This window comes from Strix uralensis, chromosome 1 (assembly GCF_047716275.1).
Source record: "Strix uralensis isolate ZFMK-TIS-50842 chromosome 1, bStrUra1, whole genome shotgun sequence".
In the NCBI taxonomy this organism is placed as follows: domain Eukaryota; kingdom Metazoa; phylum Chordata; class Aves; order Strigiformes; family Strigidae; genus Strix; species Strix uralensis.
The window spans coordinates 135751292-135996888 of NC_133972.1; the positions used below are offsets into that span (position 1 = coordinate 135751292).

Sequence of the window (245597 nt, forward strand, 5' to 3'; positions counted from 1 at the left end):
TTCAGTCATATTAACTCTACAATTTCTGGAGTGAACAAAGAAAATCCCTTCGGAGGTAAATTCACATGTCCTTTTTCCCTATATGTAAATATAGCACACTTTCTACTGAATGAGTATAACCTTTGTATTCAGTATTAAGGACCAGACTTACTGAAATAAACACACATATGTTTATAAACACCCAAGTTGCAGACCCAAAACCCAAAATATGTAGATGCAAGATATTTTTTTCATCAGTCTATAGTTATGCATATCTGCAAACAAATGTAAAAGGTGTAGCTCTTCAGGGTATGTCAGACAGATTTGTACATGTGTACCAGGCTAAAATTTGGCTTTTCCCTGTCAGATTTTCAGGAACTCATTTTATAAAACCTTGAATTGTAACCAAGCCTTCCTTGAAATAATTTGGCTGGAAAACCTTTAGCAAGTAGAGTGGATACAACTCACATATGAGTAAAGTAGTCTTCACTGGATCAGAGATAATTTATGAGAAGAGCATCCAAATTCTTGTAGATGTTACTGTAAAATAAGCCATCTTTAACCCAGGATGTACTGTACAGACATGGCAATATTTTAAAAATCTTTCCACCTTAAAATACCAATGCAAGTAAATATGAAACTATTTTAAAATCACAAATGTTGTGTAAACCCACAGGAATAATATCTTCTGTTTTCTGAGTACTTTACAGTAGCTACCTTTTACCTCTCAAACCCATCTCCAGCTCTATACTGGCCCTTCATCCTGACACATATATTCCATGGACAAAGTGCTCGTGTGCTCTCCCTTCTGGTCTTCACCACCTTAACCCCCACTTCTGCCTGTAATCGATACTCTCCACTTTCCACCCTTGCCAGCCTCACATGCCTTACTTATCCCCAGTGGCTTGTGTTTGCCTCTCTTGGCTGAAGCTACAAATCGTATGTGCAGAAATGCCAGTGTTTTTAAAGCACTGTGTAAAGACGGTGCATTCTACTAAAGATAGATTTGAGTATCCTTCCTCACTCTGAGCGCTATCTCATTCTTCCAATAGTACCATTGAATTCTGTGGGCCAAATTTTCTTGTTCCCTTCCTCATGTAAAGTAATATGTCAACCCTTGAATAGTCCCACTGATTTAAATGGGACTCATTCACACAATCAGCCATTAGTAAGAATGGAAAGAGAAGCTGATGTTATACAAGTAAAATTTCTAATATATGTCTTCTGATGGCACAGAACAATCTACTAATGATGAAACCTTTGCAAAAATGTAACTGTCATTGCTATTTCTTTTTTGAGAAACTAGAAAATTCCTCATTTCTGTGAATGACATTAGTTTTAAAGAATATCATCCAAAGTGTATTATAGTGATGCAATGAAAGCTCAAAATACAACAGACCTATGCATCTGTTTTTACATTACAGTATAGAAGAAATGGTACGTTATCTAAAAGAATAAATAAATTATCTATAACTGTTTAACGTCAACAATCCATCCATTCACAAAACACAGCTATGACGAAGAACACAAATAAATAAATATACACACAGCTCACCAAATCCACATACAGGTGGAAATAAAATTTAGCTGGTTGAAAATGCATTTCTATACATTTTATCCAACATTTTAATGTAATCATACGTTAGTATCATTAATTTTCTGTACACAGAAGAGTGAAGCCACTGAGCATCCTGAAGAGCAAGAAATATAGGGTAAGCCCTCGAAACATAAAGGAACTTAAGATTTGAAATGGTCATATTTGTTGAATTAATGCATTTTCTGTGTTGCAGACCAAACCAAAGTCCTAAAATAAAAGCGCTCCTTTAAGCAAGCTCTGGTGAAATGAATAGATCTGTTAAAAATAACATTCCAGGTGCCACAATATTATTGTGTATACGTTGCTGCTGTATTTTTAATAGTCACTCATTCCTTTGGAGAGCAACTTGTAAAAGAATTATTCATTCTCTCTGTGCATACATTTTGAGAATAATTCACTGTACTTTTCCAAATTATTTTCAAAGTGTACACACACAGGAAAGGATACAAAACTTTTCCCAGGCTACATTTGAAAGCTTGTCAGCACTCAGAGCTAAGGCCTTTAATCCCAGGCTTTAAATAATTTAGGTAACACTTGATTACTCCATTGCTGGAACGTCAAGCTCTGCAAAATCTGAGTAACACAATATTTGAGGGGAAAAGAGAGAATACTCTACTATAAACACTTAAGTAAAACACATTTCCTGCAAACAAAACGTGAACTGCAGCCTGGTGTTTGCAATGCAAACTGTGGTAAAGCACCACTGAGGCTACCCCCCAACTAACACTTTATTCTGGTTTCCACTAGCAAAACCCTTTAGTGAGGAGTTCTATGGTGCACTAGTCACAGCTTACACGCTACAAAGTACGATATTCAGAGGGCTTAAGGAAGAACTTTTCCTTGGGTTCATACTATTTAATGATGTACCCTAGCTAAAATGTGCACATTGACTTCAGATGAACAAAAAAGCCCACCCCCCACGACACGCACACACACACACGATTTAGTCAGCAAAAAAATAAAAGAAGTTTTTACCTTTCTTGTGGACTAATTTTTTTCTTGAGAGAATAATTTCATTTTCTCAGGTAATCCACAGGGGATTCAATATTTGCTGTCTCTAGGCATTTGTTAAATAAAAAAATAGTACAAATTGCTTTGTTCTCTTAGGTACATCTGCACTTACACTATTAACAAAGTCTGAACTATCTCAATTTTTCAGTCATGTTCTCCTCTCAGAAAATAGTTTTAGAGAACAAACTAAACTTCTCCGTACAAAGTTAGTTAGATAATTTTCATGGGGTAAAAGGCATGAACATCATAATGTGGGCTGTGTGACAATCTATGCATATTTCGTTACATAGAAACACCAACTTAAGAATAATTAAACATCCTAAAAAATTATCAGAAGGCAACAAAGAAGAAAAAAAAAAAAAACAACCCGCCTCCCCCTGCGAATTAAATTATCACTTATTAGGTCCTTTAAGATCCCTTTTCACCGCTGCCTTTGAATCCTTTCTTGCACAGAGGAATACAAAGTTTTTCTCTTAAATCTATCAGTTCCTTTTCACTCCAAAGCTCACTGTTTAGCCCTTTACAATATATAGTGCTAGAAAATCAGGATCAACAACAACAAGCCCACGATTGCCCTCAGCAGAGTCAATAAATGGCACATTTGGCTCTCTCTCATACCATTTTGAACCAAGTCCTCACACAACTACTGCCCTGACACCTCATCCATCAGCTCTTATAGCACAAGAGCAGCGCCCCACAAGCAAACCTCTTCTCTCTTACGCCATCTCCAGAGTTGAGGCCCAGATGAGAAACAGCCTTATCTTCCAATATAGCAAGAATACACCTCTAAGATCAGACCTTGGCAATTTGACCTAAAGCCATCCTTACTTGCAAAACAAAGTCTCCATCATCTTCAGAGCAAGAAGGAAAGAGAGTGAGAGGGAAAACAGGGGTGGGGGTAGGGGGGAAAGTCCAGTCCTCTCTGACCTGATTGGAAACTTTGTTGTGGCAAAAAGAAAAAAAAAATCTCTTTGGCCAGTTGAGAAAGTGCCTATGGTTGCTCTTGTATTGGGAGGGTCTGTTCAGGGTTTCTCAATCTTTTCTCTCTCTCTCCCCCCTCTCTTTCTCCCCTTCTCTTGTTTCAAAAGGGGCCTCTGGTCAGCGCTGATTAATAAGTGTTTTTTGTTGTGAAGTGTTGAATAATAGAAGATGGCCAGTGACCCAGGAAAGACTAAACCTTGTGCTACTTTATTGTGGCAAGCTGAGAAAGGGGCTTTAGGACAGAGACCCCAAGCACTGACCCGCACACATCCTGCGGATTCCCTATTCATTCTCACAGCCTTCCAGTCGCCCAGAGCTCCCATTGTTTGCCAAGCAACAATGGAGATTTTGCACAGAAAGTAAAGCTCTCTTCAGATTCCTCCCTGATGTTTTGCATTTGGGGATACAACCATTCTTAACATGGTTTTTTTCCCTGAACTGAATTTCATGAAAACTACTAGGATTTGGGCTTTTATTCTCATCGCTCAAGACTTTGTATACAAACCTAAGAAAACAAATATTTTCTCTTAATAAATACTTTCTTTTTTTTCTTTAATTACACAACACATTTTTCCTGGGGTACGGCTTCCCTAGCAATTTAAGGGGAAACATGAGGTTTCTTTTATTTTATTTCTTAGCATATCACTATGCTTTAATACACACTACGTATCGCTGCAGTTCCTAAAAATAACTGTATTCAAGCATCCTCTTTTTTGAGTGGGAGCCAACTGGAGAGTGTTGCTCCTTTCCAAAAAAAAAAAAAAAAAAAAAAGCAGAAGATTGAATCTCTTGGTTTATTTCTGCCCTGATTAGGCAAGCCTAGCTTTTATCTCCTCGCAGGCTGGCCCCTTCCCCATGCTCCAAACAAAGAGTTCATCTGCCGCCACCAAGGAGGGCAAATGGCACTCCATAGACTTGCTCTGATTTACCTGTAGGGCCCAAACCACATTTCTCATTCTAACGTAGGCATTTATTTGCACTCTAACCATGTGGATAAATAACTCTTGCAGCTGTCAAGCCTTTGGGTAGGAGCATGGCTAGGTATATCAGAGGCCTCAGGATCGCAGAGTTTTGTTTAATTGCTTTCTCCAGCCTGTTATACACGGATTTCCATTCCTCTATGGCATGCACTTACACATGTCACCAAGAGGCTAGGAGGTTTGGGTGTTTGGTTGTGCCTTGTGTTTGCAGGTTTTGTGTCTTGTTGTTAATTTACTAGGTGTAAAAAAAAAAAAAAAAAAAAAGAAAAAAAGAAGAAAGAGCAGGAGGAGGTTGCAATCAATAGGACAAATTCCTGTTAAATTGCTAAGAATAGGATTTCTTCCCCCTCAGTTATTTGAATTTATAACTGACTGAACATTTTTATCAGGACCATTGCTTTCTCTCGGTGTTTACACCTGCGTAGAGAGGTCTAGAAATCCACCCTTTGGAGGTGAGGGAGAAAAGACCAGTCTGTCAGAGAAACCTTTAACAACTGAAGGGGGAACAACAGTCTTTATTAAGGATATTGGGTAGCAGAATTACCTTGGCGGGGGCGGGAGGCGTTGTAAAACATCCATTTGCAAAAGGCTTTCAGGCTGAAACCCTTTCATCGGTGGCGAGGGGAGGGGGAGGGCAGGGCGGGGGCTCGCAAACCCCCAGCTATCTCCATTTGTCAGCGCCACAGAGGAGGGGTCGTAAAGCCAGCGGTGTGGAGGGGTGGGCTGCCCGGTGGTCCGCCAGCCCCGCACGCCCGGGGGCTTGTTTCCAACGCGGGACGCGGCTACAAGTGCAATGAGCGAGGCGGGCTCAGCCCGGAGCCTGCCGCAGCCCCGGGCCGGGGCGGTGCAGCCCTGCGGACACCAGCCTTTCACTTTCATTTCATACCCACCACATCCACTTAAAACGTTAGGAAGGGGAGAAAGGGCGGGGGGGGGGCCGGGGAGGGGGGGGGGGGAGAGAGGAGAGGAGAGGAGGGGGAGAAGGCAAGCGCCCTGATGTATTGTTCCCCTGCCGAATTGATATGCTAATTCCCCTTGTGAGAGCATCACAAAGAACACCTTGCACTTCTGAAAGACTTTTGTGTCCTGGCCGGAGAAGTTTATTATCAACTAATTAGCAACAACTTCTAGCAATGAGTTGGGTTACATTTTCATAAGCTTTGAACAAACATCCTGAGCTGCGTTGTGTCAGGATGATGGGCTTGCTAAGGAAAATAGAGTCCTAAATCAGGGAATGAGCTTTAATAATTAGCGCCTGCTATATATGGAGCCTCTGTCGACGTAGGTCTTCTTCCGAGGCTTTTGATTCACGTTGCTCCCAGGCTTCCAAAGGACCACGACAAGCACTCTACAAAACAAAATCTTACTCAGGGATGACTAGCCATTTTTTTTCTCATATTAAGGCTCTTTTCTTGCAACTGAAGAGCAGTTTAGACTACCCCAATAATGCACCAAGGATAACCAGTATATGGAGAAGCTCAATACAGTTAAGCGTATTCATATTAAATATTATTTAGAGATGTTTGTTGTAGGCAATCTAGCACTTCGAATAGAAAAATCGTCTGGGAAAATGGAAGGTTATATTTGAAATTATAAAAAGAAAACACCTTTAGATTTCACAGGTTGGGGGGGGGGGGTATTTCTAATTCCCTGTTACTCGTCTTGCCAAAGAAGGAAGAACTGCTCTCAGGACTAGGTCAGTTCAATCCTTTTTCTGTAGACTGTTTGCATCTTTGGAAGCAAAAGGGTATACTGTTTTGTTGGTTGAAAGTGAAACTAGTGAAAAACAAGAGGACTTTATTTTTATCACTGTAAGTAAGCGCTGGTTATTTTCTTCTTGGCTTTGTGCGATCAGAATAGAGCAGAAACAATCCTCTGAAGCTAAGGACATTCAGCAGTTTACTGATAACTCTCATTGACTGGAAACAACATTTCACAGCTTCACGTTATATTGTGGGGTTTTGCCTTTTGAGATGCGGGATTTGCAGGAGTGGTGGTGGGGGGGTGTGTCATATTGCACCTTAAATCAGTACTGGATTGATTCTGCAGTTTATACGTGGATCCCCAGAGTGGCCTTCCCGGCCCTGCCCTGGTCCTGAGGGGAGCGCTGAGGAAGCTGCAAGCCTTGGGCCCCTTCAGATACGGTGGTTATCGGGATGCAGAAGAAAACAGCTCTGCCGTGTCCGCTTTTGCAGTTCACCTTATCCTCTGCTATTCAATTCATTGAATGGGTAAACACGCTCTCTATCACTCGGTCTCTTTCTGTTCCCCTTCTCCAAGCGATTTCATTTGTTTAAAATCCTAAAAGGTGGTATAAAGTCTTATTGAAACCCAGTAACGTAAGGGGTGGGAGTGGATTAGATTCCTTCATTTCCTTTCAGTAATCCTAAATGCAGCTATCTCTGGTTCCTTAATCTCCTCTAGAGTCGGATTACCACCCATTTGAGCAAGAGCAGCTGGAATTAGGAGATGACAAGGATGCAAAGAAAGTGCCAAGAACTCCTGAGGTGACCGAGATGTCGGGGTGGCCCTGTCCCCTGTCGTCCCCCCCCCCCCCCCCGCCCAGCCCCCTGGGGTCCTCCAAGGCCCCCTGGCCTCCGGGCCACGGAGCGGGGCGGTGGGGGGCAGCCCTGGGCCGGGCGGTTGCCCACTGGCCCCCGGCGCAGACCTGCCTTTCTTCTCGCTGGAGCTCCACATCGGCCAGGGCCACCGCTGGGTCGCTTTGGCGCTTCATTTGCCTCATGACAGGCTTCTGCCAGCCCCGCGGGTTACAGCCCTTGACATGGCCAGGCTAGACACACTCTGTCATACACGAATATGTATATATTTATATATACATGTATATTTTATAGATTATATCTAAATATATATACACAGATATATAAATCAAAATTATATATACTTGTGCATATGTATATGCGTATGTGTATGTATATGTATATGTAGACACAAACACACATGGATGTTCCTGTCTAGGCTAGAAGAAAGAATTGACATAAAATAGATGCTGAAACATGGAGGGAGTACAACGGTGTTTATGCTTTTCTCTGCCCGCCTGGGAAAAGTAACCCTGCATGAAAACACATGTATGTGTGTGTGGTTACTTTTTAAAACAATCCCTCATATTTGATTGAAATGGAATATGCCACCATGTATATTTAAGATTAAAGCTTTATTTTTAAAGGCCTGTAATCCTTTCAAGGAGATTTTGTTGATATAAGACTTCATTGGAAAGTAATTGTGGATTGTACAGCTCTGACCTTTGCAGGAAGCAGGGTGCAGGTCTGCACAGCCGAGAAACACTGTGCATCAATTTCTTGTGAAGCCCCTGCAGACCAGCTAAGTACGCATACAAGTTCAGGAATTTATTTAAAAGGTTACAATTAGTGGTTCAATCGTCAGAGTTGGGGACGTGGTATTTTTATATGGAGTGAAATGCATGATTTAATTATACTTAAAAAAAACCAAACACAAAAACAAAACCAAAAAACACCCAGAAAAACAAACCCAAGAAAAACCCAAATTAAGGACAGGCCTGCTACACAAATTGGAGGCAGCTAAATGCTCTTTTGTGCCTGCAGCTCTAAGGAGGCTGTGATGCATGCGAAGGAAAGTGACTGACTTAACTCATTGGGATTCAGGGAACGACCTGCCCTCTTTTGAAAAAAAAAAAAAAAAAAAAAGAAAAAAAAAAAAGAAGAAGAAAAGTAAGTGTGTATGTGTGTGTGTGCATGTTCGTGATCGTGTGTGTGTGTGTGTGTGTGTGAGAGAGAGAGAGAGAGAGAGAGAGAGAGAGAGAGAGGAGGGGGAGACTCACACAGAGTCCTGCTTTCCTGAGCTGAGCTGCTGGTTCCCAAGCAGAAAGTATTAGGAGAAACACAGCATCTTGTTTCTTTGCTGCATTTACACAATGAAATCACTTCTATTTTTATTCCTGCTAACCGACCGTTTTTGCTTGCATCCACTCCGAGCCATGGACGATGGAAAGAAAAAAGTACTTAAAAACAAACAGACAAAAAAAAATTAAAAAGAGAAAAAAAAGCCAAAACACCAAACAAACCCAACCACGCTGGGATGAGGATTACTCACTTTAGCGCTGGCTGTAAGTACAAAATCTCTTGCTGCATTTCAGAGCGATAGTGAGAGGCTGTTGGGGTTTAGGTTGGGGTTGTTCGGGTTTGGTTTGGTTCTTTGTTGTTCCCTCTCTCTTTTTTTTTTTTTTTTTTTTTTTTTTTTTGAATATCATCCCCTCCTTATCAGTCTTCTGCCGAGGAGTTACTTGGATAAGAAAATAAACCCCTCAGGGGAGGGAGAGCGGCGGGCGGCTAGCTGAGCTGAGCGCGGCGCGGAGGCAGGGCAACAGCCGGGGGCGCGGGGCTCCCGCGGGCGCGGAGGAATGCCAGGTGCCGGCTGTGCGGGGGGCAGAGGGTTATTTTCGACATCAATTTGTGGGCTTAGCTGGGCTGAAAATGCATTTTTCTGGCACGAGGATGTGCGTGTCTGTGTGTGTACACACACATCCTCAGGCAGCGTGGTCCTGCTCGGGTCTGTGGTGCAACGTGACTCCGCTCAGCTTGAAGGAATGCGGTGGTCAAAACCCGGCTGGTTTGGGTTTTGGGGATTCCCCTCCCCCCCCCCCTCCCCCCCCCCCCCCCCCCCCCCCAAGTGTACATGTGATAGTGTTACTTTTCCCTGGCAGGATTTGATTTAAATAAACTAAGATCAAAACTGTCTCCCTCTCGCTTAGCCTAGTCGCTTTTCTCCCCCTCCCCTTCCTCTTTTCTTTCTTTATTTCTGTGTGAGCGCTCCTGGGAAAGCGGATCGGTTAGAGGGGAAGGCTTTTGAAATCGTGGGGGAAAATGTAAGAGAATTCAGAGGGTCCGGGCTTTCTTTGTGTGGTGCTGAAGCCGCGGAGCTGCTTTGTGCTTTGGAAGGAGAAAATGGCGAGTCCTATTGTGTTTAGGCCATTTTCTTCCGGTACAAGGGTTTTCCCCCAAATCCTAAATACTTCAGGGTTCTTTTGAAAGAAGTCTCCCAGCCCACTAAGTGTGAATGGCTGCAGCTCTGCCTTTTCCCCAGCCGGTGGTACCTCACATTTGAGAGAGCCCACACATTTCTCCTTGCAGGACTAGTGCACAATTTCTAAAGCTGCTGCATTCAGAGCCTCTTGCATCGGAGCGGCTATTTCAGCTGCTCCTAGCCCGCGTTATTCAACTCAGTGGAGCAGGTTATGAGAAGAGGAGGGACAGAAGAAATAGTAATCCGAGATTTGTCCTTGCTTTAAAAGGCTAAGAAGTAGCAACGTTAGCCAGCTGGGGGGGGGGGGGGGGGGGGGGGGGGGAATGGGCGTGGGGGGGGGGGTGTGTGGAGATAATCTGAGAAAAACTCGTGAACCGTTGAGCGACGGTCGGACTTTTTCACTAAATTATTTAAACTTTATGTATACATACATGTATGCGTGTGTGTGAGAGAGTGTATGTATGGGCGTATGCATATAGCCACATAGCAAGAAAGAACTTAGGCTCGGAAAGAGGTCGTGTATACGTAACGTGAGATTTTAGAGCATATTTAACCATTGTGTGCAACTTATTCCCGCTGTAACATGCAATGAAAAAAATAGTTTGCGATGTTGTCAGTTCTTTTCAGGTCAGCCGGTAGGTAGGTACCACTTACTGAAAACCGCTTCTGAATTTCCGTGTTAATCCGTTTAAGGAAACAAATGGGAGTCCGTGGTTTAAAGACCGTTGTCCGATATTAACCACTTTTCATTATAATGTGGGCTTGCCCAGTCGTCAGTGGTTAAAAACACGTTGAAACAGCCGAGCTATCAAATAAAACCCAAGAAAGGAAATCGCGCCCCCCCCCCCCCCGCCCCCCCCCCCGCACCTCCTTCCAAGGTGCGGGATTTTTTTTAAAATATATTTCTAGTAATAATAATACTAATACTAATAAAAGGGCAGGTGGCTTTGGAAGTGCCCTGGGCCGCGCCTCAGGTGTTCTGGCCCCTCGGCGGCGGCCGGCAGCGCGGGCGCGGAGGGGCGCGCAGTGCCTCCAGCTCGGCCGAGGAGAGCAGCGCCGCGCTGCCGCCGGCGGGTCAGGACCATGGACAGGGACCGGGCGCGCCGCCGGGGCCGGGCCGGCGGCCACTCCGGGAAAAAAGGGGGGGAATCGCGCTGCCTGCCCCCACACAGCGGTGGGGAACTGATCTGCTCTGCCTTTCTTGTTTTCCCTTTCGCGCGGCTGCTCAAGTTTCCGCACAAAAGACTTGAGAAATGACATTTATAGCTCGCCCGGGTGAGAGCAAACACTGTTAAAATGCCACGCTGGTGATTTCTCCTCTTACTGTCCGCAAAAGGAGTAAAAGGATCTCTCCATTCTGCATGCGGTTGCTTTTTTCCCTTCAACTCTGAGCCAAAAATAAATCTGTTGCTCGGATCGGCTGAATGACAGTGGTGTAAATTAAATTGATTTTATCAGTGACCAAGTTCCACAATTGGAAAAATTAAATGCCACTTTGACAGACAAGGATGATATGGAACAGATCTATAAAACAGCTCCTTTGAACAACAACAACAGCATCAACCCAACAGGAGCCTAGGTACTGGCGATCCCTTCTTCTTCATCCCGCTCCGTTATGTCACACCATTTAGTTTGCCTTTCTGCGGTACCGAAATGATTGAAACCATTGTTTGATGCAAAGGGACTAGCGGTGATGAGTCATGGACTTTATGCCACAGCAAAGGCAACAGACATGGCTCTCAGGCAAATTTATTTCTTTATTTTGATCACGCTTCTAATTGGACTCCCCTTTCAGACGCACTCTGCGGCACTTCCAACCCGTCCCACAGCTCCAGAGCAGCTACGGGCCAACTCAGGGCTGAGCTCCGAGGATGACAAGCCGCTCTGCCTCCACCTAAGAATTGCACAAACGCAACCTCGAAGTCCTTTAAACAGGAAAAACCCTGCTTCTGTGCCTCCCGCCGGTCCTCTGAGGCGACACGAGGCCTTGGGCGACCTCCGCGCTCTCTGCTTGCCCGAGCTCGGCCCGGCCCGGCCCGGCCCGGCTTGCTGCCCGCCCGACGGGGCCTGCCTGCCGCAGGGGCACCGCGTAGCTGCGGGGCCGCGGGAGCGGGCTGTCCCCGCACGGCCAGCGAGCCGCCTCTCCCCGCCGGGACGGGACGGGACCAGTGCGAACAAAGCCCGCGGGGGCTCGGCCTGGCCCGGCCCGGCCCGGCCTGGCTCGGCCCCGCTGCTCTCCAGGCCCGGTGCCGGGCTCCGGGGTGGGACGGGCCGGAGGCTGGGTGCGGCGCGGGGCCGGGGGGAGCGGCGGTGCCGCAGTGAGGGGCGGTCGGCTGCCGTGCGGGGAGGGTGGCCTGTGGGTGAGCCGTGGACCGGGCTCCTCTTCCTCGCTATGACTGTACAGATTCATGTGACATTGAGGTTGGGGAGGTGGGAAGAAGGCGGGGGGGGGGGGGGGGGGAAGAGGGGGGGAGGGAGAGGACCCGGAGGGAAGGGGGAGGGTTGAACTTTCTGCCGGGCTCGGCTTTTCACACCTTTCTCTCCCGACAATGCGAGAGGACGTTTAGGGAGAGAGCGGCTCGGCGGGGTCCCCTCCGAGCAGGTCCCCCTCGACCTTGCAGGGACCCGGCCGGGCGGCGCGGGGCTGGGATTGTGCCGGGTTTCAAGGACACGGGAGATGATCAGGACTTTGGGAGCCAACATCTGCCTGGCTGGTGACGTCAGCAGCCCCGTGTAATCCTCTTGTACTGAAGGCAGATGCCTTATTTGTTTGGCTGGAGAGGCATTAATCCCTAATTCTGGAGCAGCAAGCGAGGGGGAGAGACCGGACCGCTTCCTACCCCCCGAAAGCAGCTAGCGGGGCTCTCCTCTCCTGCGCTCCGCGGATCCGACTGGGCGGAGGAACTGCCAACCCTCGGCAGGTTTGACCATTTTCTTTTTTATTACGATTTTTTTGATATTTGGAGTGGGTTCATAATTCTTATTTTTATTTGGATGCTTGGATTTCTCCCCATGGATTTCGCTCTTTGCTCTCGTACCCTCTTCAAGCCGAGAAAGAAGGGGGAACTGCTGTTCCGCCCCCCTTCCATTTTATTTTTTTTCCTTTTTTAAAATAAAAAATTATTTTAAGCTTTCCCCTGTGATTGCTCTGAGGGGATTTTTGCAGCGGCGGGCAAGGCGGTTGCTCTCTGCGGTTCCCCGCGGCTGGCCGGTTCCCACCGCGCTGCAGAGACCCAAGTGCCCGCTCGCCCCGGTGCCGCGGTGATGGGCGTTCCGCCTTGTCCCTCCTCGGCCGCGGAGCCAGCAGCCCCAGAGGCTGGGGTCTGGCCGGCCCCAGCTCCGCGTCAGTCCGTGTGGCCCCCCTTCCCTTCCTTCCCTTCCTCCCCTTTCCTCCCCGCCCTTCCCCTGCTCTGACTCCCCCCTCTCTCCCTTTTGTCATTGGCAACGGCGCGGCGTGCGGGCTCCCGGCGCCCTTCCCTCCCCGCCTGCCTCTCCTTCCCTCCCCGCCTGCCTCTCCTTCCCTCCCCGCCTGCCTTTCTAACGCTCTCGCTTTGTCTGTTTTCCAGGCGGCCGCACGCAGGAGCTGCGGAGCCGAGGGGGGCCGGAGCCGCCTGCCCAGCTTGCCCCCGGATGCCCCGGCAAGCTACGGGAAAAGCCTCCGGGAAGCCCAGCTCGCCGCCGGAGTCCGGCCGCCGCCGGCAGCCGCAGCGCAGCCCGCTTCGCCTCCTCTCTCTCTCCCGGGCCCTGGCGCGGAGGCAGCAGCCGAGGTCAGCCCCCCCGGTTCCTGGGGTCCGGCCGGGGTCGAGCCTGCAGGGCGATGCACGGTGCCCGGCCGCCCCGCTCCTCCCCGGCGTGCCACCGGCACCGAGAAGGAATAGCCCCCGTCCTGAGCGCTGAAAGGCGGCAATAAGCGTAGCAATAATAAAAAAAGCTTAGGCTGATTTTAATTTTATTATCATTATTATTATTATTGTAATGACTTCACCCCTCATTTCCTCACTCGCCCAGTTCAGTGTAGGCAGGCCAGATGGGCTGCCCAGACCCTCCCGGGAAAGGGGCAGGTGCGAGTGAGTCAATTTTTTTTTCCTCTTTACAAAGAAAGATGACACGTCCTGCCCTTTCATTTTTTAACGCCGAAAGACCCCCCTCTCCCTCCCCGTCCCGGCCGAGAGGAGCGGGGATGCTTTGGGGGTGCGGGCTCCCCCCGCCCGCGTTCCAGCCGAGCCGCAGGACTAGGCGGACCGAGGCAGCCGGAGAGACACGGTCCCTCCCAGCCAGGGATACCAAATCACAGACGTCGAATCGGGGAGAGAAAACTCTTGCGTTTAAAATCACGCGAAGACGCTGGCGAAATTAAAGCAGTCGCCTGGAAGCGTGTCATAGGCACACGCTTAATTTCTATTATTTTTTTAATCCGTTAAATACCTATTTAACAGCTTCCTGGGCATTGCAAACAACAGTCGGGCTAGTAAGAAAACGAGCATGAATTACACGCAGCCCAGGCCAGGATGGGACTAAGGTGAAGGGAAATGACCCTTTTTTTTTCGGGGGTCAGTTGTTATTCTGCTTTCAGAGAGAGAGAGAGAGAGAGAGAGGGAGCGCTCCAAGGCTCTGACTCTCCGTGTTCACAGCGGACCTTGATTTAATGTCATACAATTAAGGCACGCGGTGAATGCCAAGAGCGGATCCTCAAGGCAGCACGAAAGATCTCGCTAGAATATAACATAATAATAACGTTAATAATAAAAATAATAGCAGTGAGTTAAAAATAATTTTTTTAAAAAAGAGGGAGAGACAAAGCAATAAAGAGCTCGGCAGCCTGTACTCACCGACGGAAACCGAGGCTGAATAGGACCGGCGGACTGAACGGCTCAGCCCGGTGGAGAGGAGGTGCCGGTGCCACGGGATGGGCGCCCGCCGGGGCAGCTGTCAGCAGCAGGTAACGGGGCCGTGGGGGAGTACTGGAGCGGTGCGGTAGCCGTGGCGGTTTTTCAAGGTAGTGATGACTCGACCTCTCGCTTTCCTGGGCTAAACCATGTAAAGTCCATTAATGGGAAATAAATACATTTTCTAATATTATCATCGCGAGGATTGTTCTTTGCGCATCGCTCAGCCGGTGGGCGCTCGGTAATGGCTCCTCCTCTTGGGGGGCTCCTCTGGAAGCCGAGGAATGTGGGCCCGGGGGCTGCGGAGCGGTGCGCGGGAGACAGCGGAACGTTGCGCGGGGGGCGGCGGAGCGGTGCGCAGGGGGCGGCGGAGCAGTGTCTGTGCCGAAGGGCCGGCAGAGCCATGTGCAGCGTTGGTGCACGGGAGCGGGGCGGGGGGATATTGGGGTGACGGAGGGGGGCACTACGGCAGAGCTGTGTGCTGCGAGGTAGCCTGGATGCGCGAAGAAGAGGAGTGTGCGGAGGTTGCAGGGGTGGGGGGGGGAGAAGGGAGGCAGCGACTGGGCACGGCGGGGGGAAAGCGGCGCGGAGCGGTGCCGGAGGGCAGCGGCGCGGCAGCGGAGCGGAGTGCGGGCTTTGTGCGCGGGGCTGGGCGGCGGGGCGAGGCGCAAGGCGGCGACTTACGAGCGCGGAGCGGTGCGCGGCAGCGGAGTAGGGTTGTGCGGGGCACCTTACGCGCTGGGCCGAGGGGGCGGGGGGCGGAAGGCAGCGGGGACAGGTGCATGTGCGGCCAGGGCACCGGAGCCGCGGCTCCGGTGGAGGCGGCGGCAGTGGCGGGGTGAGCGGAGGGTGCGGAGGCGGGGAGGGGAGAGGAGAGGCCGGGGCTCCCCCGCCGTCGGCGGCGGCAGCCTTTGTTCCGCGGGGCCTCGCTGGCGGCGGAACAAAGGAGCGGCGGGGCCGGGCGGAGGCCGGGGCCGGGGCCGGGGCCGAGGCCGGAGCCGGTGGCGGGGCCGCTGCTGGCGCTGTCCCTGGTGCTGGCGGCGGCACCGAGCTCCCGCCGCGGCCCGAGGGACCGTCTGTCCCCGGCCGGGCAGGCCGGTCCCGGCGGCACCGGGTGGCCGGCGCGGCGGGAGCGTTCCCCGCGGAAGAAGAGCCCAGCATCCCAAGGGGGTGGAGGCTCCCGGGAATTAGCGGCGGGCAGGGCGCGGCAGGAAAGCGGCTCGGCCCGCGCCTCCGCCTGCGCGGCTGCACCGGCCGCTGCCCCGACGGCGTCCCCGGCGGGTCCCTCAGCGCGCCCCTCCCGGCAAGTCCTCCGCCGCTCCCCGTCTGAAACAGCCGGGGTTGAAGCAGGTCCTGCAGGGGCCCTGTCCCGCTGCCGTCCGGGCTCCGTCCGCGGCCATCTCCGCGGCCTAATTCTGCACCGCCCTCTATCAAGCGGCGGCCACAGCCAGCGAGGGCAGAGGAGGCTCTCAAACACTAAATAAGGCAAAACAACTAAGTAACAGTAGTAACCACAACAATAACGATAATAACACTATCCGCCCGGAGGTCGGAGCGCTTTGCCCTCTTTCCTCACACTCAGCGCTGACCGCAGCGGGTTTTTTTGCCAGACTGGATTGCAGATCGGACTGGTCGCCCTTCTCTGCAGAGGGATAAAAGGGGACAGTTCCTGCCCTTTCCCCAGCCTCTCGCCTCTTCATCCCCTTGTCATCGTCCTTGCGTGGTCCAGCGGACAGATGAAGCACACGGGCTACTCCGTCCTTTCCCTCCAGCTCAGCGAATTGGGGTTGAGTCTCTGCCGATGCGTGCCTGCTCCTGCCATGCCACGTAGCTGTTCTCATTTCTTGCTTTGAGATACCTGTACACAATATACACATCTACCTACACACGCATATGCACATTTTATGTGTTTATCTTTGCAGCCTCAGATTGTCATAATTTCTATTCCTCATCGCTTCTTGCTTATATTTCCTTTGTAAGACCCAGAGCTTCGCAGGATATCAGGGGAGTCGCGCAGGGAACAGGGAAAAGTCTGTCTTCGCCTGCTCGTGTGTGAGCCAGGATAAGCTGCAGCCGAGATTGACCCTTACGCAGGTAGAAAGCGGGGAGGGCTTTTAAATGCAACGTGTCTTGAGTGACCTAAAGCACCCAGTTAAACTGTTTGCAGGATTACGAACGTGAGCTGACCACCCCTGCGTCGAGGCATCGTGTCTGCTACAACTCACTTCTGTTTTTCTTCTTGGAAATCCATGCTAAAGATTCACTATAAGCTTTATATTATTCCATAGCAGAAGAAACATAAATATGTAAGTGAACCTGCCGCTGCCAATCTCTCAGTGTAGCCTTTAAAATATTTCTTAGCGCTTGGAAAGAAATGGAACTTTCTTTGGAATAGATGGAGCAAGCTTTTGGAAAGCTTCCAGAGACAGGGAACCTTACTGCCTTCTAAACTGCAGTAGCAATAATAATGGTGGCGATGATGATGTAGCACATAAAAAATAGATGTAAGCAAGGTCTGAAGACCCAGGTGATGGACCATGCCGTCCAGAGCCCTGCATTTCCCCTACTGATGTCATATTGCTGCCGTAGGAGTATTGAAGTTCTGGTGGCGGCGGCTGAAAGTAACCTGCATTTAATATTCATCACTTTCCTTCCTGCTCTGAAAACGGCACGAAAACCCTGCTCTCAGCAATTTGTCCTCGGGGTAGCCTGATTTCCGAGACTAACTCAATCATGGCTTCCCGCGGGGAGGAGAGGGGGAGCGCTGCCGGCCAGCCCCCTCTGCAGTCAAGTCAGGAGCGTTAAGACACACACTTTTTTTTTTTTTTTTTTAAATTTATTTTTTCTTTTTTCCGTCCTGAAGCGACGCCTGACCGGAGCTACGGGAACCGGGCCTGGCCCGGCCGCCGCCACCGCCGCGCCCTCTGGCGGCCGAGGCCCGCGCCCGGCGCAGCGCAAACCCCGCGCAGCGCAAACCCCGCGCAGCACTCCCTCCGCGCCTCCGTCGCGGGACTCGAGGAACTTCAGGTGTGAAGAATTTAGAAGCACCATCCCGAATCAAAAATCGCCGTAAAACGTTAAATGACGTTCTTTCTAAGTGTTTCGCACTGTAGGGTGCAAAAAGTTCTCTTTTCACGCCTGTCCAATGGAAAGAGAGGCTATCCCCCTCATGTAAATTCAGCGCTGTAGAATATCAGCTGTGACACGAAAATATGAAGGGAAATGGGCTACTGCCTGCTTACTGCAGCTGTTGAGGCAGTCTGGGGCATCAGCTTCACTCAGGGACAAGCAGTCCTACTATAGCAAGGGGCAAAGTCAAGGTATTGCTCAGTTACAGACACAGGCTAGTCTTCAAAAAAACCAAAATGAAGCCTTTAATTTAGCTTGTGAATCAGACTGATTAAACTCCAACGTTTCATTTTGTTTCACTTGTCCTCCTGTATTCAAGGCGGTGGCTAAGAAAGGTGTAGAGCACAGGTAAGTCAGGCGATAAGCAAAGCAAGCCCTCCAGCAGAACGAGCACTCTCCCACTGCCTCCACCCTGCAGAGCCTGTGCCAGCAGCAGGATCTTCCCCGATGCCCCCACTGAGAGATGCAGAGGAGAAGCACCACATCCAGCACTTCAAGGCCTGGTGCCCGACTGCGACTGCCACAGCATGGGAGAGTAGATGAGCCAGCCAGCAAGGTATGGCATGAGATTAATTTTCACTCTCGGCACAAACTTCCTTACGTTTCTTTTGTATTACTCAGCTCCACTGATACTGATAAATTACCACAATAACTATGGAGTGAGATAATAGTGATAGTAATTTGCAGTCTATCATGAATTAATTCTCTCTTAATCAGGAACAGCTTTAACAGCATGGTGGGTGTTAAGAGTACAGCACTTCTTAACATTAAATATTTGTGTGTCTGAAGTAGTCTTAAAAAAATCTGACTAGAGAAATCCCACAACGAGAAAACAGGAAAGAAATACAAAATTTGAAATACAGTTACTATAAAATATTTGAAAATGTAACTTAAGGACAATTTGATTAGCACCAGGAACCTACCAAATTAACTTCATGTACTATTCATGCTAAGGTTGGTTTACAATTCTCTGTATGAAAGTAATTCTGTTTATTAGGCAGTGAAGTACAGGTTACATGTTAAACAATATTAACTTAAATACTCACTTAATACTTGTACGAAAGTACTTAAAATGTAATCTAAGGTTGTTAACTCCATCACTAACAGGTTTTATGTAAATGTTCAGCACAAGAAAATACAAGATGAAATATTCTTTTCACAGCAACTAACTAGTGTACATTTAAACTGATCTTAATGAAAGCAGCTGGTAAAGGAGTTAGTAAGCAAGGCAATAGCATTAATTTCTTAGCAATTCTAGCACAGAATTACAGAATTCTTTGAAGGCATCTTTACAGTGCTCTGAACATGAAAAACTTAACATACGTAGGTCTTCCCTACTTCAGAGGGTTATGACACATCACTGTGATGTCATTTTGCATAAACTGCATAAAAGAACCGTTCAGTCTTTTCTGAACCTAAAACTTTCTCCATGCACCATTCAGATCTCACAAACTAGATATATTAGAGGTATTTAAAGTATTTTTGGACCATTTTTTTGCTTTTGCCAAGAAAGTTTGGCCCAGAGGATCCTTGAGGTCCCTCCCAACCTGGTATTCAATGATCCTATGATTTAAAGATTTATGATTTGATTTACTGTTACACATCCAGAGTGTGAGGCAATCAACTGAGGGAACATTTTTTAGTGAGCATACGAGTCCCTGTAAAAAGCTCTTACCTTCACACTGTTGTTTACCAAACCTAATTAAGAACTTTTTGCTATTTGTTCTTTCTTTAGACCATATATGTTCAGTCTACTCATATTTGTGGATAAAATGAAAAGAGCAGCTGTGACAGGAAAACTAAAGGTACAGACTTTATATTTTTTACCATGTACACTTCCAGGTAATCTGACAGACTGGGTGAAGTCCACTAAAAATCAAGGGCACAACTTCTCTCAAATTAGCAAAATTGGAATATCTGTGACTCCTATGAAATTGAACAAAATAAAAAAAAAATTTATGTGGTTGTCACTAATTAAAGCAATAGTTAGGGAGATGTTGACCTATTTTTAAAGATTTATAGATCCTCATCTCTCTTCTGTAGAGGATTCTAAAGGCAAACCAGAATAAATCATTTCCTTGAAAAGAGTGCCAAACCCGCCCCCTGCCCCCCCCCCCCCCCCACCAAAAAAAAAAAAAAAAAAATCAGAGGGTTTTCCTTCTTTTCATTTCTTTTGACTCAATTTCAAGCAACTAAAATGTCAAATTCCCTGCCCAAGTCAAACCGATGAGACCAGGTACAGGTTTCAGGTCACAAATATTTAAGAAATACTTAGAAATCCTGACTTTTTAACCTGTCACGTAAGAAGAAGGAGGTGTTAATTTTGTAATTGTCAGTATAAAATCAAAACAACATATGTGCCTGTTCAGATAGATCTTCTGCACTTATATGTCCACAAGCTTGATTTTAGTAAGCTTGTCTTTTTAGCAAGATACACTCTTAAGACCAAGAGCAAGGTTTAAACACACAGGATGAAGATTCAAAGCATGTAGGATGTCATACATGTTTCAAAAGGAATTCTATCCTTCCCTACATGAAGTCTCAATTTAAGATGACCCAGTCCCCAGCTGTGCTCAGGCCCCGCAGCTCTGTACTGGGATAAGAGGCCCCCATGTGCTCAGAGGCCCCCTGACTGCCAGGATAGGGCAGACACTTTGGGACTGTTGAATCCACTTGAACTGAAGGTTCACACTACTCACATGAGTAATGGGTATGACCAAGGGCAGTGTTCACACTATAGGTTTTGTGCAGTCAATTAAATGCATCCAGGGTCTTCCTAATACTATAAATGCCCAAAATAGAGCATTAATTCTGCATTAAGAGAAGAAACACATAGTAATAGCAGAGATGGCCCTGAAACACTTTTCCCAATCTACAAAAAATATAGGACTTTTGGAATATTATGTAAAGAAGAGAATGACTTTAAGGACTGGCAATAATAGAAACAGAATTAAATGTTGCATGAAAACATGGAAGATCATGCTCTGGAATTAATTAAACTGTTTCATGTTGTAAGTTAGGACTACAAACGGCTGGAGGCAGTGGGAGGAAAAAGGCTTTGGGTATCATTTGGTTGCATAATATCTGTACGCCAGGTGTGTGATATACACCTGGAAAATAAAAGGCCAGTGGGATGTTATTAGAGGAAATTATTTTATGCTATAACCCTAGGTGCAGGCAAGGCTTCATTGGGAAGACTTTGTACAGTCTCATCAGTCATGGTCAGGCAAAAGGCTGCCAAGACAGCAAAGAGGATGAAGAACCTCCAGTACGTTCTTGAAATCAAGTTCTTGATTTGTCAGTTCAGCAAAGGGAAGTCAGAGGGGAGGTATGACGGCTCTTGGCAAATACGTGAGAAGAAACAACACTGGGATAAGCAAATAAGTAGTTGTACTACAGGATGCTAGCACTAGTGCTACCTTGAAAAAAACCCCCAGCAACCTAATCTAAGCATAAAGGGAGGTAAATACATAAACAGCTTTCTTGTAAGACTGGTGGGGAAGGGGGAAAACTACTTTTAAGAGTGAATAACTGAATTCATTTACTAGGAAGATTACTCTGATCCCTTTTTTCTAACATGTTGGAATCTTAAAAAAAAATTGAATAAAATACAGAAAATATTTCAGTCTGGACCAAGCAAAATATTGCACATATATTTATGAGCTCTAAATCTATGTCAATTCTAAATTAAAAGGTTATTTTGAAAGAGGGAATGAGATAAAGAGAAAGAACAAGAGCAAGAGAGCAAGAACAAGAAAGAAAAAGAAGAGAGAAAGAGACAGGGAGATAAAGAGGGAGAACCAAAGGGAAACAGGGAAAGGGAAACATTTTCAAACAAAAGAAAAGGTTCACAACAAGGTGTTTTAATGCATTCATTCAAGGTATTTTTGAGTTGGGTAATTTATCAAAATGTACCGTTTCACTGTTTGGTTTCAATGAATCAGCATTTTTTTCTTTAAAAAATTATTAAAAATCCTAAATTCTCTGCTGTACAAAAAATGCTCTGTTCTTCTTTGAAGTGCTCCTTCAGTCATTATGCATAACTTGCATAATAAGATAGACTTCAATATGTGAATAATATTGTAAGCTTACAGGAACAGAAAATCAGGGTATGTTATGGCTTTGTTAATATTGCTGGAATAAGTTCTTTCTTAATATTCTCTAAATCAAGGGATTCAAAAGATTTTTTCTTTATTCATTTTTCTGATTTTAAGCAAAGAAATAAGGAAAATGCAAAGATAATTTGTAGATTTTGTGGACTGACAGAAGAACATTTAGTAAGGTTTATGTGATACTAACTGCGGGCAATCAAAGAACCGCAGTTTCTGGATTTTTATGATTAAGCGCACGTCGGAGCTCAGATATATTGTATTTGTCTGCATGGGGGTTCACACGCAGGCATACATAGATTCAAAAATATGAATAAATAAATACACCCAGGTATCAACGATAGTAATAACCCATTTTCAAACAATTATCAGTTCATACAGGCATGTTATATGATAATCAAGCTTCAGCAATACATAACCTTCGTATAATATAAATGTTTTTATTTTCCCTGAATTTTGGAGACAAAGCAAGCACTGGGAAAAAAGTCACCTAAGGATGCAAAATATAAGAAAACAAGACGTTAGAACTGAAAATGACTGCTTTTACCATCTTAAACTACAAACAGTGATGCCTTTCCAGATATAACACATGAGCCTGCAAAATGAAGGGTCTTCTATGGCTGATGTGTGGATGTGAAGGACCAAAGATGAAAGACTACCCAAGCTAATCTGCATGGAAACTGCAAAAGTGTGTGGAATATTAGGGGAATACAGAAACTGAGTACTTATTAGGAAGAACGCAACTGGTCCTGAGTAAAAATGAGGATTGAGATTCAATACAAAGTTAAGTGAAGAGAAATAATTCTGCAACTTCAGAAGTTTACAGTGCAATATGGAGAAGCACAGAAAGGAGACTAATAGTTCAAAGAGCAAGAGAACTGTGAAAATTACATACAAATGATTTTTAAATTTATAATGCATTTTCTTCAGCTGCCTATGCTCATCCTTTTACGTTCAACTTTTGTGCAAGCAACTTCATTTCCAGCAAATGTTAACATTTTGTGGGCAAACACAAAAATCACTAGAGTTTTATGTCTCCACACATGGCATGGTTTTTTTTCAATTTATTCAAGCACTCATCCTCTCAGAAAGTAAAACCAATTCTGTCCAGCAAGAACCACAGACAGGTTTCAAGTGAATAGGAATGCCTTCAAAGAGCCTTTTTCTGCTGAAAACTGAAACACCTGCTGAGCATGTTGGAGGAAGCTGTATCTGTTGAATTCCTGACCGCAGCATATTTCTTCCTTGAGCCACATGAAGTAGGATGAAGGGCAGAGGAGATGGTGAGCAGGGATAAACCTTGAGCACTGAGACTGCAATTTCAGCCCAAAGCCTGCTCTGAAGGAGGGGCTACAAGAGTCTGCTAAGGAATGGGAAGACAAATCCTTCCTTCTGCTTATGAACATCCAGACCTGGAATTTAGAAAGACCAACAAAGAAGGAGAGCCATAGATGAATCCAGGCAGGAAAAGGCAATAACGACTCCTGTCAAGCAATTACAAATATCAGAGATAAATCAGAACAGCTTTTTCAACAAAAGAGAAAGATGGCTGATCTTTTGAAATTCTGCTAAAAAATTCCTACAGAATGAGCAGTAGAAAGTTGTCTTTGAATCTGCTAGAATTACACAGAAAAATTATTGTTACATATATACACATTAATTAATGTAACACAAATCAATATAACTCGCAACAGTATTGCATGTGTTCCCCATCCAAAATTCTGTGTTTCCCTGTTGTGTTTCGGTGTTTGCATCCTATAGCACATGATTCCTACATTTTCCTTAATTTTGGAAACTGTCATATTAGAAACGACTGCTCTTCTGGTTGAGAACGACAAGGTGGGGTTTTAACCATCAACACTGTTCAGTGTCACGAGTAAAGTTGGGTGAAATTAACTACACCTGGGTGAGATGGATTGGTGCTGAAATGCTTGAGTTGCACACAGAGTTGTCATGCCCTCCTATCCCTACTGAGAGCCGACACATTTAGAAAGCGATTGCAATGGGAGGGAGGGAGGGATTAGCAGACATCACACTAACGGATCATGTTTTCTGAAGGTTCTAGAGAAAAAAATAAGGCTAGCTGGAGAGGTTCTGGAGAGATTTAGCAGAACTGAATTTCCTACTTTTTCAGTTTGCCTAACAGTGAGAGAAAATCTAACGAAATAGGTATTCTTAACAGGGTCAAAAATTGTCTGAGCTCTCCCAACCAACCAGCTTCAGAAAAATAAAACCCTGAAAAATGCACAGCAAGAACTTAAGGATATGACTAAGATGAATAAGGAGAAGTGACTTGACACTTTACTTAAAAGTCTTCTATATTCTGGCTTCTGACTATGAATTATTTAAAAGATGTTTGGAAAACATCATTGCTTATGGGAAAAATCTGCATCTCTAAAGAGATCACAGCTTTGTGGACAGGATCCTAACTCATTATTTCAATATACCATCTCAGGGGTGCCCAGCTACTGAAACAAGAAAAAGCAATTTTAAGACGTTTATTTACCCAGTTTTCTTTTTTTTCCTCCAAATACAATGCAATAGGCTCAACTACACTTCCTCCAGACAGCTCCTGGGAAGGCTTATGAAGACAGCACAGCACGGGGGGCCTGCAGAACCATGCCAGCAGCCTCAGACACAGCAATTGCCAGACAACTGGCATCTAAATTCAACAATATTTATAATCTTCCATCTAATGGCTGGTTCTCACCATGGAGAACCCCAGGGATAGTAACCTGCTGGTAAGCCCACATTTCAGTGCTTGTATTCAGTCTAGGATTCAGTGACTACCTATCTAAATCTCTGGAGATGTGCCTACCCTGAGGAGTGGATAAGCATATGTATACATAAGTCACACAGCCCTTCAGCTTCAGGGAAGCACTAGTACAGCTTATTTAAGTTCCAGCTAAAGTTTCTCAGTTCCTGGTGTAAGAAAGCTGTGACCACCACAGTACTAGTTATTACAGAAACTCTCTCACTGGAAGTTATTGAGAAGAAACAGGACCAAGTATTTCTGCAATTCAAGCACTGGCAGGGTAGAGGAGCAACATTACAAACATTGTATTTTAAGGATCTAATATGTGTGATTCTCTCCACTGCTCTCTACCACTTGTATGATGCAACTCTGTTTATAGCAAAGTAGGGACAGTAGGGACTGCTTAATCAGGACAGTCTAATGTATGGGCAATTATCCAAAGCCACACATTTTCTAAATTCTGTATGGGCAGAGATGGAGCTTAAGAGCTCTGTAGGGATCAGAGCTGCTAACGAACTTCTAAGGAGGGCTCTGGGGACTGGGATGTGCATAATGAGAAAATCTGGATATTCAGTGTGAAGAACTCTCCCAATTTAGCTGGAGTCTATGTAAATTAAATTTGTATTTAATGCTTATCACTACACAGTCCACTTTAGCACGGGGATAAATTGGGTAGCCTGTGACTTTTTTTGTTAAGAGTGTGGCTGAAAGTGGTTCAGAAAGGGGAGACCTGGAAACCTTGGCCAAGCATGCTGTTGGAAAGTACTATTATGTAGCCAAATTTTCCTATCAACTCCCACCTCTTCAGGCTACAGCATCGTGCCTGCAGGCTACATGCTTATTTATTCCCATGTGTTACATTTGGACATCATAGGCACATAGTGTGCATATATATATGTAAGTTTGTGTGTGTGTGTGTATATATACACACACACACATACATTTATAATGCATCTACTAAAACTAAGGGATCTAGAGAACCTTTAGAATACTGGATTTATAAAAGAAGAGAAAAAGAATCTTCCAAAATACTTTATTCTATATTTTCTTCTATTGTTCCTTCCACCTTCCACTATATCTAACTTACTAAAGTCTGAAAACATCTTTGGTGTTTACCTTTAGTGCTAATCCAGTTCCTTTGTTACTGAATCAGTTCAGAAAAAAAATCTCTGTTCAGGAAAGCACTTAAACATACACTTAAATACATTCTTAAATGTGACTTCTTGAATCAGCTTAATAATTTAAAGTAGTATTAATAAACACTCCTAAATAAACAATTCCATTTGATATGTCTTCACAATGCAGTGCTGCTCTCATATTCTTTCACGTTTCTTCATTTTTACCACTAAGACAACAAATAGTAGGATATGGAAAGATGGCTCCATGTTTTCAATAGTCGAGGTTTAAGATGGCTTTGAAGAGCCTCATTTTCAGAAGAACACCACTTCAGAAAATCAGGTTCACAATGAAAGAGTCATCCTCTGAGCACCCTACATCAATAATTATTTTGGAAAACTTGACCTACTCTTCTAGGCAAACCATTATATCCATAGCAACATACAACTTGGCTTCCAGTTTGCCACTGCGGTTTTGTAACCATTGATTGTATTATAAATAGTTGCTGGAATTGTTCACAACTGGTATGTGCATATGAGCATGCACACGTCTCTGTGTGTGTATGTGTGTGAGGTACGAACTGAAGGTACAAAGTGCCCTCCCTTCCCTCAAGGCTCAGACAGACAAGTCTCCCTGAGTGTAACAGAGATGTTCCTAGAACTCTCCACTTCACCCTTCTTTTCTGCAAAATTCATATGTGTTAAATTCAAGAATGGGATAAATTCTGTGACCGAGCACTTCAGCAGTGGTGTAGTGGAGGGTCTGTGGCCAGTGCAGCATGGGAGGAGGACCATCACCACCAGACTCACAGCCTGATCCCCACCCCAACAATCCCAGGTGTGCTCCAGCACAGTGCTAGATATTATTGTCCTCCTGACAGCGGCAGGGTGAGGGCATTTCCACTTTCACCATCAATGCTCCGAGCCATACACTCCCTCTCTCCCACTGCTATCTCAGCTCTGGAGCTGAAATGGGAATCTCCTGTTTGAGGGCCCACTCATAACTTGCAGGGCTCTTGTGAAACCCAGGAATTTTCCTCCTACAGTTCAGCAAGTAGTACCACAAGTTGAACTTGCATAAGGATAAGGACAAAAGCACAAGGATGGAATAAGCAACAGGGAACAGTGAGAGGGGATGTGGAGAAAGCCAACACTGTCACTGAGAAAAGGCACATAGGACTTTATCTAAAGCTTTATAACTGGTTACACTTTACAATGGCTCAGGAACTATCTATAAGCTCCTAAGTGGCATAATTTAACAAATGCCCTGAAGAACAGGCTTGGTTCAGAAGTACTCAGAAGAAAAAAGATCTAAATGCATTTGATATGTAAATCTAACCAGCTCTACTTGCCACACAAAAGGCCTTTATCCTCTTTTCAGATTTTCAGCTTTATAACAACAGTGGCAATCTTAGGGATATCCCTAGTCAACTTCAGAACTCCCCATTTGGTATAAATATGCTAGCTTAACAAAGTGGGGCTGCCTAGAAAGAAAGGTGTTTTTTTTTAAAAAAAAAATAAAGTGCTTAAATTTCCAAATTCATGCTTATTTCGTATCAAAGGAAAAAATTATACTTCTCATACATTACTGGGGGGGCAATGAGCCACCATACACACATACATGCACCCAAGAGAGCACCTTACTCCTGCCAAGTCTTGCTACTACAGTTTTCTCAAACCCAACACAGTCTCTCTCAGAAGTGAGAAAAGAAACATGCCATTGCAAGCCATGGTTAGTCTGATGTTGCAGTTACTCATGTAGCCTTTCCCGCTACAAGGACAGCATTTGGCAAGTCACTGCCTCTTGAGAAACTGCATTTAGTTTGTGGCACTGCTGCAAAAGTAGACTGGAAACACAGGCCTTCTACTAACACACCAATAAAAATGCCAAGCTAAAAATGTTAAAGATTATGTCGATCCAATATTCCTCCTACACACATGAAACCTAAAATTGCCATAAGGACTGCTCCTAATTAAAGTTCCATTAAATGGGTTGTTACAATAAATAAGCAAATTACTTCTTAGAACCACAGCACACGGTTCTAGTCAGAATAATGCAGGAGGCATGACTTACATCAGGAAGATTTTCAAGCCTGTTATGAAAACTATCAATCACGTCATCTCTAACAAGAATCTTGCAATATTGTAATTTAAGCAAACATAGATATTTTTACAAAGAATACAGATTGTTCTTAAATTGTCTTTGTTATGCAGAAGAAAGTTTGCATTGATGTACTTGTACGCATCTCTGCTGACTTCTGGCAAATCTGCAGGAAGATGTAAACAAGATAAAGGCTGTCTGGGGCAACATGAGCTAACCAAAGCCCTGCCTGTAGACCATCGGTCTATCCCCTACTTCTTTTGGTCTCAGACAGACAGAAAAAAAGCAATATTTGTCTCTTATCTTCATGAGAGGAGCCTCTGAGCTGCATTGAAGAGCCTCAATCAAAATCAGAGACAATTCATGCCTCAGAGATGTTATTCAGCTTTACTGTGATGCTGGCAAACCTCCTCAGATGAAGACATCAGAGCCAGAGATTTAGCTATCCCTCATATCAACAATGTCTAGGTAATCTCATACAAAACCACTAAAATCTGTCTATCAGGTATGGTGAGAACATATAGGTTTATAGGCACTACAGATTTACAGTGCCTGTGCACAGGGCCTGCTTGCATTTTCTGGGGCATAGTTTTTGAGGAGAAAAAGTAAGACAGACTTCCTCCTGCCAAAATCAGTTTCACATACAAGCCAATAAAATTTGAGCAGCACTTCCAACATTATACTTACTTTCCCAACTTTGACCCCTCGTTTTTGTGCATGGGAATGCATGCCTAGGTCTTGTTTGTGATTGGCTTATAGAGCGTGTATAGACTGTGATACCTTATAGAGCATCAGCTCCTCGCTGGCTACTGATGAGAAACGCTGTTTTGTAGCCAGCCCCCTAAGAGTCCTGCAGTTTACCATAACATGTGTCAATAGGATAACAATGTCAAATGTTTCCCGTGAAAAAGTGGAAAATGACTCATGAAACAGCCTGAGCACACTGTAACTGTTCTTTTTCATCTCAGCTGTGGAAGGTCTTCAAGGTCAAGGTCCCTCCCTGCTAGGCACTGCGTGCATGAGCTACACTCAAGGGCCTCTTGACTACTAACCTTACATGAAAAAAAAGATATATACTAAAGTTGTGAGGAGCTGAAGGAAATTATGGGAAGTAGCAATCACAACCCAGCACATTCATAATCCTTGTAAGGTTTCTTGGAGACAACACGGATGGTATGTGCCCCCTTGCTTGTGTGTTTGAGCAACAGCTCTTCTAGATCAGTGGGATTTCAGTGCAGGAGAGTGAGTGAAGCAGATAGTGTGGTCTTGTACCGCTCACTGACTTCTCATCCGTTCTTGATTAAACTAATCCACTTCCAGACCTCCTCCCCTCACTCCCCCTGGCTTCTACATATTGACTTCTGATTCAAAGATGTACTTGGGCATCTAACTGCATGCATCAGAAATTCCTGTTTGTAATTTTCCCAGGATATGCTAGTTGCTATTTTTAAGACTGAAAGGGAAATATCTTTTTCTTAAAAAAACCCAAACAAACAAAAGATCAAAAAACAACAAAAACAAACAACCAAAACCAAACAGAAAACCAAAATAAAACCCAGGATTCAACCCAGCCCACTCTGTTTCTATAGGAGCTGAGATTAGACAGTTTCAGCTGAAGGAAACCAATGACAGTTAGGCAGGAACTGAACTTGTAACTCCTTTCCTTACACTCCTAAGTGGTTACTCCTTTTAATTTAGCTTGATAAGCCCCACATTTGTAACCTTGATGATTCCTGGCATGGCTTATCCTTTCTCAGAGAGAAAAAGCGGGGTGATGGAGATGGAGTTAGCAGCAGATTAGAGAGTTGGGAAGGCTTTCACGAGCCAATACCCTAGGACAAACCATCACATTGCAGAGAGCACTATGGACATGAGCTTCTAAGACACTTTATAAGGAACCTAGAACTGAGGGAGATGTTTGGCTTTAAATGGTGAAACAAAAGCAATTAAGTATGGCAATTCTTGTAAAATTAGAACAAAGTAAAAATGCTCAGTGTCATAACTTGCAGGATGATTGTGAAATCATCATTTTTCTGAGAGGTAAAGGGAACACCCTCCACTGAATTCTGTAGTTTACCATCATTTGCATGAAAGGACAGAGATATTTATCTTTGTTAGAGCTGGTGCCCTACGAGAAGCAATTCATCCACCTACCTACCTCTTGGGAATGAGCCTCCTTCCAGAGGCACCTGCCTCTCTCCACCCGCCCTAGAGGAGGTCCAGCTAAGGCTGAACAGTTTCTAGGCAGTTCAAGTCTGGCAAGGTGGATCCCTAGTTTCCCTAACCCCCATTGCCAGGGTCACATCCAGGTCTAAAATCTGCAAGATTCAAGGCCATTATACTGGGCACAAACATAGAAAGAAACACTTTTGATTCCAGAGCCAGAGGATTAGTAGATCTTCTAGCTCAATTTCTAAGCTGACAGTGCTGTCTCTGCTGCTTTAATGACTTTTAAGGAGATGTGGTCTCTGCAGCTACTGATAGGACAAAAACAATTTTCTTGGCCTTGCATTCACAGCACTTCCTTTAGAGGAATTATGTCTTTTCGTGGTTTAAACAAATAAAATAGTATTTGGGCTATATGTTTCAGATGATTAAAACATATTCACTTGTGATACTACTTATTCCCTGCAACAGGGAGTGAATTTTTTGGATTATGCACATAGCTAAAAACCCATAAATTTTGTCATTCATATCCATAAGCAGCATGGCAAGCTCGCAAAAGCTATTACGTTTCAGTTACACAAGTGTGTTAAATTACTCAGTCAACTGACATCTGGCATGAACTATAAATTGCTCTCAAAATTCTTTTAGAAAGATTATTATATTATTATTAATTTGCTGTGTATGTCAAAGCATATCACACACACAGCAATCCTGAAATTAATTAGCATTTTCAAGGATCACACTGAAAAGGCCCACAAAGCCAGCAGAAATAATCTCTAAGATACTAGCAGGTTAAGCAGTGCTGGCAAAACTTGGCTTCAACATATTTCCTTCAATCCATCTTTAAGAATAAAACACAAAAAACTTTCTTTAAACAATCTCTTTGTTGCATGTCCTTGACTATTACAAATTAGGTTCAGAGGCTAAGATTTCATTTGCAATTTATATTCACTAAAAACAAAGCATTTAGGAAAATGACAGTATTTTTTACTCATTTGCTAGTAATTCAAAGCCACCCTGATAAGATACTCAGTTAAATAAAGGAACACAGAGAACAGCTTAACTATTTAAACATGATTTTGAACACAGGACTCCTTTCTGTGTTTCCTGTGGTCCTTCAGAATACCTAGATAGGAAAGCTGAGTAATATTTCAATAAAACTATCATTCAATAAAATTTCATTCAACATAATTTCAAATAAAAATAATTCAGAGCATAAAAAAACGAGGTTAAATTCAACAATGTTTTATGAACATGCTTAATTTTCAGCACATGAGTAGTCCTGCTGAAATCTTCTTGAAACTTTTTTTTTGACTGCTTACTATTATTTTTTCTGTAAAACCAGAATGACATTTCACCCAAAGCTCCTCAGTTGAAAGATCAAGAACTACAGTAAAAAAATCAGACACTTGAAGAAGTTCAAGTATGCCAGAATCACAGTTGTCAGGGAAGCCTTATTCCATCCTCTTTGTAGCATGGCAGCACAGTCATGGAAAAAGCCCATGAAATCCTTTTCCCACCCATGACTGCAGCAGACAGCTCAGACAGCAGGAGTGAAAGTAATGCAGGAAACCCAAATTTGGTAGTTCCTGCTTCCGGGATTTTGGACTTTGCAAATTGCCTCAAATGTATTTAGCAGTGATCCTAGGATATGTTCTAGGAAGGAGGTGCTGGATGCCCACTCACCAAGTTGTTGGATACTTCGTAGCGTTTACCACCCATCTCTATGCACCACCGAGTACAATTTTTCATGAATATAGAAAACGTAACCTTTAAATAAATAAAGGATTATTATCTCTCTTCTACCCAGCAACTAAAAATTTCATTTCCAGAAATATCATATTTGAGGGTTTACTATAACAGAAAAAATAAGAGTTAGCAGGCAATGTCAGCTTGCAGAATGAAAGCACCACCGTCAAGATCCCTGTACTCTGAGATTGTTTTTCAAAGTAAGGGGATGTGAACTAATGTTTCAATGGTTCCCCACAGTCATTGCTTTGGATTTAAAAGAGGAATGGAGACAAGCCTAAGACTGCAGAGAAAAAAGCCTTCAAAACTGCCATAACGCAGCATAACTCATGCAGAAACACCTGCCTGGGTCTGCAGAAAGCCTGAGACCATGCCATAAAAGTGAAACAACAAAGAAAAATTTATTTCCTGAACCTCTTCTCTGAACAGCCAGTAGTGCAAAATACAAATGGTACAGTCAAACAGATGCTCGCTCTGCCTATGTGTGTATGGAAACCAGAAGCCTTTCATCACTGCTGGGTTTATCTACATCACCTACTTGAAGTAGGTGTCTAATGCAGGTGTCTAATACATAATACCTAATGCAGGTATCTAAACTGGAGAGTATCTAAACTAAAGAGTTTCCCTTATAGGTCACTCTTTCTCTCAGCTGACACTCCACTGAATTTCGGCTATGTCTAAATTAACACATATCACAGCCTGATAGGAGTGGATCCATACAGTGAAACAGATGGAGCCAAGAGCATCTCCACTGAAAGTTTGGGTGGTGGGTTCTTCAGTCTAGTCTCTAATCATCGCTGGGAGTCTGAATAATTTAACAGTTGTAGTACCTAACGTGCGTTTGGTGTGTGTGTCTTCTGTGCTTCTTCCATAAGGATTTCTTTATCTCACCCTAAAGAAAACCAGTTCGTGTGCTCTAAGAGCACTCTGTGGTGTGTACCAAAACATGCTGAGGTCATAATACCACTCCTGATCCAGACTGAAACGCTGGAACAGAGGCTCCTGTCGTGCAGGCTGTCAGAAGTCCAGGAGCAAACAAGGAAACATTCTGGCAATATGAACATACTCTTGGCTTTCAATCTTATATCCTCCGAATTATAGGTAAAGAAACAGGCTAATGCCGTCTGAGCCAGCTGCTGTGCCCGTCTTCACCTTTGTGGTGGATGTGGGGGGGCATGAAGGTCGATTTCATTCCTCTGGAAGTTTTTGTCACTCTGCTCTCATGCACAGTTTCAGCTTTCGGCTTGACCTGTGAAACCAGTTTACTCCAGCCCCGGTGGGCTCCAGGTCTCTGTCTCCCGGCGCTGCCGGCGCCGTTCGGGGAGGAGGCGGCAGCGCCCGCCTGAAGCTGGCAGCCCCGGCCCGGCCGCGCCGCCTGCCCCGCTCCTCCGCGGGCCTCTCGGAACCGGCGCGACCCCGGCACGGCCAAGCGGAGCGGCCGGAGGAGAAACGTCGGGGCTCGCCGGTTCCAGCTGCGGCTCGCCTCGGTGTCACCGAATAGGGGCTGCCTGCCTCCCGCCCCCCGTGCCGCCAGCCCCACTCCCAGCCCGGTCGCATGGTGCCATCTAGTGACCGGTGCGCGGGCCGCCACCCACCGGCACGGCACGGCACGGCACCCACCGGCACGGCTCCCACCGGCACGGCACGGCACGGCACGGCTCCTACCGGCACGACTCGGCATGGCTCGGCACTCACCGGCACGGCACGGCACCGCACCCACCGGCACGGCTCCCACCGGCACGGCTCCGGCCTCACCGTACCGGCCCAGCGGCCCGGCACGGCCCAGACAGGCGGTCGCTGCCGCTTCCCCCCCAGCGCCCCGGCCTTCCATGGCCCCGCAGCTACTACTGGGAGGGAAACCCATGCAGTGGTACCCCAAATCAGGCAGCCAATAAGACATGTAGGCAAAGCCACAGAAATTAAAAGGAAGACCCCAAATCTACCTTTATCTCTCTGAAAACAGAGATGCGAACATTCCCCAGAAACTAGGTGGCAGGGGAGGAGAGCAAAACAGCCCCATACCGTATTCAGCTTCTAGATAATGTGATTAGTGAACAGCCCCGAAACGCCCTGGTGCTAAGTCTAACCAGACACAGAACAGTTACAAACTACAAAACACAAACTGAAAACCACAAATTACAAATTTTACTAATTACAAATCAATAGGCCCAGGATGGAAGCTCAGGATGCTTCAGATGGCAGTGTCGGTGCAGGCAACGGTAACAGAGGGTCTTATGTTTATACAGCTCTGGCTATGCCAGTTAGTTTCTCACAAACTCTCCAAGATGAGTTTTTCTTACTGGAGTTCATGAACACTTTTGTGCTATGCTAAGTGATACAGAAGTCTAAGTACAGTCAACCAAAACATCCCAAACCTGTGAATAAGGCATCTGATTTTAGCCTAAAAGTAATGTGGCATTAATCGAGTGGGGAGGATTGTTTACCAACTGTCTGGCTTTTTATGCCTATAGGATTTACATTTTCAAGCCACAATTCAAATGTTTGCTTACTTTTAAGTGAAGTGTTTAATTCTTATATAGTCAAGTGATGTCAGGCGCTGGGGCTTTTTAAAAGGGAAAAAAATTCCCTTCACAATCACGAAATCAGAAAAGTTTGCAATACTTAGTTTGACTTAAAAGATGAGGACTAGGGCAACCAAGTTAGTGTGCCCTTTTGTAGGAGTTTAAAATTATCCATCCGTGGCACCACACACTCAGGAAAGCCTTTCAACTTGTTCTTCCATAAGCATCAAAATAGCCACACTTCACAGTAGCTTTCAAAGAAGTTTACAGCATTTCTCTATTTGTCTGACTGTCAGCAGGCAGTATTCATCCAGCAGCAGGCAAATACATTAAGAGAAGAAGGCAAAATTAGAGAGTCATGGAGAATTGAGAACTCAGCAGCTGTTTCCCCTTGAATTATCTACTTAGGAGTCCCTTCTCTGCATGCTTGACATGGGAACAAAAGAGGCTGCCGTCCCTCCTCCCAGCCGTGGCTGACAACCTATGACAGACTATCTGGCAAGCTGCAGATCCATTACTGGCTTACTGGGAAGGCTCAGGAGACATCTATGATGCCACTTTCAGGCAGGGCCCTACACCTGCTAAAAGGCTGGATAATTCCCATTTGGGCTCCTTGGTGAAATGCCCTCTTGGGGTTTCTGTATGTTTTATTTAGTATTTTCATGTCAAGTTGCTCAAGTGACTGTACAAGGACATGAAGCATATCTCTATCTCTTGAGGGACACATCTCCTGAGATCACCATTCAGGGCCCTTCAAGCTGTCCTGTCTTTCATATATAGCTCATCTCTCAGCTGGTGATGAAGGGTAACCTCTTTTGGCACTTTCTTCATCTGATCTGGACAACCCTGGAGTACGCATGAGTTAACTTCCTGCAGCTCTACATCCTGATTGATGCTTTGTTGCATCAACTGGATCCTCCCCTCGAGATATGAAAGCCTTGTCACATGTTGACAGACCCTATTGTTCCACAGAATAACCTGAGTTTTATTCTGAAAAAAATGCTTTGTCTTGGCCAACATAATTAGCATGAGCAACGGCCTTTCTAGGTAAAACTCTAATATTCAAAGTTTTTCTGAAGTTGCAAAGGCATTCGAAGTAACTTTCAGTTCTTAGCTTTGAAATTAGAAGAATATCCTTTTATGTGAAATGTTATTTTGTTGTTTGTAAGACTCGCTTTGCAAGAACATAAAAGTGGACCAAGCTCTAATCATTAAGGCTGCTCAAGGATGACCATTCACTTGAGAAAACGAGGGGAACACAGAGTGTGAAAACATTCATCATTAGAAAACAGAGAAGATTAGAGAGTTCACAGAAATTGCCAATTATTCAAAAAAAAGAAGTCAAACTAGGACTGTTTTTTCACTTTTAATCATGACAGGCTTGCGCTCAGAAAATAAAGGCACATTTTGCATGGTATAGCTCACTGGGCCCAGTGATGGTTTCTGGCCTCTGCAGCAGAAATGACAGAGTTTGACTGGGAATATGAGTAGAACATATCTTCCCTGGCTGCCCACAGGACGACAGTGCTGGTCATGCAGATAGCCAAGAACCTGACAGTAAAACAGCCTGCGAAGAGCCAATACCTGGCAAAGTTGGGCTACTGTCGCATTCACAGCTGAACAGAAGATAGAATAGCAAGTGACGTGCCAAAGAATAAGGATTCTGCTTCTCCAGATATATTTACACCCAGAAGAGCACAGAAAAAGGAGACAAGAGCAAAGCAAACTAGGCAGACAGTCTACACTAACAGTGACCCAAGAGAAGTACACTCAGGTGAACGGCTTTAAGTGCAACCACATAGTCACACAAAACAATTGCACATTAATATTAGCCCCCCGAGGTTTTTGTTATTACTATTTTAAAGGGTTTCAACCTTGTCACCAGGGATTCAGAAGGATAAATCAAGATCTAGGCCTAAATTTCCAGAAGTATGTCTGATTTTGGTTTGCTCAATTTTTAGATATTCCTATATGAGGACCTGATAAGGTCTTAAGCACCATTGGACTCAACAGAAAAAAGACCCGAGTCAAAAAAATGACTGTGGAGATATATATATATATATACACAGTCACCATCACAGACACCTTAAGTTATTCGTGCCCACAATTACCTCAGCACTAAACTGTGCTGAGAAGAATTGGCGGCAATGTTTAAACATCCTGAGACATACAGTCCCAGGAAATGAGCGCACTTAAAACTCATTCTACCCAGTTCAAGCCCAGGTGATAGATTATAAATAAAAGGCAAATAATCCCAATCTACCTACGTTCTAACAGCAAACAGGGAGGACTGAAGTTCTCCTCCAGCTTGTGCTCTGTACCATTCTTCTTCAGTGGTTCACCCTAGAGACATCTTGCCTTCTTTCTACCTTTCTTTTGTGTGCGTTCTTCATGTTCAGATGAAATGTCAGTCTCCTATTTTAAGTAGCAGTTTATGCAAGATGAACCTTTCAGTTAACTACACAACATTTGAAAAGGCAGACTCTAGGAGGATTCCAGGTTCTCGTCCTAGATGTGTCCCCCCCCTCACTTATTTAATCAAGTCTGTAAAAAGAAAGTTCACAATGTGATAACTATGTTCATTTTGGTCACACTCCACCCAACCATATGCTGTTGTTTTTTAGCACACATGGAATTTTTGCACGCTAGCAATATGTTGGAGCTTTTTGGGTTTTAAGTGCTGAAATTAAATTACTTCTGGTGTGAAAACTGAAACCACCTCCAGCAACATGCAAGAATTTCTGAAGTTGATGCAGATTCCACAATATTTTGGGTGTGGAACAGAGGAGGTGTACCTCTTCTTTTCTGCTTTCTTAAATCAGTTTACAACACAGAGATACTTCAGCTAACTCACTTAGGACACATCTATACAGCATATTGCAGTGTGGCATGAACATGGTGCAGCTTTGGAAATAATTAGTCCTGTTGAAGGCAAGCAGACAAAGACAAAGCAGTAACATAGCAACATTTTGCTCAAGATTGTTTGATTAAAACATACAAGCGGAAAACATGGACAGCTACAAGTTGTTTATTCAAATCTTCTGAATTCCTTGTTTGTTTTGCATGAATAAGGTAATGCATGATGAAAGCATCAAAAGAAAATCGGGAGTTTTCAGTGAATCAGCTAGAGTTTAAATACATCCTTATATAATTCAAAGAAGGAGGAAGTGGAACTAGTACTGCAGTCACCCCTTCAGATGCCAAGCTTTCAGTACCCAAAGACATTAATAAGTCATTTCTTATTGCAAAGTTGCTGCCATGTTTAGCTTAAAGATATTAATTTCACTTTAAACTTGGAACCTATAAAATGGCATTTAAATATTTTTTAAATATATTTTGCATACTTTGATAACAGAAAAAAATCCTCTGAACTATGGAGCTGCTTCTACTGGGCCTGATATATATTTGTTACAAATAAAATATACTTGATTGTTCCATTTAAAATTTTTAAACAGTCGGTTGTGCCATACTCGGATAACTTACTATTTATAGTTCCACTTACACATATCCAAGAATTTTATAATCTTTACCATACTTATCCACATACCACCATGGGCATGCATTTAACAAGTACTCTAGAACAGAAAAAGAAACAGAAAAAGACCTTCCAGTTTCCTGAGCTAAGTCTGGACCAGTCTTTCCTCCAGGTAAAAGACACATTTCAGTAGGAGGCTGCCACAGAGCTCAGCTTCTAACTTGCAGAGAAAAAAGATTTTGTCTCACAAGGCTGCAGTTCCTTGCCTTTGAGTCCACCCATCTTGAATTGCACAGGAACATCTCTCTTCTTCCATCACCTCAACTCCTCCCTTTCTTCCTCCTCCATCTTTGATTCCTACCACCACCAAAAAAGTGCCTTGATATTGCCACCAAAAAAGACTTGAAACATTTCCCCAGTCTCTCCCAGCTGAAAGCCAGCTAGCCTACTCATTAAACAATCCCACTGGACAAAAGAAGTCATGTTTCATTCCCTCTCTCTCAGAGTCCTCTCCGAATAATGGGCTGCTCTATGAAATACGGATTTCTACCTGTCAATGAAATATGGATTCCTACCTATTCCCTGCTGCTCTCCCTTGTCCTGTTGGATACACAAGACTCAACTTCTCTTCCTTCCTTCTCTTCATTGTGCAAGACCTGCAGCAAGTTAGGAGGTTGCTTAACTTTTCATTTTCTGTGGTTGTGATGCTCACTCTCTTTCCTTCAGTTAGTCCGTTTCTCCTACCTCATTTTAGCTTCATACATCTAAAAGCTTCTGAGCTTTGTTATAGCAATACTCTTGACCCAGCCAGAACCTGGGATTCTGCTAGACCATCTTTCCAACATCCAGAGACAATCTCTCCAACATCAGACATCACAGAGCTGACCCATAGGCTTTATGAACAGGGTTTCCACTCTGATCACAAACCCAACAGAGCTCCCCCTGAAAGACAACCAGATTATAGGGTGTCAGAATCAGTGTTGCAATTATATTTCTTCTTGAGTTTTTATGAATTACCATCACTATATTACTGTTTATTAAAAAGGTTTGCCTTTTTATTTGGTTGGTTTTCTGCTTTAATGATACACCACACTGTAAAATAGAATATTTCTGAAGTCACAAATGGGAATTGCCTTGAAATCATCCAAAGAGCAACAATAGAAAGAAGACATAAGTTAAGAAAATCAGAAAGCCTGTATATAGAACCATGGTGCCTGGCTAAAGAGGGTTCAGTAACCAATATCACAGAAATCTAAATCTTTGGCACTACTGGCGTTGTAACATTTAAAGAATCAGTAACAAGGGAAAACATTTCATGGGAACTTCCAGTAAGAATTCCAAACTGAATCTCATTTGGACCTCTTTTGTCTTTCTTTCTGTAATGATCAAGCACTGAAGCATTCTGTGACTGAACACTCTCATAAAGTGTATTTTAAATTGGGAATACTGCACATCAGTGACAGTGGAATTAAGAATTATTTCTAGACAAATTTCCAGTTGCCATACTGAGTCAAAAAATACAGAGTCGTTTTTAGTTCACAGACATCATGAACTGAAAAAATAAAAAAGGAAAAAAAAATGTTATTTTTTGGGAGCTATTTACTGAAAGTGCTTAGGGCAGGTAAGGGGAAGGATCATTTTCACCAGCCCTGAAAAATGCAATATGCTCCAGGTAAAACTTCCATCACCCTCCATGGAGTGTGACTTTTTTTTTTGAAAAAGGCAAATAAACACTTTCCTCCCCCAAAACAAACCTTAAATCAAAGCTTCCTCTCAGAAGCTCAGATATTCCTTGTATAGGCTTTAACCACATACAGCTGTGTACTTTTTAGCACGAAGACTCACAGCAGCCTCTTTTAGTAATCCTCTATCATCGTGAACCAGCAGGCATCAGTATGTGGCTCTGGGCAGGTTGGTAACACCTGCTTAGGAGGGTCAGGAAAATTCTGGCATCCTCTTCCACTTCCAGGAAAACCCAAGCATGGGTCTGAAGTGTTTTGTAGACCCTGAAACATTATTTTATTGGATTCTAAATATAAATGTTTATTATGATTTATAGTTTCAAGCAAGCAGCATTCTGCATTGGCGTGTTATGGAGCCAAAGGAAGGCCTACTGACGATATGGCATGATATCTTTCCCCCATTTGAATGTTTAGAACTACCTTTGGACAATTAGACATAAGACTATATTTCCTAAATTTGCATAAAATGAGAATCACACAGATGGACAACACATGCTTCCCATAAGTCCAGTGTGAAAATTACTCTATCACTTGTCGTTGTACCCAATCTTTCCACATTTCTGGCAATTCACATCTTAAACAAACAAGAATTGTGACAAGCAAAACAGATGGTCTCTCCTCCTCCTTCCTAAAAAGTTCCAAAGGCACATTTCCCAAAATTCTTGCTTTATAATGGTGCTGTTCTACTTGTCACAGCAGTTTTGAAAGAACTTTCAGTAACACACAAATAGCAGGCCTAAGCCTCTTTTACACCAAGGTCCTGGAAAACCTGCCTGTGAGTGCAAAGGATCCGCACAGTGAGTGAGTTAAAGCCCCCAGATCTTCTAGGTGAATTTTCAGAGGTGTCAGTCAAGCCATTTAAAACAGGCTTGCTATTCAAAGGCTAAAAGGCAGATTCTGCTTCCTTCTCCATTTGTAAACTAGACTATTAATTTGTGTTTGGCATCAGCTTATTATTCAGCATGCGGAAGCTTTATCAAACCTACATATTTGCTAAGGGAGAAATGTCCTGCAACAAAGGGCGCTCCTAATAAGTAGCACATGAGCCTCTTTGGGAGGGTTCACAATGGGTATACAGCCAAGAATGCCTTTACCTCCCATTGTGGCCTTACAACATATCAACCTTCTAATTTCTCTTTTATCTCCACCCTATGTGGTGTTCTGCTCAAATGTGCCAACTATGGCTACAGGTACCCATCTCCTACACAGCAGGAGCTGTGCAGTGTTTAGAGGGATGGGACAGGCAAATGCACCTTGCGAGGGTTACAGAGACATGGACCATTACATGGCAGTAATTTATGAAAGAGCTGATGATGGGAAAACAATGTCAGGTGTGAAGAAATCTTCAAGGAACCCATGAACAAAGCCCTCAGAAAAAAATGAAAGGTAAGCAACAGCAACACAAAAGAGGCTGCAAAAATATGACCAAGAGCATAACCCGATTCTGTCTCTAAGCAACACAGCCTGAAAAAGCAACCCCTTACTTCACCAGAAACAAGTATTGGTAAACAATGCAGCCACCATGCTGGTAACCTCCTTAGCCTTTGCAACACCATTTCATAAGCTTCACTCAGTCTATACAACTACATGTATACATTTTGTAGGCATAGAAATGAATCAGACTTACAAGAGAAGCTGCATCCATATCTTTTCATTGCTCCACATGAGCAAGGAGTAAGGAGTCTTTGGTTAGGGTACTGCTGAAGGAATAGTAAGTGTACATCCCAGCAGAAAATGAGACATGAGCCTGGCTCTCCTCTTGCTGCGTATGTTCTCCCACTGTTATTCTATCATAGAGAAGGTGGGGCATCATTACTGCTGTCTTAAAGAAAGCAACTGTTGTCAGCTGCATTTTGAGATAAGTCTGATACTGTCGGAGCATATCAGGTGGTGTCTGAAAACACCTATTTAAGGAGCCCCTCAGCCAAGTTAGAGGAGGAAAATCTATTTACTAAACACCATAAGGTGATGGAGCAGCCTGTGGCAGACCTTGCCACGCACAGAGAGGTGCTCCAGGACCCACTGGTAGCAGGTTGAGAGATTTTTTTTTCCAGAATCAATTTCAGGCTCATGTGTCTCAGGGGCTGTCTTAGGTGTCCCACTTTGGTTCTAAGCCTTGTTTACAGGTGGGATATTTAATCCTCTGCCCAGAAGACAAAGGGAAGGCTACGTATTCTGTATTACCCTGCAAGCTTGTACCCTTCCTATGTCAGACTTGGAAGTGTGCTTTTCTCAGTAAAAGTTTTACACATAAATTCAGATGCTTCTGAGTACGAAGAGCATACAGTAGAAACACATACTTAAGAGGACAGAGTGCTAGTGAAAGTTGTCTGGTATCTATAAGCCAACTAAATCACTGAAGTTAGCTGCATAATTAATGACTGGATGGCACCTAAGGCTGATTTGCTGGTTGAAAAGAAAGAGACAATACAGAGACTCTTACTAATGATCAGGATCTGCCACTCTCACTTACACTGAATATCATTTCACTGTCTGAACTACCTCTTCAGTTTTAGTTGACCAAGTCAAGACATTAAATTAGTTTGAGCAGTAATTTATGCCAAAAATACTCCCACTGGTACTACTGGACTATTTCTGAAATAAATTACTATTAATGTTTATCCCTCCTATTGTTCACTTCCCCTAAACAACAGAGAACACAGCAGAAGTAAGGACCATTTCATAGTAAAATGCATAACAAAGACAAGAAGTCTTTTCTGAAGTGTTTATAAACTTATATTCATAGACTGAAGTCTTCTATTTGGCCATAAATTCAGTACACTTAATCACAAGTTTCCCCATTCCATCCACCCTGGCAATATATTTGGATCCCAGTTTCAAGGAATCACTTCTGAAGCAAAAAACTTTTTCAGTTTCTATGCCCCCAGCTCATCGGAGTCTCTGCTTTACACATAAAAACTACATCTACACTGCAGAGTCAGAACAAACTCTGTTTCAGCTGCATTTAAAACTAGAGGAGGCATCTCCATAGCACTTATGCCTAGAGAACAGAGATCTTCTAAGAAAGGTAATTAATCTAAATATGAACAATGACTTTTTCTGATGAGAAAACTCTAGTTTCAAAACCAAAACACAGAACTCATTTTGCATATCACAAATGGACCTGGACTGCAAAGTGAGGGAACAATAAAAGACCTGTTAGTACATATCATTTATAGGCTGGCATTTCCTTCCAAGGACATGTGTCCCTCTGTTATCATCAGCACAAACAGAAGTGTAATTACTCCGCACAACTGAAAGGCAGCTATGCACAACCTTTGCCTCTCAATAAACAAATACTTCTGAAGTGAAAGACTGAAGGCAAAAATCAAGGAGATTCCTGGGAACACCTGTGTCATTTTCCATGCCACCTTCTGGTGAACAAAACTGCTGATGCAAGAGCATCCTCCTTAACTTCAAAAGCTCCATGTCCCTCCTGATAAGCATGCAGGAATCTGCCTGGCTTGAGGGACCTGAGGGCATTGCACAGAGAAGAAACAGCATAGGCCAAGTTCTGTAAAACTAATCACCGCAGTCTGGCAAATTTTTGGCATGCAGCCACCCCCAGCAGCCATTCAAAAATGCCAGGTGGCTCCATCTTGCCAGCGAGATAATTTGGCAGAGATTTTGAAATGAAGCAATTCAAAGTGAAAATCATCTGCCCTTTCCAAACAGAACTGTCTCAAACACTTGATTAGATTTCAGTCCAAAATAGATATTTTTCTGTTCAAATTAACTGACTGCAAAATAAGCCATTTTTGTCTTAGCCTGTCTGGCTGATTGTGCTTCATAACAACTTTGTGGTATTTCTGCATGTTACCTTTGCTCAAACACGGGCTCTGTTATAGAAACTGACAGGATATGTTGTAAATGAGTATTATATTTTGGTAATCTCGGTAAATAAGAACTTCATATTAATAAAAACTGTTTTGAGTCACAATGCACATCCACCACAGCTTCTTGTCACATGGTATCTCACGTTCAGCAGCAAGACTTACTGGGAGAAAAAAACTAATCCTGGCTACAGAGGTAGTTGAGAGGCTGTTAACAGATTTATTTTTGTTTATAAAATATTGAATAGTCAAAACTGAACCTGAGCTAGTTTTATAAATTTTCTGATCTCAGAAAGATTTCCAATCTTGAAAATGCTCTGAGATCTTATTTTTGTGGGTTTTAGCATCCAATCATTTTATTCCCAAGTTGAAGACATCTTTTTGTTTGGGAATTTGATTTTATTTACACCACAAAGAATTTAGAAGTTTAAAAAAACAACATCCAAGCACATTTTAATTGACCTGACATTAACTGCCTTTGTTTTTCTGGATTGGTTTGTTGACCAGCTGAGGAAGAGTGAATGGGAGCAGGTGAAAATTTTCAAAGGTACAAATTTTCATCCCAGTTTAAACTTTGGAAAAACTTTCACAAGATGAGAAAACAATTTCCTAAACTGTTCTAGACAAGGACGTTGTGAAGAGATGCAGAATTTTTTTTCTAAAGGAAATGGTCATGGAGGGAAACCTAGCTCTGATCCACAACTCATTCGTGAAACTCCTCTGCAAAAGGGAAGCTGAGCAACAACTCAGAGCTATTCAGGGTTACTGATGTGGAGGGAGGGGAGATGAGCAGGGAACAGATTTAGGCTGGGAACAGACTTAGGCTGGACACTTGTAGATTTTGTGCCTCCATCCCCTCTCCTGGGACTCTGATGATGTGACTGAGACATATCCTGTGTCCAGTCTGCTGACCCAAAATGACCCATTTGACAGAAGAAACAATTCTTGTTGTTTCCTGGATGTTAGCTAGTTACATAGCAAAGAAAATACTTCCAAAGATAAAAAGTTTGTCCAGAAAGCAGAAACTGTAACACTTCAAACTGCTGGTAGTGAAATTTAAAAAGAGACGCAAACCTGACAGCGTTCGAGAGGAGCAATGACAAGAATCTTTGTATATAATCCCTGCTCACCCTTGTAACTTATACAGAAAGAACTCTCGGGACTTTTAAAATTACCACCATAGCTCAAGACCCTGTTAGTTACAACATACCCCAAAATTTCCAATTAAAAATACAGGAAATCAAAATATGTAAGAGAACATGCTCAGGGTAAATCAGTCTTTTTTCCAGCAGATGGCTGCCTGGACAGTAAGTGGCCAGTTGCTCCCCTCCTACAGCCAGCCAGCATTAGCTGTAAGGTACTAAATATCCTTTACCAGCTCTGGTTGGGTGTTACAAGGCATATGACTTACCCCCCAGTACAGTACCCCTCTTGGTGCCCAAGCTAATGAGATTCACCAGAGGTTGCTAGCCTATTGGCAAGCAAGGTCACCCCACTGCCCTCTGGCTTGCTTCCTGGATACCTCTGAGTGGGGTCTGCTGCCCATGGGTTATACCAGAAGAGTCTGGCGTGCACACACGGGATCACCAAAAATGGCAGGAAGGAGATATAAAATCCCCTCTGGGGATCCCCCAAGGTGTCCAACCACAATTGGCACTCCAGCCACCAAGCTTATTTCAAAGGTGGCACAGTCACCCTTCTTATCTTCTTCTACCTTCACAGCCCACCCTGCAGGAGGGTCCTCGCAAACCCTCAGGTCTCGATAGTTAATTTCTAGTCTTAGCCACTTTTTCTCTTCCCTAAGAAGTATTCTGCACATTTGTTGAACTCAGCCTCCTGCCTTTACCAGAGAGGCCCTGGGAGGAAAAATTGAAGGACTGTGATTGCAGGGCTCATCCTCCTGCCCCTTATGCTGGGTCACTCCTCCCTCCTTGGGACTCAGCCATTCACACCATTATCACCTACCTCCTTGCAACACAGTTCAGTGATATCTCTACAAATGCCTACATGAGGCAGTCACCCAAGTAGATTAGACACAGCGTAAGTTCTATCCTTTTCTTCCTGCCTCTCTACATGCAGACATTTCGGAGCAGTAAGACAAGGCAGAGGGGATTGCAAGGCAGATTTCCCATGTTCTTTTCCTACATCACTAGCTGACCTTCTGTGTAACCTCAGAAGAAGCCACTGTGGCTCCTCTACTCAGCTACCTTCCTGTAAAACAGGGATAACCATACCTAGAGGATTCACTATAGGCTGAACATTATTAAGCATAATTCATGCTATTACAAGGAGATTTTTTCAGTCCATAATACCTAAGTATCAGAGATTTACATGTCTTTTCCCATGCTACAAGGCAAAAGGTATAATTGGCTCAACATCATGATTTTCACAATTACTGTAAGACTGGAAAAACACCTTCATAGGTATTTAAAGGCCAGTAGGGAGCTCTCTAGGCTTGTCCTCTTTCATAACAGTTTGTAAAGTTTTTTTCCTAGTGATTCCTCCACCAATCTCACTCATTTGTGGTTTAGATGTAGCAATTTTCATCCTTTTTGACTTCAGCTTTTCAAGGAGAGGTGTTAACTTCTGTCAAGCCTCCAAGCAATAAAGCTGCCTTTTTAAGCTCTCCTTTGAGATCTCTTAGAAATAGTCCATAGAGACCAACAGTCTTCTAATTAAATTGATTAGAGCTTATTGTGTTCACTGCTTCAACTATTTGCATTCCTGTCTCCAAAGAGCTATATCTGCTCACACAGACCCAGACAACCCTGCAGAGAGCAGCAGAACTTCTAGCCAGATGTGATATTTAAGGGATGGGGGAGCTGGGGAAGGAGATTTTCCCCACCACTGGTGTAAGTGTGCCACCCTCTGGACAGTGGTCTGAATCGCCTTTTCCAGACCACTGAAATCTTGAGATAAAACTCAGTGAGGTCCAATGGGTTGCAGACCCAAACCAAAAACCAACTGCACGCGTGTAATACTGAGTTCTGCTTAGCTCAACCATGAGAAAAATGCAAGTTTTCTATTATTAGGTCTATAGCCCGTTGCTGAAAACAGACCTGATCCTGTGACATCAAGCATTTCAATTCATTTTCAGATATTAAAAGTCTAAGTAATCTGCTTCTACCCTTGGACTGTTGCTCTCCTTCCCATTGTACCTGTTGCAACCAGAGACATGTGAACTGCAGCACCACCCAAGTCAGAAGATGTGCTAGCAGGCAAGGCTTTCGCCGTTAAGGCCCTGTTTCTGTCTAATAAAATTTACTACTTTTAAGTTAATTATTTTGTCCATTTTAAGACTTACATTTTGCCTCAGCTCCCTCTCTGTCTTGAAGAGAAAGAAGCTAGACAGTGGTGTGCAAGAGGGTCAGTATCTTTGGGGGGACTGAACAGGGTATTTTGGACTCTACCTTGCACTAAGCAGCAAGTCTTTTATAAAGAGTGCCAAGGCAAAATACAAACTGTCTTATGGAGCAGGAGGCCACAAAACCACCTGAGTGAAGTAAGCACATTAAGCCTCCATATGAGCAGCAGACTATATGGAAAACTTTTCTCACCAGGGAGACAAACCTGTAGTCTGGCAGCATTTCTCTCTGTCCTCTCCTACTAGCTTGAAGCCTTAAAACCCATAAACCCACTAGATTGATTTTAAGTTTTACTATTTATTACAGCATTCCAGGCCAGGTCAGACTATTCCTTCTTGAGTGAAGACTCTAGGTTTTTTTATTAGATCCTCATAATGGCACCTTACTCATACTTCTTGGAAGCAATGTGCCTCAGTGGGCAATTTTGTAAGTGATCAGATTACAATGGACTGAAATATGATGAAAGTGTTGTATAAACCAGGTTAAAATTGAAAGCCTCAATTTCTAAAAGCAACTTATCTAGCATTAGATAGATGGGGAAAAGAAGAAAGGAAGAGAGATCCCCACTGAAGAGAGCATTGTCAGAAACATTTGTTCTCACTGGACAGTAAATTGAACAACACCCTCTTCTTAGGAAAGCAGAAGCTGCCTTCTCACAATTGGGCTGTGAGATTAAAAATTGTGTTAAAAGAAAATTAAAATTAGAAAATCCAAGCACTCAATACTTTATAATAGCAAAAAAGCTGCCTGTCCAAATTTCATCCTACTGTTTTGTCTGTGAGCATTCTGAGATGAAACACTCTATTGTTTGACAGAGTACATACTGTGATATGGTCACAGCATCATATCCCAGGCTCATTCAGTGTGCAGAATAGCTGATGTACAAACTCTTATTCAACCTTCCTGTGTACCTTCTTTCAAGGCATGGTTCAGGCATTATTTGCAGTGCCACAGTCCAATGTTTTGTCAAGTACGAAGTTATTCATTACCTCCTGGAAGTTTCTGTGATTATGTCATTTCACAACAACTGATCCACAGCCATTATGAATTTGTCTCTCCAGTATGTGCCAGAGATCAGAGCAAGAATGCTTCACAGAAGGGAAGCTGAGGCACAAGGATATTTGGGTCCAGTTTAGTTGATTGTCCTTCAGGTGGTGTTCCAAAGTGTTTAACATTTTACAGCATCATGTGGCAGAGAAAACTAGAACAATTTTCATATGTATAACCCCTGCAGCATAACATCTTAGCTCTGTAGCAGAACTAGAGATTCCACCTAATTGTCCAAGTGACAATCCTGAGATGATCTTACAGACAAACCATTAAGTGGCCATTACTAGAGACTTCACATCCACTAGTGACTGACTTAAGTTTGCACGGGCAATACTGATTTAGGTGTTACCCTACAGTAAGCTTCACTGCACAGAACTGTATTTTTCCTTCTTCATGAGTTGAAGCAAAGCTGAGGTTTTCACATCCACTGTAGGCACAGCTAACAATCATGTCCCCCACCCCTGCGCCCCTCATATCTGCCCTGTGTCACCTGAGCTTCTTCCTCTGCTCCTAGCCACAGTCATCATCATCTCTTTGTTGCAAGATAGCTCAGATTTTCGGTCCCTACCAGTTCTTCCAGTTTTTTCCAGCCTCTGTATTTCTACCATTTCTTCTGCAATCCAGTGTGACAGATCCCTGTGTTTATCATGCAGACACATCGAAGGAAAGCACCAAGAGAGAAGGACCAGGTGTGTAAATTCAGCAGCAATGACCATCTGAAAGCATTATAATGAAAGGCATTGAGAATCTGAAGTAGACAGTATTGCTAGCAGCTCTGTCTTTAATGGGTGCAGTGGTGGCTGCCACAACTGTGTCTTCATTTTAACACAAAGATGACAATTATCTCATTGTTACTGAGCATTTGCCTCAGCTGTATCTCATGACAGTGTTCCCCAAGGTAGCAACAATAGTGCCATAAGGTCTGGTCTATGCTTCAATGTTTCATCTGTAAAACTGCAAAAGTTCAGAGGAAAAGGAAACGCAATATGCTAGCAAAGAAGTTACTGCTTGTTTAAATTGTGTCTCCACCAAGAAGGCTTGCAAAGCTCCCACCAAGCCTTTCTAGCACAGATGCATACCCTTAGCACATTAAAGAGACAGACACCAAGCAGCGAAGGGTTTTCTCATCTCACAGTCCCAGAATAATAAACCCCAGAATAAGCCTGAGAAGTAGTTTATGGTCATGTCTGTCCTCTGCTTTTGAGGAAGAACAAACAGCATGTAACAGTGACACCACGAACAGGATTTGAGCTGCCTGAATAACTTCTTATCAGCAAAATACAACTCTCTTCTGTGCTGGGCAACCAGTAAATCACGTAGCAAGGCACTCCTTGTTTTGTACCATGTGTTGTAAAGCTTTTCCTTTTAGCAAGCTCAAATTTCTTCGCTTTTGTTCTCCGTGATGGAATTTAATCTATTAGATAATCGGCATCTTTTCCTGGTTAAAGCAGGGCCAAGAAGATCTGCCATAACTTTTTAACACTGTGCTGCAGAGGGAAAGGGATGAAACGAAACGGCTGAACAAACTGTCAAAAGATTATTCAGTGTCTGACACTCAGTGGTCAAAATCTAGTACTGCAGTTACAATCCAGCTACAGAAATAAATACTGCCTCAGAAGTAACCCAGTTCAAAACTGAACCCATTCAATACATCAATAGAAATATTAAAGAACACATCATCTGCCATTTTAGTAGTTTCTTAGCATGTGTTTTTAAGCTATGGGATCAACACATGAGAATTCAAACCAGGGTTTCAATTACAGGTAATCGAACCTGAATACAGGGCACAAAATGCAAACGCTCTAATTTAATTATTTCAGAATTAGTAAAATAATTTCTGTCTGATCATAAACTACTGAGAACATATTTTTTTTTCACATTTCTGTATCTTGAAAAATACCAGTCACACTACTGGCATATTTTACAAAAACTCAGTGGTGGTTTAAGCCTACTACTTTGGGAAATTTTAGGGAAAAAAAACACTAAAATGTGAATCTAATCCCTCAAAAAAATTATCTACATTAAATTACTGCAGTAATCTTAATTCAAAATAAGCTACTAAATAAAAATAAATAGATAAAACTAAGAATGCCATGGTATATTACTGTAAGGTAGGCAGTGAAATCTTTTATAGCATAACACAATGAAAAATAATATTCTGAGATAGAATACAAATAAAGATGTCCCCAAAATGCTTTTCATTGCATGATATTAGAGAAGTTTAGGCTTTGTTTTGCATCCACAGGCCTACATTCAAGCCAGACCGGTGCTGAAGCGCAGCCAGAGGTGGCAGGGTTGAGAACATAGTCTTCTGAGAGTAATTGCTACACTGCTGCACTAGTTACAAAAAGTGCTGTGATCGAACCAGCCTAGTGAGTGACCTTGTCTGATGTGGTGGGCATCAGAAATGCAGGTTTAATCCTGCAGATTCAAGGACTCTTATGAACTACTCTGAGTAAACAGCAGCACAAACCAAGAGATGGCCCATATGCTCTAGTATCACATTTCATATAGTGAATATAAGTTATCCAAGTAATAAAAGAATAAAAAGAGTTTGTAACTGAATACAGGAGATTTGGGTAAATTCCTGTAAAATTGCTTGGCATAGCAAGGAATGGGGCTTGTCCAGAGGTGTATAATGTACAGGAGAGACGTTCCAATAATGCCATAGGAGATGTCAAATAGGAACTCAAGTCAGAGATAAATTTGGTCCTTGGCTCCTTGAGTTTACGGACTAGAATATTCTGGATTACCTTCACAGCACTGATGGCTTGGTTTTGAATCCCAGCCATGTATGACAGAAATAATTCTGTGCAACTTTTCAGAAGTCATGTTTCTTTGCACAACAGGAACTTTTCTATCTCAGAAATCAAGCCGGTCATGCATGGCATTTTTGGCAAAAACAAACATACTCTCTTGAAACCAAACATTTTTCAGGCATGTCTTGTTCTAAAAAAGAGAGACTACAACCCGACTGTTAGAGACCATAGGATGTTCCTTTCTTCAGACAAGAAGAAGCCTCACATTCACAGGCCCTGGTCCTCCTGGGAGACTTTAATCACCCCATTATCCAGTGGAAGGGCAACACAGCAGGACACAAGCAATCCAGGAGGTTTTTGGAAGGCGTTTATGATAACCTCCTAAAACAGGTGATCAAAGACCCAGCAAGGGGACAGGTTCTGCTGCATCTCATACTTACAAACAAGAAAAAGTCTGTTGGAGATGTGAAGGTTGGGAGCAGCCTTGGCTGCAGTGACCATGGGATGGTGGAGTTCAGGATCCTGAGAGGAGGGAGCAAATAGCAGGATCCCCAGCCCTGGATCTCAGGAGAGCAGGCTTAGACCTCTTCAGGGAACTGCTTGGAAGAATCCCATGGGATAAAGCTCTGGGGAGTAGACACATGTAGGAGAGCTTGAGATTTCCAGGGACCACCACCTACAGGATCAGGAATTATCTATTCCCATGTTCAGGAGGTCAAGCAAAGTGGCAGAAGGTCTGCATGGATGAACAAGGAGTCCTGATTAAACTCAGACTTAAAATGAAACATACAAGAGGTGGAAGCAGGGTCAGGTTATGCAGGAGTATAGAGACACTCCTTGAGCATGTGGTGGGGTCAGGAAAGCCAAAGATCAGCTGGAGTTGAATCTGGCGAGAGATGTGAAGGGCAACAAGAAATGTTTCTAAAAGTACAGAAGCAGCAGAAGGTAGACTAGGGAAATAGTGGGCCTGCTGCTGAATGGGGCAGGGGCCCTAGTGACAAAGGACATGGAAAAGGCCAACGTACTGAAGGCTGTCTTTGCCTCAATCTTTACCAGTAAGGTTGGCCTTCAGGAATCCCAGGCCCCTGAGTGAAGGTCTGGAGCAAGGCAGACTTACCCTTCGTGGAGAAAGATCAGGTTAGGGAATATTTAAGCAAACTGGAACTTACATAATGTTTGCATTGGACCTGGAAGGATGCACCCACAAGTGCTGAGGGAGCTGGCTGATGTCACTGCAAGGCCACTCTCAATTATCTTTGAAAGGTCAAGGTGGTCATGGAGGTTCCTAAAGACTGGATGTTGCTCCTATCTTTAACAAGGGCAAAAAGGAGGATCTGGGGAACTGTAGGCCAGTCAGCCTCACCTCAACCCTAGGAAGGTGATGACACAACTAACCCTGGAAGTCATTTCCAAACACAAGAAGGACAAGAAAGTGATTGGGAATATGGATTTACAAAGGGGCAGTCAGGCTTAACCAACCTGATAGACTTCTACGATGAGATGATTGGCTCAGTGGATGAGGGGAGAGCAGTGGATGGTGTTTATCTTTACTTTAGTAAGGCTTTTGACATAATGTCTCCCATAACATCCTTATTGACAAACGGATGAAGTATGAACTATGTAAGTGGACAGTGAGGTGGATTGAAAACTGACTGAAGTGGTAGGCTCAAAGGATTGTGATCTGCAGCACAAAGTCCAGCTGGAGGCCAGTCATGAGTGGTATACCCCAGGGGATAATACTGGGTCCAGTCCTGTAACATCTTCCTTAACGACCTGGACAACGAGACAGAGTACACCTTCAGCAAATTTGCAGATGATACATCACTGGGAGGATGTGCATTAGGAAAAGCGTTGCCAGCAGGTCGAAGGAGGTAATCCTTCCCCTCTAGTTAGCCCTGATGAGACACATCTTAAATGCTGGGACTAGGTTTGGACTCCTCCACGCAAGAGTCTGGGAAAGGGCCACAGAGATGATTCAGGGACCAGAATATCTGACATATGAGGAGAGAGCTGGGCCTGCTCAGCCTGGAGAAGAGAAGGCTCAGGAGGATTTTATCAATGTGTATAAATACCTGATGGAAGGGAATGAAAAAGATGGACCCAGGGTCTTATCAATGGTGTCCAGTGACAGAACAAGAGGCAATGGGCAGGAATTGAAATGCAGGAAATTCCTCTTAAACATAAATTTTTACTGTGGGGATGGGCAAACACTGCCCAGAGACAGGTTGCCCAGAGAGGTTATGGGTCTTCATCCTTGGACATATTCAAAACCCAACCAGATACTGTCTTGAGCAACCTGCTCTAGGTGACCCTGCTTGAGTAGCGGGTTAGACTAGATGATCTCTAGTGGTCCTTTTCAACCTCAGCCACTCTATGATTCTGTGAAACGTCCAGCTTTGACTTCACTCTGGCAATGGACTTCTGCACAGTCCTGTTGCTTTTACAGTGCTTGAAAGGCACTTAGTCAATCTCAGAACAAACAAAATTTACAAGAGGTGCTGGAAAAAGAATGATTCTTCTTATCCCAGGAACTCTAAAGGATACATACCACCACAAAAAAAAAAAAAAATCCTGAAAAGTTTTAGGTATGAAAATACTGAAGAGAAGATTCAGTGCACCAAAGTTAGGCTTTCCGTGAAACATGCTATAAAGTGTCTTTACTTCACTTTATCTTTTAAAGTGTCTGTGTAAAAAGCTTAGGAGAAGTAGTCCCTAAGTCAGTCACCCAAGGTGAATCAGGCAACGTACAAATAATGATAAACCTAGTATTTTTGTCTCAAAATTTCACTGTTATAAGAAATAACTCAGTACCACCGAAAGGATGAGTGAGGCAATTTCTTCATGGACAGTGATGTTTATTGTTACCCCTTATTAGGCATGACATGAGACCTTGAGCAGGAAAAAAAAAATCCTCATTAATATTCAAACAAAGTATCTTTGTTGTTTTTAGCTTTTCACTATACCTACAGCATGAAAGGGGGCAGTTTTATGATAAAAGGGATTTTTTTGATGAATGACCTGCAATTGTGGTAAGAGCTGTGTATCCAACAGAACTGTTGTACTGTTCTACAATGTGCTGTACACAAGGAACAGGGGTAACAAAAACATTTCCAAAGAAGGCTTTACAAATATTTTAGAGAATTTTCGAATGTCTCTTGAGGACTGTTCGTCATATTTTTTTGTATGTGAAGTCAAGTTCTTACCTTTAGAAATCTATCTATTCAAGAAGAGCAATATTTTTTTTTTAAAAAGGACTTAAAGTCTGTACCTTAAGAACAAGTGATGTAAAAAACATAACTTCAAATGTCATTAGGTAGGACTGGTTAAACTTTTTCTGTGTAAACTTTTTTGATAAATCAGAGGTGTTCATGAAAAGTCAGGAGCCAATGCCTAGGTATTTTTGAACCCAAAAAATGCAATCAAGCAAAATGCAAACAAACAAAATTAATTTATCAGCCAAAACAGGACAGAAAAGATTTTAAAACTTGTTTTTTCCCAATTTTTATCTCAGATCTCTCTGAGGGTAAAAACCTGTTATTAGGCATCCTGTGGTAACACTAATATCTTTTTGCCCATGATATAGCATCATGTAGACCATTGGGTCTTAGGCCTTAGGACTAATACAGGGCTCTAAGTCTTAGTCCTGGGGAGGATAATTTTGAAGTGAAAATTTAATATTTTGAGGAAAGAAATAAAATCTATAACTATTTGAATAAGTGTCTTTCTGTAGTCTAGCCAAGGCAGTTGGATTATTGGCAAGGGAAAAGTGAAATGATGAAAGAGAATACCGCTCTGTAGCATGTCCTTTTCCCACATACTTATATGTTAAAATCAAACATACATACATGCCTATATACACATGCATATATATATTATATATGAATATATAATATATAATATATATAATATATAATATATATATGGAATATATATATTATATTCCATGTATCTGACAGCACAATAACAACCTTCCTCTGCATTAGGAGTGAAAATGCATTCTGCAAATCAGGCTACAGCCTTTCCAGCAACTGTTTGAAAATATGACTGAAGCTACATCTAGACCTCTAGTTACCAACTTTTGTGTGAAGAAAATCAAGGCTGCTAAAGTCTGCCATGGTATCATGGGAATATGTTTGGAGGATGCTGTTTCACCAGTAGCTTTTCAGCTTGAATTGACATTTCTCACTATTCATACCCATCAATGTCAAAAACTATATCAGGTTTTACAGCAAAGTTTCTACATTTGCCTTAAAGGGTGTCAGTCAGCCTATGCTCTGCGCAGTTAGACGGGCTCAGTGGGCAGCAGGACTCCCAGCTGCGCTGAAATGCAGTCTGCACAAACACTCTTGCTAGACACCTAACCATCCTGACAGCAGCTATGCTCAGAGGAGGGCATGCTTTTCCCCACACAGCTGATGCTCTCCCTCCCTGTAACTGCAATAGCTTTTCACTGGAAGTAGGAGTTAAGTGTTACTATGGTAGAGTGTTTTTGCTTGTGTTTGTTGAAAGGTGTTTAATAGTAAGCACAGGGTTGAGTGAATGTGTCATCTGCCAGACTCTGAACACACTGAGTAGAAGACAGGGAAGCTGAGCATTCAAGCTGTTTTCAAAGTGTGTCCCCTGATGATTATGGGGGGGTTGACTGGCTGTATCACCACATCTCATCTCATGTCAACACCTTGTTTCAAATTAGGTGCTTTGGAAGATAGATTCTGAAGCCAGGAGACATAATGGTAAAATTAAGATCTCAGTTTTCAGAGTGGGTCCTACAAATAAAAGACCATCCTTGGTTTACACTCTAAAAGGGATACTCATTTAAAACATGAGAAATGTTGATAATGATAATGATAAACATAAGAAATCTGCTCATGACAGAAAGGATTTCAGGACATTTCTGTTCTATGTTCTAATGTTTTTGTAAGTGTCCACCTATTTCATCTCTACCTGGACAGTGACAGATGCTTCACCTTTTTGTTAGTATCTTTTCTAAGTGTATCATTGTACACCATAATCTGATAATGAAAACACTATATAGGTCTCAAAAGGGCAAGGCATTTTAAGCCTGCACCTTTAAGTGGGAATAATTAGGATAATGACCATTCCAAGATTTCAAAGTGAAACTTTAGCACTGATGGCAATAAAACTTAAAACTTAAAATCCTGAAATACTACCTCAAGTTGATTTGCAGGTAATGAAAAGCAACAACTAACTCCAACTTGAATTCTTTATAACAAATCTCGGTTCCATCACTCATAACTCACATTTGACCATTTGTGTATCCAAGGATGCTTAAACGCAATCCCAAACTAGAGATTTACTTCTAACACTGCTCCAGGTAGAAACTTAGCTTTCATTTCCATGCATGAAATTTCCAGTGAGTTGAGTCTTGTAGCCTTCCACTCACCACAAACACTTAAGACACTTAGATAACCACCAGACCTTTCCCTAATACAGAGGAGAATAAAGTATATAAGGCTTCTACCATGGCTAATTGGAGGAAGAGAAATAAAAAGTTTTCATCCTATAATTAGAAGCAGAATAACTTCAAAGAAATTAGCGAAAGGGAGAAATTAATGCGATGAACAAGCAACATTAGTCTGCTTAGAAGCTATCCATCTAGTCACCAAGTAACAGGAAATGAATTTTCAATACTTCTTCATGGTAAGAAATTACCTGAGGGGAACAAATAGCAAAGAGGAAGATCCGACTATCAGTTTGGAAAACTCGGGGTCAAAGGTGCTTTCTTTGTTCCTTCACCTCCTTCAGGATTAAAAAGAAGAGGAATGTACTCAAGATGAAGGAACATGTCCAACTACACTCAATGCAAGGCTGCTGAGGAGTTGATCTACTCAAACTGCAACTGAAACAGAAATTTCAGCACAGCTTCTTCCACGGTGTGTATCCAAATTGCAGAGTGTTTAGACAGTATATACTACCGTCATTAAGAATCACAGCACACTCTTCAAGAACTTGCTTATTGTGCAAATTATTCTGATATTCACACTGTTGAACTCCACCATTCAAAGAGCCCAACCGAAAGCCAGAAGGTACACAAGCTTGAGGGCTTCAGAGGATGCCCTGTGTGCATAAGAAAGTGTATGCAGTATGGCTGGAGAAGGATATTCAGTGTTTTTTCTTCCATCTTATTTTTGTGATTTCAGCATGAGGGGAACAAGATTTTCATACAGGAAGAAGTAGCAGGTTAAAGTGATTTCTTCCATCTTTATTTGTACTATTTGTAGCATACTTATCACCTTCCACTCATTGCTAATGCTACAGATTTACAGTGCCAACAAAAGTAATGTATGACCTGAATTCACCTTTAAATCCCAGGAAACTTGAACAGCCTGTATCCACTGAAATAACACTGTTATTGCAACAGCTTTGGATAATAAACTCCTAACTGGACTGACAGAAGTCTAGTCTTTGTTGAATACCTCCTCTAATCATCTCAACACAGAACAAGCTGTTTACTTTAATGTTTATTTTCTTGAAACACAACAAGACTTCATTGTTGGAATTACTGCATAAATATGGAGCTGAGAAATAGTCACTGGTGAACATTATTCATGGATGTAGAGGTCTTAAATGATTCAGACTCTGATTCACTCACATCCTCAATAATTATCACCACAAAAGGGAACACATTTTAAAGAACAGGATGTGAAATTGATGTTCTGAAGAATTTGTAAAACAAAACCTCTACAGAATTTTTTTCAAGTTCACTATGAATTGTTACTGACTTCTAATAGCTCAATCAGGAGTCTTTCGTTTTTAAACAACCATGGTACATGGATTTTTCTTTTCATGATAAAAGCAAAAGAGAATGGTTAGGTAACTGGAAACTTTTAGAATGACTTTAGGTCAGTTTAGACCCATTAATGCTGAGCTTCTGCTTTCATGAGAATATATGGGGTTTAAATCACTGGATTGTTTTGTAGAAAGATCATCAACTCTGTCAACATCCATGAGTCTTCACTCAGCACTGAGTCAAAGCCTTTGAGAGATTTACTGTAAAATTCTTTGGGACATCTCTTAATTCTCAAATAGATGTTCTCATTTTAATCAACCCTATAAGAGAAATGTAAAATATCTGTAAAAACTTCATCATACACAACCTAGAGACTGGAAAAGCTGAGATTTGGGTTAGGTAACTGACAAATATTTCTGTCCTCAGGCATGGCAAAGATATTCTACAAAGATTAGCTCAAGAGCTCTTTGGAAGTCTTAGATATTTGAACAAATATTATGTGTTGTGGTTTTGTCTCAGAATCCCTGACTTTGTTAATTGACTGTACCATGTGGCATGTTTTCTTTGCCATGTGGTGTTCTTCTACCTTTGGTTTTCAGTCATGCAATCAAGGGTGTTTGTAATACCAGCTGATGTCAAACAACCACACAGCAAAATGTAATTTAAAAGAACTGTTTGTATGAACTATTTGTTGAATATTCCTGAATAACAAATATGAGTGTGCAAATGAAAATCAGATCAAAAACCATTAGTGGCTGAAGAAAGGGGCTAGCATTTTGACAAACACTATCGGGTAATATTTATTCAGTTGTAACTTTAGAATTCATCTGAACATTTGAATGCCTATAAAATCTGAAGTTTTATCAGTCTGCTTGAGGTGTGTCCCGGTCTAATGGAGTGATGCTATATCATAACTATAAGAGATTAATCTAAATAAAGAAGTAACTATCTAGGGGTTTGGGGTTTTTTTATATTTGCCTGAATCACTGGGAAAACAGCAACAAGTCATTTTATTTACTTCTTGTAAAATGCTTTGAGCAGCCGGTTGGACTAGATGACTTCCAAGTGTCCTTTCCAACCTGCATGATACTTTGATTCTATTTCCAGAGACATCATGAGGTATGTAATAGCGTAAATCTTGCACCTGGATCAACATTTGCATAGAAACCTTATGTGTTCTTCCCTAGGTTTAATAATGTTCTACCTGATTTGCACAGGTTGTATAATCATAGAAAATAGGGCTAAAAGAAGAAGGTGAATGTAGTCTGTCTCCCTCCATCTAGTCCATGATAATCATTTCATTATGAGGCTGGCATCTATAATAATTCAATAATACAAGTTGTGTTAGTGCCATAGGACTCCAAATAGGCATTTAAAGAGAAAGTTTATTCCATGTAGAAAATATATCCATTTAATTTCATACATTTGGCAGTATACATCTTGATTATGAAAAGCTTGGGATGATAGAAGATTCATTTATTCACTAAAGATTATTCCCTAGGAACTCTCCTATCACCATTCAAGAGCAGTAACACCACGGCTACTTTCATTGAGTGGATAGAGTTTTCTGATGACTGAAAAGGTGTTGGTTTGGGGTGGTTTGGGCTTGTTGTTTTTTTTTTCTTTGAGAACATAGTCAAAACAGAGGACAGAAAATATATGTTATGATTAAAAATGAGGCATGAGAGCAAGAATATGTAGGACTGGAGTGCAAGAAATGGAGAAGAAAACAGTTGTAATGGTCACGCGAGAAAAATGGTAAAGGAAAACAAGCGGTGATAATAAGGCTCAGATAAAAAACAGTTGTGAAACACTTAAACCAATAGATGGAAAAAAGACTGTGGCATTCAGTCATTTCAGCATGCCTGATCATCAGACAAAAAAATCATAAATTGTCTTATACAGATATATGATTTCTATAATTTAAGATATTTCAGTAAAAAAAGATTTTAAAGCTTTGGTTTCAGCCCCAGGGTTTGGGTTTGGGTTTTTTTAGGTTTTCTAGGGCTGGCACATCACTGAGACAATGGTTCCTTTCTGAGTGCATCTGCATGTTTGAACATTGTGTTCAGATGCAGGCAGATGTCATCTGTCATCCTGCTATCTATCAAGGCAGACAACACACAGGAAGATGTGATAAACTTAAAAATTACAGAGTGAACAGTATTGCTCAGCTTCAGTTCTTCACCAAAGACATAAGCTATCCCTTTCTCCTGTTTTAGTTCCCTCTTACTGATCCAAGGACTTTGTTTTGTATGAAGCATACAAATGTGTTAAATTTGAAAGCTATTCTAAATAGCTATTCTGCTTCTAAACTTCTTGGTCTCATCACATTTTGAAAATAAAATACATACAGTCTGCAGCCACTCTTCAAGGGATTAGAGAAAGGATAAACATTCAGAGAACATGGGAGACTTCGCTGAAAATCATGTCAACTTATTCATGGGTATTTTTAAATTCACTTCAGATTCATTGTTTTGAAAAACCCTTATTTTTTTGTTTGCATATAACTGTTGCCTTTATGTGCGCTTCTATTTTAAACAAAACTGAAATGGATCAATAGCCATAAGGTTTAACAGATTCCTAAAAAGAAGTTACGCATTCTGTATTTTTATCCAAAATTCCCAGTCTCAGTACATCCAGAAAAGATGCACATCGGCCAAGTTTCCCAAACCAGAATTACAGACCTGAACATTTTCTAAAGTTAGATCATCACACTGTATTCACTACCCAGATCTTGTAATCTTCTTCTCTCTCTTCCTATTCTGTGGTAGTCAAACAGTAGTTCCAAATCTAAACAAAGGGAAAGTATGGAATTTATATCCAATACCACAATTCAATTCTTCTTTGTGTAATGTCAGAAATTTACACCAAGAAAATGTGGACTTAGAAAAATGTGAAGATTTTGTCAGTGAAGGATCTTCAGCCTAAAATGTTGATCCTTAAGTGAGTTAGTTGCGCATCCCTTTAGAGATCATGGAAGAACCCTGAACTTGTATTATTTGCTCAGTTAATGTAAATTGGAGTATTTTATTCAATTTGTTTGAAATCAGTCTTACAAGATGAAATGTGCCATCAAGTGATACAAAAGGAGGTCAGCAGATAAGAAGAAAGACAAATTGAACTGAACAACACATTAATTCAAATTCTCCTATGAAAAGTGTATTTAAAATACACCTATCTATATACCACCATTTCTGTTGTTACTGAACATTCACACATTCTGTTTTGTCAGTAAAATAGCAGGAGATAGGAGCATCCCCTGGTTTTCACATCTTTCTCGTACCTAGCAAGTTTGCAGGTTGCTTTTCCCTTCCCACCGCCACACAGGACCACTCTCCACACAAGCAGGTTGTTCTGCCTCTCTAAGCGGGTACAAAACTTGGTCTGTCAAGTTTTCTTCCACCAGTTTCTTTAGCTGACAGTCTTTCAGCTACAATTCAGTCTTCAGCAGATGAAGTCAGATTTGCCTGGAACCTACCTCCCGATTTGTACTATCTGTTGTGGGTTTTTTTTTTAAATTTGACATAATTTGAGGTAAAGTTTTCAGAAGGGAGCTGTACAGTGGGACAGCTGATGCTACCGTTGTTACTCTCCGTGTGACAGTTTGTGCCTCGTTCAACCTTAGATCATTTTCTTCCACAAAGCTGCACCTAACAATTACTTTTGGTGTCTGTTGCAGGGCTGTCAGCCCTGCATCAGCTGTCAGGAGGCTGAATTTCACTCCGTCTGTGCCTCATCCCCACGGCCCTGACTGACAGGCGTCCTGCGGTCTGTGCATCTGACTGCCCCAGCGCGCTGACAGCCCGCTTCTCCCCCCCCAGATCAGGCTTGTACCCTGGAGGAGTTTAAGCTGTGCTCCCTCCCAACACTGCCTGGCAATGGGAAAATGCAGGTTGCAGTGAGGGTCAGCAGTGCGGAGAAGGATGGAGCAGCACAAGCTGCTGACAGAGGATCTTCTTCCACTCCTAGACCCCCCAGCACCAGCTCCCCCATTCCTCCCCATGTGACTTCTTCCCAGGATTAAACCCGCTTGCTGCCTCAGCTGTGCTAATCACAGCATTTCTCATTGGTAATAAGGCATAAGGCCTTAGTCTGCCACAGGAGCCTCTGCTCTGTGGGGAGTCCCAAGGGGAAGAGCTATGGTCTCTTTCAAAACAAAGGTATAAATTTCAAAACATCCTGTGGAAGGGAAAATACCAGCACCGGAAACAACCCTGCTTCTGGGGCACACAGAGCAGGGGGATATGGGTGCTTCTTCAGTTCAGCACTGAAACGTTACTGCAGTGGGGGAAGCCCCAACCATCCAAAGCACAGGGACCCAAAACTTCAGAGCAGAAACAGCCGTTTCATTCATTACATGTTTCTTTTAAAGTTAGGCCCTTTCTGCTCTGAATCCCTGCACCTTTTCACAGCTCTCAGCATTGGTTCACTCTCTCCTCCTTTTGGACCCCATTTGCTGTCACCTCAGGAACACGCGCTGCTGCACAATGTCTGGGCGCTTCAGATCCACAGCTCAAGCTGCAGAAAGGAGTTAATGGAGAGTGTGCTCCCCCCGAGGCTGTGGGTGACAGACACCACCCAGACGCTCAGCACTGGCCACATGGGCCGTATCCAGACCCCGGCTGCTTTCTCTGGAAAGGGGGAAGGAAGCCTTCCCCCACGCGGTGCCGCTGCTTTCCTGCCTGAGCAGCTCTTGCACCCAAGGGAGCACATCCAGCACATGTGAGAGATGCCACACATCCAACCAGAGGTGCACAGAGCTTGCCTTTGTCCCTCTCTCACACAGGCAGCCTAACGCTACCGGACAAAGCACCTGGCCATGCTTTCTTCTCTGCCTTATCTTGAAGCTGTATATCATAGTGACGCAACAGAATATAATTTTTAGAAATCATTTTGGCTTTTAGAAAGATCCAGTATTAAATGTGCAGTGATATCACAATGAAGAGGATACTCTAAATAAATGTATGTTGTTAACAGTAAAGATTTCCCAGTAATCATTTGTGATATAGTCCAGTTCTCTGAGAAACACTAACTACTTTGGTCTTTGAGATTAAACAATCTTCTTTTGCAACTCTACAGAAAATATCTGTGGACTCTAAGTACTTCTTTGCACATAAAATCTTTAGTATGAAGTCCAGCTACATGTATAAAAAAACCCCCCACATATTATTGGCTTCTCATGCAAATGACAGACCAAAATGACCCTGCTGAGCCATGCTACCTGTGTGACTGAAGTGACTCCTGACTGTCTCAAGAAAGGTGTGTTGCTCTCTATTTTTCACACACAGGTTTCATTTGGCCACTAACCAGCTACAAAGTGAGATATTAAAAAAAAAAGCCATATAAAATGATATAACAATGCTGCCAGCTTCTCTTCCTTTGCTTATATGTACTATAATCTGAAGCCAAGATGCAAAAAAGTTATTTTGCCTTTTCTTTTTATATGTAAGTGTATATATACACACATATGCAGATACACACACTCCAGTTTCTTTAAAGACTGTAAAATATCAGGTTATTTCTGCAAGTTGATCATTAAGTACTTACAAAGAAAAAAATAGTAAGAGATTAAATTCGTCTTCCACAGCATAGCTGAATTAAAGACACAGGCAGGTCCTTCTCTAACTCCCTAAACCTATTTTATTCTACACTAACCTTGGAATTGTTGTTTCCCAAAATTAGCTCTGTGTTATAAGAAAAGTCATAATTCTGTATTTCCAGATAGAATTTTGATACAATTATTTCTGTAGTTGTTTGAAGTAACAGGAGAGGGCCTATTTTCAGCATTTAATTACATTTGCTCATGATTTTCCTAAGAAAAGAATGACAGCAGCAATAAAAATCATACTGCTGTTAAATGCTTTCATTGTCTGGATTTTTTTGTCTTTTTCAACTGAGAGAAGTAAGGCTAAAGTTAGGAAAAACATTGAAGAAAGCAAGATGTTTTCTCTTAATTTCTTTTTCTGGTGTGTGTGAGTGGGTGTGCAAATTACTTCTCTCTCTTCCTTAAATCACAATTTTTCCTCTCCTTTAAGTGCAATGGGAAAAACATTAAAACAACTGATAGAAGGGAAGACGTCAAACTACATTTTTTTCAAAGTTAAACAAGATTCACTTTTGACATCACATCACAAAATCTACAATGCAGTAGGGATGGAGACCGTTCACACATGGGACAAGAATGGAACAAGCCAGGCCTGGGCAGGTGTGATCAGATCATGTAAACCAGAATGGCTTTGCCACACTGGGTCACAACACCTCGTGGGGACAGGACCAACATGCAGGATCAGAGTTAGAAAAAAGGCCCAGACTTGCCAGCTGCAGTACTATGACTCTGGTACAAAAGGGTGAAAAGCAGAGAAGTCACAGCAATGCCCTGGTGGGATAGCAGGAGAAGGACCTAAAGCTGCTGAGAAATCCACACTTGATCCACAGGTAAAGGGGCTGTTTGATTATTTTCACCTTAGAAGAAAGCAGCCACAATGGAAAATGCTCTGGGCCCTCCAGAGTTATGGGGAAGAAACCCAAAACAAACAAACATGAAACTTGTTTGCAGCAGCCCTTTGGTGAATAAAACATTCTCAGTGTGAACTAGTGTTTATCTGGGCAGCTGAGCTACTGCTGACAGTGAGGTGGAAGTGGTTTTTGGTCCATGCCATCTTCCCAGATCTTGCTCATTTTAATACCTGGCTTTTACAGCTCTCTGTATGAGAGATGACCTATTATCTCATTGTTGGAGATGGGGAAACCAAGGTATGAGCCAGCAATGGGCCTTCCCATGATCACTGTGCAGCTGTAGTAAGATGGGAACAGATGAGAAGTTACAGACTCCAAATGCAGCTCATTATCTGCAGTGTTATACACTTGAAAAGTAATTAGTTCTTATGCATCATTTTGAAGGGAAGACCTGGAGTTTTCTGAACCCACTTCTCATAGTTCTGAAAAGGAATGAAAACCATGAACCAGAATTGTACTGTCCCAACCAAGGTAAATCCCAAACTACACTGAAATAGAATGACTATTTTAAGAGAGAGACAGAGATACACACACACATACATACATATAAAATACATATTAAATAATATTTACACTATATATATTTATATATAAAGCATGTATCATATATAATATAAAAGGTTAAATATGTCATCAGTAAACTAGGTTAAAAAAAAGTTTAAGTAATTGTTAGGGGTTCATTCTCCCACTAAACTGTGAATATGCGCAGAGGGAAAACACAGTGATCAGGGTGTCTGATCACAGCTAGCAATGTTTTTAAGACAGTCAAGTGCAAGACTGTTTTGTATCCCAGAACACAAAACAGGCTCAGCTCAGGTCTGGATGGCAGAAAACAGACCCTGAAGAAAGATGCCTGAAGACGTTGAAGGGGGCTCAGTTCAATATTAGAGAAAATAATCACATTTGGATACACAGGTGGGAATAATGAAGGGGCACAACAATACTGTATGCAGTCCTGGAGAGAGGGCTCCGGAGTCCCAGCTGCAGCAGGGTGAGAAGCAGAGGCACAGGATAGCTCTGACCAACCTAATGTGCACAGTGGGAACAAATGCCGCCACGCAGATCCCCGCTCTGCTTAGTCTGCTGGGCCATGCTACTACTAAGACACTCCTGACTGGGTCAATTTAAAGGACCAAAAGCCAGTGCACAATGGCCAATCTAGAGCATCCTGTTGCTTCCAATAGTAGCTTTCCTGGGACAGTCAGGGTGTCTGTGCAAAAGTACCTGTCCCCATAGCTTCTGTGCACCAGAACAATAGAGATGGTGGTAAGAATGGCAAAGAAAAGCAGAGGGTCTGGAGAAAAGTAATAGGAATGACAAATAGTTCCTAACACCTTACATGAATTGAGTCTGCTTTGCTCATGTGCAGACAGGCTTGTGAGACCAAAACACTTGTCTGGTTTTCCTAGCTATGCTAAGCTAGACCCTTGCACCTCATTTTTTCACTCTTACTGGTTTAAAATGACAAAAAAAACTTTGAAGCTCTGAGGCAGTGGTGCCCACAGCAGCTGTGTCAGGTGAATCTAGAGCAGAACTGGACAGAACAGAATAAAAGAACAGAACAAGCTGAATAGAACAAAGAATATATTTTTCTGAAAAAAACCTTCACACAGACTTTCATAACCTTACTTTTAAGCTGCCCAATCAAAAAAAAATTTTAAAATACAGTTTATTGAACTACTCTAGGCTAAAATTATAACACAAAGAGCTGCAATCATCAGTTTTGGCATGTTAGGAAGAGATCTTTCCAGTATTGCCTTTCTGGACACATGGAAGACTTCATGCAAAGTGGAGGTGAAAGAGTCCACGGCATGAAGCTGTGACCAAAAGATGTGACCTTAATGAAGGTCTTCTGAGGGCAAACCTGTAACAGCAGCACTTCCCTGAGGCTCTTCAGCTGCCCTCCCACTCAGTGAGCCTGTCCACCAAGCCCTGTGGGGCCACTAACCTACACCCCCAGTAAGCTGGGGCACCAGACACCCTGAGCCACAGCAGGAGCAGGGTCACCATGCACCATCACGAATCACCAAGGGGTAGGACAAGCCTGAAGAAAACAAAACGGGAACTAAGAACATGTGTCTTGGTGGCAACGTGCAAGATCTGACAGGTCTGTAAATTATTCAGCATAACTCACCATCTGGATGAGGTGTCGACTTCGCTAGGTATTTCACTGCTTATCAGAGTAGGTAAGAAAAGGAGGCGAGCATTGCAGCAGGAGTGACAGTTCATTCAAGCTCCAGGAGTGACTTGCATTTAGGAACTACCATTAGTTTTTTGCTTCAGTTAAGAGCAAACCAAGTCCCTGGAGTGGTCTGATTGCTCTGAGACACTAAATCAAGACTAAGTGCTTTTTTTAAAAGGGTCAGCCAACTTTCTTGCGGGTCAGCACAGAAACTTCTGGGTGAAATTTTAGACTGGACAGAGAAACTGATCCCAAAGATCCCCTGGTGCTCCTGGTCCTCTCTTTCCTGACCTTGGTCTCTGGAGTTACTCTCCAATTCTCTCCCAGTACAGAAAGAGCATGACTTCTGTCCAGCAGCTTCCAGAGGCAAGGACTTGTCCTTTCCTGCAACTGAAGAGATTGGTCTGAACTTCAGCATTGTTCACTGAAAGGCCTTTGTGTATGGAGCGGAGACAAGCTCTGAAGGCAAACGGGGGTGGGAAAAGTGTGGCTCTGTAACGTCTCAGCCCCCTCCCCACCAGAGCCTCAGAAGAGGACAGTGCCCTTCCCTTTGCCCCCAGAGGACTGGGACAGGAAAACACCTCTCAGAAACTCTGATCTGTGGTTTTCAGCTAGTCTGCTTCATGATGGGTGGCTTAAATTCTTTGTTATAAACAGTAAAGGAAAAGGATTTCAAACAGCAGCTCAGGTATAGAGTTTATATTTCTTCTCTGCCATCAACCTGAAAAGGATCTTTGTTAACTATAATTTTGGACGGAGTTCCAAGTAAGATTGAGACTAAGGCCACTCTTTTCCAGTCCATTCCCTCCCCATACCACATTCTCACTAATTCATGGTCTTTAGAGAATAAATGCAGGTTTTCAATAGAGAATGGAAATAATGAGGCTACAAGTTTCTGTAAGCTTCAGGAATCCTTTGTAATTCTTACACAGCTTTAAAAGGGCAGGAAAAAGAGAGTGCAAGAAGATAATTTAGAACATCCGCTAGCTATCCTGCAAACACCTCATAAGGCTGCCTGACTAACATGCACTGGAAGAGGTAATCTACAGCATATGTCAGAATTTCCTAATCTCAGTCTGGTTCCACAATATTAGTTCTATTTATAGACTACAAAATGAGAATAGACCAGAGTGATTGTTTAGTCTGATATTCTGTGTAAGAGAGACTTTAACATTCCCCTACATTAATTCTTGATCCAAGTCCAAGAGTCAATTTGGCTAGTCCATTAGTTTTCAACCTTTTACAATTTCCATACCCTTAAACTTTCCAGTAGGTTTGAAGATGCTCTATGGGGATTTCAGGGCCACTGACAATCAACTTGCATTTCTCAGTTATCTTTCTTAGATCCCTTCAGAGTGACCCCTGGACCACCAGGTGTTCACAAACACATAAAAAAGCACATATACCTTTCAAAAAGCATCCAGTCTTAATTTTAAATAAGTTAAATTAAATTTTTAAATTGAGGAAGAAGGAGCCCCCCACAATGCTGAGTAATAAATTACCCTCATGGATAAAACCTCACCATTTCTCACCTAGATTTCTCAGGTTACATCTTTCAGACGATGTATGCTGTGTCTGTTTGCCAGCTAGGCTGAAAAGTCCTCCATTGCCATGCTCCTCTCCTGATGTGGACTCTCAGAGAGTGATCGCATTGCCCTTTTGCCTTCCCTTTGATAAGTTAAATGGATTAAGCTTCCCTCAGCCACACTACAGGGTATATTTCCCCACCCATTAATCATTCCCCATTATAATGTAAACAAAATCAAAAGATATTAAATACATTCTTTGTATTTCTCTGTTCGTACTTATGGTACTGCCTGGTTTAAAAGACAATTTTATCTAACTAAGTTATAGATCATTAAGCTGAAAAAAAGTTTGCCCGTTACTGCTGTTTTACCATCTTGCCCCATCTTGTCTCATTAGCAGGAACTGATTGAGCATGAAGGTGTTCCCTGGCTGTCAGTAGATAAAGTAGGTGCTCTTGGCTTTCATCTGTTCTGAATTCTCCTTGTCTCATTATCTTCACAAGGTCAGATTCTTTGACATCGGGACTGCTTGCTTAGCACTCCATTCTGGTAATTACTTGCCTGGCAACCTTAACCATAAGTAGATTGCATGTATATGGCAGCAATGAAAGTATCAGCATACAGGCCAACAGCCATATATCCATATAACACAAATACCATTAGAAATGTGTTCATTCTACTGATGTAATTGTTATGCTCCTGTATAATCGTACTGCTGCAAGCACGGCGTACACATTAAAATGCGCGGTGTATATTACGGCACTGAAACTGAAGTTGCAATTCATCTCTCTTTTAGGGCTAATCCCATAGTCTTTTTTCCACAAAACTCTTGAATGGCTTATTTGGAAAAGGCTAAGGTGCACTTCTCTGAATCTTCTTTTACCCTGTGTTACAAAGACATACTCAACTCCTGAAATGATGAAGTTGGTAGAAGAGTTTGGGAAATTCTGGAGGGTGACATCCATTGCTCGTGCAAAGACTATCCTCAAATCAGTGCACAGTCTACTGCAAAATAAATGCTTCCCCTTCGATCTGAGAAAGCAAAAAATGCAGCCTATGATGGATGCCTCATACAGCTCTCCTTTTTTTCCATTTTAGGTTCACAAAATTACTTCCTCTATGACAAATCTTATCTACACAATTGATCAACAATAGTCAAATTGTGTTTGAGTCACTTCTGCAAAGTTGTAACAATAATATATATGTCGTTTATGTTCCAAGAAAATCCATGCAAAGGATAAAAATGTGAATGCCTCACATTTTGGCAGAATGCCTAAACAAAAATATCTTCGTACCACTGCAGTTCAAACTCATTTATACCAGATTTAAACATACTACTTCTGCTAATGCAGTTCATCCTCTGATCACCTCATTCTTCTTAATGTGTCAGTGATATTCAGATTTACGACAAAGCTTTCAAATCACCTATTCAATGTGATTTCAAAGGTGGTGGAGTATCTAAATAAAAATCTGTCCATGAGGCACTGGGAGTAGGTATCACGTTGCACTTACATTGTGCAATTTATTGATGGTGGTCACATCATCCACGTTTCACAGATTGAAAAACGGATGCCCTGAGAAATCAGATGAGTTGGCACTAATCGTACAGCAAGTTAGAAATAAAAATTAGACCTGCTGCCTCCTAGTTTCATAATATAATAAGTCTAGCTTGTTTTATTTTGACCCCTCTAACAGCCACAGCCCCACACTCTGGTACAAACCCACATACCCATCTTTTCTATTAGGAAGCCCTTGGTTTGTTTCCAATCTTCTCCACAGCTCACAGCCCTGCTTCCAGGCTCAGAGCATTTCCTACCACTTTTCCCTGCTCACCACCTGCAGTCACAGAAAATCCATTCTCAGCTCATAGCTGTCTTCAGTCTTCCCCAAACAGAAGTCATGTGCTGTTTTCACTCAATTCAAAAGCCCATTTAAAGGCAGCTCATGACACCCTCCCAAATAACCCCACAGAAATCCAGGTTTCCTCCCCTGTGGCCCTTTAGCTGTATCAACACTCTCTAAATGAGACTCTGCTTTATTTACCAGTATAGAGGTAGGTACCTATAGGACCTGAGTCTCTTGGTTGTAGCTTTTTGTCATACCTCTACCTTTCTGTCTGGAAATCTCTCCCAATTCACTTTAGCACAATAAGGATCAGGATCAGCCTTAGTACCTGAAGCCCCAGATGCATTTTGGCAGAACAATCTTCTTACCAGCTGCAAGGTGACATTCGCTGGAATATGGTCTATCTAGGGGCAGCATGTGTCCTGGCATCCCCACTATCTGATCCACCCTTTAATGCCCTTTACTGGATGCACTGGTGCGACAGAGCACGGGGTGCATTTCTGTGACACAGAACACTGCCTCCTGTCTTGGACTGAATATATGTAAGTGCTCATTACATATTCATAGGGACACATATTTAAGGAAAGTTTTGCCTTGAGCCTTTTTGGGCAGCTTTTAATATCTAAATAGGAGGGTTTGAATTTCACCAGGCAAAGGAGAAATTATTATTATCATCATCATTTAATACTAAAAAGATGAAAATCAGTGTACAGAAATGTTTGGCAAACAACTGAATTTTGGCAGGGGAAAAGTGTCTGTCTTTCATTTCACCAGGAAAAGCAGCTCATTGTATTCACTGATAGGTTTCATTAAGTGCAGCAGCCTCAATCCACTGATTGGTTGAAGATGGCCAAAGAGCCAGAGCATTAGCACTGAGTACCAGGCATTTGCTCAGCTTCTCACAGTATATAGTTTGCAGAAGCTGATAAACAAGCAGTGAAAAGAAAGCCATGTATATCTCTATGTTTACCTTAGCTCCAGAGGTGACCTCCATGGTATAGCTGACAGGGTGGAACATGTTCACAATCTTCTGGCAGATGATCCACCTTCCACTCTGCTCTTCCCATGGATCTTGGCAACCTTGCTTCCCTCTGTACTCCTGTACTCCACCTCTTTTGGAGACTTAGTTTCAAGTCTTCCTCTTCCCCACATCCTTCAACTCGGAAGGATTTCTTAGTCCTTAACTCAGTCAGGAAGGAGCTTCAATCTTCTTCACAATAGAGTATCACATACCTTCTCCTGCCTTGGAAAGCTGGTACCCTGGGCACACTTTTTTTTTTTTTTTTGCCACAGGGTGAACAAAGTCAACTAGTTACTGCTTGGCAGTGCCTTACGCAGTCTGTTATCACGGGCTTCCCATCAGTCTAGACAGCAGCCAAATCTCAGTGTGAAGTTTTTTTTCTCATTCTGAACTTTATCAAAATATATACCTTGCTGACATATGACAGCCACAAGAGGGACCAATGCACCTAGTCCTTTACTGAGATTAGGTGGGATGGTGACCCTAGAGTAGACTCAAAGGCTGAGAGAAGGAACCAGGATGTAACCAGAACATATTAGAAAAGCAATGAGTGATTTACATCAGGAAGACAAATTTTTCAGGGACAAAAGGAGGGAAACTCAGTGTGACAGCCAGAGAAGGATGCTTTGATAGCTGCAGTTTGGCTGAAGAGCAGTCATGGAAAAAAGCAACGGAATATTTACAGTAAATGAAGACAGAAAATGTAAAAAAAATGGGTCAGCATTTTAGATGCTGGAACCCAGATGAAGGTTTGAGATTTCAGGCTGTTTCATCTTAAAAACTATAATCTTCATTTAGAGCATAGTAAGCATATCCTGGAAATCCCCCATGAAATGGAGCCCAAGCCTGCAGCTGCTGTGAGGATGACTATGATAGACCAATTCAAGCAGGATGTTTTAGCAGTTTTCCAGGAATTCTTTTCCAAACAACAGAGTGTAGGATGGGGCCTTTAGATTGTGCTCTGAAACCTTCCAGCCTGCACCCACTGCCTTCCCTAAAACACAAGCAGGATTATCCTAATGAAAAAAATTCAGAATTTCCATGATCACTTAAAAACATGTTTAAATATGAATTCTGTCTTCTGAATCACTGAGATTTCACATTTTTTTCATTACAGAACATGAATAGAATAGAATAGAATAGAATAGAATAGAATAGAATAGAATAGAATAGAATAGAATAGAATAGAATAGAATAGAATAGAGTAGAATAGAGTAGAATAGAATAGAATAGAATAGAATAGAATAGAATAGAATAGAATAGAATAGAATAGAATAGAATAGAATAGAATAGAATAGAATAGAATAGAATAGAATAGAATAGAATAGAATAGAATAGAATAGAATAGAATAGAATAGAAGAATGGAATCATAGGATGGTTTGGGTCAGAAGGGACCTTTAAATGTCATCTAGTCCAACCCACCTGCCATGGACAAGGACATCTTTCACTATATCAGGTTGCTCAAAGCCCCGTCCAACCTGACCTTGAACACTTCCAGTGATGGGACATCCACAATCTCTCTGGGCAATGTGTTCCAGTGTCTCAGCATCCTCATCGTAAAAAATGTCTTCCTTATGTCCAATGTATATCCACCCTCTTTCAGTTTAATACTGTTACCCCTTCTCCTGTCACTACAGACCTTGGTAAAAAGTCTTTCTCCATCTTTCTTATAAGTCCTTATAAAGGATGGAAAGGCTGCAATAAGGTGTCCCCAGAGCCTTCTCTTCTTCAGGCTGAGCAACCCCAGCTCTCTCAGCCTTTCTTCACAGGACAGCTGTTCCAACCTTCTGATCATTCTTGTGGCCCTCTTCTGGACCTGCTCTAACAGGTCCATGTCTTTCTTGTGCTGGGGACCCCAAAGCTGGATGCAGTACTTCAAGTGAGGTCTCACCAGAGCAGAGCAGAGGGGCAGAATCACCTCCCTTGACCTGCTGGTTGCGTTTCTTTTGATGCAGCCCAGGATACAGTTGGCTTTCTGGACTGCAAAGACATATTGCCTGTTCATATCTAATTTTTCATCTACCAGTATTCCCAAGTCCTTCTTTGCAGGGCTGCTCTCAATCCCTTCATCCCTCAGCCTGTATTGATATTGGGGATTGCCCTGATCCAGGTGCAAGACCTTACACTTGGCCTTGTTGAACTTCATGAGATTTACAAGGGCCCACTCCTCCAGCCTGTCAGAGTCCTTCTGGATAGCATCCCTTCCCTCAAGCATATCACTTCACCACTCAGCTTGGTGTCATCAGCAAATTTGCTGAGGGTGCACTCAATCCCACTGTCTATGTCATTAATGAAGATATTGAACAGTACTTGTCCCAGTATGGACCCTTGAAGGACACCACTTGTAATTGGACTCCATTTGGACATTGAGCCATTGACTCTTTGGACGTGGCCATCCAGCCAATTCCTTATCCATCGAACGGTCCATCCACCATATTAATTTCTCTCAAATTTAGAGACAAGAGCGTTGTATGGCACCATGTCAAAGGCCTTACAGAAGTCAAGATGTTCATGTTTAATTTAGAGCTGTGTAAGATTCCCTGCTGATAGCTAATAAGGTAACAAATCTGCTACTTTCTGCCTCTCAGTCCTTTTAGCCCAGTCCGTGTTTCAATGCTTTTCCTGAATTATAATCTCTGCAGCAGTACCTCTGCTCACTTTGGGAAGTTCATAGTGTCTCTTGAAACACATACACTTTACAGACTGAGAAATTATAAACAAATCCAAAGAAGTACAGTCTGACAACAACATCAACACACCTGTCCCCTCACTTCTTAACCCAGTTTTAGGAGAGACAGTAGCCAAGCCCATGCTCTAGTTCAGCTCCTATTTCCAAGGCAGGCCAAAAAAAAACCCCTATCTATGATGTAGATACTTGTCCATCAACAAGTAATGAAATATCAACAACTGAGGTCTTTGATCCCAAGAAAAATATTTTTCACCTGTACAGGTTTTGAATTAGTTCACACTACAATTATTGTCACAGACAATGGAGGCATAGATTTACAGAGGAAGAAAGATGTCATTAGACCTCATGGTGAGGACTTTACACTTCCTGAGCTGACTGATTAGCCCTCTTCTCCCATTCCCCTTTGGGAAGCTGGGATCATTCATATTTGTATTGCAGTGCTGAGCTTGAATGGCTCATTGGCCATTCAAGGAGAGGGAGATGAGTGCTGATGAACCTCAGTGTTGTAGTCCTAAATTCCATCACAAGCTTTTCTATGAGAAAAATCTCTATGATCAAATTTAGGGGTTTTTTCCTGATCTGAAATGAAAACTGGAAATGTTGATACTGTGAAAGAAAATTATAAAAACAATTAATTTCAGAAAAATATACATATTTCAGTCAGATATTTTTTGTTGAGATGATGAAATAGTACTCTTTCATCAGCTTAACTCTTGGCAATTTCTAGGAAGTCAAACATCTCAATGAGTTCTTCAGTGTCCAAGTCATACTCAACCCCAAACCAGAGAGCATTAAGAACTAATGTGCTTGCAGGCCTTTTTCACTACTGCATGACAGGAAGGCTGGAGCTGTGAAGACCATGGTTTACTCTCAGTCCAGTGACAGAAACACAAGAATCCCTGAAGCCCTGGCTTATGTGAAAATTGTGTCCCAGAATCCTGCTGCAGAGACAAGATGTGAGCCCTGGCTAGAGATGCAGATCCCAGGACCTCTTGGTGCTATGCTTGTTCCCTCACCAACTATAGAAAGATTAGGTGGTTGGACTGCCCTGATGGGGCAAACCCTGGAAGCCCTGGGCTTGTCAATTCCATGGTAATCTGAGCCGTATGGCTGCCACAAAAACTCAGTTCCTAGGAAGCCCAGTCTTTCACACAGCCTGAGCAAAAACCACTGACAAAACCACTGACATCAGCAAAAGCGAAATGTTTCCATGAAATGCTTCATGGAGGTGGGATTTTCCAGCAGAATCCTGTTGTAGCTGGAAATCTGCAGCCAGCTCTGTCCTGGAACTGCTGAAGTCAGTGGGGTTTGTGCAACACACTCAATATCACGTTGAGTTCAGTGGAAGTTTGTCTCAGTAAAAATGAAGCGTATACAAAGACAGAGATTGTATTAAACTTACTCATAGTGGTTAAAATTTAGCTCCTGCAAAATGGTGAACATTAGCCTTGTGCACCACCAAAGTTCCACTTAGGACACTCTGTCAGACATAAGTGATGCATGAGTCCTCTGGTGACACTCTGCACAAGGGTCAGTTCATCCCACATATCATTGATAAAGTGTGGCCCTGTATCCCTAAATTTAACCTAGAACTGCAGATCCAGCTATCTCAGCAGATTACTGAGATGCTGCCTCTGCAGCATGTTAAGAGTTTCCCACCAGTATTAAAACCATTGACCCAGCCCAGGTTGTTTTATTTCCTCATTTACTCGGGGAGAAAGACTCTGATATTTTTTTATTTTTTGTGAAGGACAATGTATGACAAGACTTACTGGGTCTTCTTCAATGTAAACAGGGAATAATTCTTAAGGTCAAACAAGTACAGATTCTCAGGAATGAATAATTAATAGGGATATACAAAATGTCAGAACTCAAGTTTCTAGGATTTGCTAAAACACAGACAAATTGGAATCTGACAAAAACAAATTGTGTTTAATAACCCTTAAAGACGTGATCCCTGAAGCATCCTGCAGTACCCAAGTCTCCCCTTGTCCAACTTATTTCATCTTCATTTACACCAGAGAAAGACTAGTGAAAATAATGTTTGAACTTTAAGTAATAAAATCAGTTATAAAATCACTTACTTTATCACACATTAAATGCTTTTTCACACTCTTGCTTTTTTTAACCTTCCTGGATATTTTTAGTGACAGCAGTTTCCAGCCACATAGAACCACTCCTCCCAAAGTAGTCCAGTACCACAAGGGTGGTGCCTGGCACGCACAAAAAGAAGCACATCTTTTGCCCTCTGCTCTCCACAGCGATGCCAAACCTTGTGACTGTAGATGACACAACACTGAGCCCCAGTTACCAAGACAGAGACATGAGATAATATATAGGCTCTAATTCAGTCAGGTGGATTACAGTTGACTCAGAGCAAGGGCAGAGTGAGGTCACATATAGTGAGACCTTATGGGGGAAATCACAAACAAGTATATAACTTGGTTTATGCCTCTTATGTCTGACTTTAAACCTGTGATGTCAGTCTGACATTGTCATCAGTCCAACTTCATCATCAGTCCATAAAAACTGAATTACTTCTGAATTATGTCAGTGCTAAATTAGTCTCACTGAAAGTGCAGAATCAGACTGTCTACCAAGAATGAAACAAAGGGAGAACATTAAATTGTTGCTATTTATTCCACACTGGCCCTCTGGACATTTCTTGATCAGATTTATAGATCACCCCTTCAACTTAGAGCTCTAAAACCAGAAGATCCCATGGAACTATGCAGTTGCAGGCAGTGGGCAGTCAATCTGGATACGTCCAGTGTTTAACCGAGAAATAATGAGGTAGGACTGTTCAGAAGAGGAATCACACATGTGAAGTCCTCTGCTTTCAGGAGGAGAAAAAACAAAACAAAACAAAACAAACAGCACAAGTATGTCAAGTGATGCAAGAATTCTTCTGTTTTCATTTACTCCTCAATGTGTACAGTTTACCCTGGCAGTGCATTTAGGCACCTCTGCTGTACATATTGCATTCAAGGAAAAGACATTTTCCCGTGAACATCACTTAGCACAAGCATGGGAAATATTTTCAGTACACATCAGTATTAATAAAAGAATGAATTACCTCAACACAGAATAATTTGGAATATATAAATACAGAGAACATTCAGAATACCTGAATTCTAGCATGTTTCTCGGCACATGACTCTGTTAGTTTGTTAGCTGGGGAGATTCTACAGAATTTACCCTTTATTTTTATTGAAGTGACGTAAGTGGCAGAGGGGACTCAAGCAGCACCCTGAATACCAAAATCTCCTCTTACTGTGAACAGACACAGCTGGTCAGCCAAACAGCTAGTCAGTCAGTCAATCACATGTATAACCTATTTATATATATAGGCAGGAGCAGCCTTAGACCTTGAACTGCAAAATTGAAGGCTCCCAGGCAGAAAGCTCAATGAAATCCTTGGAAACTGAACAAGGCATGGAGCACGAGCTGCTGGTACTCACTGTCCAATGCTCCACTTCCACAATGTGGACTATAATTGTCCCCCAAAATGTCCCCAGCACAATTTATTTCAGTTCAAAGATTAAGTAAAAGTTGAGGAGAAGCATAAAGAAGACATGAGAGGTGAGGTCAGCATGCAAAGTATCAACACCTGAGGAGAACATGCTTAAGAGACACAGTGCTTCTCCATCAGGCTCTCTTAGGCAGTGTCTATAGTAACAAACAGAGTCTCAGGTCAAAGGCTCCAGCCCATGGTCACTCACTGTGTCAGCACACTCCCTGGTGCAGTTTTGGTCTGTGCCAAGCAGCAGCAGCCCACACTGCCTGGGTACGGCTCAGAGCACGGCATAAACCAGGGCACATGCCCAGGGTTGAATATAGTCACCCCCTGTTTCAAGGGGGACAAGAGTTTAGGCATGTGGAAGTGAATGTATCGTGTTGCTTGGCCTCACTGCCAGAAGCCTGTCCTGAACTATTTTTCAGTAGTAGCAAAGGCATGTCTTCGTCAAGCTGTTGCCAAAAGATGTGGGTTTTTTTCCCACAACCTTCTGTTTGCCTTTGCATGTCAAATTGGCATGAACTCCCACACTCTACAGTGGCTGTATGTGCAGTGACAAGTCAGTTGTACCCCTCGGAGACCTCTCCATACCTAATCTGGAGCCCCAGCAGAATCTTCATCCTCAGGTTGCAACAGGTAGTTCTAGCAGTTTCTCATTAGCTCCTGTCAGATAGGTGAGACTTTAGACCCATATTTCATGTTGAGCAGTTTCACATTTTTGAAGCGAGAAATTCTTCTCCCTTTTCTTGTTCAAGTGCTAGTTTCATACCTTCTACACTTCCAATAGAAAACAAGGAATATGGTATTTCCTCTTTTTCTGATCATTCAAAATTGTATAGAAAATTGTGCTCTAAATTGAAAAGTATTCATATTGATATAAATAAATAATACTTCTACTTTGCATCAAAACTACATGATTTTATTTTTTTACCTAGCTCAGGTAAGATTTTGCTGTGTTGTATACTTGATTATCTTGACATCCAAATAAAGGAAACAAACTTATTAGAATAACACAACTGTAAACATATTCCATGCAGATTCCAGTTGTTGCTCTTTGATGCAGTTACACTGGCCGAGATCTTGCAAGGCTGCTAAATTTCAGATATGGATAAAACTTTGTTTCCAGATGTGTGTGCAATATAAAGAAACAGACTAAGTTTAACTTCACCAGGTGACAAAAACTCTAAAGAAAAAGAATCATCTCCTCCCAGAATTTTGTATTTTTAACTGTTTATAAGCCTGGATACTGTTACCTCTATCAACATCCAGTCCTAGTTAAGTTCCTAGCCTCAACAACATCCCATTATGAGGAATTCTACCATCTGTTACCTTTTATTACTATTGAACATTTTACCTCTCAGATCCACAGAGCAGATCCTGATTTCTAAATCCATCTTTACCTTTCTAAATTGATTGCCACCACATTTATCATGGAAACTGTCAATATGAAGGTTGGGAGCAGTCATGTTATCACCCCAAAGGCAGTTGTGTTTTATGTGCACTCTCCCAAGCTATATGAAGGTTTTTAGAGATGCAGAATATAGGACGAGTCCGGGATTTGAACTTTGCTCAATTTGAGCCATGGGCTAACAATCTGTTTAGGGATTAGCCAATTTCCAGTTTAGCTGCTGGACTAGCCCTAATCACCCCAGCCATGCCCAGGGGACATTAGCATTTCCAAGGCAGAGGCAGCCCTGGCCTCCTGGGAAGAAGCTCAGCACTCCTCCCTGCTAGAGCTAGGGATTAGGAAACCCTAGGGAGAGAGCAAGAGAGAAGATTTGAATTTGAATGGGATCCCATGGAAGCCCCAAGGAGGGGTTAGCATCTGAAACCAGGCTTACTTTCCCAAATCAAGGCTCTTCCCTCTATGCTACCTGGAGACAGATGTATGCACAGTACCACACAGGTTTAGAAAAGCATTCACAGTTTTAATGCTGAATAGAGAGATGGAGAAAGATCTTTTGTGTCTGACCCTGTAGATTAAACGTGACTTGTTTTACTTCTTCTCACCTGTGACTTTACAATGGTCTGTTACATAATTTTATTTCAGTTTTTGAAAACCTTTTAACCTCACCTGATTTTCAGCCTAGCTAGCAAAGCACCAAGGCCTAGCAATCCTACGGGTGTAACAAACATTAAAACCAAGCTAAGACCCTCTCTAAATACAGTTTATTTAGTTTAACTAATTATTATAACAGAAAACACCTCTGCTTAGTTGTTTAAAGGCCTTTGAGAGCTGGAAATGCTGCCTTCTTTATGGAAGAATTGTCTTCTGATCACTAGCAGCAGCCTGGAAAGCTTCCAGACAGTAGCAAGAATTAGTGAGGAGGAAACCTGTTATAAGAATGGGCCACAGATGTGAACGCTCACTCTCCCACTTTGTTGTGCTGATCAATTAAAGGTAGTTAGCAGTTTCCAGACTGGTGTTGTCTTGAACATCTGCAGACCACAAATGCAGCTGCTTCTCATCTTCTCTCTCCCTTAGAACAACATAGTTGCTTCCACTGCTGTCTCATATAAAAATCGGTCAACAAAATGGGTGTATCGTCAACCACCTTAGTCTGAACAGAGTTTATAAGAATCAGTAACCTGTGTGTTGAAAATATACTGGCCAAAGGCAGCTTTTAAATGGAATGTTTTGACATTTACTTTTCAAATTGAAGTCATTCATTCACCGTTGATATAGTAAGCCAGAAGTAACATCATCACCTGTAAAGGTGCAAGCAGACAGATGACCCAAGAGTGTTATGCTTTTGGGAGGTGGACAACCACCTTTTAAGGCACTATTAAATATAAATTATCAATAAGTAGAAAAGCCTCTGAATCACACAGACAGTTTTCACAGTTGCTGGAAGGCATTATATTACTGCCGCCTGCCTTTGTAGTAATGTCAGCCCTATGTGTAAAGGGGGTAGTGAGAGATCTGTTCCCTGGCTCAAAGCGCACACAGTGCAATACCATATGCTCCCATCAGAAGGAACCGTGGGTGCTCACAACCAATCAAGATCAATCTCTCAATTAGGCAGATCACAGGGTTCAAACACAAAGGAGAAGTGGTAACTCCCAGTGATGCACTCATTCTCTTAGCTGTGTTGTTTCTGTGTTGGATTATTGCTGAAAGGCTTTGGTGTAAAAAAAATGTGTTTCAAGGAGGAGGTGTCACAATATGTCATTTATAAACAGTGAATTATATTGCATCATACACATTTATAATACATCCACGTGGACAGGTGCAGATACATGCAGGCTGCTTGGTCGGTGCTCTCAGATGGCTGGATACAAGCCAGCTCTAGTCTCGAAGCTGTTTAGACACAAACCGGTAATATACACAGCCTGTCACCAGGCCTTATTGACTTGAGCGCAGTGCAATGTTAACACAGTTATACAGACCAGAAATGCCTCATGTCTGGCCAGCTCAGAGGATGGAGAGACAAATCTCACAGCTATGTCCACCCTCAGGAAGGGGCACCCCTAAATTCCCCTGAACTCCCCTGAACATCTGAGATACAGCCAGTGAGAGGGGGCATTTTCAAACTCAGACAGAATTTAAAATAAAGCCTTTGCTGTGGGAATAAATATCTATATGGGTCTTATCTCCCTCTGAGGTTTGTCTTGAATTTTTACAATGTTCATAGATATGCTGATAGAAAAAAAAAATATCAGTGTTGCATGTCTTTCAAGCATATGGCTCTCCTTAGAGCCAACAAGGCTTTTGTATGAAAAATGAATATGAAATCAAGGCAAGATTTTAGTATACCAAAGTAAATTTCCTCCAACACTATGTACAACAAATAAAAAGGGAAAAGAAAAGGTGGAAAATTTGTAAGGTGATTAAGCTACCAGCAAGCTTAACTCAGGTCCATAGGCTACCTCAAAGAAAAGATACAAAACAAATGAACAAACAAACAAAAATCCTCCTTAGAGATCATGCCAGTCAGCTGGCCAGAAAAAAATGCCAAAGCAACAGTGTACTGGTGCCATCTGGCTACTTCTCCTCCTTCCAATGGCTCTTTGCCATATTCCTGACCAGGATATTGGAAGAACCAGATACAGGCCACATCCAAAAAAATCCTCACAGGTTTTATACTGGGCCCAGTGGATGCTGGAACAGGTTTCTGGGAGTCAATGTTATATAAATGTCATGCAGTGTGAACATGCCTGAAACAGCTAATAGCTGAGTACCAAGTCTTACTATATTAAAGACACACTAGGACTTTACAGAAGTAAAAGCAGACCCACATTCAAGATACTTCAGATTAAGGGGCTCAGTGTGTAAAAACATGCTGGATTTTTCTCCTCTATGGCTACTTTTCATTTCTAACTTCTCTTTCAGATCCAAAATGGGACTGTTGCCTTGAAGAAGATGAAATTTGGGGTCACTTTGCAAGAAACTAATCTTTACCTAAGTTGAAGAAAGCCAGGTTGTGATTATCAGACAGTTGTATTTATTTTGCTTGATATAAATGTAATCTAGGGATTGAAAGCAAAACACTACATATTCAGAAGATAATTCACAGTTTTAGATATCAACTGAAAATCAAAATATGCACCATTTGCAGTCAGCAACATTCGCAAACCACATGTATGGGGTATGTACAGCTGGTGTAGAATTTAATTTGAATGCTATTTATGTGATATGCATGCTGCATATAAAGCAGACTGTCAACTGTTCAATTCCAAAAAAGGAAATAAAAGATACAAAAATTAAACCTATAAACCCTAGGAACCTCAAGTTTTCAAAACAAGAACAATGGTCAGAATAAGGTTTATAGCTATTTTTAATTTCACATGCTTTTGCCACTTTAACAGAACCTTTCATTCATTTAGTGTATTTCTATAAAACATAGTGCAGTTTGTAATTGTTTATGTGTGGTTATAAAATTCATATCTCTGAGGCACAGAAATGACCCCTGCTTAGTGAATATATATTTTTTCAGCTTCTAATATTTTAATACAAATAATTTATATCTGAAATAATTTTAGCGCTTTTAAAAAGTGTGAGATTGCCAGATTTTTAAGAGAGAAACGTTGTTTATTCGTACAACATGTACAGTACAGGCCTTTGCAGTGCAAGCATCCTGACACTGCCTTAATAAATATGAAAAACACTGGACCTCTGATCGGAGACTTGCAAAGTTTAATTCATATTCATTTGATGTGCATTAACACCACAGAAAACTGCACCCCGCTATTTTACCAGCTAGTTCACAATGACCTAGGAAGAACTCATGCGATTCACTTTAACTTTCAAAAAAAAAGATAAAAATAAAACCCAAACCTTTCCTTTCTCCAGTCTCTTTTCCTTTGACCTTCCCTACTTGTAGGAATGAAATTTAACCCCATGCAGAGCCAATACTAAGGCTACCACAACTAAGGTAATGATATGTATATAATAAAAATATGTGGAAAGGCCTCTATTTAATCTAAAAAATATTGGATGATCGCCTTTAAAGATCTATACAGAGCTTGACAATAATAATAATACAGAGCTATGCAATAATAAATTTTACTAGTGTCAGATGTGCTACATCTGTGCCAGTAAATAAAATAAATCACGGCCATTTGATGAGAGCGAATAGAATAGCACAGTATGCATAACTGTGCCCAAACTCTTCTCCATCCAAAATAAGGTGGCCCACCCACACTGCCTATTAAAGTCCTTGCCACCCGCCAAGTGATGCTAGACATTATCTGCAAGAAATCATGTGTCCCATTTAGTGACCTCAAGGTGAGAAGGATCTCTGAAGCAATGTGATCTCTCCATTGTCCCATGATATTCCAAGAAGTGAATATCCTTTCCACCACCACTGACAGTGGATATCTAATAAAGTAACAACAAATAAAGTATGGGACTAATTTAAGATGGAATAACAAGGTGCTCAGCTATACTTCAACTGTCAAACACCCCTGTCCTGCTTTGAAGATAATTCTAAAATTATTCTTTTTATGTTTAAACATCCTAGATGGCAGAATGGGTCTTTTTTGTCCCTCATTTTCAAAAAGCATTTTATGAGCTGGAAAGTTAAAAAGTCTTAAACTGCTTTTAAGGAAATTCTACTTTGGCATAAACACAAATAAAATATACATCTGTAGCCCAGAAATTTAAATTACTTCCTTAAACAACTATTGAATCTTGGTCTTTCTTTCCCCTCAAATATTCTAAGTGTACATTAATTTGGTAAATCTCCACAGGATTTCACACTCATTGAGGAAGATGAATAGCATAGACTGCACTTCAGGAGAGCAGACTTGATCTTATTTGGGCACCTTACAGGTAAGATCCTATGGGAGGTAGCTCTGAAGGGTAAAGGAGCTCATGAAAGATGGCAGGTCTTTGTGGACAGCATCCTCCGAGAACAAGAATGGCTCATGCCAATACTCAGCAAAAAAAATCCCAACATAGACATATTAGGATACAGGCTTGACCAAACAGGGAACATATGACAGAGCTCCAATGCAAAAAGGCAGTATATGAGAGATTAATTCAGGGACAGGCTAAAAGCAGTAATGTACAAATGTTGCCTGGGCATGTAGGGATGATATTAGGAAAACCAAGGTTCACTGAAAGTTGACCTTTGCAAGGGATGTCAAGAGCACCAAGAAGAGCTTCTACCACTACGTTAGTAGTAGTAAAAGGCTGAACAAGGAAATGTGAGTCCATTTCTGAATAGAGCAGGTGATCTAGTGACAGTGGACACACAGAAGACTGAGATACTCAATGCCTTTTCTGTTTCAGCCTTTCCCAGCAAACAAAGTCTTCCAAGCCTCTCTGTTTAGAAAGTTTGAAAAGGAGAACTACTAGCAGTGGATGAGAATACAATCAGGGATTATTTAAAACTACTTGACCCATACAAGCCCATGGGATTGATCAAGCTACATCCAAGGCTTCTGAGACATGTGGTCAATGTCCTTGCAAGGTAACTATGATTTTTTCTAAAGTTGTGGAGACTGGAAGAGAACCATGGCTTCTGGAGAAAGGCAAGTGATGCACCCATCTTCAGAAAAGGCTGAAATGGCCATCCAGGAAACTATAGACCAGTCAGCTGCACTTTGGTCCCAGGGAAAATCATGAAGCAAGTCATCTTGGAAAACATTTCTGGGCACATGAAGAAGATGATGATTTGGAACAGTCAGGAAGGATTTACTAAAGTCCTTATGCCCCACAGACCTGATTGTCTTTTACAATGAAACAACTGGTATGGTGATCAATGTGAGAGCAGTGGATGTCATTTATCTCTATTTTATCAAGGCTTTCAAAACTGCCTCCTGCAATATTTTTATATCCAACTTAGGATGTTTTGATCTGGACAAAGTACAACAAGATGCACAAGTACACGCAGACAAGTAGATGCATGAGAAGTTGGTCAATGGTTGGGCTGGTTAGTGGATTACTCCACCTGGAGGCCACTTACAAGTTGAATACTGCAGCATCTGTACTAAGACCCGTCCTGTTTAACTTTGTCAATGGCCTGGAGGAGCCAATGTAATGCACTCTCATCTTGTTTGCAGATGATACTAAACTGGTGCCCGTCCATATGCCCAAGAGCAAGCCCAGCATCCAAATGGATCTAGACAGACTGGAGGAATAGGCCAACAAGAACTTCATGAAATTTAATAAGGACAGATGCCAAGTCCTGCACCTGGGAAGGAAGAACCCATTGCAGTGATACAGGCTGGAGATGCACTGGCTGTGGAACAGCTCTGCTGGAAAGGACACTAGGGTTTTGGTAGATAGCAAGCTGAACATGAGCCTGCAGTGTGCCCTGGCAGATGAAAAGGCTAACAACATCCAGGATTGTATCAACAGCAGCAAGGCTAACACATCAAGGGAAGCCATTATTCCCCTTTGCTCAGGACTCCTTAGATGGCATGTAGAGTACTGTTTCCAGTTTTGCCCCTCCTGGAACAAGGAAGACATTGATCAAATGGAGCAAGTTCAGCAGAAGGCCAGAAACATGATCAGCACCTGGAAAAATTGTCCTGTGAAGAGAAGCCAAGGGACCTGTGTTTGTTCGGCCTATAGAAGAGGGCATTTCATAGAAGCCTTCTAGTACCTAAAAGGACATTCTCAAGAAGAAGGATCCAGGCCTTTACATGTGTATGTGACTTCAGAGCTTGAGCAGGAGTTTGGACTGTAAATATTAATTATTCTGTGATTCTATTTTGTCATCAATATTGATTTAATATTTAGCCATTATTATTTAATTTTAACATATGTATGTATAGGGCAAAAGTATTCCTGTAGGGTAGACAGAAAACTTGGCAATCTTTTGAATTTGTATCTTATAACTTCTTTCCACAGAAGGACTTACCCTTGCAGAATATAATGGGCTTCCTTCTCACTTCTCCTTGGCTAGAAGTATTGCCCAGCTTCTCCATCCCTTTTTCACAACAGCCTTCATAGGCTAGGCTTCAGAAGTTTATACACAGGTGTGTTTTTTTCCACACTGTCATTCCAGGTTGTCGGGTGTCTCCCCGGATTGCACTGAGCAAGTGAAGGATTGTCAGAGCACCCAAAGGGAGCACTCTCAATCTTTTAAAGCTTTGGAGAGGGGTCACTGAACAAACACAAAGCATGTTTTGCATTGTTTCTAACCTTCCTCACTCATAATTTTAAGTCCTTGGAATAATAAACAAAGACATATAGTAGGAATAGCAAGGATATGTTATTATTCACATAGTATACAGGATTAGGGAGACCACACCTGGATAGCTGCACCCAACTCTGAGATCTATGCTTGGAAAAGGATGCTGATTAGGATATAGATCAAAAAAGTTTCAGAAAATAGTTAATTCATGGTCTGGAAAACCTGCCTTGAAATGAGAAAATAACACAGCTCAGTTTGGTATCTCTAAGAAAAAGATATTAGAGGTCTAAGAGCCAGGGAAAGATTTCAATTAGAAATCTCTTCTGTCGAGTAGACAAAGGCATAACAAAGAGGAGTTAGAAGTCTGTGCTCAGTTACAGGGCTATGACCTCTAGGATCACACAGATATGGTGGGATGGCTCATGTGAACAGATTGCTGCAAAGGAGTGATACAGGCTCTTCAGATGTGACAGGCAGGAAGACAGGGAGGAGGAGTTGCCCTTTATGTGAAAGAGCAGCTGGAGTGCATGGAGCTCAGTCCTGGGACAGGTCAGAGCCAGCTCAGAGCTTATGGGTCAAGATTAGCAGGCAGACCAACATGGGTGCCATTGGTATCTGCTACAGGGCACCTGGTGATAGAGGACACACAAAAAAAATGCTACTTTTGGCTCAGTCTTTATCAGTAAGACCAGTCTTAAGGAATTCCAGGCCCCTGCTACAAGAGTGAAAATCCAGAGCAAGAAAGACTTACTCTTGGTGGAGGAGGACTAGGTTAGGGAGCACTTAAACAAATTGAACATACACAATGAGTCCTGGGAGAACTGGTTGATGTCATTATGAGGTCACTCCTGATTATCTTTGCAAGGTCTTGGTGACTGGGGGAAGTTCCTGAAGAATGGAAGCAAGCAAATGTCACTCCTATCTTCAAGAAGGCAAAAAGGAAGAGCTGGGGAACTGCAGGTTGGTCAACTTCACCTCAGTCACTGGGAAGATGATGGTGAAAATCTGCCTGGAAACCATTTCCAAATAAGAAAGTAATTGGGAGCGGTGAGCATAGATTTATGAAGGGGAAATCATGTTTAACTAGCCTGATAGCCTTCTACAATGAGATGACTGGCTTGCTGGATGAGAGGAGAGCAGTTGATGTCATTTATCTTGGCTTCAGTAAGGCTTTTTACACTGTCTCCCATAACATCATCATAGACAAGCTGACAAAGTACAAGCTAGATAAGTGGACAGTGAGACGGACTGAAAACTGAGTGAACAACTGGGCCCAGAGAGTTGTGATCAGCAGCACAAAGTTCATTTGAAGTCAAATAATTTGTGGTATACCACAGGGTTCAACACTAGTGCCAATACTGTTTAGCCTCTTCATTAATGACCTGGACACTGGGACAGAGTGCATCTTAGGAAGTTCACAGATGATACACAACTGGGAGGAGTGTCTGATACATCAGAGTGCTACCATTAAGAGGTATCTGGACAGGCTGGAGAATTGAGCAGAGAGGAACTTCATAAAGTTCAACAAAGGGAACTGCCAAGTCTTGCACCTAAGGAGGAACAACCCCAGGCACCACTACGTGTTGGGGGGCAAGCAGTAGAAAAGCAGCCCTTCAGAGAAGGACCTTGGTGTTCTGGTGGACAACAAGCTGACTGTGAGCCATCAGTGCAGCAAAATAAGCCAACAGTATCCTGGGCTGCATTAGGGTTGCAAGTGGGTTGAGGGAGATGATCTTTCCCCTCTACTCAGCACCGGTGAGGCACACGTGTGGTAATTTGTCCAGTTTTGGGTTCCCCAGTATAAGAGGGAGACAGACTTACTGGAGTGAGTCCAGTGCAGGGCCACAAAGATGATTAAGGGATTAGAGTGTCTCTTGTGTGAGGAGAGGCTGAAAGAGCTAGGACTGCTCAGCCTGGAGAAGAGAAGGCTCAGGGAGAATCTTATCAACATGTATAAATATCTCATGGAAAGAAATGAAGAAGAAGGAGACAGACTCTTCTCAGTAATGCCCACAGACAGGGCAAGAGGCAATGGGTATAAATTAAAATTCCATCTGAACACTGAAACACTGACCACTGAAAAAAACCCCACTTTTTTACTGTGAATCTGGTTGAACATTGGAATAGCTTGCCCAGAGAGGTTGTGAAGTCTCTATCTGTGAAGCTATTCAATAGGCAACTGGAAACACTTCTGGGCAACCTGCTATAACAGACCCTGCTTGAACAGGAGGTTTGGTCCCAATGACCTCCAGCGGTCCCTTCCAACCTCAACCATTCTGCGATTTTGTGAAGTTCCAGTAGCTGGCAACTGACACTATATACATGCATTTAGAACTTGTGTAAAATATTAATGCTGAGGGCAATTAGACTTTGATGAAATTTTTCAGTCACTCTGATAGCTTCTCATCAGCTGAAGCCTCTGAATCAAAAGAAAATGTCTGCCTGAAAAAGCTACTCCAGCTCATGCAGGAATTAGATGTTATTTCTAACAAGCACAGAAAAAAAATTCTGCAGTCTAAGTCAGGCAAAAGATAGGTCAAAATGTACAACTTTGGTTATCAATGTTCTCAATGGTTAGCAATATCAGCAGCTTCTTGCCCTGAACCTGCTCCAGCACCCTCATAGGCAGACCTAGATTAAATTAATATAATGGTGTTCCCTGATTTTAAAATCTGTGAGTAGCTGAACACCAGTTCTCTGGTCTGCAATGCATATTTAAATATAAATTTTAACATATTCAGAGTGCACATGCAAATTCTTGTAGATATAGCAGGTGCATTTAAATGAATGTCGATTCCCTTTCAAAATGTAGATGAGGGTTACATTGTAAGAAATTTTGTATACAAGAATTTCAGAAGAGTTGACAAAGAAACTCACTATTTTCTACAATCTGTGAAATACTGGAAAAGTTCAAGATGACTAAAAGTAAGGTAATATCATGCCCACATCTTAAACAAAATCACTGAGTTGATTGTAAATTTGTCAGCTTGACAAAGAAAGAAGGCTGGTTTCATTACGGGAAAAAATGGCCAATGAGCTGAACAGCACTTCATGTGCAATTCCAAGGCTACTAAAATCTTTGGCTACATAAACAGGGAATACCAAGTAGGGCAAAAGAGCCTGATATTCAGGCTCAGGATTCAAGTGGCCAGTCAGGCACTGACCCCCTGAATGAGTGCAGTTGGAGCACGGCATCCACTTCTGCTGCCCACCCCTCAGGAAGGCTGCTAACAATGCTCAAAGGTTCAGAAATGAACCAGAAAGAGTTACTGAGGGGTGTTTTATCATTACATACTTAAGGAACTGACTTTAACAAGTGTGAAGTTGACAGCTCAGTTACATTAGTAAGAGTGATCTTCAGTCTAGCCGAGGAAGGTATAACAATGCAATGCCAAGGAGCTGAAACTAGCCACATTCAAACCAGGAGAAAGTTGCATGTTTTAAACAGTGAGAACAACTAACATTGGAACAATTTCTCTAAGATCACAGTGCATTAGCATAGGAAAGTGAAACATTAAGATTTTCTTTTCTACAGACATGATCTAGTTTACACAAATTAATTCAGTTCAGTCTCCTGCATTGCACAGGAGGTCCAATTAGATGCTCGCAGTGGTTCCTTTGGGCCTGTTAACTGTAATCTGTACTTTATGACTCTCCCACTCTCCTCTAGACTGTCATGTGCATGTAAATGCTGCTCATACAAGTGCACATGCCTGCAACAGTTACAAGAGGATGAATTGCACACTACCTCCATGGCACTGTAACCCACATGTTTTATGCTTCAGCATTTGACTTTGGCCCAAAGAAAGAGAGAACAGCTGTTGTTTAGACTCATTAAGAGCCAAGGAGCCCGGCAGAGGTCTGTTCCATGCATTGCCTCTGCGCGAGCGGATCGGTATGGCGCTACAGGAGCACAACCCAACAGTCATTTCCAAAAGGTATGTGCCAGCTCCATCTCACAACATGCTTCCCCACACCTTCCCTTAGCAGGCATACACCATCACCATCTTCATCACTTTCCTACAGTTAACATAGTAAAGACCTTCAAATACTTGCAAATGAACTATTAACTTAATTAACACAATTGATGCTGAATTAGAGTCGCATATTTTTCGTTTGGACCTCTGAGTCTACCCTGACACAGCCTTTTCCTGACTGTGCCATATTTTGGGACTCAGTCAACTCTACCTGCTGGTTGTTGCCTGAAAATGTCTTGTGCAAAACAATTGACTTAATGCCTCTTGTCTGCTCTCCTCTTGGCAGAGTGTGTGTCCATCTGGAGTTACAACCTCCTATGACCACCAGGCTACCTCTCATGACACAACCAATATCCTCACAGATATGCAGACTGTTTTTATCAAGTGGTGGCAGCTCCTAGGGAACTATGGTTGTGTCTTATCTCCTTCTTTATTTTTGCAAGTATCAATCTCTCTTGGTTTATAACAGATTTTTTGTGTTGTTCTTGCAAGCAAAATCTAAGGTCATGTTAATCCTGTTTCATTGGCACTGTTCTGTAATAAAAATACTAAACATAGAAGTTGACTCTCTAGCCCTTTTTCTTTTTTTTTTTCCGTTGGTACATTATTATTTCAGTGATAGTTTCCAACAAATGGACTGAAGAAAATGGGAACTAAAAGGTGCTCACTAAAAGGTGCTCACCTAAGCCTGCACTTTACTGCAAACTGCTAAACCCATGCAGCTGAGACTGTGACTCTAAACTGTGCCTGCTGTTCCAGATAAACCAGCAAAAATTACCTGAAATACCAAAATCTCCTGTTCAGTTGTAGCAAGGCTGTCTGAGGGATGTGAGAACAGGGAGGACAGTGAGGTTTCTCAAACACTTCAGTGAATAATCTATGTCAAGTTTGATCTAAAGAGATAAATCTTCTCTGCACCAGCTGTGTTACCTATGGGGATAGTCTGTATGTCCTTTTACTTTAACTGATTTCATGTTTTGAATAAATGATAATCCTTAACAGTGTTTGAAAACTCACAATTTCTTTGCAGCCATTATAACATCCTTTTCACATTTCTCTTGGATTTTCCAGTTTCCAGATTTTTTTTTTTTTGATAAACCTTTTTCTGCAACTGCTTAAGAATCACAATACAGGCTGAAATAAAATCCTGTGAAATTGTGAAATAAATATTGTGAATATTGTGAAATAAAATCCTGCCTGTTCTGGTCCCTTCCTTCAACTGACAATATTTTTTGGAAATTAGCTGTTCTGTCTACCCTATGCTAATACCCTTCTTTTTTCCTTCCAGAGTTTCATTCCAGCAGCAGTTCTGGCAGCTGTTGTCCACCTTTCATTTGAAATTGGATGGATTTCTGTTTTCCTCACAGCATAGCATAAACATGATCTAGCACTAGACTTTGTTACACTGCATTTCTATTAACTACTAAACCTCAGTCAGGTTTGTATGCAATCTGCAGCATCATTGATTTGGAGCTGAAAGACAAATTTCTATAATGCCAAGGTAGAAGCTGCCAGGCCCACCTTAGTGGTGGCAGTAAGTGATGTATGGTCAGTGTCTGACCATAAATGTCTTTACCATTGATTGGTAAGGTAAAAAAACATTAAATACAAGGGCTGAAACCAATGACACTGAGTCTTTGTTTCTCCCTAAAATTCGCTGACCCTCTATACTGCCTTCTTTGGCCAGTTCAGTAGGACAAACTTTTCTGCACCATTTGACATCCCAGGGAAATTGTACAGCCTTCACTTGTCAGTTGAAATGGTCCCAGTGATGAAGGTTCAAGCTTTTAGACTCCTCAGCAAAGGGGGTGGGAAGCAGTTCTGCGTCCCCAAGGCAAAGTGGCACAGATTGATGGATACCCATATCGCTAAGGCCAGACCCCTCTTCAGCAGGCTGCCTTCACCCAGAGCCCAAAGCATTTGGCCTGTGCCTCCTCAAACCCCTGCTGACCCTAAGATGTCATTACTAGTTTGTGTTTCTTTTGTCAGTTTACAACACCTGAAATAGTATGAGAGATGTGGTATAGGCAGCCCACACAGTGTGTGCACCATCAAACTAAAAAAAAAACAGAACATACTGACAGATTTGGCATCTGGAAACACAAAACCTTCCAGGATGGTCTAAGATGACCATGCAGCATGGAGGGAGCCAACCATGGTGCAGTCCATATTGATCTTTGGGCATGAACTGGCATGAACTTCTTTCAAACTCTTAGAATCACAGAACGGTTTGGGTCAGAAGGGACCTTTAAATGTCATCTAGTCCAACCTCTCCTGCCATGGGCAGGAACATCTTTCACTATATCAGGTTGCTCAAAGGCCTGTCAAACCTGACCTTGAACAATTCCAGTGATGGGGCATCCACAATCTCTCTGGGCAATGTGTTCCAGTGTCTCACCATCCTCATCGTAAAAAATGTCTTCCTTATGTCCAATGTATATCCACCCTCTTTCAGTTTAATACTGTTACCCCTTCTCCTGTCACTACAGACCTTGGTAAAAAGTCTTTCTCCATCTTTCTTATAAGTCCTTATAAAGGATGGAAAGGCTGCAATAAGGTGTCCCCAGAGCCTTCTCTTCTTCAGGCTGAGCAACCCCAGCTCTCTCAGCCTTTCTTCACAGGACAGCTGTTCCAACCTTCTGATCATTCTTGTGGCCCTCTTCTGGACCTGCTCTAACAGGTCCATGTCTTTCTTGTGCTGGGGACCCCAAAGCTGGATGCAGTACTTCAAGTGAGGTCTCACCAGAGCAGAGCAGAGGGGCAGAATCACCTCCCTTGACCTGCTGGCTGCGTTTCTTTTGATGCAGCCCAGGATACGGCTGGCTTCCTGAACTGCAAGCACACATTGCTGGCTCATGTCCAATTTTTCATTCACCAGGATCCCCAGGCCCTTCTCCACAGGGCTGCTCTCAATCCCTTCATCCCCCAGCCTGTATTGATATTGGGGATTGCCCTGACCCATGTGCAGAACCTTGTTGAACTTCATAAGGTTCACACAGGCCCGCTTCTCCAGCCTGTCTCTTCCCAAACTTTGTTTTAGAAGTAGCTGGCTGAAATGGTTGAAAGGAGAGGCAGGGTGTGTACTAGTAATCAAATAGTGTGCACAGCCCATGCTCAGGCTCACTCTACCTTTTATTTTCCTTTTCCTAGAAGCATGCTCTGCCTGCTGAATCTATAGTGAATATATCTCTTACTTTTACTTCCTACTGTATTAACATCTTTCCTTCACAAAAGAAAAAAAATTTGCACCTTATTTAACTTTACAGTAACGTTAAGTCTTTTACGTGAAAGCTCTCAGGTCCTGTGATCTATCATTTTTAAAACATCATCGAGCACGATGTAGTAGGTGCCCCCCAGGCTGACTGCAGCCACTAGGATGTTCCCATCTGGCCTGCCATCTTTTCTGTAGCAGACGGAGACCAGATGTTCAAGGAATTAAATTCACTGGGACAGCTGAACTCCCTCTCATGTCTTCAGAGCCCAGCACAGAGAGAAGCGCATCACTACTGTGCCCACCAAAGCTGGGGTGAGGACAGGAGGACTGATAGCATTGTTTCTGCCCATGCCCTGGTTTGTTTATTAACATCCAATCTAAAATCTTAAATGTTCCCCTTGCTTTCTGGTTGAGCTTCTGGACCACAAGTAAATTTTCACTAGGCAGAGCACAAACCACAATAACTCCTTGAGTGCCCACTTGGCCAAGGAGTAATTTACGCAAACCCACATTTGCGATAGGATGAGGGTCTGTAGCCACAGCATGTAAGCACAGAGCTGACAGGATCCAAATTTATACATGGTCTTTCCCTACAATTTATTCTTACGTTGCTACCTTTGCAGTCTATTTGTCTCCTGCTAAGGAGTTACCCATTACCTCATAGGATTTTTGCAGCTGCTATTGCTGCTGCCATTCTCCTTGTCAAAATATCTTCGAGCACAATGCCTATCTCTCTTCTGCCCTGTTTGTGGTGTGGTCTGACTTAATCCCAAAGGAAGGGTGCTAGCCAGGCTCTGTTCTCTGCTAACTAAAAACCAGTAACACATTTAAGTGCTTCAAAAGCAAGCACTATCATCTATAAGGCTCGCTGCTGTCTGCCTATCTTTCTCCTGCCATCCACTGTCTGCAAACACAGAGTTTAACCTTCTGCAGCTGCCTTGGGAAGAGTTTCAGCTCTGCTGGGGGTTTTAACCAGTCTTCTGTCTGACTTAAGGTCCTGGGTTTGTCATAGCTGCTATATTCCATGCTGTAACCACATTGTAGGGGGATAGCAGAGCTCTGCTCCTCTCAGGGCTTAGGTCCAACTGCTCCACGTACCACACCAGGAACTGCTGTACAGGACAGCCATGGGCTCCCATGGGCTCGTGCCAGAGCCTTCAAATACAGGTCCCCTCTGATAAGAGGCACGGATTTTGGATGCTTTGTGTGCCAGCAGCAGGGAAGGGCAAAACAGGTAAAAGGGTGCAGAAATATTCAAAAACAAAGGATGAGCCAGGTTCTGGGTGTGTCTAATAGCCATTTCTAAACATGTCCTAACTGAGGTTAATCTCTTGATTAGTAAATCCAGGAAATGCAGGGCACAGTTACTTAGACTTCTGGCCCTTTTGTCCTACCTGCAGAGCAAAGTGCAGTTATCCCTCCTTGCTGAAGGCCCTCAGATGAGGAGTTTGAGTGTGGGCACCAAAGGGAAAGATCCCTTGGACCATCCTAAAATCAATTTGATAATGAACAGGTCACAAATGCAATAAAGTACACTTTTTCTGAAGGAAATGTTGCCAGAGCATTAACTGAATGGCATTGAGACCAGCAAAGCTTATTAGAAAGGCTCAGGGAATGTACTACTTTAAGAGTAAAAAATAAAGTGGCTTTAGGGAGAAATTCTGATGTGGTTCCCCCGGGGCAATTTGTACATCCCATAGTCTTACCCTGGGATTGCACCAGTGCCACCAAGATCAGCCTCTGGCACCAGCTGAACAAGCACACTTTGTGCCAGTTTCCTGGTGGGAGTGATTGATTAGAGCTGGTTGATCTTGGTCTGTCCAGAGCAGGTGTGGAGCAAATTTGCCCTGACTCAGTCAATTAACTTTATCAGAGAATCAGAATCAACAGCATGAATATGATAACAATGTGTTGCAGGCTCCACGCTTCTCACTGTGCCTGGTCTCACACTGCTGGCATAATCCTGAAGATATCACTAAAAATGGTGCCGAAATCTTGTGATGTGTGTGGGCACTTGGGTCCAGATTCATCCCATGCATGAGCAGAAGGTTAGTGAGCACTGAAGCTACACTCCTCCTCACTGTGGGCTTCATCTGATACACAGGAATAATTATTACTGATGAAAGCATTTGAGACTTTGTTTTATCTTTGGGTGGAGTTGGTGGTTTGGATTTTTACTTCATGTGAGCAATGCAGAGAACCTACCCTAAGAAGCAGGGGAATCCTGCAGGAAATCATAAGGTATGGTACAAAGAAAGGAGGCTAAATTTAGAAAAGCAAAATTTGGACCAAGAAGTTAAATGCCCAGATGCCTGGTCAAATCTGATGTGTGTCATATAATACAGAACATGCGTCTCCAGGATGACTTGGATTTACCAGAGCCAACATCAGTGTTGGAGCATCCAAACACCCACTCTTCTGCCATTACACTGGGAAATTCCTGCATCATTTCCTATGGCCACAACTAAGAGAGGGAGGCAGGAAATATCCCATGCCCTGTTTGGGAGTCTAAAAAATGTGTCTGAGGGAACCTTTGGCAGTTCGAGCAAGCATTCCTCCAAGTCCAATGGTCAGTCAGACTAGTATAAAGTTGACCTCAGTGAACTCACCTCTCAGAAAAGCTGCATGTCATTCAGGGTTATTGACAAGAAGTAGGTAACCAACCACCACATTAAAGAGGGCTTCTTTCCTGTATTAACATGGTCTGATGCTATATGTAGATGTGTATAGGGCCAGGGATGTGAAAAGGCTGCCTATGCCCTTTCCCTGACAGTGCCTCAGCTCACAAGTCCCCAGATGCAATCTTACATGTTTTGTAGATGAGATGCACCTAGCCTTGCCTCAAGCCACACTGTTTGTTTTCATGCCCATTTAAACTCAAATAAATCAAACCAATGTCCAAGTGGATGGTCAGGGAGAGAAATGGGACATTAATGATGCAAATCCATTTGAAATATATTCAGATCTCCATGCAAACTTGCCACTTCAAAGATGACTGTCACCTTGGTGAGTTCAGCCTGCAGGTGCATGGAACCCCTTGCCTTCAGCAGTTCTCTCTTGGAATAATCAAATAACTCTGCAAAGAAAATATCAGTAAGTCTCTGTGACAGCCTAAGACGGGACTAAGGATGTTAAAAGCACTTGTCAGCCCTCAAGCGTTCTCTGGTCACTCAGCCTTTCACTCAGAAAGGAAGTTGTGTGTAAGTTTTGTGGTACCTGGACTGTTCTTGGTAACTGAGGTTATGTTGCAAAATATTCTGAAAGCCAAAGTTCTTCACAGAACTCAACTGTAGGGTTTTTTTCCATGGATAGCATTTTGGCCTTTGTCCTTACGCCACATTGGTTCTGGCTGAGCTCTGGCAGCTGGTGTGCTGAATCTGGGTTTGAATGAAGAACTAACCAAGCTACCAGCACAATGCAGGGCAACACCAAGGCTGCTGTAGGCATACCCAGATGTCCAGGTTCAGCAGCTGGACCTCTCAGGAGCACAGCAGGGTCCCTGCCTCACCTGCTTATGCCTAACTGCTTTTTCTTCCTTTGCCAGTGTGGCTGCAATGAGGTGGAGTCCTTTAGTTTGCACCAGCAGGCCTCTGCCCACGCAGAATCAACAGCAGGACTGGGACTGCAGCTGGCAGCATCCTCCCCTCTGGATCAAAAAGCAAGTTCAAATCCCATTGCAATGGTTTGGCTCAAAAATATCGTGAGCAAGAGTCACAATCCTAATCAGAGCTAGGCACTGTTACAAGGAGCTTTCCTCTTGGTCGTGATCTCTGCTGTTATTAGAGGATCCTGCCACTTTTAAAATGAAGCAAGGCTATATGATACATGAAGCAAGAAAGCAAGCAGTCAAGCAAGCAAGAGAAAGAAAGAAAAAGAGGTAAAAAAGAAAAAGAGACAAAAAGAAAGGAAGGAAGGAAGGAAGGAAGGAAGGAAGGAAGGAAGGAAGGAAGGAAGGAAGGAAGGAAGGAAGGAAGGAAGGAAGGAAGGAAGGAAGGAAGGAAGGAAGGAAGGAAGGAAGGAAGGAAGGAAGGAAGGAAGGAAGGAAGGAAGGAAGGAAGGAAGGAAGGAAGGAAGGAAGGAAGGAAGGAAGGAAGGAAGGAAGGAAGGAAGGAAGATACAGTCGCATACCACTGAGGTATATTACATCCCCTTTTTTGTTACATGTCATTTCCCCAGACCCAGACTGTTGGCAGAATCACTGTATTGTACTACAGTGAAGGCAAATAGAAATAATACCTGGGAGAAAAAGTGTGATCTAAAAAAGGGAAAAGTTCTCCCACCTTGTATTATGTGCAATTCCAGGCAGTGTAACAGTGAAACATGAGCTGATATCTCTGTTTCTGTGAACATGCTATGTTTTAGAGGATGTTACTCTCATAGCTTTTGAACTTTGTGATATAAACAGCAAACCTAATTCTGAAAAAAGCACCTACCATACCTGATTACCATAACCAGGAGCACACACCTTTAAATCAAAAGTCAGTTGAGTTGGAAAAGGTTTAAGTTTTTTCAATAAATTACTTTTTATAATGACTATAAAAGTTATATAGTACACAGAGACTTGCTAGAGGTAGATACTTTACTGTACCTGAATTGCTGGGAATACTTCCTGAGACATAAAGCTGACAATCAGACATCTGAGTGTGTTTGAAAAACATCGTCTACCAAAAGATTAAAGTATGAATTTAGCAAAGTAATCCAGGAAGGAAATTCTTTGTTCTTTCCTGCTACTTATCATGGCAACTGAAGGGATGTAATAGGAAATCAGCTTATACTTTAATTCAAAAATAGTTGAAATATAGGAAGAATCTGAGAACAAAATTATTTTTCACTGTTAAATATATGGATTTTGACTCTTACTGGACTGTATTTCAACACATTTTTATATTTTATGCCCATGATAAGTTATTAAACACATAAAATTGCCTTATTTATAGAGTATAACAGCATTGCTAGCAATGGTAACTCCATTTTTCAATGCAGCAACTACTTAGATCTGCATAGATTCGAGATGATCTTTTAATTAACAAGGGAAGAAGGGAATTGCTAGGAATAAAAGGAGGTTGTTATTCTACAAAGAAGGGAACAAAAGGAGCGATGATTCTCAATTAGCAAAATTATTGAATTGCAATTTTTAAGAAAAATAAAGTACAATTAAGAAAAACGACCTTGCAGTTAGAATTGTTGAGAGAAAGTCATACAGAAGGTTGAGGGGGAGAAAACCAAGGATGTGAAACTGAGCATATCTCTGTGATGCACAGCATGAGGAGGAAAGGGAATTAACTAATGAACTTATCCAAACTACTGACAATTATTTTAAAGTGTTTTGGAGAATTAGTGAGCTCTAAGAGGTCTGAAAAGAAAGGGGAGCATGTTACTGGCCTTTAAAAATGGCAGGGGAAGAGGAAGAGAAAGAGTGAACCTGTCATCTACCATCTGGTAAGCCTAACTTCAGTCTACAGTAATATAGAGGAAAAAATATTAAAAGGTAAAAATCCTAAGCACTTAGGGGAGAATGGATCCACAACCAGTAAACAGCATGGATTTATAAGGAATGGAAGAAAGGCACATGCAAGCATTTTTTTTCCTTCTATAATTGCAAAGTGGTGACTGAAGGGAATACAGTAGGTGTAATATACGTGCCTACTAACATATAGATTTGGATGTATGGGCTTCAGTAAATTAAATAGGATATAGCAGTGTGACCAAAAAAAAAAAAATCCAATGTAATTTTTGGGCTTCTAACACAGAGGCATTGTGTCATGTACCCGGGAAGTGATAGATGTCCCTCTCAGTATACAATACTGATGAGATAGCACCTCAGCTACTGCTTTCAGATTTAAGTACTTTCAGTACCAATAAAGGTGAACTGGAAGGAGTTCAAGAGCGTGGAAGGAAAAGGAAAGACCTATAGAAACTGTTTGGCGGTGAAATAGTAACTGAAAATAAACATCTACAGCGTGGCCAAGAAAGGGTGGGAAGAGTAAGCTCGGTGTCACATTCCTTACAGTGGAAAGTTTCCAATAGAAGCAAAATAAGGGCAGGTGTGAGAGTGAAAGCTGGACAGGGAGTAAATATTAACTGTATGTAGCCAGAGCTCTGGACTCTGCTCCTGCTGAGACCCACCCAAACATTCATTGGAGGGTGCTTGAAAGGAGCAGAGAGAATAAGGACTTACTCTGAGAGTTGGAAACAAGACGTGAGCACTTAGAGCTGTGTGAAGCAGAATTCAGGCTGAAGTAGATAAATGAGCATAACAGGTAGCTCTGTCAATCCAGGGAATGGTTTGTTAAGGGGATCTACACCAGTAACCCTGGTTTGGCCAAAGCAGACATGCACATGCATGAGGAACTGTGAGCATGACAAGAGGAATGGCTTGGAGGGCCTAAAGGGTCTTCCCTGGGGAAAGGCAAGAAAGGAAGGAGAGAAAAGAGGGAGAGGGAGAGAAAAGAAAGGGGAGGGAGGGAGGGAGGGAGGGAGGGAGGGAGGGAGGAAGGAAGGAAGGAAGGAAGGAAGGAAGGAAGGAAGGAAGGAAGGAAGGAAGGAAGGAAGGAAGGAAGGAAGGAAGGAAGGAAGGAAGGAAGGAAGGAAGGAAGGAAGGAAGGAAGGAAGGAAGGAAGGAAGGAAGGAAGGAAGGAAGGAAGGAAGGAAGGAAGGAAGGAAGGAAGGAAGGAAGGAAGGAAGGAAGGAATATCTCGAACTGCCCAAAACCAAACCAGAGCACACTGAATTGTGGTAGAATTTTAGAGGATTTTATCCCAGAGGAATAATTATTTTGTTCCCCATACAAAAACACGCCACACTCTGCAGGGTTATTTTACATTCTTTTATTTTTTTTTTTTATTTTGTTTTTTTTTTACATTTCCAGTTCATTTTCTATGTCTCCAGCCCCACGTCGGTTCTTCCACCCACCGCCGCCATCGACCCCGCCGCTTCCGAGGTGGGCCGTGCATTTCTCCCGCTGCCCAGGAGATGGTGCTGTGGATTTTGGATCGGGAGCGCAGCGACCGGGACCGGGGCCGGGGCCGTGTGGCCGGTAGGTCCACGCAGAGCCCGGAGGAGACCTACCGGCCACCCGGCGGGTCTCAGCGGGGAGCCTCAGGTGCCTTTGATCCCTCTGTAGCCCTCCAGACTTTCCACCTTCAACGGTGGCGCAGGGCTGGGGTATCGGAGTGGCATCCCTCACCCCAAGATAACTCTGCTGCGCTGTCAAGTCCATCAATGCAGTTTTTCTCCTGCAAAGGACCGGGGACCGGGAGGAATGCTTTCCTCCGCTTCGCAGCCCCTCGCCACACAACTATACCCCAACCCGGCTGCCCACACGCACCCGCCAGGTCCCACCACCCTGCCCGCTCCTCGATCCCCTGGCCCTGGGGAGCGGGATGCTGCGACGGGCGTCCCGTGGGGCTGAGCGCATCGCCTCCTTCTCCTGCCCTACAGGCTGCCCCGAGACCCCTGTGGGCTGCCGGGCCCCCGTCTGCTGCTAGAAACACTTTCCCAGGTTGGGAAGTCAGCGGCCTCCTGGGGCTGCCTCCGGCCAGACACCTCCGAGGAGATTTGCACTAGGAGCGAACGCAAGGGCGGTGTCTTTTTCGTTCTTTTTACCGTCTTTTCTTCACCCTGAACTTAAATAAAGTTTGCCTAAGAGTGAAGACAACACAGAAGCAGCCGCGACGAACGAAAGCCCTCTCCGACACTTGACTCAGCGCTGGAAAAGCCGGGCAGACCCTGCAGCTGGGGCTGCGCTGCACTGGGGGGGAGCTCGGCGCCCGGCTCTGCTCTCCCCCGGGCTCAGCGTCCCGGGGGCAGCCGGGCTCGGGGCTGAGCCGCTGGAAGAAGGGCCGGGAACTTGCGGGTGATCCCAAGCCCTCAGCTGGCTGCGAGGACCGTCCTGCCGTGCCTCTGCCCAGAGCAGGCAGGGAGAGGCTGCCTTCATCTATCTAAAATCTGCCTCGCCAGCATTTAGCTCCTGGGCGGCTTTGGGGAAAATTTGGAGAGCGTCCTTCCTCCTGGAGGCTTTTCAGCAAACGGGAAGCCCAGCCCTGGAGAGAGGGAAGGGGGTTTTAACTTCTCTCCCAGGTGGGGAGTAGAACAAAATGACTCTCGAGCAAATCTTGCAAAAGGCGCCACGGAAAATCCGCAACCGCGGTGCTGTCCGCTCTCATCTGTCTGCTGGGAGCCTGCAGGCTCCTTGCACCCCCTGCCCCTGCCTCCCGCCCAGCCCGGGGCGGCCCATGCCTGGCCGCTCACGGTGAAGGCTGGGGGATGCTCCACAGCGGCCGGGTCGGTCTCTGCTCTGAGTCCCTTCTGCACCTCGGCTCCGGGCTGCTCCTTTCCCGAAATCAGGACCCAGGTGGAGTGGAGCCCGTGGCAGAGGGCTGCGGCACAATTAAACCAGGTAACGAGACGCTGGGCAGATGTGTTTTCATTGCGCTGTAAGATAAACGCAGTGTTAAATGCCTGACAACTTCCCAGAAGCAATCAGCAAAAGTTTACGAGTGCATAAACCTCAAAGACCATTCCTCGGTATTTTTATAAGCCCCGCATTTAAAGCTTCTATAAATTCTTCTGCCTGCTTCCAAACTAAAGTTCCCGTAGACTATTAAACAGCCACTTCTTCGGGAGGGGGGGAGAGACAGATCACAACGGGCGGGTCCGGGGGAGGCGAGAAGGGCTCCCTTTTTGTCTCCTCCACTTTCTTCTTCCTACCTTCCCCCCCCCCCCCAAGCTAAAGTTTGGGAGAAAGTTGGCATTACTAAAGCACGGCAAGTCACAGATGCGCACATCGGCAAGATGACTGGCATACATCAATGTCTCAATAACAGGGGGCAGACCCAGAAAGAAGGGGAAAGGAAAGGATGAGGAGAAATAAAAGAAAAAGCGAGGTGGATGACAGGACGAGCAGAAGCAGGGACACGCACATAAACAGATCCACAGGCAGCTCAGCCGCAGGCAGGCTGGCGGGTGGACAGGGGCGAGCAGAAAGCTTAGACGAAGAGAGAGAAATTTCTGACTCACAGCGCATATCTGAGCCAAGGCAGCCGAGGACAACAGGAGGCGACCGGGACCTCCTGAGGGTCCCCGCGATGCCCCCGTCCCCCCGCCCCGACGGCGCGGCCCGGCAGCGCCCGCCGCCCCTCGGGGCAAATGCGGCGGCTGCAGCTGCGGGGCAACCGGCCTCGCCGGCTGCGGAGCGGGAGAGTGCTCCGTCCCCAAAGTTGCAGGCAAAAAGAGGGGACGTAGCACTAGTGAACTCACATCAGCGGGAGAGATCGAGGCAGAGACCTCCGTCTTCGAAGAAATAAACTGCGAGGGCTAAAACGCTCCCCCAACGATCAAATTATAATAACAGTATCCGTCATCCTTAGGTGACCACATGAGTTTTACCAGTTGGATATTAAACAGGGTTAATAATAATGATAATAATAATACCCCACACCGAACCCCCTCTTGCGATTATAAAGCCCTTTGTTTATGATCCCAGGGAAAATGAAGTTGCTAATTGGAAAACAATAAACCTAAAATGCCTTTGGATTAATAATGATAGAGGTTAACGGTGGCATCCCTTGGAAAGGGGGAGGGGAGCGAGGCGCTCGGTGACTGTGCGCTTGGACGGCGACCAGGGACAAGCGCAGCAGCCAAACGGGGCTGGGGGGGCGGGGGTGAGACACCCCCCCCTCCGCCTCTCTTCGGAGGACTCGGCTTGTATGTTCGCCTCTGATCCGGAGACACGAGGTGAGGAAGGTCTGTATTGTAGTCATGTCCTCGCTAGATGAAATCTCAGTCAATTACTCTGAAATCTGCAGCTTGGCTTCTTTTCATTCTTTCCAGGTGAAAATTCAAACGTTTTCTGTTGTCGCCTGGTCCTTTCTTTCCTGAAACAAGGCACCCAACTGTTCTGATATTACCATTCAAAAACAGGTTCTGTGGCAAACCTCATTTGTGAATCTATTACAGAGATTAATAGATTATTTCTCCTTTTTCAACTAATTCTCAGTGGGGAAATTTAACCATATGGTAAGGAGAGAATTAGAATTTCATCACATTAGAGCAAAATGTAATGAAAAGAGTCCAACACCTGGGGCCAACTCCGAAAGACACAATTAAAAGGTTTTTAATGAAACCAGAGAAACCAAAAAATTTCATAGCCTTCAGTAATTCTGCCACATAAGAATGATTTACTGGAAGTGTTGGGAAATATTGTTTTTACTGATGTCATAAGGATGAAAACCTGCCACTAAATACTCTGAGCGCTAACAGTAAAGCGGGAGCGAGCTGCTCGCCTCGAGCATGAGAGGAGCAGTGGGACAAAAATTCAGACCAGCCCTGGGGTTGCCACTTCAGCTTCTGGGAGAGCGCAGAAGAGTGTGTGCCCGGCCCCGAGGAGAGCCCCGGGAGGAGAGCAGGGGGCCGGGGTAACCGGGGTAACCGGGGCGCGGGGGCCGCTCTCGCCCCGACGCCGGCGGCGACATCCCGGCGTTGGGGAGCAGTGCGGGGTGCTCCCGCCGAGGGAGGCAGGCAGGGACCGCTGCAAAGAGTTGGTGAATCACAATTAAAAAAAAAAAAAAAGTTTGGTGGGTTCTGCCCTTTCTCACCCCGCCCTCCCTCCTCCCCAGATCGGTTCGTTTTCAAGGTAACTGATGGGGCTTTATGTTTTTTATAGGGACACGGGGGATAATCACTCGAAAGCAGCAATCTGCTACTTGAAAAGGGCTAAGGGGAGGAGGAGGGGAACCACCCCGTAGTTTGGTCTCCGTTTGCTGGAGGGGGGGGAGAGGGGGCTGGGGACCATTCGCCTCCCAGGGAAGCAAGGTGGACTTTGGCGGTGGGCAGGAGTGGGCACGACGGTTCGGGTTGGTCCGTTTTTTTTTTTTTTTTTTTTCCTTTCTTTCCCAGGCGAGCCTTGTCGTGAAGACGGGTGGGGGTGGGAGTGGGCTATAAGTTAATGTAAATGCAGGGGGTGGGTGGGCCGGGGTGGGGGGAGAGGGTGTCACTCCTGACTCCACGGCTAAGTTAGCAGAAGTCTGCTGGCAGCACTCGGAAGGGGAAGTGTTGTGAAGCGGGCTTTTCTGCAGTGCAGGGCTGTAATTTGCTGAAGGAGGCAAAGAACATCCTTCGATCTAAGTAGGGCTTTTAGTGTGCTCATTGATGAGTGAAAGTCGCCACACATGTCAAGCTAAAGGCAGTTGTTGGGTTACTAACAGGACACAACGTCTTGCAAACATATGCGTTAAGCTGTGTATACAGATGGCAGGGAGAATAATGGAGCAGGCGCCTCTTATAAAGCTCTAGCTGCTGCCTGTCTTCAGACCTGGGAAATGAAACTATTCAGACTCAGGGCCAGATAGCGCCGGGGATTGTTTGTTACCGTTTTAATCCTATTAATTAAAACGTTAACCTGATTGGGTAGAAAGCTCTGTCCCAACAGGCGAGTCTTCTTCATAATAACCTACTCTCAGAGATAATGATGTAAAAGACTCCCCCGTCTGCGGCGGCTGCTGGTTGATGGGTCCGGAAATCTCTTGAAGGTGAATCCAAGCAAGATAAACGGTGGAAGCGGCTCCGCTGGCAGCGCACAATGCCCCAGCGCGGCGCCTGCTGAGGGCGAGCCGCAGCCGGAGCCGCAGCCCCCACCGGAGCCGCAGCCGGAGCCGGAGCCGCGGCCGCCGCCGCAGCCGGAGCCGCCGCCGCAGCCGGAGCCGGAGCCGCCGCCGGAGCAGCAGCAGCCGCCGGAGCAGCAGCCGGAGCCAGAGCCGGAGCAGGGGCAGGGGCAGCCGCGGCGCCGGGCACGGCGCAGCCCCGGCGGGAGCCGGGAGACGATTTCTGCCAGCGGGACGCCGGGGAGCCGCCCGCCGCGGCGCGGAGCCTTGGAGGAGCGGGCCGGGAGCTGAGGGGGGCGGAGGAGGCGGAGGCGGAGGCGAGCGGGGCGCCGATGGAGCGGGCGCTGGGGCTGCCCGCAGAAGAGGACCTCTTCCACAAGAGCCTCGCCGCCTCGGCCAAGCGCATGGAGTCCGCCTTCCGCTCGCCCCCGGGGCTCGACCTCTCCCACCCCCGCGACCGCCAGCCCTCGCCGCTCGCCTGCTACGAGGCGGCGGAGCCCGAGGCGCTGCTGCAGCCCGGCGTCGGCGGCGACCCGCTGGCGCTGCCGCCGGGCTCCGTCTGCGTCAAGTACGGCGAGAGCGCCAGCCGCAGCTCGGTGGCCGAGAGCAGCGGCGGCGAGCAGAGCCCCGACGACGACAGCGACGGCCGCTGCGAGCTGGTGCTGCGCGGCGCCGGGGGGGACCCGCGCGTCGCCTCGCCGGCGGCGGGCGGCGGCGGCGGCGGCGGCGGCGGGGGGGGCGGGGGGCTGAAGGCGGCCGAGGGCGGCTGCTCCAACAGCCACGGGCACGGCGGCAGCAAGAAGTCCAAGGAGCAGAAGGCGCTGCGCCTCAACATCAACGCGCGGGAGCGGCGGCGGATGCACGACCTGAACGACGCGCTGGACGAGCTGCGGGCGGTCATCCCCTACGCGCACAGCCCCTCGGTGCGGAAGCTCTCCAAGATCGCCACGCTCCTCCTGGCCAAGAACTACATCCTGATGCAGGCGCAGGCCCTGGAGGAGATGCGGCGCTTGGTGGCTTATCTCAACCAGGGCCAGGCCATCTCCGCCGCCTCCCTGCCCAGCTCCGCCGCGGCGGCGGCGGCGGCGGCGGCGGCGCTGCACCCCGCCCTCGGCGCCTACGAGCAGGCGGCCGGGTACCCCTTCAGCGCCGGGCTACCCCCCACCACCTCCTGCCCCGAGAAATGTGCCATTTTCAACAGCGTCTCCTCCAGCCTCTGCAAACAGTGCACGGAGAAGCCTTAAGCGCCGCCGCCGTTGCCGCCCCCCGCCGCCGTTGCCGCGGCCCCGGGGAGCGGCGACAGCCGGCGCCCCGGACCCGGGCCGGGGGCCGCGGGGGCGGCGGCGGGACTGAGCGCTGCCCGGCCCCCGCCTCCCCCCGCCCGGCCTCGCCTCGCCTCCCCCTTCTCCTCGGGTGTTGCCGAGACGGGACCGCGGCGGGAGGCAGCGTGTGCGCCGCGCCGCGCCGGGGAGGGGGCGCGGGGCCGGCGGGGCCGCCGGGAGGAAGCCCCGGAGCGGGGGGGGGCGCGGGGGGGTCGCTCCCGCCGGGTGCCCGCTGCGCCGCCGGACAAAGGAGATGCCGGGCGAGGAGCCGGGGCTAGCGCCGGGGAGAGGACCCCCGCCCCGGCCCCGGCCCCGGCCCCGGCGAGGCGAGGCGAGGGGAGGGGAGGGGGCCGCGGCGACCCGGGCGCGGAGGTGGACGGGACAAATCAGAGAGGGCACTTGAACATAGATTTTTTTTTTAATTATTATTATTAGCAGTATTATTATTATTATTCTGAGCCAGGAAACAAACAAACTTGAAATGTAAACTTATTATTTAAGCGACTCGCAGAAACAAAGAGACTGGACCATTGTTATGGAAGACTTTGTATTTTTTATCGTCTCTAAACTTTGATCCTGTGAAAATGCGCAAAGTTTGGTGAGAGTGATTTAAAAAAAATCGAGAGAGTTAAAAAAAGAAAAAGACAAAAAATAACCGATCAAAACCCCTACTCCGTGTGGCTGAAAGTATCGCATTTTTAAAAGAAATATTTATGTGCACCTTGTTTCTTTCCACTTTGCAATGATGTATAAACAAGACATGCTATTTATTTGTTATTCTTTAAATGACCCTTCCACGCCAACAATATTTATCATGTGTTAAGGTCACGGGTCTTATGTGCAGTTACTTTAAATGCTTCTAAAATTCTGTTTATGGATTAACTTAAACTGTGTGCCAAGTGTTTAAAACGTTTATTTGCCAACAACGTATAACGAGAAATGTTGATGTATCCGAGCTGCTTAGGTTTATGAAAGGTCATCTGGATTTTAAGTTGCATCATCCCTGTATTTAAATTGAGCTTTAATAAATTGCTTCAGTCCAAAAATTACAGGAAAGGTGTATTCTTAATTGCTCAACCAACTGATTTTTGAAAGGGTATTCTTTGCATTATAACAGGTAATAGCTATTTACTTTAACAAGGCATCAGAGCAATAGCTGCTACAAGAACACTTGCCAAGCCAATGTTTTCCCAGGCGCTGTGTTTTCAAAGGTATAATTTAAACCGCTTTTAATGTATATGTAAATTATTCTGACTGTGGATGATTATTTAAGTTGAAATACTTTAAAATACTTTAGGCTGATTTACAGAACGCGTGGAATTCTTTTCTTTTTTTCTGGGTGGGTGGGGGGGGTGCGGGAGGGTGGGTTTTTTTGGAAGAAAAATGAGAGATGAAAAGCAAGAAGTAGCTATTTACCCAAAGTGAGCCTTCAGTTTGAGTTTGCATGGCTGGGTGGCTGTCTCTCTGCCATTTGTAAATCAAGATTTTTTTTTCTTTTTTTTTTTTTTTTTTTCTTTTCAAAAACGAGTCCTGCTATTTTCCACTACTTGCAGATAATACAAATTCGGACTGTCAGGTTGGATGGCAAAATAGGAGCCATGATGGATCTGTTGGCAGGTCACGGATGTGTAAAGAGTGATATATATTAAATAGGTCAATCAGATTATGACAGCAATGTACGATCGTTTGTATGTGTATCTATGTCGGAAAGAATCTTTATTAAAATATTTTGAACAAACGCTTGTATTATGCTGTGCTTTGTTAAGCATGTATCTCCAGATTTAAAGGGGGGGGGGCGGGTAGTTTCCTTTCCTTTGCCTTGCTCTGAATGCTGCCCCGCAGCCCCCGGCACCCCACTGCCGGCTCAGGGTGTCCCAGGGAGCAGGGCGAGAAGTTTTTCCCCGCGGTGCGTTTCTCCCGCGCCCGTGGCGGGCGGACCCCGGCGGTGCGGGGCAGCCGTGGGGCAGCGTCGGGCCCTGGCCCGCCCGTCCCGCGGCTCCACGCACGCCCTTTGCCCCGGGTGCGCCCCAGGCTGAGCTGCAGGACCGCCCCCCCCCTCCCCGCCTCCTCCCTGCCCCCCCAAGTTTTGGAGCCGCCCCTCCTCTCGTGGCCCCTCCGCCCTGCCCCAAACCCGAGGCCCAGGGAGCAGGCAGCTCCCCAACGCTGCCCGCCCTGCGCTGGGGCCGGCCCGGGGTCCCCCCTCCCCTCGGCTGGCCCGGGCCGGCGCCGGGTGTCCGCGGAGCCGCCTCTCCCGACGGCAGTACTACAGGCGGGGGAAGGGGATAAATGTTTTCTGCTCCACTTCCCATCAAAAAAGATTAATCAGAACCTGTAACTTTTCAGGAAACATAACTGTAAAGTGCCACGGAGCTGTGGGAAGGCAGCCCAGAGAGGGTGGGCAGATCAGCCCCCAGGCGCAAGGAGAAGCGTCTCTCAGCATTTACTAGACAAAGGCTGGGTGCGTCTAATTATGATTATTAAAACAATTTCCATGACGATGTCTAATATTATGTTAATTTGAAAACAACTGTGTATGAAAACTGTCGACTATAATACCTAAATTCATTTAATGAAACACATCGTTAAGGCAATTAAACCTCCTGGATGTGATTAAGGAACATAATTACGACACTGTTCTGCGCCATAATTGGGTGTCTTTAATCAAGGGGTAAAGTGATCAGCAACACAGCCATTAGTTTGTATTGTTCTGTCTCTGCTGTCCATCATTCTGATTAGGAATTAACCGCCGCCACCAGCTTGGCGTAGTGCGTGCCTGTGTGTGTGTGCGCGCGAGTGTGTGTTCGTGCATAGAACATCGCAGGGCACATTTGCTGCAAGATTTACCGCTTAATATCTCTGGCGACCGAGCAGGGGCTTCCCGGAGAGGTTTCCCCCGGAAGGCGCGGGCGCTGCTCGGCTGTGCCCGGCCGTGGGACGGTGGGAGGCGAGCGAGGTCCCAGCAAACTCTGGGAGCGGCCGGGACCTGGGCTGGGGGGACGGTAGGGGGCTGTGGGAGACCCCCGCTCAGCCTCGCGGCTCCCGGGGGAAGGGGCCGAGGCGCGGCGGCGTGTGCGGGCCCGGCCGGGGGCTGCTCCCGCCGGCTCGGGGGAGCGCGGGCGGCCGCTGCCGTCTATGGCACAGGGAGCGGTTTCTCCGCTCACCTCTCGTCTGCTTCTGCTTCGGAGCGACGGGAAGGCGGAATGAAAACTCTTTTCGTTCCTGGCTACCACCGCCGCCGCCCCGCTTTGCGCTCCCTTGGGTCCTCCTCGCTTGCCTTGGAGCGGGGAGAGGGGTCCCGGCCGGGCAGAGGTGCTGTCACTCCCGGCCCCTCGCTCCTGTCCCTCTGCACCGAGCAGCCTCGCTGGGAAGCGACACGGCGGCGCTGGGCCATCCCTGGGCAGGTCTTGCCAATGCGAGCGCCGTGTGTGTCGGGGGTGGGGGGAGGAGAGAGGCTCCCCCTCCCCCCTTAACGCTTGATAGATCGCTTAGCCAGAAATGAACATGTCCCCCTTCAAAAGAGCTTCCTCCCCGTTGCCAGCCTCCCCACCGGAGCGGGATCTCCCCCAGCCTCCTCCGAGGGCTCCCTCTGCCCCCGCCGCCCAGCCCGGCTCCCTTCCCCCGGCCCCTTACCCCGGCTCGGAGCCTGAAATTGTCCCAGCATGAGTGACATTGGCTTTCCTAATGTAATGACTTATGAAAGATATAATCATGTGTTAAATTGAATCCTCCGCTTAACTGTTAATGGTGTGCTCTGGGCACATTTACGTATTAGATGCTATGGTAACTAATTACCACTAGAAGAAGGGATAATACACTTTCCAGACTTTGACAAATAATTATGAGTGTTCACATCCCTGCTAGCAGCAGTTGCAGCGGATCTGCTGGAATGAGTAAGTGAATAAATGAATGGGTAAGTGAACTTGTGTGCATGGAGGGGACTAGATAATGGATAGTGGTCAAGTGAGTTTTCTTATTAAAACCTTTAATGAAAATGTGATTTAGGGTGGAAGGGGAAAAAAAAAGTGCGACGCTTCCTCTAAACGTAATTAAATCGCGTAATATAAACATCAGAAACATAAATAAGTTTGCTTTTAATTAAAACGCAGCAGTCAAAGTAAATTATCCACGTGCTCGGAAACTTCACAGCAATTAACACTTTTTTTTTCTTTTTTTTTTTTTTTTTGCGGTGGTGGTGGTGACGGAGGTGGTTGTTGGGGGGGTAAAATAAACGGGCCAGGACTCCGCGACTCCCTCCAGGATCGTTTGTAACTTTGATTGCACTCGCTGTCAACAGGCCGGAGGGATCCCGAGGCTTTAATCGGGTGGGGGAGCAGCTCCTTGCCGGAGCGGGACAAAACTTCGGGGAAGCGGCGCTGGGCTCCGCGCCGATCCCGGCCCCCGCCGCTCCCTCCTCGGCGGGGCAGGACCCCCGCGCGCCCGGGGGGGGCTCTGGCGCTAGCGGAGCCCATCGGAGGCTTGATGCGGGCTCCGCTGGGCTTGGCTTAGGCAGGCGCCGCAGGGGTTAAGCTGCTCCTGGCCGCCCCCCGGGTGCCATCCCGGCCCGGGCCGGAGCGAAGGCTGGAACGGCCACCGGGAGCGGGATCCAGCGCGGCGGCCCCAGCACCGAGCCTGACTCGGGGGCTCCCAGCGGCCGGCCATCCGCAGAAGGGACATCTGCTAAATGAGCAAAGAGCTGCAGCCAGCCCCATTTCCCCGTGGTCACTCATCAGCTCGGTGTCACCCAGTCTCCCCCCCCGCCCCCCGAAGCGCTCCAGAGGGGGTTTTGCTCTGGTTTGGCTAGTTCTCCAGCCTCGGGAAGGGTTAAATCCTTCCCCAAGCCCCTAGTTGCCCTTGTCCTCTCAACCTGATTCAGAGACGTGTAATAAAATATGAAGCAAATTTATGGTCTGTTTCAAGCACTTTACTGCTGTATTTTTAAATTCATATATGCACATACAAGAACTATGATCTGTGAATAATTTGAAATGCTATAGGAAAATGATGCATTTTAGATCAAACATAACCGTTTTCTTACATAATTGTCTCGGATTAAAATAAAAAGAAAGATACATTTCGAACAGAGACAAAGCTGAAAACCTAATGACAGCCATAAACTGCTAGACAGCCATAAATTAACGTCTTCATCAAACACTGAAGGGATCAGTGCTTATCTAAATCAACAATTATTTCTTCCGAGAAGTTGCAGAACAGATTGCCCCTCTAATACTATTTTAAAATCCTCATAATTGGGGATTAGGGGCAAACAATCGCCTTTCCGGAGTGAACCTCCTCTCCACCAGCCGAAGCCCTCCAAACTCACCTGACACCGGGACCGCTTCCCTCGGAACCTCCTCGGGGGTCCCTGTCCCCTTTTCCCACCCCAGCATCCCTGGAAGCACGGGATACTTTTAGGAAGGGGCGCAGGACTCTCTCCTCACCCCCACCCCCCCCCCACGCCTGCACTCCTCCCCATCCTTTTCCTCCTGATTTTTCCAGGGGGTCGGGGGACCCGGGAGCGCAGCGACCGCAAACCGGCGCCGGGAGCCCGGCGAGCGGGTGTGCCGGTCCCAGCCACCCCCCGCCCCTCTCCGCCGCCGCGGGCCGGGGGCACACCGGGGAGGCATCCCGGAGCCGAGCCACCCCCAACGCCCGCGCTTCCATCCCCTCATCAATCCCGAGCTCAACTAATGCCCATCCACTTTTCAGGTTCAAAGCTTTCGCGACGCGGCACTTCTCTCAGCTGTAGCTACCTGCCACGCCGGTCTTGCGAGAGCCTGCGGTAAAGATCGCATTTCTAGAAGGCAACTGAAAAATACGTTGAGAAGATAGCCGATTCACTGGCTCACAAGATGGAAATTAGACAGGGAAAGACTTGCTGCCTGTAGGAGGTTAGCGACTAAACTATTTGGAAGAGGTAGTTGGAAAGATGAGCCGATAGGAAAGAAGTCACTGTCAAAAGTCATCACAGGGTGTTTAGTTACCGTCTTTTACTCTCCCCGTACTCAGAACCTAGACTTTTATTCAACTTTGCTGTACACAGAGCTGCTGTTTGGGGAAAAAAACCCCAAACAAACCAACACGTCAGTGTCAAAATCGGTTTAACAAAATCTTGCAAGTTAGAATCCTGCAGGGCTCCTAGCAGGAATAGCTGAAGCTTAGGCTTCTTTTGAGTATTTATTTTGGTGTAAATAGTTTTGAAGACAAGCACAGTTCTGCTATTACAAATGATGCAATTACACAACCTCAGTTCCTGAGGCAAGCCTGATGCATAGGATAGGCTATTAGACACTGTACTGGCTTAATAGAGGATAAAGATCCCACTACAGTTTAATTCTTTGCTTTCAAAATAAAATGGAACATTTTCTAAATTTTATATGCTTCTATATATGCAGCAACCATTACTTCATACTTATTGCTATTTATAAACATAGACAATAACTTAAGGATCATTCATAAGTGTAGTTTTAAGGGGTGTTTTTGTAATGAGATCGTTTTTCTGATACATTGTGGTATCAGGACCTAACTAGCCAGGGTACGTAGGCTAGTTTAGGTAATAGACAGGAAAATACTTCACTTTCTGTGGTCTGACAGTTAAAATAGCTCTATTCATATGAATTAAGCATATGTCATGCATAAATTGATGTCTCAAATAATTTTAAAATACAGTGCACTATAAGTAACATCAAAAAAGCACCTAGTGTCAACCCAAGTATTAGATAAAATACAGTGTTAGGAGCTCTTATTAACCATCCCCCTCCCCAAGCTATCTTTCAGACCATCATGGAAAGCTCTCAGAAATGTGCCCTTCAAGAAATCTCAAACAATGCCACTTCTTACTTATAAACTTCAGTAACTTCTAATATAATCTGAAGTAGAAGCAATTGTGCAGTTACAAACACATTTATCAAACCCAGAAAAATGCTGCAGGTCTATCTTCTCTAGGATGTATCTTCAACAACCCTCACAAACATACCTGACAAGCATTTCTGCATGAAGAAATGAAGAAAAACCGATATCTTCAGGGTACAACCTTCGTATTAATTACTTGCTTGTAGGACTCAGTAGCTACAGTGATACCTAGAAAAGCTGAGTTGTGCTTTCCTGGCGCAGTGCTGTATATTGTAACGATTTTAATTCATTTTCCCCTTTTAAAATGAATGATTTGAGAGGACAGGATATTTTACTCTAGGTAGCACATCTTGTACTACGCAGAGGTTTGCAAAAGGAAAATCCCAGGAGCTGTATTTGAGAATCACTAGTGAATTGCGGATCTTTATACTAATTTAGAATAATGTCCTAAGAATGATACTAGTACCACTTCCTTTTTTTCTCATCTGATAAGAACCAGTTTAAGTTTGATGGGGGATAAACCAGACTTGATAATTTCTTAAATTCAAAGGAGTTGCTCCATGCCAATACTGAATTAAAGGCTTTTCTTCCTTACAGAAATATCTCTCAAGATGAAGTAACAGAAAAATGAGGTATGCTGAAGAAATTTTAGAAATTAAAGCAATAGTTGTGAATCTGTGAGAAAAGTGTAAATGTAAGCTGGAAAAAAATACCATGGACAGTCATTCAATATTAAAATAGATATATTCATTTTTATTGTGTCCTTGAAATACAAAATTCACTTAAGATGTTAGATTACTAAAATAATGAAGTTTCAATTTTCTTGCTCAGAAATTCACAATATGCCTTATTTGATCTTAGAGCCTTAATAATGGGTATTAACTATTGTTCATCTATATACAAAGTGTCAGTTTGCACAATTAAGAGCAATTCACAATCTTTTGAATGTCAGAAAGTTCAATAATGATGAAATAAAAGATCATTTATAATTCTACAGGAGAAATTCACAGACCAGTAATTATTCATAAAAATAACAATGCCAAAAATAGTGACATGCAACTGGCTTAAAAGCATAAACTAAAGAGCAACTCTTACATGGTTTTATATTAGCACATTAGGACATACTGGCAGAGATGTAAAAGTCTAATTTGCAAACAGATACACATAGACTAGCATGGTCTTTTAAGTAATAGTTTTAAAAATTCACAATAGTTTATAGCAGTACTGAGTGCCAGCACGAAAATGGAGAACACACAATCTGCAAATTAAAATAATAATAATAAAATCACATTTTAGCATTCACATTAGTTCATGATGAATTTACTTTTCTTCTTGGGTGCTATAAAGGGCCATACTGACTTAATAAACCTATTTTATATGAGAAAAAAGGAGATTTTTTTTTTAATAGCAGAAGATATTATCAATACAGCCACAGGCAGTGATAACTCACAGTCGGAGGCTGGTACTGACCAGCCGAGACACATCTCAACCTGATCAGTGAGTGCACCATTTTGCTAGAGGAACAGCAGAGAAATTCAAGGGGCACCTGCACCCTCCTCCTGGCTGACCCTACGCCTGCCGGTGAGTGGATGAGACAAGCAGGCATTGCTGGGCTTGCAGGGCGGACCCCGCTGCTGAAGTGGAGAGAAGGGACAGGAAGCACAAGGTCTCACTGCCTCCCACCACTCACCCCTGCAGCACCACCGGCACCCGAACGCTTGCAAACAGCACTACTTTTCTGCCGAGATGATTTTGCCATCTTAGTGCCCCAGTGACAGACACTCAGGGCTGGTCGCCCCTGGGTTCTGCGGCAGAGGAGGTCATCAAAAACTGTATTGTGTCCTACGTCATGAAACGTGTTTTCCTCGGCGCAGCACGCTGCGGCCTGCTTGTTGCCAGCTGGGATCTCCAGAGATGGTGCACCCTCATCCTGCTACGGTTTATTGATCAGGAATACCGACACCATGGGCCTTTCACTCTCTGCTCCACGGAGACCGACCCACCCCTGCTCAGACCAGCTGCCGACTCTCAGTAAGACACCTCCTCAGCTGCTGAGTACACGGACCAGAAGGGCTTAACATTTCCTCTGTTCTGCTCTAGTTCTCATGACTTTACACGGGGGTGAGGCTTACCTTCTCTGCAGCTGGGATACGCTAAGGTAGCGATGCATTGCTTACCAGCAAAACCAATCTACCAGGAGCGTGGGTTACCAGGGACATAGTGCCAGGACAAGCTGAACAGGCCCTCCTTGACCTTTGATTATTTTGGTCCCTGAGCAAAAAGAGCAATTAACTCTTACTCCATCAAAACACGGGCCTCTTGGGTGGTGCGAAGAGGGCTCTCCAACCCCGATACAAGGACTCCAAGTGCCTTCATGGAGGTTTCCTGCAACTCCTGGGAAAGATTCTGGCCCTTTTTTTCTTTTTTAGATGGTAGCATGCCCTACAGTTTTAATTTTCTATTTTGGAGACAACCTAGCTCTTCTTTTAATTTCAAAATAGATACATACAAACTGATCAGCAATCAATCTGAAATTACTAATGAGTTGCATCTACTTTCAGCACAGTCCTATTATGTCCTACCAAATTATGCAGCTGCCTGTGACAGTCTAATGCAAAATCCTAAAAATAGAATACAATTATAAAAAAAGTCTTCTGTTTAAAACAAATACCTACTGTTATTTTTGCAGTTGCTTCAGGTTTGTTTCAAAGTTGGATGCCAAAGAAAGATTTATCATAACTGTGGCATGAGACATTTTACAGCTTACATTTAAGCAATAATGGAATACAGTCAACAGTGTAATGATACCAACATTTCCTCTCTCAATAAACCAGGCTCTAATGTCCAAACTGGATTGTGAGCTATGGCTGAGTACAGAATAGCTCCTACAGAGTAACCACAGCAGTAAGTAACTTGAGTGCAAGAATCTCTCCATAAAAACAAATTTTATTCTGTGGCACAAAGCAATAATCAGCTTTTGCTGTTGATTAAATGTTGAAGCAAAGTTAAAGCATTTAATCAACTGCAAAGCCCATTTAATGTAAGCGTACTCCAACACTGTACACATTATTGATATTATATATGAAGAGAAAATGTTTATCCAATATATCTCACAAAACCACAATTTTCTCCTCAGAGGATTTGGAATGTGGCTGTGCCAATCTCTGAAAGCCTTTCTACTGACGCTGATGCATATTTAGGGTACGTGCTTTACATGAATAACTAAACAGGCTTCTACACAAATAACAATAAATAATTCTAATCATTAGTATGTATGTGGCAGCTTCCATCCATAGGCCATCAAGTGCTTTAGAGATGAGTAAACTTTCTGATTTTATAAAACTTATGCTGGCACATCCCAAAGAGAGATACTTTCTGGGAACACAAGGCAAGGCCCACAGACATGGCTATTCTCCCATCGCAATTACCATCTTGGCAAATTGAGACTGGACAGCCACGAGAATCCTCATCAGTCTCTGAAGTGATGGCTGGGTAGAGAGATAAGGTCTACAAATCTCAGATTCCATGCACTAAGAAATTCATTTCTGAAACAAGAACTGGTCACCCAGTGAAGCAGGTTGGGCAGCCAGTATACAGATAACTTCTGTGGCTGCCCAGGGTTTTCACTTGCTCAAATTTTGACCCCAGAGAAGAGCTTATTTTCCAATTCGTAGATGAACAAGTCTGTTTCCAAACACAGGTCACACTACTCTGCCTATGCATAACTTAGGCACAGTAAAACACTGTTAAAAATACCACACTTGCCCTCAAAGCCCTATTATTCTTCTGCCTTTTTTGAGAAATAAACAAACAGAAGTGGTCAAAATAAACACATGGACGTGTTACTAGGAAAACAGTGAGACAAGCAGAAGATAATTTTTGAGATGACAGAATCATTTCAAAAAGGCTTATATATTTTTTCCCTGAAGAATATATTTTTTTTTTTTGGCTCAAAAGCCAAAACAGGTAATTTAGGCTTGATCCAGAGCCTGTTAAAATCAACAGAACCTCCCTTCTGACTTTAGATGACTGCAGGAAAAAATGATTTTAATTTCTTTGCATTGCACCAGAGAAAAAAAAGGAAGAAAAGCAAAGCATTCACCCTCAGTACATAAAACTGAAGTCAGAAATGTGTTGCCAGTAAGACATTCAGGCAAATCATCCTCCACCACCCCACACAGCTTCCATCACATCTCCCAAATAAGGGCTGACACTCAAGACCATGGAGGGAACAGAGTAAAGAAAAAGTTAGACTAATAATAACTAAAAATTCTTTCATCCTCTAGAATTATGTTCCCCCTCTCTCGCTATTACACTTCTATGAGCAGATGCAGAGATGCCTGCAGACGGCAGGTGTATGGGACCTCCCAATCTAACAAAGGGGAACCACTGTGACGGAGGGCTGCTGAGCCCGTTTTCCATATAAATGGCCTGGATTCAGCTTGATGTCACCCTCCCTGCAAATCCTACTCAACTCATGGCCAAGAGTATGTGGGTCCGTCTTGCAGGGACGTTGGGCTATTTACTTGGCCAAAGTGTTTTCATCTCGCCTCACTACTCATAGCTCAGGCAGGACAAACTGAGGTTGCATGTCTCCACATCTGATATTTACCTCCAGCCCAAGGGCTTTTCTCCTTAGAAACAAATAGAAAGGAGGTAAAAGCAGAGAGGGAAAAGAAAATGTTTCAAAAAATACAGAGCTGACTGATGAAACAGAGAAAACATGGAGATTAGTAGAAGGCATATAGGCAGCCGCTCACTTTCTTAAGGACCTTAGCTTGTAACGAAAGGCAATATCAACGTCTGGCAGGAGTATACCAAGGCCCATACGACTGTTATCAAGTCTGACAGCTTTGTTTTCCACTAGTTCTACATCAAAATGAGCCAATAGTAAGAAAAGAAACATCTTCATCTCATTCATTGCGAGGAACCTCCCTGGACACATGCTGATCCCAGAGCCAAAGGGCATCAGGAAATACTTCAGTTTTCTTCCTGCCTTGTAGAACGTGGTTTTCTTCCTGCCATTCTCTATGTATCGATCGAACTTATACTCCTGAAATAAAAGAGGAGAGGGAGAGCGTGATATCTAACACGGCAGTTACATGAGTTGCTTTGTTTGCACAACGGTAATGCTTCTGAAACCCAGAAAATAAGATAAAGAGGAAGACAAGGAGCTGACAGCTTCTCCTTTTAGTTGGTTCCCTCAAGTTTCATTAACTCACATTATCTTCCCTACAAAGAACACTCCTTAAATCCACTTACTTAGCTTAGTAGCCCTTTTACATCCAGCTCCTTCAACTTCCACGTCTCATCCATTGAGTGCCTGGCCTATATTGATTGTAATTAGATTTTGACCGCTTTGTAGCAGGGACAATGAACCTTAGTGGAAGGACAATTTTCTTGTAAAGCATCATACTCGCTCAGTGTGGTACATACATCATGAATAAGGATAATCTGCCAAATTCTGCAAATGCCTATGAATAAATTAATGCATTGCACCGATCTTACTCTTGCAAGCTAGAGCAAAATCCATCCTTCTTTTGCACCCAGTGGTGCAGATTATTCGAAAACCAGACCCGATGCTTTGCAGTCAATTTCCCCTTCAGTTGGAGATGGTTGCTGCTTAATTTGCCACATCTGACCTTCAAATGTTTTTGCTCCAGAAGCTGTGTGCAAAGCAGGACAACCACCAGTGACTGACCGTTATAAAGAGGGCGCTTTCAAGTAAGGCTTGAGGTTGCGCTTGTAACCTGTGTTCCATAAATTGAACATCTTTCTGACTGTTTTCCAGTAGCAGGATCCCTGTTTAGAGATAATTCATGTTTTTGAATGAAGGAGATCTGGCATCCTCACTCAGTCAACGGCAAATTAACCACTTACAAAATCCTCCTGCATGCTTTGAATAAAAATGACAGACACTTCTTGCTTATGGTCACTCATTAGCATTTGTCCTGCTTTGCATACATCTGCTATAGCAGCAGCCATTTGGAGCTGGCTGGGAACAAGTCAGTCAGACAGAAACCAACCTCAACTGATTTAAAAAAAAACACACCACAATGAAAAATACACTGATACTGATCTGCCCATTAGATTAAAGGCTCTGAAAACCATGCACTGCAGGTCTTGCTGTCAAGAAAAAACAGTGGCAGGGAAGGTGGTTTATGAGAAAGGGAACAAGTACAAGGTGCACTGGAGGGGATGTAACTTTGGGTGTTGAAGAACTGGAGCTTGTTTCTCTAAATGGCAGAGGCCTGGATTTTCCACAAAGATAAAGGTGATTATATGTGTGTTTCCACTGACAAGTAAATCTTTTCAGCCTCTTTGAACACCCCAGCCAAAAGGAAGCATGCCGGTTTTTTTTTTTCCTGGTAAGTCACTGCTTCATTTGAAGAAGAACAGTAACAAATGAAAGCCCAGAATACCCCTTCTTCCTTAAAAAAGATTCACTTCCTGAAATGTAAATCCTGCTGGTCTAAAAAAGCACTGCTAAATATGAACTGCAATAGCTTAAAAAACCAACCCAACCCAACCCAGAGCTCTTCACTTTGTTGGAACATTTCCACAAGGTGCACTCCTGGCATCTGGAGCAATTAAGAACTGTGGTATTCAACACATAGACATACTGGGTCAAACCTTATGCTTTGTCATCTTAAGAGCCATCAGAGAGTTGTAATTGCTTTTAACAAAAAATAAATTGGTGTCCAAGGAATTGGAAAAGCAGAAAACAAGTGCGAGACAGGAATGGAGCCAATGACAGTGACATGAAACTCAGGCTGGTGCTGCTGAAGTCCCTTGAGTTGGATAGCGTTTCCTTAAAAGCTAGTTCACTGGCAAAATAAAGACTAAATTTTGACAATAAAGGAATTTTCAGCCATGAACAAGGTCTCCTTGGAAGAGACAGGGTGGCTGATGGCAAGGAAAAGGTGAAGACACTGAGCAAGAACAGGCCATGAAGTTCTGTGTGGATGGCCTGATAAGAGTATTATGAAAATGGAGCAATCTCCTGTGATTGATATGAGTCTCTCTCTGTCACATCTCACATTTAGCTTTGTTTGGGAAGCCACCATGTAGCGTTTCCTGCAGGCTTTCCTGATATTTCACACTATGGGATTTGCAGAGTTCATTTACTGACCTCTACAACTAGCATGAGTTAGGATTTAGGGGTTCACTTATCCACTTTATAGAAAATGGACTCATTTATTTAGGCTTTGATGAGTGGAGAAAGAGGTCAACAATATATGCTCACACTTACACAATATGGTGCCAAAGCAGAAGATAGCTTGAACTTAAATTTATGTATCCAGGAGAAAAGCATTGCTACAAAATTATCTCGTCAAGCTGCCTGTTTTCCCAGGAAAGTTTTCCCTAAATACATGACAAGCTCAAGACTGCACCTTTCAAAAAATTCATTCTCCATCTCTATCTGATCCTCAGTAGTTATTGTTGAAAGCACACTGCATATTTTAAGAACCAAACAGAACAGTGATTTCCCCACTTTTCGAGAGGGCCCATGTGCTGAAATCAATGTACTGCAATGTGTGGATTGCTCATTCACTATCAAAAAGATAAAATATATGAACTAAAGCTGTACTGTGAAAGCTGAGCAGAGCTGATACTAAGCAGATATATTCAAGCAATGGAAATATGGTAATATATTCCGGCAATTATTGGATAAGGGAGGGGATCAGTTTTCACACTGATGCTTTTGGTCTAGGACCTAAACAAACAGATGGACTTTTGACAAATCAATAATGTTCTCCAAAATAGAGTGTTAAGAATAAAATGAGAAAAAGCTTATTTGCTAGTTGTTACTTTTTAAAGATAGAAATATTAATCAACTATTTGCCAATATATGGATTATTTTTTAAAACCCTGATTTTCTCAGCAGGCTTTGTCTTCATTTTTGTGTGGGGACAGCCAGCAGACCCCTCCTGAATATCATTTTAATTTTCATGGCTCCAGTGTTCATACCTTGCTCCTGCTAACTCTGACACGCTCCACACCTCCTCTCACAGAGGCTGGTGAAGTTCCGGCTCAGCGAGAGCTGTCCCGCACCAACAAGGTGCTTCAATCTCATCTTTCCTCTGCAACCTCATACCATTAAATTCTTGAAAGGGAGAGAGCCTCAGGGAGCAATGCCTCTAACATGGGTTTTCTGTAAACATGTAAAAAAATCCAGTTCCATTCTTCTTTGGCTCAAATACCAAGGATGGAAATCAGCATGGCTAGGAGAGAGCCATTTGCTTGGGAAACTGGGGATGAGGAATGGCTCAGGTATGATCTCTTGCCTCTCAGGCAGAGGAGGCATTTAACAGCCTCAGCGTGCACCCTCACTCTTCCTCCATGGCACCCTGGGCTGGGGACAGCAACCCGGGGGGGTAACCTAGCCGAGAGGAGGACTATTCAATTTGCATGCAGGTGGTGAACTTCTGAAGCTGTATTAAGGCTGAGGCAGGGTGGATTAATTTCGAGTCTTTGATATTCATTAACTCAAGCGTCAGAGAAAAATACAAGGAGATGACACAATTACCCTCTGAGCTTCGCTGCAGAGCAACAGCTTTACAGTCTCAAGTTCGCAACACTCTACTAATTGATCAAGAAGGGGTGAATCCCTACAAAGGGAGGTGAAAAAACATAAGGCTCAAGTAAGACACTGCTATTATAGGGCTTCAGAGAGTCAATGATGCTTTGGGGGCACTTAGCTAAATGGCCCACATTATTTGCTATTTAAACCACCTTCTATTATTCAGCCCTCCTTGGGTATCAAATGATCCACTGCCAAACAAAACCCACATTTAGCCTAAAGTTTATGGTAGTCAATGTGCAATTGTCAATTCCTTTGAAAGCAGTTGCAGTCAGTCTCATCACCATATTTCTCTCTTCAGGCCATGAATCCTTTGACCTATAGGGCCCTAGAAAATACATCTGAAAGTGGGAAGATTTGTTCCACAAGAAGGAACAGCAGTAAAAAAAAACCAACCCACAGATCACAACAGGCTTGGCTGCTGCAATGTGCCTGGAGTAGGAAGAGTAGCACCAGCTAGATGTTTACCTTAGGATCTTCATAAACCTCCGGGTCCATGTGCAAAATCTGTGGGTAAAGGGCTATCCAGTCTCCTTTCCTCAAACCGACTTCTTGATTCCCTTCAAGCTTGAGAATAAAATCCTCCTGGCTGATGCGAATGTTCATGGAGGATGAGCACATCCGTAAACTCTCGTTTAAGGCACTCTCTGCGATTAAACAAAAGTGGAGGGGGGGAAGCATTAGAAATATGGGAGATGACTGGAAGTTATACATGGCTACAGCTGCTGAATCTCGACAGGTTTAGTAGGGCAGGCTAAAGGAAAAAAAAGGAAAAAACTCCACAAACCAAACCAAACATAAAGCAGAGACCAGGAGGAGGCAATAAACAACCCCGCAGGGCAGGGGGGGAGCCGCGATGCTGAACCTCCCGATGTGATTCTCACTGATGGTGCTGAGAAATCCTGTCGGCTGTAGGCAGCACCGAGTTTTGGGTGGAAAGACATTATTCAGGCATCACGTTGAAAACAACACAATCAAAAGACACGAACGCTTTATGTATTTACATGTATTTTGGAGGTTGCAAGCAAATACCAGTGAAAGCATCCATGGAGCTGTTTAGCTTGCCTTTTGAAAGCTGTTGGATGTAATGGCAGGACTATACGTTAGAAAAATAATTTGTTTTTTTAATTCCGTAGTCATTCTGAGGATTTTAAAATTTATTTATTTTCTTTTCAGTGTGCTATGCTGTCAAATGATAGTGTCTGTTACAGTCAGAGTGAATGAAGGCAATTCATTATTTGCCTGGTAATTTTAAGAGAGAAAGACACTTTTAATTGGCCAAGAGAAAACAAAACATAGTTCAGGCTTAGGGAAAGCAAGATTTCTGTCTCCACCGTCACATACTGGAAGGCTCCAGAAGCTGAATGTCCTTGCTTTCCCAGTGGCCTTCACCTTTTGCTCCTAGCACGGCAGATTTTATGGCTAATTTCCGGCAATTTATCCTGGCAGTTTGAGGAGGAATTCCTTTGGGAATAATATGCATAATTTGCATAAATCATTCTGATAGCATGTATATCAGCATGTAGCTCCTGTCTAGGGCTGCATCTCTCGCTTTGTAATCAAAACTGACTATTTTTCCACCAGTGTGTATGGGCGCTGTTATATGTGACTTCATTCCTTCTAATCATCAGTGTGAAAAATAGCCTAAAATAGGGTTTCATTTGCACATAATAATCCATTTGTGTCTGCATTTATGTTCTGTGATATCAAATAAGCCTTCTCTAAGTGTTCACCAAGGCACTGTAACTGCTGCACCCAAAAGGTTAGGTTTATTAGAGACAGTAGCTACCCAGTGTAGATCCCTCTGAAAAAAAATAATAACAAACGTTCTTTCACTGAAAATTAAATCTGGTGCAGCATGCATAGCAAATAAAGTGGCCCTGGATGCTTTCTTGCAGGAGGTTTTTCCTTAAGCATGCATTTGTCTAAAGAAATGAGGCTGCGGTCAGCTTTGTGTGGCCAGCGCCGTGATTCAATGTGACGTACAGTGAGTCTGTGCATATTCTTTTGGACTGCCTTCGTTACTATAATCAGGCAGAGTCAAATCGGCTTGTTGGTGACGAAGCCAGAAAAGAACCCTGGTTCCAGAAGATGGCCTCTACTGCGGATAGCCACAAGGCACCTGACACGATAGATTTCAACTGGCAGTGCTCTGGCAACAAAACTTTACGTGGTACAAAGAAAGAGTCCAGCCTCCGCTCCCAGACTGTCTTCAACCTGCAGAAAATGAAGCTGGTAACTCCACACTGGTCCACCATTTGGAAATGGTGGTAACATACATAGCGACAGCAGAAATCAAATGAGGAAGAGGGAAGGAGGGGGAAAAAAGAAAAGAAAAATAATTATTAAAGCGCCGCTAGGAAACAGCAGGTTTACATTTAACTGCCCAAGTGATGTGGTCACATCCTATCGGCGGACATCCTCCCAGAAAGCGCGGCAGTCCCTGCCCGCTGCTGGATCCCAAATGACAATTGGGCAGCATATCTTATGCAGAAGTTAATCACAATAATGGAGCACAAAGTGTGGCTTAGCGGTCAGATCGTAAATGACAAATCTGTTTTACCTTCCAGTACCAGTTATGTGTGGAAGGCGAGCTTGGCTCTCGCTCTGAGCGATCATGCCGATAATCATTAGATGACAAAAGTAATGAGTCACATTATGATCAACAAAGGAGAATGGAGCTTATATGGCTTTGCAGGCTCACATTAAAAAAATAGACAGTCAGCTTTCCACAAATGCTGGAGTTATACATTGAGAGGAATGACAACTGCACAATAAAACTGCAGCCTTTACTTGCAGTTGTCATAGTTCAGCAGACACCAGCCATCGCCGCTGACAGACCAGCTGGGTAGCTTGGGAGGCCTTCCATTCTGCACCGTGAGGTACAGTAAATTATCCAGCACGGTAGAGTAACATCTGTTTCTGTGCTTGTGCCGAACAAACAAGGCAATTTAAAGCATACCAAGGGATAACCAAGCAGCAAATGAACATGACCCTCATTTTTTTTCCCCCCTTCTTACACACATGAGATGCTAAACTTCACTGTGCGAGCGCTACATAAAGAAGCCAGGCTGTTGTTTGATAAGGTGTTGTCAGAGAGATTTTACATATTTTCTGAAGGGGGGGGGGGGGGGGGAAGAGAGAGGGAGATATATCTCTCTCATAGTATTGTTATTCTTAGAATCCTCCCACTTCTCTCTTCGTTTCTCTTATACTAAAGCTAGCACTCAGCTTCCAATTCATTCTAGATTTTTTTTTTAAAACTGTTTCAATATACTTATAAATATTCAGTCTTTAAACCCTAATTTGCTATACTTAGTTCACATGCCTTCAAGCATTTGTCTTCCAATTTCCACTGAATAAATGCGTACTAATGAGAAATAGAGCAAGCTGCTGAGGCAAAGCTGGGTGACTTGAGCCTGGCCTGCCACCAGCTTGTGATAGGCAGGCAAATTGAGTTAAAATGAAAAGTCTTGTCAGCTGAAATACAACATGGTAGCCAAACAGCAAGCTGTCAATCATCCAGCCAAAACAAGGGACTGCAGGTAATAAAAGGTCATTGCGAATCATAAGTGCATTTGGCTTTCGTAGGCAAGTTAATTTTAATTAAACATGATCTCTATCTGTAAATGTTTTATAAAACTTATTGTGCATAATGGATTGTTAATTTTACACTAACACATAGCAGGTAATAGGGTACTATAATTATTAGAGTGTATTGTAGGAAAATAGCTATCAAGTATGCAAATATTTGGGGGGGGTCATTTACCCACAGGCATCACGGTGTGCCAACACAAACGATAATCTGAAACAAGTACATTTGCATCTTACTAAGATCTAAATGGTACTGCCCAGCCCATTCCAGGAAAATATATTCATTTCCCTCAATCCAACCAACGATTTTAATGTTTAGCATTTGTGTTACGACTACACACTCTGGATTAGCTGTTTTTGGGTTCCTACCCTTTCTCGTGTACAAAACAATTTTTCAAGCTGTGCTCTTTTCGCAGGAAATATCTGGGATTCAGCAATGACCTGGGGCAAGAATACTTCACCACATAAATGAATGGACTAATATTAAACAAACGAACTGACTGAACATGCCTAGCATTAAACATGTACTAAGTATATCTCTGCTTTACCCTTTGAATTTCTATTATAACCATAAAAACTGACAGACCACTCTCATGTGTCATTTACCATATTAGAGCTCTGTTGTAAGCCATAACGACTACTAATGTATGTTACTCTGCACACACAAATATGCATGTTTGGGTTTCGGGGAAAAGTCTTACACAGACAAAACAAAGTGTGCTGCCCCAGAAATGCCATCAGAAAAAAATAATCAGGGCCAATATTTGCCAGTTTTGCTGGGGGTTAAAAGCTTTTTAAAATTTTTATTAAAAAATCACATACTTGGGCTTTGAATTTAGAAGTAAATCAGGCCATGTTGTTCCCTAGACGCAAAGAATCCGACCATAATAACAACATTGCTTCCTGAGAAAGGTTTTTTAGGAATTCTTGCTTGTTCTCCATAGCATGAGGAATCCAAAAAAAGTCTTGTTATAGTAGGCCAAAATGAGGACAGAGAATCAGAGTGCTTAAAACAGGAGAATGAAATGACAAGGTGATGAACATACAAGAATCCCACCTGGTCTGCCTTACTCAAGAGCAGGGATACAAATCCTTGTTTCCTACACTCTAGGTTGACACAAGGGGAGTGGGAAGAGGAAAAGCTCAGTGTTGGAGGTTGGGGTCAGTGAGCTGCAAGGACAAAGGCAGTGCTGGTCTACCGTCTTCCTGTGACACAGGGATTTTTGATGTGCAAGCAATGCAAATTGGGACTTTTGTCCCTCCTACACATTTATTAAGAAAACATCCCTTTCCCCTTTCCACTGAAGCATGACTTCAATTCTCTTATGGTACAGATTTTTTTTCTATATTATTATTTTATGGGACAGTATCCAGCCCTTTATGACTTAAGTACCAGAAGAATTGAAATCTAGCTTCTGTTCATATCACATTACGTTTAACGTGATTATAAAATTTAACAAAAGCGTTACAAGAATACTACAAAGTAGGATGTGGCACTTTCCTCTCAACACATAAATCAAATGTTACCAACGTACTTCAAGATTTCAAGGAGCAGCAGAGGAATGACACAGTTAATGTTTTAAACTGTTCATACCATTTTGCACCAGATGGTTTTAGTGAAGCGCATGCTTTTATTTTCCTTATTCCTATACTTTTGGGGTGCCTTTTTTTTTTCTTTTCCCTTGCCATTCTCATCTCAGTCTCCAAATAAAAAATAAATTCTCTCTTGATCTTCTTGACGCTCTGTAACTTTCCTTTTCTCTTATTTTTTGGTGGATGCCACCTCTGATGTGAAGCAGTTTTACTTGTGTTCGTTAAAAGTGCACTAAATGCTTTGAATGTCATGTTATTCTTCAGAAGTGTCCCTGTCATCTCATACCTCCCCTACTTCAAAAGCATTCTCCATCAGTTAGAGATAAATCTGCACCAAAACAGCCATGACTCCAGATGAAACCAATTTACTAGACTCACGCTATATAAGATTAACATTAATGCTCTAACAAAAAGTAGCTGGATCAAACTCAATTTTATATTTGTACTATAAGAAGCAAATCAAGTTTGAACACAATTCTCAAGACATGCCACATTGATTGGTCCTGGAGAATGGCAGCTAGTACTTAGATCCAAACCAGGCACAGAGACTACACTTCTCCCTTGACACAGCTTCATTTAAGAGTGGAACATCAATTCAGGCCATGAGCTACCAAGACATATAGACATGAACTACCAAAAAATATAGACGTGAGCTCAGTTTTAGCAGGAGTGTTTCTAATATTTAAAAAGAGAGGAATATTGAACCTTTAAGCTTTTATTCAGCTGTTGTATACCCTACTAACACTACCTGTGAAGAATTTCAGATGCTTAAAGGTCAGGTTCATACCTGCTACACCCTCTTTCCTCCCTTGGGCTAATTTTAGCATTTATCTTGCCAGTGCCTGTGCACTAGCAAATGAAGTGAAACCATCAGCTGATGCTCTGAAGGCCTTTCCAGCTCCTGGATCAAACTAATTCCAATGGCCACTGGCAAGGGTCTCCCTCTGAACCCCTGATCCAGAATTCTGTATTTCCCTTAAAGCTCCCTATTTGGCATCAAGGTACTTTTTTCAATACTGAAAACACCACTTCTACTTTGCAAAGCTTTACCTTCTTGTATTTCGTTTGGAGGCACTGCTCAACTGAAGCACACTTTAGAAGTCTTTTTGTTGTGTTATAGGGAGAGAAAGAAAGAAACTGCTTGTGAAAAAATTACATTTGCAGTTTAAATACATTATCCCACTTTAATTTCAGAAAAGGGTCTTTCTTGGCAGTACCATACAGAAGTATTTGAAATGCATTAACACTTCGGCAGATGCTCAGAATCAAACAACTTAATAGGCATCAACTTTTTTTCAAATAATTGCAAAGCTTCAATTTAGCCTTTTGCATACCTTGCATAGTTAATTACCTAGGCTTTAATGTTTACATGCAATGAGAGTATCTACAGCTATAAACTACATAATTTATAATTGATGTAAATGGGTGTTATTATGTCAATTAGGCAGCTGTGTCCTCCACCTTCTCAGTAAACAGAAATGAGTGATAAACCGAGTTTGCCGGGAGAGCCCCTCTTTTCTTCCTAACAGATAAAAATAAATTACCTAGGTAGACCAGGTTGTCCAATTGTTCTCTGGTGAGGTGGATGTTATACGTGGGCCCTCTCTTTTGACCTGTTGACTGCAGCAAATGGTCAATCTCGTCACGCACCGCTGCAAGAGCTTCTGGGTGCCGCAGAAGATAATACATGGCCCAGAATGTAGCTGGAATCGTGTTTCCCACAGAGGCCCACAGGAAGGCAAAATGATGTGCTGGGAGAAAATAAGTGAAAAGGAAGATTAATAGCGTTTATTACACTGATTAGATTTGCAGTGTGCTAATTAAAAGATGTTAGGACACAGACCTAGCCAAGGATCAGTGAATGCTAATGAGGACCAATAGGCTTCTGAAGTCTAATTTTCTGCTTAATGAGAATAGTTTGAAATGTAATGTCGGGGGGGGGGGGGGGAATAAGGGGAGGAAATGCAGCTCAGTTATAATCTTTCTCATTATCACCATTAAGTATCTTGTTTTACCACCTCAGCACAAAAAAAAAAATCAATTATCATAGAGGGTTGTTTCAGAGTAAAACATTTTATCATTAGCCAATTAGAAAGAACATAAAAAAATTTCAAGGTCGCCATTTTGCCTTTTTATTTCAAAGGTCTATAGTAAATTATTTTATTTTAGACAAGCAATCATTCATAAGTTTCCTACCTGCTTTGTCATAATCTCCAAGCAGCTCATATTTCTCAAATATATCTTGTCTGGCTTGGACCACTTTTGACCCTCCCAGCCATTTTGTCATGTTCTGAAGTAAAAAATGATGTATAAGCTCCTTCCGAACCTTCTTGGTAGCTCCTAGCAACTCAATTGGTATGTTTGCAGCTAAATAGGGAAAGCTGGCATCAAACTTGATAAATTTGTCTCTGATTTCACTAATAACTTTGTGGCCATCTGCAGCAGGAACTCTTCCATATAGTGTTACAAAACTGGCTTCAAACATTACAGAGCAGCAGAATTTGTACATTTTTTCTGTTTCCCAATCTGTTGCTTGTGAGCATTTCCATTCAAATATATCCTGGAGATTTTTCATCATGTGGTCAGAAATGATATCCAAAGGCTTGCCTTGTAAATACTGGTAGATTCTGTGCAGGTTTTCCTTGAGATCAGGGAACTTTCCTTTTGACAAGGCTGGGTAGTCAAAAGTTTTGGAAGCCATTTTATCAGCAAATTCATGAAATTCAAGTTGCTTGCTATTTCGAATGACATAGACATATTGAAATGGGTCCATGATAAAGGTAATATATCTACCTGAATAGAATAAAAGAAAAAAACAGAGATGTGCACGTTTATAATCTGGTGACACTTTCAGAAGTAGTAACTGAAAATAAGCCAATGTCTGGGAAAAAAGCACAAAGAAAATCCCCAAAACAAAGATCTGTGAAGATATCTGTAAAGTGGAAAGAAAAAAAGAAGATGTAGCAAGTTTTATTTCAAGTTTTATTTAGATTCTCTTTGTCAGGATGCAGATTCCACCTGTGTACACTTTTATGGCTCTTCTACAATCAACGTGAAGCCATTTCCATGTAGACTGATCTACTGGTTTTGCTAACAGTAGGGTGTGGTCTCTCCAGTTGTGGCACTCTGAAATAAATAATTTACTACTTTGGTATAATTCATGGAAATATAATGTGGACTCATAGCAGCATTTGAAAGCTGTAGTTTTTTACCAGCAGAAAGGGAGAAACACACACATTTCACCTGCACGGAGAAAAGTGAACGACGGGGGCTGGAGCGGAAAACGTGCCACCTAGGCAGCTCTTCTTCAAGCAGATGACATAGACACTCAAAATCTGCTGCTTATGGATTTAACTGCACACTGCAAACCTCCAACATTTAAAGCCCCTCTCACATCTGTTTTTTTCCTGAAGTTTTGCTTTTTATTAAGAATGTGCTTAGCATCTGTAAAACGACTACCTCAAGATTTGATTTTGAAGCCACAGGTTACAATGGAGTGATACCATTTTTAAGATGGGTGCCCTCTTGGGGTACACACTGTCCCAGCACTAGCATGCATTGTGCCAGAGTGCACTGACAACTTCCTACCCTTCCTGAGGTACTTAATGTGGCGACACAGCTGTACCTTCAGCTGCTTGTACAGAGGAACAGGATGGCTTTTTCAAGTTGCCCATGCCAGAAAAATCCTGCAATTTTTCCCTAAGCTTTAAGTCAACTACCAAAGAAGGGCATTTTGGTGAACTATCATGAATCAAAATGCTAATGCTCCCAAAGCTCAATAAAATCTTAACTCTTTATAGATGATTCCCATGTTAAGTCTTAATTTAGAGTTTCTGATTCTTAAATTGAACAGAGAGGTGCATTAGGGAAAAAGGGTACCCATTAAAATGTACACATCATCTGTGAAATATCCTAGCTATAAACTCAGGAAAATAGCAAAGCTTCCAGCACCTACAGTCTAATTCTGTCTTACTAAAGGGATGAATCTCCTTTGATTTTAATGGGAACACTACATGCTTAACTGAGGACCAAATTTGGCTTTGTGACAGATGTCCTGAGATAAAGTAGTCACTACCACTAAAAATGTCAACAAGTATCCATGGTTACCATATAGTGATATTTGAATTATCATAGTCATTCCGTATCCTGACTTGTGTATACACACAGTGCTCTACGGTAAATCTGGGTGCACTCTGGACTTCCTCTGCAATTACCAGCTGCCATAATTTCCCCCCTGATTACATCCATTGCAATCCCAGTGAACCAGTAAGGAAACACAAGGGATAAATTGAGACAGAATTTGACCCCCTTTTTGGTCAACAGTGTGTGAAGGTTTTTAAGGTACTTACAGAGTTTGCTTTATTGTAACATAATCAACTATAGGTGTAAAGTAATTTTTAAAGAATAAATATATTGAGAAATCATCATGAAAAAGAGATCCTGAATTCCCAGTTCTCTTTTCTGATAATTTTTTCCTTCCCAGATCACAGAGGCTGACAGGAATTTTTAGTCTCGACTTCTGCAGGATCTTTGTTAAAAGTCCTAGAATTGCTCTCTCTTCCCAGATTTCACCTACTGTCATGCTCTTTATTGAGGCTACCATCTTTGCGATCAAAGCCTGGAAAGAATGCCCATTGGAGCAATTTTTAATAAATAGATTTGGAGTGTTATTAACCCTAAAGATGAAAGCTGGCTTCCTAACTTTGCGTTTACAGGGTAAACAATTTAAGTTAAGATTTTTAATTAATATTAATTTAAACCATCTGTCCACCATCTGCTTATTTCTGATGCAAAATATGAGTTTCTTTGTGATCTTTAATCAGACACTTAGCAAACGCACATCAATTCTTATCATTTTTAAGTAAGAAAATTATTTTCAGCAAATGAGTTTTCAGACAAACAAACAATTTTAGCAATAATTTTAAATCAAAATTCACTCAACACTAGCACATACTTCGGAAAAAAAAAAGATCTCTGAGAAACAGAATATCACAGATCCAGATTTTTATTATTCTCATCAGGTTGCTGGTAGCAAAAAGTAAGTGTGTACCAAAATATAATTCATTTTGTAGAATCAATTCAGGCTCCAGACCACATCACTGCAAGTCAACAATATATATAAACAAATAAAGTAAAATACTTTTGTTACCGCATTTATTAAAGGTCTGTATAGTCAGAAAAGTGGAACCCCTCGATAACAAAGGCAGCTTGTTTACATACCTTACTGAGAATCTAATTTTAGATCTTTTAATTAGAAAAAGACTAAAATCTAGAGCTAATTAACTGCAGTTAGTAAGTTGTTATTGTGAGAGTGGGTATGGGAGCCTTAAGCAATTACAGTCATACTTGCACAGAGATGCACTATGCAGCTACACCAGTTACCCCAGTCTCTTCCATACAGGAACAGATTGCTAATTACAAAACCATGCCCCAACACCTCCTCTACCCTGAGCAGCAAACATCCGAACAGGAACAAACTTTCTCACCTCAAGTTATGATTTTAAATTTTGTGAGTGTCAATATGGTCCTTAATTTTACCTTTTAAGTCCTGTCGTCCCTGATGAGGTCTCTTCCCGCTTATTGTTCCTGGTGGTGTCAGAGACCAACAAATGCAAATTTCTCCTAGAGTTTCCAGTTATTACTTGGTATTTTAAAATGCAGCTTCCCCCCTCCCCTCCCATGCCTTTCCATTGTAGCTATGTCAACAACTATCTCTTGAAAGTAGCCTTTTCTGAAACTGAACCAAAATCTTCATGCTCACGAGTTTCCATCAGTGTACTGGTAAAGGTAAATGCCACATCAGCCAAAAGTGGAGGCATATCACATGCTCCACAAATCAGGAAGCCTTAAATATTGAAGTTATTTATATAGAAACTGCTGGGAACTGAGCCTTTCCTTCTTAGATTGTAAAAAAATCCTTCAACACAAAAAACTCAGTAGACATGTCCATACAGAAATGTCACACTCCAAATCCCAGCTGTTTAAGTCACTGAGCTATTTTATTTAGTACCATAGAAACAAGTCAAAATAAGAGATGTATCCTTGTTTCTTTAAAAAAGCCCTCTTGATTTTTTTTTAAAATATGGCTACAGAGAATTCATATTTCCCCATCCAATCCTTCAGTCTGCATTACATCCGTGCTGCAAATAGCCTGGTTATCTCCATTTAGTTTCTACAGTTTCCTAGAAATAGAAGATTGATGTGGAAAATATGAAAATTGTCAACTTTGGTAAATCCGAGCACACAAGCCAGTATTTGTATGATAGTTAAGAAATTACTCTAATAATGCATTCTGGAGATTTTTAATGCTAATGATGAAAGACAAGCATTTCAGACGGCATTTAATGACGGATGTTATTTCAGTAATGCTTACAGCAGGCTTCAGCTTGGTAAGGAGTTAATGTAAATTACCTTTTGCCTAAAAGAGAAAAATGTGATATGTTACTGTAGGTGCATCATGATTTAAAAGAAAAGAATGACTTAGCAGCAGTATTCGAAAAGGCAATTGTGCTTAGTAAAAAACCCCAAGATTATTTTATTAAAAGTTGAGTTAGTCTCAGAGAGAGTGTTGTAAGGTTCAGTATTGTTCCTAGTAACTTCTCAGGAAAAGGAGACAAAGTTTAATCCTGAGAAACAATGACAAAACTGTTTCAAGCTCTTTTAAGTTCTTACCTAGCCATCTGACTATGCTGCTGACCCTTAACGAGCAGAGAGGTTGGCTTGGGAAGTATGATCATCTCAACAACACAGACTCTCTCTCTCTCTCTCTCTCCTTCCCCTCCTTATTCTTTTCTTTGCTGTCCCCCTTTTTTTTTTTCGCATTTTTTTATCGCATTTACGTAATCGTCCTCTTATTAGGGAGATTCTGCTGAACTGCTGACAATGATGTACAGTGGTGCTTCGCTGGCATGACGTTTGGGGAAAACGATTCTGCTGCACCACCACACAAAACCAATTAGAGAACTATTTTCTGCGACAGGTCAGGAATTTACATTGTTTCTCATAGAAAGATGTGCTTTTTAATTTCTTTATTAAGATGACATCCATGTCCCTTGCGACTTTTAGGGATGACAATCATTTGCTCATCACATGGGGAAGTACAATCAGCGAAATCGCATTACCGGTACGGGGCAATGCCAGAAACTCCAAGCATCGTTCCGTATTTTCCAAATGAACTAGTTTGAGAACCAATAATTAGAACAATATATATTGATAGAATTTTTTGACAGGACCTTTAGACACCCACCAGGGGGGTAAAGTAATGACAGTCCATATACAGCAGGCTACTCTGTGTTTGCCGAACGTATAAACATCATCTTTGTCAAATCAGTAAGACATATAGAAATCCTGCAGGTCTTCAGATCAGGACATGATAGGAGGCACTAACTAGCTTCAGCTTCTTCCTTGATTGACAAATTATTTCTCCTTAGTGAAGTCTTGATGGTCAGTATTTTTATACCAAAAAAAGAGAACTTGAAGTGGTATCATCTCTGTTATGACAAATTCACAAAATCAAAGATTTCCCTGCATAAAGCTGAAATCATATCCAGAACTCATTCCATTTACCTCAGTCTTTATCAAGGAAGGCTTCCTCAAAATACCTGAACACAGGGAGATTAGTTGAAATGGAATTTTGTTTAGCATGCAAATGGAAATTTGTGAAAATAAATTACACTCATAGATTGCTTAAACACACAAATCTCTAAACATAGTCTTGCATAAAATAATAAAGAGGTGAAAGAGAAATAAATATTTGATCAGACTCATTAAGGATTCTGAAGTATGACTGTATCTGGTTTTATTAATGTACTAAGGTAGACTCGGAATTATAATTATTAATCTGTAATTGTAAGAAACCTCAACTGTATATAGTGTGAGTGTACATTAACAATAAAAACTACTGTATTTCAACAAAAGTTGGTCTCGTAATGTGTCAAACTCACTTTCAAGACGGAAAAAATCTGAGCATACCAGTTTCCAAAGAAAAAACCCTGAATGAATAAAATAATCACACTTTTAATAGCAATAAAAATGCTTTTTCAAAGGAAAAAAAAGAGCAGATTTGCTAAGAGGAAGAAAAATTTTTTTGATTAAACATACAGCTTGCAATTTAATTATTGACTTTTGAAGAAAAAATAATTTTTATTACAAAATATTACTTATATGGAAATATAAAGCTAATGCTACTGCTATGAAATTACAAAGCAAACTTTATACTTTACACTTTACATTTTTATTTGAAAGTCCCTAAAAATACAGGAATAGCTAAAACCAAGATAGAAGTTGATCATTTGAACAGGATATCAGCATGTAAAGGTGCAAAAGATTTATTACATCCACCTACACTAATAAGACTTTGCCTTTTTCTGAACAGAGGAAAATACTGGATTTTAAATTTATTTTAGTAAAAAGTACATCTGTGCGTATATATACATATGTAAATTTATCAATTTAAGTTTCATTCAAGATTTCAGTTTCATTCTGGTTTTCTTCTACAGCTAAGTGTTTACGTGAACTCACTCACATGTTTGTATTTGAGCTAGTGTAGTAGTAATACAGCTATAAATACAAAAAGCAGCAAGGTTATATCATACTTTATTATATTGTTATTTTCAGCAAGCTTGATCAGAGTAAGAGGCTGGCAACGGGAAGTTTCTGTGTTCCAGTCCTATTGTACCACTGAGTCAATGTGTCATTCATTCCCTTGTGTTCCTGTCAACCAGTTGTAAAATGTGTGAGAACATATTCTGCACTTTTTTTCTTAAGTGTTTTCTAAATTTAATCTGATATTTTTCTGTGCGGTGTCAAGATGATGTTAGTTCTCCCTTCTTTAGGAAAAAAAACCCCACAATTAAATGTACTGGCAAAATCTATGTTCATACATCACATGCCTACAAATTCTGTCAATACGCACCTATACCTATATATATATATGCATATATACCCATATATATATATGCATATATACCTATATAGTTGTATATAAATCCACATGCTCATAATTATATCCTATGGATACTTATTATGCATACAATACATGTGAATTTAAGTCATTTTTATTGGCCTATACTATAAAAAATGTTTTTGGTTAAGGAAGATTTTAAGCTAAACATTTGAATTCGTATTTAACTACACTGACGGAAAAAATCAGGAGATATACTAAAATATTTCTCACCAGCAATATGTACAGTGAAAATATCTCCGAGTTTCTTTTGCTGATCCAGTAAGAATTTGAAAGCATCTTTTCTAAAAATCAAAGCCTTCCCAAGGTAAGGGATCCAGCCATTTATTAGTGGGGGCTCTCCAGTCTTCCTGTTAAAAACAGAAAAAAAAATCAGGAATTAACTTTTGCATGAGAGCAACTCATCTTTCTATCTATTTATATATTACACTTAGACCCACCATCTACATATATAATTCTTGCAGTGTATAATATGTTGTACAGAAAGTTCTTCAGATATGATGGCAGGTTAAATCTAATCACACCTCTGAGCACAGAAGGCTCTGTGTGGTGATCAGGAAAAATAAGTGAGAGAAATTGAGATGCATTTAACTACAGGTCGTCCAGTTATTACCATCAAGTTATGAACACAGAAAAATTACATTCGGTAGAAAATCTCCCAGCAAAGAGTCCTCTCATTTTCAATATTTGGCGTGTCAGAGGAAGATGTATTGGAAGGCAATTATGACAGATTTAGGTAAATAGGACGCTGACATACCACACAAACCAACAAGCCTTACAGATAATGTTTTAAGAATTTCAGTTTACCAGCACACAGACCAGCTACCATTCTAACTAAATATCTTTAAAATACAGAATAATAGAGGCTGAACATTTACTATAATAAATCTTTGTCTCCAAATATTTATAGTCTCCTAAACTAGGAATGTGTATGAATAGTTTAAGATTAAATTCTAGATAATTATATTTTCAACCCAGTCAAAAAAGCAGCCACGGTGTGTTAGTTATGTTTATGTATAAAATACCTTTTAAGAATCTATTAAGTTACATTTTTCTTTAAAAAGGAAAAAAGGTTCCCACACTGTCCTATTCCTGTCTGCGAGTAAATGTCTTTCCTTCGTGCTGGTCTTTAGTTGCTTGAATCTGATTTACAACAAAGAAACATAAAGCGTGCTTGCTCTGGAAAGGATTAAAACAAATACTCGTGAACAACTCTGCTGCTACATCCCATCTGTGAAGGTGACTTATACTACATGCAGAACAACCCATTCTGATTAAACACAAGATATTTACTAGCTTGGATCTAATCAAAGATCAAGGGATCACAAGCTTTACTACTATCATACACAGCATGGATTTTTATGTAGCTGGATTAACCCTATCATAGTCACATTCTCCCTTGAACTGCTGTAACAGAAATGAAAAAAAAAAAAGGTAAACATGATATGCTGTATTTACATTTTTTATTTTCCTAATTAAAACTTTCTGAGCAGGAAATTACCAGCCAGAGATTTGCCCTCTTACTTTAAAAAGTTGCTATAAATTTAATTTACAGATAAACAGATGTGGTCAAACCAAGCTGCATATCTTGATCTCCTTCTGTTTAACTGACTACTAATTCCGAATGTTAATTTTCAAAAACATCCTTTTGTCCTCTAGAAAACCAGTAAACCTTCTGGTCCAAACCCAACAATCTCACAGTCGACACGTTCGCCCTGGCTTTTTCATTTCTTTGGGTTTTGTGGCTTTGGAGTTCTGTTTGTTTGTTTTGTGGTGGGGTTTTTTTTTATTGTGGAGAAAGTGGAGCCCCTCTTTTTTCAACACCTCCCATAAACCACTGCATTATCCATCCTCTAGTGGTCATGTAACAACAGTATATGGTCCACAAAACTTTGTAACCGTTAATTCTGTATTAAGTGAATACAAGAAAAGAACTAATCTGAGATTACACGAGAGGGATCACCAGTCCTGGAAGCATAACAGCTCGCTCGATACCCTCAATTATCCTCTCCCAAGCCCAAAAAGAATCTGGATGATTTACCCATTTTTTTCCCCCCAGACTGCTAAATCCTTAGAACGTCCGCCTTTCACTTCCCAGGCTGGACACTATGCCCTGTAAGTAGCATCCTGACAAATATTTAGATAGGCTTTTTGTCATCTTCTAATTGAATGCATCTAATTTCACCCTCCACGTTCTGTCATTCGGTCAGAAGCTGTATTCTTCACAAGCTCTCCGCCGGGTAAAAAGAAGGCAGCTCAGAAATCCAGGGGAAATTAACTTAATGCTCAAAGTCTGTGGGATCACATCAGGAAGACATTTTGCTATCACAAAGACGTGAGGGTCATCGTTTGCTTCAGACATGTTTAGCTCAGCAGCAATAAGCTTAACACTGTTAAACACTGTGTCAAGGCTACGTGGCTTTCAGAGGAAAATATAACACCAGTTCAACTTACGACCCACAGCAGACTGATAACAGAAATGTGTCTTCATTTCTAGCTTTCCTTCTCTTTGGAAGATGGAGGTCATCTCCATGACTTATTGATGTCTGCTAACACACAGCAAAGAAAAGAGTGCTGCGTATAGTTTAGTGCTTCCCAAAATACAATGCTTTGCTGAACAAACTTTTAAGCAGTGCAGTGCAGCTGACCCTGGCCTCCTGAAGGACTCTCACCCACATCCCGGGTACCTCCAGTAGTTCTCATCAGCTTCAGATGCTACACTGAACCATTAACAATGCCCACAGAAACTTTTACTTGTTAATTAATTTGTTTATGAACTTTAACTCTGGACTCACACTTCACAGCCCTTGTAAAATTTGATAATTAGGCAAAACATTACAAATGTTAACGTTATATTTTTCTCATGGCACAATATATATTGTTGTACCAAATGTAAAATATAGCTAAGCAATATAAAAGAGCAATATCAAGTGTTCTGATGGCAATTTAAGATTGCAACTTTTTAATTGAGCATTCAGAACATCTTACCAGATTACATTTTATTCAAACCTAGTTTAACTGCTTAAATTCTAATTCATTTAACACACCTTGTAATATTCCCAGGCCTTTTTGCCCCATGTTCCTATGTTTTTTACAGATTGGGCTGGTTTTGCTTATATACAGGAATATCTTTACTTATCTGAGAAGCCTCTGTGAAGTCAGTAAGACTTAGCGGACAAATTTCTCACATATGTGAGTGAATTTTACAAATAAAGCATCAGCAACATGTCCAATGCAATCTATAAGTAGACGGATCAGTTACAAAGTGGAAGGAAAGCAACACAGTTGTATCATCCATCATTGTTAAAAGGATAATTTCAAATGGCATTATGCAAAAATCAGCTGGCTACAAATACAGCCCATAAATAGAACGAACAGATTTTGATAACTGCAATTTTTCTTTGCTTTCACAGTGAAAAGATACTTCCTTGTCAGCAAGTAATAAAGTTGCAATGTCAATTCCATCAAAGCAGCAAAGTTTGGGAGTTTATTTACAGTTTCCTTAAGGTGAGATTTTTCAGCTCACCAAAACCACAGAAGTCACTGGCTCAGGTGTGATCATTAAGCTACTGAGGTAAGGCAATATTAAAAAATGTGGATGTTGTACCTATGTCTCATTTATGCTAAGCAGCAGTAATGCAATAAAGCAGGAGAAAAATGGGCTGCAACATAAATTATGTGAAAAACAGATTTAAAATATTTTTTTTAAAAAAATTCAAGGTCTCTACACTTTATGTTTTCAATTAGTGAAAGGGACTTATTTGGGAAACCCAAATAAGGTCATTTTTTAAGCTTTCTGATCATTAACTTTTTTTTTTTTTTAAATTATGAAGAAAATACCCTAAAGAGTCACAAGCAAACAGGCTTTGCCAACATTATCTCTCATAGAAATATTATTGCTTTATAAAAGCACACAAGACTATTCTTTTGCTAGTTACACCATTTCAACATCACTGCAGTGCACAGGATTGGATCAGCGTAAATGAGAGGAGAATCCTTCTCATTTCACTGGTTATTTGTATTCCAAAGGAGCAGATGCCTTCCAAATTATGCAAAAATCCACAGCGCATCTCGTACTGTAGCAGATGAACAGGTTAATTTTTCTCTTTGCACGTAATAAATCATAAGTGCTTTAACACCCATAGTCGCATTTCATGAACATAAACCTTCTGTTTAATAATGTCTGTTTACAACTAGAATCAGACATACAGTAATCTCTTGCCTGGGATAAACATTAATCCAGATCTGTCTAGAAAAATTATACAATTCATTACCGTAAGTAATCTCTATTGTGCCCTGTGCTTAACCTTCATCTTTTTTCCTGTCCTATAATCTTGCAAATCCACTGGTGGTGTATGATTGGCATCTGGTGTTAACACAGCCTTCACTGCACACAGCACAGCTGAAAAAGCCCTACGTGAACACGTCACTCTGCAGGGTACTGCCTGTTCAGCTGACCGCTTCTCAACAACTTTCACCAAAGGGTGAAAAAAACCCCCAAGCTGGGGAGAATAGGTCTAGCAATATCATTTGCCACAAAGGGGTCATTTTCACTTTCCAAACCATCGTTACTGTCCACAAAAATTAAAGTTATAGGTCTGACTTTCCCATAGCATCTTGGCCAAACCACCACACACCACATCCAAGCTGGAAGACACTGTGCCAGGGGACTTTAAGGAATGGAAATGAACGGATACAGAAGTAGAACAAAAGCTATTATGAGCATGTCAAAGCAGTTTGAGATTATTCACAGGCTTGACCACAATATTTAAGCAGCAAGACATGACAGACAGTGTCTTTTCAGTGGCTTAGGAACACTCTAACTGTGAGGAAAAGAATGAGGCCAAAGGCTTCAACCCCAAGAAAGGCAATCCCCAGAAATGTGGTGTCTGGAGTGTCTTCTTGTATTATGAGAGAGAAAAGACAGGAAACTTAGGACAGGAAAAAGCCAGTAAGCCTATCCTCCTATTTTTTTTTTTTAATTTAGCAGTTAGAGTCTTCCTTCCAGACCTTCTCATAGCTTTAGGTGTTTCGTATCTATGAGGACAGAAAAAATTTTCTTCTAAATATTTGTCCTCATCACAGTTTTTTGATACTGATACAATCATGCATGCCTTAACCTTGTCTGGATTATCTGCCTCAATGACCTCCTGAAACTCTAAATTTTACAGGTTGAGACATGCAATATGAAGTATTCCCTGCAGAACAAGCCAGACATGAGTTTTAGCAATATACAGTCTCCTACCTTTGAATTCTCAGCTTACATACCTCCTATGGAGGTAAGGACCAGATGCTGTTCCTATCTGATCACTATTTGAAGGCTTATGTGGAGTAAATGGATGCATCAGGCCAAGTCCTGACGGAGAGATGCAGACACGGATTGACTCAGCAAAGTAACAAGAGCCCTGGGATGGAAAAAAACTGATGCTGCCACCACCTATACTTCGCCTAGGTAAAGTGATTTCATGGTACAGTACTGATAACCTCCTCTTTTTCATTAGGATAAAGGTCACTCATAAAAGAAAAGGAAAAAGACTCAGGAAAAAGTAGCAAATACACTTCTGAGCACACCAAGGCGAGAAGAGCAGTACAGCAAAGACAGACTAGTGGTAATGGGAGAAACGCTGATGAAAACATACCAACCAACCAGTGAATTTTTATAGTTATTTTTTTTTTTCCCACAGAAAAATGTAATCCTTTTGTTGAAAGTTTTTCATGTCAAGAACTTTTGGGATTATAATAAAAATATTTTTTGTAAAAGCATACAAACTTTTTGTTGCTAAGATCTCTAACTCGTATTGTAATCCATTCATCACAGGAGCCTGTTCTTTTTTCTTTCTTCCAGTAATTTCATTTGGGTCATTCCCAAATATCCAAAAAATACCAATACTCAACAACTCATTCAGTAGTTCTGAAATATTGCTCTCTAGGAAATCTTATTCCTTTGCAGTTTTTTAGGCTAAATTATCTCAACAATTGTAGGTTGACATTGTACGTACCAACTCTTCATGCTTCAAACTTGTGTGTTGAAGGACACATCCATAAATTCAACCACTACTTGTAGTGATTGGTTGGGACATTGCCTAAAAAGCCAGAAGGCAAGTAAACACCATTGTGGGAAAGTAATCTGAACAGCTTTAAAATGGAAACCCACTGAAAAAGCCCTTTTGGCTCAGGTTTTATCAGAGGCTGAAAATTCCTAAAAAGGTCCTGTACAAAATGTAATGTAAAGTTTCATAACAGCGAGGATAGGAGTCACAGCGAAGACAAGACCTGGCCAATATGACAATAATTCAGCAATATTAAAAGTTATTACAAATTTAGTGACTATGGCCCCATCCTTGAAATCCTACTTTGTTTCTGCTCTGGGTGAGGTCAGTGAGCGCAGCCACAACTACTCAACACTTTCCCTGACCAAGGCCAAGGTTATTCTATTACATTTTACATTAGAAAACACTTTCCCAGCCCAGGGCTTTTCCTTTCTTAATTCAGCTTTAATCAAAGAAAAATAGTCTAGGAAGGGATGATGAGAGGTTACTTATTCCATGCCTCGTATCCCAGTTAGGGTGCTGTCCACTGATATCTTCCCTCATATTTGTCTATGCTGTTCTTGAAAATAGTCCGTAAGGGAGTCTCTACAGTCTCCCCAAGCAATCTGTCCTTATCAGAAAGTTTCTCCTCACATCTAACCTTTATCTTCATGTTGTACCTCAAGTCCGCTACTTCTCATTTTGCCTGCGAAGGATAAGAGAATAAATGATTCCCTTCAATTCTGCAGGAGCACTCCATGTATTTAAAGGTACTTATCATGTTCTCCCTTAGTCTTCTTTAGGTTAAAACCCCTCAATTTCTTCCGGTATTTCCTCATAACTATTTGCTAGACCACTACATACTTATGCCACTCCCCTCCTGATTTTTTAACGTTAGCCCACACCTTTCTCTATGGCAGTGTCCTGCACTGAGCTCAGCAGAGCAATTACCTCTTCCATCTCGAGGGCAACACACCTGGCTTTGACTCCCAGCACAATCTCGGCTTTCTGTGCAAAATCATCACAATGTTGATATAACTCAGTTGGGAATCATTACAGCCCTCACCCTTTTCCCAGAGAAAAGATTGTGGTCCTGTCCAGATGCTGTTGATTAGTCTTCTGTGTTTTCCAGTTCACCATTTGGAATGCTAATCCCTCCTTTGCAGGCTTGCAGCCGCTCCTCTTTTGGTATTATCCACAAACATAAACACTTTTTTTTCCTGTATTCCTGTGAGAAGGATGGGATCAGAATATGAAGTCCACCAGCATTTCCTTTTACCACTATCAGGAACACATTTATGCTGCACATTAACTGACTTAACCTAAGAAAACCCAATGACTCTCACCTAATATCCATCTCTTTCATAAGCCATTTCTGCACTTTAATATACTGCCTCGCTGCAACACATGTTAAAACTGTACGCAGTAAGTAGCTCATAGTAGGAAATCATATTAACCGTCTGGCCTAGAAATGACAAGTGAAGTGTGGATAAGAATGTCAGCACTCCCCACTGAAATATATTCAAACAGGCAGAAATCATTCCTTACGTAATAAACAGCAAACAAATAAATTCAGGAAATCTCAGAAACAGTGGTGGGACATTATCATGTTTAAAAAACCCTGGTAACAAGGAAAGAGAGAAGAATGTTAGATGGAAAGATCTTGCCACTTCTTTGTGCAGCAACTGCATTTTCTTTGAGCATGGAGTATATAATTTCAGAAGTAAAACAAATAATTCATTGTAAAAATCAAGTATTATTTCCTATAAAACTATGAATGATAAATAATGCAGGATGTTCATTAGAACAAAAAGGGTGATGAAAATAGACCCTTCATTTCACGAAACTGAGCTGTTCAGAAGTTTGATATGTTGGTTAAGCCGGACATCTTTTAAGTTCTCTATAATCACTATAGAGAAAAGGAGGGAAAAGGCTTTTTGGAAGTATTGGTCTTTATTAATGATACAGGTAGGTTAGAGTTGCTCGTTTAGGTAGCAAAGAGAAGATGACTCCCCTACATTTCCCTAATTCTGTCATGTCTCTTCCCACATTTGTTTTTTTATGTCAGTTTTCCCAGCCACACATCTGCAAACTTTTTTCTCCTCCCCATGATCCCTCTGTGTACTTCCACCCTGGCTGCCCATCCCTCATGGGGTGCCTCTGTGGACCTGCCACCATCGTTCAGCCCCTTCGCTCACCCACTGTTAGCTTTCTTCTTAAACCAAGCTCCCATTCAGATCTGGGGAGCCTCTGCTCTCATCTCCTGCAATATATTCTTAGTCCAAATATTGTCCACCTGCTCAGTCCTCAGTCAAACCCCTTCTTGAATCCTGACCACCACTGTCACTGCTGCAGACCACATACATACTGTCTTGGCATAGAGAGTGTGTAAGGCTGTTGGTGAGTCTTGTCCAGTTTCCCCACCATGCTTTCCTGTCTGCCTACACCCATCTGTTGTCTCCTGTCTTAGACAGAGATAGGAATAGCCTTTCTACAGTTTGTGTCTACAGTGTTCATTGCAAAATTGATCTTCATTTGTGAGATCAACTAGTATCGATAAAATCACTCCCTCTCTCCATTACCCCTTCCAAGGAGTATTAGTCATTTTCAAGAAGCAAGCACAATTCATTCAAAATGCATGTGTGTGTCTGTACATGCATTTATAAACACAGATTATGTGTCTATAAGCATACTTATTTCTAGATATGTACACACATATGCATACATGCAAACAGAGAGCAACTTCATCATAGGAAAAATTGAGTGGTGTTGCAATTATTTGTGACGGTAACACAAACATTTAGTTTTATTGCAATATTTAGTTTTATTGCGGTAAACTTCTGATGTTATAGCCATGGCGGTATTGTGAGTGTCAGTACGACCCTTTTGACCTGAGTGCATTAAATACTGTTACAGGACAACAACAGAACACTGCAGAAAACTGTTCTCTCCCTCACTCTGTCTACCACGCACAGGATTTTCAAATCAGCAGCCTACTCCTGATTTATCGAGGTAATTAACTAGACAAATGGGGCCACTCACACTGTCTTAAAATCTGCACACACATAGCTTTAGATGAATAAAAAATTTTGCATTTTATCTTTAAAAAAGGATGCAACACAGCTATGAAGTTTTTAATTAATGATTTCATGACTCCCACAGTTATGGCCATGCATTCCCTAAGTGGAAGCACAGAAGCACAGGGCGATCTGCAGACAATTTCCCTCCTCTCCCCTGTAAACTTCAGATGTCAGACATTTCATTAACTGTACTACAGAATTAGAAGTCAGGACATATATGTTTTGCTCAAAAATGTATTGAAATATTACAAAGTATAGTCTGAACAGTTGAATAAATACAAAAGTACTCTAGGTACCTTAGTTCACTTATTTGTAAATACGACTCAAAGCTGAAATGATACACTGAGAGAAGGTAACTAATTGTGTCACTAATGCATGTATGACTGGAAAACAGCAAGTGAATGTTGTACTCAGGTGAATGTTTCAAAAGCCTTAATGTTTATAAGATGAATGTAGTATTAGTTGGTCTTCTTCCCTTTCAAAGTATTATACATACTTGTTTCCAGATCCTTGTTTTCCCTCTTTTCCTTTCAGTGCTACAAGTCTATTACACATGTTAAGAGAAACAGTCTTGTAACAGGACTCTCCACTACACATTCATTCTCTCCTGCTTCATCTCCTTCTGCCACCAGCCTAGATTAACATCTCAGCTTCTCATCTGAACTGATTTTGCTTCTCTCAGTAGAGACCATACATCATTTATTTCAGCAGAAAGCATGTTGCAAGCTGCACTCTTTGCCTTTCGCTCCCCACTAGTTACAAGAAGTCTCTCCTTTTCTTCCCTCTTCCAAGACATGCTTCTGCACTCTTTCCTCACATCCCTCCTCTTCTTCCAAAACTTCCTCACTCTGTTTTTCATTTAATTTGTACCCTTTCCCTCCTTCTCCTCTTTCCCTGAGCTCTGCTCTGGCTCTGCCCCTGTCTGCAACAGCACACATGGGTCTTTTTCAAGCCAGACTTTCTCATAGTTCATAGTTGGATGAGTCCTGTCCCTGCCTTAACAAGCTGCCAAAATTAGGGGGCAACAAACCTGATTATTTGAAAATTTATTTTTCTAGGTAGTATTACCATGCGTATGAGCAGCACCCTTCATGCTACACGCTATGTAACAGCAACCCATTGAATCTCTATTCTGAAGTAAGTGGACGTGAAGTGCAGACTTTTATTTGAGCATTTCTGGGTAGGACTAGCCTGAAACTAGACCTCTCATTATGAGGGAAATTCTGAAGTATCTTCAAACATTTTTATTTTTAAAGATAAAAAAAAATCTTAAATATATTTCCCACAAAACAGCTGCTCCTCAATTTTATTTAGCAAATATCAGAATGAAGACAGTTGCAGCCTTCTCAGTGTGCCCACAGCTTTTCCTAGGATGCTGAAAGGACTAATGAGAGGGATGGTTGTGCCCTCTCCTCCTTGGGTGGATTTGCGGAGCAGCCTGCAGACACCTGCAGCCCATGGAGACGCCCTGTGAGCTGGGTGGTGGGTTGTGCGTCTCATAGGCAATCTCTGTCCGTCCTCCCTCTGGGGTGCTCTCATCTGCTTTTCCCTCTCCTGAGCCTAAAACTCTGCTGAGCCCACAACAGATTTAATATGTATTAATTTAAGAGCTTCAGTGTATTGCCTGAAAACAATGGTTTGATGCTTGGAAAATATATTCCTTTAATTGGTCTGCAGCTGCCCTTCTTAAATATTTATGTAAACTCTATTATGTTCAAGGGCATAAGGGTTAAACCTAAATGAAGCTCCTGGCCTTGTATTTGTGTGAGTTCTCTGGAATGTACAACATCCTTGTCAGTTTTAGGTAACCTAACTAATTCCAGTTTTAGGTAAATCAAGAATACATTTTCATTCTGCAGTCACGGAAACTGAAATATTATTAATTGAAGATCATAAGATGGAACAGTAACTGGGACATCGTAGGCCTGAACATGTTTTAAATCCCTCTGCTGTGAAAGATGGAGTAGAAAATATAAATACAATTCTCAATTTTTTAAATTAAATTGAGGACATTACAATTGCAAATGAATACTTGTTTCATTGTTTTCCTAAGTTGTTTCCTGCACAAAATAATACTGGGGTTATAAAAGGACCATCTTTCTGAAGAGTCCAAGACTTACTAAAGATTTACTAAAATATCTCTTTTTTTTTTTTCCCCAAAACCAGATACCATTTGATTGCATAATTTCATAGAATCATAGAATCATTTAGGTTGGAAAAGATGATCAAGTCCAACCGTTAACCTAGCACGGCCAAGTCCACCACTAAACCATGTCCCTAAGTGACACATCTACATATCTTTTAAGTACCTCCAGGGATGGTGACTCTACCACTTCCCTGGGCAGCCTGTTCCAGTGCTTCACAACCCTTTTGGTGAAGAAATTTTTCCTAATATCCAATCTAAACTTCCCCTGGAGCAACTTGAGGCCATTTCCTCTTGTCCTATCACTTGTTACTTGGGAAAAGAGACTGATACCCACCTCGCCGCAACCTCCTTTCAGGTAGTTGTAGAGAGCAATAAGGTCTCCCCTGAGCCTCCTTTTCTCTAGGCTAACAACCCCAATTCTCTCATAAGACCTGTGCTCTAGACCTTTCATCAGCTTCACTGCCCTTCTCTGGATGCACTCCAACACCTCAATGTCTTTTTTGTAGTGAGGGGTCCAAAACTGAACACAGTATTTGAGGTGCGGCCTCACCAGTGCCAAGTACAGGGGGACAATCACTTCCCTAGTCCTGCTGGCCACACTATTCCTGATACAAGCCAGGATGCTACTGGCCTTCTTGGCCACCTGGGTACACTGCTGGCTCATATTCAACTGGCTGTCGACCAATACCCCTGGGTACTTTTCTGCCTGGCAGCTTTCCAGCCACTCTTCCCCAAGCCTGTAGTGTTGCATGGGGTTGTTGTGACCCAAATGAAGGACCCAGCACTTAAGTCTTGTTGAATCTCATACAGTTGGCCCCAGCCTATTGATCCAGCCTGTCCAGATCCCTCTGTAGAGCCTCCCTACCCTTGAGCAGATCAACACTCCCGCCCAACTTGGTGCTGTCTGCAAACTTACTGAGGGTGCACTCGATCCCCTTGTCCAGATCATTGATAAAGACATTCAACAGAACTGGTCCCAGTACTGAGCCCTGGGGAACATCGCTTGTGACTGGCTGCCAACTGGATTTAACTCCATTCACCACAAGTCTTTGGGCCCAGCCGTCCAGCCAGTTTTTCACCCAGTGAAGAGTACACCCATCCAAGCCATGAGCAGACAGTTTCTCCAGGAGAACACTGTGTGAAACAGTGTCAAAGGCTTTGCTAAAGACTAGGCAGACACATCCACAGCCTCCCTCTCATCCACTAAGTGGGTCACCTTGTCATAGAAGGAGACCAGGTTAGTCAAGCAGGACCTGACTTTCATGAACCCATGCTGACTGGGCCTGATCGCCTGATTCTCCTGTATGTGCTGTGTGATGGCGCTCAAGATGCTTTGCTCCATAACCTTCTCTGGCACCAAGGTCTGATTGACAGGCCTGTAGTTCTCTGGATCCTTCTTCCGGCCCTTCTTGTAGATGGGTGTTACATTTGCTAACCTCCAGTCAAGTAGAACCTCCCCAGGTAGCCAGGACTGCTGATAAATGACTGAAAGTGGCTCTGTGAGCACTTCTGCCAGCTCTCTCGGTACTCTTGGGTGGATCCCATCCAGCCCCATAGACTTGTGTGTGTCTCAGTGGTGTAGCAGGTCACTAACCATTTCCCCTTGGATTATGGGTGCTTCATTCTGCTCCCCGTCCCCATATTCCAGCTCAGGGGACAGGGTACGTGGAGAACAACTGGCCTTACCATTAAAGACTGAGGCAAAAGAGGCATTAAGTACCTCAGCATTTTCCTCATCCTTTGTCACTATGTTTCCCCCTGCATCCAATAAAGGATGGAGATTCTCCTTAGCCCTCCTTTTGCTGCTAATGTATTTATTGAAACATTTTAAATTGTCTTTTATGACAGTAGCCAGATTAAGTTCTGCCTGGGCTTTGACCCTTTTAATTTTCTCCCTGCATAACCTCACAACATCCTTGTAGTCCTCCTGAGTTGCCTGCTCCTTCTTCCAAAGGTCATAAACTCTCCTTTTTTTCCCAGAGTTCCAGCAAAGCTCTCTGTTCAGCCAGGTCTTCTTCCCTGCTGGCTTGTCTTTTGGCACATGGGGATGGCCTGCTCCTGTGCCTTTAAGATTTCCTTCTTGAAGAATGTCCAGCCTTCCTGGACTCCTTTGCCCTTCAGGTCTGTCTCCCAAGGGACTGTCAGCCAGGCTCCTAAACAGGCCAAAGTCTGTCCTCTGGAAGTCCAATGTGGGAGTTCTGCTGACCCCCCTCCTTACTTCTTCAAGAACTGTAAATTATAATTTCATGATCACTGTGCCCAAGACAGCCTCCAACCATCACATCACCCACAAGTCCTTCTTTGTTCATGAACAACAGGTGCAGTGGGGCACCTTCCATAGTTGGCTCACTCACCAGTTGTATCAAGAAGTTATCTTCCACACAGTCTGGGAACCTCCTAGACTGTTTTCTCTCTGCTGTATTGTATTTCCAGCAAACATCTGGTAAGTTGAAGTCCCCCACAAGAACAAGGGCTAGCAATTGTGAGATTTCTCCCAGCTGCTTACAGAGTATTTCATCTGCCTCTTCATCCTGGTTGGGTGGCCTATAACAGACTCTCACCATGATATCTGCCTTGTTGGCCTTCCCCCTGATTCTTACCCATAAATACTCAACCCTATTATCACCATCACTAAGCTCTAGACAATCAAAACACTCCCTAACATACAGGGCTACCCCACGGCCTCTCCTTCCTTGCCTATCCCTTCTGAAGAGTTTATAGCCATCCACTGCAGCACACCAGTTGTGAGAATCATCCTACTGTGTTTCCGTGATGGCAACTCTGTCATAGTTTTCCTGCTGCACAATGGTTTCCAGCTCCTCCTCTTTGTTGCCCATGCTCTCTGCACTGGTGTAGATTCACTTCAGTTGGGCTATTGATCCCACCACCTTTTTTTGGAGAGAAGCGCTAATTCCTACATGACCATTCTCAGGCACTTCTCTGGTTTCTAACACATCAATAAACCTTGCGTCTTTGCTGTCATATGGATCTCCACCCCCTATCTCCACTGAGATGGCAGACCAAAGGACCTCGCTAGCACACCGTCCCTCAACCATTGGGGTGCCACCCCCAGGTTTATCTCTAGTGAGCCTGGTTTTATCCCTTTCCCCCTTTAAATATAGTTTAAAGCTCTTTCAATGCGCTCTGCTAACTCCTGTGCAAAGATCCTTTTCACCCTTTGAGACAGGTGTACCCCCTCTGTTGCCAGCAGGCTTGGTGTCATGTAAACCGAACCATGATCAAAAAGCCCAAAATTTTGCTGGTGACACCAGGCTCAGAGCCAGGTGTTGATCTGCTGGCTCTTCCTGTTTCTTCCTTCATCATTCCCTGCAACTGGAAGGATAGAGAAGAACACTACTTGTGCTCCTGATCCCTTAACCAGTTGTCCCAAGGCCCTGAAATCTCTCTTGATTGCCCTTGGACTTCCTGTTGCAACTTCATTGCTGCCTACCAGAAAAATCAATAATGGATAATAATCTGAGGGCTGTACCAAGGTAAGAAGCTTTATCTTCACATCTTTAACCTGGTCCCCAGGGAGGCAGCAGACTTCCCTAAGAAGTGGGTCCGGTCTGCATATTGGGCCTTCTGTTCCCTTCAGAAGAGAGTCCCCTATGACAATGACCTGTCTTTTTTTTTTTTTTTATGGAAGCAGTTTTGATGCAGAGCGTAAGCTGAGTTAACGTCGGTGACACCTCCATGCTAGGTGAACCATTGTCCTCGTTACTGTTTGGTTCTACTTGCAGAGCTCATACCTATCATGCAGGGCAGTCACAGAGGAGATGTGTCCACTGTGCCGGGCAGGAACTTGTCGCCATTGCCCCCCACCCCTTTAAGGCAGTGTGTTCAGCCATGTGGAGAGAGGACAGAGAATCCTCCATATCACGTGTCCTGTCTGCCTGTTGCACCTGTCTCAGGGTAGGTTGGGTGTGATTCCAGTAGTCTCTCACACTCTCTGATACTCCTTAACCTACTCATCTCCTCCCAGAGCTCTGTCACTAAGCGGAGGAGCTCCTCTGCCTGGGCGCACCTACCACAGGCGTGCTCACTCCTTCCATCCAGTACTGCCCTTAGAGCTGGGTCCACCCTGCAGCCTGGGGTGGCAGCATGTTCCCACCGGAGTTCCGTCTGGGCAGCTGCTTCAGTCATGGCTTGGCTGCCATTGCTCCTGGTCCTGCCCAGGTCTTGCCAGCTACTGTGGTGTGAGCTGTGGGCTCCTGGCAGCTTTCTCAGCTACCCTGGAGGTTCCCCTGGTTCGGGAAACCCCCCCTGTGCACCACCCTGGAGCGCTCTGCTGCGGGTCATGCCAGCATGGTATAGGATAGATCTCAACTCCCTGGCGCAGGCAACAGTAATTTCCATCTTCCAACAAGTAAAAGGCTTGAATTTGAAAATTAGAAATTTTATTAAACAAATGTTCAATATTTGCCAACCAGCTATTCCAACTGAGTACTAATACACCTGTTTTGAAGTCCCACATAATTAAATGCTGAATCCCAAACAGCAGATGAGGCAGCTGTCTATGCACAGGACACAAAATTCATGGAAGTGTTAAAGCTTCATGAAATCTTAAAAGTTTAAAACATTTCTATTGGAGAGATAATGAGCTTTACAGGTTCTAATGAAAAGAAAGAGGATGCAGCCAGAAAAGAGGCAAAGATTCAGGACACCTCATCCATGTTAATATTACTGTGCAGAAATGGATGCAAGCTTGGGACTACAGCCAGGTGGCTCACCCGTTCATCATTCCCCTTGCTGAAACGCCTCCAAGACTGGCTGTATAGCCACTCACCTGGTACAGAATGCCATAGGTGTGGGTGTTTTAGAGTACACTCAAAGGTACCCTCTCACGTGGCTGGCTACTTAACCCAGCAGCTAGCCCATTTGTACCTCGAATTTTGTCACATGACTGACGCCAAATAGACAAAACAGTTCAGATTTCTTCCCAGAAGACAGTTGGATCTGTAGGAAGTCTGAAAATCCTCTAGGTCAGCTTGCCAGTAAAGTTGATATGAGATGCTGGGTCTTGTGAATGCCCTGGACATCACACCCTGCTGGGATGAGCCACCTCAGATTACAGATGTAGCTTGCAATCTTATTTTCATCTGTATGCCTGAATCTCAAAGCATGTACTTCCCATTGTCCCAGTATTTGAATATTTGGAATTCAGTCAGATTCTGCAACTTTTATTTGTTCCAACTGAAAGCCACTGTGTCTTACAAGTTCAATGGACTTACATTATACCAAAGTGTGGATATCAACAGTATTGTAAACTGATGGAGAAATGTGCAAAATATGGACTCACTAAAATCAATACTAGCTTGACTATTTGGACTAATTGTGAAAAGATTTCATGTCATGTGCTGCACTGACAAGTCAGGTATGGAGTGTGTCCTGAACTTCATATTAAAACCTACACACTGTCCTGTTGTTCAGAAACAATTGGTGACATCATGGGGGTGACAAGGTGTGCATCAAAGACAAGGCCAAAGGGTGCATTGACCATGCTGAATTTTTGTTGAATGTAGGAAAGAATCCTGAGTAACAGGTTTTCCTAGCTATAGCTCTACTTTGGTTATAAACTTGAGTCTTTAAAGAAGGAATTTAAGTTCTTTATCACCAATAACTGTTCCATTTATATGCTCTATTATGTATCTTTGGCTTTATTATTTTTCAATTAGAAAAAAATTCCTAAGAAAATGAAAATTAGCAATGAAAGGTTATCAGTAAAAAATTTTAACATTTCAAATCCAAGCATTTGTACCATTCTGATCCAACGTAGCCTTCTGTTAATGATACATCTGTCATTTTATTGACACCCCTAAACAGCTTTATTCTCTTTTCTAATTAAGAGACAAAGCTGATTATGTCAATCTATGAACTGACATCTGAGTGCTTTTGTTATAATGTAAGAAGCAATGAATATGACTATTGTTATGCTAAAACAAAAAACTTGGGGATTTTAACTGGAAAACCCAAGATAGCAAAATATATAATGGCTAAATTAAAACAGAGTCTTCCTATTCATGCAAAATGCATATGTGATTGTATTATATAATTAAATGAAGATACTGTGTGAAAAATTAATTCCCAGTAATAGAAAACATAAAGCAACAATGATACATAATATGCCTGACTAAAATATGTGAGGAGAAATCATCAGATCATAAAATATCTCAAACAAATAAATGACAGACTAAGCCATCAATCTTCAAGGAAAAATTAAGCTATTAAATAATCCAAAATGCTTGCATGTCAGGACATGATTTCAGCTTCATCCTGCTGCTAAATCAAAGATACCGGCTCAGTGGGCTCTCCCATGCAAAGGGATGCATCTGGAAGTATTCTCCAGTACCACCCTATGCATTAATTGGGAGTGCACAGAATATCTAGTTTACACCACTTCCCCCAAGCTACCATAAACGTTCCTCTGTTTTGTGAACCAGAACTAGCTGCAATGACAGCTCAACCTGGTGAACTGGTAAGCATTTTTAAGACAATACTGTGGATGGGATGAAATGTTCACCATTGTAGGAAGGCCTTTGTGTTTGGATGGACACAGGTAAGACTCTGGAACAATCTCCCACACGCCAGCATTAAATGCTGCAATCTGTCCTACCTAAAAAGGCCAAGGAAAAGACAGCAGCAGGCAAATCCCACAGAATCAGATGATCTTCAGTATTTTGGGCTGTTAGCCATTTTCAGACTCAAAGATAACATGAAACAGTTTTCCCTTAGTTGTGATTAAAGGCAACAGACAGAGGTTATATGTCTCTTCTGGCAGTCTTCAAGACCACTGCTGGTGCTGAAGCTCCTGGCAAGAAAGCACGGAATCCTTTCCAAGGAACTTCACCGATCCCGTTAAGAGATTCCTGCCGATGGTACTGGGTGTCCTCAGGACAGAGCTTAAAGTACTGCAGACTGACACAGCTCTCCTGGCATCAACTGAGCTAAATGAATTTACACTCTGAAGATCTAGTCCTCAGCTGCTGACTATGTCAACCAGTGTTGACATACATCCAACCAACACATACATCTTTCTTTTTTCCTTTAAAAGGTTCTATTCTAAATCATCAGAAAAAGCCAAGACATTATAAGCTACAGTATCAATGGCATTAAATTTAATTATGGAATATAGCACCTGTGCTCCCTCACATGCACAGTGCACCTTGCTACAAAATACCATTCTTCTACCATTTGCTGGTCAAGGGTTCATATCCTTTTGCCTCAGATAACCAGAGGCAGTGAGTGGTTGAATGCGTGTGACCTTTTATCTCTGCCTTCACGGAGGTTTAGTCAGCGGGGAAGGTACCTCCTTACACTTTTATTAAAATAAATCTGGAAGTATAAACTATATCCTTTGCATTGGATGTGCATATGTCTCTGCATAACTGCAGAGATATGTAAGACAGGAGAGGTCTACTACTTTTAAGACCAACAGTCTTGCTCAGTACTTCAAAAAACCATTCTACTTCTGTGGCACATCATGGAATACCCAGTTGACTGAAAATGAAATCTTGTGAACTGCTTTTAAGGGATTACTAAAAGGGATAATAATTTTTCCTCTACCACAGGATCTCCTCCAATAGCCCACTCAATTACCTGTCGTTACTAATCATTTCAATAGCATTCCAACTCTGATGGCTACCCACTAGTAAAGTTGGGCTGCTCCCTGCTTAGGGGGAGAATGGGAAGGTTTCAGAATGTATGCCCTTTGGCTTGGAAAGCATCATGGCCATCTTCTAAGCCACAAACATTTTGGTCACACTGAAGCAGCAAGATTGGGACATTTACAGAAGAGCTGGAAAACACATCACACGCTTAACTGCAGCTTCCATCACATATAGGGTCACCACGGAGGTGACTGACAACAGCATCAAACCATCCAAATCTGAAATGTAAATATATGGAGTTAGGATTACTGAACAAAAAGTTTTTGCTGATATTTGGTATTTATATTCCTTAGAATTTTTTTCTTAAAAGAAGAAAGAAAGGAAAAAAATCAAATTGCACTCTCATGTTTTTCTCCCAATCTGGGATATGCATTTATGTTATAGGAGCAGGTAAATAAAAACCAAATTAACATAGAGCTAGACTCAGTGGTATAAATCCACATAGCAGCATTAATTTAAATATTGACATTGCTAGGCCAAATTATACCCGCTAAGGAATAATATCTGATTAACACTGGTACACTAACAAAACTGACCACCGTGGTCCAGAATATGAATACCTGCCAATGCGTAGGACCTACACACCAGTCACCATCACAATGACACTCCCAGGGAAAGGAGACTCTGGATAATCTGAAGAACTCTCCAAATATGCCTTTGAAAAGCAGATTATTAAAAACAAACCCCTACCACTGCACCTGGCCATTGCCCAGCCACAGAACTTCTCTTGCCTGTGCTGGGATCAGTTCCCACCACAGTCAGCCGCTGGACCTGTGCCAGCTACAGCAGAAGCAGGAGTCTTCCAGCAGAACAGGAATCACGGTCGTTTCTCTGCTCTCCCTTATCTTCTTCTCTCTCTATTCCCCCTCAGCCCCCTCCCAACAGCTCCTCTAGCCGGGCTAGAGGACATGGCCAAAGGAAGAGAAATACAGCCAAGACTTTGCTATGCCCCTGCAACCCCTCTCTGCTGTTGCAGGGTCAGTGGCAGCCAGAATGATTTAGAGCAGCCTTCAGGCTATTCTAACTTACAGTGAGGGACTTGACTGACTCATTGCTGCTCCCGGACTTAAGCTACCTTAAAGCCATTTCAGACATCCCTGTTTCTGAGCTGTGCTATTTTATCCTTGCCTGCAACTGAAAAAAAGCCTGAGAGTACAGGTTGTTTACAGATCTTGCAGCTGCAGCAATGGGGTGGTTTCCTTTGCCTTTCTTCTGCCTTCATTTTTTCTGTCTGTTTTGACTTTACAGATAGCTCTGGTAGCATTCACAGCCCTGTGCTTCATCAGAGATGGTGATTCATGGCAGCCTCTGCTCTATTGATCGGTCTTCAAAAGCTGAGGCTCCTGTCAGCTGCAAAGCTGCAAGAAGGCATGCTGCACTGGAGTGTGCTGTCTGCAAACAGGGCAAGCAACGTTCTCGTGGTTCACATGCGTGCCGTTACCATCAGGAATAATTTTGTAATGTAGCGTCTTAATTTTTGAAGAATCAGATGCTAGTGACAGGCTAAACTGAACAGAGATCAACTGTTTCATTTCATTGCTTATCAGCTTTGCTTATATTTTTACTCCAGAGAAACTTCGGTTTAAATTTCTGCATCGATCATCTATTTCATTAGTGCACAGAAAATACCAAACTACATTTATTCTACTAATTTCTGTAGTATTCATGCACTTAATATATACCTTCTATATTCTCTTCCTTTTTACATCTGCCATTTTAATTTAATGCTCTTGATTGCGTATTTTTTCACACTTACCCTCTTTGTCCTTTTCTTCTGTAATACCTTTATTAAATTCAATCTTTTTATAAAAAAGTACTTCCATTTTTTAATATTACTGCTGCTTCTCTATCACTATCTAGATTTTACATTTCATTAAGCAGACAGTTTTAATTTTACTTTTCTCTGACTGTTCCTTTCATTAGACTGTTTCTTGTCTTGACCCTTTCATTTTATTTTTCTCTTCTCTAATTTGCTTTTACCCTGTCTAACCAACGTGTGTCTCTTTTCAAGTGTGCTTTTATTCCCTGTTACTCTCCTCATGACTTCTCTTTGTTGCTCAGTGCTGACCGTGTTCTTCTCCATCCCCTGTGAGTGACAGTGACAGCATTTGAGTGGTAGCTGGCAGATTTAGGGACAAGAAGTATCTGTCTGAAAAGATTTTATTTGGTTTTATTTTTATTTTGACTGTAAAATCAGACCTCTCGAATCCTAGAGCACCAGGGGGCATTGTTTCATTTAGAAAATAAAAATTGTCATGATAGCTATTAACTTCCCAAGAAGTCCACTGCAATACCCATCAGAGCCAAAGGAAAAAGAAAATCAAAATGGAGCTATTATGTCAAATGCAGCAACCAAGGCAGGTTATGGGTCAAACGTTTTAAAGCTTAAAGATGGGTATTATTCTGGAAAGCTGCTCTGGAAAGCTATGAATCAGAAGTGTTGTACCCCTGACCTCCACCTCTGTACACCTCAATGTTCAACTACAGCATTGAGGGGGGTATAAGAGATCAGAAGTTACAATGACAGCTCCTGAGCAGAAACCTGAATTTAATCAACAGTGGAAAATATTGACCGAAGTATCTAGAAGGAACAGGCAGTGACAGCCAAGGGAAATCACACATAAAGAAACAGCCTGAACTGCCATTAAAAAGAATGGAAATGTAAAGCAGCAGGAGAACGTGGAATATCCCCCAGGATTGGGCCCAGTGGCTACATCTTAGTGAAATAATTAATAGGCTGCATTTCATAAGCAAGTGCAGGGTAATAACAAACGTAAGTGCAGCTTCACAGCTGGCTAAACTCGCAATAGCAACAGGCAACTCTATTACCACTAGTGAAACAATCCTGTTTGCCAAAGAAAAAGAGAAAAACAAGACGGCAAAACTGTCTACAATTATGAGGGAAATCATCTATGTAACAACTTAACTAATGCCCAGAAGCTGAATGACTCACAGCATTAAGAAAATTAGCAAGGGTGCTCAGTAGTCTTATATAATTCAGGACACGTACATTAGAATATTGTGGTCTTAACATGCCAGCAACAAATTTAGGCACTATGCAATATATGGCTCCAAACCCTGCAGAACACAAGCAAATGCTTCATTCAAACCACACTGCTAAATTAAGTGTGCAGCTATTTACAGATCATGGATTTAAATGTCTAAAGGTGGATTTTTTTTCTTGTGTTTTTTGGGGGGTTTTTTGTTTGGTTTGGTTTTGTTCTCATGTGATTTGATGCTTGGGTAGCTTGACGAGTTCTTGCTCTAAGTGTGTTTATAAGGAAGAATAAATTAAATGTAGCTACCTCTGAACTGCCTGATGCAGGTGATGACCTCCTGATCAAACTGACGGACGACACTGTGTGAAACGTGCACTCACTCCCAGTGATGAGTCTTGTTACAGCTCCGCTAGCTCAAGCTATCTTGACTCAAGCTCAGTGCCAGGCCACATACAGACCATAACAAGAAAGTAAGAACAAGCTCGATGTCATTCACCTAATCCATCACCCATCCCAAGACAGTTTCCAAATAAAGGTAAAAAATGACCCTTTTTCTTGTTTGGGCCCCATTTCAACTATAACAAGAAGAATCACCGGTTCTCTTGACAAGTATCTGCTGAAACCCACAGGAGCTCCTGCAAGTCCAGATTTCCCCTAGGTAGAGGCAGAGCCCAGGAGTGCTGTGTGTGCCACAATGTGAAGTCAGCTGGAAGGCAGCAGAAATCAGATACTAAGTTCAAAACTCATACAGCAAAGTTCTTACAGAGCAACTACTTCATTATTCTCCACTCCTTCATGTTGCCTTCAGCTTCTGAGCCTCTGCTGCTCTGCATCCCAACAACAGGGCATCGCCTGGCACATCATACTCTTCCTCTGAACAGCATATCGATTCTCCATAGGAAAGAGAATCACACAGCAGACACTTCATGGTTTGCTGTAAATACTACAGATTAGAGAAATATATGTGTATGTGTAGACACATACAAATAAATTAACAACCAACACATCAAACACAAAAACTTTTTTACCCCTCTATATTTTATGCAAACTTTTTCCTACTAATGGCAACACATATATTAAATTTTTTCATTTTTACTAATAAAGCTCATATTGACCTCTCTCCTTTATCATGAGTAAGCAACAAATCATACATTCACATTATATATAAAAACATACACATTATTACACATACTGATACAGATCTAATTCAATTCCTGCCATCTTCCTTACTATGAGTGCTGTATTTTACCTACTTGTGCATTACCATTTTACTGTTACAACTGATATGACTTTAAATCTCATTTTCTTGTTATATTATAAGCAACCTGTTGAAGTCTAATTGAATATCAGATAAGTAATTTAATCTTGAGCTTGTACTGCCATCTGTAATATTAGCAAAATGCTATAGATAAATTATAACTATATACCAAATTGGTTAAGAGTTTACAGTCCTTCAAGAAAATGTTCAGCACAACAGCTTGCAGTAACTGTGTATTATTTTTCATACCTACCATCAACAATGTATTTTATTTATTTTCTTCTAAATTGGCATTTAAAAAGTCATTTTTGTGTATTGTTTCCTTCATTAAGGTTTGTTTTGGAAATAATGTGGCTAAATTTGAAATACAATGTTTACAATTAACTAAAATCCATGTTCAGGGAAAGCTTACTTGTGGAGTTAATGTATTTAAAACACAGGTTAAAGCTGAAAAGGAGATAGATACAGCCTCATTAACCTGTTATCTAGATACAAACCCACCTGTGAAATCTGGGAGCATTGTGACAATGTAAAGCCTATGAATACACTTAGCTGAAACACAGACCTTCTGTGAATATCTACTGATGAACAGAGATCCACATCTTCAAGAACTGCTCTGAAATCTCAACCTAAGCAACTCCGCAGGGCTGCAGCTATGTTACATCTGCCATTTCCTAGACTGCAATGATAAAGAGAATGTTATTGTTCATTTCAATTTAATGTGTGGATAATACTGTCCCTAGGCACCAACTTTCTACCAAGGAGGTTAGATTACTGTAATATCCACGTAATTAACTGCATTATCAATTTTCTTACTTTTTAAACATTTGCTTTTGGTTAGAGAAGATTATTGCATTGCTTCTAAAAATGTCTTTACAATTAATTATCTTTCACTGCAGCAAGCAACTAGGAAATGGATATTAATCATGTAAGACTTTCTCAAATTGCTGGGATTATCTAATTTTTAATTACAGGTATCATAAACAGTTACGAGCCTGGTTGTTTGTGCAAGAAATGTGGCAAAATACTTATAGCCTCTGTAATATGCTGTTTTGTACAGCATTCAATTCACTTATTTGTTTACATAAAATATTCTGGTCTGCCTTGGAAAGGCTCTTCAGCCTTCAATATCATCTATGGGAAGTTTTATCACAGCAAACAAACATCAGCCATCAGTTCAATTCTGCCTTGCAGCCAGTGAGTCAGGGATGTCTTCCTAGGGGCTTTAAACCGGTTGCGTTCCCAGACAACACAGAGCAATGCCAGCATCTTGTTTTAAAGACATCACTGACATATTAAAGGCCCATGTTCTTAATTAGAAGCGCTTCTTGACTCAAAAATGGAGCTGATAATCCCACTAAAATGCCAGTTTTCTAACCACCAGAATGTCCTTCGTCCTATGTTGGTAGGATCCTCGTCCTCCCTGACCAGCTTGACATCGCAGCTGAGCAGAGGCACACTTGGTGGTTGCTCTGGCTCCATCCACGATGTGTCCACCACAACCAGTGCTTGGCTAGTGGGTTCCATCTCTACTGTGTGAGAGTACAGCAGACATCTTCCCAACCAGACAGCTGGGCAGAGCTGCCTGAGTTCCTGAAGAGGGAAGAAGGAAAGGGAAGAGGGAGAAAGGAGAACAGGATCAAGAATGAAACAATGGGGAACATCAAGCTGAAAAAGAAAGGAATAGATTTGGGAGTCACCCAAAGATCTAGGAAGGCAGAAAACAACAGGAGTTAAAATGCTGAACTCCAGGGAACAAGAAAGTAGTATCTTAATCAATTTGGTCCAGATCTCATAGGTTTTAAGGGGCTGTCCTTCAACTAGAGTCTGTCAGGGTGTCTGTGGAAACTGTACTGCAGAAACTAAAAGTTTGAATTGTTAACCAAACAATGAATGAAATCTATGGATGGAAAGTCTAAAACTGCAATAATATTGCTCATAGGCCAGAAAACCCCCAAGTCACAGATTCGCAACTAGGTAAGCTGTTAGTCTCATCTTGACCATTCTTACCTTTAAACATAAAATGACAAACACAAATAGGTCAGGTTTCTGTCTTGGGGAGGGGAGGAAAGAAGCCAGAAACAGACACAAGAGAATACATAGTCTTCAGTTATACCCCTAGATCAAAAGCTTGTTTGTTCTATATTAATACATCATAAAAATCTACTTGTGAAAGAAAAATACTAGATAAAACCACACAAGCCAATACACGCTTTTTTGAAGCTAGTGAAGCAGAGGTCTCATCTCACAGCCATAGTGCTGAAAACTGTGCTGCTTCATGTGCAAGCTCACTGCACTGCTCACAATTTTATTTTTCATATAAACTCATTCCTACCTAGCTTTTTACTTCATCAGCTTAAGTTTTGACTGAAGTTTTAACCATACTCAAGCCATATGCAAGGAATAAGATTTACCTGATTTCTTTTCTTTCAGGTCTCTGTATACCCGTAGAGTTGCTGTGCAAATATTTACTTGTTCATCTTAAAACTAAGCAACTTGAGGGTTATATACAGAAAGACTATTAGTTCTAGCTAATACAATCTTTCAGTGCAATTAGTGCTAACAAGCAGCCCTCCTGCTGCTCAAACCTGTACCACCTCCAAGAAGGACTCTCCACAACTCACCTCAGAAGGTACAGCAGGGTTTCTGATGTCCAAACCTGCTTTATTTTTCTCAGAAAGTGCCTATGTCTTTCTGATGTTAGCACTAATAATAGGACGAAACCTCCCAATTCTTGCAGGTGGTACTCACTGCAGCTGTTCTAAAAAAACATCAGGGGCAAAATTTCCACCCAACACTCTTTGCTTTCTTGCATTGTCTCCTTCAGCTGAGATATTTCCTGTGTCAAATACTATCTGTAAATGAATGGAGGGGACTAGGACTTGTTGTTACTAATTCAGCCCTTCAACAATGAGATTTTATTAGAGTAGACAAAGAGAATAGATAAAATATTGCTACAAAGGAAAGGAGAGCTAAAGGAGGAAAGACAAGAATATGGGGATTAAGCAATGTACAGTTAAAAGTAAGTAAGGTGCAAGAAAAGGAGTACAGATCATACTTCCAAGTGGACTTGAAAGATTATGCAGAAAGAGAAACTGCAAAGAAAACATCATGACACCAAGTAAGAGACAGGAGAACAGAAAAGATGTGGGATCGTGCAATCAACCCATTTCACAACATTGCTCTAATAAAAAGCAAGATTCTGGGCAGAATTACCCTGAAGTAATCTATCCTAAACAGTTTGTACACTATTAAATGTGCTAGCTGGAATTTAAATTCAAAGCCTACATCTCTTTCACAGTTACTATGGAAGCGCCTACCCTCTGTATATTTCAGATCTACAGTCTTAGACTTGGCCTTCTTTGCATATTAGATGATAACAAAATGTTGCCACTTCTTCCTGAAAATATCTCTGAAGATTGACCTTTCCCCTCTTTCATACAACTAGAAATCTCATCAAGTGTCCATGTTACCTTGCCCCTCAAAGCACATGAAGCAGCACTGCATGGAGCAGTCTCTTCCCTACCACTGGTAGTGTAACAAGAAAGGGACACCTGAGCAGTGAGAGATAGTGGCAGATTGGAGCTTTAGTTGAAAACTGTTTTCCCCAAGAAAACAGCTAAGTCATGCAGAGAGTCTTAGCAGTAGAGAAGATAAGTTTGTACCCAACACAGGGGAGAGAAGAAAGCCAAAGGGCAGGTGAGGCCTCCTTCCCCACCAAAACACTCCACCTCTGAGATGCTCAGAATGAAGGAAGAACTTAATTCTTACTGAACCATGTCAAACTTTTAGTTTCCACAGTACAGTTTCCACAGACACCCTGCCAGGATCTAGTTAAAGGACAGCCCTTTAAAACCTATAAAGCTAGACAGTGCCCAACTAAGATGCGTCTGCTCCCCGTTTTCACATATGGTTATTTTCTCACACTCAGCTGTTGATGGTCAAAAGTTTTAGCCATCTATTGGCTGTCAATAGTCTAGGTGAAATGAGCTCATGGATCATTTCTATCTTAACAGATGGGTATGTATCAATAAAACCACCATTACAGAACTGAGATGACTGTCCATGGCAGATGTACAGGACTAAGGCCTTTATGTGCACATTTAATTAAGTTCTCATGCAGAGACCTCTCTCTGCTGAAGATGAGTAGGCCTGAATAACTGATACCATGCTGTACCAATTCCATGGAGTAACAAAAGACTCTAGGGGTGTCTGCAGTGTTTGCCCCAAACTCTGGAAGTGCATAAAGAAAAATGAATTCTACACATACATAATTTTCTGCATTCATATTACAGATTGTGTGTGTCCCTGGCTTATACATCTTCAAACAAAGTGTCTTTGCTGAGGACAGGACCGTAAGACTCCTTAAGACAGTATGTCACCTGATATCTTTTCCATCATGGTACAAACTAGACTTCAGTAATGTTCATAAATATAATAATTCTAACACTGTCAAAGACTACCAAATGTTTTTTTAAAGCAAAAGACCAGGGTAAAGAGAGCCTAATTATTCTTGTCTAGAATAAAGCAAGAAGTTCCACATTATTTTGAAATGATAGATCTAAAAGTTAACCAAAAGTTACTAAAGGGAAACAGGGAAGCAATGATATTTCTATTTATAAGAGAAATATCTAAGGACATAGCAGCATATATAAACCTTTATGAAAAAGGTAACTCTTTGTAGGAGTACATAGGGCAGACATACTAGAGAGAGTTAGATAACATGTTACTCAAAATAGACCAGAGCTAAATATGCCGGCTCTGCTCACTTTCCAAACTTTTTTTTTAAATGCTGACCAAGCTCAGCTGGGCAAGACCTGCTTAGTGTAGTCATTTTTACATTCCCACTGAACATATCAGCTCTGACAATATATTTTTTTAATCTCAACAGCAGAGAGTACTACGTAATTCCCGCTAACTCAGCCAAGAAAAAAAAAATTAAACTTGAGAAACTTAAAAGTGCAGATACAGGATTATATGAAATTACACCAAATTTTACAACGGTCCAATGTTCCTGATATTTTTATCTTAACACATCAAGGGTGATAGAAGCTTCTTTTTGCTGTCAAAGTGATCAAAGAGAGGTTGAGAAAGAATCTATAAACAGATGCTGCCCAGTGACAAACCTTAAAGAACAAGACTGTGGGGCCAGATGTTTGAGTGACCTTCGGACTACAGAACATGTTGGCATGGTGTTGATTTAGATAGCTGTTGGCAGGGGCTTTCGATCCAGCAGCTGAAAAAAAAATCTAAATTATGGAAATATTTTTTCTCATCTTTCCCCTAACTACAAAAACTGAAACTACTGGTCAGTGGGGCTGATGGCTGTCAAAGAAGTTGAATTCACCACACAACCCTGCCAGTAGGTATCACATCAAAAAGGAGTTAGCTGAATGAACAAGAACATCTTCAGGCTGTGCCATTTTGCATCCCCCTCAACTTTCAACAGCTGTTTCTTGAGTGAATACAGATGCAAAATAATTATAGGAAATGTTTTACATTTTTGATATACTACATAATGTAAATATGGAATCTATGAGTACTTATGGGTGATATAGCATAAATCACCATCAGGAAAGGTCAGGAAGTAGAATAGGAAACGGAATGACTAATCAATAATGGTGACTTTCTGAAATTATTTTCTTTATACACCCTATTTGTAGAATTAAAATGGCATTACAAAAAATAAAAATCCATCGTGGATAACTGATCACATACATATTGCTTATGTCATAATAGAAGACCCTGGAAATTATTATTACATGAAACACTAGTTGTGATGCACTTTTCTGGATCTCAGTCTCAGCAAGCCCTTTAATTTTTTAATCAGGTCGGAGAAATTAGTTATGTATTAGGAAATACAAAAAGAAAACGGGAAGCTCTCAATCCAAAATTCCAGTAGATACTCAAGTCTGAGCCACTGCATGCTACTAGAACAAATGGAGAAAGCAGAAAAAGTCTTGCTTTGTAACATTAAATGTGATTGAAGACTGTACAGTTCTTCTTACGCTTTTAGACGTTTTGTCACTTTACCTGGAGAAATATACACTGCTTATTCTGAATTGCTGCTGATGTCCAGCACTTGTCAAAACCGCTATCTGTCAAGCACTTCACAAAGTGTTGCAAAATGACAGATCAGGATGTCTGAATAGATGGAGCCCCAGGAAAAACAGAACAGATAGAAAATTCATGACTCTAAACTACATCAAAGCGACTTCTGTCAACATCATGTCAAAAGAAGGAAAAAAAGAACTGTTCATTTTAGAGGGTTTTTTTCATTATATAAACACTTTTTTCACGTATGAGCTAAGTGTAAGGAAAAATTAACTTGGTGTACAGTATGATCATTCAAATGTGCCAAAAATACTCTTTAAATAATCCAGGAATAAGGAAAGTTCTAACAGTAGATACTGTCTGGCAGTTAAAACCAATGACATCCAAAAGAAATGCATGAAGAATCTATCAGCTTAAAATAGGACAAACCATCTGGCTCCAAAGAAATAAAAGTACTCTGCTGTGCGTGTTTGTTGGGTTCGCAGAATCCTACAACTGGATTAATTTTGTATTTCCTCTCCAATCAGTTCCGATCATCTCTACTTAGTCTGCCAATGCACAGCCGTAATGCAATATTATATTCCAGGCAGCAGATTTAGTAATATCAAGGCATTGTTTTAATTTAAAAAAAGAAAAAGAAGCACCACCAGCATCACCGGACCTTCCATTACAGATAGATCTTTTAAATAGCTCCTCAAAGGAGACAGAAAATAAGTGGGTTATGATACATGACTATATACATTCAAATTATACATAATCAAATTTCAAGAAAGAATCACATACTCGGAACGCTACAACTAGTGCAGATCTAGAAGTGCTTTCTGTCTCGTGTAACTTTCACCATAGGCACTTGCCATTGGTACTAAATTCAAAGAAGTTTACTAACACCGTACTGATTTCTAGAAGTAAAGAAGCTAAATGACCCTGTACAATGGTTTTGGTGGCTTTTAGAGTATTGGGAAATATGAAGCATGCACACACACGAGCTCAGAAAAGGGAAAGCAGCGCTTCATGCATAGTCAAGTAAGCATTAGCAAAATACGGCATTTACATCAAGTTTGGAACTCCAGATTTTCCACATTTACTGTCTCTGGTGTCATCTTTGCTTGCTGGTCTGTGGTTCCTGAAATCGTATAGAATGGGTTGGGTTGGAAGGGACCTTTCAAAGACCGTCTGGTCCAACCCCCCGCCCTGGGTAGGGACATCACTCTTCCACCCACTTTTTCAAAGGGTCTAATAAAGCTGCTGCTGCCGCTGCTGCAGGCTCTGACAGTAGCAACCGCTGATCCAGAAACCAGCACTTGCTCAATGGCGCAAACACGCTCCAATTTTCCCCGGAGAAGCTGACCATTAACTGCTGGCCAGCAAAGTTTTGCTAGCTTCAAAACATTTGCAAGATATAAATGAGCATGAAACGGAATAGTGCCTTCTGGTTCACAAAGGTGCTTTAGGATGTCCTGTTGAACGTGTACACATGGCTGGGAACTGCAATCTATTAATACTGGAGTACGGTGGAAGGCACGCCTGCTTCTTATTGTATGCAGAACTCAATATATCTTGCTTCCTACTTACAAAAAGATGTTTATTACCTGTAACTGTACAGAGGTGTGTGCTTCACAGCAGCAGTGATTGGTAATAAGCCTCCTTTTCTCATTTACATTGATAGCAAGCATTAGTGAAGATATATGCATTTCATTTCATGGTTCAGAAAGAACAAAGTATATGTATATGTGATAGCAGTGGGTGGTTAATGAAATGGTCTGACAAACATAAGCTAATACATAATCATACCAGAATGTGGACTGGAACACCTGTTCCTGCTTCACAGGCTTACAATTCTTAAAGAAAAGTTACTATTCGCAAGAACTGAAATCACTACTATTTAGACATCAATATGCTCCGAGGAAATTTTAGTCATTTTTTGCAAACACTAAAGGGGGGGATTTTAATGATACCAAATCTCTTTTGCTTGTGTCCTAAGAGTAATGAAAACTTCACACATGCATGAAGCTCCAGTAATTATTTTAAACTGCCTTCTGTTGTCCCCCTGAGGAACACGGTGGTATTTGTTTGATGCAGTTTAATTAGTGTCAGGGTAATTAATGCTATGCTATCTACATGAGATCAAAACCCTTTCTTTGTAACACTCTGGTAACTAAGAACTAAGAAAAGGAAGTGGTTTGAAAATGTGGAAGCTTGACAGGCTAGATTCAGAAATGAACCGAATCGCTCAAATCTGCATTTACGCACCCGAAATATTAAACACATCCAGTCAAGTCAGCACCTTTAAGTGTGAGATTGGGATTGTAATGCATTAGAACAGTGCCGTAAGACAGGAGACCCATTGCCTCCCATGTAAGTGAAATGCTTTTTCTATGGATGTAATCAAATTAAGTGAAACATTCATGGACACCATGCACCTTGTAAGGAGTTTAAATCCTTTAATAATGAAATTATATACTTTTGCACAACCGGATCACCATAGCTATTTATAAGCAGCATGTGGTGCTACCATGTGCTGGTATATTTTTCTAAATAAAAGCATCATTTGAGTTTAATGAATGAATGTGATTCTGCTTTAATGCCTGAATAAAATTTGCATTTAATTGAATGTTCAGTCTCCACTTCAAAATACTGCTCTCTACTAAAAGGACCAAGGAGATACCAGAGTGCAGAAGTTGGGAACACACACAGAAATTCCAGACACACACACTGCACACACTACATAAATCCTTTGTAACTGTTTCTTTGGTAATAAGGAACTGCGGTATAAATCTCACAACACACAAACTCGGGCTGATTACAGGCTTAAGGAAATAGCTACAGTTATCTTGACTGGATAAATTATTATATCCTAGAGGTTATTCTGTTTTTTCTAATAAAGCTTCAGCAGCAAATAGAAAAGGAGAGAAGGAGAGAAAAGAAGGAGAGAAGGAAGGAAGGAAGGAAGGAAGGAAGGAAGGAAGGAAGGAAGGAAGGAAGGAAGGAAGGAAGGAAGGAAGGAAGGAAGGAAGGAAGGAAGGAAGGAAGGAAGGAAGGAAGGAAGGAAGGAAGGAAGGAAGGAAGGAAGGAAGGAAGGAAGGAAGGAAAAGAGAAAGAGAGAGAAAAAGAGAAAAGAAAAAGAAAAAGAGAAAAGAAAAAGAAAAAGAAAAAGAAAAAGAAAAAGAAAAAGAAAAAGAAAAAGAAAAAGAAAAAGAAAAAGAAAAAGAAAAAGAAAAAGAAAAAGAAAAAGAAAAAGAAAAAGAAAAAGAGAAAAAGGAAAAGAAAAAGGAAAAGAAAAAGAAAAAGAAAAAGAAAAAGAAAAAGAAAAAGAAAAAGAAAAAGAAAAAGAAAAAGAAAAAGAAAAAGAAAAAGAAAAAGAAAAAGAAAAAGAAAAAGAAAAAAAGAGAAAAAGCTTGTGATTTTTTTTCTTTGCAACCAAAGAATTTATGGGCTTGCCATAATGACTTTGACATTATTACTCTGAAGAACAGAAAAATTTATATTTTAGAGCCGCACACATTGTCTGGAAAACATATTTTATGCAATAATACAGTTTCTGTAACGCTTCTTGCAGAAAAGGAAACCCTGATTTGAAGGCAAAGTGGCTTGGTCTATCGCATGCATGTCCTGAGGGTGCAAACAATAAGAGCCCTGTTCAGAAATGGCAAATATTCTGCCAAAAAACACAAGCAATAGCCCTACAGCAGTCTGCAGATTGCATTGGTATCCATTGCCATTAAATTCATGTTTATCTTTATCACAAGAGATTTCACCAGCTTACTACGCTAGTGGCACCGCAAGGTCTTGAGGGTCTCTGCAAAATGCTGCCTTTGAGGTCATCCATGACCGAACACCCCTATGGATCAGCTGACCAGCAAAATATGCTCCTTCCTCTCTCCAGTTCTGCTTCCTGCAACTTGGTTGTTTATCAATTAAAGTGATAAATACAAACGACTTTAATAAGGCAGGCGATGTAGTAAAGCAACCTGCCGAAAGCCTGCCATAAGAACCGCCTGCAAAGTTCAACAACTGTGAAAGAACTATTAAAAAGGACACACAAACAAGTGACCTTGACTGACAAGCGCACTTCATCCCAGCAATAAACAGCGGCGGGGCTGATAAGTGTTCATTGGCGCAGAGAGTAATTACCTATCTGTCAGCGTTGCTGGTGTGTGCGAAATAGTATAAATGAAACATACATAATGTACAGCAATAATATCGGGCATGCAGAACCTAATGCATTATCATCATTCTCAGGGCTCAGGTTTATGTGGCTGCCACCACTGAGTAAATGCCTTCTAGCCATGATAATTTCATTCTAATCTCTGTTCCATATTATAATTTTCATAGCTAAAAGATACTGAGGAGCAATACGTTTCAATCAAGGGCTAAATAGAACACAACCTGTAACTGGGTATTTTATACACCTATATATATTTTTTTTTCTTTAAAAAAAATTTAGTCAATTTATGAATAGACTGAAATAAGCTGTAAATTTATGGATGACAAACTCTGTCTGTAGCAATGTCACAATGTCTGGAGACAGGCTTTACATATCTTGTACAAGGGATGCCAGCTTTGTCTATCATATCTCACAAAAGAATTCAACCCTCTAGAAGAATAAAGGTTTCTGTGCCCCTTCCCAGCACATTATCAAACAAGGTTAACTTTTGAATGAACAAAAGGGTCCTACCTAGTTAAAATTAATAAAAAAAAAAGCTTTTAGATAATGTATGTTATTATTTAAAATGCTGTTTAAAATTCCATTTTATTACATAACCTTCACAGCTAGACCACCACTGCGGTGAACAAATCTGCCTGCTTCCTCATTAATACCTGTTTTACAATAAAGCCTTTGTATATTTTGAAATTGTTTTGGGAATCTTTATGAAGAGGAAGGACAGTGATTTAAAGGCATGCTCAGCCTCCCCTCCCCATCTCGCCAGGAAAAGGGAGAGAGAATAGAGCTTGCTGCTTTATCAAAATCCATTTGACTGGATTTTAGTATCGGGGGAAAAGCACTGTAAAACATGCACTGGAGCCTGCATGGCACCAGCAGCCTGCCCGACAAACTGTTGCGCTGCCGGCCTTCCTCCACAGAGCAGAAGGGATGGACAGACCCAACGTGTTTGTGCTCAAGGACCCTCAAAATAGGTCTTTAGCCAAGCGGGTGTGCTCCACCTGACTGCACCCCAGGGGGCAAAATGGTACCCCTGGGAACACTGTGGGGTGAGGGTGACTCCCCAGGGCAGAGGCAGTGTGCTAGGAGCTGCCCTGTGCTGGGTGGAGGAGAGGGAGGGCCAGCCCAAGCCAGGGGCAGCCCGCTCTGCCTGAGGGCCCCACTGCAGCCCCAGTCCCAGCAGGCTCCTACCCCAGCTCCAGAGGGATTTCCACACACCCACCCTCGCCTCGGCCAGCCCCCATGCGTGCCGGGACTCATTACACCAACACCCTTCCTCATTAGATAAGCAATGCACGCCTGGGAAGATACGCAAATGTGAAAGCTCAGTGATTACAATGAGCAGGGGTGGGAGGTTTATGCAAACCTTCATTTCAATTTCCACCAGCAGCCTGTCTCATCATTTGCTTTTTTGACCTTCTGTCTGTAAGAAACTTAACTCTCTTCCAAGGCTCACCTGGACCCAGACTCGATTTGCCTAAAATTCCCCGGCAGCGTCCATAGCAGCAGGCAGAGCCTCCGCCGGCCTCCTTTGGAAAGCAGCCCGCATTCGACGACAGATTTCCTGAGCAACCCCTCCGACAAACCCAGATGAAGCTTCAAGTGGTATGGAAACCTGAAAGCCGGCATGTTTTGCCTGGCTGGGAGTTTCACTAGAGAAATTTCACATGGCTCTAAATATAACTCAACAGCAATATTTATTTTATTTAAATGTCTCAGAACATTGCATTTGACAGAAGACAACAGACTGGAAAATTGCTTATACAAAATGCAAGAGGTAGCTGCAGTATTTTCTGGCACGTGGCACTGCTCTGCACTTTGCTGACACTGGTATGGCTGCAGCCACCCCTCGCCCTGTCCCGGCACACTCCTGCTCTCTGCTTTCTGACACAAGTCCTTAGACAATTGTATTTCAAGTAACTACCCAGGATGCAAGGGATCGGCAGACACAGGGCAGCATTTTGGCTGCTGAAAGTTGTATTTTTACCTTAGGCCAATGACTGAAAGTCAGGAGGGTGAAACTTTCTACTGAACTCCGAGTTGGGTCCAAGGATGGACATATCAAAAATATATCATGAAATCAGCCTATAAACAGCATGCTGGCAACCCGCTTATAAATTTAACAACATATTACCAATACAGAAATATTATACATTTCTTGTGAGGTGAAAAGAAGAACAAATATGTCCAAGGCAGGTTTCTGTGTCCACTTTACAGGATTAAAAGTGTGGCCCAAAACCTATTAAGCCAGTACTCCTGGATTTACAGCCAGGATGAGTTTTAGAGGAAAAAGAATTTAGAAACAAAGGGCTTTTTCTGACTGTTTTCAACAAAACGAAACAGCCTCTCAGAGAGGGGGAGAGAATAATAACAGGAGGCTTTTTTTCTCTGAGAAATGAGGTGAAAATGAAAATGGTTTTTAGCCCAGCTCAGCATGCTGGAATGAGCAAAACAAACCCCAAGCTATTCCGTCCCACTTGCATTAGTTTGCTAAGCCAAACCAGCATCCTAACTGGAATACAAAACCCCTCTTTGCGACGCTCGCTGACATCCAGACGGTATACAAAATTTAATGCTTTGCTCCCAAGTACTGCTTGCAGGTGCAATAAAAAGGAAATACAGCGTGCTTAAAGGCAGCAAGAGGCAGGGTGCCCAGGAGCCACCGCCCCAGCAGAACCCTCCTCTTTGCAGACTGTGTATCAACCCCACGAACAGCCAAATCATTCAGAAAGCAAAAACATCCGGGGCTCAGTACACCCCGTCCCAGGCTGCTGGGGACTCTCCCCTCAACTGTCCTCCAGTCCTCCTTTGTTTCTCTTTCAATCCCACTAGATAGGGCACTGTTCAAACGTGATGTGCATACCCCTGTAATAGCTGGTGCCTAAGGATAAAAGGCTTATTATGCTTTCAGCTGAAGTTGTTAATCCCCTAACAAGCTGAAACAGCATGTGCCATAGCCTCGGAGGCCCTGGGTTGGACGGGCAATCATCACCTATGTAGGAAGTTGTTGCTACAATGGCAAGCAGCATGGTTCCTTTTGGCTTTCTGAGAATACAAAGGAAACAAACAAACTCATGGAACAATACTTTAAATCTCAAACTAAAGGTACATTGCTTTATAAAGCATAAAGTTAGGAAGTATCAGAATTAAAGCCACCCTGCATTACTGTATCCCATTCCTTTCCTTTTTATATGTTACCAGTATAGTTAGCCATCAGCTGCAGGCTTGTGTATGCTCTCTTCTTCCATGGCCTCAGTGTATCATAAGGAGAGTTTTCAGGGAGAAAATTAAGACTATGTAGTAAAACGAGGCTGTATTCAGCAAGGGTCCTGCCTCTAAATGGCTCTTAGGGTCAGAGATTTTTCAGCAAGAGAGAGGGAAGTGAAACTGTGTTACAGAACTGGAGAAAAGCACTGGTGTGATCAAGGGAAATGAATAGCACACCAAAACCAGTGCTGCGCCCCATGCTCTCCCAGACTTCTTTTGTTATGTGTGGCAAGGCCTTTAAATTAACATTTTGACAGACATCTTTACCATATGTATCATTCTTTGGATGCAGAATTTGCGGTACCTGGAGCCTGAACTTAAGCAGGCTTGAGGCACAGCTGGCATAGGTATAAAAGGGCTTGGAGATGCTGTATGTCTGGCAGTAAAACAACATGACTTGGAGATGAGGCAGAGGTCTAGGAGTATCATCTTTGCTTCTTCAGTGGTTCACCACATAGAAGCAAGTTGCCTGAAACTATCTCAGTTTCCCCATCTGTAAAACAGGACTAATAACAATCTTATATCTCCCAAAGGAATCATAAGGATTAATTAAATTCACATTTAATGGTCTCTAAAATACACTACTGAAAAGTATGAAAAAAACCCAGCTAAGTCTGTGTTGGCTTCAGTTGCTAATGCAGTCAGGCATGTTTCCAAGAAGTTCTTAAACCATCCTCACCTCCTCTATCACAAACCAACCAATTACCTGAAGAATAAGAAATCAGACGGCTATCATGTGGCAATAAAAAGCTCATTATTGCTTATTGCATTGGATCTAACCTTCAGGACTACCTGTCTTGAACTGAAGAGAGCCAGGAGGGCCTTGGGAACCTTCACAGTGCCCTTAGACCTGTTAGCCCAGCTGAGCCCTGCAAGTCCTCACCGTGACAAGAACAGGGAGGCACCACACGTGAGCTGATGGTGTAATTTAGGCATGACAACTTAAAGCCCAGATAGGTAAAGCTGTAAAGGTATTCTACCCTGAATCCTTATTGGAAAGGGATGCCAGGAGTTAGGCTATTCTGGTTCTTTGTAATTAAGATAGAATATTCAAACTGTGGCTATTTTTTCCCTGGTAAAAATAAATATTCTTAACTGTCCCATTCCCCAACCCCAACATGCGAAAAAACAAGGAAATGCAATGGAGAAGAAGGTGTCTGCTATCCTTGGATGTTCCTCTTCCCAAACCCAGGTTCTTCCCAGTACACGGCCCAAGCAGAAAATACGACTCTTTGTAAAGTAATGCAGTACATTAGTAGCTTCTCCCAAGCCTAATGATGCCAGAAGGATTATAGTGGTTTTATTTGATTATTAATAAATTCTCCAACTGCTAGTATTGCAGAAGCAAACAAAAGTCCAATTAAAATTAAAGATCCCTTGTAGTAGGTGCCTTCATACCTGCCTCTCATGTCCTTTTGTGTTACTGTCAAACAGTGAATTTCTCCCAGTATAAATTTTCCTGTTGGAAACCACTGGCATCCTCCCTCCTAAACAGCCTTGTCAGAGAGTGGACTAAGGCAAATTACATTGAAGCCAAGAATATGCCTATTCTGGCTATATACTTATTTAAAGTCAAGGACATTTTAAAGAGCAGCTCCGAGCTACTGTAGAGATGCCAGCCTATGATATTTTGTGAAGTATGTCTATGAAGTAAATAATAATAAAAAATCCAACACGTAAATAATCTTAGCCAGAGACATTACCCTTTACACAATAAACCTGAAAACTGCTGTATACCCTAGCTGTTAATCTGAAAATAAAACATAACACACTACAATTAAAATGCTCTAATATGCATTATCCATTCCCAGAGATTAATTATTTAAGAAATTACAAATTGGTACTTTTTTCACTAGGCACTTCATACTGAGACATGAATAGTTCCTCCTCCTGAAGTAAACTGAATTACCCCAGTGAGCAAGAGTGGCACATTTGGGCTTTTATTAACAAACATCTATGCTTCTCTAATTCTCTAAAAGATCCTCTTCTTGTCCATAAAGGCTGTCTTATGCAGCTTTCAGAACTGTAAGAATTCCTGACTGACTAGTGAGATGTTATTTTTCTTCCAGGAGGGAACGATTAATAAAATATTGCCTCAGCAATGAGAGATGATAATACATTTCTAAAATAAAATAAATACATAAAATAATATTTATTTCATGCAGTTAGAGATACCTACTGAAAGTTGTATCTCATCTTGTCTGGGATATAGGTGTTCTGTCACCTATACCATGTACCAGATCGTAATCGCAACAATGAAAAATACCAGAGCTTTTCTCCCAATTTTTATGTAACATTATTCAGATCTTTGTAACTTTCTGATAGAAGAAGACCGTATGCCACAACCAAACATATACGCAAAATGTCTGAGTTATGGAGCATGAGAGAAACATAAACATGGAGCTGTTTCACTTTTATGAATTTATGACTTGGTATCATTTGAATGTATGTTTTATGGTTGGGTTTTTGAAAAAGGCCTCACATGATCTCTCATTTCACATCCACAGCTTAACAGTGTTAAATTCAAATCTGCACCCATAGTATGTGGAGAAGTAGGGTTATCTTATCAATATAGCTGGCTGTGCTTTCAGAGCATATGTTGTACTGAAAATCCAAATGACATTAGCTACATCCAAGTCTAGCTATTATGTAAAAAGGAAAGAGTAAGGGTTTAAGGTTTTTAAAAACAGACAATTCCCTTCCTTAGTATTTTTATTATAAAAAAAGACTATGTGTACACACATACATACATGAACTCTTCTTACATAAGAGAATAAAGAGCTTCCATATTCCTGTAAGAATGCCCATACTAAAACAGTTGCATTAATTTCAATAGATGCGTTTTGAAATATTTTAATTCAATCAGGAAAAAGCTCTTCTTACAAAAATTCCAATTAATGTTGAAAATATATCAGTTTCGTGAATTTATAAAGCAATAATCCCACACTCTGAAATCGAATATAATGGAAATGCATTCTGGCTGGAGAGGCACACACAGGAATCTATGGCCATGCCCTAGTAAGGATATAGTTTAAATCACTCGGTTTTTATCAGCCTGCAGCTTGGCATGAGTTTGAACCCAGGGGCTAGAGGTGAAAGATCTTTGTACTAATTTACTGCACCACTGAAATGCCTCCTAATCCCTTCTGTGACTCCAAATTAAATTAAATCTGTCTTTGTATTTTTTTTCTTGTATCCTAACATATTCAACAACTCTTACTAACACTAAAGATTTCTGTTCTTTCTCTTCTCTATAAGCAAAACGAATCTGAATGAATGTCAACATCAGCCATGTTCCTGGGATAACAACAGATTTCATTCTCTGTATCCGAATTTAGTGCAGGTTACCATGAACACCTTGCCTTCAAGTCTTTATATATAGTTTGCATGTACTCCCTGTTTTCAAAACCTTTGAGAGACTTGCGCAGCATTCATAGAAGACAACCTCCTCTCCTTTAAATGTCAACCACTCCTGACAGCTCTGCCCCTCAGGAACTCTGAATCCTAAAGGAGGAGTCTCGTGCTCTCAGAACAGGGCTCCTTCAGTACCTGGCTTCCTCCAAAACAAGCCTAACAATCTGTGAGCATTCACACTAAGGGGAAAAAATAAAGTGTAGCCTACTCCTTTAGGAAGAACTATGAGGGCAATTTTTCCTGAAGATGCAAACCATCTAATTTTTTTCTTCTTTAAAAAAGTACATATATATCTCTATAAATATATATAAAATATATATCAGTATATAAAATATATATATACAATGAGTTTTAATACAGTAGTCTTGGGCACTGTATGGAAATATTGGAGGAATACTTTGATTTGTGTTTCTCCCTGAGCTTTATGATGATTTCTGATGACAACCTACCTCATGCTCAGTTCCAATAAATCATTTTAACAGCCCAAAAAGTTCCTAATGTGTAATTAGAAGCAGCGCAGAAACATCCTGCAGCCTGCCATGGATTTGCAACAAACATTTCATCCAGTCTGCCTTCAGTACACCTTTTTCCCTAAACCTCTTACTTGTGGTCTGTTTTGATATCAGATTTTTTTTTTTGTTATTGTGTGGGAAGATGTCTGAATTCAGTTGGGGATATCCTAGCCATGCTGAAGTCAAAAGCAATGCCTTCAAAAAGCATGCAAGCTTTTGGCTTCCAGGCCATCTTGAGTACAAACGGCACCAGAAAGAGCATATGAGATGTTATTGCACAAAGGCCTGAGGCACCTGAGATGACAGTCTTCTGGATCTTCAGTTCAATCAAGTGCAGTCATTCCTCTGACCAAGCAAACCCCACCAGTGCTGGAGAAGGGCAATTTCAGTCCAGAGGGTTGTTGCTAAACAGCTGTACCCGAAGACAAGCTGGGACTCCCAGATAGTGCTTGGGACTAACCCTGCCTCTGCAAGGGCAGAAGGAAAGAGATTTCTCATTCACTGGGACACTCAGGTAGTTAGCAGAAATAAAAAGAGTGGTATTTGTGAGTTAAGGCAGGATGGGCTGGGTCACCAGTGATGCTCTGCTGATTTACACTGTCTGATGTCAAAGGAGCTCTGCTGACTTTCAGCAACAGAGGCCCTGTCCTATTTATCTAAAAGCTTTCTGCATCTGAATTTTGTGCACACTTATCTCAGCTGCACATCCACATGACGTAAATGGGTCTAAGGCAATCTCTTTACATGTACATTTATTCAATGGGCATGCCTTACACAAAACACACACAGCAGCAGAGAGACAATAGACATGTTAAAGCTCCTTCTCTTATTAAGTCTTCCCAAAAAGTAATCAGGCCATTAGTGGTTTCAAAAACCAGCACATTCATCAGACCTAGGAAATTTGAAAGCTTTGCAGATAATACACAGTTTCTCTTTCTTCTTACCATATCTTGAAAATTCCCCCTCCCTAGATTTCATCACTTGCAGCACAAATTGTGATGACACAGTGAAGACCAACATCATCATGCTGATTTAGGTAAAAACAGTAAAAACCACATTTATCATATCCAACAGCACCTTGCTGAGGTCCTTCTGATAAAGAAAGAAATTAGGCCTCCACACAGGGAATACAGTGCCTGTCTAATCTTTCTTCCTCTGTTGCTGTGTCAAAAGGCAGATCTTTCCAACATACAGAACCTCATTGGACTCAGAGCTATTGAAGGAAGCTTTAAAATGAGATATATGGGCCATTCCGCTCAGCTCCTCTGAAGTCTTTAGGGCCTTGTGTGCCTGCCAGATTACAATTTGCCTCTGGCAAAGAGGCCACTATTTTTTGAGTCAAAACTAAAATCTGTGTATAAGAAACTAAGAACTCATTTTCTAGGTAACTATTCTGGTGATGTTTATCTTGTCAAACAAAGTCTGGAGTATCAATTAGAAGTGAAATTAGAAAAAACCCCCAACCATTAATTAATGAATTTGGGATTTCTCTTTGCTATCCATATGAGGTTGTTTAAAGAGAAGTCAACTTTAAATTCAGTCAATTAAGAACATGATTTAAAAGCAGCTTCAGGGGCCAGACCTGCCCCAAGCCACATTACCAATTTTGTGGCTTTGCAATCAGATTTGTGTATTTCTGCTAAAAAAACCCACCCTAACCTTCCTTCTGTATCAAAAGCACAAACAAATGTCAAATCTGACTAATGCTCCATTGGCTTCAACAGGCTTTGGATTCATTCTCACCATTTCCTTCAGGGAAACAAAGTACTATAAAACATAAGCAAATGGAGAAAAAAATTTTCCTTTTTCCCAAGACAGTAAACTGCCTTGGAATAATAACAGAAATGCAGCTTAAATTGCTGGTGTCCTTTATTTTTGTGTTTAGCAGTCCTGAATGTTTATGGAAGGTTTTAGCTAGGGATGCTCTTACTTTATAATCTCAGAATGAATTGTGTTGACTTTGAAATTTGCAGGAATTTAAAAGTTACTGCTTGCAAGTAAAACTATAAAAAAGACAGGACATAAACAGTGCTATCAGAGGTAATCACTAGAACAAACTAGTTGTACTTTTTTTTTTTTTAACCTGAATCACAGATCAGAAACCCATTGTTTTAGGCACTGCACAAAGCCAAAGCAAACAAAGAAGGCATTTTCTTCCTCAAAGATGTTACTTTAGACAATAGACAACAGCTGTTTAAAGACACAAGGAAATAGCATAGGAAAAGCATTCAGTTAACATCAATTAGCAGTCATCCTGGCCAAACCATTTTTCGTGTTGTCAAGTAAATGCAAGGTCTGAAAGTAGTTTCTCAAGGGCAATATTCTCAATATCCTCAAAGATGAACTGGCATTCTGGGCTGATAAGGAGGAGTGTGTAAATACTTGGATAACATATGAAAGGTTAGTTGAATCAGTGAGAAGAGAGACCATGAGAGACTGCAAGAATGAGACTGAGCATGTTGCATTTGATGGATTCATCCCTGGTGGTCATATGCTGAGGTGCAGTAACAGGCATAACAGAGCAGGGATATATACAGACGGACAAGAAAGGTGGTCTCTTAAAGATGTTATGCAAAATAATCTGTAAGACCTGGCATAGTCTGGCTAGAAGACGTGAGTAGATGGTAATGACATCTGCATCACATGCCTGATTCACAGGAAGACTGGTGGCAGGGGCTACAGCAATGGAGAAAAGGGCAACAAGAACAGTGGGGGTTGGAAGAATGTAAAGCTGTTTCTTGTAACACAGGCAAAAATAAGAAGATGAGGCATGCCAATTAAAATCAAGCATGTGCATATTTGTGCCTTTAAATAAACAAGTTCAGTTCTATTACTAGTGTTTAGGCAGTTAGGAGCTATATTTGCCTACATAACCTAGATGATTAAGTGCTGCAAGTTTTTGGAAAAGATCAACTCTTTACTGTCAAAAAGACACTGGTTCTTTATCGTAAGACCAATAAAAAACATTGAAGCACTAAGTCCTTATGCCATGGCATGTAACCTTGCAGTGAACTTAGAAAATCAAACCCAAGCCTTCTTCATCAAGGATAGCAACTATCAGTCAGAGACTGAACAATACTCTCCAGAAGCCAGTATTACCTGGGAAATAATTACCTGGGAAATGTTTATTTACACACAGGCCACACCTGCAAAGTTGAGTGACTTGAGGTCAAGAATTAGCCATACTTGCCTTAAGTTCTGTGGACAAATTCTTATAAACATACATATAAAATAAAGTTTCATCCTCAGAGAGCAGCTCAAGCTGTAACTGAACATCAACTAATACCTGAGTTGTTCATTCTCTGGCCAAAGAAGATCTCCAGGTTACAAAAATTAAAAAAGGTGAAACATGCTCAAGAATCAAAAATCTGTATCCAGGCAGGCTAAGCATATGCATGTCTTGACTTCCTTAATTTCATGTAAAAACTGTACAAGTCAGTTCACCTTGAGAAGTGAGCCTCGGGGTTATGAATTAACCCCTTCAGTGGCTGTTCCACTACTCACCATTCCTTGCTAACCTGGAGTAAGTTGACCTAGCTTTACAGCTTATAAGCAACTAGCTCTTAGTAGGCTTAAATTTTTTTTTTTCCAAGCTTTTTTCAACAAACATTAAACAGATTTGGACACATTCTACACAAAACCAACAAATTTTTGCAAGACACCTCCTACTGTATATAAAGCCACATCCACACTTCCTGTCTAAGGGATGAGACAAGGGACAGTTTCTCATCCAAGGCAACAGGTTTTATCTTAACTGAGACTGGCATATCTGGGCCCAGTTTTTGAACCACCCCTATGATGCCCTTTTTTTACCAGCTATAAACTGTGTCAGGGAACAGAAGAGACAATATACATCCAAGTGGCTGCAAGACCATGTGGGGTGTGCTCTGACTTTGGTTAGGATAGAATATATCAGATAAAGAGACATTATTATGACTATAGCAGCAGAAACAACCTACATATTTATACTAATAGTGTCCATTTAAATTTTGCCTTCAGTTCCTCCCAATTATCACTTTCCTTCTGAAATTTCCTGATCTTGATTTCTGTCTGAACATACTTTTTAAGGAAAGCTTGAACATCAACAGCTCAGCCATCCATGAGAAGTGAAATAAAGTCTTGCCATAATGAAAAAAAATCATTGCATCCTTGCTTTAAATAGCTCCCTAGTCAAGATGGCCACAGTTGGAGAGCCAGCATTTGGCAAGAAAATTTCTCTCAGTGGGAAGATATCTTGGCTTCTTGGAAGGAAAACTTGCTTTGATTTGGTACCTTCTTTTCAGTACATACTGAAAGTTCATGATACAAGGTCTGCTGGAGTGAAATCTTGTCACTGACTTGTTTGGTTTTGTACCAAGCCCCAGTAACTAAGGAGCTATTTGGTACATGAGCCCACTTGAGTACTCTCAAACACGTACTGAAAAACATGGGGAAGTCAGTGTTGTCAACCGGCAGGGATACCAAAGCTTGAAGAAAGAGCTCTTACAGCTCCCAGGAGCTATTTAGAAGTACTCCTGTCACCTTCCATGACTTGAAGGAGCTCTAACAGCTGAAAGAATGGCTCCATGGACATTCAGTTACACTGAGTGCTTGCATTTTAAGTATTATCTTACCTACAACCAAATAGATTTATTTCAACATCTCAGGAAACATCTGCCTTGTAATGAGTGAAGACCTACCAATCCCCCCTCCCCTACTGTTACATTGTGGTTTTGCTGCTATTGAAACAAAAAAACCAAATCCTAATTTCATCTGAGTCAGACCTTGTACACTAAATTTCGGAAACTAACTCCCTCTTAAAACTGAAGTTGCAGTACCTTGAAAACAGAGGCTCCAAGAGAAAAACTGTTACATCTTAAACAATAGTGCCACTATCACATTTTGCACACCTTGGAGTTTGCTAAGCTTCAAAGTTCTCTATGCCTTTGGGCTTTGTCCTCTTGCATATCAGCTATGCAACTGTTGCATCTGAATTGATATGGAATGGTTATGCCTCTACATACAAATCCACTGCTTACAAATCTGCTTAGAGCTCCATTGCCTAGACTTCTCTATATGTGTGCCTGCAATTCTGCTGTAAGAAGAAAACCATTGCAGAGCAACTGTAATGGTGCTGCACAGTGTTGGGGCACAAGTCGCAGACTGGACGGGTGTCAGGAGCCAGGAGAAAAATGCCTTCCTGATGCCAATCACTTTACTTGTCAGTCTCTGAAAGGAGCCACTGCTTAGATGAAATTAAGGTTTCAAAGGATGTTAAAAGCCTTGTTTGCTTCTGGAAGACAAACACAGTGTAACTCCTCCTGATGTTGCTTTTATTATTCCTCATCAAAGCAGTTTTACTTTCCAGACAGAAATCTTGAGAGGCAGGTTGCACTGCACATAAATCACGATTTTCAGAGAGGAACTAAGCCTTCCTTTGAAGGGAAGCATTCCCCCTAAAAAGAAAACATGGGAGAGGTGGGACTTGCCCTGAACTTTGAGGAATAACTCCTTTTTACCACTGGATCAGTGGATGTGTCTGCCTATCTTAATCTCAATACTCTTTTTCTGTCTTTGGTCTCCTTATAGCATATCCTACCTTTTCCTCCCTTACACCTGTCAGACTGCCAAAGAGTTGCTTTGAGGCAGAAATTCACCAAGCTATTCTTTCTAGGGAAATGTTTGTCTATTTTTCACCAGTGCATTAATAGAACTAATTATAAAGTACACCTTAACAAGCATTCTAAATGCACCTAAATACACCTAAATGTGTACTTACAAATCTTCTAATAGCATAAAAACATTTAGATCCAATGGAGTATAAATCAGCAAGTTTTTTGCAATCTGGATCTCGGTACAGAAACCAAGCTGCTGTGCTCACAAGCACTTTCCTTACAATTAACTTAATGCTGGAATGGTGCTGCCATTCTCAACCAGCATGAGGAATGGCTTTTAAATGTTACAGTGTAGTAGTATTTGTTTCTGCAATAGCTTGCAGTGAAACCCAGACCACAGTAGAAAGTGTTATTTTTAAAAAACACACATTATAGCTGGGTGGGAAGGGATAGAGCAGAATGTACTGCTTCCCTTTCAGCAGTATACTAAAACCAGTAACAAGCAGGCACCGGAGCTAAGTTCCATCTTAACAGGCTATTCATCAAGCCAATATTAACAGTTTGAATGGAATACACAAATGTGGAGTTCAGGACGTAAACACATATTGGTCTCATAAACAAGCACTATACAAATTCAAACACGATCATACAAATCAGTAATTACTGCCATAAAAGGCAATTGAAAATATACACCCTAGACTTAGTTACATAGTAATGAGATGCTCAGAAACCAAGCTGATAGTGTGGCCAAAGCGTAAGACCTACAACTACTGGGAGAAATTCAGACTTTTGCTAATGGCAGAACCAAGCACCTAACTAGTCAGAAATGCATCTATGTCTTTACATTGAAGAACTCCAAAATGTGCTTTTCCTGAAAAGGTCAAAAATAAAAATCTGTGGGTCTCTGAATGGAGGAGTGTTTAGTGTAGGAGCTGATGCACCAAGTGCACTGGGTGCGCCTGTTCAACATCCTCTACCGAGATCAGCTGGGGGACAGGAGGAGGTTGGGGTGGGTGAGGAGGACCTGGAGCAGCTCCAGCATTACTCAGTGTGGTTTCCTGGTTCCCTCGCATACGCATACACGAACAGGGACAACAACAAACCTCGTCTGGTAGGAAAACAAGGCCCACAGGGTACATTTGTATCACAGGTGCAGACAAAGCCCGCAGAGGCAGTCTGCCACAGGAAAGGTTTACTGTCCATGCTACAGCCTGCCATTGTAAGTGACTGTATAGATACTGCATAGCGATAAATTAACTAAAAGACAGTCAGCCATGCTTAGGATGCTTAATTTCAGAGACACATTATCATGGCTGTAAAATGCTTTCTGAGCATAAAGCTCAGAGTTGGTCTGCGCCTTAAGGCACTTCTACTCAGCTTGAGCCCTACCTACCTAAGACACCAAAATGTATTTTGTGACAATCCAGATCAGTTAATATTTCTGTGCTGGTCACTCCCTGATTTTAAGGCTGATGGCACTGCATTTTCAATTCCTTTTAATGAGGAGTCAGGACTGTGATGAACTGAGAAACTGTTACCTTTTTATCTTTTATAAATATTATGAGAGCAGCTGTATGCCTGCCTGGGTTTGCTCTGATGCCTGCTTATCTGTGTGACTGCTCAGAATCAAAGGAACTCTAAAGGCAAATACGTAAAGGAAAGGTTAAAAAAATAATGACAGCTACAGGTATACAACTTCTGAGGAGGTAAAAATAACTATAGTTGGTTTTCTTCAAGCTACAATCCTCCCAAAATCAAGCCTGCAATGGACCGAAACCTGACATCTTCAAAGGCTTGAGAGGGAGAGGGATTTTTCTAGGCATGCCAGAAAAATCAGATGGTATGTTAGTGAAATAGCCAACAATTTGGAAAAACTGAAAACCAGAAAGCAGGAGTATGTTGTGGGCTGAACAGCCTCGTCCTTCCAACTCAAACATGAGGATTAAACTGGACCTGTCTGAATTACAACAGAGAGACCGCATTTAGGTAAAGGAATATATGTATTTTTATATACATTATTATTTTTTTGCCATTGTGAATCTTTGGTCCAGTGTACTTGCTAGTTTTGGAAATAAAACTTCTGTTCTGAAACAGTAGTTTTGAGTAACTTTAATCAGCTGCTTCCAAATGAAATGTCTGGATGGTCCCATTGCACTGGGTCTGCTGATACTGTCAGGAGGCTGTAAGAAGTGTAATGTAATACAGATCCTAATTTCAGAAATGGCATTGCACCTAACAGTTGTCCTTAATAATTAATATCTACAGCATGCCCTCACAGATGAGGAGGCTAAAACATTAACACACATTTGAAAAAAAAAAAGGCATTCTATTTTACATTCATAGATTAAAGTAAAATATACATCACTGGTACTGGAAGCTATCTTGATGGGCAGTTTGGAAGTCTCTGAAGAATATAACCTGTTAAGAGTACACTGCAGATCAAACTATTAAAAGACTGCCATTTGCTAAAATAATTTTTAAAGTGTACACTAACTCCAGACTGCACCAGGAGGAAGTTACATGCTTAAAAGAATGGAGTTTTCCATGACTCCTGCCTAACAAAATTTTGATTGAAATCAAAGTGGCAGCACTGAGAACACAGGGTTGACATAACAAATGCCATAGCCAATTTGAACAATTATGAGCCCAAATCTGCCATCATTTACATATACATGTGATTCCAGCTGGTGAGCTCAAATTATGTATGCACAACCAACAGAGAATACTTTTTTATCTATCTCCAAGTTTCACCACAAAAAATACAATGGAAATTCAAGTCAATACCATTTAAGCAAAACAAGAGATGCTTTAAGGAATGTGTTAAAAATCACCTTGCTCCATGTATTTGTACTAAACGCTGCAAGAGTTTGATAATGATGAGTGGTTTTGCATATAAACATGTACTGCAAATTTAAAAAGAATGTAAAAGGATGCACTAAGGACGTTAAGTGCAGCAACAAGTCAACATTTTTTTGTATCTCAGCTGTTGTACTGCTGTCTGGGTGGCTCTCCTCTGCGGGTACACAGCTCAAACCGATGATAGCTAGGCTTCCCAAATGGGAGCATGACTTGTGCAAGTCTCTCCGGTGTACAAAACAGACAGAACAAAATCGTTCTTGAATATGAGTGATTCAGCCTGGAATCTGAAACAATCAAAGATGAAGATGATCACAGTGTGCTTCTCCTTCCAAGTGGAAGATGGAAGGAGTTCTGTTCACACGCTTGCTCAGGCCAGCTTTGCCCATATGAGGTCTGACAGTCCAACCACAGAGCCTGGGCAGCAGAGCAACTTCTGGTGGGTCTGCCTACACCACCATAACTCTCTACAGCCACAGAAATACCAACCACATCTGTAACAGCCACCATGACCACTGCATGATGAGTGCATAATTTTAGCAGCTCAGACAGCACATAATATGAGATGACACTGCCCTCCAAATGCCAGGAGTTTTCAAAGCGTAATCCCTGAATCTTGGAGAATCAGTGAGTGGCATCTCAGATGTCCATAAAGGTTAACTGAGAAAAGCAAGTCTTCTGCAACCAGGAGAGGTCTGCATCTCCATAGGAAAAAGAAAATAGGTGACTGCAGATCAAATACTCTGAAAGCGTCTAACTTGCTCCATTTCACAGAGCCCAGTAGGGTGAAGGCACTAAGGTAAAGTAGTCCTTGGAATTTACATGGCAATAGGGTGGGGAAGTTTGTTGCTTTGCTTCACACATAATTTTTTTCACACATTCCTCTTTCTGGGAAGAGTTAATAATGCTGTCTATGGTTCATCTACAAGTGCCTTCCACTAACTCAGCTGAGAGATCACAACCCTTTCAAAATGAAATTTCTAAGATCATGAAAAAGCAGATCTAAATACCATTCATATAATCTGTGGTTTAACACTTGGATACTACTTTAAGATTACAATTAATTATATTTTTCCTTAATTATTTTTTTCTTTTATATGCTTCGTCAATACTGTTACAATACTGGTTTGTAAAAAGACCTGTTCTTAATTAAAAAAACTTTGCGAAAGAGGAACTTTCTTTTACTAATAAGAACATACAGTTTGAAGCTATCTTTTCATCAAAATCGTAAATGCCAACTTCAGTATTTCACTTAAAATGAATCACTACATTTCTGTTTCCTTATGAAAAAGTGTAAATCAGCCAAAAGAGTGTAACACACGCCTATCTGCAAAACCAAGGTGTACATGATCTGATCCTTTCTGAGATCAGTGTGCAAGTTTAGCAAGATAAACTGGGTGCAATACAGTATTCTTCCATTTATGTTACATCCTTCTTTTATTACTATTATCAAACACTGCAACTACTTGCAATACAAACAGTCTGCATTTGATGATCAGCTTTTTCTCAAGAAATGGACAAAATAAGTCATGACCAAAAAATGACCATCCATCTCATAGGGAAGGGCTGGAGCAGAACATAGCGTGTAAAATGGTAAAATAAAATGCGACCCCAACTTGCTATGCTACAGCACATCACTTGCTCTTTTGCTAGCATACCTAGAAATATATACTGAGAACAAATGGTGCATCTGACCTTACTGACAGTAGCACTGGAGGGAATCCCGTGTTGTTTCAGAGCTGATAAACGTGCATGTATCATCAGTGGAGTGCAATTTGTTCTTATTTTTCTTAAAAAACAATCACCCCAAACCTCCCCCAAACCCCTACAAACATTAAAAAAACCCCAATTTTTTTCATAGCACTGGTATTTTAAAACACTGTGTGTTAGTACATATACACTGACACTTTCTGGAAAGGAAATATGGACTTGCTTGACACCGTGAGGGTAAATTAAGCTTATGCATGTGTAAATACAAACAAAAAAATACTATGTTTATGGTGTGATATGATAAATGAAATCAACCTTTCATGATTCATGAATAAATTTACTGAACTACATTTTTTTACCTTATGGGCACACACATTAACCCATGAAAAGAAAATGATTCCTTGGCATTACACTTCTTTGAAGAGAAAACTCAAAAGGACCCACTCCTGTAACCAAATAATGGCTAAAGCTGCAGCCACTGGGGCGATGGTGGGGAGGTTAAACAGCAGCAAAGGGGCAGATAGAGACAAGACTGAAGGATTTTCACCAACAAGGGAGTGTTCCAGCTGACATATGCAGCCTCTGCTTGCCCTTTGTCATGTCTGTGTTTCACCTCAAAAACTGTCAGTGACTTGTCAGAATCAATCAGAAAAGCTAATGCAATTCTGCAATGATGTACAAGTTTGGACAGCATGACATCAAATTTCTGGTAGTGTGTGTCAAGTACCATATGAAAACAGATGTCCTCATTACTCCACTGCTTTGGTACAAAAGAGTGCATCTTACCTTTTTGACCCGTATCTGGCAATTGGGGGATTAAAATAAAGGACAGAAAACAATACAGCCTCTAGCCAGTACTTTTATCATATAAATCTAATTCTAACGCTCCTTAGCTTCCGGCAAAATAGGTTTATTTTATCAAGAACAGTTTTCCTACTAGATGCTGCTTTATGTTCCAAAGACTTAGAAGTCAGACTGTCAGTGCTCCACCGATCTGGGACAACCCACCATCTTGCTTAATGCAACAGGGGTTTCCAGAGCTTGAGTCATTAACTGCCGTAGCTTGACCAGGAAAGCCGAAGTCCATTACTGAGCAGCTGTGCAGCTCCTGGATGGAGTCTGAGCTCTGAGCACAAAGAGGGACCTGTGAGGCAGCCTCACCAGGGGATTACATACATCACCGTCCTTTCCTACAGCCAAAGTGCTTGCTCCTAATATGTTCCATGGTCCTCAGGTGCCGTAGCTGCAGGTGATGCATGGAAAAGGACTTATGGCTGCAAATATATCCAAAATACAGTCAGTATTTTAACTGCATATTTTATTTCATTATCTTAAATGATGAACACCACTCTTTCAACAACCCTCCCTTTCATTAAACTAGGACAAACAAAACCAAACTAGAGTCTTCTCTAGCTACACTTCTCCTCTGTGATACTTTCACCAAAGCCCTACTGATGTTATGTAAGAGAAGAGAGAATGTTTTTTAAGAAGGCAGTAAGTTAGGGTGCCAGCAGACTCTAACTGCCTAGGACTCTTTTGCCTGATGTATAACTGTTGAAACTGGTGAAATCCCCAGATGAACTACCCTATCCAAGACAAAGCACAGATAAACACACTTCAGGGCATCCTCGTGGGAACAACAGGTAGATTCTCTAATTCCATTAGTAGAAGAATTAAGGGAACTCTATAACCTGAGGTGTATTAGCAGGTAAAAGAAGCTTGACACAAAACCGATTTAAATGTAGAAAGAATAAATTCCTACCACATATGATTAGAGGGAGGGGAAAAATTTTATCTCATGAGGAAAACGCAAGCACACCTCCCTGTGTCAGGTAATACCCAGGAACAGACTCATAATTAGATGCCTCAGAAAGGAGCATTGCTCTCCCTGCCCAGAGAGAGCTCTGGAATCTGAATCTTCCCAGAGAATTCCCTCCATGCTAACACGGAATGGCAAAGTGAGTCTCTGAATTACTTTGTTTGCTGGTTGTTTCTCTCCTCTCTCACTGGGCTCTTTGGGGTATACTGCCTGCTGCTATTTAGGATGTCTGTACAGTCACAAGCCTGGGAAATAGCTGGCAGTGAAGCTTCTGTGCAAGGATGGGCATTGGCAAGGGAATTAATCTCAGCTGCAAGAGCTCACATTACATATTCCCCAGAAAGGAGATTTGCTTGCACAAAGCCACTCAGCATAACATAATACAATAATATCCAGAATTTTCTATCACTATTCCTGTTCAAATCTCCAAGCATGTTATGAAAGAGAGGCAGGAACCAGTAAGAAGAACTGGTTCATGGAAATATATGATCCCTGCTTTAATAACAGGTCATGCTACCACCAGTTCCTAGAACACAGTATTCTTGAACAGCAATGGACAGACAAATGTAATAAGGATGGAAGTGTCATCAGTTGGAGTAAGACAGAATCAAGCCTTTGAATCCTTTCAGTTAGTGGCTTATCTACTGAGAGAGCCAAAAGAGATCCTGCACAGTACAAGTGATGGTTAAGTTCTTTGTGATTTGGATTGAGGCTGCAATTAGCATACTCGCTCTCACAAGTGCCTGAGCAACTTATCTTGGGTGCTAAACTTTGGTCAACACTAAATTAGCCTGACCTTTAATTTACCATAGAATTGCCTTCATCTGTGTCCACTCTTCAGAGAGATTTTAGTAGCTGGCTTTCATCCAAGTATTTCAAAGCTTCTTACTCTAAATTCAGCCTTTCCAGCTACCCACATCCCAACAGTCATACAGTCAACATTTTATTCCATTACCACATCTAACACACTTTGAGTTAAAGCATGGTTTGCAAGAGTATGGTAGTATCAACATAATTAGCACATGAAAGATACAAGATCTTTACGGCTATAAAGACTAGGGTTGGCGTATTGCACTGCAGGAGTAGCTACTGTATTGCATGTACAATAAAGGGCTTCTACACTTCATCCAAAGTCAGTCCTTAAACACATACTGGTGCACAGTTTAGGGGCACCATAGTTACAGTCCAAGATTCTTTGGTATACACTAAATGCATCCATTTGACCTCCCACATCTTGTACATTATTTCCTCTTTCTGTGCCACCTCTTCTCACAAGCCCAACTTGTTCTAGAATATGGAGAAAACACAGGTCTTCGAATGAAGAAAATAAAAAGTATTTTCATCCCCATCAAATGCATGAGTGAAGAGTGATCAACAGTGTTCACTGCAGTGACAGTGAAGCAACTGTATCAAATCTTAAGGCTAACCACAGACTTTTTGCAGGCATAATAAGCATGCATCAAAAAGATAAGCCCACCCTCCCCATGTACTGTATATGAGATGATATTTCTTCTATTACCATTGCAGATTAAAAACTCATCATTACAGGAAAGGAGGTTTTTGGCAGCCAGTCTGAGAATGACCTCCTATCCCATATGCAAGCTGCACCTTTCTCTCCTCTCCTTCCTGGAACATATGCCAACAACATGGAGTATTAGAACCCAAGCAACATGCCTACCAGAATAAAATACTGCACAGTACACAAAAACTTGCCATCATTTAGGCTGGGAGGGACCTTTTGAGACTGTATAGTCCAACCCACTTGCTCAAGCAGGGTCATTTATAGCTGGTTGTCCAGGACCATATATTGATAGATGGGAGAATCCATAACCTGTGTGAGCAACCTGTTCCAATGTTTGACTACCCTCACAGTAAAAAAGTGTTTTCTTGTGTTCAGATGTAAAGAATAACAGAGAACAGACCACATGTGACAAATATTAGCTCTGCCACTCCATGTGCCACTGAAAGATGTTCTGATACCTAGATGCTGAAGAGGAGCAAGAACTTCCCAGAGGAACCTCTCTCTCCTGCTTCCCCACAACCTTACCCTTTCCCTCCTGCCATCCATCCTGAGGGTACCCACACCTGCACTCCCTGCATTCTCCCAGCTGGTCAGGGTTCTTCACACCCTCTCTTTCCCTCTCACCCCAAGATTCAGAAACTCCAGGCCAGATATCTTCCACTGTATCTGTGTGACACTTCCAAAGTGAGACAGCCACTATCTGCCACACTCCAAGTATTGCTGCTCAGACAAAACCAGTTATACAACAAATATTTAACAGATTTTCTCCTTACAATTGAAATGAATGTCATTTCTTCAGTAAATATGCAGAATATTTTAATTGAATTTGTATTTGCTCTTCTGTTCACTGAGCGCTCTTCAGACCAAGCGACAAACAAATCTGGCTCTAGGACTACCCTATCTGCAAAATAAATCTAACTTCTCATTGAAAAAACTCAAAACCCTGGGTTAATATTCTGATTTCTTACTATACTGAATATGAATCTTTTTATGATTCTTTTGCACTTGTGACTCAGCGCTGTCACAAAAATATTTTACTAATTTCCTCAAACATTAGCACAGGCTTCCAGTTGTTAAGATCATTCTTTCTGATATTTGCTTTGTAAAAACATGATCAAGGACAGCACAATTTAACTTCTGCAAACATCAAATTTTTATGATAAAACAACAGGGCAGCAGATACATGTATTATGAAGTTAATGGTCTGTCAAGATATTAACAATGTTGATTCCTGAAGAGAAGTCTAGAATTTAAAAGACAAAACTGGGTTTATCGGATAGGACAGATTGCTGCTTGTCTGACCGACTTAGTCTGTGTGACAGAGCTATGAGCTGCCTTTGGGTTCACAAGTCCTTCAAAACCAAAGATTCATGGTAATAGAAAGCTTTTCAGCATAAAGCACCCAACAATCAGAGTTAAAGTTTTATTTATTGGCTCTGACCATCTACTTCTGTTATCAACCATAAGGGCCCATACACTTCATCAACTCCCAACAATAGCCGCAAGCTTGGACAATCTGTCTTGTGTCTTCATTGGGTAAAACTTCAATGGAGCAGCATCGATTAAAGAACAGCCCACGCATAAAATGGAAACTCATTAAAATAAACTTTCTCAAAGGGGGAAGAAACTTCAGTTCCAATTGAATTGAACTGTTTTTATTTCGGAGATGAAAGCTCCATTACCCAGCTATACATTCATGTGCTCTTGGCTTAAGTGCTTTTTATTTGACTTAAACTTTTGGTTTCTTCCCATGTCTTTTTGGAGGCTTGAGAAACATAATAGGAATTCAGAGCTTATTGAGCTTGATTGGAACACAGTATCTGTGAACCTCATCATAATACCTCCTGGACCTTTATGTTTATCGTCTCACTGTGGCCCCTTTTGTGTGTTTTCCTGGCCTTTCCTACAAGAACAATTGTCTCCTTTCACACGTATTTGCAGAGACGTTTTTAATGCTTTAAACATTTTTAAATGAGCGGCCACAAAATAATGAAGAAATAAAAATAACACAGGTGTAGTCATTTACATTATAGATGGAAGACTGCATAAGCTGCTGATGTCAAGATAGCTTTTCTAAAGTGTTTATATGAAAACTGACTTGCAGCTTACTCCCTGAAAATCTCACCTTGAACTTATTATGAGGGCAATAATAATATGAAAAAATACAGATGGTAACCTCTGCTATCTGGAAACTTCAGTTTAAACAGAGCAAGCTTAATACATGGTAGATTACTCATTTATATCAAAGCTAAGTAATAATATCCCAAATGCTTTGATTTTAGATGACTGAACACTAAATGAAATGCACTATATTCTCAGTTACTTACATATACTGAATGTCAAGAGAAATTTGTTTAATACTGTGGAGCTATACAGAAATATTCACTGACTGTGCCACCAAACACCCTGCTCTGCAGAAAATGATCCCACAAATGCTTTACAAAATTTCATCACACTATGTGCTTTTGTCTTCATATATGCTTTTATGAAACATAAAATAATGCAACTCTATTAAAAATACATGAAAATATTTCTTAAAGCTTTCTTCTTAAATAACAGCACACAACTTGCATAAAAATGAACACACAGAAGACGAATATATGTTTGTACTGCAAATTCACCATCAATATTTTTTTCACCTAGATTCTGGTTTGGGGTGAAAAAAATCAAATCACCTTTGATTTAAGCTAGACACAGATGCACACAACAGAACTCGGTTCCTCAAGTTTACATATGGCTACACAAAGCCTGAGAAAACACAAAGGTCTATTAATGATCATCTCCCTAGAACACAAAAAATGTACTTCATGCAGCACATTATTTAAAAACAAACAATGTGTGGGAATCAGACAGATTTAAGACCTGCATTATTCTAAATTTTTGCATAAAGACTCAGTGTTGATTATAAATTAGTTTTTCTTATCAATGTGTTCATTCTCACACATTTAATTCCTGAGGCTGATAGACATTAGTCTAACACTTAGACAAGACAAGGAGAGTCTGAATGCTCAAGAGAAAGCCATGCAAATCCGGGAGTCTGGGACTCCCAAATCTGATCATAATCTTACAATTTCTATACTGCGTTTGTCCTTAAGATATTTAATGATGGTACAGTTCACAGTCTAGCAAGGTAAACCCTAATTAGCTGTCATCTTGGTACTACAGACAAGACCAGTGAAGATATACCTAGGCTGCCCCCCAAGTCCATATGCTGACCACTATGTTGCCACATCTTCTCCACCCTTCACTGCTCTCACTCTAGCTAGATTAAAAATCACACAGTTATGGCAGCCTGCCCTTCATTTGCTGCATAGAGATGCCCATCACTTAAGCTATGCTTAAGCACACCAGAAAGCCCATTTCTTCCTTCTCTGCCTTGGTTTCACCAGCTGTAAATTTAGACTACTCCACGGAGATACTGCACTAATTGCTTAGTGCTTGTACTGATGTAGTCAAAGCATTATATAAAGTTTCTAAAAACCTTTCTTTTAAGGGATTCTATAGCTGTTTTCTACTCTAAAAGCATTTTTAAACCCTGCGAAATGTCTCGGCATTAGCAAAACTTATTTCCTAATTTAATTAAACTTATTTCTTATTTAAAATCTCAATCTAATAAGTCATTTGAGATAACAACCCCACATTGCTCAGGGCACCAGAATCTGCAGACAGGGTTTTTTTGCACAGAAAGTCACTCTAGAGTAGCGTGGGAGTTTGGGTACACAAGAAATGTGGGATCAAGTACAAATATGTTAGATTGCTTTGCTACGTAACATTTTTTCATGCAAAATTCAAAAGGCAATTCAGAACAAAAAAGATGTACATCAAATATAGAAATGTGTAATTGGCCTGAAAATCAATTCTAAAATAGGCAAATTAAACATATGTGAAAAATACAGCATCATTATTAGCATGATGAATATTTTCACAGTATTTCTTGATGGACTCTGCAGTTCAAACACACATCAAAAGTTAAACATACGAACCAAACTAAAAGTCTATTAAACTGAGCTATGCTTCTACACTGCTGTTCCTGGAGTTGATGTTCAGTATAACTCACAGGGATTGCTACTCCCTATCAGACATTCTCAAGCCGACTGGAGAGCCTTTTGGAATAAGGCAGAACAAGAATGAAGTAGGATACAGAATTCTTGCTCACACTGTCTTCGCAGGCCCTTTCATTATTTTACAGGTGGTTGCGACCTGCTTACATTTTAAGAAGATATTATAGTCAAATTCAGGTTCAAAAGTGCCTATTTTAGCCCAAAAATGAATGCTGTAGTTTAAAAATTAAAACATGAATACTTCAAATTATTACAGTTTAACTTGAGACTATTCTTTTTTTCCTGTTCTCACAAAATACAAACTTGCATACACAGACCCCAAAATATTCGGAAAACTTTGCTTATACTACTATTGCAACTGCTGGCATGGATCTCTACCCCAATTAGACCTTAAAGAAATGTACTGTCCTATTATCTGAGTGTGTTTTTGGAAATGGCAATCAAAGAAATATTCTAACATGAACAAGTGTTTCTAAGTGCTAATTATTCATGGTATCACTTGCTGATTGGTGCCTGCGGCCATGAAAATTTATTTCTAGGCTGTATTTACAGTAAAACCAAAAGTGCTTAGTGGCAAGTAGCTTAATCAAATTTAAGAACAGCAGACAGATAACATAGGAGAATTTTTTTTTTTTTGTTGCTTTAATCCTCTCATTTGGTTTTGAAACATAAGGCCCTGTTCACTTCATTTAAGTCTCACAATGACTGGAAGCCTGATCAATCTGTCTTGTGTCTTCTTAGGGTGAAACTGCAATTGAGTGGAAGCAACAGATGAACAAAGCCCACATTCAAATCTGTAGCTCATTAAAATAACGTTAAAATAGGGTAAAATCGCAATTGTAAGTGAATTGTAGTTGGCTTCTTTCAGCTACATACATTTGATTAATAAACCATACATTCATTAGCCATGAACCGCTGGTCTTTAAAGTAAATTTAAATGAATGACCCTGCTTTTTTGATCTTCAGACAGTTTTGAAAACATTTATGAAATAAAGCTTAAAAAAATAGGTCAAGGGCTGTTTCCTACAAGCCAAAGAGCTAATGGGATACGATCCGTCAAATTCTGTAATCAATTCACATTCTGATACAGAAACTTAGAAAGCTGCAAGTTTACAAGAGACATATTGTAAAACAGCTTTTACAGAGGGAAAAAAAAGAAGTATTGTTAATTTGCTTTAAGCTCACAAGCAGTCCAACACTTCCAAGAACATATTTTGAAAAAATACTGTAAGAAGGCAACCTTAATTAAGGCTACGGCAACTCAAACAACAATGAGAATAAGAATACAGGCTGGAAGAAACCTCCTAAGTCATAAAGTTGAGTAGCCTGCAGGTATTCATCCCAGACCATCCTGTTCAGAAATCTAAACAAGGATGTTTCTGCCTTGAAACATGGGTAGAAGTTAACCTAGTATTTTTACACTTTCCCTCAAGATCATCACTGGTATTAACCAGAGCTGCTGAGACAGGAGGTTGCTGCTGGCACACAGAGGGTTGCAGCCTCTCTGCCACCATCAGCAAAGCTTCAGGCACTGTAATGACCCCTCACGGAGAGATGCAGGTGCCAGTACTTCATATTTGGACAATTCACATCCCCCCTACCTTTCACCTTTGATTTTTAATCTTGAAAAACACTCAGGATCTTTGTAATTAAGTGGGCAACTCACTGTGACACGGTTGTAAATACAGTGGAAGAGAGTGCCTACAGGCTGAAGTTGACCCTCTGTGAGCAGAGCCACGTCCCTGCAAGAATTATTCCTTCTTGTGCAGCTCTTGTGCAGATCCAAGCTCTTGTCCAGCCCCTACCAGCTGGACAAAGCTCTGGGGCAGGGGTCTCTGCATCGGGGACCTTTATACAGGAGATGCTCTCGAGGTGGAATAGGACTGTTAGGCTTCTTTCTTCTTGGTCATCTTTATTTCCCAGAGAGCTCTTCTTTCTGCTTTCCAGAGAGAAGATAACTAAATGAAGAATAGAGCTTTGCTGCATGAACAGAAACCACTGTTGGAGGACAAAAAAAATTACCAGAAATTGCTCTTAAAGAACATTAGTTTATTCTAGGGACACTTCAATATTCCTGGGAACTAACCAGTAGTTTCCCCTTCCTTCCCACTGGAATAATCCCAACTGTCTGCCATTGTTCTTTTATGAATTCACCATGACGAAGACACAGACTGGAGGTCATGGTGACAGTTGGAATAAGCCATTGCTAATCCCATCCCTAGCACAAAATCACCAGGCCATGCTTTTAAAGAAGATGAGCAAGAAAATAATTCCTAACTCAAATTCAACACTCAGTCCAACACCTGAGTCAGCCAACCACTAAATCTGTTTGTTATTTGCCTGTCTCCTTAACATTGCTGGGGCATCACTCCACACTCCTCACAGGCTCTGTTTATTATACCTGTTTTACATTTTGGGGACTCTCTCTAAAGCTGTAACATGAAACAGTTTAGGTCGAGATTCATTTCCCTGAAATTAAAGCAATCGGTAAGGATCCTAATCATGTCACATATCCTATACAGCCAATGGAAAGTATTGTTACTAGCACCTAGTGCCAATTCAGATACTCAACATCTGAATTCCTCTACAGAGATATGTGTCTTGCCTCCCCTGACTGCAGAGGGACAACTACAGTCTTCATTTAAACTGGTCAGGTGCATGAACTTAGTAAGGGTGAATGCATCTTACACCAGAATTTCACATTTTATTTAAAGATGAGGATGTACCATGATGGCTTTAGGTTGGTAGAGAGTGGCATGCTAACAGTTTCCAATCTCCATCCCATGTACCGAAGAAGACAGTAAGCACCCTGCTTTTGGCTGCAAGCATGAGTTTGAGTTTCAGATTAGATTTAGGTACCTGAATGTAGGTATCTAAATCTACGATCTCCCCCTGCCCCCAGCAGTGACCAGTACAATCAATGGAGCTTGAACTGATTTATTTCACCTGAAGTAAACAAGCAGGGCTCAATTCAGCTGCCTCAGGACAGGGGTCTACCTAGTACCGTGAGATGCTCCACAGTATTTATTTCACATTCACACAAATCTGGCAGGTCTGACAGTGCCATGGAGGGAGAATTACATCCTTCTGGACCCACAGCTGGAGGCCACACAGGATAGACATTTCTGTTTAGGAGAATGAATGGTGCCCTTTATGTCTTCATTACAGCACATCCCTGCATCATAAATGACTTCCACAAAACCATTAACAGCACCTCAGGAGAGGTGACCAGGGAGAGAACAAAAACAGAGTACAAACTCACACTAGAACTGCTCTAAATGCCCATATGGATGTGCTGGAGGCTCAGAGGGTTCAACACACCAATGTACAAATACCATCATGCTCAAATAAAGGGTCTGTACATGCATCCCACCAAGTCCCAGGTAGGGATCATGCTGAAAACGGGACATCACATATAGACTACCTGGAGCAGAAGAGCACTCCCACTTCCTCATGTGGCAGCACTGATTTTATCCTTTAATAAAGCAAACACTTTGACTCATTTTCTGACAATATCTAAAAAATGTCAACACCCATTTTAGCAAGAGTTACTGCAACTGTGGCAACCATTTTTAACTCTCCCTTAATACATGCCATAACATGGTGATTCTCCTAAAGGTAAATTATCCAGTCTGATCAAAAAGCGTATCTCAGTTCAGCTGGGCATGGGGAGTCTTAAATTAAACTCTTTTAATCTTTTTCCTATAGTGGCAGTATAAATCAACCCTATTAACCCTTAGTGAAATCTCTCATACAATTAAGAAAAAAATATTTTACTGCTAAGCCTTTTTGAAAGATGCTAAACAAAACTCTGTTGGATTTTTATTTTAATTATGCCAAATATTTATTTTACTATAACCACCATCCATTGGTTATCACTGTATTTGAACCGTCGCTGTACTGTGTTACTACACATCATTTTCCATCAATATTTTTTATTATATTTCTTGTGTGTTCAGTGCAGGAGAGAAACTGGCTTTAAAATAGAAGTGGAGGTAAATATTAATCAGTTAAAAACAAAGTGATGGTAGTAGAGGTTATTGACCTGAAATCTTTAAGATTCTGGAACTAAATTCATATTTATAACCTTTCATATTTATTTCATGCATAAACTCTGTTAATTTAGCCTCATTAATATCATTAAATGTTGATTCACTCATTGCTGGAATGAGAGAGTTAATGTCTCATTTGAGAAGAAAGCCTTTACTTCAAGTTGAAGGCTGAGTACACATTCTTCATTTGATACTGATTACTATTATGAATGCATATCAAGGACTGAATGTGTGGTATTTGTCTGCATTTGTACTGAATATAAAATTTGTTCAATAAATCTACACACAAAAGTTTCTATGTCTTTAGAAATGCCACATCACCCATCTTCCCAAATATAAAATTCACATAGGAACTGAAAGGTCAGCGATTCCTGCTAATAAAACATGAGAAAGCTACCTGAGAGCCCCCCTTGCTTGAGGAAAACAGAAATAACTTCCATTTTGCTGGTGACCATCTCTATTTTAAGGGCTAACCCCACTCAGTTACACGAGAGCTATGGCAGCGCAGCCACTCAGAAGCTGCTTTCACCTGTCTAGCTGCTTGGAATTAAACCATGGACAGCTGAAGATATAAAATAAAGAATGCAATATCAAATCAAACAAAAAACAAGTATTAGTAAGGGGAAGATATTTTTTGAGATGACTGGGATATGTGACTTGGTAAGCATCTAAAGCAGAACTGGATGAGCATCCAGGACAAAGATTGCTATGCAATCTCTTAATAACCATAAGCAGTCTTCTTTCTTAAAACTCAATTGCAAGAAAGTAGGATAATCTTTCTCTCAGTGCAAACGGGTCAGTATCTTTTGGTTTATACTTAGAAAGCTGGAAAGACACCTTTCAGGACTAACACGTTTCTGATTAAAAACCATTCTGAAATGGAAATTTTGCATGTCACACTGCTGCATAGAACTCCTTGTGACATACAACATCCATGAAGTGCAACTGAACTTCATTACCAAACACTGAAAAAAGATTAAAACTTGAGAATAGTCTGCTTTGAAAAGATCACTGTGATAATTTTTGTTGAAATAAATACACTTTTCAAACAAATCAGGAGTTTCATGGTATGATTATGCCCATTTCTTTCTAATGGCAATACTGTAGAGAAGTGGTCCTAGGGTACTATGCATCTTTAGAGATACTGAGGTTTTGAAACAATTTTTGAAAGCAGCCAGCTAGACATTAAGTCTTTCTTTTCAGGGGAATGACTATTTTAGGTTAAAAACTAAACCAATAAAACCAGTAATTCTTAATCTATCTGGAACTCAGCAGAGCACTTCCAGTAGTCACAACCAGTTCAAAAGAATAACTGGAACCGGCTGCAGAAGCCAGTGGTTTACACAGAAAAAAGGATGCTTCATACGGGAAGGAGGTTACTAGTGAAGTACTTTAGGGACTGGCTTCACTATCAGTTAGGTTTAATACTTTCACCAACAAAATATTAAATATAAGGATACTAATGAGAACGTGAAGTTGAGACTCACTGGCAACAAAAAGGACGAGAAATCCCAAAGAAGAAATGTGGGACACCAGTAATGGAATGTCTGTTAGCTTCAGTTGAGAGGCTGGGTGCTTCAGGACAGAGACAAAAGTTTCTGCTGGGTGCTGGGCTTCCACAACTGAAAACACAGAGGAGGCCAAGGACTAAGAGCTACTAATTTCTTCTAGTAATGAGATGCAGAAACACAATAGTACTGTCAATACACATATTGTCAACAGAAATATTTGTATCACCCCAAAAAAATCTCCGATGAAACCTCATATAGAATTTCAAACAAAATGTAGTGAATAATTAAAAAAAAATAAAAAAGAGATTAATATATATGGTACAGGAGTGAAACCAATTCTTTGGACAGGGAGATACACTAATTTAGCATAGTAAAATCACAGCTTCCTGAAAATACACTGGGAAGAAGCGGAAGGTCAACCCAAGCAGATTTATTCAAGCTAGTACTGAAGTGCAGGCACAAAAGTCTGGGTGCAAATTACCTATGAGTTCATTTGGGGTTGAGATGAGAAGTCTAATTTTTTTTTTTTTTTTTTAGCTTTTTCCCTTTCTCTGTTCTCTCAAACAGGAATGATGCTTGGGACCACAAGTCACAAAACTTGTTTGTATCTTTATAAAGATGAAATTCCTATTCAAGCACTTCACAAATCGAATCCTTTAGAGAAAGACATAAGACAACAAACCCAATCTTCCCCCTTTTCTGAAATTTGCAGTAAAATGACAGTTTGCCACAGGAACACTGGATATCAAATCTCTGTAGGAGAAGTCCTTCCACGTCACAAATTAGGCTTGATAAATTAGATGTCTTGTCATACAAGTCTCGAATTCATGTGCCAAATTGGGGGTAGCAGGCAGGCCTGCCTTCCCACCGTGGTGAAAACCTTGTCTCTGCCTGAAGTCCACGGGTGACATGAGGATTCTTAGCAATCTGACAGCTAAAAACGTGACCCACCTTCAAAAAAGAAGCATATGGCTTCCAGCACCCAATTCTGACAACATTTTGTCCTTATTCCAATTTTGTGCCAAATTCTCTAACTCTACTACATTTTCGCGTAACATATTATTCACCTTGTGAAAGGATGTTAATCAGTATCGTTGTCAAAAGCTTCTTCGGGAAGAAAATTTTTGCCAGGAAGAAGAGACTGCTTTAAAAAAATCTTGTAACAACACACATTAAAACAATAAAATAAGGAAAGAAAAAAAGGTGGATGCAGATGTATGCATTTTTGCTAAGATGACTACAATCCTAAAGGAAACAAAGCAAAACAGGCTTTATTTCCATGTTCCCAGACCAAAGAAACATTATTTATATCTGACTATAATTTCCCTGTCTCCATTAGAATTTAAAGATTTGAGTCTTCCATCACTCTAAAAAAGAAACTCCCACTTTTTTTTCCTAATAAAAAACCAGCTAAATGATGTTAATACACAAACAAACAGTACTAATATTTCTGCACTATTGTTTGCATTTACCTCTTTTACAACCCATGTCTGTATTGGAAAATGCATGGCAGACATGGGGACACTGGTTGACCAAAGTAGAGTAATTCAGCCTGTGACCATAGACAAATGATTCCCTCAGATAACTGCAGCATGAAACTGCAACCCTACACCTACACCCAAGTGCATCTCCACAATTTTTCTGATGAAAACTGGTCATGGGAAAAGGTTAAAGTGCAATACACTAGTGATGTATTACTTTTCCAATGCACTGATTACTGTCTATCTACATATTTATAATGCTCTTCATCAGAAGGACTACAACCAAACACTGATATTCTGTAGCTCCCATTTGTGTAATTCCATTTGAAGTAAACCAGATCCAGGAATAATACTTGGTAAAATCTCTGGATTTAACTAAAGGATAATTACACACTGCCAATATTTGGTGAAACCGAATAGCATTGGAAGTAGGCACTGGACTCAATCGCTGAAGGCATATAAAAAAAGGAGTGTAACAAAAGCCTACGTCCAGAAAGCTGTGTGAGAGCAAACAAAAGATAAAAAGAAGAAAGCTGCTAATGCTTGAGAGTGGCCAGGGCCCTTCCAGGATGGGAACGTATCATCAGTATTTTGTGCAGCGCACTGCACACAGCTGAAAGCATCCTTGAGCAGATTAGTTTGGCCTCCACCACAACATGAGATGTGACAAACACGACCCTGAGTCTGATGCCAAGGGTGAAACTTTGAGCAGACTTTCACAGACACCACAGAGAAGTACCTGAGAGTGAACAAAGACTTCCAGGATTCCTCCACCCCACCCTTTCCAGGAGGTGAAGATAGAAGGTGTCTTGGCTCCTTATCATCCCTGAACTTCACTGGTGGTGCAGCAACTCCCTCTGTCTCTCTCCCGCTCAGAGGTTTGGTCCTCTGGCAACCAGCGAGTAGGTGTCTGATACATTTTTTTCAAACTTTATGGCAAGGATTGCACTTTGTTAATACTGCCAGACATATATGATAGCTGTCAAGCTGGTGAGTTATTTTAACACTTGGAGAGCTGGCTCTGAAACAGTCAGGTAGCAAACTGCTAATGAAAAAGATAAGCGAATGAGTCAAATCAAGCATGCTACACTGTCTTAATGTTGCCTGGTACGTCTGGAAAGAAAAACAAGTCTTTCTATTGACCAAATTAATTTTTATAACACCCAAATGCCTTCCTGTAATTCATTAACTGGCCTGACTCACAGCTCTCCCCAGGGGCTCACTCTCATCCCCAGGGAGAGAATTGCTGGTGCAGTATTTTGTGAGTATCTGGGGTTTTATTCCTCCTACCGACCTCCAATTCTACTCTGTAGAGTTTTCCTGAAAACTGCTATGGACCTACATGCACTCAGAATGGTAGAAGGTTCTGAAGAATATTATTCTTTATTATTCAGTAGAAGGAAATACTTAGAATTGTTGTATACACCGTATGTGCTTGAAAACCAACCATTTAATGAATAATTTGGTCCTCACTCAGGAAAGTGGCCATTACTTGAAGCTAGTACAATTTATTGCTCATCTATTTTACCATAATCTTCTTCTCCAAACAACTGCATGATCCAAGTGAAGACCTTCATAAAAGCAGGCCAAATCGTAGAGCAAAGTACAGGAGCACCACCTTACTCAAAGAAATCAAGTAGCTTTTTTTTTCATATTAAAGAGTTATTAGTCAATTGACAATTCATTCTGCTGCAGCGATTGGACATTTATATATTAGATGGAGTCTTTTAAAGACTAAAGTAATTCAGACCAGAAGGATGCCCAGAAAGGAAGCATTCATATATACTGCTAAGAAAATGACTCATAAACAACTTAATAATGGTGCAAGGGCAAAAGGACAATATCACTATTTTTACTTACATTTTCCACTTTTTACACAGAGGCTGACACTGGTTTAGTAATAGTTTAAGTTAGGGTGGGGTGTCCCTTCATAAAATTATGCAAGCAGCCTGAAAAGAGAATACATTTGAAAAGCTACACTAAAGCTGTGAAAGGAAACGTGTTGCAGCTGGTGCAGGTGATAATCTTTTCATCCAGGCTGCCATCCCCTTCTTGTTTGCTTCTTACATGCACATATACATCGTTGTTAATTTTAAAAAGACATATCCTTGAATGTATTCCCTCTGCAGATTCTTTACTACCTCATCATTTCCATCCGTGAGTCACGAAGAGACAGGAAAAAAGATTCTTACACAAAGAAATAGATACTAAGCTTTACACGACTGTGATGATTTTGAAAGACAGCAGTCCCTCAACCACAGTTGTTTATAATTACAATACATTTTCAAAAGCATAATTACAGCTTAATTGTAAGTTTAGATTTTGTAATAGCACAAATAAACAAAAAAGATGTATCTATGTATTGTAATTGGCTGATCATACAAATACTTATTAAATATAAACACATATGCTTTTGTAGATTTGTTAGAAAGATTCGTTAATTGCTTAATGAAAGATGTCTTTCAGATACTAATTCCTTCATTTAGTTCGACAGATTAAATTTTATATGAGGAGATATTAGCATGCATGCAATGAAGTGACAAGGACAACTAAAAAGCTTAAAATGTTAATGGATGAAGTGCAGCTTTCTCAGTTACTCTAAACTAAAAGCTATAATCTTCATTACATGCACTAAAGATCATCTTTTCCCCTGCTTTCTGCAGAGATAAGACAGCTATATTTAACACAGAAATGAACACCACAATATGTTTCGATTCAGCTGCTATATTTTCATCATCATAAATAAATTATGAAAACTTTAAACAGTGCATGAATGATTCCGCATAGAAAATAACAACAAAAATGCAATTAATTTTTATAGAAGAGAAAATTGATAGTTGACATCCAAGCAGTCCAATCGCTCCTATATTTCACTGCAATAGTTTTAGGTAATTATCTTCTTGATAAACTCTCTTTGCGATGTGCTTGAAAAAAAAAAAACCAAACAATTGACTTTAATTACTAAGGCACTACAGGGTTAATGTCAACCATTGCTGTAAAAAGCAAATTACGAGCAATGCCAACAGTCCAGAGCCTTCCTTTTTGCTGTAGACTGGAGTTCAATCTGGCATCATCTTTTCTCTCTCCCCAGTAGGGTGCAGGGAGCCCTCTAGCTTCCATGTGGGTTTCCTACTGTGGTACATATTGGCCAGCATACAGCTGCTCTAAACAACTATTTGCATCTACAATGTGGTCATCCCACCACCTTCTTTTCAGATCAATATGATTGGGACAAACAATAGTTTGATTTTGATTGCTCTATAGTACGCTTGGGTAGAGCCTCTGAATGAAAGCGAATCGCTCAGAAACAATGGGCTGGTTCATCATCCAAAGCGTCCCTTTTCAAACAGCTGCCTCTGCCACACTCACCCTGACAAACGTCCAGAAAAACAGATGGTTTCAGCATTCATGGGCAGTTTAGTGAAAGCCCTAGAGTCAACTATTCAAGACATTTTATCATCTAGCTGATAATAGAGCATTGCTTGGAGATAAAAATTAAAAATACATTTAAAAACTCTATTAATTCGCACCCACGTGCAGCTCCTCGCACACATGCAAAACAACTTCCCTGTGCCCTGAAACACTGCGAAGTACAAGTGCTAAAGAAAGCTTCACTCTTAATCCTTTCTGTGGGATAGCCGCACCGCTATGAAAAATGTCAATCAGCAGGTAATCTCACAGACCACATATACTGCAATACCTACAAAAAAAAGCAGTGAATTAGTAATTGAATGGGAAGTTTTAACTTTGAGCTGCCTGGGGTCTGCTGTGGATTAAACCAGGTCCTGCTTCTTTTTTTTTTTTTTTTTTTTGGTTTGGGTACATGTGTGTATCTAAGAGACAGAGATATTTTTTGCTTAGTTTTTTTTCAGGCAAACACAAATGCTTTTGAAGCATTGTATTGGGAAAGGCACAGGATGAGTTGTGATACAGATTCTGCTCACACCTATGGACAAGCGCATCATTTCCACCCAAGTCACAGGTATTCCAAGGCACAGAAGCTGTGGTACTACAAAGCCAAGGGACACACCTTGGTCTGGAAGGACTGGCTGAAGTCATGACCATGGCTCCTCAGTTACACTGGCCACAAAACCTGACCTAGGGCTGACAAATGGGCAGTATTATCCTTCTGGGATGTCTGGGCAGTATTATCCTTCACAGGATGAAAGACTACTTCCACTTGCTCCACAAATCCCTACAACTTTGGGGAAGCTTAAACTCCCTCAAATCACATTGGAAAGTCTAACTCTTCTTGAGGCAGGATAAAAGGATTTGGTTTCTAGGAAAACAAGGAGTTATATTTATTATTCCTCACTTAACAGTTTACAAAGATTCATTATCTACTGATCTATTCATATTTTGCCAGTGACCATATGAACTTTCCACAGCAAAGATAAATGCCATACCTGGCACTGCATTAGTTCACTGAGCTGAGCTGCTCCACAGTTCACCTAGATGTGCTTACTCTGTCTTTCAGCAGAGCACACAGGACTGAATCCTGCAAATGCTGGGAACCTTTTGGTAGGTCTATGTAAGTATGTGTCATACGGCTCTAAAGAAAAGCAGAGAAACAGAAAGCAAGGGCCAGCAATTATTTTTGCCAATATCTCAATGTCTAAATGATACAAATCAGCAGATGTATCTTAGAACTGCAAAATAAACATAAAAAGAAAGAAAAATCTGTCCGTATAGTGTAAATGTGAACTTATTTCCTTCTTAAAAATTTTTACTTTCCCAAAGCATTGTTCTAACTCTATTGCATTTCAATTCAGGAAAAATATATTCTGGATCCAATCAGAAATCTCCAGTGAAGAAAACTTTACAGAAGGAAACCTCTTGAGTGTTGAAGGATGGTACCAGCTTGTCAAAATGATGATACTTAAATCCATGTGTCCACACACAAAAATAATCATCATGGATAGTTTTTCACCACACTGCTAATGATATCAGTTTTGGACACTGGCTTCTCTATTTCCCTACTAAATTAATCTTCCTCACTGCTGTACTTACACAGAGAGACCCTCTGAAGCCACTCCTAGTATCTGATTCCTCTTTCAGATCTTTTTCGATGCCTCTGCTACGACATCTCTAAAGATGCCTCTGCTATGACATCAACTAATTGTGACTGAGATGAATATGTCACTCAGAGAGCCAATATTACAGTTAGGACTACAAAAATATAGGACTCTCAGAGACCTCAGGAGTCTTATTTGTCTTAGACTGTCTTAGACCCTCCTGCTGCATAAAGGGGGTAAGGGGAATAAATATTCTAGGCAAACCTAACTCCTTCAACCTTTCCTTCTAAATCACGCTTTTAGAATTCTTCATTTCCTCATGATTTCTTTTGGAAACTCTCCAATTTATCTACATCTTTCTTTATATGCAGTCCCCAAAACTGGATTCAATACTCCAGCTGAGGCCTCACCAGCACCATATGGTGCAAAATAATTACTTCCCATGTCTTACACATGACACTCCTGTTAAAGAATCCCAAAAAAAAGAGGTGCTTTATTTGCAATAGCATGTCTTTTGTGAGTTATATTTCACTTGTGATCTCCTAAAACCCCAGACACTTTTCTGCCTTCCAATTACTTCCGCCTTTTGTCTTTCTGCATTTACTGTATCTTTTCCAAGGGCAGTATTTTGCACTTCTTTACCTAATTTCACCTGGTTGATTTTTATATAGATAGTTCTGAACTGATACATTCCTCCGAAGTGTTGTAAGCTTCCCCTCCCTGACCCACTGTCCCTGTAAAAATAAGAAAGTGTATTTTCTCATTAGCATTTTGAATGATGGATTAGAGAGCAGAACTTCCCATGGAAGAGACCCGTGAGTGATGCTAGGTGCCCCTGCTGCAGTTGGAACAAGCACCACTGATAACTTCTCTTTGAGAACACTTTTTTCAACTGCTTTGTAGCCACTCATGGTGATTTCATCTAGGCCATATTTTTCAAGCTTGCTTATAAGAATGTCATATTGGACAGTGTCAAAAGCCTCACTTAAGTCAAGATATATCACATCTTCTACTTCTCTGTTATCCACTAGGCTAGTTACCCTGTCAAAGAAGGAAATGAGATTGGTTTGACACAATTCGGTCTTGACAAATTCATGCTGGCTGTTTTTTATCACCTGATTATTGCCTAGGTGCTTATGAATTGTTCTAATATCTCTCTGGGCGATCAAACCAGGGCCAAACTGGACTCGGCAGCTGGAAAAGGAGTACCTAGGGACTTAATGACAAGTCCTAATCCTGACTTTCTTCAACCCCACCAGGCTGTAAACACTAAACATAGCTTATGCTTTAAGATCAAACCAACAAAACCCGGCCCCCTTCTACGGTAGGACCACTTTGCAGTTAAACACTGTAGCTGCACCACATCGCTACAGTGCAAGAACCATTTAGAAACACTCAAGCTAATTCCTGTCCGAGAAGCTGCAGGGCTAAAATCCTACTCCCACTTTTTCCAGTGAGGCCAGGATTTTGGTTTTGCATCTTGAAATGAATTACCTCAGACTTCTGTTGCTCAAATATTCAGAGTTGTCTTTACATCTCCTAATGACATCTCATTGCAGTATGCAGACACGTACTTAGTTTTCTAGCACATTTAAAATGCTAACCAGTCTCTTACATTAATAAGAGTCTTCATACTGCTTATAAAAGCCACTGAGCCAGGCTTCAGGACACAAAATTTATCATCTTTGTTTTCATAGCCTCTATCCCAGAAAGGTTTGAGACTTTGGGTAGTACTGCAACAACAATAATATGATGGGAAAGTCGTAAATACCACCTCAGTTTACAGAATGAGAAGAAGTTGTGAAATCAGATTTTAAGCCAGAACAAAAAAAAAAAAACAAAAAACAACAAACAAAAAAAGCAGCAATCTGGGAGCATTCTGTTGAAAAAAAAAAAAAAGCAAGCCCCCTTCCCTCTGTTTTGCTTCCAGGTCAATGTTTCCCTGGTCAGCCTTCCTGGTTCTTTTTATTTTGCTAATATTCAAAGGAGCTCTTCTTCAGGCACACAAGTTTTAATGTAAGAGACAAGAGATTATTTTCTTCCTCCTTTCTATTACTTCTCAGGCTTTAGAGCTCTTCTTCAGTCACACAAGTCTTTATGCAAGAGACAAACAAGATTCTTTTCTTCCTCCTTTCCATCCCTCCTCAGGCTTCCCCTTCTTTTCCTTTTTACCCCTCTCAGTCTCCAACACATTCAACCTCCCCCACAGACTCATCTCTCATCCTTTGTCATGCATTTTTTTCTCTCCTATTGCATAGGAACTATTTCTCAGTTCCCTTCCAAGTCTTCTTAACCATACAGGCTTTTATACAGGTACTGAACTAAGTGTTGAACATCATCTTACAGTCACGTCTGGGTTACCTCAATTCAGCTTCCCATACTGTTGTTTCCATTCATGTTTCCTACAACACATCTCACACTTTGCATCAGGGAGGTTACTGAGCATGAAAGAAAAATAGCATAAGAAGGGCCATGGAAATAGCCATTTCAGCACCTCTGAAGACAAGCAAGTGTAGATGGAGAAGACTGAGCACAAGAATCCACAGCACAGAACACGGCTTCACCAGAAAGAAACAGCTCTGAAGGACAGCTCACACTTGACTGTGGTCACAGCTGGTCCTAGGCTTTATTTAGATGAGTGGTTTTGCAACTGCTGCAGACCCTAGGTGGTCCACACACTGTTTCTAAGGAGGCTATGGTAGACAGCTAAGGTATGCTACAGAGTAGCCTACATGCACCAGGGTTCTAAGTGGTAAAAAAAAAAAAAAAAAAGATAAGCTAAAACAGCAGTTCTGTTTTTCTTAAGGTGGTACTGAAGACATTCAGTAAGACCTTGTTCCGTACTCCTCGATGAAAATCTTTGACCTACTATTGAGCAGGCCATTCCAGTTCATCTCTGTTTCCTCTATGGCCATCTGTTTGTCTTGTCTTCAAGAGGCAAGTTCTTGAAGGAGAAATTATTTCCAGCTTTTACCATGCTCAGCACTAATGTAATAATAAATAGGTCTGCATTTACAAGCGATGCTAATAACATAATTAGATTCTCTAATCTCTCTTTACTTTGTGAAAACAGAATTTCTGCAAAAAATTCACATAAGAATTTGTGTTAAAAAGTATCATTTTGCTTAAAGTCTGTTTCATTCTTACTCTGCATAAATGGATTTTCCCCTGCTTTTGTGAGAGACTTGCAGTCCAACACAGGAGATGGAAGTAATTAAAAAAGAAAATATAACAGTAGAATTACAGAAACTGGCAAGATAACATAGAAACATTTCCTGAAACCACTAGCTCTCTTTTATTAAATGACTAGGTTTCAAGTTAATGTTGTCAGTGCAAGTAATATTGAAATTTACACTGCAGCAGTTTCACTATCTCAAGTCAAAGGCAGAGATTTTAAAGGGAAAAGTCCTTTTTGAAAGCTTATGCATTAAAACTTTGAAAGTTATTTGTTGGCTTGATGAAGGTTATTGCATTATCGACAGAAATACCATTTTTTTTATTAAGACCCATATGGCTACAAATATTTTGCTGCAGTGCATCATAACAGAACAGCACACAATAAAGTTTTAGATTTCCAGTCCAGTCTAAGTGCTGTGCAATCCAGTCAGCTAAAAGCATTAAGCAGTAAGTTCAGCTTTTATACTTAGTATTTCATAGGAAACGTAACACTTGATCATTCAGGGGTTAAGCGCAAGATTAGAATAAAGTATATCCTGTAAATTTTATATATGATATAGGCTGCATATGGACAGTTCTTCCATCTGCCTAGATGACTACAACAAAGATACAAGTAGATAAACTTGCAGTTAATTTAGTAACATGTACCCACATGATAGCAAGTCCAATTTTGATCTAAATAATTTGAAGGTTCTAACATTTGCATCTCTTCAATCAGCTTTCATTTCTTACAGAGATTCACCATATCTAGCTGGATTGCATGAAAATATGGACCTCCATTAATTTCTAGAACAAAAAACTGAAAATAATCCTGGAGACCATCTGGAAGGTACGAGTTGCATAAAAATTCAGCTTCTTGCCTATACGGTCACATCACTTCTTTAAAAAGAACGAAAGTAGTCGCACAAACTTGGTTTCATTTTCAGTTTCAAGTGTGATTCAAGGACCTCCGTACCTCAGACGTATATGTCTAAGCCTTGGTTGTAATGAAGGCAATGCAGCACCCAAATCAAGAAGTCCAAAGCCTATGAAGTTGGAGCTGATGGCCAACATCTTTCAGAGCAGTCACTTCGTCTAGCTGGAATAGTTCTGAAATGTAATGAAGACGTTCTCTTGATGGATACAGAGAGGACAAAGTGAACGCAAACTGCATACTTTCGGACAAAGCTTCAAACCATTTTTGATCCTAATTAAAGGTGTCTATACGAACATCAACCTTGCCAGAAAAAAATGGAACTGTCAAGCCATAGAAAAATGGTAGATGACATAACCCTTGTCTCACATTACTGCTACTTACATGTGTAGCTTAACCGCAGCAAGTTTGATCATACACATAAGAGTTCATAAATGCGTATGCACACTTATACACAGGTTAACAAAAATTTCTAGTCTTTTACAGCATCAACATATATGTTTTTATCATTCATTCTCTTTTAAAATAAATCTCATTACAAGACTTTAAAAGTTGTATACCATAACAGTATTAGAGATATGTTCATATTAATGTGTTTCCTGAAAAGACTGTCTACATTTTGTTTCAGGGCAAAAACATATTTGGGGAAGAATGGGCTCATTCAGAATAAATGTTTCTTTAAATCCCCTTTAATTTTTTCTGTTGAGTTAATCAGATATGACACTGATTTTATCCTGTATTCAGAACCTGTTAGGTATTCTGTCCAGCTGAAATACAAATACTGTTTCAATTACAGAGGAAGGCAGGTAGAAATTAAAAGAGGCATTGCTCCTCTAGGTTTAAAGTCGCTTGGCTAGTCAGATCTTCAAGAAGAATCTCTGTTACCGAGCTGAAGATTTAAACAATCGTGACTTTCAAGAGTGTGTTTCCACCCCATTAGTGATATAGTAGTTCACATCAGAAAGAACTACTGCATTTTACAGAATTCAGCAGAGAAATGATTCTTCTCTAGTACTCTGTAGCGGCAATATTTCAGGTTTTTTATGACATGGTTTTTACAATCTAAACACAGAAATTAAATGCCTGTAGTCATAACTCATATCCTCCAATTGCTTTAAAATGGATATTTAGCTCCTCAAAGGGGTTGACAATGTCTTTTTAAATTATTACTGCTGATTTATGCCACTGTAATATGACAAAGTAGACTTACACTTCTCAAATCTGAAGATAGAACAAATATTCTTTGCACACAGTAAGCGGGCAAAGGTTCTTCAGAAATAAAATATGCCTGCCCTCTACTGACCATCTAAGAAACTCTTTTTTAAAAAACAATATTTGCACCAGTAAAATTTTAAATTGAATTTCTTTCCTCGTTTGAACTGTCTCATAATGTCATGTCTCCAAATTAGATTTCCAGTCTTCATGTACTTGTTGCATCCCTCCAGAAAGCTCAAAGCCTGTCGGTTTGCACACGTTATATGTATTCAAATATTTTATTTTTTTTAATTCACTGGTCTCCTGAGAAGATCAGGGAGAGAGAATGAAGTAGCTCAGAGTTTAAAATCTGACTGTCTGCCCAGAATTGTTAATATAAGAGACTCATTTTTTGCAGCAGCTGTTACAAATCAAGAAGCAATTGTACTTTGGACATTCACAGAATGAGTTTTATCCTCGAGAGAGCTTAGAAAAATAAAAAAGTATTTGCAAAATTCATTGGATACCAAATTTCCAGGATATTTTTAATCCAGTTTGAAACTCTGTGCACTTGTGCTATCAGAATGACCAGTTTTTAAGAGTAACAAGAAAAACAAAGTCCTGGCTAGATGTATGTGGCCAGTTCTGGCAAAGACACACAAGGACACATCTGGATTAGCCATCTCCTTTTGAGTTGTAATTTGTTAAATCTGGTTTAGACTTACTTAAAATGAGATGAACCATGGTTTAGAAGTGCTCCCTTCCTCCATGCATACATGCAGTCAGATGAACCTCCAGGAAGGTACTCTGCATTAATATTTATGCTAACCACAAGCAAATGTAACCCACACTGAGGGATAAAAGGAACAAATGGAATGCTCCTCTTCTAGCAAATCCAAGGACACAAGCTGTTTCAAAGCACAAGAAGGAAGAGTTCAGTCCAGCAAGGATTTTACCCTTGGACTCTGGGGATGAACTGCATTCCAGATAATGATCTTACCACCATTTCTTTTGGGCTAGGCAGGACCAGTACTGCCTCCAGTACAAGCCAGCGCTAACTGCTGCTGTTTCAAAAGCTTTCAGAACTTGCATGTGTACAGTCAATATGAACAAGTTACGCTATGAACTCCAAACAGAGCTGTTATTCCTGACCAGTTCTCCATGTGGGCACTCAAGGATAAGAAAGCCTCCAGAGCAAAAGTTAACCACTTGATCACACAAACAGGGCCTCAGTGTTGGGTTCTCTAACCCTGACACTGATTTTAGCAGTGATTTCAGTAAGAACTGACCCAGACCAACTCGTAAGTGCTACCAAAAGCCAAAGACAGAACATACCCATTGCTCCTGTCATTAAAAATTCACAGTTATTCACTAGATGTAGTCCTGTACTAATGCAGGACTAGTATACTATGCTTTACTATCTACATTAATGCTGTGACTTTCTATATTCACCAGCAAGTGGATCCATTCCAGTCCATATTTTCATCAGGCTTTGGAAGTGAGTTGGTACCTTCAGAAACTTTAGAACGAATATAGGCACAAAACTCTGAACAGGCGTATGAATAGCACTGGGGTAGATTATTGGAGAATTTGCACAAAAAATTCCATTGAGGAGAAATTCCATTGAGGAAATAATTTTCTTTTCCTACGTATATCCTAAACTGTGCCATGTAAACAACCCGAGAAGAAAAGCAGCAGAAACTGTATGTTTTAATAAGCCATGTGGATAGCTTGCCCTTTTCTGAATATCTCTCTATATAAGGTATACAAAGATATAGAGAATATGTAGAGATATATATTTTCCCCCAATAAGAATAATAAATAACTACATCTTTATGGAGACATACAATAAAGCTGCTTCTGTTGCTGCTGCTAGACAGCTGCCTAATGCTTATCTGCTAATGAGAACCAAAAACGGTTTGCAAAGAGCAACTATCTGAGGATGAATAAAAAGAAAAATCTCTGGAATGGACTATTTTTAAAATTGAATCACCTGCTCATGAGTGAAGTTTGAAGAGCAAAAGCTTTTATAATCAACTCTCCACCTATCTGGGCATTGGAATACTCTCCCATCACTGCAATTTATTGAGCCCTGCTTTTGAAAAATTTCTCTGCTGGGAAGCTGAGGCTCAGCATTTGAAGTCCACATGGCACAGGCAGCAACACCAGCATCATATAGTCACTGGAAATCAGTCCCTGTAGAAATGAAGATGGAAAGGAGAAGATACAGCAACCATGCTTATATCAGCCATTTAAGGATGAACTTTCAGTATAAAAAAATGCAATGACAGCAGTGATATGGTGGAATTATTAAATATGAACAATATGGATTATATTCATATTGATTACCTCTGGTGAGCCCAATAGTTCATGACTGAACATAAGTTTCAAATAATAAAAAAAGTGATGTTGACCAAATATTGATCATTAATAAAGTGCACATGATCCTTCTCACACAAACCCCAAAGGATTACTTATCCATGTGGAGACAACAAGCAGAAAGTAATCCTCACACTATTCACAGAAAAATTTCCTCTGGGAATTTTTCATCACTTTTTCCTTAAGGATAGCCACACACAAAAGAGGTTAGTATTTTACCTTACAGTAAAATTAATCACTACCTTTAGGAAAACCTAACTACAGCAACACTGGAAAACTAAGTCCAGAGACATCTTCACTATTTCTCTCCTATCAACTTTGCTATAGATACCATCACAACAGAGACAGATGCACAGTATCAAGAAAAGCAGTTCTGAGCGCTGCCGCTGCCAGACTATTGAGCCTCACAATGTACATAAAAAAGTGTTACCCCTGAGGCAAATAAACATAGCAAACACAGTCCTCCAAGAAATACTACACAGTATTGGAAGTTTATGCTATATTTAAATCTTGCCCTCTCACTTTAATAAGGAAATATTGGTACTTCAAGAGGAAATTACTCTTCCTGCTAATTTAAAACAGGCTGTTGATTTTCACAGTAGGACTGTTAAGTGCCCTTTTGAGGTTCCACTAATCCACAGGGCCCTGGAGAGGCAGGACCTATCTCTGGAGACAGAGGCTGAACAGAGCAGAAAGACACAGCTCTCTTGCTGACACTGGAGAACTTTGCATTCCCTTGTCTAGGAGATGATGTCCTCTTTCACTTTAGGACTGAGACAAGAGTCCCTAGGGTCTTGCACAGTGAGGAAACATGGGGTTTTGCAAGTGGAGGTCCTAGGGAAGAGTCAGGTATTGCCACCAGACACCACCTGCTAAGCAGACAGACGATTAAAGAAGGAATGCTAACCTGTGCTCTGCAATTTATTGTTGAGCACTTCCCAGATTTAAAAAAAAAGAAAAAAAAAGAAAAAGTTGCCTCTTTAAAAACATCTTTAGCACTTTCTTTTTTCCTGCATGCCAGGACACAAGACATTGTTGTAATTCCCTGTTTTCAAAAAAGAAAAATCTATCATGGTAGCTTTCACTTAATGTTATACGTTTTAGTTCTGATCTTCAATTTCTTCCTCTTCCTTCTTCATTTCAGCTTTCTGAAACCATCTGCTTTCTGTTAAGATGAATTCTTAAAATCCTGTGAGCTGCTCATATGAAGCGAGTAAAAGTTGGATTTTCTAAAAGAGGCAGAGATTTGCAATGTAAACAACCTATATGCAGCTTATATCTTCATTCAGGTTTATAGCAAGTGGGTGGATACATTGCATAACTACACTTCAGAAGGGGTAATTAGGTGCTGAAATATGCATTTCCTTGTGTAGTGAACCAACTGCACTAATCCATACAGGCATGCATATTTTTGTGCTCATAACTGTGTTTCTTTACCTTTTGAAAATGTAATCTCTTATGAGAAAGAATATTCAAGGTTATAAGAGCCTACAAATCCCTTTCACCACTGCCTGAAACTTCTAAGCTTTGCAGTCTCTAGTTACTCCTCACCACTTAGGAGAATGTAGAGCTCCAGTGAAAATATTTACAGTGTGGTTAGCTAAGGTCGATAAGGTTTATGAACTGCTTCATATATATTAAAAAATAAAAATAACACAGCAAACTCTGTCTGATTTGCTTTCTTTAGGTATGTTATATAGCAAATGAGCAAGCTGCAGCCCGGAAGCAGCCCAGCTGAGGCTACACGAGAGTAGCGTGTGCTGTAAAGCACCTGCTGAGATGCTCTACAGGCAGGTTACTGCCACAGAGCTGTGCAAAGCATCCATGGCCTCGTTAGCTCCTACTTGTTTAGATAATGTTCCTGTTCCCACTGTGTTGTTTCTTCTTGATTGCAAATTAATTGCGATGATCTGCAGGTTACGGTATTAAGACAGCAAATTAATAAATGTTCAGTTGCAGTGGCCAGTGCCCATTATCCGATCCAATGCATGGGAGATGCCCTTGCCACAGGATCAGACACACTTCCCATGGCATCTAACTGGCTGCACAGCCCAGCCTCATCTCAGACCAGAACCCAGTAACTCTCTTTAACAGCAATCTTTAAAGTCTTTATCTGTGCCTCAGTCCCCTCCTCAGCAGGGTATGGACAATAATGCTCTCTAGCCCCAAATTACTGTAATGACAAGATCCTCAGAAAGAAGGTTAAAGATGATTGTATAACATTACTAAGTACTGCTTTATTCTTTTTTGAAGTAGACAAAGTATAGGTCATTTCAGTCTTTAACCACATCCATATCTTTTGCTCTGGCACGTTGCCCTAGTTCAGCCCAAATTTCATGATGATGAGTATTTTTAGGTATCAGAACCCCACTAAGAAATCATTTTTAGTTCTTTTGCTTTTAAATACAGATGGCTGCTTCTGTCTTCATGAAAGGAGTGGATCATATTGCAAAACAATTTTGTCCTTGCCCACTTAACAGCACTTTGATCACCTTGGATTAGAAGATTTCAGCAGTGCTACTCAGAACCTTCAGGCAAAGGGCAAGTATCCATATTTGAACCACAGGGTTAGACACGGTCTGATCTTTGGGGAAGAAGAGCTACAAGAAGGATGGCTGCATTTTTAAAATTTGAATTAGTAGGTTATTATATTATCAAATACACACATGGAAAAATGTGTCCTGTTTCACCAATGATGAGCACAAGCAAGTCTGATTCTGGGAAGAGCCCAGCCATGAGAGGCAGCTATAAAGGGATACATCAGGCTTGGTAAATACAGCTCTCGGAAAAGAACCCCAAATCCTAAAAGGTGATATAATCTAAGGGGTTCTTGGTCTTGACCCCATTTAGTTCTGTGTTAAATTTACATAACCTGAATGAACATACAGTGCCTGAGTCATTAAAATTCTGGTGGTATGATGTACCTCTGGAGACCCTCAAGAGGTTATGAGTTCAGTCACAAGGCAAAGCACTCCGTCACTGTAAAAGCCCTAAATTAGCTATGTAGTTGAGTTTCAAAGGAAAACTGGGGGGGGAGGGGAGGAGGATTGTTCATAGATCTGCCCTCTGACAAGGATATTCTCTTACAAAATCATTTTTAAGTATATTAACCTGTAAAAACAAATTGTTGATGGCTCCATGGGTTGAAAGAGACTGTTATGGAGAACTATTAAATAACAAAGAGAAGGAAAGGGAAACAATGGTGGAAAGTATAAACTGGAAGTTAGGACTGTATTTTTTCCATCACATCAACAGCATTCATGCTAGTATACAGATACTGATTTATGACTGTATTTACACTTTGATCCCTATTTTATAAATTTTACTTTGCACCCCTTTTTCCCTCTTCACGTTGTTCAAAAAAACCCACGGGTTTTTTTTTTTTCCTCAGATATACATTTTTTCATGTTTTTAGTTACAAATACACATCCTACCTCTTTGGGAACTTAATGGATGACTGAAGAATTAGTGAGACTGTAACATCAGAGGTCCGAGCCTGAGCAATGTAGAAAAAAGATTTTTAACCACACTTCTGAATGTTACTTTTCATTCAGGCCCCGTTCATTCACTCAATCTGTAAATTGGATTATAACAATCAGACCAGACACTATCTTTTAAGCTATGTCTTATATAATTGAGGTCTCTGTCCTGGAATATTCAAGAATTCCTATAAGGCAATTTTTCACTACAAATAAATAGGTCAAAATAGATATCTGATGAGAGGGGATGTGAGGATGACTTAAGGACTTAAAATCTGTAAACAGTCAATACAAAATGAGAATGCTGCAATACGCACTTGAGTTTTAAGGTGAGTCTAAAAAACACTGACCCAGGAATGCCAGACCTGACACTAAGGAGACTCTCAGGTAAAACACGAACACTGTAAGGAAATGTATTAAGGAAGACAAGCAGGAAGAAAGAGTCCGGTGACATGAAGATGATCCTGTTGAATCAATTAGTGCAAGTTTTAGGTCCTAACTCAAAGTCGAAACTTTTCTCCTTAATATTCCTCCCATGACAAAGACACAAATTAACAGAGAGCTGGCAGGCAGGCAGCTAAAGGCACCGGCTGTGTAAGCACTTCTAGTATGTAAGTTTGTTATTTACAGTGTAATCGTTAATCCCATCACAAAGGCCACTTTTCCTGCAGTGTTGTCCCTACAGCTTCTAACATCTCTCTTTTTTTGCTTTGTAGCATCCTCATGATATTTTCTGAAGAAACACCCACAGTTTGCCCGGAGAAGGCCACCTGACCACAAGTCACCCTGCCAACAGAACACTTCATTTTTTGTTTTTTGGTGTTTAGTGCAAAGAGAGAAACAAGAAACAAGCTCAACATAAAGTAAGAAAAACCCAGCATTGAAACCATACTACTTAATATGGAAGGTTTTTTGGTTTTTTTTTCTTTTTCTGGGCACATGCGGTCTTTTCCCAAGCATATACAGATAGCTGTCTGCACCAAACAGGAACATCCTCTGACCGAGCACATATTCCGTCTTCTCAGTGAGTGGAGAAGGGAGATGGGAGAAATGCCATTCTCGGTGGCATGGTTCCAACACCAGAGCAGCTATCAGTGATATATATTGAAAGGAAGAAGGTGAATCACTTCTTGCTATGAAAAGAACTGCTACTTTGCCATGAATTCCTTTGTTTAAACAAAATTTAGTTAGTTTCAACCTTTTTTAACAAACAAAATGTTCTAAGCTGGTATTTTAGAATTTGCATAAAAGGAGACCTCTTGGACACACTTCATCATTTCAAAATATACTTTACACCTAGGAAAATGTATCAAAGCCACAAATGCTTTGGTCAAGAAGTTTCACCCCTCTTGAATTGACTGATGATATCATATGTTCTAGGAATATTTTTATCATCTGGCATGTTGCTCGGCACCATATGGCACAGCACACTGACAAGAGAGAAAGGACTAGTTTTAAATATTTTATATATATAGGTAGATAAAAATAAATGTTACACTTCTATAGAAGTATAAAGACACTATTGCACATTTCTGTAATTCTTATTACAGTAGGGGCTCATTGTGGAAGGTATGTTTTTTGTCCTCACACAATAATACAGAAGTAAGAACTACTCAAGTAGAGCATAAAAGAGTTTCAAAAAAAGAAATGCAACCCCTCAAAGAGAGCTTGAACGGAATGCAACACTTATTTTCTCACTTAGTAATGCTTCTTTTTCCAAGACTTGTAATTATTATAATAATGACATATTAACCCTTTCTCTTGGAATTAATTTCCTGCTGTTAATTCAGATAGACACATTTTATAGTCACTTAAAATTTGTATATAGAGCAATAGCTCCAGTTCTGTCAGTACTGGAAGGGATGAAGCCTGCTGTTTTTTCCAAGAAAACTTTTTAAAGGGAAGCTCATGTCATTTTGCATTAATATACATATATATAAAACCTCTTTGTTTTTCATCATTCTGAATTGTACAAAATACTGTACTGAATGTTTATTTAGGTAAAGATCATAATTTTTTGTTTGGCAACGGAAATGTGAACTTTTGGGGTTTTTTAGGTGAGGTCATTAACTAGGTAGGATGGAACATTTCGCCCAGAAAAAGGTTCACCATTTTAATGAAAATCCTCTTTTCTTTTCCTCTGTGAAATCTTCTTGATAGTTCTTGGTTCTGCATCAACTACAGCAAGATCTCATCTTATCTTCTGACATGATGATAAACCACAACGTGAGAATGTGTCTAGAGGAACAGAAAGTTTAAACATATTCTAATAGAAAAGCAACCAAACCTCCATGACCACATTTTCTTCATCTGCTACTGTGCTTTTTCTCTTCATAATTCACCATTTTAAGAACAGGATACTAAACCTAACACAAATCTTTTCAAGCCTTTGAGGACATATTCCTGTTCATTCCCTGTGCCTTCACCACACAAACATTTGTCTGTTAGGGCTTTTTCAAAGTACTTTTGGACAAACCAAGCCTGTAGGATGCCTGACCCCAACAACCGAAGTGTTCATCTTCCCTCCCCCTTCTCCCAGGCCCACACAGAAAAGTCTACTCCACCACCATGAGATGCTTGTGCATATGGGACAATATTTTTCAACTTTGCTACTGTTCAAATCTTTATTAAGCCATCCATGCCTACAAAGAATTGGTGCTCGCCCATCCCACAAGCTGCACCACACTCCTGCCTGCCCATCCTGGCACTGGCACCTGGTCTGACTGTTCTCGGTAGGATAATCTTTGCCCAGTTGCAGATCTTGAAAACAGTCTTTCACTCTCTGCCTCAACAAATCTCCACATCATTTAAGATCTTAAATGAAATAACTGAGTTTGCCTTACAATTGTTCCTATTATAGTATATCTGGCATTAGCATATTACAGTATGAAGACAGCAGAGAAAAAAACCCAAACTGTTAGTGATCTATTTTGAGTATTTTTACAATGTCACCTACTCCTTAGAGTTGAAAGTTCAAAAGGCTTGAAATAAATGGTTAAATAACATACATTAACACAGCATCAATAGTAAAGCAGTCTCATTTGCAAGAACTACAGCTGCCCTTACTCCAGCCACTTAAGATCAATGAGGCTGCCGGGCAGTGCAAAGCACAGAAACTGCAGGGCTCAGAACGGGCTCTGGCACTCAGCAGGGCAGATGCTAAGGCGTCTAAGGGCTCCTGAAGGCTGTCTCTGTGCTTGCTTCATGCCCTGGCTGCCCAGCTGGGTTCCCAAGCCTCAGTTCTTTGTGCTGGACCCTGCATCAGAGGCACGGAGGGGTGGAGGCTCATGGCCGTGTATGGTTTGCAGATCCTGTGGCCCAACAAAGCGATGTTATTGCCCCGTTTCATTGTAGTTTCATAGCTACAGCTCTGTGCTCAAGAGGTTTGGGGACGAAGGGGTGATAAAGAAACTACGTGTCATTATGAAAGCTCTTCTCACACTTTAGGGATGCACCCATCCTCATGCACCTATTCAGTATGTGAAACAAAGTTACTTTGCTGTGAGAGGCTTCTCTTCGGGTGCCAAGCAGACAGTCAGAAAACACCATTAGAGTTTCCACCTTTTATCATCACCAGAAATACCCTGTTCAAGACAAGAGTAACTACGATATAGATGAAATAAATCTTTGGGCTGGAAGCTGCTATTGCAGTAATCAGTAATCATGTCCTGGATTATGTCCAATGTGGTCAGTTCCAAAGTCAACAGCTTTAAAGAACACTGTTTTCAAACGCTATGGGAAAGCCTAGTAATTGTAACTTGGGATGGCAAAATTAGAAAGAGAAAATGAGAATGAGATTTAGAATTCTTCAAGAGAACTTAGATTTCTGTTAGTCAAAGTGCCAAAGGTTGGAAAACTATACAACTTGGGTCAGTAAAGAACTGAAAACAATGTTTACTAATAAAAACTAAGGACAGAAAGGGATATCTTATGGATATAATGGAAAATATATAGTCTTAAAGATTATAATTTCCACACTTCTAATGGTTCTTTTGTATTTAATATTGCTCTGTAACAACCTCTCTCAACCCCTGAGTCAATTAGTTTGTTACAAATGAGTAAAGGTAATTGGAGCCCTCAGAGGGAAAAATTCAAAACATGGTAATGTGGTTGGTAGGACTAAAGATGAGAGATGAGAGAACGAGCATATTAGGAACTGTAGAAATTATGAAAAGAAGGAAAACTGAACTTTGTAAGAGTGCATATTGGATTGGAAATATGGGCAAGGTTATTAATAATCAGCCTGGCGGGGACTGAAATTCCAGCTGTCAGACATAAATAGGGTTTAAGCCCTAAAAACCTCTTACAGAGACACCATCTCTAAAGAGGGAAGGGAATCAACCACCATGCAGGTAAACGAAGAAGCTTGCAAAAACTCAGTTAAGTCTTAAGTGAAAAAATTGAGCCTTAACAGGTTTTCATCTTAGAGAAGAAACACATAGCAACCACAACCGACAAGGAAATGACAAACCCTGGTTATAAATGTGGTATTTTAAACAAAAGAATGAGCTACCAGGAAAGCCAGGGGGGATGGTCTGGAAGACGCATACTCTCCAAAGACATGTTGGCATGGAACTGCCAAGTGAAACGTTAAAGCCTGCTTCAAGCAAAGGGTTGGAGTAGATGCTCTCACAGACTCATGGATTTATAATCAAAGAGATGATGAAGTCAAAGAGACCGTGCTCAGAACAGGCCTAAGCATAATGAGGCAGCACAGAAACATCTCAACAACAGTAACTTGGAAACAACAGCCCTCTATTTACCATTAATTCTCAAATCACTTTGCCCCGAGTCCCTCTCCCTAACACAGCCCACCATTTCTTCAGTTCTCTCTCACTGTGAATAATAAATCCCATCATCTTTCAAATATTTGCTCCTGATCACTTTTTCACCCAGCTCCAGGGACCTCTGAGTACCTGCAGTTTGGATAAGCAGTTTGGTTAAGCAATGAGGAGGGCAGTTTCACTGGCAGTTATGATGCTGAAGTCTCTGCATGGGTTCTGGACACCATCCAGGGTTTGCATTAAAGGACACCAAGCATTTCAATATACAGCTTAGTAACACAACATGAAAGCTGACTCCCAAATCAAAGTCTCAAGCATACATTTATAGAGCAGTGGAAAAAAAGCCAAGTTATCCACAAGACCATTTTTACTTTGGCCTTTGAGGATTTGGTACACAGTAAGTGCATCTCAGCAGGCTTAGCAGGTTTGAAAACCTGGCCTCTAAGGATTATCTTTTCTATAAGGGCCTCATTAAAATAAAAATTAGACTTCTCTACATAATGCTTTTTTTTCAACACTTTCTGTAAATATTAATATCCAGAAGTAATATCGACAATAAAACCTCACCTCCACTTCTAGAATATTTGTAAAGCTACCAATATGATTTTACTATGAAAGGACCATTTTATTCATCTTTTCTTTTTCAACTTTGAGAAGACCTCAGTCTAGACCAAGTTCATCAAACCAGTTAGTGCATGAGAAGCCTGTTCTCTAATTTTTATAACTCACCTTAACACAGTTAAGTAATGCTGGTATGCAAACAGCTACATCTTCTATCAATTGGTTTCTAAAGTGGTGGAGGAAGGCTAATGAATTGCAGAGTTATACAGAAAAATAAAGTGAGATTACTTAATTCAGTATTATGGGTGTTCAAATTTCACTTTTGTTTCAGACCAGAAACTTTCATGCATCCAATATAGCCAAATCTCAGTAATATACATGTTGAACAGGAAGAACTGAGCCTACCAGAGAACCAAACCCATGAGAGGTGGAGATCCATCAACTCCCCGCAGAGACCAGCGACACAGATGGTCCGGATTTCAGTGACAACGGATTTCTCCTGTTAAATCACTGGCAAAACCTCATTTTGATAGATAACAGGAACACCATCAGGCTCAAGAATTTTTATTTATAAAAACTATGTAAAAAATTACATGAAAACCAGAACAAAAATTTTCAGTGGATCTAAGCGGTTGTTGAAGTGAGTGGAAAATCTAGCCGTTCACTGAAATGAAGGACAGATGCATGGTAGCTAAAACTCTGTGAAATACTCTGTAAATCTATGGGTATATATTAGCAACAGAATAAAACACTCCCCTCCAACTTCTGACAAAATTGAAAACATGGAAACAAAGATGTTAGTTAAACAAGCCCCTTCTGGAAGAATGCTAATTAACTTTTATAGGTTACATTTTCTTGATATACCGAAATCAAAATGACACAGCCATTTGTTTTCCCTGGCAAAGTCATGCACATCACTGATTATTCAGGTTTTGAAAACTGTGTATAATACATACTACCACCTACACAACAGCACAACGCTGACATTTCAGCACAGAACATGTTGAAGCAGTATTTCTGTACTGGAAAAAAGAACAACTAACAAAGACATTTCCTAGAAGGTATCCATCGAAGAGAAGAGAATAATGTATAAAACATGGGCCTTTTCTTGAGAGCCTGAGGTTACAGATGCCTTCTACACCACATCGTGTTCCCAACATAACAAATCTGGCAGAAGCGCCAGGTTGAAAAATGGAAAGCAATTTCATTTTGATTTTGTGGAGCAAAAAAGACTTATCAACTCCTTGCAGTAATTTTTGTCAGGCAGAGTACATTTAGGGGGATTACAAACAAGCTGCCTGAATGTCTTTGTTCCATATTCTTTCTTACATTAAAAATGTATTAATTATTGAATTCACCACTTTTAACAAGCCAAGATAAAATGACTGTATTCTTAACACTCCATCAACCATCTTCTGTTACTCCTGCTTATGAGAGAGCCTTTACTTTTCATCCATGAGAAAATCCAAGTGATCCTACATAATTGTACATGAGTTCCACTCAGATAACTTTGTAATCACTCAGAAAAAATGGACAGAGCCTCGTTACACAATAGGATGCTCCCCACTGAGCAAGAGAGGCACTCCCTGCTCTGCAGGAGTCAGATACACCGGGCATCACCTGAATCCCTGCTGTAAATGGGTGACTTGAGCGCAGTCAGTGAACTCCATCAGGCCAAGAATGGTGCAACGGACATAAAAACCAGGCTGGACCCTCACAGCACTCCTGGCACTAGCATGAGGGTGAGGAACTAGCTATGCTTTCTAGGAAGAGGTGTATGCCAAATGCTTTCACACACAAAGCAGAGAAACATGGTAGATGACCCAGACCAGGAATCCCAAGTGTGGACTAACTCCTCGCTGAACTCTTGACTAATGAGCCTGTAAAAAGAGGTTAATGTTTCTGACAGCACTATATGACTGTGCAATAATAAACTGAATTTTTCCATTAACTTTAGTGGTGAACACTCAGCATTTTTATTTCAGTGAGGTCTTGTTGAAATAACAGTGATTTGAGCCCCAATGTGGCTCCATCACTGCAGGCACAGAGTGAAGATGACCTACTGGTACCAAGCAGTGGCACATTCAACCACAGATTACATGATTTAGAGATCATCAATACAGCACATGTACAGCAGGCTTCCAGCACTGCCATAGCTGTAGCAGCAGAGTCACAATGGGGAGCGAAACCACAAATCTAAAGAAAGTCAAAGATTGGTAATAGTTTGGTTCCCCTAACACTTTTTTTGGTTTTGTTTTGGTTTTTTTTTTTAAAAAAAAAGGAAGGGGAAAAACACAAGCTCAAAAGATCATATGTGAACTCAGAAAACACATTGATTTCATCACATTAAGAAATAAACTCACTTTAAAGGAGTTGGGCTTTGCTTCCAGTTTCACCCACAGATCTCAAGGTGTCTGAACTGATGATAAATGGTAACTGACACTGAAGAAAACGGCAACAAACATAAATCAGTTTTAATGAAAAAAGTCTTCTTTTAAAAGTTACTGATTGTCATAAAGCTGTAGGCTGACAAGACCTGTATTGGTATTATTTAAAAGATCTGCATCATGAAATATTTATCAATTTAGCTACGTTTAATTTTTGACACCGAACAGTACAGCTAAATGAATGTAAAACTTGCATCAAAATAAGCACCTAAAATAGTATCGTCGGAGTTAAACCAGAGTTAAAGGAAAATTACTTATTTACAAGCATCTGTAATGTATCAGTTGTGATTAATTAGTATGCTAAGATTGCAGTAATGTTTGATTCTGGTAGCAATCAAAGGATGGTTGGGGTTTTCAGTCTACCATTCTCTTCATATGACCTCCCTGGTTCCAAAAGTTTTACCACCTATTATACCCCAATTAAACTACCTACCCTACACCTTTTCCATCATACACCCAGGAGTTACCTTCCCATTTGCTTACAGTCCTCATTAATTTAGGAAAAACTGCCTAGCTAAAAAAGGAATTATTTTAAAGTTGAAGTAGAAACTGCCAATTCAGGATTCAACATCAGGATTAGGAGAAGTGATACTCTGGATGGTAAGGAAAAAACAGAGGATAGGATTTGCACTCTTCATGATTGCAATAGAATAAATATGATTGCTGACGAGGCAAATGTCCTTTCCTTTGAAAAAAATTAATTAAGCTCAGTGTGACTCTGTCTGCAGGGTACAGCAAGGATCACTTCACAGGAACTAGGCCCTGTCACACACCCTGAGCGTATGCTGGGATTTCCCCCAGCCTTCCTTCCTTCTCCCTTCACAGCTGGTTTCTGTGGAAAGGAATACATGCACATTTCACAACAGAAAAAGCCCATTATTTTCACTACCCACACACATATTTTCATACTAGAAGGAACTATCTTGTACTAAAGCGACCAGAAGAAATTCTTAAAAATTCAGCAGTAACAAACTGCAGCCATCTGAAGGCTACCAGAGGAGCTTCTTGTGGGACAACTCGCTCAAACTCAGGATGGATTTTGTTAAAGAAGTACTATGTCAGTTTCCAGATGTCCAAAACAAACAAAAAATACTATAATGTCACAAAATCTTTGTGGCTCAAAAGCCACTTTGCCACTTTTAGTGACTATGTGATTAGTTGTCATCATGATTACAGAGAATTCACATCTGATGTGGCCCACAGTTGGAAGACAGAAGTCCTTGACTGTGTTCTGCATCTTACTGCTCACAAATTAAAAAAGGCTCTTAAGGCTTCAGCCTTCTCAACTACTGAAAAAGAGTACTTTTGTTCTGTATAGGTCAATAGAATTACACCTCCCCATCTTTTTTATGAAAGGAGAATAAGCTTCAGATTGCTTTTAAAAGGTTAGTATCCCACTGGGAAACACTGGATCAGACTCGTCAGCAGATGTGGTTAAGGGCAAGCGTGCCAGTTTACAGAAAAAAAAAGAAGGGGTGGGTTTAGCAAAGGACAGCGAGTGCCAACTCTGGCTAGCCACACGCAGCTGCTAGTATTACAGACCCAGAAAGGAGTTTGAGAGACAAGTCACTGCTTCACAGTGTTAGGAATAAGAAAAAAAGGTTGTCTCATGATCAGGGCCACGTGGCCAGGATACTTCCATGCAAACCAAACAATTCAAATATATGTAATATTGCATATGAAAGCAAACCTAGAATCAGCCCCAGACTTTTAAGCTGTCAACCAGAATGGATATGCAGATGGAAGTGAAAGTTCTATTTTTAAGTAACCTCGGTTACCAGCAAGAAAGAAGTGGTCTCATCCTCTACAAACTTCTAGGCAATTAAAATTGCATTCCAAATATTGAATTGTAAACTCTTCAAGAACTGATGAATAAAGGCACTTTAAATGCATTGAAACTGAGCTTTGAAATTCTGTTCAAAGCATAAAATTAGTACCACATTTTTTTCCCCAGGAATTAGTAGCACTAAGGCAAGGAAATACAACTGTATATTCAGTACCATACCATCAAACCAGAAATTCACATTTGCCTCAGAAAGAAAGTGCTGATCTGTCAAAAAACTTGAGCTTCTGCTCCACTTAGAAGCTCAAGTCCCACTAAAATTGGAAGCTATTCAAAGGCTTAAAAGCAAGCCATTGCTTCAGCAATTCACTGAATCAGAACATAAGGGAACTCTTACGAACCCCAACCAGATCTGCAAGTATTATCCTTTACATGGTGAGGTAAGTTACCATGTAAAATGGCAAGATGGTGATGGCAAGGTCCATCAGAAGCAAAGAACTCATGTGTGGTCAGGCTGGATGACTTTAGCATAAAGATTTCTGCTCCTTCCTGCATGGCCTGGTCTGCCCTACCCATCAGTAAATGCTATATGAGCAAACATGCCTTGAACAGACACACTAAGCAGGTTCCTCAACCAGAAAAAGCTACCACAGCAATCGCCTCTGCCCCCCAACTACTACTGGTACTGCCAGCAGGCTTCTGCAGACACAGCTATGGTGGTGAGAAGAGGGACAAATCACAACCCCATCTCATGTGGCCAGGCTGGCACAACTTTGTTGGTGCTTAAAATGTCATGACTGTGGCTCTCCCAAAAGCACCCTTAACTACTGTGTATATTCATCTGTATTTTCATCTTTACTGTGCAAAGTAAAAATCTAAACCTCCCTCTGTAACAAAATCTTTCTTGGTAGAAGGAGAATCACAAACCAGAGCTCTGTTCCCTTTTCAAAAGCCCACAGCAGCAGGATTTGCTGTGATTTTGAACAGTTTTTCTTACTGCAAAAGTATTTCAGTTGTTACTGATGTGTTATGTACCACAAAAATGCTAAATCTACACACACCACTTACAGAAGAGATTATTTCATTTGGCTATATGATAAAGCTGCAGCCACCACAGAAGCTTTATGCTGTGAGCAAGTATCTAAAGTAAAATCCTGGGCTTGCTGAAATTAGTGGAAAACCTCAAATGTCTAAAGTAAGGCCAAAAAGTCATGTCAAACCTGCAATAATACAAAGTCTGATAAGGGTCTTTTATCACTTGTTAACTGCTTTAACATGAGATTAGGAGAATTAAAGGCCAAAAGGTTAGAAAACACCAGCTGTAGTAGATATTTTATAGGGAGGAAGATAAGCACAGTAAAAAACAAAAGAAACTTGAGATAAAGAAAGAAAATGCTAGACTGAATGACAGAGAAACTGCCAGAAAAATCAAGGAAGACTTAAATGCACTGATTTTTTACTCTGTCTAAAACTGTTGAAAATCAGTTTGATCAGCCAGTCAGGAAGATTACGCTGGTGTCAGGGCAATGACAGAATTATATAAATGAAGAGAATAGTGATGGCTCTAATCCTTTCCCTGGGTGAAGGAGTCCTGCAGAAGGCAGGTGTTGCAGTAAAGGCAAGAAGCTTCCAAGCTACTCTTGACCAAATCAAATGTAAGAAGGAACTACGGCGTAGCTCAAAAGCAAAGTTTCAAGCTAGACAAAAAAGGTCCCAGTATCTCTTGATTTAACATAAATGTAGTGAAATTAATAAACATCAATAATTACAGATTTAATGGTTCAGTAAACTTTACTAGGACCCAATGTAAATTTTCTTCAAAAGCCAGAGCACAGGTCTACCTGGGACTTACGGGGGCTGCCCACTCCTAGGTATGCTTGATAAACAGCTGCCCCATTCTTGGGGCTTGAAATTCATTCAATCATATTTTCTTAGGAAGTTCATAAAACCTAATACTATCCTCATACTGAAACTAATGATCTGATCCTGGGGTTGATGATCAGTATACTGAGCAAGACTTGGGGAAGAAGATGGATACAAATGGATAACTGGAGGAACATGAGCCTTTGGGAAGGATAAAGTATTAAAGTCCCTGCCCCTTAGGTCTGCAGAAGCAGCAGGATCCTGGCATGAGCTGAGCTGTAAGGAAGTGGTGGTACAACAATGAAGTGGGATAGGGAAAGATCAGCCACAACCACAGGACAGGGCAGGAGGCAGGATGAAATTTCTTTTCCTGCTGCATGTTGACCGTCCTAATTTGCTCTTTCAACTCTCCCTACTGCTGACTGGAGATGCACTCCATCGCAAGCTGCTTTTGCGTTTCATCCCATCAACTGAGAAATAAATCCCACGCAAGGACAACAGAGGGGAAATAAAGGGCAATTAGAGGCACTTGGACGGTAAAGAGTCACCCACATCTGCTGACAGAGATGTTGAGGATCCAGGTGGAATTGCCAGGTGACTTACCAACAAAAGCACTTCATTTTTTTATTGTCATTTTGTCTATGGAAATCCCCTTACAGGTTCCAGTGTGATAAAAGCAATTAGCAAAACTCACTCAAATGAAACAAAGAAGGGTCTCATTACCCTAGCTTACCCCCCTGAGCAGAGCAATGGGAATTCATGAGGACAGTTCCTACACAGCACAGTGAATTTTGTGAACAGTAAAATAGCAAACTGAGAAATCAGGGAAAAAAAGCACTCTAATACCTAGCAGAAAAAAGGGATGATACAAAATATCAGGCCTGCTAAAAGACCAAAAACTGATAAATACAGACTTTATCTTTTACTGACATAAATCTAGCATTACCCACCAGCCAAACTCTGCAGTCAGGTTATAATGATTATCAGCAGAATTGCAGTAGAGCCCAAGGACCTAATTTATATTACAGAATCCAACTGTGCTGGTTGCTTTCCATATACAGAGCAGTTTTGAGAAATTTAGCATGCGAAGTCATGTTTATTGAGGCTGCTTTGACCAGTCCAACCTTGGAAAATGAAAGAGATGTCCATGTTCTGTACTGACTTGCAGTAAAATTCATACTTAGGCAGACAATTAACTGATCTGTCCTTTCCATAATCCTGAGAAATTAACTGACTGCCATGAGCAGGAAAGACTTTCCAGTACCTTGCTGCCTTTAAGGAGATGATTTGATATTTGCCACAAAAAGTAAAAAGAAGCATCTGATACAGCAGGGCTGAATCTGTAGCTGTATCTGATCGGTGTGCCTGGGACTAAATAGGATACCAGAGGTACAAATGGTCATGGGTGGTAACAGCAGGGATTTTGTCACCCAGAGCCTTGGGTCCTGCCCACTGAGAAAAGCTATGGGGGATGGAGATGTCCTGCATGCGTGGGAATCCTAGGGAAGCCTTCACTTTGGAAGTCACCATCACCACAGCACACACGGGGATTTCCATATTCCTCCATCTTCAACGTTGCAGTCTTTCACTGAAAACTCAGCCTGGTGTGAAGTCTTCAATTCAATCACTGAGGGATCAAAACCGTATCTCTATTGGACGTTCCTATCACCACCAATTACCTACAAAGTTACAACTATAAGCATACTGTTTTGGTTTTTTTCATATGGTTTGATGACAGAAACCATTTGACATTCCAAATCAGCACATTATACTTGTGCTGAAAACAATTACAAGAAAAATCTTCCTGGGCTTTCATTTTGATTAAATGAACCTTATCACTACAGTTTTAGTTGCTTTATCCCTCACACTTCCATTGTATATAGTGCATTTGAGCCTCTGGAACTGCTGAAACACAATTTGGAGGCATGAGATCACACTTATGCCTGGCTCCTAAACAATGGTCTCAGAGGTATTATTAATAACAAGATATACTGAAACAGTGTGCAAGTCAAAACAAACAAGATTTTTTAATGTCTAAGCAAAAAAAATGAAGCACTGATTCATCTGGTCCCATTTGAATTATCTCTTGTTTTTTACAGACCTGGTTAAAACAACTGGCTGCTCTTCTGCCTTTTTTGCAAAACAAGCAAGCAAGCACGCAATGCAGAGACTACAGAGCTGCAGCAAGCAGTACACATCACCCCCATCTACAAGAAGGGCTTAAAGGAGGATCCAGGACATTATAGACCCATCAGTCTTACTTCAACCCCTGGGAAAGTTATGGAATGAATCCTCCTGGGGGCTATCACAAGTCAAACGAAGCATGTGATTGGGAAAAGGCAGCACTGACTCACCAAGGGCAAATCCTGCTTGACAAACCTGCTCGCCTTCTATGACAAAGTAACCTGCTCAGTTGATGTGGGGCAAGCAGTGGACATTGTCTACCTGAATTTCTCCAGGCTTTTGGTACAGATCCCCACGTCCTCCTCCTAGTGAAACTGATGTGTTGTGGTCTAGACAAGTGGTCTGTGCGGTGAGTGGGGAACTGGCTGACAGGCTGCACCCAGAAGGTGGTAGTAAACAGCTCTTTTTCAAACTGGCAACCTGTCACAAGTGGGGTCCCCCAGAGATTGATATTGGGCCCAACACTGTTTAATAACTTCGTAAGCGATCTGGATGATGGGATCAAGTGTACCCTGATGAAGTTTACTGATGATACCAAACTGAGTGGGGAAGCAGACACTTGGGAAGGGAGAGCCACCCTGCAGGAAGACCTGGATAGGCTGGAAGAGTGGGCTAACAAGAACCTTATGAAGTTCAACAGGGACAGTGTGAGGTCTTGTACCTGGGAAAACATAATCCAGGAGTGCAGCACAGACTGGGATCTACCTGACTGGGCAGCAGCTCCATGGAAATGGACCTGGGGGTCCTGGTGGACAATGACCTCAGTATGAGTGAACAGTGTGCTGCAGCAGCAAAGAAAGACAACAGGATGCTGGGTTACATCAACAAGGGCATCACCAGTAGAGACAAAGAAATCATTATCGCACTCTGCTCAGCACTTGTCAGGCCACACTTGGAATACTGTGTTCAGTTTTGGTCCCTGCTCTACAAAAAAGATGTGGACAGGCTGGAGAGGGTCCAGGCCACAAAGATGATCAAGGGACTGGGAAGCCTGCCATATGAGGAAAGGCTGAGAGAATTGGGCTTGTTCAGCCTTGAGAAGAGAAGGCTTAGGGAAGACCTTATCACCACATTCCAGTTTTTAAAAGGTGGCTACAAAAAAGATGCAGGCTCCATTTTTACAAGGAGTTACATAGAAAAGATGAGGGGTAATGGGTACAAGTTACTCCTGGGGAGATTCCCATTGGACACAAGAGGAAAATTTTTCACAGTGAGAACAATCAACCTCTGGAATAACCTTGCCAGGGAAGTGGTGGGTTCCCCAACATTGTACATTTTTAAGATTCAGCTGGACAGGGTGCTGGGCTATCTTGTCTAGACCATGCTTTTGCCAAGAAAGCTTGGACCAGATGATTCTTAAGGTCCCTTCTGACCTGGTATTCTATGATTGGTCCACCCAAATATTCATGGGATGGGGAGAAAGGGAGGACAGCAAGTTGCTTCAGTCCATACTAACTTGCCATCGAGGCACAAATAAAGACATGTCAGATGAGATTGCCTGCACCTTTAAGCAGGTATTTATTTGCAACAGCAATATTTGGTACTTTGAACAGGAGATGACCTTGTTTGTTAGTTTTGGATGCCATCTTAGGCTATTCTTCATCACTTTAATTAAATCTTTTCAATGTTTAAAGGGACATATGCATCCACTAATGAGACTGAATTCACCCCCCTTTCCTAAAGCAAAGACAGAATGGTAAGAACAACCTATGGGATAAGCACTGGACTACTCATCACTCAAAGGAAAAAAAAACCAACAAAGGCAGGACATCTTTTCATGCACTATTTCAAGCACAGTTGTGTTCAACCATGATTTAATGTAGCTGATGTAGGAGACATTGCAATGGCCTAGACTATGCAGGAGATAAGCCTGGATGGGTCACAACAACTGTGCTTTATTGCACATCTGTTCCTGAGGGCAAAATACAAAGGTATGTCCTACTTCTGCAAATCAGATCACAAAGCCAGGAAGCCTGAACTTTCTTTTGAGCCCAACAGATCTCAGCATTGTTTATTTTAGCTTCTTACCACTGCAGAGCCAGTAGGAGCGGCATGCACAGTTTTATTTTAAAGTCTTCATAACAACAGGTTTTTAAAGCTCTAAATTTATTATAGCTGATGTGGTTCTATCTGAGGAAGTCCACAGGTTATGAAAAAACCCCTTCACTCGTAATCTGGTAATATCAAGTAGGATCTAGCAGCATTTTCACTGTATAGGATGCAAGAAACTAAACAGCTTACAGAAAAAAAATAATTCTGACTCATTCACATATGCAAGATTTCTTTGGAGCCTAATTATCATTTTTGTATCTTAAAGCAGCAATGCCAGAAATTCAGCTGTCTGTTCAACCACAAACAAGACATTGCACAAGCAGCTGTTTCCCAAGCCACTGAACACTGACATACACGGGGAACCTCTCCAGTCCTGCTGTGTACAATTCTGTGTCACTCCTTAGCAGCCACAGGTAATTTAACCTGGCTTTAAAGGATATTATGTGCAAGCTGCTAGGACACAAACTTCAAATTTCCCTCATCTGGTCCTCAGAAGGAGCCCAGGCTCTGAACCCAGCTTGTTGCACTTGTTCCAGGGCCTGGAAATGAATCTCCATCAGTCACGTATGCTCTGATGACAACTGTTACGAAAAGCCCAAACATCTTTCTGTACTGTCATACACTATAAGCTTAATTTCATCATCAGATATACACATCTAAGTCCTATTGCTATTGAAAGAGAATCTTTCAGGCATGTATTTGGGGTTAAAAAGAGCACCATGCACAAGCCTGCCCTCCCAGTACTTTAATTTTTCCTCCCTGTTTTGACTGAATATCAATTCTGAGGGTTCATCGTGTTTTACAATTGGTTCTTGGATGACTCCTGAACTGAGAGACATTTTCACTTCTCATACAGCTACACAGCTGCTCCTTTTTAAACGGGAATCGCGCAGGAGGATTGCAGTGCGGGCTCTGGCAACATGCCTCACCCTCAGCTGTAGGGCTTGGAAATTTGCTATTTAAGCAAAACAGTTATCATGCTGAAAACTAACCCAGACATCTGAGAAACTTTAAAAAAATTTTAAAAATCCCATCCAACAGAATAACACAAGTTTTCAAAAGATACAAGGAAGAAACACAAAGTCCAGTGGAAACATTTCACAAATACCAGTACCTATCGAAACAAAAGTAAATCTTCCAGGGAGGTTCTTTCTGTTTTAATGGAGTATAGGTCTGAGATGAGTAAATATCACAGATCAACTCCTGAACAACTGAAGGAAAAAATTATACCTTGTCATCAATCCACTGTCTGAGCTATTTTCAGAGAAACTTCCCAAACGTGACTCCAGAAGTTTCTCATGCTGAAAAACCAGCTGGAGAAAATTAGTATGGCTATGATCTATCACACACCAGAATCTCTGAAGAGTAGCTATCGTAACCTAAAAAACTATGCCAGCACTGAAGAGGAAAACATGGAGCAGTACTTTCCAGATAGGGAAGTGATGACCAAACGCTATGGCAGCATCAGTTGAGTGGACCAGCAATGGAAGTCACTCAAATTCTCTCTCAGGAAGTATCAGCAATTGTCCTTCCTTTGGTAAACATCCTGCTTTTGTTAACCAGATTAAATGAGAGTATCTGAAAATACCTCGATTTTTCTTAGGGCCCTATTAGAAAGTTGGAGACCATCTCTCTGAAGCCTTCAGAGACTACATACAGTATTACACGATGACAAAGGGGCAAATCCACCCTTCTGCTGGCATGCATGCAAAGGGCAAGAAAGAGTACAAAAAGACTGAAATACTCACTTCTCAGGAACTTAATTTTAGTCACCAGTTCTCCATCAATTCTGTCTACTGTGCTTTAAGAGCAGTAGTTTCTCTTGTTAAGGAATATACAGGTTCCTTTTGGGGTTTTTTTTTGCTTTTTTTAAAGTAATTACTGTCAGAGCTAATAATTGCAAAACTTCTGCATTCTCACACAGTGTTGAAAAGAGACCATAATTTTTTTCTAAATACTACGTCACTTAAAAATGTAATGAAAATGTGGCAATTTTCTGTAATCACTTGTTCAATGTATCATTCAAAAATTTCACATATTTTTCAATCCTTTTAGGCGAGACAAGTGACATGAGAATTTGTAATGACCACTCAGGAAAAATCTGCAGACAGATCTTCTAAGAAGCAAGGAACTGGGGTGAGGAAAGAGCAGGCCAGTAACCCATTTGCTCATCTTTTTCTGGGGAGCCACAAGAAATCAGATACGGAAGCACACTTAGCAATGCTGCACTCTGTCTTACCCATCAGCAGCAGATTGAGTCACACAAACAAGAACTCCAAAGGTGCAGAGTGGGGCTGTCAGCAAGCAATACCAATAGCTTGTGACGAACATGCACAGGCTCTCTGACAGGTCCATGGGATTTCATGGACCAGGAAGGAGATGCTTTTTCAGCTTCCCACTATGGACATGAGCCTGCAACATGCAGTGTTGCAATCTAGGTTTTCACTGCAGCGTCAGGAAGCGACAGCCGTGTGATGGAGAGGACACTCCTCTAATGTCCCATTTTAGCTTAATTTTGCTCGTCTGTTCTTCCTTCATGTGCCTTCACAGGGCTTGAGCAGGACACCATGCAATACTCTCCCAAAACAACAGGGAAGCATCCATTGCATTCAGCTAGAACCTCCTACCACCAGGCCTACAGTATGAGAGAGCATTATTTTTTTAAAATATTGCTTAGGAAACTACAAGATTAAATCACAAGAAGCACAACCATAGCATTTTTCTGCTGATTTGAATTACGAATAGAAAGTACGAGCAGTTAAGAGGAAACAAGATATGTTCTATACGAGAGCCAAGATTTTTTTTCCTGACATGTGCCAAACAAGGAGAAGAAACAGAAGAATCTGGCACCATTAAAAACAGTTTGTGGAGAAAGGAACTGAATATCTACAGCCAAGCTCCATGTGGTTTGTAAAGAGGAAACTTTTGTTTTATGGGACTCTCAGTCAGCCAAAATTCTCCCAGACGGCGTGCAAATGGATATTAGCCTAAAAACCTACACGCATCTTGTAGAAGGATCAGTAAATGGTGGGGAAAGAAAAGGAACACTACTGAAGTTTTAAATCAGAATTCAAAATCTGCCTCATGGTTGAAAAAGTTAGTTTACCAGACAGCTATAATGTCATATATGGTAAGTGTGTTGGAAAGGAAAGGCAGCAAGTTAAAGCACAAAACTAGAAGTCAGGAGAATGAGTTCCAACCCTGGCTCCACTACCAAGTAGCTCTATAAAACTTGGATAAAAGAGAAAAAGACTGCCAACTTAACTGTGAGATTTTCCTTAACTTCATATAGTGTATTAACATTGCACTTATGCTGTTTCTTTTAACTTCTATATTTCCCCCACTCCCTGGCATTACTATGCACTAAGTTAAACAAGGGACTACATGGAGTACTGAGAACAGTTATATTACTATACCAAAACAAGCTCTGCCCAATTTCTTAATCAAAATACTTGACTGAAAAAATCCCAAACAATTTTATATGGGACTGTAATTCTCATAACTGAGCAAAACACTAAAGTGGCTGACATGATCCAACAGCTTAGCTGAATATTGCGATAAAATGTGGCATTTCTGGCTTAAAACAGTAACTAGATCTTGTACTTCAGCACAGAGGAGAAAGGGAATGGGCAAGCAACAGTTCCTCAGCACATGTTGAGTGGTTATACCATGGAAGAATTCTTTTCATCTTCTCTGGCAACTATGAGTGTGCCCTGTGAAGAATTTGGCTGCATTATCCGTAAAACAAGAGGAGGCCGCATTGACCTCCAATATATAGTAGGGGAACTGAGGCAGAGTCCCCAGGCAAGACTGCAAACTTGGGAAGCATCCAAGTCCCTGCATCCCGCAGAAGTCACTCTTCACTGGGGGAGTCTGAGGCCCAGGTAACTCTGTGGGTCGGGACTCCAGTCTGTTCTGCAGTCACCTGATGAAGTAGCTCTCTAGTTACATCACCAATGATTAAAACACATTAGGTGGCAAATTGCATCATCAAGCTTAAAGGAGAAGTAGTTAATATCTCCTCTAAGAGGATACCAGGATTAAGATCTTCCCCTCTGTGTCTTCCTTCACACCAGCCTTTATATGTAACATTTCAGCTCAGATTTGCCAACTAGTGTGCTTTCCTCCTCTAAATATAGTAGTAAGCATGAATCTCATTTCTGAAGCAGTCTGTATTTGCTTGGGTTTTCCTCGCTCCTACCTTTAGGACTATCAACTTGGAGGAGGAGCAGAAGGGTTACTAACCGTTCAGTACTCTCTGTAAGCTATGCGCATTTGTGTATAGTGCTCTAGATGGATGCTCCATGCTTCATGTTGCACTGGAATCATAAAAAGATCTGAAAGCAATTCCCTTTAATTCTCGCCCTTTAATTTTATTTCCTCCAAAGAATAATGAACAGAAAAAAGCAAAAGCAAACCCAAGTACTTCAAGGAAAAAAATAAATAAAAATTACAGGCATTTTTCACAAAAACACTGGAAGGAAAAACCACTGTAATTAAAACTATTGTATTTTAGTGAGAAACCCGAAGCTAGCAGTTCTTACTGCCACTAAAAATATCTCTACCACACAGACACATACATTTACCAGATGGCATCTACTGGTGGGTTCTGGATTCAAGACCAGACCAGGTACAAACTAAAGCTGAACGACCCTGGACAAAAAGTAGGTCAAGAAAACTGGGAGGGAAGGGAAACTGTTGCTAGGTGGCAGTGTACCTTAAGCAAAGAATACTGTAAATCATAGATTATTGGAAAAGTTCATTATCCGCTAAAAGAGGTGTCATCTTCAGTGCCATCTTCAAAGCCTTGGTAAGAAGCAGAACCCAAGATGTACATGATACCCAGACTACATATCAGAAGGATGAGAAGCAGCACTAAAGAAAAATAAGAGAAAGAAAAACTTGTCTTGAGACACACTATCATGCAAGACCCACAACGTAACGGCTCTCCAGGTCTATTAGTGCTGCAAGAGAACCCAAAAGCCAGTGAACTGAGTCTTGTACATCTTGAGAAGGCTATGGTTTTGCTTACTTTGTTTTATTTGACCTTCACTAAGCTCTTGCCAGAAGAAGCAAGCAGAGAAATAAGCTTCCACCACATCTTGGCACAGCAGCGAACAGTTGACAGAAAACCCAAGTGTGATGGTGAGAAAGAAAGGTTTTTTAAGGCCACTTAAGAAACAGAACTGTTACTTTTCTGCCTTAAACACTTTCAGTCTTCAGTCCTAATCTTTTCAGAGTGGAGTAAGAGTGGACAATGACATTAAACAAAAGGAGGTCATGAAAACGCATGCACTCCCTAGAACTTCAACCAAAGGGATGGAGAAAAAGGCCTCTGTGGAAAGTCAAGGTAAGAAGGGAGAGGCTAGATTTTTCTGGTATCCTTCTATCTGTCCTTCCTGATGTTTCCACCGACAGAAAACTACCTTAACATATTGCCTAAATTAGCAGAAGTGGTAAAAAAGACAGGCTGATGACATCTTGTGAACTACAATTCGCTTGGTAAGAGAGCTGTTAGCAAGCTCACAGCTTGTCACAGAGAAGGATAAGATGTTCTTGAAGGCAAAGACGAAATCTATATTCTTCTCAACAATATCTATCTGGGTTCAAGAGAGCAATTTTTTGGAAGAGTATCTCAGATGAATGCGATTGTATAGACTGGAGGTATTTTAGAGGATAAAATAAAAGAGAAAAATGAAAGACACTTTGCTCCAACAAGGCTTTATATCCGTAACTGAGGCCATAGCAAAATCCTTCCTGAGAAATTTATCAAGTAATTCTTCCTATGTTGACTTTAACCTACAATCATATTGTTTAAGGTTTTTTTATACCATGTTCTGACACATTAGAAACAGGTCAGAAATAATATATTAGAACGTACGTGCCCCGTCTAGCCCACCATGGGAATTCCTATACTGCTGTACAGTAAAACCCACACAGGTTACATGTGGTGTATATTGTATCATTTCTCGCAAGCAATCTTTACTGCAAAGCCCATTCATAATAATTGAAATACCAACCTCACCAACCTATAGAGTTGCAGAGGGAATACTTTTTACAAACCTCTTCATTGGTGTAGCTCACATAGGATGTGTGTTAACTTTCCAAGCAGACATAAACCTCTCATGAGTATTTCCAGGTTGAGTCTGTATCTTCTTTATCTGACAAACTTTGTATGCAAAACTCAGGACAGCAGGATCCAAATTCAGTGGATAAATACAGACGCAATAATCCTTGTTCCATTTCTCTCCACTGTTCCCTTCCCCAAAACCAGTGGTTTTAATTTGTGGTCAGACTGAGCCTCTTCCTGGTAATTTGCAGCGTCTACGCCACAAGGAGGGAGGCAGAAAGCATCCCAGCCTTGCCCCCAAACTGCTGGTTACAATTTGGGATCATTTTCCGTCATGGACATGCAATAAACACTAGCAGCCAAAAATAAGCATCAATTTGAACCAGAAGAAAGTGGAATAGTACCACACCTGCAAAAGTCACTCAGAGCCAGCCCCTGATGATCTTGAGGGCCCTTCCCTGATGTGGGCAGCATTACTACTGGAAGACATGCAGGAGTTGGCTTCACATATTGCTTCATCTCCTGCTCCATGAGACTGTGCACAGATAGTGGAAAAGCAGTTTGAAAATAAACAAACAAAACAAATAAAGCTGGGGCTGATGTAGACATTTTATGAAGACAAAAGAGAATAATCCGTACAATCTCCAAATCATCAGGTTTTGCCATAGCAGAAATACTTTCGTGAGGCGGCACAAAGGAAGCTCTCTCTGGAGAAAATACATTCCCCAGCAAACAGCCTAGATAGATAGGCTTTTCTTCATTAACCAGTAAGAGGGGGATCTTTCTGTAGCACGCAGAAGGCACTGAGTCTCATTTGACACTGAAGTTTAACGCAAAATAAAATTTTCTGTGATTAAGGAAACTTTTGTTCTACTTCTGTTTCTTCACCATCTGTGATACGAAACCTGGCAAAGACTCCAATTAGTTTCCTTTGTGTTATTACTGCCACCAGCACTCAAATGATAAACATTTATACAAAGGGAAATTCCTCTTCCTTTCTTTGCTGTCTCCAAAGAGTAGATCTAAATACTTTAATAAGAAAGCCTGTACTGAACTCACCCTGAAATCTCATAATGCCAGATTACACCAACTGCTCTACAGAAAAATGGAATGGCAGATTAAGCCAATACAACACCTCTCCTGACAAAATTTTTCCTCCAGTAACAAGCACTCAGCCTGAGAGGAAAGGAAGCAGAAGCACCTCACACCAAGAAAGGTGAAATCCTGCAACATCTGCTTAGGGAACATCAGGGAAGGATTTGGAGAGTTTTGTTCTCTGGGACGTACAAACCCTTGTTACACTCCCGGACCCGTGACTCTCAGAGCACAACCACATCAGTGGTTGTGCTTTGCCTCAGTCAAGCAGCACTGAGGCATCATCTGGCAAAAGAAACTTACTGAACTCTGAAGTGCAAGTTAGCACCTACTGGCATATATTTACTTACTTAAACTCTTCATTTATATATACACACATTTGAGTACTGTTGCTATCCTGATGGAACCCATGCATGTCTGTGTTAAGATGTTAAATTTGATTATTCTGGTAAAGTTTATCCTGGTACCTTAAATACAACAATCCCCTCATACACAGTTTGCACCCTGGTACAAGCATAACAACATTAGGGCAACATAATAATTTCTATAAAAACACACGCACAGGTGAAGTAGCCACATTTTTTCTAGCATAGGCAAGCTCTATGAAACCAGAATCGTTTGCATTTCTGTCCAAATGGGTATGATCCATGAGCAGGAGTACAGCTTGACCTCAGTATTTATTCATGCAATAATTGACCAACAGCCCCTAGGTCAACAGGTTCCCAAAACGTTTTTGTGGATTCCTGACGGGGGGGTAGCCCTGCCTGCTGCTGGGATTGTTAGCTTCAATTAAAAGAAAGGGAAAGAAGAAATCTGACGCATGGGGATGGATAAACAGGTAACGGGTCAGATAAGCAAGGGGAGATCACAAACTTGCACCAAATCTGAGGAGCATGAACTAAACCTTACCCCCATTTTTTAATCCACTGCACCCTTAGGACGGCTTTTCTTCCTGCAGATCAGAAATGGCTGTTGGAGGCAGCCAGGCTGCTGCCAGGCATCTCTCAAGACCATGCACAATTATTTTTTGCCTTTATGCTAAAAAAATAAATTAATTGCATATTTTACTGGAGCAGGATAGCATTTCAACACCAGCACCTTATGCTCAGGGCAGAAGTTGATGTGGTTTTCCACTTTTTATTTCTAGTTGCTTGCATGCACACTAGTACACTTCTTTGAGAAACAGCACAGCATTTAAAGATGTAATTTATTAAACAGCATTTGGGTTTTTGGGCAGGACAGTATGCCTTCTTGCTGAGGCCTCCTGTATAATATCATTCTGTTGTGGCACAAATGTCCAAACAATTTTGCTACAGACTTTAAAGAGCTGACTTAAACTCTACAGCCACAAGGATTATGAAAATAACTCAAAATGGGTTCTTTGATCCTTTTTCCCTACCACTCACATTTGGCTGAAAACTGTACAAGCGAGAGCTTTGCCTGTTTCCATTTTCGACAATTTAGTCTTTTACAATTCTACTGGAATTTCTACTAATGACAGGCTGAGCCAGTATAACAGCTCCTAGCCCTAAAATGGCACCTAATCCTATTTGGCCTGACCATGTTCTCACTGTTCCCTTTTTGTTTTCTGTACTGACCTCCTTTAGGGAGCTAAACTTGCAGGAAACTAAATCTATCAAAAAAATGTAAATAGCTTTCTGTTGGTTTAGCTCCCAGAACCAGCTCACAGTGGGTCAGACAAGCAACAGGGAGCAGGAGGAGTGGCCACTTGAGCAGCAGCTATCCCTTTGGTAAACTGAGTTGAAACATGAAGCCGCATATAAGCTATCATGTCAAGTAGTTTGTCTTATGGGATGACCCCACTCAAACACTGGCATGGATGTCTTCCACTTAAGGGATGGATTGGGCTAACTCAAATCACATTAATAATGGTTCCAGAACAGACATCATGGAAATAATCCATTTCTGTTTACAGCCAGTGACCAGATGCCTTCTGGGATCAAAACAAGAATTTTCACTGTTTTTCTCTGTTATTTGATTTATTCCATACATGGTCCCAAAGTTAGGGTTATTGGTCTAAAAACTGCCAGACTTGACTTTCTGACTCTTTTTTAGAGGCTAGTAGTGCAATTTCTTTTTTGCATTTATATGTCTACACCATCTAGAAATAACTTTTAACGATTAGGAAAAGTAACTGTTTACTATTTAGAATTGAATTTAATGCTATGCGTTTCATTATGTGATTTAAAAAAAAAAAAGCGAATACAGTGAATACTGATCCCTCCCCTTTTTCACTCCTCCTCCACCAAGCCTTTACACGCATTTATTCATCAGCTGCGGAACAGACACTGAAGAGCATCAAGTATTGGCAAGACAAGCGAAAAACACCCGGGAAAAGGTTAGCATATTCAGAAAGAACAGTTCCAGACAACGCTCCATTCCCCCCAAAACCTGCAACTTCTACTAAAAGTGTCCCGAAATACACGTTTGCGTTCTGTGAAGGTTGAAATCGTACAGTTGAAAGAAACTAATGGCAACACCGTGTGAGACACAGACAAAAGTCACCGAAATGCCCACGACCCGCGTTCTAGGGGCTTATACTGCTGTCAGCTGCTCATCCCGCAGAAGAGCGGCAGGGGAGGGCCGATGCTGCAGCCCAGCAGCAGCGTTTGCCCACCTTGGCTCAGCAGACAAGGTCTGCGCACCTTGGACTCCACCGGAAGGTTCTCAAGTGCTGCGCGGGGTCTTTTTTGCTCCATATCGGCGCACAAGCGATACTGAGGTTTGGAGCAAACCTAAGGGTCGGGCCAAACTGCCCGGGGCCAGGCTACGGGCGTCGCGCACCCCTCGTTTTGGAGCACGGACTTCCACGCACCTACGAAAGGCGAGACCAGCCTCCCCGGGCGCGCCGAGCACCCACGTGCGAGTGGCGGCCCCCCACCCTCTCCCCCCCCGGCCACAGCAGAGGAGCCGCCGCCGTCGCCCCCGTCTCCCCCTCGCCCCGGCCGCGGCGCCGCAGCCCCGCCGAGCAGCGGCCGCCCCGGGGCCCCGCCACCGCCCCCACGCTCGCCCAGGGGTCCGCGGGCCGCCATCCCCCGAGGCCCCGCCGCGGCGGCGCCGGGCCCTGATAGGGCTTCCCGGCGCGGAGGGGCGGGCGGAGGGAAGCGCGGCCCAATGCGCGGCGCGGCTCCCGCCCCGCAACCCCGCTCCCCCGGCGCGGCCGTGCAGGAATGCGGCGGCCGCCCCGCGCCCCGCCGGCCCCGCCGCCCTGGTACCTTTTCCTCCTGCAGAGCACGCACACGGCCCAGAGGAGCAGGGCGGCGGCGGCCGCCCCGCCGTAGGTGCCGAGCTGCAGCGCGTCGGGGCCCATGCTCGCCTCGGCGGCCGCCGGTGCCTCGCCGCCGCCGGGGGAGGAAAGTTTTGCCCGTCCTCCCGCTCCCTCGCAGGAGAGGCGCCCGGCCGGCCGGCCCTCCCCCGCCCACCCCGAGCCCAGGGGGTTGGGTTTGGCTGCTCGGAGCCGGACTTGGCGAGCGGGCCCGGTGCGACCCGGCCGGCTCCTCCCCGGGGAGCGCCCGGCGCGGGGAGGGTCGCGCCCGCCCGCCCCCGCGGCCTCCCGGCGGCGGCGGGGAAGCCCAGGACTCCGGCTTGCCGGGAAAGACTCCGGCCCGGCGGAAAGGTCCCGGCACGGAGATCGGAGGCGGGTGGTCCCGGGGTCACCCCACCGCCCCGGAAAGCGGCCCGTTCCCTCCGAGCCCTTTCTGCCTTTCCCGTGCCCCGGGAGGGGCTCGGTGCCCCCCCAGACCCGGCCTCGGGTGGCGGAGCGGCGATGGCGTGTCCCCAGGGCAAACGGTGCCAGGCTTGGGCAGGTAGCGGCTCTGGCAGCCATCTGACCTCTACTTGGCTTTGGTACAAACACCCGAGTGTGTCCCCTGCTTCAAAAGCAAGACGACACCCCCACCCCACCCCCCCCGCACCCTCCAGCTTTATAAAACTTAACCTGAGGTAGGATAAACAAGATACGAATAGCGAAGGTCAGCTCTTGACGTTGTGCTGTGTGAGAAGAAGTGAGGTCCGGTCCTCCCTGTGCTCCCACCATGCCAGCCCCTCGGGCGTGTTACAGAGGGGAGGAGGTGAGAAACCAAAACGTGAAGCAACGGGGAGATCCCCAGCTCGAGGAAGCGGGATGGGGTGGAGTGGGGCAGAGGTCCAGAGAGTTTGGTACAGCGAGGTAGGGCCGGGGGCTAACAAAATACCAGAGCGGCAGCAGTACCTGATGTAGCTCTGCTGCCATTTGGTACAAGGTACACTCAGAAACATTGCTGTGATGTAAGATACCATTTAAGGCAAATTCACACTGAAAGATGAAGTAAGATGCTCCAGTTTCTGGAATTGAGTCTTTGTTGAATGCTGAGAGACCGAAGTTCACGTACCTTACTCAGCAGTATGCAGTGTTACGAAGTCTGTATTTCACAATAATTGGCGGTTTATGCATTGCTTTCATCTTGGAAACAAGTTGTACAACACTTAGTTTTCTGCTGTAAGTTTTGCCTGAATTGTAGAGACCCAAATGTATCTTAGCAGATAAAAAAGCGACTTAGCTAAAAAACCTTCCTGACTTTATCAGATTTCATAAGTTTTAGAGGCCTGACTCACATCAGAGGGTTTGCAGTTGGCAGCGCCGTGTGTCCTCTTCCTCAAACGTTCCTGTTGATTTCAGTGACATACTCAAAAATGTCACTGTATTAATCAGAGAAAATCTAATTAATACGTCTCACATAAACGTGTCTCAGAATCTGGTCACTACTGCTTAAAACCATCAGCTGTCCCTCCTGAGATCAAAAAACCAGACACCCTTATTGTGCAATACAATGCACAGAGGGAAACCATAAGAGAAACTAACGTTTTACTCGTAACTGTAGGGCTTTTTGAAGGGAACTGTATTTGAAATCCCCAGCTTGGGAATCCCAAGGGGTTTCTTAGTGACTAATCCTGTTAATTCTTGGAAAAGTAGTAATTTAGAACTTTAACATTAATTTAGCATTTCAGTGTAAGACATTACACAGTGTAAAGTATTACTCATTTTACAAGTGACCTCCGCTGTGACAATTTAGTGTTTCACTTCAGCATATTGAGAAGTAAGTGTTCACATACAATTAAATAGCTATGGCAGCTAGAGTAATCAATCCCTTATCCCTATTTGAAATATCAAAACCTTCAGAAGATCACTGTGATTCTGGCAGAGGGCGTGAAGAAAGTTACAACAACATTTTTTAATTTGCACTGTTTGTATTTAAGTTACTGTCTCAGATCAATTGCAGATGAAAAAACACACCACCACACACCAGAACCCACCACACCACAAGCAAGACTGTTATTTTAAAATACAGGGAACACAACCTGAAAGGCCCTAAGTACTGTAAGAGTGCTATGTACTCTTCTGTGTCAACCCTTTAAAAAGTTTAAGAGGGTGGATTAATTTCTCTTCAACTAGTAAAGGAATCTCACAGAGTTAGAAGCCCAAACCTGTTGAAGTTTGGTGTCTTGTATATAGTGTGAGCTACCTCGGTGCAGATGCAGCTGGATGGTATTTGCACGTAACATACGCACTTAAAAGTATAATAAGACGTATCTGTACCTATTGGCACCTCAGCTAACTGGGGAAAGAAGGTGAGTCTGTACAGTGTCCTTTAACATAGCTGTAGCAGAGAAGAGGAAATTTATTTCATTTTTGGGAGGTGCAAGCCTACTCTTATAGTGATACGGTCTCATGTTGAAAAATGACTCTTAAGAACTGGAGGGATTTTGAGTTTCAAGCTACCGTGAGATCTTTATGGAGCTCTCGCTGCAGCGTGGTCATAAGTGAGGAGAAAGAATGCAAATGTTGTTATATTTGGGAAAAGATAACATTATTTTCCAGCTGGATAAAACTGTGTCCAGTTGTTATCCTTACTGGTGGGGTGTAATTGCTGTTGTTCCATGACAGTAGTATTGGCTCCTTGGCAAATTTATTCAAGTGTAATTCGTATGCTTAGAAAGCTGCTAGAAACATCTGCAGGCTGGAGAGAGGTGAAGGCATTTGCAGATACATATACTGGGTCGGGGGGGAGGGATGGAGAATTCATAACATAAGCTTGGAGGGCTTTTCAGTTGGAAGACACCAAAGATTTCAGAGAGGTTCCTAATACCACAGTAGTGAACCTAGGTAGGTAGATAGATAGATAGATAGATAGATAGATAGATAGATAGATAGATAGATAGATGCTCAGTTACATTTCTCCTGTTTAAATTGTGAACATTCTGTACATATGCTACAGTTCAAAATGCATACTGTGTGTATGTTTCATACTGCCAATGTTGTAAGATGATATAGATCATATTTTTTTGTCTTATGAAAATGCAGAAGACTCAAAATAAACTTCGAACAGTATATACTGCAATCTGTACTGTATGTTACACATCACAGTGTGATTTTGCTATATGCAGCACATGGACAAATGCCTGTTCTACTGGGTAGCTTTCATGTGCACAAGGATTTAAACTCCCAGGCTTAGACAAGAGCAGATTCTTCATCACTGAAACACCAGTGAGATATGTGTTATAAGCGACAGCAGGAACAAGCCTTGTTTTTCTGGTTGCCCAGCGCTACTCATTTTAAGGCTATTTTCAACCACTTTTAGCTTTGCTCTGCAGTAACAGTTGCAGTTGCAATACTGCAAGTCCATTCTTGCCTTCAGTTTAAATGGGCATGAAGTATTTCAACCAGAACAATCTATGCATTTTCATGAA

The 245597-nt window shown here is 41.7% G+C and overlaps 2 protein-coding genes and 2 long non-coding RNA genes across 5 annotated transcripts; 3 read left to right on the plus strand and 1 right to left on the minus strand.

The window, feature by feature from the left end:
• Window positions 1–12276: 12276 nt before the first annotated feature.
• On the plus strand, window positions 12277–14646 carry LOC141948970 (uncharacterized). The gene is made up of 2 exons (XR_012630616.1): window positions 12277–12488; window positions 13134–14646. It is a non-coding gene; the product is annotated as an uncharacterized LOC141948970 (long non-coding RNA).
• Window positions 14647–15426: 780 nt separating this feature from the next.
• On the plus strand, window positions 15427–23587 carry LOC141948978 (uncharacterized). The gene is made up of 3 exons (XR_012630618.1): window positions 15427–18138; window positions 19318–19387; window positions 22154–23587. It is a non-coding gene; the product is annotated as an uncharacterized LOC141948978 (long non-coding RNA).
• Window positions 23588–102406: 78819 nt separating this feature from the next.
• Window positions 102407–106813, plus strand: BHLHE22 (basic helix-loop-helix family member e22). The gene has a single exon (XM_074882100.1). The coding sequence runs from the start codon at window positions 104086–104088 to the stop codon at window positions 104995–104997; it is 912 nt and encodes a 303-aa protein (XP_074738201.1). The 5' UTR covers window positions 102407–104085; the 3' UTR covers window positions 104998–106813.
• Window positions 106814–112649: 5836 nt separating this feature from the next.
• Window positions 112650–242230, minus strand: CYP7B1 (cytochrome P450 family 7 subfamily B member 1). 2 transcript variants are annotated; one of them, XM_074882113.1, is made up of 6 exons: window positions 242087–242230; window positions 134871–135007; window positions 127892–128488; window positions 127240–127446; window positions 120977–121155; window positions 112650–116977 (listed from the first exon to the last, which is right to left on the minus strand). In XM_074882113.1, the coding sequence occupies exons 1-6, from the start codon at window positions 242179–242181 to the stop codon at window positions 116681–116683; spliced, it is 1512 nt and encodes a 503-aa protein (XP_074738214.1). In that variant the 5' UTR covers window positions 242182–242230; the 3' UTR covers window positions 112650–116680. The 2 variants fall into 2 exon arrangements, with proteins under 2 accessions (XP_074738214.1, XP_074738223.1); XM_074882122.1 differs by lacking the exon at window positions 134871–135007.
• Window positions 242231–245597: the final 3367 nt, after the last annotated feature.

What these genes read in the sequence shown, in the direction of transcription:
- BHLHE22 (XM_074882100.1), top strand. Translation starts at nt 104,086, where the DNA reads ATGGAGCGGGCGCTGGGGCTGCCCGCAGAAGAGGACCTCTTCCACAAG.
- CYP7B1 (XM_074882113.1), bottom strand. Translation starts at nt 242,181, where the DNA reads ATGGGCCCCGACGCGCTGCAGCTCGGCACCTACGGCGGGGCGGCCGCC. An exon ending in GTGCTCTGCAGGAGGAAAAG is followed by an intron (nt 135,008 to 242,086) that starts GTACCAGGGCGG and finishes TGTTTTTAACAG; the next exon opens with GAAGACTGGAGAGCCCCCAC. An exon ending in GGACAACCTGGTCTACCTAG is followed by an intron (nt 121,156 to 127,239) that starts GTAATTTATTTT and finishes GTTTAATCGCAG; the next exon opens with AGAGTGCCTTAAACGAGAGT.